Source organism: Chaetodon trifascialis, chromosome 16, assembly GCF_039877785.1.
Source record: "Chaetodon trifascialis isolate fChaTrf1 chromosome 16, fChaTrf1.hap1, whole genome shotgun sequence".
In the NCBI taxonomy this organism is placed as follows: domain Eukaryota; kingdom Metazoa; phylum Chordata; class Actinopteri; order Chaetodontiformes; family Chaetodontidae; genus Chaetodon; species Chaetodon trifascialis.
The window spans coordinates 14,135,808-14,352,057 of record NC_092071.1 but is presented as its reverse complement, the minus strand read 5'-3'; the positions used below and the strand labels follow the sequence as shown (position 1 = coordinate 14,352,057).

At 41.8% G+C, this 216,250-nt stretch overlaps 22 protein-coding genes across 38 annotated transcripts; 12 read left to right on the top strand and 10 right to left on the bottom strand.

The window, feature by feature from the left end:
* Positions 1-2,957: 2,957 nt before the first annotated feature.
* On the top strand, positions 2,958-8,270 carry cdc23 (CDC23 (cell division cycle 23, yeast, homolog)). The gene is made up of 16 exons (XM_070982926.1): positions 2,958-3,086; positions 3,558-3,630; positions 4,457-4,594; positions 4,702-4,744; positions 4,843-4,948; positions 5,134-5,266; positions 5,515-5,692; positions 5,792-5,889; positions 6,025-6,106; positions 6,315-6,468; positions 6,579-6,698; positions 6,809-6,884; positions 6,981-7,042; positions 7,193-7,271; positions 7,400-7,519; positions 7,624-8,270. The coding sequence occupies exons 1-16, from the start codon at positions 2,974-2,976 to the stop codon at positions 7,774-7,776; spliced, it is 1,728 nt and encodes a 575-aa protein (XP_070839027.1). The 5' UTR covers positions 2,958-2,973; the 3' UTR covers positions 7,777-8,270.
* A 697-nt stretch (positions 8,271-8,967) lies between these two features.
* On the bottom strand, positions 8,968-17,361 carry kif20a (kinesin family member 20A). The gene is made up of 19 exons (XM_070982907.1): positions 17,224-17,361; positions 15,636-15,806; positions 15,403-15,528; positions 15,144-15,263; positions 14,725-14,863; positions 14,441-14,616; positions 13,798-13,897; positions 13,271-13,480; positions 12,821-12,932; positions 12,635-12,709; positions 12,377-12,520; positions 11,828-11,996; positions 11,557-11,709; positions 11,188-11,327; positions 10,857-10,959; positions 10,529-10,724; positions 10,342-10,433; positions 10,112-10,249; positions 8,968-9,371 (listed from the first exon to the last, which is right to left on the bottom strand). Exons 2-19 carry the CDS (start codon positions 15,798-15,800, stop codon positions 8,997-8,999), a joined length of 2,733 nt encoding a protein of 910 aa, XP_070839008.1. The 5' UTR covers positions 15,801-15,806; positions 17,224-17,361; the 3' UTR covers positions 8,968-8,996.
* A 4,127-nt stretch (positions 17,362-21,488) lies between these two features.
* prdx4 (peroxiredoxin 4) lies at positions 21,489-26,223 on the top strand. Its single transcript, XM_070982604.1, has 7 exons — positions 21,489-21,792; positions 22,916-23,033; positions 23,128-23,244; positions 23,448-23,570; positions 23,884-24,014; positions 24,640-24,674; positions 26,104-26,223. The coding sequence occupies exons 1-7, from the start codon at positions 21,582-21,584 to the stop codon at positions 26,152-26,154; spliced, it is 786 nt and encodes a 261-aa protein (XP_070838705.1). The 5' UTR covers positions 21,489-21,581; the 3' UTR covers positions 26,155-26,223.
* Positions 26,224-27,085: 862 nt separating this feature from the next.
* On the top strand, positions 27,086-28,110 carry LOC139344719 (diamine acetyltransferase 1-like). The gene is made up of 6 exons (XM_070983068.1): positions 27,086-27,151; positions 27,242-27,293; positions 27,381-27,461; positions 27,557-27,658; positions 27,799-27,839; positions 27,943-28,110. The coding sequence occupies exons 1-6, from the start codon at positions 27,086-27,088 to the stop codon at positions 28,108-28,110; spliced, it is 510 nt and encodes a 169-aa protein (XP_070839169.1).
* Positions 28,111-29,426: 1,316 nt separating this feature from the next.
* On the top strand, positions 29,427-174,667 carry LOC139344607 (zinc finger X-chromosomal protein). 5 transcript variants are annotated; one of them, XM_070982910.1, is made up of 9 exons: positions 29,427-29,761; positions 32,343-32,439; positions 32,776-32,841; positions 32,962-33,090; positions 34,073-34,222; positions 34,533-34,661; positions 34,754-34,888; positions 35,035-35,178; positions 36,628-40,872. In XM_070982910.1, the coding sequence occupies exons 2-9, from the start codon at positions 32,373-32,375 to the stop codon at positions 37,926-37,928; spliced, it is 2,121 nt and encodes a 706-aa protein (XP_070839011.1). In that variant the 5' UTR covers positions 29,427-29,761; positions 32,343-32,372; the 3' UTR covers positions 37,929-40,872. The 5 variants fall into 5 exon arrangements, 4 of the variants coding, with proteins under 4 accessions (XP_070839011.1, XP_070839013.1, XP_070839009.1 ...); XR_011603174.1 differs by adding an exon at positions 172,955-174,667 and having other exon boundaries at positions 29,429-29,761; positions 32,776-33,090; positions 36,628-38,453; XM_070982912.1 differs by lacking the exon at positions 32,776-32,841 and having other exon boundaries at positions 29,428-29,761.
* Positions 40,872-43,247, bottom strand: LOC139344609 (lipocalin). Its single transcript, XM_070982915.1, has 6 exons — positions 43,096-43,247; positions 42,368-42,507; positions 42,196-42,275; positions 41,973-42,086; positions 41,779-41,880; positions 40,872-41,684 (listed from the first exon to the last, which is right to left on the bottom strand). The coding sequence occupies exons 1-6, from the start codon at positions 43,186-43,188 to the stop codon at positions 41,665-41,667; spliced, it is 549 nt and encodes a 182-aa protein (XP_070839016.1). The 5' UTR covers positions 43,189-43,247; the 3' UTR covers positions 40,872-41,664.
* On the bottom strand, positions 47,389-51,451 carry zdhhc23a (zinc finger DHHC-type palmitoyltransferase 23a). Of its 2 annotated transcripts, none has more exons than XM_070983263.1 (5): positions 51,384-51,451; positions 51,108-51,255; positions 49,575-50,210; positions 48,540-48,707; positions 47,389-48,083 (listed from the first exon to the last, which is right to left on the bottom strand). In XM_070983263.1, the coding sequence occupies exons 2-5, from the start codon at positions 51,224-51,226 to the stop codon at positions 47,810-47,812; spliced, it is 1,197 nt and encodes a 398-aa protein (XP_070839364.1). In that variant the 5' UTR covers positions 51,227-51,255; positions 51,384-51,451; the 3' UTR covers positions 47,389-47,809. The 2 variants fall into 2 exon arrangements, with proteins under 2 accessions (XP_070839364.1, XP_070839365.1); XM_070983264.1 differs by having other exon boundaries at positions 51,388-51,451.
* LOC139344675 (V-type proton ATPase catalytic subunit A) lies at positions 56,254-61,283 on the bottom strand. Of its 2 annotated transcripts, none has more exons than XM_070983003.1 (15): positions 61,172-61,283; positions 60,497-60,606; positions 60,194-60,322; positions 59,836-60,050; positions 59,612-59,749; positions 59,385-59,536; positions 58,945-59,107; positions 58,723-58,831; positions 58,499-58,621; positions 58,296-58,410; positions 58,125-58,188; positions 57,823-58,026; positions 57,586-57,680; positions 57,095-57,266; positions 56,254-57,000 (listed from the first exon to the last, which is right to left on the bottom strand). In XM_070983003.1, the coding sequence occupies exons 2-15, from the start codon at positions 60,576-60,578 to the stop codon at positions 56,908-56,910; spliced, it is 1,854 nt and encodes a 617-aa protein (XP_070839104.1). In that variant the 5' UTR covers positions 60,579-60,606; positions 61,172-61,283; the 3' UTR covers positions 56,254-56,907. The 2 variants fall into 2 exon arrangements, with proteins under 2 accessions (XP_070839104.1, XP_070839105.1); XM_070983004.1 differs by lacking the exon at positions 61,172-61,283 and adding an exon at positions 60,841-60,967.
* On the bottom strand, positions 62,533-67,924 carry LOC139344724 (actin-binding protein WASF3-like). Of its 2 annotated transcripts, none has more exons than XM_070983074.1 (9): positions 67,736-67,924; positions 66,174-66,338; positions 64,887-65,021; positions 64,629-64,782; positions 64,429-64,546; positions 64,155-64,339; positions 63,415-63,636; positions 63,015-63,319; positions 62,533-62,901 (listed from the first exon to the last, which is right to left on the bottom strand). In XM_070983074.1, exons 2-9 carry the CDS (start codon positions 66,304-66,306, stop codon positions 62,744-62,746), a joined length of 1,410 nt encoding a protein of 469 aa, XP_070839175.1. In that variant the 5' UTR covers positions 66,307-66,338; positions 67,736-67,924; the 3' UTR covers positions 62,533-62,743. The 2 variants fall into 2 exon arrangements, with proteins under 2 accessions (XP_070839175.1, XP_070839176.1); XM_070983075.1 differs by having other exon boundaries at positions 66,174-66,335.
* On the top strand, positions 101,958-103,778 carry gsx1 (GS homeobox 1). The gene is made up of 2 exons (XM_070983326.1): positions 101,958-102,424; positions 102,531-103,778. The coding sequence occupies exons 1-2, from the start codon at positions 102,046-102,048 to the stop codon at positions 102,881-102,883; spliced, it is 732 nt and encodes a 243-aa protein (XP_070839427.1). The 5' UTR covers positions 101,958-102,045; the 3' UTR covers positions 102,884-103,778.
* arhgap31 (Rho GTPase activating protein 31) lies at positions 109,060-121,727 on the bottom strand. Its single transcript, XM_070983740.1, has 12 exons — positions 121,192-121,727; positions 118,395-118,497; positions 116,193-116,337; positions 114,848-114,930; positions 114,643-114,750; positions 114,330-114,472; positions 114,029-114,236; positions 113,764-113,885; positions 113,374-113,430; positions 112,385-113,020; positions 112,135-112,283; positions 109,060-111,956 (listed from the first exon to the last, which is right to left on the bottom strand). Exons 1-12 carry the CDS (start codon positions 121,289-121,291, stop codon positions 109,938-109,940), a joined length of 3,873 nt encoding a protein of 1,290 aa, XP_070839841.1. The 5' UTR covers positions 121,292-121,727; the 3' UTR covers positions 109,060-109,937.
* b4galt4 (UDP-Gal:betaGlcNAc beta 1,4- galactosyltransferase, polypeptide 4) lies at positions 127,261-134,365 on the bottom strand. Its single transcript, XM_070983718.1, has 7 exons — positions 134,193-134,365; positions 132,780-133,280; positions 131,979-132,211; positions 130,844-131,031; positions 130,534-130,656; positions 130,304-130,408; positions 127,261-130,173 (listed from the first exon to the last, which is right to left on the bottom strand). The coding sequence occupies exons 2-7, from the start codon at positions 133,036-133,038 to the stop codon at positions 130,044-130,046; spliced, it is 1,038 nt and encodes a 345-aa protein (XP_070839819.1). The 5' UTR covers positions 133,039-133,280; positions 134,193-134,365; the 3' UTR covers positions 127,261-130,043.
* Positions 137,452-141,884, bottom strand: casr (calcium-sensing receptor). The gene is made up of 6 exons (XM_070983529.1): positions 141,697-141,884; positions 141,301-141,607; positions 140,250-141,089; positions 139,926-140,156; positions 138,671-138,794; positions 137,452-138,584 (listed from the first exon to the last, which is right to left on the bottom strand). Exons 1-6 carry the CDS (start codon positions 141,882-141,884, stop codon positions 137,452-137,454), a joined length of 2,823 nt encoding a protein of 940 aa, XP_070839630.1.
* LOC139344944 (cationic amino acid transporter 2) lies at positions 145,629-150,645 on the top strand. The gene is made up of 11 exons (XM_070983387.1): positions 145,629-145,998; positions 146,121-146,276; positions 146,475-146,603; positions 146,772-146,930; positions 147,051-147,273; positions 147,460-147,596; positions 147,910-148,012; positions 148,669-148,685; positions 148,900-149,066; positions 150,275-150,383; positions 150,494-150,645. The coding sequence occupies exons 1-11, from the start codon at positions 145,629-145,631 to the stop codon at positions 150,643-150,645; spliced, it is 1,722 nt and encodes a 573-aa protein (XP_070839488.1).
* On the bottom strand, positions 152,119-160,120 carry pdha1a (pyruvate dehydrogenase E1 subunit alpha 1a). Of its 2 annotated transcripts, XM_070982913.1 has the most exons (11): positions 159,929-160,120; positions 159,075-159,143; positions 158,810-158,983; positions 158,536-158,662; positions 158,311-158,402; positions 156,923-157,015; positions 156,532-156,687; positions 156,064-156,135; positions 155,909-155,976; positions 155,254-155,362; positions 152,119-154,260 (listed from the first exon to the last, which is right to left on the bottom strand). In XM_070982913.1, exons 1-11 carry the CDS (start codon positions 159,974-159,976, stop codon positions 154,096-154,098), a joined length of 1,173 nt encoding a protein of 390 aa, XP_070839014.1. In that variant the 5' UTR covers positions 159,977-160,120; the 3' UTR covers positions 152,119-154,095. The 2 variants fall into 2 exon arrangements, with proteins under 2 accessions (XP_070839014.1, XP_070839015.1); XM_070982914.1 differs by lacking the exons at positions 152,119-154,260; positions 155,254-155,362 and adding an exon at positions 155,369-155,742.
* map7d2a (MAP7 domain containing 2a) lies at positions 161,312-174,673 on the top strand. 5 transcript variants are annotated; one of them, XM_070982903.1, is made up of 17 exons: positions 161,312-161,847; positions 163,514-163,606; positions 164,278-164,373; positions 164,492-164,569; positions 165,243-165,406; positions 165,616-165,712; positions 166,341-166,430; positions 168,316-168,422; positions 168,534-168,649; positions 168,757-169,145; positions 169,249-169,396; positions 169,498-169,678; positions 169,803-169,907; positions 170,017-170,067; positions 170,286-170,322; positions 171,605-172,292; positions 172,418-174,673. In XM_070982903.1, exons 1-17 carry the CDS (start codon positions 161,811-161,813, stop codon positions 172,674-172,676), a joined length of 2,736 nt encoding a protein of 911 aa, XP_070839004.1. In that variant the 5' UTR covers positions 161,312-161,810; the 3' UTR covers positions 172,677-174,673. The 5 variants fall into 5 exon arrangements, with proteins under 5 accessions (XP_070839004.1, XP_070839003.1, XP_070839006.1 ...); XM_070982902.1 differs by having other exon boundaries at positions 170,283-170,322; XM_070982904.1 differs by having other exon boundaries at positions 161,505-161,847; positions 164,278-164,364; positions 170,283-170,322.
* Positions 174,674-175,302: 629 nt separating this feature from the next.
* Positions 175,303-184,538, top strand: LOC139344489 (serine/arginine repetitive matrix protein 1). The gene is made up of 10 exons (XM_070982720.1): positions 175,303-175,377; positions 177,966-178,027; positions 178,221-178,907; positions 179,249-179,887; positions 182,656-182,771; positions 182,931-183,042; positions 183,167-183,245; positions 183,591-183,662; positions 183,768-183,917; positions 184,020-184,538. The coding sequence occupies exons 2-9, from the start codon at positions 177,987-177,989 to the stop codon at positions 183,906-183,908; spliced, it is 1,887 nt and encodes a 628-aa protein (XP_070838821.1). The 5' UTR covers positions 175,303-175,377; positions 177,966-177,986; the 3' UTR covers positions 183,909-183,917; positions 184,020-184,538.
* Positions 184,539-185,790: 1,252 nt separating this feature from the next.
* LOC139344896 (SH3 domain-containing kinase-binding protein 1) lies at positions 185,791-188,743 on the top strand. 5 transcript variants are annotated; one of them, XM_070983328.1, is made up of 6 exons: positions 185,791-185,986; positions 186,438-186,460; positions 186,652-187,240; positions 187,324-187,523; positions 187,619-187,682; positions 187,776-188,584. In XM_070983328.1, exons 3-6 carry the CDS (start codon positions 187,139-187,141, stop codon positions 187,812-187,814), a joined length of 405 nt encoding a protein of 134 aa, XP_070839429.1. In that variant the 5' UTR covers positions 185,791-185,986; positions 186,438-186,460; positions 186,652-187,138; the 3' UTR covers positions 187,815-188,584. The 5 variants fall into 5 exon arrangements, with proteins under 5 accessions (XP_070839429.1, XP_070839430.1, XP_070839428.1 ...); XM_070983329.1 differs by having other exon boundaries at positions 186,361-186,460; XM_070983332.1 differs by lacking the exon at positions 186,438-186,460 and having other exon boundaries at positions 185,796-185,986; positions 187,130-187,240.
* Positions 188,744-188,970: 227 nt separating this feature from the next.
* On the bottom strand, positions 188,971-194,257 carry lipia (lipase, member Ia). The gene is made up of 11 exons (XM_070983247.1): positions 194,189-194,257; positions 193,603-193,686; positions 192,512-192,882; positions 192,299-192,407; positions 191,527-191,628; positions 191,309-191,398; positions 191,020-191,187; positions 190,755-190,844; positions 189,620-189,728; positions 189,338-189,511; positions 188,971-189,259 (listed from the first exon to the last, which is right to left on the bottom strand). The coding sequence occupies exons 2-11, from the start codon at positions 193,658-193,660 to the stop codon at positions 189,175-189,177; spliced, it is 1,356 nt and encodes a 451-aa protein (XP_070839348.1). The 5' UTR covers positions 193,661-193,686; positions 194,189-194,257; the 3' UTR covers positions 188,971-189,174.
* Positions 194,258-197,386: 3,129 nt separating this feature from the next.
* LOC139344832 (choline-phosphate cytidylyltransferase B-like) lies at positions 197,387-200,856 on the top strand. Its single transcript, XM_070983230.1, has 8 exons — positions 197,387-197,470; positions 198,575-198,674; positions 199,129-199,245; positions 199,627-199,778; positions 199,889-199,967; positions 200,059-200,201; positions 200,292-200,480; positions 200,626-200,856. Exons 1-8 carry the CDS (start codon positions 197,387-197,389, stop codon positions 200,854-200,856), a joined length of 1,095 nt encoding a protein of 364 aa, XP_070839331.1.
* A 1,797-nt stretch (positions 200,857-202,653) lies between these two features.
* Positions 202,654-209,325, top strand: LOC139345133 (palmitoyltransferase ZDHHC20-B-like). The gene is made up of 13 exons (XM_070983630.1): positions 202,654-202,810; positions 204,131-204,157; positions 204,252-204,346; positions 204,449-204,569; positions 205,195-205,264; positions 205,686-205,718; positions 206,251-206,371; positions 206,772-206,904; positions 206,992-207,118; positions 207,279-207,365; positions 207,458-207,534; positions 207,648-207,694; positions 207,792-209,325. Exons 1-12 carry the CDS (start codon positions 202,654-202,656, stop codon positions 207,689-207,691), a joined length of 1,092 nt encoding a protein of 363 aa, XP_070839731.1. The 3' UTR covers positions 207,692-207,694; positions 207,792-209,325.
* Positions 209,326-211,430: 2,105 nt separating this feature from the next.
* LOC139345119 (organic solute transporter subunit alpha-like) lies at positions 211,431-214,702 on the top strand. Its single transcript, XM_070983612.1, has 8 exons — positions 211,431-211,506; positions 211,943-212,094; positions 212,311-212,384; positions 213,193-213,354; positions 213,524-213,635; positions 213,722-213,868; positions 214,339-214,444; positions 214,542-214,702. The coding sequence occupies exons 1-8, from the start codon at positions 211,431-211,433 to the stop codon at positions 214,700-214,702; spliced, it is 990 nt and encodes a 329-aa protein (XP_070839713.1).
* Positions 214,703-216,250: the final 1,548 nt, after the last annotated feature.

Genomic DNA, 216,250 nt, shown 5'->3' with positions numbered 1-216,250 from the left:
ACAATCTGACCCCCTTTGTCAAACATCTGTTCACTGCATAAGCTCTCTGCTCACTTTGTTTAACCTAAAAAAACAGGGTTTTAAAATCTGTTTCTGCTGCATTGGAGATTATGCAAGGCAACAAGGGCTGGACCCAAACACAGGCGGAGGAGGCAGCAGATGACTTCAGTGATTTATTGAAAGAATGGTTTGCAGGCAGGCAGACAACAGCTGCGTGACCACAAAAGCACAAAGTAAAAATGCCACAAGGCTGAAGTGGCAGAGTGTGAGTGGAAATGGGCTCGTTGAGTGTCTGCAGGGCTGGTGAGGAAATGAGATGCAGGTGAGGAGGTGGCCAGGTTACTGCAGAGCAGGTGAGGCGGGAACAGGTGTGGCCAGTCTGATGACATCTGGTGGATGGATGGAAACTGGTAAGGAAAGGGCTTGTGGAACTAAGAAATTGGCTAAAGAATATTCATCAATATTATGCAAGTAGATATAGTTTCCTCTCATGAATGGGCTGAGGAAGTTGTGCATGTTTTTTATTCTCATATGGTTAAGTTTATGTTTAATACAAATACCAAACCCAATTTTTTTTACCTAATCAGGTTTCATAGATGATAATGAAGAGGAGAGCATGAGTTTATCGATCCCGTTTTGCCCACTTGCATTCATTTTACTTTTCTCTGTTGATGGGTAAGGAAACAGTGGACATCAGCCTGTATGAGGTGCATGATCAAAGGATGCTTTGTGCTGTCTGTGGTCGCTGTGCGTATGAAAGAGATGATGCATGTCTGGTCCAAACTTAACAAGGCAAACATCTCGCACAAACAATACTTGAAGAATGAGCCTTCTCCATGATCAAAGTTGCATTTGGCAGTTGTCATGTGGGTTTAAGTGCTATCACAGTGTGTGAACACCTGTTTGTCTACTGTTTCAACAGTGCATGCTGGTCCTGAAGAATTGTCATTACATACATTTAACCCTTTGGAGGGGGTAGATTTAGAGTTTCTCTCGCTTACAACAGCTGAACTTTTGCATCAGCTGAAGATATTAGTGGTCCCTTCATGGCTGGTCCAATCTGTCTTAGTGTCATTGAACTTCTGGATGAACACTCCAAAGTGAACCTCGCTCCATATTCATTTAATGATGGTTGTTAATATTATGTTATACCAAGCGGGGGAAAAAAAGTATTATCACATAAAGAAGCCGTGCGTGTACTTCAGTGCAGTGTGGTGGAAATCCCAAAGCCAGTGGTGCTGCTGATTTTGATGGGCAAGAACATGATGAGTCATGTCAGCTCTGCACCAGTGAAGCAGGATCGAGCGCAGAGAACAGTGACAGGAGCTGGGCAGGCAATCGACTGTGGCACGAGAAACAATCATAATGTTCCTGCTCTTTAAAAACTCACCAGTGAGTTAGATATTGATTGAATACGTAACTGCTGTTTCCATGAAAGTAAATGCAGAAAATGACTGCCTTGACATCATGTGACATCTTTTTATCTGAACTATTCAACCATAGCACATAATGGCTTAATGGCTTTTGTCATTAATAGTCCTTAAGAAGATTGGATAGTTATGAAATATTTGCACCAGCAAGGTATATTCTGGTATAAGAAATGTTCAATGATTACATGATATTTCGTGGCAATGCTTTTAAAGCCTTTTAAATGACAAAGACTCAGATTTGAATGGCAGTGGATGTGGACGCTTTGTCTTTTAAACTTCTTCTCATCTGTACAGTAGATCGCCTCACCCTATCTTTCAAAGAGCCATGCGGGCAGGTTTTGTAGTCTAACCATTCAGCAGCACAAGCTCAACAAAGACAGGTCTGGAAATAGGCTAAGGATTTGTGTTACTGTAAATAGCAGCAGGGACATTATAGGGGTCACCAACAAGCATTTAAAGACTGGAAGCCAGGCTGTTGCTGCGCAAATGCCATATATGTACATGGTGACATGAATATACTGGAATGAACTGCATTGGGTAAGAAAAGGGGGTTGGTGTATTTGTTGTACCAGCTCCAAAACAACATCCAAAGACTTTTCACACTAGCCTGAACCCTAGTGTACAGAAAGCCTAGAGCTCAGTCCCAAGGTTATGTATCCACAATGTCCATCATCACAATACTCATATCACTTTGCTTGGACTCACTGCAGCAACATCACAATGATTTGATTGGGCAAGGAACACCCCTTTGCCTTACTCAAACTTCAGTTCACATTAGTAACTTTTGGCTATGACCTTTTATAAGTCAGGGCTTAACCCTGCTTCATAGCAGGGTAAAGCTGTGGGCTAATGGTGAGGATATCACACATTTGAAGTTTTGAGTGAGAAAGGACTGTAAGCTCAGGGCTAACAGAGCCATAAGCCCCCGGCTAATGTTGGTCTCAGACAAAGGCTAAATATAGAATGAAAAGTCCTGATGATGTCTTTATCCAGTAAATGATTGCAGGTAAAGAAAACACATGAAGTACTGCTGCTGCTACTGCTGTTATTATATTGGATTCCAAGACCGGTGTGTATACTAATTTATTGTATATAACATGATTATTACAGAACAAATTTGTTGTTAGGCCCTGAAGATAGATATATAAACTGGTGCATACCTAATTAATTTGTAGGACACAATCTATATTCTGATTTTATGATTTTTATATTTGGATTTGTTGATTTTGTTCTTCATCATAGCCTTTGCTTGAAAACATTGTTTAATGGTAGTTAATATAAAGTATAATTAAAAATACACCTACAACTTACATTGAGTGTCATCAGGCTACAAACATGTGGGTGTGATACAAAGCAGTGTAGTATGTAAAGGCGATATGTACCAGGGTTGACTAGATCTGGTGAAGATTACAATGTATTTTTATGACAAGACAAAATTATTCTTTTATTTTGGAAGTAAGAAAGAAGAGGAAGTGATGTCATTATTGATAGGCGGGACTACCCCTTCAGAACTAGCACCAATAGCGTACTTGCTCGGTAAAATATGAAAATGGCGGCTCTCTGTAGTGAGTTTGGGGACCTGGTACAGATCAAGAAGCAGCTAATATCAGTGATATCGCTATGTAAAGAAAGAGGACTTTTACACAGCGCAAAGTGGTGAGATTGACCTTGACTAACGTACCATTAACTTCCTGTCTTTCTGCTCTGTTTCCACGGTAACAGCGTTAACACCAGTTGTCGGTCGGTTAGCTACGTTAGCAGTGCTTTTGACAAGTCTTATTAAGACAATTTTGCTAAAGCTGTTCACTGAAAACATTACATATGTAACACCATTAATGTTATATTTCAGCTAAGAGCGTCGTTAGATGGTTACTTCAGCTTACACTATCAAAGTATTTGCAGTGTAGTGTTTATTTTTCAACCATTACTGGGCTCAATTTGTAGTTACTGTCAGTTCCTGTCCATGAACAAAAGTCTATAATGGACAAAGTTGGATTAAAAACCAAACATTTTTGTTGTGTTGTTGCTTCCCGCAAGAAGAAATCTGAAAAAACTAATCCTAGAAATGCTCCCGCCTCTTATCAATGGCACGTTTATGTCACACGCTTTCTGTGTTTACCTTTTTAGGGCTTCTGAACTGGCGTTTGCTTTGGACCCGCTTCCCAAGGATGAACTACCCTCGTCACCTCCTTTTACTGAGGTCTGTACACCGCCAGGCCTGAGGCTCTCCTCACTTGAGTTTGTTTTCATTACATAGTTTTTAACTACCAACCACCCAGTGTCCCTCCGTTTCTCCTTTAAGTATTTTTGTACTTTATTTCGTACTGTCTGTCAGTATCACATATGTACAGTTGGGCTGCAACTACCCATTATTTTCATTTTGTTTTAATGTGTAGATCAATTTCTCGATTTATCCATTAGTTGTTTGGTCTATAAAAGGTTGGAAAATGGTGAAAACGTCCATCAGTGTTCCCCAAAGCCTAAGATGATGTCCTCAAATGTCTTGTTTTGTCCACAACCCAAAGATATTTATTTTACTGTCTGAGGGAAGTAAAGAAACCAGGATACAGTCACATATAAGAAGCTGGAATCAGATCATTTTGACTTTTCACTCAAACCAGTGAACTGATTGTCAAAATATTTGGTGTTTGATTTGACAGTTGACAACTAACAGCTGCTGACTGTAGGCATTAGCAAAGGTTATTAAGACTCAACTGTCCGACACAAGGAAGAAATCAATAATATGAGGTGCAAAGTTGCAGCACATCATCCTTTCATCTGAAGTGTGGTTTGACGTTTAATGTTCATCCATTGTGTCCTTCTCTCAGAAAAGGAAACGTTATACTGCCCCCTGCTGACAGTTTGTGTGTAGAGCGCGAAACTGACTGTTAACCATGAGTTCAGAGGCAGCTGCACAGTTATTACCTTATGAAAGCCCTTTTGTGTTTTTCACTGAGATTGAGGATGACTTGATGAAGATAATTAGGATGACTTTGTCATTGTCTGTGTGTCTGTGCCAAACACAGGAAGATGCACAAGACCTGGATGCACTCACACTGGCCAAATCCTACTTTGACCTGAAAGAGTATGACCGTGCAGCTTACTTTCTGAAAGGCTGCTGCAGTCTGAAAGCTTATTTCCTCTACATGTATTCTCGCTATCTGGTAAGATTCTGCCCACATCCATTGATCCTTGATTTTAGTTTCATGACAAGATTACTTACACTTTAATGCTTGTGAACCAATTTAAAAGTTTGCCTCTTTGTCTTCAGTCAGGCGAGAAAAAGAAGGACGATGAGACAGTGGACAGTCTGGGTGAGGGGTCTTGTTTATTTTGTTCTTTTTAAGAGTACTGATGTGACTTAAATTGCCTTTTTAACACTGAACCTTTTGGTGTTTTTCTGTGGTTCCAGGTCCTCTGGAGAAGGGTCAGGTGCGCAATGAAGCATTGCGAGAACTGAGGGTGGAGCTCAGCAAGAAACACATTGCAGGGGAGTTGGACGGGTTCACCCTGTACCTGTAAGAACTTTTCCTCTGAAGTGGACACACTTTTCTCAGATTCTGCAGTTGACTGATCACAAACTCTCTGTGTGTGTGTGTGTGTGTGTGTGTGTGTGTGTGTGTGTGTGTGTGTGTGTGTGTGTGTGTGTGTGTGTGTGTGTGTGTGTGTGTGTGTGTGTGTGTGTGTGTGTGTGTGAGCGCAGGTATGGGGTGGTGCTACGAAAGCTGGATCTGCTGAAGGAGGCGGTGGAGGTGTTTGTTGAGGCAATTCACGCACTCCCTCTTCACTGGGGAGCCTGGCTGGAGCTCAGTAACCTTGTTACTAACATTGAAATGGTAACTACCTTTGTGTGTACACGCAGACAAACTCTGGACAGCATTGGTCTATCAATAACCATTTACACCTGAAGTCAATACTTATAGGACAGCCGGTTGACTTTTTAACATCTTGATACCTCAGAAAACAAAACATTAACTTTTTTATATTCAATAAATGCAAAGAAATTTGAGGAAGAAAAACTCCACCTGAGATAATTCTAGGCACTGAAATGAGTCTGTCTTGGTCTCTTGGTCTTTCTCCCCAGCTGAAGTCACTGTCTCTGCCAGACTGCTGGATTAAAGACTTCTTCATGGCCCACATGTACACAGAGCTGCAGATGATCAAAGAAGCATTGCAGAAGTACCAGAACCTGATCGAGGCCGGCTTCTCTAAGAGCACCTACATCATCTCACAGATTGCCGTAGCTTACCACAACATCAGAGGTTTGTTTTTTTTTATCGTTCTTCAGTACAGATTTTGCCTGTCTGAAGAATGTAACAGGGACAGTTTTAGTGTTACAACACTGCCTCTTTTCATTTCAGATATCGACCAAGCCTTGGCTCTGTTCAATGAGTTGAGGGAGCAGGATCCGTATCGCATTGACAACATGGACACATTCTCCAACCTGCTCTATGTCAAAGTGAGTTCTCCACATGTGATCTGATGCCTCATTGATTCACCTAGAAGTGTGTTTTTGGCTTGTTCCCTAACTCTTCACATGGAGGTTAGAGGTGTAAATGACAATTTATACTGATGCTAATGAACGCCTCCACAGAGCATGAAGCCAGAGTTGAGCTACTTGGCCCACAACCTGGTGGAGATCGACAAGTACAGAGTGGAGACGTGCTGCGTTATCGGTGAGTGTCGAGCTGACCTGATCAGAAGAAGCTTCCAGTGGTAACAATTAGTTGATGAATATATGAAATGTATCATTGCGCTTCATAAATCGTTTGCAATTCATCAATAAAAGTACAAAATATTGCTTGGTCAGCTGGTCCGACAACATTTTTGAGCCATTATTTTGAATTGCGGTAATGTGTAAAATAAGTTGTGTCTCATCAACAGGTAACTATTACAGTTTACGCTCTCAGCATGAGAAGGCAGCTCTGTACTTCCAGCGGGCCCTCAAACTGAACCCTCGCTGCCTCGGCGCTTGGACCCTCATGGGCCACGAATACATGGAAATGAAGAACACCTCGGCTGCCATCCAGGCCTACAGGTTTATTTTCAGACCTTTGACAGCAGGGTGGATGATTCATAGCAGCTTGTTTTGTTGTTGCCAGTGTTGTGTCCTTGTTTTTATGGCTTTTATGTTATTCTTTGTATCAGACATGCTATCGAAGTGAACAAGCGGGACTACCGTGCCTGGTATGGCCTTGGTCAAACGTATGAGATCCTCAAGATGCCTTTTTACTGTTTGTACTATTACCGGAAGGCTCACCAGCTCAGGTATGGAGGAAAATAAGGTGTTTTACGCAAGTGCCTCTGAGAATAAAAAATATTCTGAAGCAAATATGCACTAAAATATGCAAAGCTCAGACATACATGCATTTTTGCAGGCCCAATGACTCACGCATGTTGGTCGCGCTGGGTGAAAGCTATGAAAAACTGTCACAGCAAGTTGAGGCCAAAAAGGTACGTTTGTTCAAACTGTCAGTGAAGGCAGTTTTGTGTCATGAATTCACAAAGCTCCCTGGCTTATTCTTGACTTGACATTCTGTTTTTGTCTAGTGTTACTGGAGGGCATACTCTGTTGGAGATGTGGAGAAAATGGCTCTTCTCAAACTGGCAAAGTAAGTGTCTGAGTCGACTGAGGAAGTACAATTCCAAATATCAAATAGCATTTGAGCATAAAATAAAGCTCAGATCTGCAGCTTTGTTCCGTTGTCATACGCCAACATGAAATTGGGGCTAAATGTGAATTCTGCTTATTCCTTTGTCAGGCTGCATGAACAGCTGAATGAGTCTGATGATGCCGCTCAGTGTTACATGCTTTACATCCAAGACATTTTCTCTTGTGGGGTAAGCATTTTAATGGATCTGTCATTTGGGGTGAAGCCACAATTAAGGCAAATATTAATACAACAAGCATACAATTTTGGCCATTTGTTCAGAAGAGATCTATTTCAAATAAAACCTCGTCATCACAGGAACAGCTGGAGCACGCTGAGGTGAGCACAGCCCTGCGGTACCTGGGTCAGTACTATTTCAAGAACAAGCTCTATGACGAGGCGTCCCTCTGTGCTCAGCGCTGTTGTGACTACAATGACGTAAGTATACTTGCATAGTCCGAGCGCCGTGTACTAGTTGCTGTAGTGGACTGTAAGCAGTTGTTGTAACACACTAACTGGTGTCGTGGTCGCTCTGCTCGCAGGCTCGCGAAGAGGGAAAGGCTCTGTTGAGGCAGATCTCACAGGTCAGAGATCAGATTGAGACGCCATCGGCAGATCTGTTCGCTCCGCTCTCCAACAACAACACTCCCGTCAGGAGGGTCTCTCCGCTGAACCTCATCTCCTTTACACCCTGACAGCCACACTTCTATTCACTGGTTTCAAAATGGACCATTTGTGTGTCCTGTGACATGACACTGCTTGGGGGTTTGTCTTTGACAAAAGATGGCGTTGGAAGGATTTACTGCTTCCAACCCATAGACTTGGTAATCCCATTAAAACTGAATTTGTTTGTAAAATGTGCAGTCCTGATCGCTTTTGTCTAGGATCAGACAAGTTCTGTGCTGCAAATGTGAAAACAATTAAAGCGGCAAGTGCTGGGGTTCGCCCGATTTACACAGCACAGTGAATGGAATAAGGTTTTTGAATAGCTTTTTAAATACACATGCAGCTTTTGTACAATTCAGTGCTCGCTCAGCAGTGTAAAAAGAAGGGACACCTTGGAACTATTTACATACACACATGTAGAACGACAGCACACAAACACACTGTGTTTTGACTTGCAGCCATGAGTCGTGCCTCATCATCGCTGGTATGTGATTAGTTTAAATAAAGCATATCTGCTCTGCAAGGACTTTTTTTCTCTCTTCTTTCCTTTAATGGATGTGAAAACACTGCAGTGAAGTGAATGTAGTTATTAACACAGCGAAATGTTTTGAAATATGAATAAAATACTTTTTTTCAGCCTTAGTAACTAGACTGCTCTGTGACAGCCCAGGACCTGTGTTGTTTTAGTGTTGCTGGTTCCTGATTGGTTGATGCTGAAGGCCAACAAGGAACTGTAGGCTGCTGGCTCCAGGTTTCATAAAACCTGCCTCATCATGGTTGTTTGGTGGTCCCTTGTCCCCTCTCACTTTGGACTTCTTTGGTCATACCGTGCAGGGGCCAACGGAGAGACTCAGAGTCACCTCGGAATATGATTAAGTCTCAGAGGCGGGCCTTAACAAATTTTAATGGGTTTTATTGTGCAAATCTGGAAGCCAAGACGTGGAAGAGGAAAGGTTAATTACTGTACACACATGCACTACTCTTACCACACAGTCCTTAACTATCAGCCACTGAGAAGCTTTACAAGAACACCTCAATTCTCTTAGCGGTATACTGCAACCCTATTAAAGCACAACTGTTTTACTGGCATTAACGTCACAACAATTTGGCATTAATAACAGTGATTTAACTGCACTGCAAAGAGTCTATATATAAAAAAACGATATAAAACTCTATAAAGTTACCAGCAAATAGAACTGTTTTTGCATAATATCAAAAAGAAAACACTCCCACTGAAGCTCCGAGGAGTTCAATACTTCCCCCTCAGACTACGAGGGGTGGGCGCAGGGCTGCAAGGTGGAGACTGCTGGCGAGAGCGCAAGATCCGTGAGTAAGGGGTAATGTTTGATTCGTCGGCGCGAGTGTTGTATTTACGGGTTGGGGTACGTGTTGAGAACACAGACTGGAAAAAGGGCCGTTTCTGCGGAGGCCGGTTCTCAGTGTCACTTGGTGCAGCGGCCCCACAGCCCCTCTTCTTGCAGGAACCTGTTGTGGTGGAGGTATGAGGACCTGAGATGGGCAGCTGTGGCTGTGCAGCCTCTATCTGGGCCAGGGTCTCTGCTTTCCGCCTTAAGTCAGCTTTTACAAGCATCAGGCCATTCTGAAGCTCCACCAGGATCTGGTCCTAAGGAGAAGTCAGTCAGAGGGGTTAGACGAGGCCGCAGAGGGAGGTGAAGGTGAAGGTGGGAGGTTGGGTAAAAGAGAAAAGTGAGGCCAAATGAAACTTCTTGAACGTGCTTTTCTAGTTACCACCTGGTGCAGATATTAGAATCCTATATTTAGTTTAAAAGCTAGCTGTGCGTCAAGATTGTTAGTGAAGAGAGAAAAGGAAACTAAGGTGAGAATCGCACTGAAAATCGCACTACAAGCAGATGCTTCTCACACGTTAGAGCATCTGTAATCAGCATCAAAGTGAGAAGACAAACAATTACTGTCAGAACTGTGCCCAAACTGAACTTTCTGCAGAGGTACTAGCGAGCCTATCTGTATGCTGGGATCTTGATTTGGTTCAATACATTTTCAGCTGAGCTTCAGCTAATGCCACTTCACCTCTGCAGTAGACTTTTTTATAAGCAATTAAAAAAGGGTCTTATCCACCTAATAATGAGGAATGAATGAACTTAGCTGAAGTCTGATGTCTCTTAATTACATAGCTTGACAAAAACTTTCACAGACAAAATAATTAAGTTTAACTCGAGAGGTGCATTATTGAAATGAGCCAGCTTTCCCATACCATGACATTTATTGTCTGTGCAGCATTTTATACAAATTGTCTCAGCTGACACCCTTTTAAATAGTTTATAGAAAAGCTCACCTTATAAAAATCCTATAAATGACATCATATCAAACTATACATGGTTGTACCTGTTTGCCTAGTGTCTCATCTGCAGCTGCTAACGCCTGCCGCAGCTTCTCCCCTCCTGTGTTGTGGCAGCAGGCTCGTCCGGCACACTGCAGGTCCGCCCCGAGCCGCTGCAGATCCAGGCGCAGCTGACGCAGGTTCTGATAGAAAAAGTCACAATTTTAGTGTGAGGATGAGGAGAATCGCGTGCGGCAGAGCCTCGGTGTACTTCATATGGTACAGCAGTACTGACCCGCTGACCCTCATCCAGCTTGCGGTCAACAGCACTGGTAAGGCTGCCAGTCGACCCTGGGACCTCCAGCTGCAGCTTCAGCTTTGTCAGCTCTGCGCAGGGAAGCAGAACAAGACGGTCAACTGCGATGAACAATATTTTACCATCAACACGTGATCAGCAGCGTTTCAGTCGCCTTGTGACTTACCCTGCGACTTGGTGAACAGCTCAGTGCGACACTGGTTAAGTTCAGCTTGCAGTCTGCCAATTTCTGTTTGCACAGTGAGGCGCTGAGACCGCCGAGGCCCCTCAGCCTCTCCCTGTGGTGCCGACATGGGGGCCAATTCAGCTTCCTTCCTTTTTTCAAGGGCAGCAGATAAAGCTTCAATTTCCTGATCTCGCTCCTAAGGGAAAAAATGCTTGAGTGAAAATCATAGCATCGAAATTCAAGTATGACTTCATTCTGGACACTTGATGCACAAGATGTCAAATGATGATCTCATCTGTGCACTGAAGGCTGATGCTGTCACGCTCACCTTCAGCTCCTGGCTGTAGAACTTCTTCAAATGTTTTTGCAAGTTAGTGATCTTGTCTTCGTACCTCTCTTCAATTCGAGTCCTCTCTGCCTCCAAGGTGTCACTACAGGGCAAGAAAGCAACTCAGAATCTGCGTGCATTCAAAGTCCTGTAAGTCAATATAATGTTGAAACTCCCCTGATTAATGGAACTTCTTTGAGAAAATAAAAATACAGAAAGGAATGGAAATGATTTGTCCATTTATCTTCTTAAATTAATTCACTGAACAATTGCGAGCAAATTCTATCCACCCTAAATGCGGCCGAGTTAAAAACAAAGCACGCTCACACACCTGAAGCCATCTTGCATCTCAGAGATGACCTCCATCATCTCAGAAACCACCTGCTCTCTCACATTTGCCTCAAGAACCTCTTTCTCTTCCCGCTGGCGCAGCACCTCTTTCTTCAGGATGTCGATGGCCTGCAGCAGAGTCTTAATAACGCACAGTCAGCCGTTAAGACACTGGATATTTGAAATGCTGGTTTATAAAAAGTGCTTCCAGCAACCTTCAACTGGTTTTATTTCTTCTTAAAATGCATCATCTAGGCGATAAAGCCACATATCTAAATATGCAAAACACCCCCAATGCAATGCAATCCAATCCAATCCAAGCCTTAATGGAAACGGTAAAGATCTCACATGTGGTGGCAGAGGACGTTACCTCAGTATTTAACAAGGTGATATCTCCGTCTTCAACATCACTCTCATCCTCTTCTTCTTCAATCACTGTGCTTTCATTACCATTGGCTGCGGGCTCGCGCAGTAAAGAGAGGATGTAAGCCACTCGGGTCTTTGTGGACGGGCCATGGACCAGCTGAAACGACACGAGTCATCTTTTATCATTTCTTTGTTGCTCTTATCTCTACATGCAAGAATAAATCTGTCCCACCAAAGATCATGAGTTAGTAGAGTAAAAGAGTATTGTTTCTCACCTGGGTAGCAATCGCGGAGAATTTGAGGGCCTGGAGGGTCTCGTCATAGATGGAGGCACAGAGATTGATGTTGACCACCATGCTGGAGGTTCCTCGGCCACAAAAGAAACCCTGCAGGACTCGGGTCAGTTTGCTGTCCCTGAAGGGCACCACTTGAGGAGGTCGTGACCTATGGATTTTTTAGAAAGTCTTTTTTTAAATGCAGCTCTTTCTCCAACAACTCGTTCCAGCATCTTATAATAAGAAAATATGTCCCGTGAGTGAAGGCTCAGTGTGTGAAATGTGCGATATCAATATAGTTGCTTTGATGTGGAACAATAATGCAATTATTGCAGAAGTCAACATGAAAATAGAGAACACCTGAAAACATAAGTGTCTGCTTCATCTAAAATATTTTCACTGTGCCATCAAACTGGCCTTTCTTTTGTCTGATAGGGCACAGCAGTTGCTGGTTTACCGCCGCTTTGATCGTGTGTAGGTAATACACTGACTGTTGTACCTCTTACAGCGCCACTTAAAATAATCCAAACTATCAGCTCAAACACGCACTTGTTGTTCTGGTTGTGCCTCAGAGTAGCAATGCAGCGTCCCAGTGTTAAAAGGGAGGTGTTGATGTTGTTGGCCTCCTTCATCCTCTCACCATTACGCTGCTCCTTGCAGCGTTCAGAGCCAGCCAGATCACACACAGTCAGTCTAAAAAGAAGACACAAAACACAACCCTGTTTTATCACTTTTATCACAAACCCATGATACATAGAAATCTAAATGAACCAAAACTGAAATTTAAGTAACAAGACGTTAACTTACTCGCTGATGTGCATGGCCGGGGATGACTCTGCCTCTGGGCGGACGTGCAGGACGCGGACAGAGAAAATGCTGTGGCTGCGTGGGTGATGGATTTATGATCAGAGGTGCAATAAATCTGAGTCAAACAAACATACATAACCAAATCAAAATAAGGCCTTGAAAGGCAAAAGTTAAACGTGCTTCTACCTGCGGCTGGAGTTTTGGTTGAGGTGAGTGCTGGCAAAGCTCTGGTTACGACGTCCAGCCCTCAGAATCCTCCAAGCTTCCTCAGCGCTGCGGACCTGGATCCAGGTGAGGTCTGACCGAACAAGAGGAAGAAGCTAAAAAATGACACTAACAGGAGAAGCAGCAGCAGCAAAAACAGCAGCTTTCTGTGTCGCTGCAAAGATTTTAAAGTGGTTTTCATCATTTATTGCAGCGTTTCTCATGAAGTGGTGAAGCATTCGTACCAATTTGAACCTGGAAACACTGCAGGTATTGTGCAAAAGAAGCAGTCTACAGTCTCTGACATCATTTCCTGCTTAATGATGTGTAACATCAGATGAGACACTCTGTAAAGTGGGCTTAAACTTCAGGAGAAAACTGATACACACTAATTAAACAGCTGAATGCTCTGTGAACATTACTTCCGGTTACCTTTCACATAGGGGTTGCCTTGCTTGTCGTCACTGAGGCGCAGAGTGACTCTTTTTCTGGGCTGCAGTGAGGGTGAAGCATCCAGCAGGTCATACAGGAACTCATTGTAGATCTCATAGAAGGACACCCAGATGGAAAACTGCACCCCATCCTCCAGATCGTCTCCGCTGTGTGAAAGGCTGTCAGGCTCCAGACAAACACTGTCAGTGTCTGCAGAGAGAGACAGTTGGAAATCTATGTATGACTTTTTAAGGGCTTTTACAAAGGCGGTAATGATATAAATTTAATGGAGGCAAGATTCAGTTTAGTATGTATGAATGAAAGTGGATGTGTTCTATACATGGAATTGAATTTGGTATGTTTACACGAGCTTATACTGTGCCATCTGTCACTGGTCTTTACACTTACTTTAAAATATGTGGTGTGGGAATTTGCTCAGGAGCATAATCAATAGGTCTTTGACGGCCTTTTTTTGCCATATTTGCCTATATTGCTGTCCAATGCAGGACTCATAAAGTCCTCCTCACCTTCAAGCTGGGTGGCGATGTTACTTGTAGAGGAGAGTCCTCCGATCCCACTGTCCCAGATTGTAGTGGTACCACCTTGACGGGAACTTGGATTGTCGTCCTGTAACAAATGAGAGCACGTCACCTCATATTTGTGTACAGGAAGATACGTGAATTCCTTATGAGCAGTGTGGCCACTCAGATCAGCCAAATGAATATGAAACAAATCGAAATATGTAAAAGCTTACACTTGAGACTTGCGATTAAAATGAAATGGCCACGCAACGGCTTTGAGACTGTCATTTTTAGGGATGTTTGGAGATAGAATTTTAGTTTTTTGGCACTTTCTTAAAAACATGTGGGAGAGACACAGGAAACTTGACAAAGTGTCAGCCATATCATCGATTGTAGTTACAATTTTTCAGTCTTAAAACATAAGAAAAACTCAGCCCGGTACAGGTTGGTTGGCACTGAACTAGATGGAATTCTTGTCTGAGTTCAGGATGAGTGAGTTACAGAAACTGACACACTGCAGTAACAGAAACATACAAAAGTATATTACTGACATACATCTGGCAGCAATAGACACTGGAGCACAATGTAATAACAACAAACTTGCATTTTTTTTTCACGCAGGACTTTTAAAAGTTGTTCTTCTGTTTACCTCTTTGAGGAGAGAGTTCCTGCGGATTTCCTCCACCCTGACCTCATGGGCATCAAGATGCCTCACATCCTGATACATGACAGGCTTCAGGTCCATGGCACCATAGAGACGACCCTGCAGTTTCCTGAACAGAGACACTAAAGCCCGGGGCAGGAGGCCCGCCTCTCGACCACTGCCTGCGGGTCAAAGTTTGACATTCAAGATTTATGGAGCTGCAAACACCAACATCACAAACAAATCTGGGCTTTATACTGGAGAAATACGAGCACAAGTAAAAATCTCACCCTGAATAGTGTAAGTCTTTCCAGAATTGGTGACACCGTAAGTGTAGAGGAGTCTGTTTTCTCCTTGAAGCACATCTTTCACCATCTGCTTCATTGTGCACTCATAAAACTGCTGCTGTGTGGTCTCTGCTCCAAATATCTATGAAGGACGGATAGAGAAAAAACATCACTGGCCATTTATTAGAAGTATTAAGGAGTGTTTTACCTCAGCATCCTCACTGTTTATTAATAGCATTGGTTTCTACTGTATGCACACCCATTAGCCCATATTTAGCAGCATTATTTGCAGCCCTAGAAATAGACAACCTGTTTAGAGCTATTATTCACCTTCACTCAGGTCAGCCTGCAGCCAACACCACTGCTGGTTGACAACCAATCATAAGCATGTATATGTGCAGCAGGTGATGTGACAATCTTACCTTCGAGAAGCTGAACTTGTGCATGCTCTGGGTGATGCCCCTCTCTGCTGTCCTCATGTTTTGAGATTCTTTTGGAGCTTTGAGCAGCAGAGTCTCATCATCTTGGACAACCACACAGCCCTAAAAAAAGAGTGACAATGAGGCCACATTTTAGAGTACAAGTGTACTGAAAGAAATTCATGCATGTGTACTAACGAGAAGAAACAAAAAGAAACACCCAGAAGTGCCAGTGGTTGTAATGTTGACTTCATAGTCGTACCTGTTCTTCTCCCCTGCTTCTCTCGGTCTCGGTCAGAGGCCGGATGCGCAGAAAAACCTTCACCTTTTCGGAGTTCCCTTCATCACAGCTTCTTTGTTTCACCACTGCAGGTTTCACTGCTCGTTTCTAGAAACAGAAATTAAAAAACATCTTTCTTGCCTTGTTGGTGACATAGAAGAATTGATTTCATGAACCATCAAACAAGCCAAGTAGCCAAATCCTCTGACTCTCACCGGGTCTGTGGCAAATGGCCGGGTGTCTAGGCCAGGTGAGATGACAGAGATCTCAGTCAGACATGGTCTGGCCATCCCTCCATGCTCTGCTGCTGTAGACTCAAACACAGCCATTTCCTCATCCTCATCATAGCCTGCACACGGGGAGGACAAAGACAGCGCCATGCTTACCTGTTGAAAGAGGACAAAACGTCATGGGTATGAAATAAAATATATGATGTAATTGCAACAAATGTCAAATGTGAGCAAGGAAATGCATGTAAACACCACTCTGTAAGGTCCATTTGCATATAAGCTCAGGGTCAGAATTTACCTGCATTCAATATAAACAGATAAATGCATTGTGCAGTCTTCAGGCTGCAGCGCACGTTTTGAGAGGATTAGTTAAAATAAGGCTGAGCAGTGAGAAAAGGTGAGAAATGCACAGAAACTGAATGAAGCCTGCTTTGACTTTCAAAGCCAAACAGAAACAAGTCAAACAGGAAAGTGATTTCAAACCATCACCTGTCCTGACAAGTTTAGTACAGGTATAAGGGTGCAGCAGAACAATGTCATTGAAATTCAGTGACACAGTGAAATAATGTTTAAGCAGGCCTGAAAAGGTCACATGATGGGTAAGGTAATAAAACTGCTTTTCCTGCTCAAAATGAGACTCTATGTGTCTGCTTAGGTTGGGTCAGATTAATTATCCGGAAATCTCAAAGGGCCACAGGTGACTGTCAAAGCTCCACCTGACACCCCGTCTTTCCAGCAGAAGCACAGGGAGCCTGACAGGAGCTGCTCTGGGCAGCTGAGCTCAGATACCATCCTGAGCTGTGGTCAGTGTCCTCGCTGTCCTCTGGCCCTCTGCACGACACAGAGCTCAGTCCTGAGGCCACACCTCCTGCAGTTCTTCATTTTTTTTAAATATGATCACTTGACTTGACTTGACTTGACTTGATAACTTAGCCTTTAAGCTAATTTTGGACAAGAGCAACAGTGCGTGACTGAAGCTCAGCTGACACTGAAGAGTCAAATTTGAATTTAACTTGAGGACATAACAGTTTGAAGGGGCACTGACATTATTAGGCTTTATATTTCAAATCTATACTTCTAAAAAGAAGCAAGAAGTTATTAGACCTTAAACGTTTTTACAAATAGGACGTTGCTTTCAAAGTTACACTAACAATGGCAACTTTTACTCAGAGAAACACGAATCAGCTGTCCGAGCAGTTAATGTTAGTGTAACATTAAAGATGTTTAACAGCTTAAGTCAACTTTACAAAGACAGTCAGTGTCTCCTTTTAAATTCTCGTTCATGTTATCGAACCTGCTCGTTAATTTAAAACCTGTTGCAGTATGAGTGCGTGCGTCTGTAAGGAACTGTTTGAACGTGCACGAGAAGCGCCGTCCATTGTCTGACATTTTGAAAATCTAGTGGTCAGATTCACCAAACTAACACAATGCCGAGGTCGTTGTTGTTGGCTAATTGGATAAAAAAGCTTTCTGTCAATTCAGTCAACATTTATACTTACAGCTGTATCATAACTAGCTGTTTGTTGTTCAGCATCGAATGACCCAGTTAACAGAAAAGGTTAATTTAACTCACCTCGAATATCGACAGTGCGATGAGTGCGCCGATTAATAAATCTCCAAAACTCAACTACTTGGTTAAAACGAAAATTAGTTGAAATTGTGTCAGAGGAACCCGTAACCAGCTAACGCTAACCTATTGCTTCTCCTGAATTTCTAAGCACCCCGATCCCGACCTGATATATTTTTACCGGACTGCGTTTCGTTTTTGAACAATGCGCGTCCTCTCCAACGCGAGTCACTGATTGGCTAAAGGTAGTGACGTAACATTGTTTACAGTGACGTTGCACTCAAATGCAGTACAGAGGATGAGACCAAAAGATGTCGCCGTTTTAACTATTGAATGGATCAAATCCATTCTTTCAGGATAATCCTCTTGAAATGTTTATTCTCGTTTTCTTCAGGGTCCCTAAAAGAAGTGCTTTGGAATAGTGAACAATTTTCAGCACAACTGCTTCAGTAATTTCTGAAGTTTTGAAAAAAGTTCGTTTCGTTAAACGCCCCAGCTACCCGCCCCCTGATTACAGCATGGATACACACAGTGCGCAAGTTAAACGGGTCCCTCTTAAACAAAGACGCCTTTCATAAGTTCCTATAACGTGACGGAAACAAAGTGGTATTATTTTTATTTATTTGATTTTCAAAATTTCTTCAATAAAACATATGTGTGGGTTAACAAAGTTCTCACAAGGATTTTAAATACATAAAAATATTTGAAAGAAATACAAACGACAAAACAGATAAAAAGGATGGAGAGGAGACATTACGTGTCCAATGAGAGTGGCAGTTATTATTTTCATACGAATACGTACGTATGTACGTATGTATAGATAAAATAGAAAGGAAATCTTGCCTATCCAAAACTAAATGCCATGTTTATTTCACGTGCATGTCACAAAAAATGTCCCATTTTATGTGATAATAGGAAGTAATACAAATACATTGAGGTTTTTGGCTTTCTATTGTTGAAATTTCAAAACACACTTTCCAAGACATTCAATTTGACAGAAAACAAGAACAAAATAGAGGTTAGAGGTTATGACTGTGATGAGGTTTTTTTGTTTTGTTTTTTTAACTTTAACTTTTTTTAACTTTTTAACTTTAATGACATTCATGCACGCTGACCAAATGTTTCATATTGTTCACATACCGACTGTCATCCACACTGCACAGTGAATCCATGATCCATGGTGCTGAAAATGTGAAGCAATGGCACAAAAGGAACCTGTTCAAAAAAGCAGAAACATGGTAATATCAAAGCAAAGAAATACACTTGACAGCTATAAGAAATCCATGACAAGGACACCTGTCATGAGTCACTGTCATAGAGAAGTAAAGAAACCTGAAAATATTCACATTTAAGAAGCTGGAATCAGAGAAGTTCTAGTTTTTTTCCCCTTAAAAATGTACTCAATCAATCAATCCATTATCAAAATAGCTAGCCGATTATTTAACAGTTGATAACTAATTAATGAATCCTTGAATTCTTATTTATCAGCTTGTTCCAGCTGTTCATTGAAGTTGCATGTTGATGTTTACTGAGTGAAATATGCAAAGATAGCATTTTTTTTATTCCTGCATTATCAATCCATCTGAATATTCTAGATGTGTTCATACAGATTTACCTAAAATTCAACCCAATAACCAATCCCACTGGTTCCCTCAAAAGGTGTACGTATTTAAGAAAAGGTAGAAATATTTAGATTCATTGTTCAAAAGGCTGTGATTGCAGGTTTGAGCAAAAGTTACTCAAACAGAAGTTCAAATCCAACAAATCCAACACCTGTCTTTAAGTCTTAACTCGAGCAGAAGTTTAGGTGTCACCTCTTTTGTGTTTGATCTCAACAGAAAAGGAGGTTGCCGATGGATGCAGGCTCCAAACGGCTCAAGGTCACATCCAGGCTGTGACTGAAAGGCTGCAGCGATTCCAGCTCGACTTTGTCCTTCAACCCCCAGCGGCGGCCAAGAGGACCGCTGCGGTGAAGCCTCTGGCCCCAACACCTCCCACAGTTCTACCAAAAAGAAGAGGAACTCAAGCCGGGACAGTCCTGCGTCCTGCGCAGCCTGTCAGTGGAGCAGGTAAGCTCATCTAAGCCATCCTGAATAATATTAGTACAAGCTGTGGACTTCAGCTTTCATTCGTGTGTTTCTTATAGTTTTTTAGTGACTATGCTAACAGTGTTTTGAATGAAATGAAGCTGACCAAATATTATTTTGTGGTTTTCCAGGCAAGAGGACAGCGCTTGACTGCATCCAGACTGCAAGTCCTACGGAGGCTGAGCTGCAGCCATTGGCCAGGCCTGTGGAGGGCCTGTCCCTCAGCTTCAAGCTGCTGTCCTCAGACGACTGGTAATTTGACTTTTGCAGTAGCAGTTTAACTTGCAGGGGGGGTAGAGATGTCATTGTTGTTACTGAAGTGTTGTACAGTGCAGTTCATTCCTTCTTGTCACATAAACATACAGGATGAAAAAAGTTGAGGGCTTGAAAACCATCCGAGCTCTGGCACAGCACCACTCAGAGACCCTGAAGACCGAACTCCGCCAAGTGTGTCTGGTTCTCATTGAGGAGGTATTGTACACAGTTTCCTCTTGCCATCTCTGTTTCCATCTTTGTGTTTTACTTTCATTTGCCAATGTGTGCCTGTGAATGCGCACGCTGCAGTCTTGACCGACGGTGTCCATTCTTTCTATACAGGTGAAAAACCTGCGCTCGGCAGTGGCATGTGAAGCTATGAAGACCGTGGCTGAGCTATATGTTCACCTCGGGAAGGCCATGGACCCGGAGGTAGAAGGAACAGGCCGGGCTCTGCTGCTGAAACTGGCACAAACAACACATGCCTTCATTCATCAGCAGGCCAATCTTGCACTGGATGCCAGCACGCTGTTGAACACGGGGCTGAGGTAAGAGAAGAGAGTTCATTTTATCAGCAGAAGCATTAAAGTGAAATGAAGTCACTTAATTTCTTTGCCTCATATTCCTCTGTCTTTGTGCCTCCTCAGCCACCTCTGTGTCACAATAAGAGGGAGCACAGCACAACACCTCCACCTGCTGGCTGACAGCCATGGAGCGGCTCACATCCTGACGGCAGGACGAAGCCTCACTGAGCGCTTCCTGACTGCTGTGGCCAAAATGTGTGTGGATGGTGCACCAGAAGTGAGGTGGGTTATCAAGTTCTAGAAAGTTAGTGAGAAAAACAGTGTGGGACTTTGCACAGTGTTGTGATTTGTGGCTGTTGGTTGTTTGTTCTCAGCTGAGTGTTTTTAAAATCTGAAATATATTTTTTGAACATTGTCCTAAATTAGAAGTTTGACTCTTCACAGGCGCCACGGACAAATCATGCTCCACCAACTCGCCCTCCACAAAGACTTTCTGAAGCTGTGGACAAACATTGTTCCGGACAATGAAAGACACTCTCTGACAAAGATCTTGCAGAAGGCCAAGTGAAGTGGAGGAGAGCTGCAGTGTTGGAGTATATTTGTTATTGTACTCTTTTTTTAAAATAAATAATTTTTTTTTTTTCATAAATGAGTTCACTGTCTTTTCAGAAGTTTTTGAAAGATGCTTCTTCAGGATATAAAAATATCCTGCTGAGATCAAATTCACATTTCTTCACTTTGATCATGTTCATCTTTGCTTCATTATTACCAAGAAGCACCGTCCTTTCTTTTTAGGCTTGAGCATCTTTTGAAAATGGGAGTGATTCAAATAAAAATCAAGTTATTGTCCAGAATAAAGCTTCATTTTAGTCAAAAACAGTTGAAGACACGAATCTGCGAAGATGAGAACACAATCACAGCAGCATAAAGAACAAAGGAAAAAGAAACCATTTCAGCTGCTCAGAGGAAGTGGCAAACAATGTCGGAGTGATTGATTTTTCATTATTTATGAAAATGTTTAAGTGAGTTCAGCACTTAAAAACAACGTTTCAGACTATGATAGGTTTGAAATGACCAAGAAAGTGCAGAAAAGTATTTGTGATAATAACTGCAACATTACAGCAAAAATAGGACCGCAGTCTGAGAGAAAGCAGCTGTCTGCTCATGTGGAGACAGTGTGCAGGATAGCAGGGGGACATGGAGCGCAGGCATCAGAGGAAAACATTTTGAATGATGACAAGGGCTCGTATGTATTTGTGTATGTATTCATTTTATGCACTTATTGAGTTGAGTTGAAGGGGAAAGAATGTGGCGAATGAAGCGGGCAAAATGAGCTAATTAACTCCAGAAGATGGCAGTAATGCAACAATAAGGAGGCCCGCTGCTGCAAAACCTGAGTGAAGAAGAAGAGGAGGAGGAAGCAGGTCTCTTCAAATCCTGCCAACGGAGTCAAACACATCGCCTTAAAGTGGCTACGTGCTCTCCAATAGACCGCACAATGGAGTTTCTCTTCCTCACTAATGTAAAAACAGAGCTCTTCTGCGCGCTCTGTGCCGCTCTCCTCCTCCTCACCACGGTCACTTCTGCAGAGGAAGGCGCTCATGTGAAAAACTCCCAGTGTCACAACTACGCGGGAGGACACGTCTATCCTGGAGAGGCTTTCCGAGTGCCTGTGTCTGACCATTCCCTACACCTCAGCAAAGCCAAGAGTGAGTTTCTCGCCTGATTTCAGCCGTAGGCGCAGTCGGTGTTTTGTGCGTAATGGAAGCGCGCACAGGTTTGCTTGCATGACAAACAGCTGCTGCTTCAGCCTCTGCGTGCTGCTCCTGCTGTCAGGACAATAGAAACAAACTGACAGCGTCTGCCCGCAGCCTGTCTTCTTGTTTGATTGCCTTATGATTCAATTCTCGGTGGACAGTGGGAAAGGTTATTAAACTTTTAATCAGATTCAGGTTTTTGTAGGACACGTCATTCGATGAAATGCATTGGAGTGAGTTCCTCCCCTCCGCCCCTTCGACACATGACGGCGTATGGCCCAGCGCCAAGACTGCTCACGATAACTGAGGGGCAGACAAAATAACAGAAACACTTGTAAACCATCAGAGGCATCCATTAAACTCATGTGATCATGCATGAGGCCCTATAACATGCAGCCTTGTAAATAAATATAAAGTTAGTCATTATAATTATGTGGCCTCTGTTCCTCCTCACTAATGCAGTTTTTTCTGTTTGTCATGTGTCGCAATAAAGATTTAAATATTGATTTTTCACAACCACAACTACACACTGCTTTGATTTTTCTTTTTTTCTTTAATATTTAGCTTTCGCTGTCATCTCTATCGACTGCATCTGGTTAGGACAGAAAAAATATAAACAGGAAAGAGCATTTTAAAAACAACACTGGGAAACGTTTGAAAGAACACGTATGTATAAGAAAATGACAAACAGAGCAATAATGTGCAGTAAATAGAATATGAGTAAGTAATTAAACAGTGGTTATGATACACGGGAGTACAGAACAAAATGTGAATACAGATATTATAAAGAATACAAATATTAGACTCAGAGCTAAAGTGAAAAAATCCAATTTAAAGTGCCTCTAAGAAAGTTATAGTACACTTCATTTTAGATACACACACTTAACCTTATGGCTTCAAAGCATATATTGGAGTTCAACGAGCACCTCTAAAAGTGTGAAAATAGTCACAATGTGCCATTTAAAAGCTCTACTGTCATCTTTTTATCTGTGCATATTTTTCCTGAAATACACGTGACATTTGGTCAGCAACAAAATTTCTGCTTTTATCAACCCATGTATTCCTCCTGCTTCAGTTTCAAAGCCTGCACCACACTGGGAGGGAACAGCCGTCATTAATGGTGAATTCAAGGAGCTGAAGCTGTCGGACTACAAAGGCAAATACATCGTCTTTTTCTTCTATCCCCTGGACTTGTGAGTAACATTACATCATCACTTGGTTTGTGTTGCTGTTGCTGTGCACACAGAGTGTATTCTTATGTAAATGTGTTTGTTCTGTCTTTTGCAGCACATTTGTCTGTCCCACTGAGATCATTGCATTCAGCGATAGGGTGCATGAGTTTCTTGCCATCAATACAGAGGTGGTCGCCTGCTCTGTCGACTCCCAGTTCACCCACCTGGCATGGTAGGTTTGCTGTACCCATTGCTCCCACAGATGACCACTAATAGAGGCTATGGTCAACTGAAGTGCAATAAAGATACTTTAGAATTTTTTGAAATTTATTTTAATTTAATTAGTGTTATATTTTTCCTAAAGGGGAGTGGGTGCTTTTTTAATGTTTTAGATTGCAAATTACAAACCGTACAGTCATTTCTTGTCATTATCAGGATCAATACGGCCAGGAAGCAGGGTGGACTTGGACCAATGAAAATCCCTCTGTTGTCAGACCTCACTCACCAGATTTCCAAAGACTATGGAGTCTACCTGGAGGACCAGGGACACACACTGAGGTGCAGTTTCACAATTACATTTATGGCCATTGTCAAAGGTTTATAGGTGATCAACTTAAAGAGAGGGGCTTCTTATATGACACTGTTTCACCACTCTGAGGTGCTTTGGGAGCAAATAAAAAGTAATAAGTTATACAAGCAGGTATGAAAGAAACTGGTTTAGGTGTCATCAATGTGCTAACCTGTAGCACTTTAAAATTTACAGTGTACAAATCACATTGGATGCTTCTGTAGTGTGGACAAATGTGCTTCACCACCATTTAGGAGTAAACGGTAAACAACTATCAGTGAGTCATGCTTGAATCTCTCGCAGGGGACTCTTCATCATTGACAACAAGGGCATCCTAAGGCAGATCACCATGAACGATCTTCCGGTGGGGAGATCCGTGGATGAGACTCTGCGGCTGGTGCAGGCCTTCCAGTACACTGACAAACACGGAGAAGGTACGGGAAGCTTATTTAAAGCAAATGGCAACTGGAAAGTTAATTTATTTTCATAGACTTTAAAATACTACGACATACTTTGGTATGCTAATTTTGGCTATCAAAAAAGAGGCTGAAGACAAATGTACTTAAATGTACACAACGCCATGGTTACACATTGCTACACCTCAATCCTGACCGACAGGTCGACTGTCAGGTTGACGGGTGTAACTCAATCATAAGGTAGCCATGTCCCAAAGCATACCCTGCCTTAAAGCCTATTTTACACAAGTGGGACCGTAATTTCCTAAATGAATATCATGAAGAAGACTTGAAACTAGCGATTGAGACCTAAATATAGATATAAACTCATCAGAAAACTGTTCACTGAGGTAATAAATCAATTGAGTAGTAGGATAATATTCGATTAGACTTCTGTACAATCATACTTCTTATGCAACCAATGCAGTCTTCCCCTGCTGACCATCAGGGGGCCACATTGGCTTCACATTTCATACCTGTGGCCTGCGTCCGCCTCTTTTATACAGTCTTTTTTTTTTCATAACTATAATGGAGTAATGCAGCAGTACCTGGAAACTAACAGTTGTTTTAGTCATGCTGACTGGAGTTGTGTCATTTTTTACAGTGTGTCCCGCAGGATGGAAGCCAGGCAGTGACACAGTGAGTATCAGCAGGGCTGTGACTTATTTGGATACTTTGTGACTAACTAGTGTTGTTCAATAATACAGTGTTTCCCAACCTTTTTGAGCCACGGCACACATTTTACATTAGAAAAATCACAAGGCACACCATCAAATACAAATGTCACAAAAAGTATATTTATCAAAATATAGCGAACATCTAGTCTCAATTTACTCAATTTACTTACTCAGTGTGAAACCTGGGCCTGTTTAGTTCAACATAAAGCTGATATTCTTGCAGGAACTGAATAAAGGCACACAGGAAGATTTCACCTGATTGGTGCTCTAAGCCAGCTGTCCCCAACCTTTTTGCGCCATGGACCGGTTTCACTTAAAGCAATAATTTGCCGGACCGGCATAGAAACGAATAAAAACAAATGATCAAAAATACAACTCAGTATTACCCTGAATGTAGTTGTAATTAGTGGGAGCCCTGCGCTTGTTTCTCTTCAACGAGAAGGCTTCATTGCCTCATTTGCGCGGCTTGGTGCGATAAACCCTTATTTTAAGTAGGACTGCTGATATTGTCTCTTAAATGCAGTTTTCTTTTTCTAGGCAGTTGTAGGCTCTTCTTCTGTCTCATCATTTGGCCTTTTCCCCTTCCGAGGAAGCTCTCCAAAGATGTTTGTTTTTTCACTAATTTTTGCTAGCTTGTGGGCTTACGTTTTTTACTACTGTATCACGTGACCGAGACGAGCGTTTTGACATGTGTACAGAGGCACAGGCGGATGCACCTGGTTTTCAAAATAAAACTTCTTTCAGACTCTGATGATCAATAGAATACTTTTTGTTCAGTCTCTCTGTGCAGCCCGGCACCAAATGGCCCACAGACGGGTACCGGTCCGTGGCCCAGTGGTTGGGGACTGCTGCTCTAAGCCTTAGAGCACCAATCAGGTGAAATTGGATAATCTTCCAGGGCACACCTGATGATTTCTCGGCACACTTACGTGCCGCGGCACAGTGGTTGGGAAACACTGCAATAATAGATGGAAGATCTCAAATAGGGTGCACATGTACTTGCAAATCAGTTTGTCTGCCTCCAGCTAGCACAATAACAAATATTGTGTCTGTTTCAATGGCATTTGTTTTGCAAAAATAAAAGCATTAACATTTCACAAATAAGTTACATTTCACAAAATAGGTGGTTTCATAATAAGATGCTCCTGATGTTTGTACAAAATGTACTTATTCAGCAAAATACAGCTTTTTAAACATAAGCCACATTTTTAATTGTTAAATGGAAACTAATAAATAATTGGGATACTAGCAGACTAGTTCATCGTCAGGGATCTACATTAGTCACAGCCTGATTTATAGCATATTCTAGTATATTTCCATTGTCTGTATTTATTTCTTATTGTCATAAGAAATATTTAGCGTGCACTAATTCAATAAATTCTTCCCCACAGATCATTCCAGACCCTTCAGGCAAGCTGAAGTATTTTGATAAGCTGAACTGATCTTCGTTTCTGTCGTCCCAGTCTGTGAAATCCACCAGTTAGAGAAAGTACAAATAAAAATGTGTTTTCCTAAAATGCCGTCTATCTGGTCTCATGCATTCATTAGACCGAGGGTCAGAAAGAAATGGCAGCTTTAGCTCAGGTCATACCTTTTTCAAAGCCTGCATCACAGAGGGAAGGAACAGCTGTCAATGTGAAAGTCAAGAGAGAAAGTGTATAAGTACCATCACACATATTGTGGTGTTCTGGTGTTTTCCACATCTCGCCTTGGAAACTAGCAGCCGGCACCACATTCCTGACGCATTCATTCAAAATATGAATTATGTTTGCATTGGGATTATGAGAGAGAAAAACCCCCTGCCAAATTCAAGTATCAACACAGTAGAAAGGTGACTAAATGGTGTATTCTAAACTTTAACATCACCTCAGAAGAAACTGAGTTGGTTAACGTGGCATTGATGCTTTTTCCTAAGCAATAAAGAAACAGGGAAATGGAACAGTTGGATTATTGCTAAATTTAGTTTTCATTTTCACACATGGGTTATTCTTCACTCAGCTGTGCAGACATTATCTGCACTAGGTCATGTATTTTTCCAGGTCTGGTTAATAATTACTGTTACAGCTTTCAAATTAAGTAATAATCCCCACTTAGATAAGGAGTCCACTGAAGAAGAAAACAAAAGGATGTAAAGGGCTGTTTGACCAAATATGGATCATTGAATGGGTTTACCTCCTCCAGGGATACATAAAAGGGAAGTGACTGAAGCTGCTGTACCACTCTGTGCGACACACTGACTGCAATTCACTATTTGGTGGTTTTCTAAATTCATTGCCGGGGATGTACTCCTGAGGCGCGGATGAAGAAACAAATTTTGCTTTTATTCACATTTAGGGGAGTATTGACCAAAGGGAAAAAGAGTAAAAAGAGAAAATGGCCCGTTTCATATTACGGAAAGCTGAACCCAAGGACGTGTCTGATATCCTGCGGCTAATAAAGGTAAGCCAAATGTTCAGTGCCTGATATTTTAACCACCAATGAGACAGTTGGGCCATTTGACACCAGATCTCTTATCTTTCTGCCTTTTAGGAGCTTGCTAAATTTGAGGAGATGGAGGACAAGGTCTTGCTGAGCGAGAAAGGTGCTTTAGTTTATGTTGAACTACAAGCAAACGTTTTATATTTACTTTTCTTCATGCATTCTCATTAAAGCAATGTCCCACTTGTAGATCTACTTGAAGACGGCTTTGGGGATCATCCATTCTATCACTGCCTGGTTGCTGAAGTCCCGAAAGGTCAGAGCTCAGAAGGTAAAAACACAACTCGTCACAATGTCAGAGTCGTATTAAGAAATTAAAGGTTTAGCCTTTAAACTCAACCCTGACCTTGTGGTGTTTTCCTCTAGAGTACACTGTGATCGCCTTTGCCATGTACTACTTCACTTACGACCCTTGGATCGGAAAGCTTCTCTACTTGGAAGACTTCTATGTCATGCAGGAGTTTCGTGGTAAGGCTGGCAACAGGTGTTATGTATAGTGCATGATGGTAAAGGTTAATCAGTTACAGAGGAAAGGTTTAAGGACATTTTTACAGGCACACTCATGTGCTAACTGTTTTAATTACACTCTACATTTAATCTTTCACCAGGTCTTGGCATCGGTTCACAAATCCTGAAGGTCCTGAGTGAGGTACGGTTTCCAGTGTACAGCTGGACCTTGACTGGACTCAGCCTAATCTAATCTTGTCATATGTTCTTGAGTTTTATGTTTTATTGCTCTTTTCTTCCCCTAGACGGCGGTGAAGACTCGCTGTAGCAGCATGCACTTCATAGTAGCAGAAAACAACACCAAGTCGATTGAGTTCTACAAGCGAAGAGGAGCAGCCGATCTCTCCTCTGAGGAGGGCTGGCGCCTGTTTGAGATCGAAAAGGAGGACCTGCTGAAAATGAGTGCCAAATAGCACTTACTGTAACGTGCTGGTGATGGCAATAATCCTGTTTTGTTTTTCTGGTCAGTGATTTGGCACAGACTTAATAAATACATTTAAAAATCAACTGTCATCTTTGATAATGAGCTAATTCCAGTTAATCTGCTGATTGAACACAGAGATTTGGGAACAACAATGCTAAGTACTGAATATTTTTTGCTATAGCTTAACACAATTTTAAGTTTTGTTTTTTCAAAACCTTCATCTCATAAACCTCTATTGGGACTGAACCCCAGATTGGAAACAGTGGAACAATCATTTGCAGAAGGAGCATCTTTGTTTTGCATTCATATTTGTTTTTACTGCCATTACAATAAATCCATACATTTTTAAGTAACATCTGAATTTAATTAGTCATATGCAGCCAGGAATCAATATTTGCTTGTACTATTGCAGTTACCAAGTTATAAGACCATGTTAATCTTCATGTGCAAGTATCTTAGAATCAGTGGTGGAAGTTTGAAGATCCTTTAATGAAGTAAAAAGTAGCAAGACAACATATTAAAACTACTCATGTGCAGCAGAATCGCCCCTGTCAGCGTTAGATTATTATTACTGATGCATTAACAGTAGTAGGATTTTTAACTGGAACTCATTTCACCTGTTGTACATTGTACCTGTACAATACCATGTATTGTGTGCGATAGGCTGATGATAACTTTGTATGTAATACATCAATTTGTAACTTAACTGTCAGATAAACGTATTTAAGCAAAAATAAGTGGTTTCTTCTGAAATGTAGAACAAATATTAGCATATTACAACTTTTATATGAGTAAATCTACTCTACCACTGCTTAAAATCGTACTTCAAATACATGTGATGGGTAAACGTATATGGGTAAACATATTCTCTTACTTTCCACATCTGCCTGCAGAAAAAAAAGGTTTTACTGTTAACATTACAACCTTTATAAGCCTGTCTGTTTTCTTTTCCAGTAATTAACTTGTCATTTATTGGCTTTAAAAAATATATCTAAATCTAATTCTCACCTCTGATCAGCTGGAAAAATGGACGGACCCAAACAATCGAGTCACATCATGGGGCTGACACTCTGTGTTCGGGTGTCTGATCTGAAACTAGGCAGCGGTTTGTTTAAATGTCGGATGCTCTGTCTGGAGGTCATAGTTTAATCACCTTTTATTGTCCACCTCACCGCCACACACCATTCTGCTGTATGCGGAACTGAAGCAGTCCTCAGCCCATTACTAGCTACACCAACCTGAGGGCATGAACTAATTAAAATTAACACTACAGTGCACGTTTTGACATAAACCATTTGCACGGCGGTCCTCAGACTCTGGCCTGTTTGGTGCCTGCCGGTGTGATTTCCACCACAACCCTTCCGCATTTTCCTGCTGCTCTCGGGCTGTGACGTGTCGTGCTGACGGCGGCCTCGGAGCTGGAGGAGCGGGGGGCTGTAGCATGACAAGATCTGGCTCCAGACGTCCTGCTTTGCTTTCAGCGGAGCTCCAGAAACAACCCCTAACCCCTCCTCCTCTGCTCCTCTCCGGCCCGCCCAAATAACACAAAATTCCCGACTGAATCCTGCCCGAGTCTGGGGGAACCAGGCGGCCTGGGAAGCCGAGGAGCGGACGGAGGCCATCCCTGCAGCATAAATCTGGTACGCGGGTCATTTTTGCTCCTGGGGCGCCCGTTTGTAGAGCTAGGTTTGCTTTGGTGCGTGTCCGCGTGTCTTTGTTTTTGCATGCATGTGATATTTTAATTTATTTCTTTATTCTCGCTGAGAGGCCGCAAAGGGTGGGCCTTTTCTTCTCGGGCCCAGGCCTCTATAGAGGCCGTAATTGGCAATTGTGGCCTATCCGGTTAGCTAGCCAGCCTGCTGAAAGGAGCGGGGTTTTGCAGTCGCCGGCTGTCGTTGGCTAATATCGTTTGTAATCGATTGTAACAGTTAATGTGTGTTATATACTTCGACAGAGGCGCAAACAGCATTTTCTCATTGCAGGGGGTATTTTCAATTAATGTTAAAATTAGCATTTGTCCAGACACCAAGCTAACAAAATGGCGGACGCTAGTGTGATGGAAATCGGTTTTAGAAAATGAGTGTGTGTTTAGCCTCCTCCAGCTAGCTGGCTGCTACAGAGCCGCGCCAGTGTGGATTTCACGTAACCTCCCTCCTTTATTATATGTCTTTATCATACTGCATGTGTGTCGCTGCTACCAGGTCTTGCAATATATGTGTTTTGGCCGTGACAGTCGGACTTGTGTGTAATCAGTGCTAACGATACTCCAGTGGTCATCTGAAGACATTACCGCGAACCGTCTCCCGTCTCTGTCTTTAGGCTCGCATGAATGAGGAGCTGAGTTAGTCAGATCAGCCGAGTAGGTTTTAATGTGTCGGCGGCACCTTTCAGCACACTGATGCGCTGTGTTGGTCACCGCATCTCCACACACCGTTGTCATCATTTTTCACCTGGAGGTGGGGGATGGGACATTGAGTGGAGATAAAACGGCACCCCGGATGCATCGTCCACGCCACTGTTTACATCTCCGCATCCCCCCGTGTCTGTGTGTGTGCGCGGGCGTGTGTGTGTGGGTGACAGGAAGGCGTTTTTGTCGCATATTGTCTCACCTTCATGTCAGCGGGGAAGGAAGTGCCAGTCGGGCAGAAATATTTGTTAAAATTCGCTATCTGAAGTTGTAACGCAGCCAATGCAATTATACCACTGGTCACATCACTAGCTGTCATTTGTCGCAGACCCAAGCCGATGCTGCTAGAACCTGTCGTCTTAATGGGAATTGAATCGATTATTGACTGAGTGTCCCCTGTATATATAAAAGGCCATGTCTTTTATATCAGGTGACTTTATGTTGTTGTTGGCGTGAAAATAAAATATTAAAACATTTCAGCAGGATGCAGCACACAGGGATATAAAACAGAGCAGCTAGTATGGCTTCAAGGTATATAAAATCAGTATAACATTTATTACATAAATATGGCTTTTTGAGGTAGGGTGATCTTTGAAAAGTTTCTGCTGATTCGACGAACAAGTGCTGTTAAAATTACAAATTAATAATGCTTTGATGCCACTTTTTAGTCAGGCTGTAACTAGTGACTGTTTTCATTGTTGATTGATCTGTTCGTTATCAATCAATGAGTTGTTTGGGGTATAAAATATCAGGAAATTGTGAAAAACCTTGTTCAGTGTTTCCCAAAGCCCAAGACGACAGCCTCAAATGTTTTGTCCACAACCCAAAGATATTCAGTTAACTGTCATCAAGGAGTGAAGAAGCCAGCCAATCTTCACATTAAAGAAGCTGGTATCAGACACCCCCCCCCCCCCCCCCCAAAAAAAAAATAAAATAAAACAATTAGTTGATTATACTAATTGTCCATGCAAGACATTGTGGTTGCAGCCGATAAATACTTGCAGTTTGAAACTTAGCCCCACTTCTGGTTTAAAAAATAAAGTCAAGTGTGCAAAATGTTATCAAGGCGACACAAATTGGCACATACAGTATTTATTGCTGCAATAGTCTTCTAAGGACGGATATGCATCAGCGGTTAGGGCAGTGGTCAGGCTGCAGCAGTTGTGCAACGCCAGGCCAGTCACTTCTCTATCATGTGAATCACATTATAATGTCAAATTAACAAAACACACACACCATTTTGTATCCAGCCAGCAAAGGATGACCAGGGCATTGTGGCTCTCTGTGGGTGCATCTGGGAAAGAAATTAGTTCTGTTTCGCTTGGCACACAATCTTACAATCACATTTTATGGTCTGCATCATCTGGTTTTCTGTTATAAAACTCAAATGGTTTCAAATCACATTAATGATCACTGACACATGCATGATTTTTTTGCTTGAGTGGATATAGATTCATTTGCTTGAGATTTACAGTTTTAGCACACACAGCACAAGGAAACTCTTTAAAGAGAAGTGTCAGTACATGTTCTCTATTACGCAGTTATTGCATCTTGTGAGACAATAGGCTTGAGTGACGTACAGTGAATTGGTCCAATCTGCTTTGTATCACACTGAAAATGATTACTGTGCATGTATGACATAATGCGTGAGGATACATTACATTACTTAGGTGAATAATAGTTTAATAATGAACAACTAACTTTATCAATTGTTGAGATTGCCTGGATTTGTTTGGCTTTGTTCCTTTCTGTTTATTTTTTTTTCTCTCGTCATCATTCACCGAAGATCTAAGTTTTCTGTCATTTGCTTTCAGCTTTCCAGTAACAAATGCAGTGCGAGGACAATGGATGAGGATGTCACCAGGCTTGCAATACATTCTGAAGAGCCTAAAATAATATTACACGGATCGGGTAATTAGCCATGCTTATTAATGTGTGTTTTTAGATGCACAAAGTGTAAAGAATGAAGTGTGGGTGTATGCGAGTTCTGATGAATATGGTAGTGTTGGGATATTTTAAGAAGCAGGACTCTGGTTAGCCAGATAACCTGAGATATTTGAATGATTTATGTAAAAGTGTTGTCTGGATCGAGATGAGATGGTCGTTCATTGAAAGTTCACATTATGGTTGCATGATCTCATTAAGAAATCAGTTATGACATTGAATGCACCATTTAAAACATCCACACATATTGAACCGTTGCTCTTGACACCTATCTGGTTAACTGGGTAATCCTGCTTCTTCCAGATGAGGGTGGTGCCGGCGGGCAGGAGTTTGTTGTGGAGCTTCAAGAGACTGTGTTGGTGTCAGAAGGTGAGGGGGAAGGCATGGCAGTGCACAGGTTTGCCCCAGATGAGCTAGTCATCCAGGATGCTGTTGAGGATGTGGTTTCTGAGTATGTGCACTGCGATGAAGATGAAGATGTCGCTGTAGAAACCTGTGTGATGGCTCTGGAGGGCGAGGAGGAAGGTGTTGCCATGGGAGACATCCCTGAAGATGGGCTGGACCCAGAGCAGCAGGAGGATGACCAAGATGGCTGTGGAGATTATCTGATGATATCCTGTAAGTGTACTCTTCTGCATTCAAATGTGCCATCGTTCACTCTGGAAAGCATATGGTCATATGGAAGAGATGCATATATGTGGCTAAATGTAAAATAAAATGTGAATAAAACTAGACAAGGTTTACTTACATGACAGAATTTAGGCTGATTATAGGCTGACTGAAAATCCAGAACAGTGATTTTTGTTAAGTTTTCACACAGGATTTGCTTCATATGTTAATTCTCTATTTATCAGGGGCAGTCCTCATTAATCATGTAAATGTGCCAAAAGGATTATTGTTATCTGCAGTTCCTGTTCCAGGTTAATGTTCACTATCTATCTGTTCTGATGGTTTTTGTTGGTCTAAAGAAGACGAACTTCCTGACACTTGAGTTTGTGAACTGTAACAAATGTTAAAGTTCAACCTCTGTGGTACATAGCCACATAATTAGCACAAGCAGCCAATTTCCTTTAATTCTGCAATAATTGCAGCAATCACACAGCACCGAGTGCATCACTGTACATTTTCTCTGTCAAACCACCCAAAGTGGTACTTGGCTCAGTCTGAAGATAGGTATGAAGCAGAGTCATTAACATGTAGTGTGAGAATTTAATCTGAACTTTGTGGGATACTGGATGCACAATGTTTTGTAAATGTTTTGAGATTGTCTTTAGGTACAGAAGGACTACTAACAGCATATAAATGCTGTGGAGTGTTTGAGATAAAAGAGATTAACAAATGGTACTAAATCTCCAAACGTTTATTGAGTATTTGGAGTAGCTTGTGCAAAAATAGTGTTGCTTGTGATCGATTTGATAGATTTTATAGGCATCCCGAAGTGCTAAAATTAAATCCAAGCTGCATCCTCACCGAACATAAATAGTGATGAGTTATTAAGCGTTCATGCTGTCAAAATTAACACTGTCACCAGCTCATGTCTGGCAGAGCCGATACATTTGCATGTCATTAATAGAATGTGATGCCTGTGTCTCCTCGCCAGTGGACGAAGCTGGTAAAATGGTGTCTGAGGATGGAACAGAGGTAACTGTGGAAGGAGCTGTGGAGGACCAGGAAGTGGAGAAGGATGAGGATGGGCAGGAGGTGATAAAGGTGTACATCTTCAAGGCTGATTCTGGGGAGGATGACATGGGTGAGTCACAGTTAAGCCCCAGCTCCTGTTTGGCTGTAATTTGACCCTTCGTTACTCCTGAGTACTAGTGATCACTGCAAAACATCTATCAAAGCCTGAAAAGGTGTAGAAAAGTCTAAAATTTCATGTTTAAAAACTTAAATTTTTCCTCTTGCTGAAGACTGTTACGTTAGGTTTAAAATGTTTTTATACTGGATTGCGGGCTGTCACAAGAATTGGTGAAGTTACCTATTTAAAAACTACAGGCAGGATGGTCGTGGGCTCAGATTAAAGAGATTAAATAGATTAAATAGGCTTCTTTATTCTGCAGGGGAATCGGTTGACATCAGCGATGGAGACACAGAGAGCGTAGCGTTAACTGAGTCTTCAGGCCAGGCACTCAGAGAGAAGATGGTGTACATGTCTGTTGGGGATTCTCATCACAATCAAGGAAACCATGGTGAGTCACTTGGATCTAACGAGCGGGGATGACTGTCATGAAACTAAACGTCACTAGTTTTTTGGTTTTGTACATGTTGGGCTCATCTACAGGTGGGTCCAAGGTGACTGATGAGGTTTATATGGAGGTGGTGGTAGGAGGTGAAGAGCCAGTAACTCACGACCGCTCGTATGACAGCGTGTCTCTAAGCAAGGACTTCATGCCTGTGGCCTGGGCAGCTGCTTATGGTCAGCACCCCTGTCTATTAAATTGCTTTTAAAACAACACTGGAAGACTGTGCATCAACCACGTCTCTGAGTGTCTTAGCTTAAGCTTTTACACCGAGCCGTTTCTGTTAATTTTTGTGTTAAAGACCTTCTCCTGGTCTTGACAGGTGCGGAGGACAGCGAGAGTTGTGAAAACCGAAACGGCGCGGCCAGCGCGCTGCTGCACATCGATGAATCCGAAGGGGTCGATGAAATCAATCGGCAGCGCAACAAGAGCAAGAGACGGTCGGAGCCTCGCCAGGTACAGACAGGTAAGAGCAACACAAAGTCGGCGGATATTGAAGTTGCTTCATAGGCCAGTTTTGAATCAGAAAGGTAAATGCACCATAAAAAAGCCTGTAGATCATAACTGCTACAGTGGAGCCGTGCAGTGCTCAGCAATAGCAGAAAGGATGCTTTAAGGATAGAAGCTGCATCCACGTTGCCTCATTGTTAAATGGATTCAGGTAATTTTTTCCTCATTCAGCTACACACAATACTTCACAATGACAAAGCAAAAACAGCTTTTTAGAGTGTTTTGTTAGTTTATGAATAGGAAAAGACTGAAATATCCAATTTACATAAGTATTCAGAGCATTTCTCATGACAGTCGTGATCGAGCTCTGGTGCATCCTGCCTCCATCGCTGGTCTTTGAGATGCTTCAACATCTTGATTGGAGGCCACCTGTGCCAAACTGAATTCATTGGGCATAATTAGGAAAAGCACACTGCTGTCTATAGAAGGTCTCAAAGTTGATGGTGTAAGTCTAAGTGAAAAGTAAAGTGACGTCAAGAGAAGTGTCTCCAGACCTGCAACAGGATTGTGCCTAGACACAGATCTGTGGAAGGTTACAAGAAAATTTCTGCAGCATTGAAAGTACCAAAGAGTACCAAAGGAAGAAGCTTAAATACCATCCCTACAGCCCAGCATGGTGGCGGCAGCATCATGCTGTGGAAGTGCTTTCAGTGACATAGACGGGGAAACTAGTCCGAATAGAGGGAAAGATGGATACAGATAAATGTAGAGCAATCCTGAGCGACAACCTCTTCCAGAGTCCTCAGGATCTCAGGGTGAGGTGAATGTTTCATTTCAACAAGACAACAACCCAAAGTGAAACACAGGAAGGGACTTCAGGAAACCTCTGTGAAAGTCCTGGATTGGCTCAGCCAGAGCCTGGACCTGAGCCCACTAGAGCATCTCTGGAGAGATCTGAACATGGCTGTGTGTCCACACTCCCCATCCAACCGAGTTGAGCCTGAACAATTCTGCCAAGAAGAATGGGAGAAACTTGAAAAAGGTGTGCCAGACTTGTGGTACGATCTCCAGGAAGACTTGAGCTGCCAAAGATGCTTTAACCAAGTATTCAGTGAAGCATCTGAATACTTATGTAAACGGGATATTTCAGTCTTTTATCTATAATCAATTTACAAAACACTGCAGAAAGCCTTTGTGGAATATTGTGTGTAGATTGATGAGGGGAAAATTGATAATGTGTGGCTGCTTACTTTCTTTATTGATACATATATTTTTTCCATACATTAACACTGAGGACAACATGTCAGTGATATAAATTGTTTTTATTGGCGTTGTTGTTGGTAAAGAATATATTGTATCCATGACTTTGTTAAATATGTAAATGTTTGTTATAACAGTGAACTTCTCAAACAAGCTTATGGCCATGTTGTCATCTCCGTTTCGCTCTTGTCATTTTTCTCTCCAGCCATCATTATTGGTCCATACGGTCAGCCTCTGACAGTTTACCCCTGCATGCTTTGTGGTAAAAAGTTCAAGTCACGAGGTTTCCTGAAACGTCACACCAAGAATCATCACCAGGATGTTCTGACGAGGAAAAAGTACCAATGCACAGACTGTGACTTCACCACCAACAAGAAAGCCAGCCTCCACAACCACATGGAGGTGCACGCTCTGAGCAGCAAGGCCCCCTTCGAGTGTGAAATGTGTGGCAAGGAGTTCCACCAGCAGGCGGCGCTGTTCTCTCACAGACTGCAGCACCACCACAGAGAGCCCAAGAGTCAGCCGCCTCCACCACCCACCAAGATGCATAAATGCAAGTTCTGTGACTATGAAACTGCTGAGCAAGGACTGCTCAATCGGCACTTGTTGGCTGTTCACAGCAAAAGCTTCCCCCACATCTGTGTGGAATGTGGAAAAGGTTTCCGACACCCGTCAGAGTTGAAGAAACACATGCGCACGCACACGGGCGAGAAGCCTTACTCCTGCCTCTACTGCGACTACAAGTCAGCCGATTCCTCTAACCTGAAGACACACATCAAGACTAAGCATAGCAAAGAGATGCCATACAAATGCGAGCGCTGTTTCCAGACCTTTGCAGAGGAGGAGGAGTTAATGCAGCACGGACTAACGCACGAGGAGAATAAGACCCACCATTGTGCCCACTGTGATCACAAAAGTTCCAACTCCAGTGACCTGAAACGCCATATCATATCTGTTCACACCAAGGACTACCCACACAAATGTGCCATCTGTGGTAAAGGCTTCCACCGGCCATCCGAACTGAAGAAGCATTCAGTATCCCACCGCACCAAGAAACTCCATCAGTGCCGGCACTGCAATTTTAAAATTGCAGACCCTTTTGTTCTCAGTCGTCATATCTTGTCTGTCCACACAAAGGACCAACAGGCCTCTCCAGAAAAGAGTGAGGCCAAGAGGACAGAGACGCACACTCCTGTTGCAACACCTAAAAAGTCTGCACCTAGCGGGTCCAGCAGCTCTGGCCCGCCCGGCAGAGTCAGTGCTGCCAGCTTAGCCAGCAGTGTGACTGTAGTTATTGGCAAAGGACAAAAAGAAAGGAGAATTTACCAGTGCCAGTACTGTGACTACAGCACCGGAGACGCTTCGGGTTTCAAGCGACACGTGATTTCCATTCACACGAAAGACTATCCGCACCGCTGCGAGATCTGTTCGAAAGGCTTCCGACGACCCTCAGAGAAGAACCAGCATATCATGCGCCACCACAAGGACGTGGTGCAGGCCGAGTGACTCTGACCGAGCCAAATACTGTGCCACCACAAAAGAACAATGTTGAAGCAACCATCACACCCGAATCACTGCGCCCTCAGCACGACACCGTCCACGTTGAAATGACGTGGTGTGCGCGTGCTGCACTTAGTCCGTTCTGTTGTTTTGCTCTTTTTCGATCCTCAGCCTACTGTTAGTTCAGAAATGTAAACACATGTACATAACGTTAATGCTCTGTCGGAGTTAGCAACAGAACCCCTCTGTAGACTTGCACTTTTAACTGCATGTCCCTCGCTGGTGACAGTGTGCATGGCAGATTGTGCAGATGTCTCTTTGTAGATATACATTTTTAATTTTGCAGGCAGCAATCAGTTGTCAATCACAATGGTCCTAATTATTTGTCTCAAAACTGAAGTGTAATTTGCAAAATGTTTGCGTCATTTTGTTAAAATGTACTAAACACAGCAGTATGGATTAGCAACCTGTTCCCAGTAGCACTTGCCATCCTGGTAAAGATCACAATGAACGCAGTAATGCAAGTCGTGTGTACGTGTGTGTACGTGTGTGTACGTGTGTGTACGTGTGTGTACGTGTGTGTACGTGTGTGTACGTGTGTGTGAGAGAGAGAAAGAGATTGTGTGTGTGTGTGTGTGTGTGTGTGTGTGTGTGTGTGTGTGTGTGTGTGTGTGTGTGTGTGTGTGTGTGTGTGTGTGTGTGTGTGTGTGTGTGTGTGCATGCTTGTGTGTGAGAGATAGAGCAAGAGTGAATGACAAACAAAAGCATCTGTTGTGCTTCCTGGTGCTCTGACCCACCACCCTGTAACATAGTGCTTTTTGTTGTGTTAACAGAAACAAGGCTGGCTGTGTACAGCACCCAGAGAAGAGAGACAATAGCCGTGTTTCCACCAAACACGTTTGGTATCGTACCCTTGAAACCCGAACCTAACCTGTGCCTACATGTACCTTAACCCTAGATGTGTTTTGCGTTTCCACTGCAGACAGGACTCTATCATGTAGGTGAGTGGGGCTTCGGGGCTAACAGCCTTCCCTTTTCCAGCCGTTGGGAAACAACAGACAAGACTTTTGTTGGTCTTGACAAACTGCAGCTTGTATGAACTGACGCACTGTAACCTGTACTGCAACTTCCTGCTAACCTTTTCCTCTGCTTCGCTCGCATTCACCGCCCCCTTTTAGCCGCTCATTACACACACACATAACGCACTGAGCAACGCTTCTCTGATAACAAGAACTCAATGGAGGACATTGAATGTTTCATGTTCTTTCTTTGTATGTGGTTGTTTACGACAACGAGGAGATGAGCTTTGAGAAAAGACAAGACAAGAGACTGCCGGAAAAAAAAACAAAAAAAACAGGAGAGATGGAAGTCCTACATCAGAGTACAGATGTGTGATGACTGGCTGCTCTGATTCTCTCTTACCAATCAGCAGTTTTAACTCCTTTTAGTATCGGATCAACTTGCTTGGAACCTCAAGAGGGGTAATGGAGTGATTCTGTCGGTCACTCCCACATCTTTTGCTAATGGAAACGCAAAAATAATTATTCTAGTGTGTAATGAAGTGAACTGGACTGCCTGGTGGAAATGCGGCTAATCATTCTTAGCTTTGTACACAGGGGTCTGCGATCATAGAGTTAACACAGAATACACAGTGAAATAGTGGATGTGTCATGGTAGTGAATAAGAGTTCACATATGCACCTGTATCACCATGCGATCATTACCCCATCACTTGATTATCACTCACCTGTCTGATATTTCAGTTTCAAGTCAGTAAGTGTACTGTAAGTTGTTCAGAACCAGTGCCCAAGCAGGAGAGATGAAGTCCTGACTGACAGTATTTTCAGTCCGTTGATGCTAGCTAGGTAGTGGAATCAAATCAAATTGAAAAAGCTCATTTTTGTGAAGAGGAAAATGTACGTTTTCAACATTTTAACTGATGGCGAGCTGCTCGTACAGATGGTTTGTTTTTCATATGAATTGACTTGATATCTGTTAAATCATCGAAGATGCATCATTTACAAGTATCAGTGTGGTACCGATATTAAGCTGGGTTAAAGGTGCAATATCTAAGGATTTTGGTGTAAAACATTACAAAATTAACCAAAATTATCAACCCAATGTGAAAAATAACTTTAAATTCACCAAGTTAGATGAGAAAATATTTTGGCTTTACACGCTTCTGTTGCCAGACCAGTCTTTCCCTCTCACGCCTCTCCCGTCCACCCCTGCCTTGTCTTCATCGTCCCCGGGGTCAGAGTACTGGTCACATTTACTGTTACCTCGGCTGCTTTCTGTCCCGGAGCCTGAGCCGGTTCCATTTCCCACATTGCAAACACCAAGAACCCCCCGCTGCTCCGAGCTCCCAGCCTGAGCAGACTTGATGGGGTCGTTAGCTGCACCGCTAACTGAGCTAACTAGTTCACGACAGCCAAAGATCACTTCGGTAAGATGAGCAGCAGTTTACGGTTACTGATTTGTGCGCCGCTGTTTGTGTGGAGTGACCTTTGAGAAGTGGCCAATTCTTACATATTGCACCTTTAAAAGAATGAAATCCCATCAGTGTATCTGGTGCTGCTGGTATGAATCTATGGACTGAACTCTTTGTTTTTTTTGCCCCCACACACAGATGTACTTTTACCAGTGGAAAGGGAAAATGTGTCTTTTTAGATGCAACTTCACAAGACAGGTGCTGGTGGTGTACTTGTACTATGGCTTTTTACATTTTTGTTATCACCTGTGATTATTTCTGTTTTTATATTTATTTCATTTACAAGTTGTTGTATAGTTAAGTGTAACTAGACTTCTATGGGACGTAAATTATTGTTTTGTATACAATCTGTACAAAGCGTGTAGATGTAAACACTTGATAAAAAGAAAATCTGAACTGTGTTGTTATGGATGTACTTCAGCGTATTTGTTAAAAAAGGTAATAAAAGCGAAGTATTTTAGCCGTTTGTCTTTTATTTGCCCTCATTGCTGAAGTCGATTTGTGCTCCGTTTTGCTTATTTGTGGAAATGATGCATGTGCAGTTTTCACATTCGTCTGCTCTGGAGGTAAGGTTTCTCTGCGCTCACCTTGAATCTGAGTTTAAAGGTGCCCTGCAGAATGTTCTTGTAAAACATTTTTTTACATTCAGTGTTACTCATCAGAACACGTTGTGTCCTGACGAACATGTCAAATTCATTTCTTTCCTCAAAAACCACTTTTCTGACCTGCATTGTTTACATGCATGTTCTCCAGCTTGCAGTCTTCTCTGCCTTGTGGATTAATTTACTGCATTTCCTGGTGTGTTAACACCATCTGTAAAGTCGAATGTGAATCCAACATAGCACAACTAGAGGTCTCAAAACTCAACAGGGAACCTTGAAGAGGAGTATGATGAAGCCAATCATGTTCCTCCAGAGCACTTCTTCAAGAGAAGGAAAAGATTCAGAATTTCAAACACAGTAGTTGAACTTAATGGAAAGACCATATCAGACACATTATCGATGAAAGCAGAGCATTTTATATGTCTCAGGACATGTCTGAAGGGGATCCTCAAAGACTGCTCAGTCCCTAACTGGAGTAGATGAAAGTATATTGAAACCAGGCCATGTTTAGTTGCATTAGGAGCTGTTGTTAATACAACATCTGAAAGAGCAGAGTAGAAAAAAAAACAACTTTTCTTTAGTGTCTTGGCTCGTGGCAGTGACCTCGATGTTAGTCTTCAGACGCCATCACTGACATGATGACTGGAAAACTAGGGAGCTGGGCACTCCTCTAAAGAAGGAAAACAGAAAAGAATAAGCTAATTAGTGCTTAACACCACTCATATCATTTTTAGATAAAACCTCTCCATTGATGTAAAAAGTACCATTTTTGGGGAGGAAAGCAATGTTGTCAGGCTGCACACCGCTCTCCAAGGAGAACTGCCTGAACTTCTCCAGCAGATCGGCGCTGAGGTCCATGCCTCGGCCTGTCAAACCACAGGAGATTAACCTGCTACTGAGCTGCTCAACACTTTCAGATTCACAGGACAGAACACAGCATGGCTAATGAGGACATTACCGTATAGCTTGTTGACAACGGTGGGGACACCCCCCTTGGTCTTGATGGTGTGAATGAGGGCGTACTCGTCATAGTTCACGTAGACCACGCGCATGTCGTTCTCATTCCCCCAGCCTGATGAAGGGACGAGGGCAGATCATGTCACAGCAGAAATGGCGTTGATGGTTTGATTATGAATGTTGAATGCCTCTGTGTGTATTAATGTGTGTGTGCGAGCACTCACGCTCACTTGTGTAGGTGAACTTCCCAGGCATGTCGGTCTTCTTGGCCAGGTTGTTCATTCTCCAACAGGAGCCATCAGAACTGCAAAGAAACCAAGGAAAGATGATAAACAACGTCTCCTCGGATCTTAAAAAAAAAAGCTCATCTCTCCCTGTCTGGCCTCTCACGCTCACCTCAGGCTGGAGTATGAGAGGTCCAGGTCCCCGTCTGCAGTTGGGGTCAAAATGGCCGTGCCCATTTTCATGCTGGCTCTGCGGCTGACAAACCACTGCGCATTAGTGGCAAATCCAATCAGGTACCACTTGCCTGCCATCTGTGAACACACACAAAGCAGACATAGCAGAGGTAAAGCAAAAACACTGCACATACTTACAGTAACGCTCCCTGTGGCCTGCATTGAAACAGTTTTAACACATAACCAGGTGCAAGCCCTATAGAAGAGACCTTAACTACACAGCAAGCATGCAATGTGTAGTCAGTGGACTTTAAACAGTCAACTCAGTCTTCATATTTCTGTGTGGTGGGATGTTGAAGTGAGGTCATCCATACGATTTTTGCACACAGTTGTCCATTAGAGTAAAAGAACGTGATTGTAGGTTTAGAAAAGTTGATTCCTCTCATATATTTCCCCAAAATGCCTCCTTAATACTTGCAAAAATATGGCAAATACACAGTTAATTAAAGCGCATGGTCATTTAAATGCATTTTAATGAAAGCTCAAATCCAAATACTCCTTGTCTTTCTTGTTTTAGCAAATTTTATGCATGCCATCACACAGCAAATTCTCTCTCATACCAAAGGCTGCCGCTGTAGTGAGGAGGAATTAACAAAATGCAAACAGGAGCCATGAGTCAATACTGTTCACAAAGTAAAATTGATGACAGTTCACCCAGAGTCTTACCGCCTGTACATTGAAGTCTGCCGGTGGTACGACTTCAGCAGAAACCACCAAGGAGCAGAGCACGGCTCCCAGCACCCTCAGCAGTAAAGTCATAGCTACAGGCTCAGAGACAATGGTGGAGAAGAGTGTGGATGAAGATCAGGAGATCTGTTGCTGAGGTTTTGCCTGACAACCCTTTATATAGTGGAGGGAGATTTCCCTCCCAGCCAGCACACACCAACGCCCACACAAACCCCAGAGCTGGGATGGGTTCAAACACGTGAAGCTGCAGACAAACATACAGTTCCACAGCTACAAGGGAAGCTTTCATCCCTGCCAGGGCAGAACGCAGTCAACCGTGTGACAGGTGAATGCATGGCAGTGGACAGCAGGCGCAGGGAAAAACGTGCCAAGAAACAAAACCTGAAATGATAACAAATGGGTGGGGATTAAATCCTGTCTGTCACACAGCTAGAGTTGGAAAGCACAGGATTTGATAATGCAATTTCATGTTGCAGCCTCCTATTCGTGAGTATGAGCTGTAAAAACACAGGAACCAAGAGTGGTCAACAAAGCCGTGGCCGCCCTCCAGTGCTTTCCGTGGCAGAGAGCACAGAATAAAATTCATCCGTCAGCAGTTGCTGTAGGAAAACAGAGACAACAAATGCCCTTGCAGATTGGACTGCCCGTGCGTGCATCAACATTCGGTGAATTGAAACGCTTGTTGACCTGCTGTTTCCAAGGTCAACAACCTGTGATCACATCACAGGACCCTCATCAGCAGATGCAGTATGATTAACTCGCTGTCTGTCGTCTAGAAGAAAGGAAGTGAAAATGGAGCATGATTTAACTTCCACCGCTGATAAAGATCATTTGACTGAACAGACACTGAAGTGAGATTGCTTCATCAACTGCTGTTTCCAAGGTCGAGGATATTCTTTTAAAACAACGATTAACAAACAAACCTCCTCAGCAGGGCAAACCTGACTGAAAGCACCAGAACAGCTACTGCAGATTCACCTGCCACTGCTCTCACTGTTTGACACTGCAGAAACCTCCAAACGACGAAGACATAATCACAAGAAAGTAAGCCTTCCCCCACATATCAAAGACCTGAACACTTCACGGGCCCCATTTCCTCAGACTTTGAACATTTTAAAGATGAGACATTTATCAGACGATCTCCTTGAGCAACAACTCTGTTCTCAAAACAGAGAGGGCTGTTTAAAAGTTGCCCCCATATCACAAATCTAGATCTTTTGTTTCAAGGTTGTTACTTTGTCAGTGTAGAGGTTGTGTGTGTAGCATGTGGCAGTATTACAGTACCACTACACTAGTGTACAATTTTCAGGTACTTGTACTGATGTTGAGTAATTCCGTGTTACCGCTTCATTTAGACAAATTTTATACTTTGTACTCTCTTTGTACTCATTTAGCTTAAAGCTTTAATTACTTTGCACATTCAGATTATTGGTACAATACAAAATACTATGATGTCTTCATATAGCCTCAACTTCCCGCAGCAGTACATACAGAAGTTCAATTTCAATAATTCAGTAAGTTGTCTGTTGCACTGCAGGCAGATACATGCACAGTGCAAAGATGCCTCCAAGCAACATACCTTTCCAGTTTAAACAGGCCGTGCCTGTAGCTGCATGGAAAAGCATTTCATTGCTGTACAGTTAGGTAAGAGTGCAACTGCAGAAATCCACTTGGTGCACGTTTACCAGCAATTTATAGACTGTCACAAGTAGTGCAGAGATGCTCCAGTTCTTGAATCGTTGTTTACATTTACGCGATAGATTCATTTATCAAAGCATCACGCAGATGTGTAAGAGGTTAAGGATCTGCGTTGTGATCGTAAAGCTCACGTGCGGTGAAACGAGTTCATGCTTGAGACCGTTCACACGTGATTCCAAGATCGCGCCACCACTGCCGGTCTTGCAGTCACACCATATAAAAGGATTACATTACATACAACGGTTTGTTAGTAAGTGAAACCAGGCAGTGACAAGCTGTGTTTGTAGCACCTTCTTGGTGAACTTAATCGGTTGAACTAGAGATAATGTCAGATTTATTTTCAGTGTAACTGCCCGTGATGGTTGCTTGTTGACATTTTCCCCAGGGTTTGTAGCAGCTCTGATCGTTTTTTTCACCCAGCTTCACCAAACACTTTCTCCCATTTGCCTGCTCTCAGTTACCGTCTGAATGATATCATCTGAATGCAGCATTAATCTCCCAAAGTGTGACTTTGGCACAGCACCCAGAGAACTGAAGGAGAGGACACAATGAACTGCTTGACTTCGTCTGACGTCTAAAGTTTGATGAATAACTGAAACCTCCCATTGAACTGCTCCGACTCTTAATGAGATTATAAATCACCACAGAGAAAATATGACTGATACTTTGTTCACAGCCTCTGTGCTGTCTGTGCCAAGGAGCTCCAAGGCGCACACACACACACACACACACACACACACACACACACACACACACACACACACACACACACACACACACACACACACACACACACACACACACACACACACACACACGTGTTAGGTGTTCATCACTTGGGGGGACATTACAATTACCCTAACCCTAACCCCCTAACCCTTACCCTAGTCTTCACCCTAAAATTTAGTCCCCACAATGTGACTGTGTAAAGAGATTTATGTCCCTCAACATGAGTAATGTATGGTCACACAAACACACATATTGTAAATGCACACACTATATACTGTGCATTCACTGAAGGCAAGAGAAAAAAAAAAACCTAATGAAATGATTGGAATAAAATAACAGAGGTAAAAAAGTTTATGGGAAGGTTGGAAACAATGTATGAACTGACGCAATGAGTAAAGTTTTTTTTTAATTCTCAGTCATAGATCTTCATCAGGAGCAAAATATTATTAATAATAATATATGTTCATTACACACTAAAACATTGAAGTGACAGATCGTGTGAACAACAGATACATGCAGTCATTTTTCAAACTGCGAACAGTTTGGCCTCAGGGTGGCGCTAGAGGAAAGTTTGTGCAAGTTACCAAAATGAAAAGAGTTTGACTTCTGATTTGGGTCTAATCTGATTCAGATTAGATTATCTGAAGCAGTAGGAATGTGTCAAATTTCAAAGTGATTTGTCTGGATAAGATAGTAAAAACATGACTATTCAGCAGCAAATGAAAAGTAAATCTGTCCGAAGGTGTCAAGACACCTTGTCATTTACAAATGCGTTGGCCAAGAGATTATAAATGTTAAATTAGAAATGATCATGTGAAAAAATATATGGAGAAGCTTATTTTTAACTGCTGCAACATCTGATTATTGTGTGTTCAGGCCTGGTTGAGGCTGTCAGTGTACAGATAACAGGTGGCTGTAATGCACAGATTGGCCTGAGGGTGGCACTAGAGGACAGACCATTCATACCAGCTGAGCCACTGACAGGGAGATGAGCTGGACAGAGAGCCAAATAAACCAGTTCAGTTCCATCAGCTGATGCACCGAGTGATTTAAAGGGAGGAAATGTATTGATTTAAACAGCTTCATCGATGGCTCCACTCAAGATGTGCATTATGAGAATTGATAATAGGGAATAATGGGAAGTGTATGGAGTGAGACATTACAGGAGAGTACATGCACTGTTTACTGTTTATGCTGCATAAGGGTGAATAGATTTACTTATACACATTAAATTGTTATACATTGCAGTGGTGGACAGAGCTGTGGCCTTCAGCGTCATATAAATAAATAATATCAGTAATTGAGTCTTTTCAGAAATACTCCCTGCATGTTTTACAATGTGAAGGTCTGGGCAGTGTAAAAGGAGCACTGCTGGCATTACAAGACAGCAATGGACACAAACCATTAGATTAAAAAATCAATAACGGAGCACTGCAGACAAGAATATGAAGTAAATACAGGAAAAACAAGATTGCATCAGTCATAACAGTAAAGATGACTGAAGCTGCTGCCGGAAGTTCTGACTGTACACCCACCATTGACTCACAGGGGTCACAGGCAGATGTCTGAGCCAGTTTTTATGCCTGCTTTGTTATATCTAATGCTGACTGAACACTTTAAAATGAGGTTTTATAGAAGTGCTAGAATGGGATATATAATCTCCCCTGCATGTCCCTGGAATTTCTCCCAGTTTGACGACCTCAGCTGGCTCCATCCTCCCATTCATGAACAGAAAAGTGTTCCTGAAAGAGCCTTCTGGTTTTGTTTTCTGTGTAATGACCATTAGCAGAGCTTACAGAGTGGCTGCGCGTCCTTTACATGAACACCACAGAGTCACCCCTTGTTAGTTCAGCTTTTATTTCATTTTAAATGGACATGCAGTCAAAAATATTTTGACTTCAGTCACACAGCTAAAATAATGTTCACTTTCTGCAGGTGGAGAAAATGTGCACAGTAACATGGCAGTGCTTGCAGCCTAACACCTTGTAGGTTATTTCTTTGAACAGATAAATGTGCAACAAAATTCAACCCCAAAACAATCAGTGTGTTTATTAAGCAGTCAACATAGACCCTTGATACTCCCCTGCAATTTAGAGCTTTTAATGTATTATGTTGAGAGGCTGAGATGCAATAAGCACTGGAAGACTGACTGACTGACTGGAAGTCATCGGCTGATCTGTCCTAAGAAATACATGAGATGGAGTTCATCACACATGCTGTATTAACAGTCTGTTATCCTGATGTTACTGCAGACTCTAAAGTGAAACTAGACCAAGTCAGTGAGACTGGAGCGCGGAGAAACCGAGGCATCTGCCATGGTGAGGAACTCAACCCAGTTCTGACAGAAGCCACGTGAATGCTCTCCCGTGTCGACGACGAGTCCCCACAGGCGGCTCCGGCCCGTTTTGTTCCTCAGAGCCAGCTGAGACTCCCGCTCTGTCACATTGAAGCTGATGTTCAGGACCTGTACCACCAACAGGTAAAGCAATCCAGCTGTGACAATGCAGCTGTACCATGCACAGGTGAAGCAAAGTGCTGTGCTGTGAACAGACGAGAGCAGCATTTTAATGGCTTTTAATGGCTCATTGCTAGACACAAACATTGTTAAGAGATTACACCAGGCTTTTCAGTTCCACCCGGCAACTTATAATTTTATCACTTTATCTGTGTTTGGAATACATCAACCATGTAAACCTTTGACCATGGATTAAGTTGATCAAATAACCAGTGTTTATTTATAGGAAATATGACCCAGTGCAAGGCAAAAAAGAGGGACATTTGCAAGTCTTAAAATTTGTGTGCAAGCGTGTGTTGAGCAGAAAAATACCATAACATAAGAGCAACCAGATTAGAAATTCCAAATAAAATCATCATTAAATTGTTTCACGGAAGCACTGAAAAAATATGACTATATGTTGACTTCTCACAGCTCTTACATTTAGTTTGATAGTCACCTGCAGCCCGTGGTGGAGACGAAGTATAACAGAGTGCCGTACCTTGACTGGCTGTAGACGGCGGGGCAGTAGAGGAGAGCCGTCATTAGATACTGTCGAGAACAGAGACTGCTAAGCACCAGACTGATCCCATACAGAGAGGTCAGCACGAACACAGAGAGGGTCAGCAGGAAACTGCGATGGTTCGCCTGTCCGACACAGCTGTTTATCCTGCAGCCGCTCAACACATGCAGACATAACACAGACACGCAATACAGCGCGGCAGTCAGACCAGATCAAAGCAGCATCACACCGTCTCCTCCTATTGCAATAGCAAGATTTAAAGGCAGTTGTATAATTCCTGCTTATTACTTATAATCACATGTCCATCTGCTCATGATGATATTGTGTCTCCTTCTAACAGTTTTAGTGCAGACTCGAGGTTGCAGACTGTGTTTGGATGCTGCTACCCCTGCTTACATTTGAGGTAGTTTTGCAAAGAGCTGTTTTCATTTTCTTTTTCACCTTTGGAAGAAAATAGTTCCCAAATTGTTAAAACTGTTCGCAGTAAGATCTGTGGATTATCCTCACTATCTGGAACAATGCTCTGGGCACCACATGCTAAATTCACTTAATCTAGATTGAGTCCAGGTGTTGCAGCAAGTACAACTATATGACTGTGTAAGCGGGGCAATAACTTATGATCTGTTGAAAGTACACATTAATGGCTGATACATGTCAAATATGACAAGAAATTTGATTTTTATTAACCAATATTAATGTTTCTGCCTGTTTGTCGATGTCAAGCTCAGACAAATTTAAGTTATTAAGGACCATCGACAGGTTTAGACCCGGTGTTGGACGGCCTAATGATGAATCTAAACCTTTGCTAGTGTCTCTACTGTGGAAGAAAACAGGAGGTAGATGGATATATGATTGTTGGTGTGTGCTATCTAATCCATCATGAGTCTATATTCATTTTCATGATCTGTTGTGAATGCACAACACAGAAAAAGGCCAAGAAGCCAGGCTAGTTGTTTCCCTCTGTTTCCTTGTGTGTGGATCAGGCCACACAAGGAATATATGAATCCAACCCACCAGATGCAGTGGTGGTCCAGACGCTGGACGCAGGATCCACAGGTTCGACAGTGTCCGGCCCGCGGGGGTCGTGTTATTTTGCACACGGGACACCTGCTCCATTTTACTGTCGGAGCCTCTTTTGTTGTTTGCAACTTGGCTGCAGTCCCTGAGGAGGAGGCTGCTGACTGAATCGGTGCATTAAGGTGTGTGGAGTCCTTGTTGGCTTCCTGACTGGGACTGTAGGCTTCATGGGGGGAGGTGGTCACAAATCCTGGGCCTCTCTTGGTGTGAATAAGAAAGATGATGGTGAGAATCATGCCAGTGGTCACAGTGCACACCTGCAGCTGGCTGACGTCCCCACGTGGTAAAATCTCTGTGATGAACAGGTAATACATGTAGAACAGGGAATAGAGCGAAAGAGTGAGGAAGAAGAGGGTGCGTCTCTTCTTTCGGTGCGTGGCGTAGTAGTACCACAGCACCAGGCCGGGCAGAGCGGTCAGGATGATGATTCCCAGCAGGTAGTGCAGCGCAGCGACCCGGAGCAGGAGAGGCAGCAGCACCAGGGCCGGGATCATGGAGATTTCCAGGTTGTCAATCATGGCCCCAAACACAGCAGACTGACATCCACTTTTAGGTGGTCTGTCTTTCAGCCACCTGCAGAGAACAGTGGTCATCAAGTCATCCTTCCACACAGCTCTTTTCATGAGTGGAAAGTCATTTGTTTGTCATGTGCTTGTGCTGCATACATTTCTCAACACACTCTAAAATCAGTGATGCTGCTTTAACATAAGTACAGTTTTAATCAAGTGCTCTGCTTTATAATATTCAGGATACAGTGTAACAGCATAATAAGGAAGTTTTAGGAAAGTTCTCCTTATAAAGAGGGCTAGAACAACCCTTTAAGGGGAAACTTTTCTGTGCGGCTCCTCCTTTCTCTGTGTGCTTTATGTATATATTACCTCATAATTAGTACTTCTTTTTCAGTAACTTGATAAGGCATACATTTATTAAGGAATAGGCAACATGTAAGTGCAACAAAAACTGAAATAATAAAGACCTGAAAACAAGATTTGACCTTCTGCAAGGACCTCAAGGTTGTAGTTTTGCTAATAATTGCTTTTTTTTTCTGAAAGTTTAAGACAAGAGGAGTTATACCACTTTATAGCTGAAATCCCAGGCAGTTACTGCTCCCAGCTGAGAGGCCAGGCTAGTTGTTTCCCTCTGTTTTCAGTCTTTATGCTATGCTAGCTAGCCAGCTGCTGGCTGTAGCCTCATATTTCACAGACAGACGTGAGAGTGGTGTCAGTAACTTTCCAGCAGACGGTGAATAAGCATTCCCTTCTGGTCATTACAGTTTATGTTGTGCTTTTGTGTTGCCTACAATATTACCAAATAGGTTTGCGATTGACAGTGTTTTCAGCCTTTAAAAGAGATACTGAAATTAGGTAGCCTATTTTTTAACAAAGGTGCTACTTCTATGTGAATAACATTTCCAGTACAGTAGTTCAGTATGACACTGAGTGTTGACCCTCCTCCTCAAGCCCTTCATACCTGTTAAAGGCCTCATCCAGATCTTCACAGTCACAGCAACATCCGTACTGGTAGATATCACACTCACAGCAACACATGGGATCATCAGGCTCTGGAGGCTTTAACTTCTCCCATTTCATAATGACTCACTGAAGCTGTCGTTCACAAGCTGTCGTTTCAACACAAAAGGCCATCATTTCAAAACGCTGCACTCAACCATGAACAGTTACAGCACATTGGTGTTGGGAAAATCTTAAATATGTGTCCTACTTACCACGTGACATAAAAAGGGATTACCTACTACAACCAACAACAGTCCTTTAAAGTCATTTCCATGTCTTCTTACATGACGCCGCCAGGCAATACCCTGAATATAGCATCTAAATATGCACTCCCTGTGTGCAAGCACACACACAAACACACACAAAATATGTTTCCTTAAATACTCTACTTATGTACAAATGTGAGATACTTCCACTTAACTTAAGCCTTTTCGTGCCATTTTCTACTTCTTCTCTGCTACATTTCACAGGGAGGTATTGCACTTTTTATACTATAGTTTCTAGTTATCAAGATTTTACACAGAAAACATATGAAGAGCTTATGTAATGTGATGCTTAGTTTTAAAGTACCAAACAGTATATACAAGTACAGCTGAAACATCCATCCATCCATCCATTTTCTATGCCGCTTATCCCTTTCGGGGTCGTGGGGGGCCGGAGCCTATCTCGGCTGTCAACGGGCAAGAGGCGGGGTACACCCTGGACCGGTCACCAGCCGATCGCACATAAACACACCATTCACACTCACACTCACACTCACACTCACACTCACACTCACACTCACACTCACACCTAGGGGCAACCAATCAACCTAATGAGCATGTTTTTGGTCTGTGGGAGGAAGCTCAGAGAGAACCCATACATGCACAGGAAGAACATGCAAACTTCACACAGAAAGGCCCGACCCGGGAATCGAACCTGCGACCTTCTTGCTGTGAGGCACGTGCACTACCTGCTGCGCCACCGTGCAGCCACAGCTGAAACACTATTAATCAATTATCCAAGAAAGTTAATTGGAAACCACTTTGGCAAATATTTCAGTAATTATTCATGCAAAATAATAATAATTTTGAGGGTTGGAGTGTTGGTTGGACAAAACACACATTGTGAAGATGTCACTTGATTGACAGAGGTTCATTAACAATGAAAATAATTATTAGCTGCAGTCCTACACAGAATAGTTAATAATCAGCTCCATCTCAACAAACTACATCAGTAAACTCCTGCTTTTGCATTAATGCATGAGTCATAATAATCTAATGATATATGATGGTATGGCAGTCACAGGGGACCTTTTCCTGATTATACTTATGTACATGCATTGTTTTAATTGTTAAAGTTGTTTTTAGTTGTTTGAGAAGTGAAACGACAAGCATGAAATCCAGAACCTGCTGTAAATCTAAGTCCAGATCTGCGTTTGTAAGAGGGCACACAGGAACAATGAGGATGATTACGGGAGATCTGAGTCACACGGCAGAAACACACAAGTATGATTGCAGCGGTGAGTCTGAGATAAACAAGACACGCAAACAGTCGACAGCGATAAAGCTGCTTCTACTTCGCTGCTGATGTAAAAACCTCTTTAATCCTCTAAAAACCAAGCACTTCACATGAGATTTACAAAGCCACAGAATAACAGTGCAGTGTTAGACAGGTCACAGCAACTTATACTGGACTGCAACTCACTACAAGATCTGTTTGTTAGGAAAGTTAATCATTTCCAAAATCAGAGGATTGTCAGTCCCCAAGAGCTCCTCATGTAATTTGTTGAAACAAGGCCACTGTGTCCACGGGGACAAACTATCTGGGCCAGCAAGCCCAAGTCCTCCACACTCAGAGATGTACTTGAGTTATTGTCAGCGTGAGTTATTACTTTAGTCTGATTTAAAACTTGGGTTACAGGCTCAAAAGAAATAAGATAGAATATAGATTTCAGTCTTATACTTGCCTCCTAATTTAACGGTTTTAATATTAGACTGCATTATCCAGTAATGGTCAACTTACCTTTTTGTCACCAAAGCAAAAATACAAAGCCATCAACACCCGTGGTCTGAAATGCCAGATGGACCCCGTCCAGGTAAAAGTTACGCGATCTTCAGTGACTGATGAAGAGGAAAATGATTAAGAAGATGACCCCTTGTCACCAAGCTTCTTCTGTGGATGACTGAGGGGGGGATAAAAATGAAAACAGCAGCCTACTTTCTCATCAGTCATTTGTGTTGAAAAAGGAAATTGGCATGTTTCTGCTCGGGCGGTGCTGCGGAGACACCGTATCAGTGCAGCGAGATGGTTTTCAGTTCTTGGATTCCCACGGTGGAAGTGTCCCAACAGAAGGCAACTGGGAATTCCTCCTGACAAGTGGTTTGATATTGTGTTGCATCTGCCAGCTCACTTTTCCCAAGACTATCTTCCTCACATGTCATTAAATAGTTCACAAGTCGTTCTCTTGCATAGCCTACTTCTGCCTCACGGCTTCTGTCAGTGACCATTTCGAGTTTTAATACTGGCATGCTTGGTAAATAGAGGCGCTACCTCGAGCGGGCGAGGGAGCCAAGCCTTTCATGCCTCCATCCACAGCTGACAGGCCGTGTTGAGGTGTTCACCAGCAGCCCCGACAATCCACTGTGAGCTGGACAGAGCGAGTGCTGTATGAGAAGCATGACAGGCACTCATAGATGAGAGAGTGAGCGATGATCCACGGGGCAGCCCCACCCTCTGGGATCATATTTCCTCCCACAAGCAACCTGGAAAACTCTGGAAGAGTGTGTGTGTGTGTGTGTGTGTGTGTGTGTGTGTGTGTGTGTGTGTGTGTTGCTCTTAATATGAGCCACTTACACTCTACATATGATGTATGGGACAACACTGGATAGAAACTGTGACACTGTGACCCCCGCAGGGGCGTTTTCTTTTCTCTTGCACCCTTGCAGAGGGTTAGAGCACAGGGGTCAAATACAAATCAGCTGCTCCTGCACATGTTTGGAATTTGCATTCAGATTCAGCTGCTCACAAACAGCAGAGAGCTTGCTTTCCAACATGAGAGCCAGTTTTAAACCTGCTGCTGCACTATGTCAGATAGGTGATGGTGGGGAATCCAAGAAGTACGGACACAAAATGGAAGAAACGTGCCAGTTACTGTGTGACTTTAGTGGTAAAAATGCAGCTTTTTAAACATTATCCATCAGATGTGACCTTTCGGAGAACTGGGAAAACACACTGGTGCCTGGAGGATGAGCAGGTAGCAAATACCCTGAAGCTCGTGAAGTAGTTAGAGACATGCAGCGATTCCAGATGTTATCTGTTTGCTGACATTAGAGACAAGATACTTGTTACTATTTTGTTGTCTGAGGTGGACAAACGGCTGGAGAGCTTTAGCAAACGGCCTCACAAATGATATCCATAGATGTGATGGAATCTGCCATTTTCACATCTTTACACACACACACACACACACACACACGCTGCCCACCAGTCATTACAAGCTGAAGAAGGAGAGAATGAGAGGCAGGAGCATTAAAAGCTGTAGGCTGGTATATTCTCAGACTGCTGAACCCTCTTAAGGTCTGCGCCGGTGTGAGTGTGGATGGACTGAATCAATGCAGAGAAAAAGATGCTGCTCTTGCTCCTGTGGGTTATGCTTCCATTAGTCTTGATGGAGCCCGGAACCCGAGATATCGGCTCTAATCTGTTTTAGAGGAATTAATGCTGTGAGTCGCAGGGCTGAACCGGCAGGACATGCTGAAGACCACGCATCAGCAAACTAGAACCGATGCTGTTATTTGCAACGAACAAAGCACGATGAGTGAACACAGTCGGGATCTGATATTAGGTTAATTCCTCACCTGCCGCTGAAGCAGGTCCCTGAACACTTCTGCCAATTCTGAAATCTATGTGCAACACTTTTAAACACAGTCACTGACTGTCCTGTCCTGACTATTCTGAAGAATGTCTTTTTAAAACACACAACATTTATTCTGTACTGGCAGGTGCTAGTTTCATTTCCTGATGTAGTTAATAGGGGAAACTCAATCACACTGGCTGTCCTCTCCTCTTCCCTGTAAGCTTCATATTCCTCCACATCCCTTTAAATCCACTTTATTCTCTCAATTAGCTTCTTACTATTAGTAATTAAGTCTTATATGAAGGCCCAGCTTTCTGCACAAAGTTCAAACAGCTTGGGTAGCTTCATACGATGCATTTGAATATTTTTTTGTTTTGTCTGTTTGATTTCAAGTGGGCGGTTCTCATTGGAAAAAGGTGACTTCTGTGCACCAATCAAAACTCATTAGTCAAACTATGACAGCTGAGGGCTTGTTTGCATGTTTCCACTGTCAATCAAATCTGACTCAACCACATCCACACAGTCCTGATGAAGCAGATGAGCTGAGGTTTTGAGTGTTTAATTGTTAATAAGTAATAAAATTGTTTTATTCAACTGATTGTTGCACATTTATTAAAGAATATTAAATGTTCATCAGTCAGGAGCTTTGTGTATAGTTGCAAGTTTGAGGTTAGGCACAGCTTGTTAAATGTGAAAAAAATGTTATGCTCAGATAGCAGTTTTCTAAAACAATCATTATATAACGATTAATGATTATATTATTATATTAAATTAATCTAATAAATGATGGGCCAGATTTAACCATAAATTGTATACATGAGGGGAGTCTTGAGGGCTGGATCTGATTATTGGGATGCTATTTTAATCATTTCAAAAACAAATATGTCAAGCTGAATTTTAGGAAAATAAGTATAAAATGAGAAACATGATGTTTAGAATATTTATATTTGATGCGACAGCGCAGGCGAAAGAAAACCTGGGTGTTTCAGGCTCATTCAGTCTAACAACATATTACGGTGGCCCGCAGTGTTCAGTGTAGTATGCAAAATGATTTTCCTGAACTTCCTCAAAGCTACTAAAAATACATTTAGTTTTCAGTGCATCAGTCAGAGCCTTTTCCTCACAGTCGCCCTGCTGCATTCCGACAATGTGTGTGCGCCACCTAGAGGTGAGAGTGTCTCACTGACTATCTGTGCGTTCGTGGGTTGCAGCAGTCAGACGTCGATTCTCTTTACAGAGCAGGTTTTCAGACACTCACACAACGAACTTCAGTCACTTCTTTACATTTATTTCAGGACAGAGTTACGCACCACAAATATAATAGTCAGGCGTCTGTTACAACACATTAACAGACTCATTCATTCACATTTTTACACAATATCAAGTATATAGTCCACAACATCACCATCACGCTGAAGAGGTAAGAGGTGGGAGAATGCCTTTAACCCCCTGATATACAGCAACACAGTGCATCTGTCCCTTTACCCATCTGTAATAATAATGTATTGATCACTGTCACATCTGGGGGAAAGAAATGTTCCACACTCTGTTGCAGCAATTAGTTAAGTGCAAGTTCAGCACCTGACTGGGGCCCTCTGATTGTAACCACAACATGAAGGTATAATGATCTATAAGTGCTACGTAACGGGCTGAGTGAAGTCGTTGCTACATCAGCAGAGCAAACTGTATCTTCAGGTAATTCCAGTACTGTGTTCTTTGAAGTAGAGGAGTCGAAAATCAACAAAATGATATGGACACGTGTGTGGATCGCGGAATGTTTAAGGGGACGTAAACACAGAGGAATAAAGGAGTTCACGTGACTGAGGCAGACATTTACAGGCCATTTAATCTGCACTATGCTGCACTGCACTGCACTGCACTGGGGTTTGGATGCTTGGAGAGGAACTGAGAGGTAAGAAGCTCATTCCTCCAGGGTCCGGAAGGAGTTCTGCATGTCCTCCATCAGCTGGGCAAAGTCTGCTTTGATTTTAGCTTCCCCATCCTTAACAGGGTCCTAAAGAGATCAAATGCACACGAACAGGTATTACATCAAATACTGACTGATGAACATAAAACACTGCTCCCAAAGGTGAGGAACAATCACGCACCTTGAACTTCATGGAGCTGATTTTGTACAGGGTGTCTCCCATGTGCTCCCTGATCATGGCCCAGGTGATTTTATTGTCGCTCTGCGCTGTGGACTCCACCGCATGCCGGGCCATGTCATAAAATGCAATCATGTTTGAGAGGATGCCAACAGTTTTGTAGAAGGGGCAGAACCTGTGTGTGGGGACAGAAGGCCACGTGAAGCTCACATATTCTGCAATAGTGAAGTGAAGGGGAAATATCTACAGACATCTTTATGTTAAACTAATGGACGGCATCAGTTTTACTATTGTCTGCACAGAAATCGCTTGATGTCTTTCAATCATCATTTTCTAAGCTGTGTAGCTGCTGTACAGGAAGGACTTTGCTGGAGCTCATGGATACGTTTTCTGCAAATGTTGCTAACTCTGCTGTTCTTGTGTGAAAATTCCTCCTTAAAAAGGGACTTCAATATGAACGTTTTTTTGTGGTTGGTTAGATGTCGTGTCTTCACCTGTCGTAGGGTGTATAACCGTTCTGCTGCAGGAAGTCGTCCTTGATGAGCTTAGCAACTTCTAGAGTGATTTTATCAGTCTCAGCAAGAGAAGCCTGTGGACACAATGGTGGTTCAGTTGTTGATCAACCAGGTGAGCATGCAAACCAAGCACAACACAGATTCCAAAAAAGCTAACTTTTGATGCCCTATTTTGTCTCACATCATGTCACAGTAAGTAATCTGGACTGGCCTCACCTTCCCGACAAGCTGCACGATTTCAGCCAGGTCCTCCTCCTCCTGCAGAATCTCCTTGGCTTTTGTGCGCAGAGGAACAAACTCAGGGAAATGTTTGTCGTAGTATTCATCCAGAGCTCGTGTGTACTTGCTGTAGCTGATCAGCCAGTTCACAGAGGGGAAATGTTTTCTCTGAGCCAGCTTCTTGTCCAATCCCCAGAACACCTACAAAGAAGCAAACAAACACGCTCAGAGTGGCGTGCGAGACTGAATGAAGCCAAATGTTTGATCAAGGCGCTGAAGAGCCACAACCCATTACTTACCTGAACAATTCCCAATGTGGCCGAAGTGACAGGGTCTGAGAAATCTCCACCAGGGGGGGACACACTGAGAGGAATTCAGAGCATTTAAGGAAAAGTCAGACAAATAGCTGATAATGCATCTTGGTCTGCTTAGTAGATAAGCAGTAATAATAATTTATAATTTCAACTCACGCTCCGACAATGCTGACACTGCCTTCTCTCTCCGGATTTCCCAGGCACTTCACACGTCCGGCACGCTCATAGAAGGAGGCGAGCCTGGCGCCCAGGTAAGCAGGATAGCCACTGTCTGCAGATGACGACAAACACAGCTGTAACTGGTTCACAGCAAACTGTCTCACAGCATCTCTACAGATACACGTCCACCATGAACTCACCAGCAGGCATTTCAGCTAATCTTCCAGAGATTTCTCGGAGAGCTTCGGCCCATCGAGATGTCGAGTCGGCCATCATGCTCACATTGTAGCCCATATCTCTGAAGTATTCAGACAGTGTGATGCCTGCAGAGGTGATTGTGGTCAATTAAAATGCAGTTAAGTGCATTTCAAGTAGTATTTAAAATGAACAACGAGGCTGTTCTATATTACGAGGCTGTTGGTACCTGTATAAATTGAGGCCTCTCTGGCAGCCACAGGCATGTTGGATGTATTAGCAACCAGTGCCGTTCTCTTCATGATGCTCTCCACCTTGCCATCGACCTCCATGGTGAGCTGTTGGGCAGGAGCAGCGTTAACATTACACAGTGTCAATGTATTGAAGATATTTTGCCATAAAACATGAAATCATTCATTATCCTCAATGACGAATTGCATCTTCCACCGACCTCTGGGAAATCCCGCAGCACTTCAGACATTTCATTTCCACGCTCTCCACAGCCAACATAGATAATGACGTCGCTGTTGGAGTACTTGGACAAGGACTGCGAGATCACCGTCTTTCCACATCCAAAGGCACCTGGTATAGCAGTGGTACCACCCTGCACGCAACTACACAACACAAAGGTCATGTCGCTTCATTTACAGCTTACATGTTTTATCACATAGTTTAAAATAAGATGTGTGTACAGTCACCGGCTAAAGACTCACTTGATGAGTGTTGTTTAATGAGTAAAACCACAAATTAAAATAGAGGCTGAAGCCTTGACAATGTCAAAAAATACCAATCCAGATGAACCACGGAGAAGCACACCAGTGTGAGTGCTGCTTGCTTTTCTATATATATATATATATATATATAAAATTATCAGCTGAGATGTCCACTCACGGGAAAAGTGCATCCAGAACTCTCTGACCAGTCAGCAGCGGATGATTAGCAGGTAGCTTCTCTGTGACTGGGCGGATTTGTCGTACTGGCCACACCTGCACCATGGTGAACTTCTCCTTCACGCCTTCAAATTCCAGCTCCAGGACCACATCCTGAATGCAACAAGATCAGACAGTCAGTTTGACAGAAAATTCAGAGGAGTGTTCTGCTGCTGGAAAAACACTCACAGAAATGTCGTAGTTTCCAGGCGGAGCAACGTAGGTGACAGTGCCTCTGTTGCGAGGTGGAAGCATCAGCTTGTGCCTTATTAAGGAGTTTTCAAACACCATGCCATAGATATCGCCGCCCGTCACGTGACTGCCAACCTGGAGAGATCACCTGAAATTAGTCAGAGCAATTGCAGAGGAGAGACATCCAAGTCCACACCACGCATAAATGGTATTTTTCTTACCCGCAGACTCTGGCAGGGGTTAAATTCCCATTTGAGGTCTCTGTTAAGAGCACCAATGTTTACTCCTCTTGGGATATAGATACTTTGAGTGAGGTCGTTGATATCTTTCAGTGGGCGCTGGATACCATCAAAGATGGAGCCCATGATTCCCGGTCCCAGTTCTACAGAGAGGGGTTTCCCCGTCCGAAGGACAGGGTCACCGACGGACACGCCAGCTGTTGCATTAAGTTAAGGAAAACAAATCAAGCCACAAGCTTATGTCTTTGGTAACATGTGAATGTAGTTTAAAGTAAGCTTGTGACGTGGTTTGTCACATGTTTAACCACAGAGGAAGGTAACACGGCAGCAGAAAGGATACAAGTCTCCTCGTAGACCTGGATAGTGGCCATGTCTCCCTCTAAACGGATAATTTCTCCCACCAGCTCACTGTGACCTACACGAACCAGCTCATACATGGCTGCTCCTGCCATAGCAGTAGCTGTCACCACTGTGGATTGGATAGAAAAGAATAGGGAAACTGGTACAATGAACACATCTCAAGACACACAGCCTTGCCTACCCTTCTGTAGAGCTGTAAGAAACGACTTGCATTAAGTGGTTTCCACCTATCAGATACTAAACAATCATCTAGTCATTTAAAGAGAATGGCAATGAACCTGACCTGGTCCAGAAACCCCATGCACGTATCCAAACTGGCTCTCCCGGTCCTCATCCTGGATCTTAGGGAGTTTTGAGGTATCCATCTTGATTGTTTCTGTCCTGCAGAATTCCCTGAGGAGGAATGAAAATAAGACCCAGGTGCTGTCAAGCCATTTTAGTTGTATACACTCAGTAGATAAACCTTTAACACATTATGTAGAACCACATCTTAGCTTCTGATAAACAGGCTAAAGTCAGTTTATGGCTTTACACACCACTATGTAACGGATATTTAACTGTACGATCGCCACCACATTAAAAAGCGCCACTACAGTGCCGTCTGCGAAATGAATGACTAAGCCTTACAGTGTAAGGTCACCAGCTAATACTGGAAAATCGTCCCCTTTCAACCAGGGTTGAACATAAGGTCAAGTAAATTACTACTGTTCATCGCAGAGGGTATGTTAGCTAACTAGATGGTAGCGTACCGTCTGTTCTTACACACGTAACGTTGAGACCAAAGCTGATTTGTGCGTGTGCACGTAAGTCAGGTAACAAACAGTTAGCTAGCAAACACCAGCTATCTTTATGATAATCACAACCTCATTAAACTAACGATTATTCACACGATATTCGGCCCGGAAGGACATCTCAAAAATACATAAACCCAAAACCAAGTTTACTATAAGTATCTTACCTTGTCTTGATATGTTGTTCTCCAGGTTTGTCTCTAAGTAGCAGGCAGAGGAGGAGCTTCGCCGTGCTAATCACCTGCCAGGCACCAGACCGTCACGGGAAGAAAACATCTCCATTGTGGCTCTGACGGTTTCGTCCGCTGTGATTTGGTTGGTTATCTGCAGAGCCAACATGGCGACCGGCGCTCAACAGTTTCCTAGTCGACGATAATTTCCGCCGGTCTACAAAGTTCCTTCAGGAGAACTACTGACCCCTGCTGGATATAAAAGAAAAGTTCACCGCTAAGGATTCGAACAGTTTCACATACAAAATGCATATCTTGATGTTTTTAAAATAAATTAACCAAGGTACATTCATTTTATCACACACACACACACACACACACACACACACACACACACACACACACACACACACACACACACACACATATACATATATATACATATCCATATCTATCTATCTATCTATCTATCTATCTATCTATCTATCTATCTATCTATCTATCTATCTATCTATCTATCTATCTATATATATATATATATATATATATATATAAACTTTCGCACTGTGGCTTTTGCTTGCGTAATAATCATACCCTTTATTATCATATCAACATTTGATGTCTTCGTGTGAATAACTAACTCATAATTACATGTACATAAATACTGGGTAACATGAAGTGTAAAATAAAGTGTTTTATATATAATTTTGTCATTATGTTGTATCTCTTATAGGCAAATCAGCTATCACTATGATAATTAACTGAAAAATACACAAAACAGTGACAAGATAGTAACACTGTCAGAGGCTGACATCTCAGAAATGCTTTGCAACATTTTACTATTAGGCTTCACAAGACATATAGCTACTATAGGATTATAGTGCCCAGTTATCAAAACATCTTTAGTTAAAGGAGAAGATGGTAAAGGAAGAGACAATGACAACATGATTTAATGGCTGACACTGAAAAAATTTAATGATAATGTCAACATTTTCAAAGAAATATCACAATAAATAATTTAATGGCATGATAAAATAGTATTCATACTGTCTACATACCGTGGGACAAATTGAGGTAGCAATGACAAAATGTCTAATGGGAGGCGTACATTTAGTCCAAAATATTATCAGGAATGTGTAATTCAATAAAATGACAAAAATAAATCCTGAAATCCTTCAAAAATTGACTTTATAATGCTGAGAACATGTCTTCAGTGAAAATGCTCAGTACTGGGACTTCGGTTTTAAGGTCTACAGCACATTTCATCAGTGGAGTGATGATGCATTCAGGGTGCCAGTTTGTTATTAGGAGAGGACTTATGAGAACATACTGTTTAGATTGACAAAGTGAGATAGAAAACTAAACATTTATTCATGACAATCAATCAGGAAACTGTACACAGTAGGTCCGTAGTTTTCACCTGTTTCAGAAGAATGGTGCTGAGATTCCTCATGAGATATACATGTGGCAGCACATTTTAATCATACAAGCTAAGGTAAAGGTACTCTGGCAGCAGTGGGTTGGTATGTAGAGTCCACAGGGTGGAGCTGGGTGCTGCACCATGTTTGGTCAGTCTGACCAATCGTTTTCTTCCAGCTCAGAGTCATCTTCAGAGTCACTGTACTCCACGGCAATGCGTCGGGACAAGATGGTGGCCACGTCGTTCCCCACCGGCTCGCGCTTGTTCTGCTGCTCCTGCTGCTCCTGGACTTTCTTCAGCTGGATGCCTAATAAGAGCACACATACAGTATATCAAGATAATACCACTTGTCGCGCACAGGCTCACGTGCAGGACAGGATGCAGTTTCATACAATCATGTCCACCAATACCCCAACTCACCTATGCGGATGGCGGACAGCAGGTCGCTTCTCGCATCTCTCACAGGTTTCGCCTCAGCTCTGCCGCCTTCGCTGTGTCCTGCTAGGTATGAGGGTGCAGCTGGGGGAGGGAGAGGTGGAGGTGGGGGACCCGGGGGAGGAGGGACCATGCGTGGCGCTGGAGGAGGTACGGGTGGCAATGCGTAGCCTGGGCCAACATGCAAAACTCCATTATGTGGTGCTGGTGGTAGTGCACCCAATGGAAAACCAAAGGCTGTCTGGGCGGATGGGATGGGTGGGCCTGGGGCAGGAGGTGGGGGGCTGGAGCTGGTTGACAGTGAAAGAAAGAGGATTATGTCATGGTGGAAAGTGACATTATATCTCAGTCTTTCTCTGATTATGCAAACCACAAACAAACCTACTTGTAATCTGCAGGTGGACGTATTGAACCGTTCATACGGTCTGTAGTGTGAGGCTCTGCCGTGCCGTAGGTTACTCTCTTGTAGTTGACATCAATGCTGTGGTATTCATGCTCCACAGGTGGTGAGGGGTGTGCGTTCCCAAGCACGTAATCATGTGACTTGGCATAATTACAAGCAGCGTGGGCAGGCACTGGAGGGACGGGGTAGTCTGGGAGGTCAGGCCTGGATAAACAATGAAAGACGCAGAGCTTCTCATTCAGATGCTTTCACATGTCCAGATGGTGGATTTGTTATTAGAAAATAAAAACTGAAGCTTGAAACAACAGAGATATTGGAGTCACAAGGTCCTATTCATGAAAATAGGATCAACCCCCCTATGTCTAGTTTAGATCTTCTTCCTTCCAATCTGCCTTTAATTTTCACTAAAGAAATCTACATTTTGCTTTGATTGTCAAATTTCTGCATATAATTCAGTTATACAAGCTTTTAAAGGTGCGTTTTCAAGATTAATAAAGATTTCTGAGATATCGGCAGCTTAAAAGTGACAGGAAGCATAGGGACAAGGACAAAGAGGACATGTTATGTCATCAGACTCTCAGCACAATCCTTATTTTATTTTTGCAGTTTTCACAATATCATCCTAATATTTTTCACAGGCGATGCTCATGATTTTGTGGCGACCATACAACTGGGCGAAAACATTTCACGTGCAGCAACACCAACTGCATCTCTACTCTAACCTGCCGTCTGGGGAGAGCGAGCCCTCGGATGACGCCCCTCGGCGGAGAGTCTGCGGGTGGTGGTGATCTGGCCGAAGCTCTTTGTCGAATGCCATCATGTTCCACTCTTGCCGGCGGTTTCGAGCCTTCCTCACCTTCTTCACCTCGCGCTGAAGGGTGCTGCTCTCCACGCATCGTTTCTGTTCCTGGGAGAGGAAGGACGGAGGGACAGAGAAGGAGATGAGAAGCCACTTAATGGCATAAAAATAAAGCAGCAGGCAGAGTGCGCTCTCACCCTTTGCCTCCGCCGTTCTTTCCTCTTGTCCTCTGTGTCCTGAAGCATTTTCTCCTTCCACAGGTCAAAAAAGTACGACGGGTCAGAGTAGAATTTCATGGCGTCAGTACAATCCTCCCTGCGTACAAAAAACAACATCCAACGTGAGCTGAGACGCTTTAACCTGGTCAGATGTTGTAGTTTTTAAAGGCATGCAGTACCTGTAGGCAGTGAGCGTGCTGAGGGGAGGAGGCCGGTCGCTCCTGCTGTGCATCTCAGCCACCGAGTTCGGGGTGCTGGTCTTGGACAAAACCTGCTGATCCTGGACAGTGGAGCATTTGAATGCCTTCCTCATGTTTATGTCCTGCAGAGAGACTACGAAACAGTAACACAGAGGTTTGAAGTTGAATATAAAGCATGTGAGAATGAGTGAATAAGCTATGAAAGCGGCAGACAGATGACTTCTCCAGTGAACTCACCCTCCTCCACGCTGGAGTCCAGCTGGGTAACCTTGAAGGCCAAGCGGTCAATTCGGTCCTGGAGGGAGTTGGCGCGCCCATAAAAGGTGTTGGCCTCGTTAAAAAGCTCCCCAAAAACATTTTCTGCATGTTTACCTGCATCCAGAGCAAAGAACCAAGCAGAGAGGAAGGAAAAGGTCAAAATAAGAGCAGAACACTTATTTTTAGACATCAATTATCTTTTGTTTTCTGATAAAATAGATCAGAAATTGTACATGTATTTATAAGAATTATTATTATAAAGAAGCAACTGCACATTTTGCTGTTCAGCTTTACAGACCTAAATACAATACAGCGAGTTCTGTATTCAACTATCTTGTAAAATAGGGATTCTTATATTTGACAAGTACTGTTTGTACATGTCTGCAGCCGTTCTATTTGCCTGGATTACACACGAACATGAAGTGTTCGCTCCCTGCACATAACAGCACACATCAAACAGCTCAGATCCACTTTACGTGGCAGCTATCATTAGACTGCCTCTGTTTGTGTCTCCGCCCACTCACTCCCTGTCTTATCTGTCTGTGATTCAAAGCTTTACGGTAAGCTCTAAGCTCCTGTAACTTCACTAAATCCATGCACACGCACACATACACACACGCACACACACACACACACACACACACACACACACACACACACACACACACACACACACACACACACACACACACACACACACACACACACACTAATCAGAGTAGCCGTGGGCCAGATGTCCAGGAGTAAATTTGCTTCCTAAAATAGCCTTTTCCTCTCCATTTTCCCCTCTCTGTCTCACATATTTCAGTGCAGCAACTGCTATACCTGCAAACCAGAAACACACAGGTATACTAGTGTTCCTATAGAAATGACCACACATCATTAGCCATTTAAACTGCTCCGCTTCTACACATTTGCGGATTATTGTGATGGATGTGCATCAACTCAAACAGGTGATCATTGCTTTGCCTTGAATGTGATGTTCATGCTGTCAAAAGCCTAATTATCAACTAACGCTGGGATATATGGACACTTCTCATAATCAACAAGCAGGGATTAAGAACTCCCAGTCAACTCAACTGTCACCATCCATCATTCAATGACTTTTAGTGGACTTGTTTTCCACAAATTGTCCTTAGAATTCTTATTAGTGGCGACACTTTACAGCTATCGGGAAAACAGGTCATACAGCTTCCCCCCTGTATTGGTCTCAGGTTAATCAGAACATGTTATGACGTAGCAAAGCATGAGTAACCATGATCTTACTCAGACTACTGAGCTGGCGGATGATGGCCGACAGCGTGTTGTTGGTTACACATTCCAGCTCGTTGCCAATCCCATCAGGCACTGCACCTTGGCAGAGGTGCCGAGGCTCAATGTTTCTCTTGACCAAAGGCATGACCCCTTCTCACGTCTCGGCCACAGCACCTGCTGGGGGACAGAGGACAACTCTGACAGCTTAATGGACACTACAACTGACAGTCAGCACTCAACACAGGTCAAACTCTGACCTGCGCATTAAGCATAGAGTCCAGGCTAATGCATGTCACTGTATTGTTATGGGTTTTCTCACCAATAACAAGAACATTGGTTTCCATATTTCTGCACTGTCTGTAAGTTGATCTTTTCACAGGTGTCAGACAAAAATCATCACTAATAACACACATAGTATAGTAATTTTATTTAATCTAAGCTGAATTTAACATTTAAGTCAGCAATTGGTCGGCCTTTTGTCCTTTTTTTGTTTTGATTATATTAGTTTAAGAGGAGTGGTAAAAACTGTAATGACAGCATCAAAATCAAAGTGAAACCTTTTAGGATTTTATTATATTTGCTGTGTTGAATGTTGGGCCACTTGAATGTCACAATTTATCACCACCTGTCAAAGTGGTACACCTATTTTATGTTACTGGGTTCTAAAAGATTAAACATGCTCAGCAACAGCTGTTTCATTCAGGCAGCGTATTGTGATAGAAAAGGTGTGAACACAACAGATGTGGCAATTATTAAGTGAATTTGCAAGTCACTTTACACGCCTTTATTAGATGGACTTGAAACAAGGGATTGAGCGATTGCCAGTGATTACAGGCAGGGGTGAGTCAGCGCACTACTAACAATAAGAATAATTGACCACCCTAGCATGATTTTCATAGTCTGACTTCAGCAGGCAAACAAAACAGAAAGAACGCCTGAATGTTTGAACGTACATGGAGCTGCTTCACTGACACCGAGTAGGTTTGGAGCTACAGCACCCACATTAAGTTAACATTCTGGTGTTTCAACAAATATGAAGCATGATGTGAAGTCACAGGTCACTTCCTGGGTGTCTATGAAAGCAGTGCGAGTTCACATTCTTTGGCTCTTTCAAAGGTATACTGTCTCTTAACTGCAGCCCAGCCTTTGAGATGTAGCAATGACATACATTTATTAAAATAAATACATTTATTTAAAAATGCTTTTTGAGGGCTACACAAATCTAAGGCCTGCTTCAGCTTTTAACTATGTGAGGGTATTAACGAACACTTCGATAAATTAAAAATCCAATTTAGTTTTCCGTTTGGCACACGACTTTAGTTCGTCCCATATTTCCCACAATTCATTGCGTGAGCGTTAAAATCGCACTCTGCTAACTAACTTCTTGCTAGCTACTCGGCCTATCTCAAAAAGCGCTTGTCAGTCACACAGCTTCTTGTTGCTCTTGACACAAAGCTTGAACACCAGGCAGCAGGTAACTTATTCAACACACGTCCATAAAACACGGACTGTCAAAGAATGTGTTAACAGCACCGGAAGACGCTAAAAACACAGCAGAGTCTGAGGTTTCCTACCATAGAGTTGCCGTTGGGTTAGCTTGTTGTATGTGTTGTCAGGTCAACGCGATGGGACAGAGCAGTGAAACTTGAGGTACAGTGTCTCCAAAGTTAAGTCCAAGCTCTGTCGTCCAAGTTAAACGATGTCTTTGCTGGCCTGCTGCAGTCACGTGTTGGACAGTGACAGTAGTCATCTCTGCAGGGCCGAGTTCACTATGAAAGCAAATCTCTCGGGTCCAAATCACAGCTTGAGCCATGAAGGGATTTGGTCAGCAGATTTACTCTTGTCATCCAATCACAGCCGTCATGGCAGCAGTTTGACAGCCAGTGCTTTATTTCAGGAGGTATTAGTCCTGTTTTTATGGATTGTCAGTCATTATCTGCCTTCTATGAATTGGATATTAATATAGCAAATTCTAATTATTATTTTTTATTCACAACTCGTCAAATTATGGCTGGAAGTAATGCTGTCTTTATCGATTAATGTGTCGAGGGCATTTTCATAGTTTAAAATATAAATCAATATCAACATCAATATCAATATCAAAATCACTATAAAGTCTTAGAATGACTTGTTTTGTCTGACCAAGGGTCCAAAACTGTTAAAGAACAGAGAGAAAAAAAAAAAATCCTGGAAATGACAAACTTTTTGATTGATTCTCGGGCGATTGACTGATTGATTACTTACTAAATCTCTACAAAATGCTCTTTAACCTTGTTCAAACTTACATGATCTCAGTTCTGTCTGATTCTTGCTTCAAACCATCCACCCAGCATAAACAGCAGTACGTCAGTCCCAGCTGGTCTGTTAACATCTTAATGGGGATGACCTGGATTAATAGTGAAATGAGACACTCAGCATTTGATTTGAAAGCCACACGCACACGCACACGCACACACACACACACACACACACACACACACACACAGACACACACACACACACTGCTCTTTTCTCACAGATGGCATCATCTGGATTGCAGGAGGGACTAGTGTAACCTAGATATGGGGGCTTAAATCTTTTTAAGTAGTACACCATGATTCCATAACTCATAGTTGTTATGGGTGTTTTGCTTGTTCCACAGATATATTGTTAAATCTAAATTCAAATGTATTTACATCGTGGTTTTCAAATCGGACGATACAAGGAAGAAGTAAAGGGGAAAAGAGGAAAGGAGTGTTAGTGTATAAAAACAGGAAGTGTTGGAAAGGAAAAGTTAAAGACGTGTAGATCTGGCTTCTCTTTGACTTTGCAGGGGGCTGTTCTGGAGTTGTGGAGCAAACACGACGAAAGGACAGTCATTTCACAATCAACCAGAAGACCCGAGTCTCCTTCCAGTCGTTAGAGGCAATTGGTTTCAAGGAATAGTTCAACATTTGGGGAAAAATGCTTATTTGTTTTTGTTTTACTGAGTGTTAAGATACAACTCTAGGGGGCTGCTAGCTTAGCATAGCTTAAAGACTGGAGGCAGGGGGAAACTGCTGGAGTCTTGTTGTCAGCATAAGTGTAGACTTCAGGAAGTCACTGCACCAGCTCAAGAAATAGTCCAACACATAATGTCGTTTTTACACATTTTCTTTTTGTCCCAATTAAATAAAGAAGATATAAGCACCTTGCAGTATATGGGACAAAAGTGATTACAGTATGCCAGGATCATGGTCAGCACAACGTCAAAAATAGACAAACACTTACAATAAGATACTCAAGATTCACTGTCAAAAGTGGAATAGTTGCAGCCAACAAAATGACACAAAAAAAATACATCAATGTATTTTTGTTAGAGCATTACATGGCAAACATAACCCCTAAAATAATTAATTGAGAATCAGATTCCTCACTGAGCCCATCTGAAGGTAGATTATTTATGAAATAAATCCAGAAACTTCACATTGAAGATGCTGTTCTCAAACCCCACCCCATTTTTTCACCCGGGCCTATGAGTGTGTGATTTGAAAGCCATTTTCTGTGTCTGGCTGTCTTTTGGTCTGTGTACTCTTGATGGCATCAGTTTGCTGTTGAGCCTGGGAGCAAAGCATTTCACTTAGGGGTCTTCCATATTTTAGACAGTACCATAATCTCTTGGCCAGCCCAGAAGTATTAACCCCAATACAGTACTTACCCTCCCCATTATCATCATCATTGACCATGCTGGTTTCACACAATGTCGCCAGCCACCAGCTTACCCACTTACTGCACACCAGCCCAAACACTAATACCTCCATCATCCATTACACACAGATACCCAGACTGCCTCTCCTCTGATATTTGTCCTCCTATTATGGCTTTCAAGTCCCACTCCATATTGATCACTGCCAATGCCTTGCCAGTTATTACCCAGTGAGAGTGAGTGGCACACACACACACACACACACACACACACACACACACACACACACACACACACACACACACACACACACTGAGCTTTGTCATAAGCATCAGTTTATAAATCCTTAACGTTTTCATGTTCATGTTTGTGGTGTCAGTGTTGGCTAAACTTACAGTATTTTAAATTTCACAATGGCGACATGTTGAAGAAACGAACAACCTTTTCTGTTATAAAATACAGTAAGATTTAGTCCTCTGATGCTCATACCCCCCACCTCCAGTTTTCACTTGGTGCCATCTATTGGTTGTTGTTGGTAGCACACAAGAATGAGCAGTTCATCTGTGGGTTAAAATATCTGTCCCTTCAGATGTTCTTAAGTGTTCATTTTATGGCAGTTGTCAGCAGTCAGGAGCTCTAGACCGATAGGATTCATATTTCTATGAATATGTATTCAATAAGGAGCTCCTCTATCTGCTATGCAATGTGTGTATTTCATTAGCTTGTTATTATTGTTTAGGCTAAAGTGCCATGAGGCTGTTTAAACAAGTGTATTTCTTCATTGAACAGATCCTCCTGCTGATCAGCCATGAGTGATGAAGAGGAAGTTCCACTCCTTCCCTCAGATAACCAGAAATCCCAGGTAAGGGATCAACCCTCAAAAGAACTGGATAATCCACAGACACCTGAAACCTAATGCTATTAAAAACACATTTTTTCCTGAAGTGTTTGGGGATATGATAATACAATTCCAAATCAAGTTCCTGTTATAGCTTTTGTCAAAGCTTTAAAAAAAAAAGTGATGTGACATACACAAGACTGAATGCTAAAATGAGCACTAAATGCTGGAAAATAAATTACGGTCATTTTTGGAATAACATTACTATCTGTAATGTTCCTGTATTTTATTTGGACCAGTGGCTCCATGATACTTACTAGCTTGCCATTTGCAAATTACTTTATTAGCTAACATTACAGAGCAACCAATGCCACATCCATGCCGCATAACTAAGTTACAGCTAGCTGGCTTAGCTTAGCTCATGTTACAGTTGGCTATTTGGCCACCCCTGCCTTGCATCGCTCTTGGCTGTTAGAAAGTAATCATTTGTTATACTGCTTCGCTTTGTACTGTGAAATCATTTATTCAGCACTTTTCCTATGGTTGGCGCACATATTAGGTGAGAGGCTTGAGGATCCTCCCCCAAGAAATTTGACATTTTTCAATAAAAATTATTTAATTTCACATCATTTGGGCCATTATCACTACCATATCTGTGTACAAAAAGTTGGGCAAGCTCATTTTTTTTAATGTTACTTAACAGCTATTTTTACACGTAAAATGTGTCACATTCTTAGATGTTTTATCTTTAAAATTATTTAATGTGATGATAATTTAGCAGTACCACTTTTTTTCCGCATTAACAAATCATTCAAATTCACCATACCTTGTCAATATAAAGCTATCATCGAGTAATTATCCAACTGTTTTCTTCTCATCTTGTTTACAATGGGCCTTTACAAAACACAAAACCTTAAACTTTCCCATAGCAGAGCGCAGCACACCGCACGACAGTGGGAAAAATAATCAGCCCGAGCTTAATACCATATCAAAAGCCTCACAGTTCCTGAGCAGCCGCCTTCAGAGGGGGTGACTCTTAGAATGCCTCAGCTTGTTTGTCTCATGGTTTAAGTGGTGCACATAGCCATGGAAAGATCATTAAATCACTGTTTTACCACTTGGCTTAATCCCCACAACAAAAGGGGAAGATACAAAAAAGGAGAAAAAGGAGAGAAAAAAGTGGTGGGCGAGATTAAGTAGAAACTTGATGGATCCAAACTGACGGCTCTGTTTCATAGCGTTGCTAAGGGGAGTTAAGAATCTTGATTCCACATCTCCCAGGCTGAAGAGTGGCTGCTGATCGGACGTTCCCTGTTACCCCTGCAGTGACCAGCCGCGCTTGTAGTGTCCGCTGCTGTGGCCATCTGCCGGATTACCCAGCAGGATATATTTTTATAGAGAGCATCCTATTCATATCCTGCCTGCAAAGGTTTACATTAAGGTTGAACTCGGGTGCACTTACAATGGCAGATGAAGTAAGCCCTATCCTTCTTACAGCACCCCTCCCCATCTTCTCACTGTTTGGGAGACTGATAGCGCTGGGTTGAAAGGGGCTGCTTTGCCATGGCATGAAAGAGGATCTCATGCAATGCCACTGTCTGCTGCTGATTTTTTTTCACGCGCTGACAATAAAGTGGTGCCCAGCATGAAAAAAACATTTGTATGTGCCAAGTGTGATTGTTTCTTCTAATAGGCATCAACAGGCCAACTTCTCTGTGTTACCATACAGGTGAACTCATTCCTGGGAAAATGTTTTTTTCTTTCTCAGCCTTGTAGGCGCGATGGCGTCCCCCTTTTTCCTCGGCCTAACGGGATTAGTCGTGCCAGTGCTACCCCGGCTGTCACGGTACTGTCTACTTCCCATCTCTCTTCTGGGCCTCTAATGTGATTAACCCATTCCCTGTGGTCCAAATGGTTCTGGAAGGGGGAGGGGGGGAGGGGGGCATCTCCTTGGCATGTTCCTCCCCATGCCTGACTCACCATCATTGGCACCTTTGTCAGGCAGGAAGGACTGAGGTCGAAGGTCTGTTAGGATGTAAAGACAAGTACAAGTGGCTGAGGAAAGAATTGATAGACTCAGACACTTACAGTTTAAATTCTAAAGTTATTACTGAAACTATTTTAACTTTAGATTAATAAATGTCTTAAAATCTTGTATGGATCCGCTGGATTGTTTGCACATTTAAAAACTCGCTCTCATTTTACCAACCCGCCACGTGACTCTGATCACAATCTATTCAAACACCTCATTCATTAATGAAAATCTGTTCAGGCTGATTTGTATTATGGCTTTTGCTTTCACAGCCATCAGCCCTGAATATTTACTGCTTGCTTAAGTGGAGACAATAATGATTGCCTACGCCCATCATCTTGTCAAATGTCAGTGTTGTGAGGCTTCGCCTGTTTAACACACGTCACGCTCATTTTCGACTCATCTGTCGCAAGTCTTCTTCGGGGCATCTGCTGCATGCAGAGGACCACATGCCCTTTGCCACCGCTCAGAGGGAGAAGGCTTCGAACCAAAGGGCTGCATACAAAACCCAGCGCTGAAATCACCTTTACAGTGGCAAACACTTGTCACTTCATATTTTTACATGTGCGGTGATGTACAGCGTACTGTAGCTCCTCAGTATAATGAGCAAAATTCATTAACATGCATGCAAACTCCTAATCTGTTAACAAACCAGACTCCTAGACTCTCCTAGACTCGAGAGGTGAAGGGGCATGTTTTTGAATATGAAACTAATCTATTACAACAATCATCATGTTTACTTAAATTCCACTTTTTCTTGAAAATAAAAAATAGTTTAGCTGCTCAGAAAAAAAAAAATATTTTGTATATTTTCTGCACAGCCAATAAAATATTATCTAAACTAATTTAAAGCCTGTTTTGTGTGTGAAGCTTACGGATAAACGGCCCTCACACCCTTTTGTGTGACAGCCAGGAAAATGACAGTCCCTGTCCAACACCATCCACCCACATGCTGTGTTCAGCAGCGCTTCACGTGAGCGCACAGCCTCAGTCGGGCGACGGCACGGAGAATTAGGAGTCTTAATTAAGATTTTTTACAAGTCTGCATGTGCTGTTCATATGCGAGACAACGGGCCTGAATAGGGTGGGGTGGGGTGGATCCTTAAACAGCTGCCTGCTCTGAAACAAACCCCAAAGTTGACATGAAGATCCACACGATGAAGGAATGTGTGTTACTTTACTTTTACCGACACACTGTATAAAGTTGTGTATATGTACGTGAAAACTTCATTTGCGCATATCTATATTAACTGTATATCTTTATATTTTAGGCGTTAAAGAGCGAAGAGAAAACAATTCGACATTGTGGCTGAAAGACAATACTGTGCATGAGGGGGTAGCGCCCCTTGTGTGGAGATTTGGTGGGTTTCCAATCCTGATATCCAACCCAGCACCATGTAATGGAGGGTGACACTTATTGTAATAGTAGGGGCTAATGAGTGTCTAAAAGCCTGTGTGACTGTGTGCGCCGAGGAATCTCATCGTGTGTGTTGGGTGGTAGGAAGAAAGGACAATATATCTGCAAAATAGACGAGGCCGTAAAGTGCAGCCTAAAGAGAAATAAAAGCCCTCCACCGCCATCGCTGCAGATCTCGGGAGGCACGTGAGGCCTCTGAGAGTTTCAATTCTAATAGAGATATAAAGAGGAGAGAATGAGTGGCCAACTTCATTTGATGCCCAATCCACGTTAGTTTAGGCTGAGGTGAACTTTAGTTCCGTTCACACAATCATAAAACAAGACTCTACTTCCATCTGATCCAAATGTCAGCAATCAACAGCATTTTAAGTGGTACAGATTAAGTCTGAAGTCACAAATTTGGCTGTAATCTTGTGATTGAGGATGAGAAGATCACATCCTTTTTCCCCAGTGAGAAACACCCACATGCTTTTTACAGCCATAGAAACAAGTAACCACAACATTCACAGGTATGTTTTACCTCAATAATTGTAAATGGTGCTAATAAAAGTGTCATTAAATCAAACTCATGATTGATTGTTTCCTTTAGCCTGTGTTATTGTTGTCTTGAGTGCTCGGCGTGTCTCTGCTGTGTATCATCTATGAACCAAATTGAACCAAAGAGGTTAGATAAAGTCAAATCCAAGTCAAGTGTTAAATCGTATTTGTTGGCAATAATTCACAATAATTTGTTTGTTGGATTGATCAAGTTATGCAAAACTGAGCAACACACTGACACATGCAGCCTCTTTTAAACAGCAACATGAGTGAAGAGTAAAAGGTGTAGTACTGCTTTCTAACCACAAGGTGGATATCTAACTAAATGAATTGACCATCATCATCAGGTGGAGCTGTTTCCTTATTGGCACAATCACTTCTTGGCTTCTTGTAATAGCTGTGTATTTTACTTTAATGTTCTGTTATTGTTCACAAACATGTACTAATATGAGTAATAGTCAAAGCAGTCTTACTTTCTCAACACATTTTATTTACACTGTCTAGAATAAGTCTCTAAAGCTACTTCCTTTTTTTCAAGACTTCTTTTTTAAGACTTGGTTGGGATGATTTGTGAACAGTGTTTGCACTGTATACTTAAATAATATACATTATTCTTGTTTTATTCTTGGCTTAATCATATAGAACAATTTTATCATTATTATTGTTCCAGCTAAAGTTCTTAATTGAATATTTGTCATTTATTCAGTTAATGTCATCCACTGTTACCAGAGTTGTACAAAGAAATCCACTGCAGTTATTCTGTGACTTACTTGAAGAGGCTTGAAGTGCCTGGCAAAGACATCTCGTCCAGTATGTGCCCATGATACATGACATGTCCTGCACGAACAGCCACACCACAGCAGTTTGCATGTGGGGTAAAATGTTCACACATCACACAGAAGGGATGTGAACATTGCCTGCCACTCAACACAGACCCTTAACGTGGTATCCAGTATGTACTGTAACATTTATGGCACTAATATATTTTTACTATGTGGACAAAGTCAGAATGTGTGTGTGTGTGTGTGTGTGTGTGTGTGTGTGTGTGTGTGTGTGTGTGTGTGTGTGTGTGTGTGTGTGTGTGTGTGTGTGTGTGTGTGCGTGAGCGTGTGTGTGTGTGTGTGTGAAATATACGCGGGGCAGGTGGGGTTCAATGCTTTTTCACAAAGTGTCCACTGCATCTGTGCTAAGTTCAGGCCTTGACCTTCATCTGCCCCCTTGATGAAGAGAAAATGAAAACGTCGTGTCATGTCAGCAGCTGATGGGACTGTTTTTTTTTTGGTCACGTCCTCATTGTTACAGTAGCATCCAGTCCAATTGTGGGTGATGACTAAATGCTAGTGCATACAGGAAGTGGGACTAACTGATTCAGCTATTATGTTCAAATGCTGAAGGATCCACATTTTTTTTTTACCCTCAATGTCAAATTGTTACTTGACTAATTAATTGTTGCTTTGCTAATGTGGCAGAAAACATACTGTTCCAAAATACAGATGATTGCCAAATTAGGTGTATAACATTGTTTTTCAAATTTAGGTCATGACTCACCAGTGGGCAGTGGAAATTTTGAATGAGTTGTTGAGTCACCAGTTAAAGTCCCCCGCCACCCAAATGTGTTTTGCTTATTGTTGCTTCAGTGAGATGCTTCACTGCGCAGAGAGATGCACAGTATCTGCAGCGTTTGACACTAACAGGCTCTTTTCACATTCACCTGCTTCATTCAAGTCTCTGTGCTCACCTGAAATCTGAATTAATGAGGTGTACATACCAGCTGGATCTGTGACATCACAACTGTAGAAGCCAATCATGGTACAGTATGTAACTGACAAGTTTGATGTGGATTGCAGTTGATTGCAAAATTGCATTTCCTCTTGAATTATGTTAACGTTTCTTAAATCCACCATTGAAAATGTGTAATCTTAAAAAAAAAAGTTTGAAAACAACTGTAATGTGATATAAATTACCTAAGCCTGGTGCTCAGTGATGAATTTACATTCATATTTACCTTTTGAGATTCAACTTGCACACTCAAGGTGACATTCACATGTTCCCCTGCTTCACTAATAATAATTTTATTTCCTGCAAAATGACCAAAGTGAAGCTCTCTGCAAAGTCTGTAATGAACATCTTTTGATGAGAGCAAATTCTGAACTCATATTGACAAATGCTGTCTGCTGATTGCATTTGTGTTATTTTTATGCACTTTGAACTAATATACGGACATAAATGTATTTGCAAATGGGCTATGAGATGATATCTTTCACTGAACACATGCCATCAAAATGTCTTCTAACATCAGCAGGTTATTCATCTTCGACACTGAAGCTTCTGTCAAATATCCTCTTTGGGCCAAGGGTGCCTTTGATATTGTTATATATAACTATTAGAATAATGAGATACCAACAGTTAGATTATCACAGGTACAACCCCTGTCTGCAAGCCAGTGCTTTCAATGTGTCTCTATTATTTTGGGAATCTATTTTTTCTCAGAATTCTTAATATAATTCTTATACCCAAGAATACCTGATTAGCTGCATCAGCTGCATGAGCTGCTTTACATGGTTGAACCTGGATGAAAACATTTCAGGACTGAGGCTAATACAATCAGACAATTGAGTGAATTCACCAATAAGATAGAATTAAATATCCAACAGTAAATGTAAGAATAAAACCAATGATAATAAAACAGATAGTAATAGCATTAATAAAAGGCTTTTTTAAGTTTTGAGAAGTAATTAAAAAGATGTCACAGATTGTCAGGCAGGGGCTCTGAATGTTAAAGCCTGCTCACCTTCGGTCTTGAGCCGGGACTTAGGACCAGCCTGAGGACTGTAGAGGAGCAGCAAGTCAGCAATATAACTACGAAGTGATTTAAAAGTAATCAGTGAAATCTTGAAATCAACTTTAAAGCTAAACTGTTTGGAACCCTACCTATACGCAGATGACAGTCATTTATGCCCGAGCTCTTTCACTGAAACAGTCCTTTGAAAGTTAAAGTCCAAATGCTGGCATTCTTGTCATTGTTCCGACTTTATGAATAGCCTAATTTGTTGCCACATCACAAACGTGTCATTTCACAAACGCAGCCGATTTCAGGATGCTTTCACTGATGGGTGGCTGTGAAAAAATAATGTCGTCCCACCAGGAGGCTGTCAACTATAGGCACATGGCCCACTGGAGATATAATGGCATCAAGCAACTGGACTGAAAGTGGGCTTTTTAAACAGGCCGGCGCAGGCTTACACTTGGTACACAGGTCAACTTCAGTGCGCTCATCTGAACGTAACTCAGGTTGACACAATTTGACCTCAGCTGATACCCCTCTCTGCCGGCCTTTGTTTTCACGTTCTCTCCTGGGAATTGCATTTAATACTATCCTTACACATTCTATAAAAATTTCTGGTCTTCTAAGCTCTCATTTCTCAACATTTGCTTTTCTATTATTTCTCAGAACTCCTCGTCCTTTCAGAAATGAGCCTTTGTAGGCCTTTGCTGAGGCCGGGGGTGTGACAGAATTGTTTCTCTCGGCCCGGCCTTCAAAGGAAAAGCCCCTTTAGAGGCTTGAATGAAGAGGCTATTGTTGTTAGCTTAACTTAGATGTTTTGAAATGCAGACATTTCAAAACTGTATCTTATTTCAGAATTTAAAAACACGTGATTGTGCCGCTTTTGCCGAACTCAAAATGTCAGTAAACTTCCTGTGATGTGAGTTAAATGATCAGCTTCACTCACTGGTCTGTGGAAACAGTGATTCCAAAGATTTCACAGTCAAATGAACAACAAAAGATTAATATGTTTAATGCTGCTCGGCACAATGGTAGTCTAATTTTTGCTTTCTTCTGTGGCTTTAACCTCGGCGTCGAGCGGCGGACAGGAGTGTCTCAATAAAGCGCCGTCACCTGCTCGTCACACAGGTGTCTTCTCACTTAGCTTCTGCTCATAGTTTTGCTTTGGTTTGAGGCTCAGGTCACGTCACACTCTTGTTTGTTGACAGTATAGCCATAAATTTACTTATAAATGTGTATTATGATTCATTATAAGTTGCTTTCTTGACTTTATTTCTAATTTGTTTCTCTGTGCTCTCTGTCTATTCCGAATTGTTTCGTTTTATTTAGATTGTGTAAATGTGTGCAAGCTTTTAATTTGGTCATCAAAGCAACTTGATGGTGAAGAACATACACTGAAGCGAGTACACAGAGTTTTACACACTGTCAGACACAACAATCCGGCACCCCAGTGGCCCGCCTGGCAGCGTGCTGTCAAAGTGCACATTTTTGAAAACCCATTTAAATTCTTTTAGGAAGATCTGAATCAATCTGGAAAAAAAAACAAAACAAAAACCTCCTCATCATTTAGAGGTAGCAGGTGGGTAAATTGTGCATGGTTGACCGATCAGAAATAAAAAGATGCCCGAAAGAGCATTCAGGACGGGAAAGGCGATGTTCCTCACTTCCTAATTAGCCTTTGGGTTCTGCTTCCTCGTGCAGCATCCCCACATTGTTGCAACAAACCAACAAAACAGTTGAGTTAAGCCACAAAACCTTCTGTATCTTTTCAGAGGAAACGGTTCCCTTTGGAGGCCAATGCAGCCTGTGTTTATTTTCTGGCCGTGAATGGGTGTGAGGTGTGAAGCTATGAATACTGTGAGGTCAACCCACCGTGATGCTGTAAATACTAACAGGGCCAGTTGGTAATGAGTGAGGCCACGGCCCAGCTCGCTATTCAACCGTTTAACCAAAGAAACTGAACAGGGAACAGTGTTTTTCCTGAACAAAGACACACACAAAAAGTGATAGGTTGACAACAGACAAAATGAGAGACTAATTGTCTTTGATCTCACATTAATCGTGTGTATAACTTCTGCTGCAGGCATTTTAGAAAGAGTTTAAGATAAAATGACCATGGCAGGCAAACTTTCTGACTGGGTAGCTATTTCAGTGGGTTTGTGGCCTAGTGGGTGATGATCATGATGATTTGTGCCCTTGAACTTAAATTTATGGCTACTGCAGCAGGTTAAAGTCCAACAGACTCTGACAACATTCATTATACGTTAAGTTGACGTTAATGACACATTAACTGTGTTTTTCAGAGCCACCTTCAACAACACCAAGAAAAAACCTGCATGGTCAGAGCCACTGTGTCCTGGAGATGGGCTGAATAAGACATCAATCAAAGGTAATTTGTGTAGTGCCTTTCATACAGGTTACTGCACTTTGAAGTGCTTCACAGGTGAGTGACAAACTGATAATAAGGCAATACAAATATGACATCCATCCATTATCTATACCGCCTATCCCTTTCGGGGTTGCGGGGGGCTGGAGCCTATCCCAGCTACAATGGGCGAGAGGCGGGGTACACCCTGAACTGGTCGCCAGCTGATTGCAGGGCCACATGCAAGGACAAACAAACATTCACACTCACACTCACACCTACGGACAATTTAGAGTCATCAATTAACCTAATGAGCATGTTTTTGGTCTGTGGGAGGAAGCCGGAGTACCTGGAGAGAACCCACGCATGCACGGGAAGAACATGCAAACTTCACACAGAAAGGCCCCGTCTGACCCGGGGATCGAACCGGCAACCTTCTTGCTGTGAGGCACACGCACTACCTGCTGCGCCACCATGCAGCCCCAAATATGACATATGACCAGTAAATCAATGCATGAGGAACAAATGTAACTGTGAAAGTGAAAAATAGATTGTAGACACTAAAAAAGTGTGAACGGCAGTGAAAAAAAAAAAAAAAAGCATACAGTAAAATGAATAATTCAATAAATAAACATTTTTTCCATTGTAATTAAAAGGCAGACTGAACAGGTGGGTTTTAGATCCGCATTTACAAATATCAGCACTTGCAGCTGAATCTCGGATCCTGCAGCCTTCAGCGAACTAAAAGCTGCCTCACCACATGTTTTTGTCCTGCTCTTTGGAGCAGCTGAAAGACTCGTGGGTCTGTCCTAGTTCATGCATTTCAAGCACATCAGACAAAGAGAGAGAGGAGTGCAACATGATTTTTTTCATATTTCACAACAGCGTATTAGAGAATCAACACAGGGGAACTGAGGATTTTTGTGTGTGTTATTTTCTTCTCTCTTTTGATTAAAAAGAAAAAAAAGATGAAAAGAATCAACTTTTGGGCATACGTTGTGTTGTTTCGACCAGAGGGGGAACCAGGGGCAGGAAGAAGCAGCATTGTTGATGGGGCTCTGTGGTTTCAGTTTGATGTGAGAAACCACAGGCAGCCCGTGGAGATCTGCAGGACTGATGTTAAATGAAGTGTGAGGATCACTGTGGACAAATAGCCTCATATGCTAATGAAGCATTAGTCTCGGTTTTATCTGGATTAAAAAACAGCTATAGGTATTTAGCTACAGGTACGTATGCTTCATTACCAGGTATTAAAAGAACATTTCACGTCACAGTTCTTCTTGTTCAGGCTGAACCTGTCACAGACCTTTGATGGTCGACAGCACAGACAACAGGATTTAACAAGGAGGACATGCAGCTTAATCTTGTCAAGGCTGAGCTCAATGTAGGGAGTTCAAAGAGGAGATTTCTACCATGGTGTGTTAATAAAACCAGATGCGTAAATCAACAAGAGCATATTCTCAGAGGGTTAGCTAGAACTCATCTGTAGATTTGACAGTCCGAGACTGTAGAAACAGATTTGAAGCTCAGTCAAAAGTGAAACACATCACTGAGGAGTTATTAGCTCAGGTTTACACATTGTCAGTAATCAGCATGAGGAACTGCAGTTGCAGTATTTGCCCATAGGATGTCACTGTATAGATGATTATCTAAAAACATCTCGGCATACAGTGACAATGTGCAGCAAGTTATGGAAAGTGCTGTTTAGATAACTGATGGTGTTTATTAGGAGATGAAAGTCTGTAAGGATGCATTGATAGTGCCTGTATTTCCAGGATGACGTAAAATGTTTACATTCACAGTGCTTGATGACAGCAGCTGGCCTGAGATCAGATTTAGAAATAAAATAACACTAAAGTGAAATAATCAAAATCACTCGGCATAATAAATGCACTATATTGTCCGAGTGGCACTGACAAAATAACGATGTTACATTTTTCCAAAATGTTTCCACACAGCAAATCACCATCCATCAAAGTTCACCAATATTAAGTTAAATACATAGCAAGTTATACCCAACACCACCAAACCCACAGTGACACCAGTCCCTGATAATACCCTTTGCTGTCAAAATAAAGTACATAATGAGAACGGCGAATAGCTCTTGGCATAATTGCACTGCTTATTACCATCCAAGACCCTTTTGTTGATTTAGCGAGAAAACAGCGGAGGAAACCAACAAATTCCTGAGTCCACGCAACCTAAACTGAGAAAGGGGACACTGAACCGTCTATTTAATGGCTTTCACTGGTATGAGTGGACATGATGCTCCACAATTTGACAGTGAAGCTACTGTACATAAAGGATGCTTTCACAATAGGAAGGGGTTTTATTTTAGGGCTAATGACACTGGATCTGAAAAAATGGATAATGTGCAGTAGGTCGGGTCAAATTCCTTCAAGAAAATAAAGTGCAGGTTGTTGATGAGCAGACTGCATTGATGGACGCACCCTGCCGGGACTGGCCTCTCTGCCTCCATCTCCACATCTGATATGATTGACTCTCTTCCTCCCCTGACTCCACCTGATGCCGCTGCTATCCCGAAAAACTCTTATTCACAATATGTTGAGAGAAGATTGCTCTGCTTCGTTTGCTGCTTTTTGTTTTTATCTGGTAAGTCACTGGCAAGCTGGTTCACCTGCCGTTTGTGGTCATAGTCTGTTATCCATGCAGCTCTGTCACTAAGTAACCCATCACACCTTGTCTTAAAATAACTGAACTGTCCCTGTAATAGTTCAGCTCATCATTAATGTGTCAGTAGAGATTCTGAAGAACAAAGCTTAGATAGATAGATAGATAGATAGATAGATAGATAGATAGATAGATAGATAGATAGATAGATAGATAGATAGATAGATAGATAGGCCTCATCTCCTCCTTACTTTCACAGGGATTTAATGAAAAGATATTGTTTTAGCAGACACTGTAACCTTTAAATACCTATAGCTGTTTTTAATCCAAATAAAATCAAGGCTAATGCTTCATTACCAGGTATTTTTACATAATGATCCTCATGCTGCTGCTGTTAATTTTTTTATTAACGCAATTACCAGGCTCTTAGTGGACGGGGTCAGAGAGGTCTAATTACCCTGCGTCATGCTGGTAAATAGTTGGAGGTGTCTCTGAGCAGGTGGCCCTGGAGGTAAGAGGGAGACATGGGGCATACCGAGGCGGGCAATTACTGGATGAATTTCACTTTAATAAATGTTGAGCTACATTTGGAAATTCAGATAACAGAGCTTTCTGCCTAATGGGTGCTGCACTGAGGCCACTTGAGCAAGAAAATGATCTGAAAGAGGGTTTAATTAACACAAGCTACATGATCCAGGGAACGCGTGACAGAATGTTAAAGTGAGGGGGAGAGCACACAGCACAGGGATAATATGAAAATTAGTGAGGAGGAGGGTGAGATGGGAAGAGGGGGAGGGGGAGGGGGGAGGGGGGTCGGAGTGCCAACTTTTATTTCGCAGGTTTAAAGTCTAGAATTTGCTCCTGTTTTTGCACATTGCTACAGATTCAGAGTCACAAACATCATCAACGTCTGTAGAAATGGAGATAAGACACAGGTCCAGAGCATGAAGGCCGGTGAGTGTAGTTTCATTTGATCATATAAAACTTTATATTCATTATAAATATAATGTTTGGTGATAAAGCAAAATTGCTCAGGAGCTACTGATGACATTTCCAGTTAATTATTTTAGAACAAAACTACAGAATTGCAGTTCCTTGTTCTCACACCTGCACTTATTCTATACCACTATACCACTATCTGTATGCACTGCCTCTTGCACTTCTGGTGAGATACTACTCTACATTTCATTGTCTAATCAAAAAGAATTTCTCTTGTCTGATCATCAGATTGGATTACCATTTCTTTCTCTCACATTAGAATTCAGTCAAACTTTGCGTTCCTGATAGCTAAGTCCAAAATGTGTCAATTTCAAATAAAGACAGAGCCACATACTGATGGATGACAGATTGAGAGAAATTTTCAGCCAACATGAGCCGCTCTCTTCAAGAAGATTTTCCCTCGTTTCATGCGTTTTTCACTTGTTTATTCAGATTTTTTCCTTTAATTTCTCCCTCGTCTGTGTTTTCTGTGGCATCCATAAAGTTGTTTCAGATTGACACTGCGACAGCGGAATCCATAACAAACTTTCTTGACTTTTTAACCACGTTTGAAATGACTTCAAATAGCTAAAACATTGCTGCAACCTGGTTGTTAAACTCTGTAATGAATCTTGTAGTTTCCAGCTTTCTGATGATGCACAACACTTTTAAGTGGTACCTACTGTTGACCCTCTAGTCTCTATGCACTAACTCCAACCCCACTACCTCAGCCCACCCCCCCACCCCCCCAAAAAAAACTCAGCAGGGTCAAACAGTAAGTACTCTCAGCTATTTATAGCTGGTGGTTACTCAGATGCTGTTTAAAGGGGAAACCTGGAAGAATGCACATGTACATGATCTAGCTTACCATGCACTGACATAATCACATGTTTGAAAAGTTGCACACAATTCAGTGCTGCACCTGCATTATGTGTCACTGAAAGGACTGTGTTTTGGCCTGTAGCTCCTGTCACTTTTTATGTTTTTAGTGTTTGTTGCACGAGCTGCACTAAAGCTGCGCCGTATAGCTCTGTGTTATGTGTATAGAGGACGTGGGGTTTTGTTTTTGTTTAAACAGTGTATATGTGTGGTTTTGTGCATGTAAGGTCCTCATGGTTTTACACACCGTGGACTCCCTCCACTCTCCACTGGAGCTAAAAGCCCCGAAACAGAACGGTAATTGCCCAATTAGGGCCCTCGCTCTGTGGGCCGCAGAGCACTATGCGCCTCCACATGCTCACAGAGTCAGATAATTGAGCTGAAAGCAAATGAACGGATGGCAGACAAACAAGCTACTAGAAAATAATTACTTGGAGTGTTTCTTTTCAGTACCTGTACAGCGAATTTCATTATTGTCAATAGCCTCTAAAGCTGCTCGAAACGGTGGTATTTGTCATTTTCATAGAGACTTGATAATGACATTAATTTGTCTTAATGGGTTGGTTCTATTGTTAAAAATAGTAAAATGAGCAGAAATTGTCTTTCCTCAGCAGGTAGAGAGGACTTCACCACACTCCCGTCAGGCATGAGGAGATAATTTGGTGTGCTTGTCAAATTTCCAATAATTTGTTATATGGAACATGAGTAATGCTAATACCATTAATGTCCATTTTCCTCTAAATTCATTACTGCCCTTTTTCCCTTTTATGTTTTTAATGTCTCTGCCGTTTTTCTGTGCTTCAAGAGGTTATACCAGGACTGATTAAAAACATGCACATGTAGACTTTTGCCTTATACACACATACATAAACACATGCACGTCATTTAAAAGATCAGTAAGATATATAGCTGCCATCAGCCCTGCTCCTAAACAACTGAAATAAAAATATCATTCAGTTTGTCAGAAAAGGGTTACATTCAAACAATAAATCAGCTTCAAATGATGAAATTATAAATAATCTGTGAAAATGTGCTTCTCACTTTCATTTAGGGTCATGATTGTCACCAAAGGATGGATTTTAGAGACAATTTGGTGTCATCTGAATTTGTGTTTAATGTTACAGTATGTTTTATGCGTAAAATTGATACTCACTTATTAATATGCCTATATAACTACAGCTTATTGCATCTAAATAATATCCTGATAAATTTTGGAATTTAATTTATTCTTTAACATTTTAATTTTAAAAGTTTTTCACATACATATTTAACACTGTCAATTTAAATAACCTTGCAAAGAATAATGTTCCAGTAAAATGAAACATTTAATCAAAATATGTAGTATAAATGAAAGCTGAGTAAAAAACAAAGCCATATATCTAAATCAATTTCCCAAAATGTTTTGTGATTCTTCAGGGTTTTTGGACTGAATGGTCCTGGTCCTGAATGTGCAGTCACTGAAAAAATTCATCGGCAGACCAAAGAATAAATATCCATAAATTCATGGTTCTTAAAGTACTTTAAACCAATACTGTAATAATATTAAATGATCAGTTATCTTTATTTAAAACATATAGAAACACAGCAAAGTCTATTTTTGGTGACACATTTAAAAAAAAAAAAAAAACATAGTGTACAATACAAATTAATAAAATTCATGATTCTAATATTCTCAATAATTTCAGTGAAGATTGTAAAACAAAGTGTCAAAACAGGTGAACAATACAAGAAGAGCTGAAGGAAGAAGCAAATTTAAGTCAGACGTGTTTGTCCTTTATTCCTCAAATTAGCAGTAAAAGAGATGAAAAATAGAATTTGGCCATTCCTTATTTCTACTTTGCTCACTTGCAAAATTCTCAAAATGCTGCCAAAATGTAATTAAAAATATTGAAACTTTGATGAGTTGCATGTGGAAGCAGCAGAGGCAGCTGCTGCGAGGTGGTGCTGAATCTTTCTCTACTGTGGCCCCCTGCCTCTATATGACCCTCTCCATATGAACTTGTGCACACAATGAACATCTTCGGTGCCTCGAGCGGAGATGGCAAGATGAGCCATTTCTCAACCCCTTTCTTCCATCATAGCGCCAACAGTCAGCAATGCGTTGTGAAGTGGGAGCAAGACGAGGATGACATAAAAACAAAACCAATGAGTCCATTATGCAGGTATCATTTAATGCTGTGGGGTGCTTTCAACACTCATGAAAGAGGGGACGTGGACTCAACAAAGCAGTTCCAAGGTAAAATGCTGAACTGTAATTAAGCTCCTATTGACAGCAGGACGTACTGTGACATTTAGTAAACGTTATGCAGGAAATCAAAGTCAGGAATTCGTCAAAATCGATCAGGGAGCTCCTCCTCAGAGGATATAAATACATTTTAATCTGGCCACAATCCTCTAAAAGCCTCAGATTAACAATCCCTCCATTGATTTTACATGCTTTTAGATTTCTGGACAGGACTCAAAATCTTTCTCTTAATGTTTCCTCTTAGAAAACCTCGTAGATAAATGTCTGGTAAAGAATGAGGAACTTGCACTTAATTGTTCTGAATGTGTAGGAGACGCTGCTCAGTGTGGCATGTCTGTGGTCGGGAGGTCTCCCTCTGTGATGCAAACAGCCTGCAGAGGGCGCCGGGAGAAATAGAAGATGACTGTGATAGTTAAAGTATTTGTATGATGAGTTCAGGCAGTGTGTCATGCTACCTTGTCAGAGGAAGGGGAAAGAAAGAAATGTTTTTGTATTTGAAGTGGCCAGACTCAATGTATAAGTGAAATAAAAGTGATGGGAAAATTCAACAACTCATATAATTCTCTAATTAGGCTTATTTCATGTTGTAGTTATAGTGGTTCAGAATTTCCTTTAATTTCTTTAATGTTATTGCAAAGCAGATCAGTATACAGGGTTTGTCAAGTTCAGAATGATAGAATAGATAATTTGCTGATAAACTAGATTTCACTAATCATAGTTCAAATCAAAATAAATGAAATGATTCAAATGAATTTCTGTCACTTCCTCATGTCCTCTAAGGAATAATTATATATGGCTAATTACTTTACATGTCATTTTCTAATGTCTAAGGCTGCAGTCTGCCGGAGAATGTGGTCCATGTGGTGAAATAATCAGCAGAGCAACACTCACAAAAGGCTGGTTTTCCTCCGTAAATCAGTTTTATTGTCAAAAATTGACTGCCAGGGCTTTTAATAATTGAATAATGTGGACATTTGCCACATGTTGAAGACTCAAGTTATTTCTGTCAGTGCACCTTCATGCTACGCTGTCTTATGACGTCAGTCCGGACATTGATGGAAGAGATCCAGCTGTGGTTCTCCGCTCTCCTCCATGTTTCAGGTCAAGTTTAAAGAAGCTTTAACTTGATATTTGTGTGGAATCGATCGCACATCTTTGTAATTTTGTGTTTGACCTGCAGCCTCACCTGCTTCTCTGGAATTCTCGTGGTTTATGGGCACATAAGACTTCTTCATCATGATCCTCTGACTGCAAAAATGGACGCCGTCACCCCTGACACCAAATGGCATTTTCTCATTTTTTCTTGAGCTGCACTTTCCTGCTCGCCGTGTGTATGTTTTGCACCTGAAGTGCCTCCTGTGGATTTTTTTTTTCCACTTGCAAAAACTTTTGTATCAAATAGCTGCAATAATGGCCAGTTACCCACATTACCTGTTTTTAAGCCGGCTCTGTGACCGGGCCAATTTTTACTTCACCTGGATTTGTGGTTGCTCCATTTCATCCCAGCATCCGGACAAACACTGCTTCCAGTCTGCATTACTGACACGTGAGGCTACAGTTTCATCACAGATGACTGCATGCCTGTAGCTTTTATAAACATTTGCTCATAATCATTTGATACTTGAAATGATGGACTGGTTCTCCGCAAAGACTTTAATCATCCAATCATATTCATTTTGTTTCGTTCGGGTTAAAATGTCAGATCAGCTGGACTCCACCTGATGTCTTGATTATATTGTATTGAACTGCATGAGATGTGTTCATAATATTCTGTCTCTGGTGTATCTTAATGACGGTGGACATCACATTAGAAACCTATTTCAATTGTACAAAGTTGATTTCAGGTTTACCTACTAAACTGGTAAAATAGTAATACTGTTCATTGCATCTGCTGGAGTGGTGCTGGCTGCTCTCACTGGCCTATTTAGATGAATGGCATCATTTATACCCCTCAGAGCCAATCAGCTGGCTGGATGCACCAGTTCAAAACAGAAATCAGAAAACAGAAGTCAAGCACTGTCTTAGAGGCAGAATATTATTTAACAAACTGTGTCTGCAGAACAGAATGTAATCTGTAAAATTAGTTTATTGGATGAATTCCTTAAAGTAAAAATCAATTAAGAAACTTAATTGCTTAAAGCTAATTTGCCTTATTATTTAAAATTCAGTAACAGGGCTTATTTGTTTCTGATCTCTAATATGTTGACATCTACATTTTTCATTACATTTTTCCCCCTATACACATGTATAATCATGACCAGTGTGCTAGAGGTCGACCATTTAACCGGTTTGGTGGATTAATCAGCACAGATAAGACATGCTACAAACTTTTGTTATTGGCAGAATTTGGCTCCAGCAGTGGCCATTGTACATTACTGTTTTGCAGGTTGTTGGCTGTGTTATTAATCCATTAGACTAAAGATAACTGCTGCTCTGCTTTTGCTAGTGTACTCTTAGCGTTAACTACAAACTTGATCGTTAGAGCGATCGCACAGTATCAACTGATTAATCGACGATCAGCTTCTTCCTGCTCCAAGCTATTATTATATCAGCTATCGACTAGTCCACTGTCAGTTGACCTGATGTACCATCTAAAACAACAACTGCAATGGCTTGCTTCCAGTTACTGCCATTAGTATTGACATTACTGTGTGACCATACATAAAGCTGAAAGTAAAATGTGTTAATATTCATCTAAGAGATACTTCTGCCTGTATTTAGGCGTGCATGAGTCTCTAGATTGTGTAAAATGCCATGAAGTGCTGTGAGTGCCAGGGGATCGTTGTTTGACATGATGACTGAGCTGATGAGTCATTTTTGCGAGGCCTGACTCTTGTATGGAGCTTCTTATGTAACACTCTGTTGAATAATACTTTTTAAATAGAGACACTCTTGCTTTTCACAAGGCCCTGGTGGGAAATGATGTCTGAGTGCGGGGTATCTTGGGATGTTACTCTGCAAACAGGAGAAACAATACTGAGAATGGGGGATGCAAAGTACAAAGTCAACAGAATAGAGTGTATTGGATGCAGCTTTCTTGCAAAGGTTTCGTCCTTTCAACCTTTAAGGTGAACAGCAGCGAATAAATATGTGATGCTTGTATTTTCGTTTGGTAATTATTTTAATGTTTTTATACTCTCTCTCTCTGGGTAAAGATCCACTCAGATGACCTGGGGAGAAGTTTAAAACAGATGTGCACACTGAGAATATGCCCCAATAAAGGCTAAACCATGAGAAGCAAAGTGATGGTTATATTTCTGTTAGAGGAAAATGCAACAAAGATAGAGACAGAGACAGATATGGATGTACTTACTTGATCTGACATTGAGAAATTATTCTCTTATAGCAGCAGTAAATATACATATCAACTCCAACAGAGATATGTGTAGAAAAATTCACACAACAAACAACAAAATAAGTTAAAATAACCCAAGAAAACAAAACAAAACAAACAAACAAACAAAAAAACGTATATATTCTCAAATTAAGATATTTATAGAATACAAAACCTTAGCATACTTATTAGATTAGTAACCCTAACTAACCCTCAACCTTATTAAATTAGATCCCTGGTCAGCCAGATGTTGTGATTCATGGTCGGCCACCTGGCTGCTCTATTATTTTTAGTTGGTCACAATTGAAGAGTTTGGTGCCTTGTAATACTTAATAGTGGGATACAATTCATTGCTTTAGAGTTAGGTTATTTTCTATGAGATTTTGGGGACATTTGGCATCATGTGACACATGTAAGACAACATGAGATAAAGATCCTGATCTTCCTGATATCATCAGTCAGCTTCAGGCTGGACTCATGAAACACCAAACGGTGGAGTGCTGCTTCGGTCATGGAGCTCATGTTGGATTACGTTTGTTCACTGTACGTGTAGTTTGCATTCATTTTAAGTATTAAGCATTTCTTCTATTTTGTTTCTTTTATTACTATTAACTACAGAGAGGTTAGAAATGTTTTAGTCTTTGGTTAAAAATGTAAGAACAGAGAGCATTTCTAATGATTTGATTCTGGAGTTAATGTCTTTAATAGTGATTTTTTTCTGTGTTATCTTTCTACTTCTGTATTAAGTTCTATTTATTTTTCATTATTTTATTCATATTAATAATATTATTATTATCCACAGTAGAAGTATTATTAGTAGTACTTTAGTTTTACTATTCTAACTCCCTCAAGCTAAAACATTATATCACCCTTGTGCATAAATGGCAAAAGAGACCCACTAAACAACATTAACCAAGTATTTAAATTAAATTTAAAGGATATGCCCAGTGTCTCATTTGACTAATTCATTGATGGTGTATCTCCACCTGCTTCTGCCTCTGTGCCAGTGTCTGATTTTGTGTGACGGCGGGCCTGAATGGTGATGTGTGACACACTCCTGATGAAAAATAACAGCGGCCCTCAGATCTGCACAACGGCTGATGAAGAATCACTGACTTTTATTGGTGCCGAATAAAAGGATGTGATGAAAGAGTCAAAGGCTGAGAGAGAGAAGGAGGGATTCAGAGGGAGGGGCGGAGGAGTGCAAAACAAGGCCCCATCCATCACACGAGTTGAGAAGACACATTCCAGTGCCCTTAGCAAGAGGATACATTCACTCAAAGTCACAATAGAGGGGGAATCTGGGAGAAGCTGGGAGGGGCACCCATCAATACACAACCTCACCCTTGGGCTCTCTGTGCGCACAAACTCAATGCCCCTTCCAGTCCAATTCAATTCCCTCTATAAGCATGACAAATGTACATTTTGCTGCCAATGAATGCGTTCATACTCAAAACAACAAAACAGACGAAAAGAACAAAATCCCGGCATGGCTGCTAATAGTTAAAATTCTTAATTCCCCTTCTTCTCCTCTCTCTCTCCCCCTTTCTCTCTCCCCCTTTCTCTCTCTCTCTGTCCCCCCTCTCTCATTAATCGGAGTTGGAGAAATTTGAGCTGGGGTTGTAGGATATCTCTGTCTGGCAGAGTTAGTGGGGATTTTAGGGTGGAGGGAGCAGGTGATGGCTTTCTGGAGTGCACTCATTTACACTCCTCCCTTTCTCTCGCTGAGCAGCGTGAAGAGGTGGGAGAGATGAGGGGCCGCCTCCTCTCACTCCTGTGAGCTGCACCTGCCAGGGGTGAGAGGATCAATTGTGAACTCTGACCTTGTACCTTCCACAATGCCCAATTATTAGCCATACCATGTAATATATACATCATACATTAAGGATGAACAAAAAAAAGATACATTTCTGGCATTGAAACGTAGTTGTGCAGCTGCAGAAACAAACACAAGTGGAGAGCAAGCAGAATGTAAGAAAGGATATTTAACCGGCTGCGACGCTGTTGTCTCCGTTTGACAAGATAAAGACTGATTTTGATGTTGCTACCCTGTTGCAAGTATTTGGCATCATAAAATCTGTAGTTTTTTCTGGACTGCTTCAGTCCTCATCAGTGTCAGAGTTTTTTTCCGTGGACATCATCCAAAATACATTAAGGATGGACAAAAAATGACATTTTCTGGCAGCATCATGCAGCTGCAGACACACTTAGCACAATTAGACAGTAATGATGTTAAACAAGGATTCAGATGAGTGTTTTTTCCCACTGACAAGATAAACACGAGTCTAGATACTGTCTGTACGGTAAACAAGAAGTTATCCACAGCTGCTGGTTAGCTTAGCTGCCATGTAAGTAGGAGGAAGTCCTGCATAACCCCCTTTGAAACCACAATGTGACATTTTCACATCTCAGTTTTTGTACTGATATAAACAAACAAGATATAACCTGAGCCTCAGGTTAGCTGCTTCCCCCTGTTTCAGTCTTTATGCTAGGCCAGGGTATCCAGCATATTTATCAGGCAGGAGAATAGTATTAATCTTCTCATGCAACTCTTGGCAAGAAATAGAATAAGCATAATCCCAAAAAGTCAAACTATTCCTTTAAAGTTTTACAAACATACACATTTTGTGACACTGTTTAAACTCCTTGAATTGAGAGCAGGTTGTCAACAATCTACACTGCTCTTGAACATGATAAACAAGAGTCTACGTACATCCCATCATAACTTGTAAAAGGCTTTTTACTGGACTGCTTCAGTCCGTATCAGTGCCCAAGTGTTTTTTTTTCCCATCTTGTGCTCATTATAAAAAAGTTTCCCAAAAAGGAGGCCTCTTTATTTTTTGGGTGTCATAGCACACAAATGGGCATTATTCAGAGTGCTGAGATCCATTTGGGGTTTTGTCAGGACTTAGTGTGAAAGTTGGTGTCAGTGGACCCCTGGCCTAGACCATCTGAAAGCCAGTGTGTTAGTTTCTATGGTAATGGAGAAATAGTAACTACCTCCCAGCAGCGTCCCGCCGCGTGTCGCCTCCTGAATAGAGCGCATCTGCAGAAAACTGAGGGACCCTGTGAGATGGGCAGTGACCCGTCATCACACCAACTCTCACATATATGGTCATATATAGACATTGAATTAACCCAAACTGCTTTTTCACACTGCTTACGTCATAACTCTTGAGAGAAAGTTGAGACCGAGCCATATATTCCCCGTTTAGTCAAAAGCAGTGTGTGAGATGGAGTAAAAAGCCGTCACAGAGGTCATTAGGATGACGGGGGGAGAAGTAAAATGCAACAACAACAAAGTGGGGGGAGAAAAATCAAACAAAAGCTGAATCCAAATCACAATGCCTGCAATAGAAATTTGAGAAGAAAAGAGGATATTGGGTTATGAAAATCATATGGGGGTCTGTTTATGCAAATGTGTCTAAATTTCTCATTCATTGCCCTGAAAGTGTTGCTTTCACCCAGGAAACAACATCCTTCAAAAAGCAGCTACAGTTTAATATTTGTTGCCGACTGCAACATTTAAAACAAAAGCTTCAGAACCTCAGAAATTATTATTTTAGACTGGTTTTTTGTCACCAAAATGTGTCCTCAGATTTCTCTCCACCATGTGGCCGAGAAGCTGAGAGAATGACACAACCTCAGTTTAGCTTTAAAATGTCAAAATGTTAAGACGTTTGTGTTGACACTCCGACATTTGGATTTCTAAGAAAACGAAAACAATCCCAACACAATAGTGACTTCTGAAAGGAGGCTAATGTGAGCTGAATGCAGAGGAAATGGGCCAAACCGCAGGAGGTCATTAATGAGAAAACCATAAAGTTTAAGGAACCTCAGAGGTTTTAGAGTCCGCTTCCTCTGAGGCTTTTTCCTCAAGCTCATCCTGCTGTTTAGAGAGACACGCTGAGAAGGAGGTAATAATGAACTGCTGAGCTGAAAATGAGTAAGTAATGGTTACATGAGTCCTTTTTGGAGTGTTTATCCCCCCTCCTTCCTGCTCTAACTCTCTGACCTCCCTCCTCCCTAACCCTTACCCCCCTTGGTGGTTTCCCATGGGCCTCCAATTGATTCAATTAAGCGAACACACAAATACCATATGCTTAAAGATGTTTTTTCTCAACCAAGCACAAAACAACTTGGCAGCTGCATGGAGGAAACATACTTGACACTGACACTTTTGCAAGAGTTCCAGATAAAACTCAAAATCGTCGAGGAAATCCAGCTATTTTCCTTGAATTTCTCTGCTTTCATTTCAAATTAGCCGTCAAAGGAAGCCTACTGGAAACATCAGAGAGTTGAAAGTGAAAACTTAGAGAGAAGGAGTGACAATGAACGAAGGGCAATGTGAAAGATGGCAGGGAAAGAGGGGAGGATCAGAAAAGCAAAGTGGTGAAAAGGAGGGAGGGAGTCACCATCAGAAGTTGTCCTGCTCCGTAATGCTGCTTTGTTTTCTCTACAATAAAGTCTCCTACTTGTTGGTCTTACAGCACAACACTCGGCAGAGAGAAATGAGGCAAACAGAACATCGCCAAAGACGCTTTGCATTCTTTCGCTTTTGTACTTGTGGGACTGCTCGTGAAAGAGCAACAGACACAAAATAGGGAACAAAGAGGTGGCAGTGTGGACGACGGCACTATCACTGACATCCCCAGCACTTTGAACAACTTGTCAGCGCAGACACTGAAGCGACTGCGTTCTGTCACATTTGTGTACAAACCCTTGAAAGGGCTGGCTGACCTGCCCATATCCCTTTATTGGGGTTCAAATGGCAAGAGGCATTCATTGTGTCTGGGAGAGTTCATTAAATTCATTGGTTTGACCTGTTATTTCTAGGCCAAAAGTCTGCTGATTTGGAAAAAATGTGAGTCAGCCATACTTAATAGCCTACTGACCTCCGCAGGGTAACAAACCCTTTTGAAGAGCATTTCAAGGCTTTTATATGAATAGGGTCAAAGGGGAAGTTTGAGACATATCTATAGCAGAACCAATGGATTTACATCAAAAGGGAATTTGAAATCATCCAAAGATATTTAGACCTCTAATGGCTCTCTGAAGTTTTTTGAACAATATTTTTGAGCAAAACCCAACTTCTACTTATTTTTCAGTCATGCGGAAAGTGTGAGGATTGATGAAAGCTGCATGTCAGAAGACATGGTTGCAACATTCATTCATTAACAAATGCTGTGTGCGTGCTCGTATGAGGAACCTTGGACAGCAAATAGTATTGCTTTGTACTATTTGTCTTACTCTGCAGTTGAGAAAGTTCATGGAAGACATAGTTGACCATTTTAGTTCCCATAACATCATCACATTTAGATGTAAATGGGCTCATTAGAAAGGCCAGACTGTCAGGTTTGCATCTATTTCCCATTTATTCTTGTCAAGACTAGGTCAGACCCACAGCGTGCACTCTTCTGCTCAAGTATGAATGTAAAGTCTCTTTAAACTCGTCTCTGCTGCTTTAAACAGAGCAACTTTCAGTTAACTTGCTTCCATATGTTGTGATTGTCTAAGAGGAATCTCAAATGTTAAAGAGAGAACGCTAATATTATTAGACCAACCACAAAAGAGAGAAGTTGGGGGTACACAGATGTAAAGGTTATGTGTCTTTTTACAGACAAACATGCCAAAATGGATAACAATCATACAAATGTATATACATTATAACTTATATCATATAATATACAGAAAACGTATACAAATATTTTTATTTGGTGCCAAGTACATTTTTGCTGCATCAAAATACATTCACTATTGAAAATGAGATGTTTTCAGGCTGTAGATTTAGATTTTCTCACATGCTCTTGTGAGATTTCATTAACAGAGAGTCAACACAACAGTAGTGGATGTTATGCCAGAGACAGAGCCCTGGGGAAGACACAAAACGATGCATCTCAGTTGTGTAGATGAAGCCCAAACACTTTGAAAAGCCCTCTATAAATAACAGCATTATCACTTACACTGTGTTGGTGTTTATGCTGTTTATATGAAAATGCTAGAAATTCAAAGTAAGTAAGAGTTAACCTGTAGATTACTGAAATTTGGGAATTTGCTGCTTGGTGCCTGCTTACCTGCAGAATCTTTGGGGACAGGTAATACACCGTTTATCACAACATAAACAACATGTTTTGTTTGCTTTTGGCTATGACCTCCATTGATGAGCCATTTGAACTTGGTTTGCAGCGAGGAGACCCGGAGCGAGAGCACAGACCAGGAAGCATTTTGTAAATGAGGGCAAATCATTTAACTGCATGAAACACCAGATCTGATGACCGCACCGTAGCTCCAAATATTTGACTTTTCTACATTTGTTTGCAGATTAACAACTTATGACAACATGTATAGTGAACAAAAAAATCATTCATTTTGAACACAGCTGAAAGAACCTCCATGGACAACGCGTCTCTGTTTTTCTCTGATGATTAGTTATTCATTAACTGTGTTCAGTCCTAGTGTTCAGACCTGCTGAGACTGTCAGCGTTGCCGGCTGTGTAGAGGCAGCCATAGCTGTGAGGACGCACCTAGCAACAGCACTTGACCTGGACTCAACCACATCAGAGAGGCTCTACACAGCAGACTGAGGCATAAATTCAGTCACCAGATTTACCATTAGGGGAGAAAGCATGAGAAAGACAATAGTAAAATGCTTATTGGAAAGGGAAAAACATTAGAATGAAGCAAACTTTGATGCCTTTCAGTCACATCAAGAGCTCTCTTTTTTCTTGTTAGTCATTTCTTCTAGTCAGGAGTAATATAATGTGCAGATTTCTAAACTTGGGCTTATGCATTCATGCTATCTGTATGTTTTATACAGTATGCGCTGTCCAGCTCATGCTTGAGTTTTTAAATTTGCATAAAAATATGAAAAAGTGTTTCTTCATGTTCGTTTTCCAGATGAAACACTACATTTAAATACAATAATCAGTAGTGAATTTTAATGTTTCTTTCAGTTTTGTTAAAGATGAATTTACCAACACTTCTAACTGCAGACGTGACTTTTCCTAATCCCACCTACAGTACGCTCCAATGTGGGACTTATTCTCTCTGATGGACCTCCATGATGGAGGTTGCTAGGAGATTTTCAGGATCCACCCCAATGATCCGCAGCTCAGACTTGTGTCAGCATGACGTACGATCTGTCATTTGTCATATTCAGACACGCAGAGATGTTTTAGCGTGCAGCACGGCCTCCAGCTTTTCAGTGGAAGTGTCTTTGAGGTGACGTGTTTATTAAATGTAATTTAATATTGCGAGCAGAATTACACAAATTAAATATGCCTTTATGTGAATGAACAAACAAAAAAACTCAGGCAGCAAAGACCAACTCACTGGCTTAGTGTTATAGGCTGTGCCTTTATCTTGTAGTATTTTAAGATATATATATAATATCAAACTGGTAAAGATGATAGTTGATAATTAGGTTTTATTATTGGGTGACTCTGCTTCATATTATTAATGGGGTTCCCTTTGCAGCAGAGTGTAAGTGGTCACAGTTCAAATGGTCACAAAGCACATAAAGAACCACAGACAAAAACATGAAGGAAGGCACAGAGATACTCAATGTTAAGTCAAAGTGATCTGGCTGCGACATATTTGCTTTGAAATCTTCTGACACTTGTGGAGGAGCCAGAGGAGACTCGGTGCTTTAGCTGTGTTACCTGCATTTAAAAAGAAGACGACAAATGTTCTTCATATTAGGATGAAGCATCAGTAATGCACTGCAGATGAGACAACCTCTTATTTTCACCACTTTCCTACCACTTATTATTTTAGATTATTTTTTTATTTATTTGCTGCTCTCAGCTTCATCATCGCAGTCCCTGGACTGGACTGAATAAACACACTGAGTCAAACATGAAAATCTCATCTGAAAATAGCATCCAACAGTCTTTTGCTCTTGTGACCTCCTCTTCAGAGGGATCTGAAGCTACTGGTGCTTGCATTATGTTTTAAACAGGCACTCCAGATTTTTGCAGCTATTCCTTCAATTCCTGAAAAATATTAAAAAACAAAACAAAAAACATTTAAGTCAGTCTCAGCTAATCTTGTTTGGGTGTCAACAAAAAGATAATAGAGTGGCTCCAGTAGTTAGCCCCCCAGAAAGCTTATCATGGGTTTTGAAATGGACTCTCTCCTTGTAGCATTTTAACAAAAACTCCCTTGTTTGGGCACAAGCAAGAAATTTAGAAGCCCAAAATAAAATGTTTTCTGTTCTTGAACCCTTCTGAATGCAGTTTCTATCCTGGAGTTAACTGTCAGGCGGAATCTAAGTGATAGTGAGCTAAATTTACAGCAGCACAGACACAGTAAAAATTTTAGGCTTTTTCTTCACTTTTTGAATTTGACTGTTTTCTATTGCATGCACACCAGTTACAAATTAAGTCACTGTTGTGGTGGTGAAAACGGGATCGTAAAAATGTTCACACAGCTTGAATCGGGACGTTTTATGCTTTCAAAGGATGTATGGTTTATCAAGGTAAAGAGAGGGTTCAGCCGATGTTAACCAACATATACAGTACAGCAGAAATTCATCTCCAGTCTCACGTTTGTTCTGCTGCATGTCAAGAATAACAAGAGCCAATAATAAAAATAAAAAAACACATTTTCAAGCACAATGCATGAAGTAATATTTCTAATAATTTTTGTGTGTTGAAAAATAGTTTAATTAGGATTTACTGAATGCCACATATTTGTGGCGACTTTAGGTAAAGTAAAAATGCTGTGTGACCGGTATAATTGCGAGGCCACGCTGAGTTAAGCAGCGCTTTCACATAATTATCATCTTGAAATGGTCACGTAAATACCTCCTCATCCCAAATATAGCCACTGAGACGTCTCCACTTTCCAGATATTAGTCACCTTCCAGGATGATAAAACACAGAAGTTCTTTAATTCCTCATGTTTACAGCTGCACCAAAAAAGCCTGTAGATTCCTCTGGTTCACTCCAGTCCACGTTCACCTGTAGAGCCTTATATCTGTCACATTATGGTACCTCAACCGACTGCATCTCTTTGTCAGCCTCCCTCTCTCTTAAGGATTCATTAGTCCCTATAGACTCCAGCAGCCTAAACATATTGCACCATTCAGCTGGTACTTATGTGTCATCTGTTATCTATTGGACTGGTGTTTCTGGTGAGCATATGAATGATAATCAGGCCTTTGTGTGTCCATAGAGGTGCAGCGGGATCTGCAGTCTGTGATGTTGCCTCAGGGGGAGATTAGGAGGGGCAGCCGGCCCTCTGTGTCACGTCGACAGTCACAGCGCCCATCCACGGCTGGGCCAAACCCCACTGGGACCTTAAATCCTGTTACACTGTCAGCTAAAACCATCATTCGTATTAGAGATGTGTGGGTGTTTAAGTGTGTGTACATATTAAGTGAGGGGGGATAGTGTCTTAAACTATGAATTATTCATACCAAAAAGAAAAGGAGATATTGACTACATCTCCATAAACAGACTGCTCTCTTTATGTCATCAGGCACGAGATCTTTGGGTATAATTGCATAAAAGCCCCTGAAAATGTGCTTCTCCAACGGCACAGCAGGCACTGGTCAGCGTTATCATCAGGGATGAACTTGAGTGATGGCAATTGTTCCAACTTAATATCTTATAAATAATTTACTATTTCGGGGGCATTGCTTTCCCCCGTATCAAACATGAACGTTAAGAAGCTTCGCCAACCCACAGCTGTATGCTAGTTACCAAACGCATGAAGCCAAATTAGTCTGGCTCATTGGTTTTTGAGGGAAAACACAGATATGGATGTGATGATACATGAACCTTATCACAAGTGGCTATAAATGTATATTTTTTCGAGCTTGGGACTAGTGCAAAAAATGTAATAGAGTCGTTGTAATGTGAGATGGGTTATTTCCCTCCATTATTTATCTCAGTAACAAGTGATTATGGAGAATGAGATTCTTTGCACTTCTGGCCCGCGCCTCCAGAGGGAGGTCAAAACTATTTGTCAGTCTCCAGTTGGGATTGCAAATTAGGATGAGCCTCCCTGCGTGACGACCCATGAAACCTCTATTCCTATCCACAGGGTGACTGCTGTACATAATTTGAAAATTAGGGCCTTTGATAACATCTTTATGTTAAGCAATACATCAAGCTGCCAGCGCCATGCAGGCTACCTGCGGCTGTAAAAGGCTGGATTTGAGGCACAATCCTTGTTAAACCTGCAGTGTTTTAGGGCCAGGGCTGGGGAAAAAAAGAAAAGAAATTTGCCTATTTTATTTTAAGCTTAAGCACACAATCTGGCCAACTCTTCACGGGAATAATGGCGCTTTTAACCGATGATGACAACACGTCATTAACTTATTACCTAATTAAGAATCGGAATAAAAGCGATTGATTTGTATTTACAGGTTTCAGAGAGTGCAACAAGATTGACAGTCTAGTTAATGGCTAATTCCTGGCAGGAAATGAAAGGGTACAAAAATGAAAATGGCTCTCGCAGATATAACAGTCATTCGGACAGATATTTTGTGTCGTTAAGGGGTTTAACTGCTCCTAATTTGTACCTACTTTAATGGCGCAGCCTAATTACAGGTCCGGCCTTTATGGAAGATTAGTGGTGTGAAGCTGAGCACATTAGGCCTCTTTTATGAGGAGAAAACAGATAGCATCACACCGTCATGTGGGTATGTTCTGAGCGCAGGGGCTCATTTATGGAAAATCCTGCCGATAAAAAGCAGATGACATGTAAACAATAAACCTGAGCAGACGGCAAGGGAGCAGGTTTTCTCTCCTGTCAATAATTAAATAGGTGTGCGCTAAATAATACACAGGAAGGACGAATAGTAAGCAAAAACAGGTTAAACTCTAAACGCACCATCACCATCCAATCAAACATAATGCCACGAGGCGAGCGAGGAAAGTGATGTCATATTTATCCACAATTTGATTTTACTTGTTGGGGTAAGAAGAAATAGAAAACTCACAGTCCACTATTTACTCACACATTACGGGTCCATACCCTTTGAAGGTCTTGTTCAGAGAGCCTTAAAGTGAAAGAAAATGTTTTCCTATTACTTAATTCAATCAGAGCGCGAGGCGGGGGCTTCACGCGCCGCGCACTGGGCTCCTCTATGACAGAGTCGCCTTTGTTGCGTCTATCCGCCGCTGTCACACACTTTAATTCGACTCTCTTTCTCTCTCATTGAAAACCCTCCACAATGACATTCAATAAGGGCCGCAGAGTGAAAACCTGGTTATTTTTACATATTCTTTCCCCGGCAGGGGCCCGAGCAAAGGAATTAATCACTGCTCTTTAACAGCACTGCCTCCAGGCAATGACTTGTCCCTTTTTTTGTGCCCAGAAATGACACATTAACCTTAAAATGGATATGCATAAACTTTACATTCAGCTGTTGCATTTCTGTTTGCGCTCACCACGGCTAGTGAAGTAGCCACACAAGCGCAGAGGACCTGTCAGCCTGCACATGGATTCACAAATAATTAACTGCATACATACAGAAATTTATTGGAGAGTGGTTGGCGTTTATTCAGAAAAATAACGAGGCAAAAATATAATACATGCGCACGTGCAGCTGATGGTGCGTCTCACCAGCTGCAGGTGAAATGAGCCTTTCCTTTTAAAATAAACCAGGGGAGATGATTCTGTAATTTACTTGCTGTTATAAATAATAAATGCACATGTAGGTACTTCTGAAAGTTTTTGGGGGAGGTTATACGGACACAATTAAGACTGTAAGGAATGCCTGGACGCACCTAATATGCTCCTTAATGGATAAGATATAAACTGGATACACATACTGGCTTTCCGAAACGTTTTCTCTCACAAATTGAAGCTGTGCTCTATGATAAAATGAGAGTGATGATAAAAGGGAGAATGGGCAGTGCCGCCTCTTGCGGCGTGGGTGGGGCTGACAAGAATAGACTACATTATGCAGTTCATTTAGTTAACAAGTGAAATAATGGGGAAGCGTGCAGTGGGAATGCCGAGAGAAAGGCACAAAACCCTATTGAGAGCTCTTGGCCGCTTACAGCGTAACCGTCACATGGCCGAACCGAGTCCACGGCGGCTATTTAAGGAGCGTCGGCGCTCCTTCAGCACCACTTCGCTGTCCACCGTCCGGAGGAGAGCAGGCTGCCCACGACGACGCGCCGGCTTCAACTTCAACCACGCTGAGCAACGACTTTGCAGACATGCCGAGGTCTTTTCTTGTGGATTCCTTGATTTTAAGGGAGGCCAACGACAAGGGGAGCGAGAACAACCCACCTTTATTCCCGTACGCCGTACACTCGCCGCACCACCCGCACGGGATGCCGGGCTCCTGCCACTCCAGGAAAGCCGGGCTGCTGTGCTTCTGCCCGCTGTGCATGACCGCGTCCCAGCTCCATCCGTCGCCACCGACGCTGCCGCTCCTCAAGGCGTCTTTCCCTCCCTTCAGCTCACAGTACTGTCACTCGGCCCTGTCGAGGCAACACTCCTCATCCAACAGCGTCAACCTCAGCCACGCACCGGGGATATACCAAGCCGCGTACTCAGTCCCAGACCCTCGACAGTTCCACTGCATCTCCATCGGTGAGTAAAAGCTAACTTTCACGTTTGATCGTGTGGACAAAACCACATTTAGGCCGTTATCATGCTCTAAACTGTGGCTGACAATCTCTCTTATTTTGTTTCGCAGAAAACAGCAACGGCAAACTCCAGAGCAGCAAGCGCATGCGCACAGCCTTCACCAGCACGCAACTTTTGGAGCTGGAGCGCGAGTTCACCTCCAACATGTACCTCTCCAGACTGAGGCGCATCGAGATCGCCACATACCTGAACTTGTCTGAGAAGCAGGTGAAAATCTGGTTCCAGAACCGCAGAGTGAAGCACAAAAAGGAGGGGAAGAGCAGCGGCCAAAGGACTGGATCACATAACTGCAAATGCTCGTCCCTGTCAGCCGCGAGGTGCTCAGAGGAAGAGGAGGATGACATTCCCATATCTCCCTCCTCGTCCGAGAAGGAGGACGTGGACCTGTCCGTCTCCCCCTGAACTCTCTCCTCTGAAAGATTTCGGTCCTCATGATTTTGAATACAGCCAAAAACTAAAAAAAAAAGCAAGACTGATCCACTTGTGTTCAGTCGTCTGTACATAGAAAGAGAATATTTAATCAGGGAATTGCCCTGAATTATTGTATAGCTGTATACATGTTGTACGTTTTGTATGTAGTTTTTTTCTGAAAACGGTCCATTTGTTGTTGCCAATCCGAGTATGGTAGGCATATTTGTAAAGACAAACCCAAATGAAAAACAAAAAACAAACAAAAAAACAATAGCAACATTGTTTATTAGTATTTTGAGGGAGACAGTATTTTGTATACATGGTGACTGCTGGTTAGATTCATTCTATGTGGATGGAACTGTGACTTAAAATAAGGAAAGCTGGAGAGACATTCCCTCAATGTCACATCGCTGAAATAACTCTGAAATTATATCTTCAGTGTAATTGAAAAATATTTATTTATTTAAAAATGTTGATACTTAAATAAAAAATATTTCTGAGCGGAAGACTACGTTGTCGTGTGAGTTTAAATATTTTGGTTTTGGCGCACCACTGAGTGCGCACAGTGGCGCGCGTAAACTCGAGTTAATATTAAGAGTTTGGACATTAAATTATATTTTGAAAAGATGATCAGATGCCAGATACTGTGTGATAGTCTTTGGTATGCATGGAAACATGAAGTACACGTTCACACGTTTGTTTCTCTGTCTGGCTGCGCTCTGTGTGGCAGCATGAGCAGTGCGTTATTCCAGAAGTGAAGACTGAGTTTCTTTGCAGTTTAGAATATGGATTTTAATATTCTCTTACATGGCCGTAAAGCTGCTAAGGGTGTTTGATGTTCTAAACCAAAAGTGATATTTTTGCTCAACAAGAAATTGGGAATGACAAGTGTTTTTGTTTTGTTTTTTATTTCAGCCTGCACTGCACACTTCATCCAAACAAAACATGCTTGTGTATCTAGAAGGAGCTCATTAGGCCACATGAGCTGAACTCTCATCCTAGAGGAGTAAATCAAATGCTAAATAATCTTTATCACTCAGAGATGATAGAGACATTGTTATGGGGCCCCTTTATGTGCCTTCCCTGGGGGACACTCAATCCAGATATCACTGCCTGGCCCTCTGGAGATCTTTTCAAGTTTCATCCCAGCTGAAATGATCCGTCTCGTGTGACTGAGTTAATAATCACCGTGGGTGTATAATGGTGCATCAGGAGTGTGCATATCTTAAGATATCGATCTAACATGAAAATAAATGAGGAAAAGACACAGTTTGGTGTCCATGACCCATATTGTTCTTATTGTTAACGCACCAGTGTAGCCAAATTTATTGTCGGTTTTATGAGCTCCAGGTGGGTTTTAGACCTAATGCAAGCCTCTCCAACCGGGCCAATATTATCCTTAAATAAAGAAACATAATTAATAATTAGCATATCATGTGATTTTAATGGTAAGTCATTAAATCCACAAAAATAAATAATTCAAATAATACGCAGCATCGTCAAACATAAATGAAGTATTTTAGGCAAATGAGTCCCATTTTTTTCTTCTGGTTAAAATTCATGTAAAAAGACTGCATATTATATTTTTTTACTGAAATAAAAGATATGGCATCTGATGGCTAAAACATCCTCTAAAAAGACCAAAGCAGGAGTTTAGCGTATGGTTCCAGGTTAGTTCGCCTATTTTACGCACCGCAACAGCTGCTCTCTGACGGAAGCTTTGGTTCTCAAAATGATATTTCTGAAGTTGAATAGGCTTTAAATTATATTTGCTTCCTTGGAAACATATCTCCAGAGTTTTTTAAAGGGAGTAAAAACAGTTCTTAAATTGCGGAGAGCACATTATCTGTATCAGTGTGCCTTTCTTGGTCGTGAAGTTTCACTTGTAAACTTTCATTTAATTGTTCACTTAACCATTTTAACAAAACTCTAATATTTGCATTTGTTAAGATATGGGATTAGACTATTTTGTTAATTGCACCAAAGAGCCCCATTTTGCTCACAACGTCCTCTGCAAAGCGCCCTTTATCCATTCAATAGCCCGGGGGTATGCGCCCTGGGGGAGCTTATACGCTCGGTGCTCCAAATGCTCAATTTATTTATTCTTAATTTTGTGCCGATCAATTCATTGAAGCAAAAAGGACTACGGTGTCTTTTTAAAAAGAATAAAAGGGAATTGTGGACGTAACCTTGACGGAGCTGAGGAGAGGGCTCCCCTGACGCTGGAGAGCCGCTTGAGTCAACAGGCGCCCATCTAGCAGACTCGCCCTTGTCTTTATTCTGGCTAATTTTTTATTTACGGCTTTTCTTTGACATGTCTCTTATCTATCAGATTAAAAGAACAGCTTGTAACAAATCAGTCTGCACGATTTACAACAGCATTAAAAGGGGACAAAGGGAGCAGGCAGTCAGTACCTGAGAGTCTGGTAGACGGCGCGGCGCTGCAGCTGATTCGATGGTTTGAAAATACGCACGAAACAAAATACTTGAATCCTGAAAAAGAGCCTTTGTACGTTTCTTTAGAAATCAAGCAATTCTGCATGACAAAGGACAATTAATAAGCCGTCTTTTCACGACCAGCAGCTGGTTTCCCCGTCAAGGAAAGTTGGAAAAAATTCAGACTGAATGCGCGCAAAAGCCCTTTGCGCGCAGACAGCAACCCAAGGTGACCCATTTGGCACAGTTAAAATAACCAAGCCGAGGTAAAAGCGAGGGAACTGTCAAAAACATTTAAGCTGAAATATCTTGAAATTGCAAATCCCTTTATGTGGAGGGACGCTGCCGATGTGGGTTAGTCGTACAAAGGAGGTGGTTAAGTTGGAGAGGCTTTGGAAACGGACACGTGGCTTCTCAATGAGAGCTCTTTTGGACCCGCGTGGCTTGCTGTGGCACTGCACATTCAACTATTTTAAACTTATCCAGCTTAGTAAATGTGTGTAGGAAAGTAAATATGTTGACCTGTTAACTTTCATGACATAGCTCATAAACATTTAAACACTTCTGTGCGTTTATAAAGCGTTTGTTTACTCACTTTTAAAGGACAAACGCTGCTGCTGTTCCAGCCTTCCAACCTCGCTTGCAAATGCAGAGTACTGAGTTACTGTTGGAAGAGGGGAGACTATTTTCAAGAGGTTATTTTTTTTAACAAGCATTTAATGGCTGAATGCGCTTTTATCCCCACATTACATTACTTTCTGATGTGTGATGCCGTTTTTTTTATTTTGCGTGCTGCTGCTTTTTGCTAATAAATAACCTGTATGAAGACACTGATATAATAGGCTGTAGAAATGTGAACATGTTTGCGTGAACTGAAAATGGCAACGGTTGTATATTTACATTGACATTTTGAAGGCAGCTAAATATTAATTCTGTTTATAGCTTTTGTATCAGGTATTTTCAGCTATATTTAGTCATCCAAACGGCTCGACCAGCATCAACGGACTGGGAACAGTTTCAGTGGCAGTTTCAGTTTAACAAAAACAACAAAAAACAAAACACGACTGCGACCAAAGGAAAAATGGAAGAGCAACATGTTTCATTATGGAGCTGTTAGTGGTGACAGAGTGTGTTCAGCCCGCTGAAGTGGAGGGGAAGGAAACAGCTCGCCATTGCCTTGAACTCCGGCTGTTTCTGCTGCAACATTTGAAGCCATTCAGCTGGATATAATCTGTTTAACAGCTAATCAGTAATGTAAGATGAAGGACTGGCACGCAGCTTCACTCTTCCTCAGTTCCCCCCCTCTCTAATTGAGTATTCCAGGCGCGCACCGGGCTCTGCTTGCCTTTTTCAGTGTGCTCAGAATGCGCCTTTTTACTTCTCGGCCCATACACAAGCAGTGTCAAAGGTCGGCAAATAATGAACTGCGCAGACATGGAAGTGACCTCTGCAAGCGCTACCGCGGCTCCGAAATGAATGCCTCTGAATGGAATTTGGATCAAAATATGAAGTTTGGGTAAAGCTGCAGTGGACGTTTTTTTTTTTTGCCATCGTTTGACCACTGTCACCATCAATCAGTCCACATGTGTCCGTGTATTAGACTCAGCCGAGAAAAGTGGGAATAAGAGACCTACCTGCTCACTGAGGTAACAACATAAAGCATCTTGTGACTGTTGCACCATGCACACCACTGAGCTTTATTCTTTATTTAAAACACTGTATGTATCCTGATGCATTGGGTTATTGTGTACTTTAGCAAGCAGCATTTCTATGATTCATACAATGAATGATGCAGTGAATGACTGCATTGTGGCAGCGATTTATTGTACTTTTGTAATACGCAGTTTCAAGTAAGAAGTTATTTTGGACAGAGACAGGGGCAAGTGCAAGTTCTTTGGCGAATGCAAGCTACATGCACGCCCACCGCGCAGGCGCAGGACATATTGGAGCGTGTTTCACAGAGCAGCGCTGGTGGCGAGACAAGTGTCGCTGCTCGGCCACAGTGTGTGTGTCGAGTACTTGGAGCACTTCATGTACCTGATGCAGGCTTTCATTGTGTTCTGCAGGTCGGTCTGTTTGTCCCGCGGATCAGTGAGTCGCTCAGATGCGCAGAGTGGAGCAGGAGCGTCATCTGGTGGCAAAGACCAGAGGTAGGTAATCGACCATACTTTGGAGAATTTCGACCAAATAAATAAGAAAAAATATCGTATTAATTGTTAAAACAACATTTTCACTGCAGCCTGCAGTGTTATTGTTGAATGATCAAATATCCCAGATAGGAATAAGAAAGAGTTTCATTATAGGTCCTCACCACAGCACGTGTAACCTGGGGAAGAATCAGCCTGGTCTGTAAAGGGCCTCATCTGTCTCTTTGGCCTTTTCAATGCTCCTCATTCACACACTCTCACTGAGCTGCTTTATGAAAGACTGTAAGTTATGAAATTCTCAGGAGGGAAAATAGAGGCACTACCGTCCTTCCTTCAAGCTGGACAGTCACTGAGGAGGCACTATTTCACCGTTTTGTAACAGGTATAACTTGTTGAACACTCTTTGACCGCTCATGGTTGAAATAAAGCCATGTCTTAGCAGAGCCATTTACTGGTGTGATTTTCACAATTTTTTATTCTCATAACTTTCTGTTGTAACAAAACTCATCATGTGTCTTATGTACATAACTTCAGGTGCCGTCATCAGATTATTAAGGCAAAACTCTCATCTCAAACTTGATTGTTTTTTTTATGAATACAGATGCTCCAGTCAGCCATGTTCAGTATCAATCAGTATGCAAAAATTACAAAACATAAAAAACACTTATCTCTCTCTTTTTTTAATAAAACGCTGTAATCATTCATCCGGTCCATCCAAACTACAGTATAAAAACACTGCACCACACCTCAATAACATCTGCATCTTTAAAAAATACACTGTGACCTCCTTTAACTGCCTCCAAACTATGTTATGTTCAATGTGCGCTTACCCACATATAGCACAAAAGGTAAAAACATCAGATCCCGTGTTTGTAAAATGCAAAAAAGAGAAAAAAACAACAAAAACCTGGAGATACCATCATCTGACTTTGACTCAAAGCACCACCAGAGCCCAAACACATCAAATACAGTCAGCGTGCACACACACAACCTCCACTTTACTTTTCATAACATCAGATACTCTTTACTCTTTTCTACAATGCTGGTTCTTACAGTCAAAAACCAAGCAACAACTCAAAAAAGGCCATAAAATACAAAGCAGTCACAGAAAATAAAGATACACAAGAATGAAAGTCCTTCTGCAGGTAAATACTATTAATTAAGTTTGTGATATATTTAAATCAGAAAAGGGAATTTCTTTTAAATATTAGATTAAAAACTCACATTGACATCAGCTTATCACAGAGCCAATAGCTACATACAGTATATTTCTTAAGAATCAAGAGTTGGTTAATAAAGGAATAAATAAACCCATCTTCATCTACATAATCAAATTCATGGCTTCTAAACTGTTTTAACAGTTTAATTGTCAGTTGTTCAGTTTAGCATTGTAGTTTTTGTTCACCTTTACTGGACACTTCCTGTATCCAGAGCCCTGAATGTTCGAGGATAAATTCAGCTCACACATGAACATTTACAGTATGTGAGGAGGTCATAATCTGATACAGTCTGAACTCTGGCTGTAGACAGTTCATTAAATTCAAATAATCCAACCATGTCACGACGTCGCTGACACACATGGGCTGTTTAAAATTTGTTCTCAGTCTTCGGAAACTTAGTGTGCTGTAGTAGCAGAAGTATATAAAAATACTGTAGAGACATTGAAAAGTTTACGGTGACTGTTTTCTCCAGTGAAACCTTGAAGAAAGTTATTTTAGAAAGGAAGGATGAAAAGGGAACATATTTAAACAACTAACCCCTTTGAATGAGACAAAAAGAGTTAACTCAAGGTCCACTTGTTGGCCTTTTTAAATGAGCTATCTCCATGACAGTGAGATGTGGTTGAAAACTGTGCAAAAAGCTAGTTGAGCTACTTTTTCCTAGAAATGCTTGATTGATGCTCTGAATCTTTCATGGCAGTTATCGATTGTGACCTATAGCACCATACTGGATGTGACAGGGCAGCCTCCCATATCTCAGATTTACTGTTACTTGACATGAAACTAAATGTCTGTCATTCTTCAGTTGCCTTTAAAAACATTCCTTCATTGATCTCAGTAGAGCTGAAAAGATAAGTCAATTAATAAGATTAGCTGGTTGATGGCAAATTAATCACTGTTACTGGTTCCTGTTTGCTGTTTTTAAGCCTTCCATGATAATAAACTGAATATCTTTGGGTTTGGGACTGTTATTGAAGACATCAGCTTGGCCACTGGGAAACTGATGAGAACATCTATTTGTATTATTCTGATATTTTACAGGCCAAGCAGTTCATTGCCAAATCGAGCAAGTAATCAGCAGATTAGTTGAAAATCATTAGTTGCAACCCTAGATCTCAGTCAAGCTTAATTGGCTTTCACATACATCACGGCTTCCTCAACTCTTTCTCAAATACAAGAAGACTTTGTGTATACTTTATCTATTTACAAGCAGACAGTCTCAGTCAGTGACTGTAGCTGCAGTCACTCAATCTGCCTGTGGCTCCTGCTGTCAAATATCATCGACCTCCTCTGCGGCTGGTAGAAGCAGCTGGTGGACGTTTCCAGTCTCTGCCCGCTTTTTGGAATCGTCATTTTGTTTTGAAGAGTGATCCCCTCCGCCGTCCTGAAATTCTCCGCCATCTCTTTAGAAAAGACGTTCACTGCCGACGTGTCGTTCAGGCTCTTGATGGAGGAGAGGAGCTTGCCATCGTCTCCTGGCGGTGGGTAGTCCATGATGGGAAAAGGAGGGCTGAGCAGGATGAGACTCTGAGGTCTCTGCCTGTTCCTAAAGGAGGGTCTTTGTAGGAGGTTCCCTCTGTTAGGTCTGGGACAGTCTACAAACACTTCCAGACTGGGCGCGTGTCTCCTTGTGATGACTGGCAGCTCTGGAGTAGATGTGGTCTTCGCAGACTCGGCACATTTTTCAACATTTGGGTGTTTTTGGTGTTTGGGTGCAGGCTCTTTATTCTCCAGCTCCTCCTTTAGATCTGACATCCCCGGAGGAGGTGCAGCGGTGCTTTTCTCGGCATTCATTTTAGGATATTCCTTTTCTTGATCCGTCACTGCGTCACAATCATTCTCGTGCCTGGATTGAGGTATCTGACTGTACTGCACCTTTGGAGGGACGACGGGCACAGCTTTGGCCTGGCATGTCTTTATCATGAAGGCTGTCCGCACCGATGACACGCTGACCGGGGCTGAATTTCGCCGTAGAGGCGCCTGCCGATCGCTCAGAAACAGCTCTAGCTCTGAGGGCAGCCCGTTGTTTGCAGGCCCAGACGAGGTCAGCAGTCCTCTCTGGCAAGAGGAAAACTCTGATGAATTTCGGTTCTGCTGATTAGAAATGTCTCTGATGCATCGAGGCCCCAGGTCTAAGTTCAGTGAGTATGGCCTGTGTTTTGAAAAGTAATTTTCCTCTCTTTTCTCCGAAGCAGCTGCCTCATAAGACATCTGTCTGTAAAACCTCTGAGATGACGCTGTATTCTTCTGCTTTGCTGTGTTCCACTTTCCTGTGTGAGGTTGCGTTGTGTTATTGCTGTTCACACTGACCCGTGTTGGTACTGACGGCAAATGCGTCCATTTAGTTTCTGGTTTGCTGCTGGTAGTCTGGGGAATGCTTCCTGAGAGGTGTTCAGTGCTCTTAATGAGAGATTGTTTGTTATTATCAAGTGAAGGAGATGAAATCTTTCCCTCCTCGAAGCTCTGAGTTTCCCCATGAGAGCAGAAGGGTGACAGCTGGTTGAACAGCTCCTCCACGTCAGGTGAGTGGAGAGGACTGGTAACCCACTGCTTGGTGGTGCCAAGATCCTCCCAGGGCTCCACCAAGTCCAGGTCCTCGGAGTTTCCTCCATATCCGTCGTCATTGTCGAGGTGTGGCAGCTCCAAGGTGTGACGTCTCTCCTCCAGACATACTGACAGCCTCTGGACAACTTCCTCCTCAGGAATCACACTCTTCTTTGCTCCTTCACTGGACATTTTTGTGTCCCCTGGAGGAACTTCATCTGCTCCTGAAAAACCTTCAGCTGCTGGAGAATCCTCTATCGTCAAAGGATTCATAACTTTATCTAAACAGGTTTTCTTTAAAGGAAGCTGGAACTGTTTGGAGGAAGCTGGGTCATCTTTGTTTAAGGGTGTGATTTTTTGAAGCTTCTCTTTCTCACCCTCCATGTCAGCAGGGCCAGACCTTTCTGTGCTTTTGTGACAAGAAATCGAAATGTCTGACTCTGAGGGTTGTTTCTTTGCAGAGTCTGATCCAGTGGCGATTGCATGTTCACTCAGAGAGGTATTTAAAGACTGCTCCCGGAATAACAAAGACAGAGACGGAGAGCTGCGGCTTCGTTTTGACTTGACGTCCATCGTTAACTTCGTGACCTCGCTGGTACTCTTGGAGCCGAAAACAGGCTTAAAAGTCTCATCCAGCAGGTCGATTTCAGGTTCAGTTATCTTCAGTTCTTGGTAGAGGTCAGACCACAGCTCTTTCCCAGTAGAAGATCGCTTGTCCTGAGAAAATATCAAGGATAAACAAACAGAAAGGATTAAATATAACCAAATGATTCCAGCATTCATGTCAAAAACAAACATAATCATCCCTTTGTGCTGGTTAGAGGCAACGATATTCGGGCACATATCTGAGCAGTATTCATTCCTTTGAAGGAATTTGAATAATACAGCGGTTTACCAGTTGCTTCGCCGTGGACTGATTGTGCAGTACTTTCCCAGGAGATGGCGCTGCATCTTTGCCTTCTCTTGCATTTGCAAGGGACAGTGCTTCCAGTTCAGAAATATTCATCCCGCCTCGACCTTCTTGCACCACATCTTTGCTTGCATCTAAATAAAAAAAAAGTGTTTCCATCACATTGTGTTACACATGTAAGACTTTCATACGTAAGGTAACAAGCCATTTTAAAATGTCGTAAAGACGTTCTCACCCTCTGGCGGGACTCTGGAGGTCAGCTGCTCTGTGTTTTTCTTCTCTGTTCCTTCCTGCATCTTGGGTTCCAGTTGGCGGAAAGTGCTGCTCTTTGCACTGCCGCTGCTCCCTTCTGAGCTCTCTTTGCAGGGTTTCAGAGTGGCTGCTTTGTCCTTGGCGTGCCCCCTGCACGGCGTGCTGTTGGAGCTGATAACGGCTGATACGCGCAGGGGTACAGACACAGCAAAAGGCTCAGATATGTTGACGGCTCTGCGCTGATGCCTCGGCGAGGACTCAAGCGGGAAGAGACTTCCTGGGAAGGAGGGCCGAGAGGAGCTGTTGTGGGAGGAACCTGAGTACAGCATCCTCCTGTTTTTTGGAGAGGTGGGCTTGTAGCCGCCGAGGTCGTCACCTTTGAACACCTTCAGTTGCTCTGGCAGTGTTTTCTGAGGTGGCACAGATGCACTTGCTGACCCCTTTTGGTTTATGCTAGAGCTCCAGCCACCTGTTGCCCCACCAGCTTTGTTCCCTTTAAACTCCCAGTTTTGGTCATGTTCACTGAGGTCATAGAGCGAGTCAGATCCCAGCGTCCTGGATTTTACATCTGGAACAAAAATGCCACCAGCGGGACTGCTGTTTCCCGTTCCGTCATCATCTGTACAGCAATAATGACAGAAGAGAAAGAATATTAGTTAACTTTAATCGATGCCACAACACCATCTTATAAGGGGGCAATGACAAAGTTTGTAGCTCGTAAAATCACCCTCATTTTGCTCCATGTTTAAAGGTGCAATGTGTAAGAATCTGCCACCTGTTGAAGGTTGCTCTAAACAAATAGCAGGCAGCATATCACCAGAATAACCGCTAACTGCTGCTCTCTACACTGTCTGTTGCTATCTTTGGCTGTCACTACTAGCTGCTAATGAACTGCAGGAGGCGACAGGAACTAAACTAAAATTCTGCCAATATCTAATATATTAAATTTACATATGCAGGTTTTAGCCTCACCTGTTGGTAAGGAGCACAAGGACTCCATGCTCCTGGATGGACGAAGAGTTGCCTTTTCTGTAGAAAACAAAACAAAATTATGACAGTTTGAGAAAACATTTTTATGTATCCAGAAAATAAAAAAAAAACACAGATCAAAGCTAAAGAATTCTTTCTTCAAACAGAAAGTGATTTTTACCTCACAAATTGTTTCATTTGAATCTTTTTGCTTTTTTTTTATTTTTTTATTTTTTTTACAAACCTGAAGAAGTGACACAAAAGAACAAAAGCAAGAAAGTATGTGTGTATTTTGTGAGTCTGGCCTGTAAAGTGAGTTTTTCATGTTGATGCTGAGTGAAGTGTCTAAATGTGTCCAGATCATCATTGCTACCTCCCAGTGTTACACTCTACCTGTCATCCCGGGTGCTCGTATGAACACGCTGCCGTTCCGGCTCAGTTTTCCCTTCGAGTCCACAGAGCGTCCCAGATTGAAGATGGACTTCCACTTCTTCGATTTCCCAGAAAACTTTCTCCTAACAGATAAACAGATATTGTTAAGCCCAGTGCTGTCCCACAAATTTTGTTCTGAGTGTTATAAATGCACAGTAAATACAGTGATCGTGCATCAAACAATCTTTTTAAATTATTCTTGAGATTGAACTCAGATCTGTCATACTTGTTGTCTGATATGTCTATGACCGTGTGGTAGAGTGTGGCAGTGCTGGTATCAGGCAAGCTGTTCTCCCGCTGACGTTCTCTGTGCACAGGGTGGTTTGGACCTAAGGAGCGGGCCTGGGCTTCTTCCAGGCTCATCAGTTTCATTGGCCCACTCTGACCACTGATTGGGAGTGTGGCATACTTCTCTCCACACATCAAACTCGGCCCTGGAGAAGTCAGTTTTTCAATGGCAAATTAGCAAATCTTTTAGCCTGACCCATCTCTCAACAAAAGAACCCATTTTCTTTATAATGTCATACCTTCTTTGGGTTTGATGTGCACAGAGTCACTGCTGAAGATCTGCTCCGTGTGGTTTAGAATGAATTCAACCACTGACTGTTGTATCCGCACCTCCTGGAAAGCCATGTCCCCATTACCTGATGATGCCTCGATGTCTTTAGATCTGAGAAGTTAACAAATGAAAATCAGAAATGTTGAAATCCTTTGAAGTGAAGAAAAAAATGTATTCGTGCATACTTTCCCAAAGCTGCTAGTACAGAAATTCACACATTTCCTTCCACATCACAAGTGATGAATCAAGGGTTTCAAGCACATCTGTGAGGATGAACTCACCTTAATAGATTTGGAGCCCAAACCAGAGCCAAGTTTCGTGTGTGCATGTTTGTCTGGGTGCTTAAGGTGGCAAGGTGGGCCAAGTGCTTAGTGAGGTACTCCAGAGTCCTGAGGGGAGTCAACAAACACATTTATTACATCATTCTAAAAATAAAATGGGACTGCCAGCTGTCCAGTAGTCTTTACCAAAAGGGCTGATGTTCACCTGAAGTGAGGGGTCGGCAGCTCCTTGATGACCCTCTGAATGTGTAAGAGTCTCTCGTGATCCCCCCGCACTGTGACCACTTCCTGCATGTAAAAGAGACAGGCGTCTATGTCAAAAGAACCTAGAATCGGTAAGAGTAAAAGATTTCGATGCTCGTGCCTTGCCAGCATTGTGTTTATTTACTTTCAGCACATGATTATGGTGAAATGCTGGAGTGTGTTTGTGGTCATGTGACTGAGGGCAAAACAGCTGAGCACATTTGCTGCATTTGTTAGTCATGGGTCACACATACATTCTTCTTTAAGCGTGCTCTTACTCAGGCTTGTGCCTTTATGTCTGATGGCCAAAGGTTTACTTCAAAATGACATGTCATATTATAAGAGGTGGGAAAATTAACAGTTTTTTAGTTAATAATGCACACATCAAGCACTCAATGGAGGCGGCTAAATGCTCATGTTGTGAGATCATTCTTTCCAATTTGCGAAGAAGTTCTACAACAGAGAAACTGGATTATTTTTGTTTATTCATTTTTCATATTATGCCATTTGAGAGCGGATTTTTCCTAAAACAGTGGAGTCGTGGAGCTTTCAGGCACAAGCAGCATGTGAATGCCAAGGTATGCAAATTGGCCGTCAAGGTACACAGAAAGCTCCACAGAAACTGAACCAGGTCTTACAGCTTGTTAGTCCTGTTCCCCTCCCTCCTGCTCCTAAACTCTCTTTCACATCAGCAGTTCAGCGAGAAAACAGCTTCTCTGTGCTCCTAAATGTCGAGATCGCATCACCCCAGTTTTATCCACACAGGTTGGCAGTTAAATTTTGAACCGATTTTAAAGACCTCATTGTGCTTTTGCTCTCGCTTCATGACAACCCTTAAATACGCCCGTGATCTAAAAGGTACAAAATGTTTTCATCTTTACAGTGTGGAAATCAGTTCTGTCATACACGACATTCAGGGCCATCCTTTTATGATTAGAAGGCAGCAGACGCTACTTTTAACAACAAAGATGATAATGACAATAAATCATACTGAGGTTGAAATGGATGTTTCTGTGTCAATATGTAATTCAGCACTAATGGTACTGTATTCACCAGGGACGTGATGAAAACAGCTGATCAATAGCGAGGCAGAGAGATGAGGTCACACTTATGACACATAATAATAAATAAGATCTATATGGTGCTGGCACAAATATACTGAGGGAACATGTGGAATAAATACTGCGTCTGGTGTTGCCATTCTGCCTGTTACTAATTAGTGTTTGCAAAGCATGAGTTTAGAATAAATCTGCTGTCAGTCCTCTTCCAGTGAGGACTGACTGTGAACGTGATTTGAATGTACTCACAGTGAATTTGCTGTACAGCTCATATGTGAGCAGAGGATTGGGTAGCTCCCTGAAGTACAGCTTACATAAGGAACCCACACAGTGGATGTCCTGGAGGTACACTTCCTTTGTAAGATCAGGGCACGCCTCAGAGCTGAATTCCTGCCTACACACACACACACACACACACACACACACACACACACACTTAGATGAATGGTTTAATTGTCAAACACCCAAGTATGCAGTACACTCAAAATTTTAAGACCAGTTGAAAAATTGCAAGAATTTACATTTTGCACCATTGGATCTTAAGAAGGTTCTAAGTAGAGCTTCAAAATGCAAAATGAAGAAATGGGAGTGAGACAAAAAAAAAATTGAGTAAGCAATTTATTGCAAACAAGTATTAAAGTAGGTTGTTCATCGGCTGATCAAAAGTTTAAGACCATATCTCAAAAAAACAAACAAACAAACAAACAAAAAAACCTAAAAAAGAAATAAAATTTTCAAAAAAGGACTCAGTAATGAGTAGCTGCGCCATTGTTGTTAATCACCTCAAAAATTCGTTTCGGCATGCTTGATGCTAGTGTTTCCAGGAGGCTAGTGGGAATGTTGCTCCAAGTGGTGAAGATGGCTTCACGGAGGGCATCCACTGTCTGGAACTGGTGTCCATTTTTGTAAACTTCCCTTGCCACCCATCCCAAATGTTCTCAATTGGATTTAGATCAGGGGAACACACAGGATGGTCCAAAAGAGTGATGTTATTTCTCTGGAAGAAGTCCTTTGTAAGGCCGGCATTGTGAACTGCAGCGCTGTCCTGTTGAAAAACCCAGTCATTACCACACAGACGATGGCCTTCAGTCATGGTAGATGCCCCCTGCAACATCTCCACATAGCCAGCTGCCGTTTGACGCCTCTGCACAACCTGAAGCTCCATTGTTCCATTGAAGAAAAAAGCCCCCCAGATCATGATGGCGCCCCCTCCACTGTGCCGTGCAGAAAACATCTCAGGTGGGATCTCCTTGTCATGCTAGTAACGTTGGAAGCCATCAGGACCATCAAGGTTACATTTTTTTCTCATCAGAGAATAAAACTTTCTTCCACCTTTCAATGTCCCATGTTTGGTGCTCTTGTGCAAACTCCAAACAGGCAATTTTGTGCCGCTGAAGGAGATGAGGCCTTTGAAGACGTTTTCTGTTCTTAAAACCCTTCTCTCGCAGATGCCGTCTGATGGTTATGGGACTGCAGTTGGCATCAGTGACAAGCTTAATTTGGGCTGAGGATTGTCCCGTGTCTTGACGGACAGCCAATTGGATCCTCCGGCTCAGGGCTGGTGAAATTTTTTTGGGTCTACCACTTGACTTTTTTGTTCCATAACCCTCAGGATCTTTCAAGAGGTTTAAAATGACTGTCTTTAAAATGAGGCGTCCAACCTCAGCAGCAATGGCGTGCTGCGAGAGGCCTTGCTTATGCAGCTCAACAATCCGACCATGTTCAAAGAGTGAAAGCTTTTTTGCCTTTGCCATCAGGAGGTCATGACAGTGTGGATACCTGACAGAAAATGACACTGAATCCACATTTTTGCCAAGATTTGGGCTTTTAAATGCTGTGGTCTTAAACTTTTGATCAGCTGATGAACAGCCTATTTCAGTTTAATACTTGTTTGCAATAAATTGCTTACTCAATATTTTTTGTCTTACTCCCATTTCTTCTTTTTGCATTTTGAAGCTCTACTTAGAACCTTCCTAAGATCCAACAGTGCAAAATGTAAATCCTTGCAATTTTTCAACTGGTCTTAAAATTTTGATCAGGAGTGTATGAGGCTTGTTAGATTGCAGTCCATCCAGGTGACTCATGTGGTTATGGTAAAAAGAGAACATGCTAACAAGCTCAATTCTAATCTGAGAAAACAATATAACTCAAATTAAACATAATAATGACTATTTATCAGCTTGCGTGGAGAAAAAAATGAGCTGGACAAACATTAACCAAATTTTATGTCCATGATTTGAGATAATATTTTAATTAATGTAGTATCAGTTCTTACCGAACAATTGCAGCTGATCGAAACAGGAAGGACGCACCGTAATTATGGTGAACGTCAATAAAGTTCATACATACAGTGCACACCCAATTTTAAACGCTTGTGCTTTTGAATGCAATCATGTAATTTACCACCTGCCTTAAAAGCATTACTGTACATGAAACATGCTGCATGAGCACCTGAGACGCTGGATATTCGAGGTGACCCCCGACAGTCTGTAGATCCCGTCCACGATCCCATGCTCCTCGATAAACTCTGCACACTTCTTCAGAACCTGAGGAACTGATGTTACGAAATCGTGTTAGTCACATTTAAGAAGCGTTTCTGTGTAGTTTCAGCTCTTCCAAACTGGACACTCTTAAAGGCAGGAGAAGGAAACAACTGTAAATGTAATGTTTGAGCAGTAACAATGCACACGAGGTTGACTTCATGGTACGTATAGGGTTTGTTCCACCATGTCTGTGTTCTATTCCTTAGGGCCACTGATTGTAGGTGGACTTTGACAGGAAGTTAAAAATGGTTTGTTTGTTTCAGAGGAAGGTTGACACACCCAGTCCTTGTAGCTGGTATTACTTACGACATTTCCTCTAATAGAAAATGGCTTTTGAAATGTTACCACTGACCCACAGTGCACAGCTTCCTGAACTGCAGTACATCACCCTCTGTATACAACCATGTTTGGCTGCACGAGTTGAAAAAATCTGATTTTGGTTGTGGCTTTAGGGCTAAATCACATGCTCTGACTGCATCTTCCCTTTAGCTAATACTGAAAACTCATTGCAAATCAGCATACTTGGAAAAAGCTGACAATGTGTTGTATTTTTGATTGCATGGGGATATCTTTTTAATACAGAAAGTTAACATTAAAGAGGAGTCCGACTCTTATCAGATATAAAGAATTAATCTAAGTTGGATCCCGTAGCTTTTCATAGTGTCTCACATGGACCAGCAATTACCTCTAATCAGCACATGATATTAAGTATTAGAGTAATTATGTGTCAGTGCAGAACTAAAGAAGATATATTCACACATGAAAATCAGTAGCTAATGTGACATAATTTTCTTTCACGGATGAAAAAATACTAATAAAAGTTTTTTTTTTGAGACTGTGAGTTCCATATGCTGCCTTACGTTTCAAAACATTTTGTTTGCATGAATAAACATTCATTTTATTTCATGATTTCCTAATACTTGGTCTGTTGGCAGTTTATGAGTTAGCTGCATGTCCCTTGGTGTTAAGTACAAAACTGATGATCATGCAAACAAAATTCTTCCCCTTCAAAATGGAAGAATAATCTCAGTCATGATTCATTTCTCGGTAATCACAGGAGACACAGAGAATCTGCTATTTACATTCTCATCTATTTGACTTAATTGGACTTTCAGTGACATGCCTGTGGTCAAATGCTGGATGATGAACAGCTCTGCAGCCTTCACTTAGTGCCTCTCACTCTGTGCTGAGGGAAGATTTCTGCTGCTTGTAGACTGGCAGCGAAGTACAGTTTGACAAATTTTTAGATGCTTCATGAAAACACATGAAATTCAACTCATGCATGATGTGCGGTGAGGAAGATTTCAAGTTACAATGTGACTCCGCCTCAGCGCAGTCAACAGATGCAACTTATTTGTTTTTACAATAATGTTAAATGTTCCATAAAACGCTGAAACTGGTGCAGCTCAGCGGTTGGCTTTGCAACAATCCTCAACAGGCCCGCAGTCTCTCTCCTGTTGTCAGGCTTTACAAACATGTTTTATGACAACAGGCTGTCTTTAAAGGTTTGGGGCAAGATTGACAAAACCTAGCTATAAAATTGGCGAAGTAAAAAGATTAAGTGTGTGTATTTCCAGTGCTTCCCTCCTCCAGAGGACACATGTTTGGGTGTCTGCAGATTTGGAGAGTTTGATTGTGGGTCTACCAGCATGAAACTTTGCATTGTTGTCCTTTGTGCAAGTGGGATGAAAAAAAAAATCAGAACATAACATTGTGCTCACTTTTCTGCACAGGGGCCATGTGTGCATACCATGCTAACATACATTTCAAAATAAGCCAGTAGCTTCCAGTGGTATTCAATGATTTGCATTAGGAATGCAGTCTAAAAAGACAATATGTCTGCTGGACATCCATGATGGAGGGGGTACGACCCAAACCTCCTCCCTCACTTCCTGCCCTGACTGCCCCGCCTTACAGAGAGTCCACTCTTACAGGTCTTCCTTAAAGTTATCCTCAACACAGGCTATTCATGGGCCTCTGCACGTGGGAGACTTCTGTTCTCTCTCTCTCTCTCTCTCTCTCTCTCTCTCTCTCTCTTTTTTTTTTTTCTTTTTGGACGCATCACGGTGATCCCAAAAATAAACTCACAGATGACGGTTGTGAGAAAAGAACAAGGCATAGGATGAAAGGAAAGAAAAGGCCCACAGGGATGAAAGAACAGAACCCTCTCGACCAACCTGACCACATATGATACATTTTGTTTCTATTCTTTTCTGCCCTTGGCTCATTACTTTCTCTCATCCATAGGCAGCAGCACCGCCCAGTCTTTTGTCAGACACAGAGCTCGTCATAGGAGCTATAGTCACTGTAGGAAATTGACATGAAAAATTTGAGAGCCACACCCAGAGTCACAAATGACCATTAAAATATCCAATGGGTGACTAATTGGCCTTACTAAATGTAAAACATGTGTGTACCTACAATCCATATGTGTGACAAACTTGGAACAAAGCCTGTATTTGCCACATAAGGACACTTTTGTCCTTTTTGTTTTAATTCCACTACATAATGTGTATTTAAAAGCATAGGATAGCTATAATAATAATAAAGGAAATGACTAATAAAGCTCAGTTTTCAGTAGAAATGTTATCCTCTATGTGAGTCAAACAACCGGTGAAAAAAATAGTGGGTAGGTTAATGGCAGCTTGTAAAGGATGCTTGTAAAGGAGTGTTAGATTTCAAGGAAAGCAAACTAAAACATTTACCATCTTGTCCTGAATTCTGGAGATGTTCTATCAGGTCACAGCCGAACGCATTTTCACTTCCTTTCTTTTTGATCTTCTGTTTAGTCCCTTTATTCTTCATGTGGCTCCAGTTAGTCGTCCAGATGATTCAAACAAACAGATCCCTGGAAGCGCGGCGATCGATCCATATGACCCTGCGACAAAGGTTGAGTTTGAAGGTCAAAAAAGCAGCCACATAGAAATCCCAGCAATCAGCTCCCAAAAGTCTGCATCCGCTCGCATTCTGACAAACCACACTGTAGGAGGCTGAGAGCAGAAGTGACGTCACATTTTGAAGTTTAAGTCCTTTAAATTGTCATTACTTCAGGTTGCGATCAAAGAAAAGACATGGTGTGAGTGCCGCGTCGCTGGGATGTGGCAGGCGGCTGCTTTATCTCTGAAAGATTTGCAGCAGAAACAGCATTAGAATCGGTCGGTTTCCTGTTGTTTTTTTACCCCCAGCCAGTCTCTCTCTGCTCCTTTTTATCTCCTCCTCTTTTCCTTCATTCCACACAGTCTCCCCTTTTCACTGGCTTCTCTGGAGCTGAGAAAGCGCTCATCTATCAAGAGAGGCAAAAGCACTCAGCTTTTATTTTCAATCTGATTTCCGCTTTGAGATTTGTCAAATAATCTATGTTTAGAGATGAACTCGTGGCAGTGGTGTGGCAGGGATTTTTGAAATGTTGAGTCTGTGTAAAGGGGAGGGAAATGAAGTGAGGGGAGGAGAACAGCTGACTTCTGTTTCTCTCCTGGTTTAGGAATTACTGACCTCTTTTATCCATTTTTTTTTCATGTGCCCAAACTCGGAGCTAACGGGAAAGCTGCTCTCTGCCTTCCTGAATGCTCCCAATGTATACAGTTTCCTGTGCAAGGAGCCCGGGCTCGAAAACAAAAACAGACGCGTTCTGAAGGAAGAGGGAAGTGGGAGGTGACTGGAGTGAGGGCCTGAAGGGCACAGATGGGAAATGGGGGGAGACTGAGGGGGGTTGGGGTGAGGAGATGGATGACACACATGGTTCTCGTTACTAACAGCTATGTGTTTCATGTTTTACTTTTTCAAACTGAACTGCAGCTTCATGGCGAACACATAATCAATGACTGTATTAAATGTTTGGCGTTGATGTTAATTGCAAAGCAGACATGTTTTCATCCCGTGTATCTTTGCGACTTCCTGTCTTGAGTAAATGTAATCCAGTTACATCCCTGCCTTCCCTGAGAACGATCACGAAAAACCTCCCAGCTTGTGATGATATGGTCCTCATATTTTTATCCCTTTAACAGTTTCACACGGAAAATTACAGATCCTAAAACCCAAATTACATAAATTGAGGTTTGAAATTTTACAGCTGTAAAACACTGAACTTTCCCTGAGGAAATATTTCAACACCGACTGCTGTGATTTACTGGAGACATCAAATTCAAATTTGACACAAGAGCTGAAGCAAACAGCATGTCCAACTAGTTTCAAATGTTTGCTGCAAACATTTGACAACTTTTGACATAAAGTCTCTGGAAACGCAGAAACTGACAAAACACTGATTACAAAAACCCCGTCTGGGCTCACTAAGCTCAACTAAACGTTTGCCACAGGCCAAAATATTTTGTTACCACTGAAGACGAGAGAAGGTCCGAGCGCTTTTCATACTTCTGATCTCAGACCTCCATCATAAAAAATGTCCTTGCAAACCTCTCAGCTAGCTTGTGATAAATTACAGTCAGTGCATATTGTGTCATTTAGCCAATACTGTGTCACCAACATTTTATTCCATTACACACAAACTCAAATGCTTAGCAACCATATATATGCGGTGAAAATACTCGCAAATCTAAAATATTTATAACTATAATCTACTTTTTTTTTCATCCTAACCCACTTGGGTGCAGTGGTAACAAGCTATGAAAACAGCACTGACAAAATACCGCCTTTTAAGCTAATATGACGAACTTGGTTGCAAATGCACACATTCACCAAATATGGAACCACATTATCGTTCATTTGGAGTCGTTTTTGTGTCCACCTGAAGAATAAAAATCCAATATTCACTCTCCTTTTAGCTCTGTTTTTGGTCTCCAAAAGCTCCTGAGGGAGATATCTACATCTTTAGCTGCTAAATGCTCTATTATGTTCAGCAGCTAACACTGTTTTTCACTGATTTTCTGTTAAATGCAGCTGCCTGTTGCAGCCAAAAAACTGATGAGCGCTGTGAGAGTGAACCAAAACGGTCAAGTTGCAAGCTGGAAAAAGTCAACTGCAAGCAACCATGCGATCCTTTGTTCATATAAAGATTTTTATTATAGCAGCTTTAAGTACGTTAGTTAAATATTCCAGTTATTAGTGTGTGGGTTTTTTTTTTTCTTTTTGCATGTTTTCCCCTTGAAAACTTTTTTTCTGTTTGCAGCTTATTGCCTTCTTATTCCATTTCAGTATACTGGGGGAGCCTATCCCAGCATGCAATGTCCCAGAGGAAACGTAACTGATAAAACACACACACACACAGACACACAAACATTCCCATCTGCAGGCTCTGTGGAGTGCTCGGTTCGACTGACCTGCATGACTTTGCACTGTGGGAGAAAAAGTGAAGCACCCAGAGGAAACTTGCTCAGACTCTGCACAGAGAGGACCCTGGATCTTCCTGCTGTAGAGGGGTTGCCCTGAAATACCGCCATGAAATCAGTTCACATTGTCAATTAATCAATTAAAACGTGGCCTGCTTTCCATCTAGTAGTTAAGTATTTTGTATGAATGTGTGCAAATTCAGCCAAAACGTTTGGAAATACCAGTGAAATCTGGATTTTATATTTTGAGACGTTTTTCCATAAATTATTGCTCCTCTTACTGCTGCAAATAAAGATACTAATGAATTCTTACACTTGTAGAAGTTACTATGTTTAGAAACAGGAACAGTACACATTGTAGGCACCACAGGCATTCTTTCTTTCAGGCGTCTGAATGGACTGGTTTGTTGAGTGGATCGCAGTGTTCTGACTTACAGAGTTGATATTTTTGTGCTAAAGTCTGAATGTCACATGTGAGCTACATGACCAGGCCTGGCCTCCACAAGACAAAGCCTTCTTTCTGTGCCATAGGAAGAGGAGATGACATCATATTGTCCATACAAAGCCTCAGATATCCCGCTCTTTCTCTGCACTGGTAAAAAAAAAAAAAAGGGGGGGGGGGGTCTATGCTGAGAAGACATTTCATTTTATGTGAATAATATTCTTGTTCTAACGTTCAGTTCATGTCCTCAGTAAATCTGCAGCAAAATTTAGCTCATACTTAATGCCACAGAGAATAAATGATGCAAGCTGACTGAAGATAATGGGCTCTATTTTCGACTCCGCCGCCGGCGCGGCGCAGTGGTATTTTCGAGCGGCGCAGGCAGGCGCACGGCGCATTTGGTATTTTGGTAGACCAAGGCGTACAGAGGTGAGCCAGGATGGGCGTTGCGGCGCAGTAGGGGGGAGGTGTCGGCATAATGAGCCGGCGCATTGGAATTTTCGACCATTTCGGTCTGCGCCGGCGGCGTAAAAGTGCGCTGAAAGCTCGCCACCTCAGACCTGGTCAACTCTGTGCGCCGGCGGCGCTAGTGGATTTTTGTAAGCCGGCGGAGTCGTGCGCTCACGTCACCGATACCTCACAGGCAGGTTTCCACAGTGTCTGGCATTTCACTGCGATCAATTATTAGCAACAGCCGCGATTCAATGCAACTATCTGAGTCAGCACATACAGTCAGACCTAAATTTATATATTTTGATCCGTATCTCATCTGACCACATCGAAAGCGCGTTCGGCACGCATAATGGTCACTCAATCTGACTGAATGTACACAGGTGAAACAGGGATGTCTGGTGATCTGTGACTCAAATTGCCTGGTGACGAATGTGTATGCCACATTCCCCGGGTCGGCACATGACTCGTTCATCCGGCGAATTCTGGCATCCCTACAGTCTTTCAGGGGGACACCTCTCTGGATGTGTGGCTGCTAGGTAATAACGGCTATCCACTGAAAACGTGATGACGCCATATATCACACCGTCAACAAGACGGCAGCGTGGTTTTAACGGTGTTTCCAGCAGTGCTCGGTCAGTCATCGAACGCACACTGCAATCAATAATTAGCAACAGCGACGATTCAATGTAACTGTCTGAGTCAGCACATACAAGCGCGTTCGGCACGCGTAATGGTCACTCACCCTGACCGAATGTACACAGGTGAAACAGGGATGCGAACTAATCGGTTAACGTCGCTGTGCCAACAGAAACAGCCGTAGCATCCTACAGAGCATATATACTGCATCTATCTCAGAGCACTCGAGAGACAGAGAGAGACAGACACATGAAAAAACGTAAGTGATGATGTTGTCCGCTATTACCCACATCATTTCATTCCAAATACAAATGTTATCATTGTAATGCTTAACGTTATCTGCAACGATGGAGTACATCATTGCTTTGAGGAGGATGAACAGGAGGCCAAGGATTTACCATCTAAGGACCTCATATTTAGACATCAGAATCAGAATCAGAAATTCTTTATTTATCTCCAAGGGGAAATTGTTTTGTTGCAGTGCTCCTTACAAGAATAGAATTAGAATAAAATTAGAGAAGAAAGAAAAGAAAGAGAACTATATATATAAAAAGCAAATATAAAAACAAAATATTTATGTTGAAAATATAAATATATAAACAAAATATACCACAAAATATAGAGCACAATATAAAACAATATATACATATATATATACTGAGAAAAATTAAACAGTATATACAAACGGTTGTGCAAAGTAATACAAAGGGATGTCAGGAGACATGAGTGACGTCAGTCTCCTGGAAACTTGCCATGCGCCTCGCCAGCGGCGTTCTTAAAGGTGAGGCGAGGAGCTACTGTGATTGGTGAAGATTTGACTCGGCTGTGCCAAACCCACTCCACGCCTTCTCCCCTCCCTCTTTCCGAGTTGCGCCGCTGGGTGGGACTGAAATGAGAAGGAGGAGGAGATGCGCCGGCGGCGCAGCTCACGAAAATACCAAAGTCTGCGCCGCCACGCCCCATCGGCGCAGCGGACCTGACCTTGCGCCGCGCCTGCGCCTCCGGCGGCGGAGTCGAAAATAGAGCCCATAGACTGTAAAGTTCATCTTTCACTGAGATAGAGTACTCTGGTGTTTTGTTTTGGTGTTATTCTGTCAGTGGTACACATTCAAAGACTTGTCATGATTTCTTATTTCACTCTGATGTGAAAAAAAAGAAAGAAAAAGAAAAACAAACTACCTCAACAAATAACTTGTAATGGTCTAATCTGTTAAGAAAACCAGCAACATTAATGTATGCCTAACCCATTGACAGCCAGCCTAAATCTGGAGAGAAATTTGTGGGTTGGCATTGTGACACTACACATAATGTGGTTACTGTACGAGTCCAGATAAATAAAACTGAACCATTATGCGAGGACAGCAGTGAAAAGTCAACCATAAAAGGGGATTCCACTCGCCCTCAGCAGTATATGAGGGGTATGTCACTGGCCAGTTCATGTTTAGGATGCTAATGTGTCATGGAGGGATTCAACTGCTTTTTAAAGGACTCGATCTATCATCTATTCAAATCCCTGGTTTTTATTCTTGAACACGCTCTTTCTGTGTGACAGCTTCCCACATTTCAACCAAACTTAATCAGGTTGTTGTCATAATCTACTAATGTAGCTACTGCTCTGCAAATTGCCTGGCACTTGAAGCAATCATTTGGTAATTCACTCAGCTCTCTGATAGTGGACATTGTGCTCTCCCCCTGTGGTCAGATTCCTGCACTGCAGGCTGGCTTTGTGGGACAGCATGTAACTTCACATGGTGGATTAATTATGCCATTCTAAATCCACAGGAAGAAGGTGGATTTAACTGTCCAACTTGCAGTTTTTGTTCCGAGTGGCTCTCACTGATATTTTTATCCACTTGTCAGATCCTTTTGCAGCCATGATCAACACAAATAAAACAAACAACAAACCGAAGTACCAACACTTCTGATTTTTGCCCTGGAACACACAAAACTATGAGACAATTCATAAGAAAAAATATTGTTTATTATAAATGTATTCTAAAAAGAAAATAATCCCCTTCTCTGTCATGATGTGGGCTCTACAATCAACACGAACACAACATGACAAATCATCCCACACCAACATTCAAACATTCAAAACAAAGAGTTAATATGGCATCGCTTTAGAGTTTACACAATGAGTCAGCAACTACAAAGTCTAGATTATCACAAATCTTTTGGTTATGGTCATTTTAGAAAATCATCTTGAGACGTCGCAGGTTATCTTGTTTCACTAACAATATTTTTACATGTAAAATGTTGGAAACCCACAGTAGAAAAAAAAACATTGTATGTGTATCTATAACAGTGCTAACTCTCTTCAAGAGCTTCACAATGGCTACAGCATACTGCACTTATGAAGAGCTGTTCAGAGCAGCGGTGTGAAGTTTAGAGCATTATGTAGTTCTGACCATAATGAGGCGTGGCTCAAGTAAACTACAACCATGCTTGTTATTTGTAGCAGAGAAACATGGCTCAGTCTCTTAAAATAAGCAGGTTTTGCTGGTCAGACACTGTCAGACAAAATGTAGTTGCATTAAACCTGCAGCTACACTACCTTCAAAATATAAATTAACAAAGAAATTTAAAATGAGTGTATCAGATAAACATGGATCAAAGCAGAAGTATGCAGATTTTTCTAAACTTAAATGTCTTGAGATACAGAAAAGGTGATGCTGATTTGTCTCAAAAGACTACAATCATAATTTTAAACATGCTAAAAGTTCTTTCAGCCTTTATTTTAACAGGGCAATGCATTGAGGCAAAGACCTCGTTTACAATAAAGCTGAGTAAAAAAAAGAAAAAATAGACAAAAGTTCTGAGACACCAAGAAACACAAATAAAAAAAAGTAATAAATAAAAATCCACCACCCTTTAATCCCTACTTAAAATCAAGCATGTCGGACCTATAAAGAAAAGTAAACGGTTTTAAAAAAATCTTCATCATTAAGGCTCGCAAATCTACTTTTCAAGACAAAAAACATTGATCCTCTCAAAAATGGTCATGGTTATTAAGTTCTGTCAGTAAAGTCAGTTGGTCCGAGCCCGTGTTTTGTGTAAAGCTGAAAATACGAACAATAATTTATTGATTCTTGAGCAGCCAGAGGTTCAAAGTGCGAAGAGCAGAAATAAGAACTAACTTTGTAAAAGGCCTTATTCACAGCAGAGTTTGACACATCGAAGCAGGAAATGCACAATTCTAAATGACACGTTAATAAGGCTGCGTTTCATGTGAGAGAGCCAGGTTAGGTTTCATGTAAGAAATGTTCAGTTTACCACCATCAATACAAATGATCACCATTTTCAAAATAACATGTTTCAATTGAAAGACTTGATATGATCAGCCCTCAGTTATCTAGCATTATTAGGATTACTAAGGTTTCATTAATATGTTCACATTGATTAGTTTTATCTTTACAGATAATCTAACAGGCTGTTGTAGGCATTAGTTTGTGAAAAAGTGATAAGCTAATAGTACATCAAGGCTCTGCTGCTGTTACGTTTTGTCTTTCTTTCACTGAATGCAGCAATTAATCATCAAAGCAGCCTTGAATCAAACTTAAAAGTGCACTTCATCTTAACAGGCTCTGCACACCAACAAAGGTGTTACCAGTTATCTGGCTGATTAGACCTCTGCTCATGTTATAAGGTGCAAACAGTTCTGTTTGAACAGGGGCAACGAATCTCAGTTCAGACTGCAGGCAAAGATTTGAGATTTGTTTTTCAAAGGGAGACTGTCGGTGTCTGCAACACGAACGCTGGCAGCATGGCTTTCCAATGCAGAAGCATAAGAAATAGCGATCCACCATCTCACCCTCCAAACAATCGTGCTGTCAAGTCACGGTGCAGCAGACTTGTTCTTTCTGTGGTCGCCCATTCCGCTCTGCTAGTAGCAGCAAGCATTGTCCTCAGTCACTCTGGATTTGATGCCGTTGCATGTGCGTGTTACAAGTGATACAGAACAAACTCTGAAGTCCAATTTGAGTGGCCAGAGTGTACAAACTGAGATCCATCTGTGCAAATCTGATAAGAATCGCATCTCAAACCACCAACAAATGTGGCTTAGATCCGATTTGCAAAAATTTGGCATTTCATGTAGCTGTTAATCAATCAAAGTCTGTACCTCTCTGACAGCCCTGAGGCAAGGTCTAATCAGCCAAAAATAAGTGACAATACCTGGTTCTGTGGGGGCTTTAGAAAGTCAATACAACCTCACAGTAAAGCACACAAAATACACATGTTTCTGTCTTATATCCTGCAGGCAAATAATAAGGCATATGCATAAATAACAGCAGCTGGATGTTTTGACAGGAATATGTATAGGCCAACTTCTTTATTTGACCAGAGTCAATTAATAATGAAAATGTGTGTCAGTGTGAACAGAATATTATGTTATATATTATCATATTATTATTATTTATCATAATACACAGAATATTGTAATGTAATCTATTACTCTCAAATGAAAGTAACAACTAATATGTGATGTGTTACACTTCTGAAACAACACTGACTGGTACAAATGAAAAGAAATAAAGGCCCCATGATATGCCAAAATGTGCCAAGATAAAGTTGCTGGCTGACTTTTACTTCAAAATGTAAACTGATCAAAACAATGTGCGCTTTGTGTGCTTAATATGTTCTCTGTACACATGTAGCTTTTCTGCACTCAGTGACCGAAACATGCTGTATAAAATCCATCATAGATTTTCTACTAAGAGCAGGCTTCCTGTCTAACATCTCAGCTCTATGGCTTACCGATGTCCACAGTGATGTTCACATAAAGAGGCAGCCTCTCTATGGACAAAGTCTTATATGAGCAGCTGTTGAGTCCGTCCTTCCTCCATACCTGCTGTGTTTGCCTTAACAACTGCATCCTGGGAAGCAAAAACAAAACAAAAAAAGTTCATTGGAGAGATGAACTCTGCAGCACCGATCAGGAAGCAGACGTTTAAACTGACCTAAAGTACGCTGCGGCACATTATTCCCATCTCTTCATTTACTGACCTGTCTTTGTTTGCTTCATTGCCACTGTCCCGTTTGTGGAACACCATGGTATAACGAGCTACATCAGCGGGCGGACGCACAATCGTCATTTTCTGCAGCTGAACCCTGCGCAAGATGGCAGACCCACATGTGTGAGCGAATGATTAAAAAAAAACCCGACATTCACTCCAGATGTGCTCAAAAGAAACACCAATAATCTTAAATTCTGCCTCCACTTGTGTCTGGCCCACCTGATGCGAAGGTCATCATCCTCTCCACCCCAGCCCCAGTAAGAGTTTGAGAATCCATTCACTTGGCTAAACTGGTTTTTGGTCATAGCTGTGACTCCTCCAAAGTAGCCTTTGTAACGCAGCCTGAGAGTGGAAGAATACAGACAAATAACAGCTCTTTGTGTAAGAATTATATCAGGACATTCAGGATAACATCAGGCTTGAGGAGACAGACCTCCATTGATGCCGTACTGTTTGTTCATAAGGGTAATGTAAAGTTCAACAGCTGATTCATGACTTAGAGGATTTTACTCCTTAGTCACGTACTTACTTGTATCCTGTAGCATTTCGGCCAACCACTAAGTGTTTGGGCTGCTTGTCACAGACATATAAATTGTGATCATTTTCAGGAACCAGGTCCACGTCATGCAAGATGAAACACTCCCAACTGTACTCCTTCAGTGCCTCCAAATACCCGACATTCAGTAACTTGGCACGGTTAAAAGTTGCATCACCAGCCTTTAAAAAAAGGACAATAAAAACATCACAATCTGCCATCGTCCTTTCAGGACTATGTTTAAAGCTCAGTGTGAATGTCTGTGCTCTCCTGTTGTATCTGACGTGTCATTCTGCTTCATCTATTGGAAAACAAAGTCAACTCAGAGATACGATTTAATGCTACTTGTGTAGACCAGCTATTGAATAATTTCACTGTTACAGCAGTGTCATCGCATTCATGCTATTTCAGGAAAACAGACTGCTTAGCAAGTGAATCTGAGGGAGTTTAAAGTGCTTTGTAACCAGAGGACCACATAAGAACCAGAATATTCTAAAATATTTCATACACTGAGGCAGAGAAGAAACCAACTAATCTGGATAAATATGTAGCTGAGTGAGAACACTGCGTTCAAGTAACAGGCCAATAATTTAAACCAGTGTGGGTACACCATTAAAAAGTTCTGTGATTTTGCCTTTAAGTTACTGATATGAAATGTTTCTTCTGGGAGAACTTATTCATTAATTATGGAACATTGTTGAGTCGCGGATGATTTGCTGTTGGCATGCGAATGTTTTGCCTCACTAGCACTTTGTTTTCAGCTGTGGCTTCAGCAGTTTTGGTGCGTCACTGATTGTGATTTACTGCTTTCATGCAGTCTTTGAAGTCTACAGTAAGGGGGCACTGATATGAAAACTGCTGAAAAAAAAACAGAACACTCAGCAGTAAGCCAATCCTTTGGTTTTCCTTGCTTCCTCGAATGTTGCCATTGTAGTAAGAATTACTACAAATTACTGCATTTGAACACTGATTCTACATAGTTCTTTCTCAGATTTCTTCACTTGACGTTGCTGCTTTTGGCCAGTCACATTGCAATTATTTTGACAGACAGTGTTATTGTAACATGAGGCACACTTTTAGTGTGAGTGGTAATCTTTGCATTTCAATGTCATATGAGTTTGAGCAGTACCTGCTGGATGACATAAATGCCATAGTGTATCTGCTGCCTCTGCAGAAAAGGATGCAGGTGGTGCAGCAAGTAGAGGAGGTGTTTCTCTCTGTTGCGGTGAGGGATGAGGATCGCTACGCTCTGCCTCGCCGTACAGTCTGCGGGTGCATGCTTGCCTTCAGTCACTCCTTTGTTGTCATTCTCCACATCCTTAAGTGTCAGAAAAGGCTCGAAGGACAGCTTCACAGCTCCCCCTATAGAAGTTATCAAATTCACACATTAAATGGAGCTTTCCTGAACAAGCACTTTAGAACAGTTTTCCAGCTGCATCACATCAATTTATATCTTTTGCATCCTATATGTTCCTATACAGAACAGGCAACGTGTAGTACCAACAAATGCATTTCATTTTGAGATTAGGACGCTGATAAACATATAATAATCCCTCAATTGTAGGTTCATGTAAGATGTCTTGAAAAGATGTCGTACTTACAAATCAAAATCCCGAGCACAAAAAACAACAGCCAAGATGACAAATTAAACAATAGGTTTACCAGTTTTAAATCCTATTTTTTTTACAACATCTTAAATGCTGCTTCTGATCATTCACATGCATGCACAGCACGATCAGCCACTCTGCTGCAGACAGCAATGTTCAACGTGACATCACAGATTAATGAGTGCCACAGACCCTTGTCTGGGTTTCATACAGCAGTTAACTTATTTACCATCCTTTCATCTACAATAATGATCATCAACAGACAAAGAAATATCTACACAGTGGGTGCGTCACCACTTTGACTTGCACAAATGTTTACTTACTTAGCAATGGCGACGTCTGAGGGCATTTGACTTGGGGTGGTGGAGTGGTTGCATGCTTGGATGACAGCCTGTGGTTGAGGTGATCCCTCAGACTATCTGCTTTGACAGGAATTTGTGTCATGTTGAAGGACACCTGAATAGATTTTGCAATTTCACCTGAAAAATTTGCAATCCATGCCAGCACAGAGAGGCAGAGAAGGACCAGAACAAAGTACTTTCCTTTCCGCAAAAACCTGCCCACAGATGCACAGAAGCCCATAGCTGTGCGAGTGTGCTGATGTGAAACAAGTAAAAGTGTCAACTGTAGATGCTGTTAGTTTTAGATTATGATAATTCCTCCATGCAGGACATTTCAGCCAAAGCACTGTCAGCCACAGCTTCACTAATCAGTCCTCCCATGACAATGAAACGTGCTGCTGAACAACACAGGTGAAAATCCATTGCTGAACTCTCAATTTCCAGTTTCAGGAGGTGAGGCCATAAACTTGAGTTCCCCAACAACTGTGAATAGATGAGGAGAGAGAATTTGCTGTGGGCAGGAATGGGCGTGTTTGCATCATAACTACTGTGACATTACCACGTCACTTCATGTAAAGTGACTTCCTGAAAGGCACAAGCTGTAGTTTTAGAGTGACTCGTCTTTTCGCACAACAAATAACACCCTATGAAATGTTATCTTAGAAAACAAGATGCTGCATCCGTTTTTTGTCCCTTTGTGTTTGAAGCCATTTATTCTGCTACCCACTATTGAAAGTTTCCTGAATGGTAATTTTACACCCAGTAACTTTACACCCTTCTTTTTCCTCTGTGGTTTGACAACATTTTATATCACATTACACAGCTGTTTTGCCTCACTTGAATTATTCCTTTAGCAAATATCCTGTGATTTTATTCAATATCGATTCATATACGCCAGTAAATGTTCAATGACCCGTTTTGTCAGACCAGTATTTTAAAAATTAAATATTCATTTACAATAGCCTTTATTTTCTGTTGACTCTGATGCTTAATCGCTTTATGTTTTCAACATAACGTACAAAATATTAATATAACAAATTATATTAACACACTCTAGAAACTGTGACCATGAAAACATAAAACTTCATCTGGTCTTAAATGAAGCAGTGCAGCTTGCTAGCTCGTGAAGGCGGTTACATCCGTTTGTTCATTCTAACGTCTGCTAACATTTTACAAACAAGCGTCAAGCAAACATGAAGCTAATGTTACCTTATACATGTGTTATTAATTATCATGTTTTCTCGAGAGAGAGACACTATTACAGAGTAAAGCTTTGACATTTTGAACCTATTTTTTTCACCGTCACCCTGTGTGTGACGAGCTAACAAGCTAGCTACCTCGAAAAACCTTTGACATCTACAATTACATATGTGAAGACAGCGGGCAGGACACTACCTTGACCAGCGCTGATTGCTCCTTCTGCTCAGGATCACTGTCTGTAGCTGCGTCCTGTCTACCTGAAGATGTCACACCAGCGATGAATGATGTTAGGTAGCTGACGAGTGCGGTTGATACTAAACCTCAGCTTTAACAGTAGTGATGGATCGTACCGTGTATTTGTGACTTGTGAGGATTTGGGGCAGCCACGTATCCCAGAATGCATTTCGTAGCAACGATGTCGGACATAGACGTAAATTACAAGTTTCGAAATACTACTGTTTAGTAGTACAGAATGTGTTTTAAGATTATTTTATGTGAGAAAGTTTATGTTAAAACTTAAAATCAGTGGTCGATTCATCACTATAGGGCGTAGTTTAAAATTTGCTCCAAAGTTTTCGGAGATGTGTCGTCCTGCTAAGGGAGCTGAGATGGTGACGTCATCAACACACCATTTCTGCTGGATGTATTTCAAACTAAAAGCTTTTGCTGTGAAAGTCGAGATTTTTGGGAAACGCGTATACATAGCAGTTGTATTTAAGAGAAAACGGTTTTCCGTAAAGAAAAATCATCCCATCAGCACACAAGTGAGCTCACATATGTGAGATGGGGAGGGGCAGATGGTTCATTTGAGCTGGCAGCTATAATGGATAATATATCGCTAGTCCTCAAAATAGTCTTCCAGTGGTCTTCAAAAATGTATTCTGTGTTCAGCAGATACCTTATGATGTATTTGTTCCCATTTTATTTTTCTTCTGAATCTGTGATATTCACACACAGCAGCCCCTAAATAGTTTTGGTTTTGAAGGCAGCATCGGCAAACAGGAAGTCGTTATGCTTTTTTTGGGTGGCTTGATGTAGCTAAACACATGGCTCATGTTTTGTATACGTGCTTCCGGTGTGTTCTTTTCAAAATAATGCTTGTTGCTGCTGGTGACAGCTCGCTTATCTTTGATTTACATAATATTTAACTAAACAGTTCAGAGTTACTGTTATCTGTTATTCCCATCATGCAATGCTCTCTGGTGATTTGGTTCAATCTCTGTCTCTTCTCATGCCTGCAGATCAGACACAGACAACATGCTGGTCTCTCTGCGGGGCTACACTGGCTCTGAGGATAAAGGTCTTTTCCTCCTAAAAACAGAGGATGCGGCTGTCCAGCTGCTCCTCAGCCTGCTTCAGGTCAGCCATGATTCTGAATGTCTCAGCATGTCATCCTCCTGTGGAGCAATGTGGGAGGTGTACTCATCAAATGCCTTTTTACCTACTTTTTTTTTATGGCTTTCTTCAACTGCTGGGAGCTTCCCATTAGAAAGAGGAAAGAGTTACAGACTAGTCTCTTCACAGCTGACAATCAGGTAGTGGATTCGAATAAACAGCGACTTCAACAGCTGCTCCTCCCTCCTCTCTATACTGAGTAGGAGGACATGACTGCGTACTGTAGGCCTATTGCGAGAATGACATTAACATGTGAGATAGGCCTGCACTGTTTGCAGATGTCAGAGACTTGTGATAAGCAAGCTGCAAGGAGAGAAATTTCTCTGAAAGATCTGCACCAAAATGCCTCATAGACCTCCATCAGCATGTCTGTTGTTTTGGGGTGTTTTTACTTTCAATCAGGGTTTTTGTATCAGATCTATCCTGAGAAAATTTAGGTTTTTTTCTGATATGTTGGCTTGTATTTATCATAGTTGATACAACATGTTTATGCTTGAAGTGATTCAAGTAACTGTAGTTTTACAAGCTCCATAATATAGCTTTTTATGATTGCAGTACAACATTTGTATTTTTTAAACATTAGACATAATGTAGAAATGAGACTTTGTGTGGAGGCAATCAGAAAAATACAAGATATCATTACAAAAAAACCTTTTTAAATTATATTAAATATTACTAAAGAGAGAACTTGGGAGGGAACACACTTTATATGAGTGGGATTTAGTACTTTGGTACTGCGATGTCACCAGTGATGCTTGTGGTGGGAGTGGATTCATATATTGTATAATATTTTTTCAGCAGGGTTGTGCAGATCTAGACGGTGCTCTGCTCTTTGCTGTGGTGTGCTGGGGTGGTGGCACAAAGGCTGACGAGGCCAGCAGACTCTGTGGTTGTGCTGGGACTGGACAGCCTGGAGTCAGTGGCAGAGAGAAAGAAGAAGGACAAGATCAAAGCCATCCTGTGTAATCCCTCTCACCTCTCCATGATGAGCTGTGGCAGTTGGGCAGCTCATTCAGCCACTGATCATCCCCCCAGATGCAATTCAGAGGACATCAGGTGCTCATTTGTGCCCACTGGACCACAGACTGTCATCACACGAACCAGCCAGTATGTGCTACGTTATATCTCGACTAATTAAATAATCATATTATATGATATTCAGGTGTTCACTGTTACAGCTGATGGTGTCATATTACTCTTCTGTACAGTATGCTTTACTTTGCTGCTACTAATCACACCACGTGTCTAGTACTCTTGCATAGTTTTCATTTTTTTATATACTTATTTATTTTCTTTTACTTTATCTATTTATCTGTACTTATTCGCTGCTGCTGTAACACCCGAATTCCCCCTCTGTTGGATCAGTAAAGGATTATCTAAAGGAATTGCCAGAGCCACGCCAGAGAGCTATACTTGTGTTTCTTTTGTTGTCTCGTGATTGACCGTAATAGAACATAATCACCAAGTATGGAACGTTTTGTCGACATCCTGTAATTGTATATTTACAGTGTGACTCATGCATCCTCTGGTCTCGCTTATCTAATTAAAGAGCCAGTTCTCCTCTGGTTAAATGTTGTTCCAAGCTTCCACTCATGCCTTTGAGTTGAACATCGACTGAAAGTCAGTGACATTGTCAGATTCCGATAGATAGATAGATAGATAGATAGATAGATAGATAGATAGATAGATAGATAGATAGATAGATAGATAGATAGATAGATAGATAGATAGATAGATAGATAGATAGATAGATAGATGCAGTGTCTCCAAAGGAAAAAAAACAACAATTTAAGGATCTAATATATGTTTTTAATTGTACAAAATCTTTTTTTATTGTTTGCAGTGTACATCAGAGTTATGCTTAAAGTAATAAGAGTCCCATGATTCAGTTATAGTACAGTGTATTAGCTGAACTGTTTTTCTCCTGTGAAATGTCACCTTTCTGACAAAATAAAATGAAAATGGGAATTTGAAGGTCTACGTGTCAATGAATTTCAAAATAAAGTCCAAAATCAACCACATAAATGGGACTGATGAAGGTGAACACGCACATATGCGATCACATCAGAGAACTCCTCCTTGACTCCTCAAAGCTCAATGACAGAGTAACTGTTCCACTGCCAAAGCTCACCCTTGGCTTATGCTTTCCTGATGTCGGATCACACTCGTTGCCGTTGGTCTTGAGGCTGATGGATGAGGACGGAGTTGAGGCAGAAGATCCAATGCTGCTGGACTTTTTTCTCGTGGCTGTGCTATGTTTTAGCGTAGCTTTGGCCGCCACTTTGAAAGCATGGGCCGCGGTGCTGCATCGGACTTCCTCTATGGTGTTCCTGGAGGGTTTGAAGAGGATGATGTAGACCTTATTGAAGAAGATGCAGGCCAGCATCCCAAAGCTGGATGCCAGTATGGCAATGACCTCCACAGCTGAGACAAATTTGCCGTAAGTACTGAAGTATGCGGGGATAAAAGAGATCCAAACTATGAAGAATATCAGCATGCTGAAAGTGATGAACTTGGCCTCTGTAAAGTTTTCTGGAAGTTTACGTGATTTAAAAGCAAAGAAGAAACATATAGCTGCCAGGAGGCATGTATAACCAATTAGAAACCCAAGAGCCATCACAGAGCCCTCGTTGCAGGTGATAAAAATGATCTCATCAATGTCGTGATTCCTGTAGCTGGAAGGAGGGGCGTTGTAAAGCCAGACCACACATATCATGACTTGTACAAATGTGCACAGAAACACCAACAGAAACTGCAGGTTTAATCCCCACCATTTACGATGGAGACTTGTGGGGATCTTGGCTTCAAATACTAAAAGTACTCGGTTAGTTTTCACAAGGATGCAGGAGATACAGAGTACAAAGCTGATTCCAAAGGCAGGTTGGCGTAAACGGCACGTCCAATCCCGTGGTTCTCCGATGAAGATGAGTGAGCTGGAGAAGCAACAGATAAGTGAGAAGAGGAGGACGTAGGACAGCTCTCGGTTTGTGGCCTTCACTATCGGGGTGTTGCGAAATCTGACAAAGACTCCCATCACAAAGGCCGTCAAGATGACACCCAGCACTGCGCATATGGTCAAAGCTATGCCGAATGGTTCTGTCCAGGAGAGAAACTCGATTTCCTTCAGGAAGCAGAATGTGTGGTTCCCGTTGGACCAAGAGTTATTTGGACACTTGGCGCAAACACTGGCATCTGTATACATAAAAATCAGAGGCGTTAGAACTGCAAGCCAGCTGTAGCATTAGACAGCAGGTTGTGAATGTTTGGCATCTCAGTACCTTTGTGATTACTGTACTCTCCATCTGAGCACTCGGTGCATTCAAAGCAGCATGTGGGCATGCTGTCTATGATTCCCTTCCTTGTACCTGGTTCACAGTCCTCACTGCAGTTAGAGAATGGCACCTAGAGGAGAAGAACAGGCAGAAAGGCTGCATGAGGAATAAGATGTTGGTTGTTGTCAGCACCTTAAACCCCAAGACTACCAGGGCTTCTCCTGAACTGCGTGTCTTTTGTTTCCACAGGCTTAACATAACATCAATAAGAATTATTGCAGTTGCTGTAATCAAATAATGGTTCTTTATATTTTTATGAAGTTTGATCACACTTTTGGAAAGTTAAGACATTTCACCTCAAGAGTCGAAACAATCTGTGAATGGCAGCATTCCAACAAATCCTTTAGGGGTTTTTGGAGTACACTGATTATGCACATTTTGACCAATGTCAGACTTTGTAGCTGACCTTTGGTTGCAGGGAAGCAAAGTTTCTTCACGGTTTGTGGGATGTATTTCAAAAAGATTGAAATCTCTTGGACCTTTTAGTGATTCCTGACATTTTTTTTAAAGATCTTCCAAAATCAATTCAATCTGTACAAATCTTTTTTTTATATGAACAATGGGTCAAATTTGAAAGCACCACTCGCAGTGTCAACCCCATAGATAATGAATACTCAACCCTGCCATTCCTCTCAGCTCTATCACAGTGTTTTGGCTTCTTTCATCTCAATATTTTGTGTTTTTGGCCCACAGATTTACTGTTTGGTTCATTCTCAACACTCTTATCAACTTAGATTTTTCCCAGGAGTTGGTGGAGTCCTGAAAGGAAAGTCAATATTGAACTTTCTTGATCCCAAATAAATTCTAATGGCGCTCTAATCTGCTGGGTGTGTGTATAAGCAATTATTTGCTCTAATGCTTAACACACCAGTTTTATAATGTAATAATTCTGGATGTCAGTGTTGTATTCATTACTGGTTTCACTGCCCCCAAGTAACCCCCCCCCCCCCGAAAAGCCCAGCTTTAATGTGAGTATTCTTAAATCAGATAAGCTATAAGACGCCGTGGGGCCGTGTCGCTGCTGTAATGATGTACATTTGCAAAGGTCTCTGTTGCCACTGAGCAGCTCTTTTTGATCAGATTTCACCACTTTTCTTCCAGAAGATTAAGATAGATAATGCCAGATGAAAAGTACACCAAATGTCAGGAAACAAATAGATCACATCAATGGGAGAATCCTCCACAGAACCGTTTGACTGACCTCAGAACTGTATCCATTCCACAGAATCTTTGTTTTGTCAATGAACAGTTTGGCTCCTCTCTTTGCGTGCATATTGTAGTATCCGACTTCCTCAAACAGCACAGAGCCATCTGCAGCAGACCTGTGCCAGTTTATAATGGTGTAGTTTGCTGTCATGTCTGCGTTCTCATCAAAGTGCATCTTTTCCCCCATACTGTTGGTGTAGTTCAAATGTCTGAGCTGCTTCAGGACCTGTGGAGCAGAACCACACATTTGAATAATTTAAAATTGTAAACGATTAGGTATTTAAGTGCTTTGGTTTGGGGTAAATGAGCAACGTTTTACCTGCCATGCTTCCATTTTCTTTATATCTGCACAGGAATTGTTGGCAAAAAGTCCATGTCCAGGCGTGCAGGTGAGTATGTCCTGCAGGGCCTGTGCAATGGAATAAACTGCAACATACACGTTATAGGAGATACGAAGATGTGTGTGGTCCAGGTATGGGGTCTCAACGCTCGTGATGTCTTCCTCACCAGTACACAAAGGCCTGAAACTAGCGCTGCCGTTCTCACTTTCCTGCAGTCGTGGGCTGTCTTCCAGGTAACAGTTAAAGGTTTCCTCCCAAAACTCCCTGACAAATTCATTGTGGCTGTCTTGCTTTGGTTGGACTTGTTGTAAGAACTCTCTGAAGCCAGGTATATGCCCTGCTTTTAGTGCAAAGCCGATAGTACCCACCACCACATCAAGATACTCTGGTTTAGCTATGAGGGAGGAACTTGCCCACGCCTCACTGGCTAACCAGATACGATCTGTGATGTTTCTCCTGACCATCTCTTTGATTAAAGGCTCAATATCTGGGCCGCTGGCAAACACAACAATTACTTTAGCTGTTGAGTTCTCAATCCTGTCAGCCAGAGCTTGGATTTCATAATCCTCAAAGTACTGGGAAATCAGTTCATTTAGGTGAATGCAGATGTCTCGCTCTTCCATCTCCTTCTCAAACTTTTCGATCCCTGGCCGTCCATAGTCATCATCTGATGCCACAGCGATGACCCAGTTCCATTGGAAGTACTCAATGATGTCCGCCATGGCTGTGGCCTGGTACTCATCTGTAGGAATGGTTCTCATGAAGGACTTGTACTGGTTCTTGTTGCTCAGTAGGCGACTAGAGGAGGCATAGCTGATCTGAAACAGTAAAGATGTCAGGTAAATGATCAGGTTTTCATTGTGCCCTGCTTATTGCTCTTAATTATCTTTACTCAGTACAACGGGAAATGAATTGTATGTGAACATCATTTTCAGAATACAGGGTTACCATCTGACATTTGCTCAGTTCGAGGGCCTTGACTGAGATGCTGCATTGTGGTACTGATGTAGCTACGGTTCAGTTCCTCACCTGAGGAATGTAAAAGAGACCCAGTAGGTTTGCGACTGCTGTGGAGACTGCAGATCCAGCTGCTCCTACTACTGCAATGGTTGCTGGGATGTGATCAGTGCAGTTACAAAATTCATCTAAGTTCAGGGAGTCAATCTTATTTTGGGCCACAAAACTAAGCGTAGCCTCCAGGGCTTTTGACACCGTGTTGCATGTGTCAAAGATCCGGTAACCCAGGGTGATGTTGGGCAGGAGGGTGCTGCTGTTGTTTATCTCATCAATCGCAAAAATCATTGCCTGGAGCCAACGGAAACCACGGAAATTGAACCTGTGGAAGCATACATGGATTTAGATGAGTTAAGCACACTGAAATTATCATGTGTGTTTGGCTACATATAAACCAGCCTCAAATTTTACCTGACGCACTGCGTGGATTCGGGCCTGGCTGCGAGGTCTTGGTCTTTGGACGCAACACCGAAGTGTATGGGGAAAAGACCTCCGAGCAGAATATCACCAGTCATCTGTGCTCTCTGATGGGGCCCATATGTTGAAATCACATAACTGGACCCCAACACTATCAGATAATATAGAACCACTCTCATCATTGTTCTCTTTCTAATGGGTAGGAATATTTTCTACAACTCCCCAGAGTGAGACTCTCAGTATTATCTTCTCCCATTGATCTGCCTGCTGCGCTGTTGTGTGTTATTCATGTTTGCACTGATGAGACTGTAGGAAAAAGGAAAAAAAACAACAACATGTTTTGTTTAAGAGGAGTCAAATGGGCCACAATCACATCAGATATTTAATACAATCCTCTTGATGATTTAAGATTTTAACATAAGTCTTCTGCTGTATCAGTCTGTGATACATACCAATAAACATTCCCTAAGCTTTCCCATAAACAGGATCAGAGGGTGGTGCTGGTGTCAGAGGCCAGCATGACCTGAGGCTCTTTTACCGACTCTATCAGGACTACACAGTTACATAAGCTTTTTAAGAGCTGAGATTTTTTTAATGAGTCGACCTGCCGAGTAATGTTCCCCCCTCAGTGGCATTGTTGCCACACTACTTGAAATGTCCATGTGAGCCGAAATAGACGCAGGATTTGCATGAGCAGGGAGTGAAGTCACACTCTAATGAGCCTCCTTCCTGCAAATGCTCGGCCTCATGCTGTGGCCAGTGAACCCAGTCACCATGGAGAGAAGCTGGCTGCATCTGGCTAATACCGCTGGAAAAATGCTGGGGCAGAGCCGTGATAATGAAGCAACTAACGGCTGTAAGAGCCACTGTTTGCCACACTGAGAGAAACTCTAAACATGGCCATGTAAAGCCCATTTGAATTTCTTATTCCCATTGTTTCTAATGGAAAGAATATTGTCCTTTCAAGTATCCATTTCCAACACAAGTATTGCTGAAATCCAGCATATAATTATGCAGCGTCCAATGTTAGTATCTTATAATAAGAAAATACTAAAATTACAATTCACACAACCTCTTCCTGTTCCACACTGATGATGAAATTGATAAAGATAAAAACAAATGAATACAAAACCAGCAAAGTAATTGACCGTAGAAAGGTACTGATACCCGTAATCAAAATGTAAGCTGACAATGGCTAAATTCTATGAAACGCAAGTAAAACACTTCATAAAACATCAAACGTGGAACATGACAGAATCAAACTTACCGCCTGAACTCCTGAGTGTGATTTCAAATTCACTTGAGACAGTTCATCTGCAGGTTTTCAGAGATCTTAAGGCCTTTTCCCAAAATATCCAGTGTGCTGAATGAATTCAGTGTTTGATGGTGCTTGCCTCCAAACCTTTTTTCTGCAGATCAATCATTAACAGGGAGAGGGGTAGTCCATTTCCTTCAGCTAATGAAGTCTGCTCACAGCTCACTCCTCCTGAACCGAAGTCATCACGGCCTACAGTGTGCAGAGAAAGAGCTGGGAAGGTACTTAATGAGGAGTTATCTGCTATTACCACAACATCACCAGATTGAAGCCATGCAAACTTACTGCTTTCAGTGACAGCTGCTGGATGTTTGTGTTGATATTTCTACAAATATATTGACGGATACTTTAAAAAATCCAAAGCACCACAGTGAAGTTTAACCACGTTTATTGATGGAAAACTAAAATCTGAAAATGTCAGTACCCTTGACTTCTAAAAACTGTGACATCCAGAGATCAGTTGCATTTTGCCAGCAGGGCAGCAGCAGCAGCATCCCAGGAGCCCCTAGAAGCAGTGGATCGCACCATTATGTTCTTCAAACAATTAGCTGTCTCTTTATGCTCTGATGAGCGAGTCTTCAATTTGTTGCTGTGCAGACGTCTCCAGCAAAAACTATTTCAGTTTACAACATGTTGACCTATTAGTGACACAACCCGACGCTGTGTCCACGAGACATCAGGTGCAGGAGAGAGCCTTAAAGACAACAAGTTTGCACTAAACTGACCTCATGGCTTCTAACATTTTTACAGCTGGAAGTAAGTCATCCGCAACATGCAATATACAGATCTCAGTTAGAGCTGTTTGATGAGCAGCAGCAGAATCAGAAAAGCACAGATGTTTTCAGAATCTGGAAACATGGAGGAGGAGGCCAACAATCACAAAACACCAACAAAACAAGATTTAGGAGATGGATTTGTTTATTGGGTTGAATATTACTGAAAGATTTTGAAGCTGTGTGACCAAACTGTTTTTGTTTTTTTGTAAGGGGTAAAAGGAGTAGTTGGACAAGATGATGGAGAACTAGACTGGATGTGTTTCAGGATCTTGAGTTCACAGAAATGCGTCATTTACTCTGAGTGAAAAGGCCAAAGTGTCGTTACACCAGAAATCCTCCACTTTGTTAAACTCTGTGATGAGTTGTGCTGTTTTCAGCCAGCGTTGATATTTTTCAAACCAGAATAAAGTAAAATGATATCGAAGTTATCTAAAAACATTGAGTTGAAATTAATTCTAATGCAGTAAATTAGTTTTTTTCATTTAGTACAATCTTAAATGATACAAGAAAATAATACATTTTATATATGTACTTATACTCATGACACCCCTGTAGAGTTTATTTAAAATGCCAGTCATGTTATTATTATTATTATTATTATTATTATTATTATTATTATTATTATTATTATTATTATTATTATTATTATTATTATTATAAAATATCAATGAGACCATGTTTAATTTCATTCTGAAAATTCATACAGGGATCACCGGTCAGATCACCAACAACTTCATGAAAGCTTACACAATTTTTCGATGAGGACAGAATGAAAAAGGTCTTCATCATATCTTCGACACACATCGCTGGCATGAAGAAAAAGCTCCGTAGGATTTATGTTATAGTTTGACCTGCCTGAGGTGTCCTCAAACAAAACACTCTGATCCTGCCTTTTTCAGAAGTGGCACGTACGTCTGAAATGTAGCATAATGTGTCAAATATGTTGAGCTGTGAAGGGTTCACAGTGAGTGGATTTATCCACACGGACAGCGTGGTGTGCTGCAGATCGAAACACGGCCACGCATGCTGCAGCTTCAGCTGAAAAGGTAAGCAGGTCTTGCTTATGATGACTGCATAATTGACTGATACGATCTCACTTTAAAATTTAAATGTCTGCCTCATTTTAAAATAAAAAGCCTTACCTGACAGTGTTATTTAGTCAGTGACGACTCATTGATACATAATGTAAACAGTAAAGTAATGAATTTACAGCTCCCTACTTTAATTGCTTAAAGGGTGTTAATTCTTGTGCTTGTATCTTGCTGAATGTGACTTACAGGAGTTTAGGCTTATAGTTGTTCATTTCTCAGAAGCTGTTAGGCTGAGGGCTACCTGCCTTACATCAGTTTTACAGTGCAAACAGCACACATGCTCACTGGTTTTGTGAAAATGTCATAACTCTGTCTCTCACACTTGGGCAGTTTTGCAGCTTCAAACTATTGCATTGCAGATAGTTCATGTTCAGCTATCTAATGGCTGGACTTGGACTTTCTGTAATGCACCTCTGATGAAATGGACCATAGTGAGACAAATGCTGCAGATTAGGATAACATGTCACTTCTAAATGAGTTTATTTGTGTCTTATATTTAAGATGGGAGTACTTGAGTTGTATATGTGCTTATATTTGACACTTTCTAAACAAAATGTTGCCCTCTTTTGGCCAGATGACTTGAGTTTTATTTGTGGAGTAGCACACTGTATACTGAATGTTTATTTAACATCAAAAACTGTGGTTTTTATCAGCTGTCTGAAATCTAAAATACTATGCTGTGCCATTTTTCTGTTGCTTTGTCTCGAGCCATCAATGAAAACACAGAATGTCTTGATTAATAGGATGTCTGCTGCAAAGATGGTGCTGTTCTTGCAGAGCCTGTCCCGCAGGAAACCTCTGGAACCCGAAGGAGAGGAGTCCAACTTTCGCAGATGCCTGACCACCCTCGACCTGGTGGCTCTGGGGGTCGGCAGCACACTGGGGGCCGGTGTGTATGTGCTGTCGGGTGAGGTGGCCAGAGCTGTGGCTGGTCCGAGTATCATCATCGCCTTCCTGATAGCAGCAGTTGCCTCCATCTTTGCAGGACTTTGCTACGCTGAATTTGGAGCTCGCGTTCCCAAGACTGGCTCTGCTTATCTCTACAGCTATGTCACTGTGGGAGAGATATGGGCTTTTATCACTGGCTGGAACCTGCTGCTGTCTTATGTCATAGGTAAAGATAGTGAAAACAGTTTCTGCATGTGACGGTTGTTTAATCCTCAGCCATCTGTCCGCCATTTTATCAGTTTCGGTGAATCTACCCATGTTGTATCTTTTTTTTTTTTTTTTTTGAAGGGACGTCAAGTGTTGCCAGAGCATGGAGCGGGACGTTTGATGATCTCATTGGGAATGTCATTGCCAACTCTCTGGGCAAACAGGCAGCAATGAATTTACCTGGATTAGCTCCCTACCCAGACTTCTTTGCAGCTGGCCTCATAATGCTCTTGGCAGGCGAGTTTTGTTACCTAAACCCCCATGACTTCTTACTGAAGCTAAAAAGCTGTTATTTTAGCTTTTTGAGGTTAAAATGAAGGAACAGCGGATAATCACAATTCATAATATATTTTAATTGAATATCTGTTTTGAACAAGGATCCATTGTATTCACGGTCACAATCAACTTGATATTTTCTGTGTTTTTGCTTTCTAGGGATTCTTGCATTTGGTGTTAAAGAGTCAGCTATTGTAAATAAGGTTTTTACAGCAGTGAATATTCTGGTGCTGCTGTTTGTTGTCCTCTCTGGAGTCATCAAGGGCGACATCAACAACTGGTACATTGGTGGAGATTCTCTCCTCGATGAATATGAGTATGATATCTTATTTTTTGTAAATAACATACCATTAACACACAGTGTTTTTCAGGCTGCTACTCTTAATATCGGTACAACATAGGTTTGAAATCCATAGCTATCAATCATTTTTGTTGATTATTACTGAATGATCAAAGCCTCAACATGTGTGTTTTTTTACAGAAACCACACATCACTGAATGAAACCACCAGATTTGGCGCAGGAGGATTTTTCCCTTTTGGCTTTGAGGGGACGTTAGCAGGAGCAGCCACATGCTTCTACGCGTTTGTTGGATTTGATTGCATTGCCACAACAGGTTAAGCAACTTACACCGGTTGTAGAGGGAAAAGTACACTGCAAGACTCAAAGATGGAAGGGGCGTGGAAGCGTATAAAAGACGAGAAGTAAATTTAAAATAAAATATGTTTTTCTTCAGGAGAGGAGGTCCAAAACCCCCAGAAGTCGATCCCCCTCGGCATTGTGGCGTCACTCCTCATCTGCTTTCTGGCTTATTTTGGTGTGTCTGCCGCTCTGACTCTTATGATGCCATACTATTTGCTCAGTGTTCACAGCCCATTGCCTGTGGCCTTCACATACATCGGGTGGGGCCCTGCAAAGTATGCAGTAGCTGTGGGATCCCTCTGTGCACTGTCAACAAGGTGAACACTGAGCCATTTATAAAACCCAGCTGTAACTCAAAGCAAAGCTAGTTTATTTTACTTGGATTTACCTTCATTCAATACTATAAATGAAGATCACTGGAATCCCTATTACAGATTAAAACACAAGCAAATAACATGAAGAAGTGAATGGTTAATGGGAGTTAATTGAGCTTTTGCCCACAGCCTTCTAGGATCAATGTTCCCGATGCCTCGTGTTCTCTTTGCCATGGCCAGAGATGGACTCCTCTTCAGACCTCTCAGTAAAATGAGTGACAGACAAAGTCCTGTCATAGCGACCCTGGCTTCAGGGGCTGTAGCGGGTAAAACAGCCAGTGCACGTCACACTAATTTCAAGTCTGTTCACAGTCACGTTGTGAAGTTTTAGTTGATTTGTTTTTGTTATGTAATCCCCCCCCCCCCCCCCCGTTTGACCTTAAGTGTTAATCCTCATAAACAAAGCTAAAATGACGTTGTTGTTGGCGTTGAGTTGTTCACCTCTGGATGCACATCTGTCCTCCAAAAGTTACAGTGGCTAATCTAAAAAAATTCTCCAAATTACATCTGCAATTAAAAACTGAAGACCAAGTTGACCGAGCTGGTGAATTATTATTATTATTGTGCATGTCTTTTCAGCTATCATGGCATTATTGTTTGACCTGAAGGCGCTGGTTGACATGATGTCAGTTGGAACCCTCTTTGCCTACACACTCGTGGCCATATGTATCCTCATATTAAGGTACGATCCATCACAAGTATTTACAATCATTCAAACATTTATGGTGGCATTGTTGTAATCTTTGTAGTTAGTATGCTTGTTTGTGGAATGCCCCTGTTTATGAGCAGTGTCTATAACCTGATATAGACAAGTCTGTATATCACCTGAAGGTAAAAGGATGGCCAAAAGAGAAAATGCTGTCGTTTTTGTGTAACTTCAGTATTTAGATTGTGTATCTGAATACATGTCATGAGCCATGAATTGGCTTTATATGTGCAGGAAATACCTGCAAGATCAATAAGACCATGATTTAAATGTGGGGAGATTTTTACCTTTTCAGTGAACTATTGTCAAATGTATCAATTAAATGAACCAACAGTACACTTTGATTGACTGTTATTGCAACAGATACTGTGCAGCTTCAACATTAAGAATGCATTTTTCTTCTATTTGACTGCCTTCAGTGACTAATTACAAAAGATAATTAAAGAAGATGACACTGGCCTGATGTGTGATGGAAACAGATGGGGATTCAAATCAACTGATGTGTACCAGGAAAAACAAAGAAATAAGGCTGAAAACCACTGAACCCCCCACTTATACACTGATATATAGAAATAAGTGTTATGGTAACCCAGTGCTGGAGAGCATTTATTTATAATTCCTCACTTTTACAGGTACCAAGCAGACCTCAGTGAGGATTCAAGTTTCAGCAAATCAAAAGCCTTCACAGTGACTGGACTCTTGTGTCCTCCTTCACGAGCCACAACACGGACATCAAAAAATGTGTCTGTTTTAGCCGTTTTCATTGGCAAGTGATCTTCTTAACATCATCCTTAAATATTATTCTACATATAAATGTAGTCTAATGTGTTTAATAATGACTGGACTGACATCGCTCTCCTCAGTCTTTTTAGCTATCATCTTAAGCCTCTTCATATCCAGGGCTGTGGACTCCCTGCAGGCTTTGGACTGGTGGAGCTTCCTCTGTGTCTCTGTGATCGCACTGATGCTGGTCCTCGTTACGGTGATCATCTGGAGACAACCACAGAGTGCAAGCAATGCTGCTTTCATGGTAAGCTTAAATCAGAACAGGTTAGTTAGATTTTTTTGAAGTATTTATAGTCAGTGAATGGTAGTTGACAGGCCCCCGCTTTGGAGAGGCAGCAGGAGTGGCAGCACAGAGTAGGACAGGGGCAGCAACCAACGTATTTTAGCCATCTAAAGAGAAGCCCAACTAAAAAAAAAAAAAAAAAAAAAAATCAGTATCAGTTTGGTTGTGCGCTACATTGGAGCATTTTTGCCACTTTACCTCGCCATCAGACAACCCTCTCTGATGGGAAACTGAAGCCGTTAAATCCCTCTATGCTCCCTTGAAAGCCACCATACTCAAAATCATTTCATTTCACCTTGCAGAGCACGGGGGTTGCTGGTCTACTGTCTTGATCGCTTCATTTATTTGTGGTATTGTGTGACTTTTTTAAAGGGTTATTTCGGATTCAAGGCTCCGGCCCCCCTGCGACCCGCGAAAGGGATAAGCGGCATAGAAAATGGATGAATGGATGGATTTCGGATTCACCAAATGTCACACAATAGCACAAACAAACTAACTGAGCTGTAGAACAACAGCTCCATGTTCAGCAAAGTGAAATTACAGTTTTTGTCAAAGGACTCTGGTTGTGGGGTAGCAGGTAGTGCGCGTGCCTCACAGCAAGAAGGTCGCAGGTTCGATTCCCGGGTCGGGCCTTTCTGTGTGAAGTTTGCATGTTCTTCCCGTGCATGCGTGGGTTCTTTCCGGGCACTCCGGCTTCCTCCCACAGACCAAAAACATGCTCATTAGGTTGATTGGTGACTCTAAATTGCCCCTAAGTGTGAGTGTGAGTGTGAATGGTATGTGTATGTGCCCTGCGATCGGCTGGCGACCGGTCCAGGGTGTACCCCGCCTCTCGCCCGTTGACAGCCGAGATAGACTCTGGCCCCCCCGCGACCCCCCCCCCGCGAGGGATAAGCGGCATAGAAAATGGATGGATGGATGGATGGATGGATGGATGGACTCTGGTTGCTTTGGAGTGAGTGTTCTAATGGCTTCAGTTTCCCATTGGAAAGGGAAGGGCGGTCTGACAGCAAGGTAAAATGGTGGAAATATTTGAAATATTGTCTACACGTGTAGGTGGGTCTTTTTTATGTGGTTAAAATATGTCATGTGAAATCACTTCTATTTCTTACATCTGTCAGGTGTATTTCTCTGCTTTGACATTACCGTGTTTCTGCTCTTTTGAACAGGTTCCTTTTGTGCCATTGCTTCCCATTTTCAGCACCTTTGTCAATGTCTATCTAATGATTCAACTTGGATCAGACACATGGATCCGCTATGCAGTGTGGATGGCCGTCGGTATGTGAACAACATCACTACAAAATACATATTTTCATTTAAACAAAATGTCCAATAAGCATCAAATCATGTGAGCATGACCATGGGATATGTAACTTTTCTTTGAACAGGTTTAATCATCTACTTCTGCTATGGTGTTCAGCACAGTGTGCAGAAACAAAGGCTCCAAAATTCACAAAACCAAGCCAGCATTCACAGCATCGTCACCACTGTGGAAGAAAACCTTGAACCTGGACAAGATATTAATGAGCAAATGATGTGACTGATACAAACATTCAGTGGGAGAATCATCAAGCAAAGCTTAACATTTGGTCAGCATGCATAAATCACATGATAGTGTTTGTTTCATGAATTCAGAAAGTTAAAAAAGTATTACAGTCATAACCTCTGACCTCTATTTTGTTCTTGTTGTCTGTCAAACTGAATGTCTTGCAAAGTGTTTTTTCATTTTTTTAAATAAAAATTTGCAATGAACCACACTCAAGGTGACATTGTGCATTATTACTGTGCTTTCACAGATGTGTGAGATTTCACAAAGCATTTCTTTTATAATCAGGACTTTGAGTAACAAAAGACAATATTTAGATCATACCATGGAGGTAAATGCTGTAAATAAATACACTTCTTGCAATCTGTGATTAATTAGTTTGTAATTAATATTCCACACTCGGTAGGAGTTATTACAGAGTCCAAGTTACCTGTATGTCCTTTATCAGTAACAAGGTAATATTCCTCACATTTACTTCACATTTGTGAAGTTTAACTCGTTCATATTTTCATATTATATCACTGATAGGAAGGATGTTTTGTCGTTATTGTTGCTGACCTCCTCAGCTGTCTGTCCATTGGACCAAAGTCCTGATGAAGCCAAATCGTGTTATTAAGCAATGTTTAATGTGTGCGTATCACTTTCTAATTAGACATTTTTTAGTGATATGCACATGAAATAAACATGGCAAGCAAGACTTCCTGTCTACTTAATACGTACATAATAACTGTCTGCTCTCACTCTCATTGAACACATTATGTCTCTTCTTTAACTGTTTCTGTCTGTCTGTCTTCATTATTTCTTTCAAGTATTATATTTAGTCAAGGATTTGAGTTCAAGGCATTTACTCATGAACTTAAGAAGTAAATTAAATGGATCTTTGCCTTAAGAGGAGTCATGTAATGCTGAATAATAAACCTGATTAGTCATGATATAGCTGTAATTACAAATGCTGACTGAGTTGGTGTAAAGATTTTTGCCCAGCAAGGCAACGACAAGGACATCGTCTTTATTGTATTAATTTGGTGAGAGCGACCTCTAGATTTTCACATCCAAGCACAGAGCAGCAATAAGCCATACAGTGTACAAGTAGGCCAAACATTTCTCTGAGCAGCCGCCCTCAGTGTACAGGACCTAATGTTCATCTTGAAATGCAAAGCATCTGACACTCATGACGCAGCATTCCAGTCTTCATTCTTCACAGCGCTGTTGTCATTCTGGTCTGATCACCTCCCATATGTAGACAAACTAACTACAAACTACAATAACACTGAACAAGCAAATATTCAGATGCGTGACGCCTCTGTTGGTATGGTCCTACAATGTTAAATATTAAGTTGAAAGCTGTGTTTTATTGCTTTTATAAACCAATTATTACTTTGCTGAAGATTACTCTTCATCAAGGTATAAGTTCAAAGTTTTGGACATTTTACCCACAAGCTGAACAGACAAAGAGGACAACACCAATACAGTAGCATAGTCTTTTTATTCCAATCTGCGCACACATAAAACTGATGTTTCCATGGAGCGTTTCCTTGTGTCACTTTCCACCCTCAATGTAACAGTTTACTACAACAAATACTCTGTAAGCATTTGCAGTTGCAATATGACAGGTATTGACATTTGAAATTTTAGTCCATCTTCTTGTTTGATTACTTTTCACATTACACAAAAAACACCTTTCCCTTCTGTTACCCTTAAAAAGGTTACAAGCATCGTTAGTGTTATTTCCATCAGCACATGTTGACTTGCAGGCTGTTTATAAGTGTCATTGCAGATGCTTTTTCACTGTAATGTGTTTCAGTACTTGACAAAAGAAAAAAGAAAACGGACTGAAATTGAAAATATCCCTGTTCATTCAAGCAAATAATGCACCACTGCTGGTGTGTTACAAGCAAAATCATGCAAGTGGCACATAAAGCTACTGATGCCCTCCCAGCAGAACCAACAATACTTCACCCCACATCATGTGAACAGTGACGCTTAGCTGATGAACGCCTTCACCCTAAAGGTCATCATGGTTACATTCACTGTGGATGGTTCAGCTTGTGGTCACTTTGATTGTAAGTACCTGGGATAATAAATATAGAGATTGAACAAGAACTTCTCCAAATACATGAAAATGAACAGTTTGTGTCGAAACTCAAAAGGCACCACAGCACCTGAGTATCAGCAAAATGACCATATGAATACAAACACACGCGGTGGTCTTCAAACATCTGATGTGTTAGATGCAGAGAATCACCTGCTCAGCTCTGAGTGTGACACAAACATGAGATGACACATTCGTACTCTAAACACAAGATCTGCTGCCATGCTTGGTTTGGCGAGATAAATTACGATATTCAAGCCTTTCCCTTGGTGTTGTTTACTTTACATATTGAAAGAAAAAAAACACATGGAGGCATATTGAGGAAGCTGACAGAAACAAGTCTTTACCCTGCTGCCTTTCATGGTGTTTCAGTAACAGAAAAAAAAGAAAAAAAAAAAAAGACATGAACTAGTTAACTGAAATGTTCATCACGTACACTTCAGTATAAAGAGTAAAAAAATCTTTTTTTTTTTTTTTTTTACAGGGCAGACAGTGTCTTTATGAGATGAACAGTGACAAATGCTTAAACACACCTCAACAGTGACCAGAGATAATCAACAACAAGGAAAATTAGAGTCTTAAATAAATTCACTGGGGCCAGATTGACAAAACCTTCTGGAGATCATAAGCGCTTTACGTTAAGACAATCCAATATACTTTAAATACATCGCTCTAAAACATAAAAAATAATAATAATAATGATCGCAGGTATTAATTAAAATCTTTTGGTGCATGTACTTCATGCATGAGATAAAGACTCATAATGGTGTTTTTAACTAATAACTGAATGAAAGCTCTACAATGTATCGGGTTGTTCAATACTCTTTGTAAAAAACTGTAAATTAATACCTGGGCAGAATGTCAGGAGAATATGGCAACGCTGTGACAGAGAAATGCACTTGAGATTGTTTTGAAACCATCTGATGATCCAACCTGCTGCAGTGTCCGTCTGATTGGTATTTCCCTTCAGTAAGGCTCCGAGTTCACTGTGATTATTTATGTAGCACCAGTACAAAAACAGATGGCAGTAAATCTGAAGGTAGAATAAGGAGCCCTGATATCTTTGACTGTGTCTGTGCGCAGACACCAACAGGAGCAGTGGGAAGAAGAATTAGCACAACCCTGAAAGTGCTCTTGCCAACCTTTGCTAGCTTTCTATTCTCAGAACATCTTTGTGAATATGGTCCCTGCTGCTAACATGAACAGCACTGAACTCAATTCACTTGTTGATCTTTCAAACTCTGGGTCTGAGGCACGAGTTTATGGTAAACTATATGATGTGTGTGTACGTGTGAGAGGCGGGCGGGGGGGGTTAATACATATAACAGAGTGGGTGTGGTGATGAAAAGAATTTAGCTAACAGACTTCAGCGAGCTCCACGGGTTTGTGCCGCGCACATCCATGGGTGGGTCGTTGTAAAAGATGTGGTTGCACAGTTCTTCCAGTTGGGGTTCAGGATCTGTGGTGGCAAACTGAGCAGCTTCTTCGATTTCCTTCCTCACCTCCACATCAATCTCCTACAGATGGCACACAGGTGACACGGTAAATTATTGTCAACCGCTGTCTCACATTGACAGTACATCTACACAAGCAAGGGAATCAGAAAGTGCGAATGGGAATGCGGTAATGAGGGTGTGTCACTCAATCAGAAAAAATTAATTACATATCATCCATCCATCCATCCATTATCTATACCGCCTATCCCTTTCGGGGTTGCGGGGGGCTGGAGCCTATCCCAGTTACAATGGGCGAGAGGCGGGGTACACCCTGAACCGGTCGCCAGCCGATTGCAGGGCCACATGTAATGACAAACAAACATTCACATTCACACTCACACTCACACCTACGGACAATTTAGAGTCATCAATTAACCTAATGAGCATGTTTTTGGTCTGTGGGAGGAAGCCAGAGTACCCGGAGAGAACCCACGCATGCACGGGAAGAACATGCAAACTTCACACAGAAAGGCCCCGTCTGACCCGGGGATCGAACCGGCAACCTTCTTGCTGTGAGGCACGCGCACTACCTGCTGCGCCACCGTGCAGCCCCTAATTACATATCAATACACAGGAATTAGAAAATGTGTGGTGAGGATTATTTTTGATAGATCTAAATCACAGAGGCACCTGCAGCCTACAACATACACACGGTACATATAGTATATAGCAGCCAGTTAATATGTGTCTCACGAAAGGAGCATCTTGTATTCTTTTCATTTCCTTGTTCCTCCAGACCTCAAAAACATTTAAAAACTGCAGACATAAACCTGCTCAGACAGCCCTTTTCTGGGTGAGTTCAGCTAAACCAGTGACACTAGCTCTCTCTTGTGTTTAAACAACGCACTGCAGGCCTGTGTGTGAACTCTTAGTATCCCCGCCCTCAACAGAGGGCTGCAGCAGGAATCGTGTGCTTTTTTTCAGCTCCATGTTATCAGTTTTTAAAATTCTGTCCCAAACATTCCCTGATTGCAGCTATGCATCCAAACAGCTGGAGGATCTGTATGACTGTACCTTGAGCTCCTCCATGCTGACCATGTTGTTGCTGAGCATGCGGTCCTTCATCAAGGAGATGGGGTCGCTCTTCCCGCGGACCTCCTGGATCTCCTCACGTGTGCGGTAGCTGAAAGGGGAAAGATCGGTGCAGGGATGTCGTAGGGAGGCACTAATGCAATCATTTTTTTTGAGATCACACCGAATCTATGTGCGGCAACTCAAATGTTTGAAAATCACCAGCAACTCGTTACTTTGACTAACTGCTGTTAATACGAAGATAACGGATTTGTGCAAAACCAATCAATGGGACAAAGCTGAAGTTACTTTGCTGTGATCTGTAGGTTGTTTACATTTCTCATCAGTACTTCAAGAAATTCCTCCTGTGTTATTTAAAGCAGCATTCATCTGCTTTAGCCAACAGCCACATTAGTGCGTGTTCAGACCATCCCTAAGCTGCGGTCAGGACGGTGCAAAGCCACTACAGCAGGAAGCAGTACATGAAGACTACTGTGGGACAGTGGCAGAAGCAAGGGGCAGCAGCACAGTGAGGATACACATTATTACTAATACATAAGTAACAAAGTGCTTAAAAGATACTCAAAAGAGTTATAGCGTAATAAATATTCAATAGTAACAAGTTTAAATTCACAAAAGTCGGGAAGTGATCATTCACCTGACGCCAGGGTCGCTCATACTGTGTCCATGATAGCGATAGGTCTGAAGTTCCATGACGATGGGACCCTGATGAAACACAGCACAAAAACAATTGAGCTGAGAAGATGAAAACCACATCTCCTCCTCGACATAAATTCAATGTTTTCAACTCACCTTCCCAGATCGGCAGTGATCGGCTGCAAACCTGGTTGCTTCCCGAACACACAGAAGGTCCATCCCATCCACCTGTGCACAAAAACAAGAGCCCAAATTTCCCTGAATCACTACATGTCCCCTTCAGAGAAAACATTAGAGCCATTTATACTTATGTTTAGTGAGTTTCACATGCAAAAAAGCATTTATCTATTTATTACTAGGTCAATGAAATGAATGAGTGATAAGTTTAAGGCTACAATATATACATTGTAGTGTACTGTATAGGAAAGTCTGGGGTGGCACGAGGTACAGTATGTATTGCATTCCATGACATTCATTTACCAGACAGTCTCTTCCAAAGCAATGTTATGATGTTATCACAACAGATGAACAAATGAAAACATAGACATGGCGCAAAGGAATTCTATTGTACAGTCAGTTTTATCAGTGGGGGAAAAGGTTTAACGGCATGAGTAAGAAGAGTACCCTGAGACCAGGAATGAAGTCTCCTCTCTTGTAGTAGTCGGTGCTGGCTGCAGCTCGCTCCACCGATGTGCCCATACCATACCTGTTGTTCTCACAGATGAAGATGACGGGCAGCTTCCAAAGGGCTGCCATATTGTAGGTCTCAAAAATCTGACCCTGTGAAACACACAAAGGACGCAAAGCTCAGATGCGGGATGTCTATCAGGTCAGCAGCATCTCTGATTCAAATGAGACAAAACATTTAACGTTGTCAATGTCAATAAAGTAGATTAGTAGCATCAAATCTTCACCACTGAAAAAAAGACTGTCCCCTACTTTTGAACAAAGCTGCTATTGATCCATCTACTAATCAAAGAGCTACATTAAAACCACAGTGATTTCAATGCCATACCTGGTTGGCAGCACCGTCACCATAGAGACAGACACACAGCTCATTGTTGCCCAGATATTTGCAGGCCAGAGCCACACCAGCACCCAGAGGAACCTGCGGAGCATTCAGAGATGTCTTGGAGTCACATCACACCAATCTTACTACATGAAAAAAATGCTAATTTAACAACATGGTCCTTGAAGAAACACAGAGTCTTATGTTGGTACAGACATGACACATTTTTCTTTTTTCCAGCTACATTCATCCTTTTCTACTGGGTAAGTTCACAATTTATTGAGTACTACTCTCGGAAGAGTTTGCATCTGATCCATCATTTCTCATCTCTATTCTTTTTCTTTCTCTTTTCTTCCTCCCTGAAACACATAGGTACACCCAATAGGATGAATTCTGCTTAAAGATCCATTACTGTGATGGAGTGGTGGAGTGTACTTTTTTGTAGTGTTAATAAATTAGACTTTTTGGAAGTATTTAATGTGTCTACTCTCACTGATTCCCATTATTGGCTTAAGGTACGTGGTTCTAAAGAGTTGCACAGTTGGTATACACATTCAAGAGACCGAAAAGACCAAAAAGGTGTGGGTTATCAAATGTGGTGGGCCGGTCTGGTCCAAAATGCCAGGGCCAATTTTTTGTCCCAGTCCGCCCCTGGTCTAAAACCAAGTTTGCTAACTTACTAGCAAATAACTGTTCCTCTGTCTGGTCAGTTCGCTGCACCCTCCTTTCAAACTTGTTAGGCACTAATATAGTGCAGTGTAGTGCTCACTCCGCCTAAGACACACTAGGGCTACATTACATCACTAACCACAAACATCACAGAGAACAATGAGGGCAAAACAGCATCAGCGATCTGTTTGAAAATTCTCTCTCTCTGGTCTTGCTCAGCTAAAAGCACAAAAACAATGCATCTGCCAGCATGTTAGCATTCACTACCAAGCCTGATTGTAACCAGTCCAACAACATTATCTTCACTTCACCTGTCTGCTCCACTCCATGTGTGATTATGTGTGGAGGGGCTGAGCACCCCCCTCTGTTAAACGTGAGGGCAGAGGATATCAGTGAAATCTTAGTAGTAGCAATGATAATTCTGCAGCGGCAAATAACTATCAGAGAAACACTGCACCAACTAGTTTGTTGAGTTTTTAAATGTTAAGCGGGTTTATGACCAATGTCACCTTCCTTTAGTTACACAATATTTCAAGTATATCAGTACACACTATCAAACTAGACCCATTAATTATGCCCATGTGTAGCCCTTATGAGACTTACCACTATTAAATCAAACCGACAGCATACTGGTGGGACAGGTAGATTTCCACTAAACCAAATCACAGACTAAATGATAAACTGACCAGCTGGTTTCAAACAGCCTATTCGACTCAGTGATGTACCTGAGCTCCGACAATTCCATTTCCTCCATAGAAGTTTTTACAGTACATGTGCATGGAGCCTCCTTTGCCCTTTGCAATACCCCCTCTTCTGCCTGTCAATTCAAAACAAAAACATGAGGGGAACAGAGAGCTGAGGTGAACGAAAAACAAAACATCGACAATCAAAATATCTCAAAATTTTCTGGAGAGTGGAAGTGTCACAGTGTCACAGCACTGCAGTCTCACCGGTGAGCTCAGCCATGATCTCCTTTAAACTCCCTCCTCTGGTGAAAGTGTAGCCATGGGCACGGTACGCAGTGATCAGGTGGTCTGTCAAATTAATTGACGCTTCAATACCAACCGCACAGGCCTCCTACAAGGAGAGAATATACAGCTTGAAGTTACATATGAGATGAGTTCTAATGGACTGTAAGTCCACACAGCAAATGAGGGATAGGAAATGTATTGTGTTAATATTTTTAAAACATTTCCTGTCTGTCTTCTTATGTTTTTACTGTACCTGGCCGTCATACAAGTGGCAGAATCCTCTGATGATCTTCTGCTTATACAGCTGATCTGCCTTCAGCTCCAAACGCCTCACGGTCTGCATGATGCGGTAGTACTTCAGACCCTCATCACGAGTCAAAACCACCTCTGTGGCCGGGCCTTCATCCAGCTTGTGGATGTCACATTTCTCAAGGAAAGAAAATATCCATATTAACTCACAAACTGCCATGTGTACTGATCAGTTTAGCACAAAATAAAACTCTGAGTTTAAAGCTTACCTTGATTTCAAAGGTTGCCTGGGTTGTGAAGTCAGCATATGTGCGAGCTGACATGACCACAGCAGCTCCCTGCCATTGGAGAGAAAAAAATTACAGCCATTAAAAATCCAGTATCAATACAAAACATTATGTTCTTTTACTTTAAAAAAAGTTAAACACGTTCTCATATGCTGCACTAAATTTTTATTGAAATACAAGCAGCTATACTAGAAATTTGTCTAAAAAGTGGCAAAATATTGATTTAAATCGGGAATTATCTGAGTAACATTAAATAACAAAGATTATGAGTCTAACCATGCATTCTTCAGAACCACTAATAAGTTATTCTTAAGAAGATGAAATATCTCAAGGGAAACAAGAGAAATGCTGTAACTATAAAACCGTCTGTCAAACAAAAAACAAGCATATGTTGACATGATTTAAGAGATGCCATCATTCTTAGGATTCATTTTTTTTTGCAGTGTAACTCGGTTTAAAGTTAATAAAGTTAATGCTAGCTGTCAACTTTTAATTTAAAAAAACAACAACAACAACAACAAAAAAAAAACACGCACCGTGAAAACACAGACCCTGACTCCATCGTGACAACCAAAGAGTGAAACTGTGTAAAATTTAAGAAAATTTTACAGGATTGTGACTTTACTGACCGGAACACTTTGGTCAAGCTTTCATTAACAGTTTAGATTTGTTGGAGACTTTAGCCGTGTTAGCCAAACAAGCTAGCTATCATTCGGCCCTACAAGGTCAGAATAGCGATGACATTACTGTTTTGGTTAAAATTTGGAGGTTTTAGAGGGAACCTGTTATGCAGTGTTTGGCTAAGACCGTCTATAGTTTAAAAAATGTGTACTTACATTTCTCTTAAGTCCTCCTCTCAGCACATTAGAAATATTGGACAGCATCTTTCTTGAGCTAGCTCACAGTACTGCACCCACGGCTCCGTCCTTCTGTCAGGCCCCGTACTTCCGGTTCCGCTCATTCTTCTTCTTCACTGTCTTCAATAACGGCAGCAAATACGCGGCTGCCACCACTGACAACGCGTCTATGAAAGAATAACATCTTTGAATCAATTTTTAATTGTACGTCATTCCTAGGTATTACAATATAGGTCATTTTCCATAAACAACAACAACAATAATAATTGTTTCTCTTTTTTCAGACTTAATTAAAACCCAGTATGTAGGACAGTACAGAAGTACAGAAGTAATCCTTCTCTTTACCACAAACAGTGTGACAAAACACTACCATAAAGCATTGTTTTTACACCAAATAAGGAAAAATGTCATGTTGTTATTTAGGTTCAGTTAGACCCCAGTCAGGCCTAACTCCCTTTTTCTACCTCTTATGAACACGCTGTTCTAAAACTCTCGTAACATTAATCCTAATATTTGATAGATGGATTTGAATGGGTAGTGCTGTATAAGAAAATTCAACCACCAATCATGTTCCTGAAAAAGCCTCACAAAATTAGGACAGGTCAGTAAGCACTGAGGCAATGAAAAGAAAATTGCCTAATTTTAAGGCCCTGTTTGTCAAATTAAAGCTTCACCTCAGTTTATGTCAGTGCATATTCCTAAATACTTTTAATATTATACCTACAATAAACAAGGGGTTGGACGTATCTCAACAGATGAGTACAAGCTGTTCTTTAGGGACTGCAGGCAAACTATAATAAAGCTGCCATGTGTAGTCTGCAGCATGCACTTTAGTAGATGGGCACTTGAAGACGCTGTGACATTCACTCAGTGCACAGAGTTGGAATAATGGGGAGGGTATTGGGGCCCACTGCTCAGTTTAACCCCCAGGGTCCTAATCCAGCCATTATCACAGCAAATGCAACATTGCACTATATTACTATATGTGACCCATGTAAATGCTATGGGATCACTATTTGCAGAAATCAGAAACTGGTTCCTGACAATGTATATCATTGTGTGCATCACTAACCCATTAATGAGTTCAGCACATGAGTCTTATTATTATTATTATTATTATTATTATTATTATTATTATTTATTTATTTATTTTTATTATTATTATTATTATTATTCATGGGTCCCCAGATGAAAATATAAAAGCAGAAAATGTCCAACAGCAGCTGTATTTTTCATGTAATGTGCAGCAAAATGATGAAAGATGAATGACGTCAGTCTCTGAACATGTGATACAGCAGGTTGCCTGTGGTAAACCTCTTGTGTCTGGTACAATCAACTAAACATGTTGTTGCATTGATATTTAGGGTGCAAACTGGGTTCGGCCTGGCACAGTACACGCACTGATTCTGCGTGCTATCCTGTCTGTGTGTCAGTGCATAAACCAGCATTAAGTCAGCTGAATGTGCTGTGGATCTGGCTGAGCTGTGCGCAGAGGAAATCTCCTCCATCCACCGGTAATGTGTTAATATCAGGGCGGGCTTACGCTGCGACGCACGGTGTGGTCGATCGATAGTAAACTCGACTGTGTGCGCATCATCGTCTCTCCGCTCCACTCCCAGCATCTCTCTCCTCCATCCACACACACGCCACTCTCCTGTCCTGCAATCATCTCCAGCTTTTATAATGACCTTCAGGCTATCCAGCTGAATGCTTGTTTTTGTGGCTGCGCTTCTCAGTGCTGCTGCTGTGGAGGGAAACGGATACCTGTGCTGCATCGGCATCACTGCGGCGCGTTTGTGGGTGACCGCGCGTCCAACCATTTGGGTGTATTCTGCCCGCGACAGCAAGGCTGTAGGCTACCATGGCGAAAACAGTCTTATCATCCGCTGCAATGACAGGTAAGCTTTGTGTGAGGCTGCAATCTTTATCTGTTGTTGTGTTTGCGCCGCGATTTGAAGCAGAGTCAATGAATGACGCAACTGACATTATGTGCATGGAGCTGGTCTGTGCAGAGATGATCAGGCGCCACTGACGTGTTTATTCGCTGGTTGTTTTCACTTGATGCAGGTCTATAACATGCATTATCAAAAACATAGAAGGACACATTCATTTATTCTCCTGCAAAATAAACCCAAATCGCCAGGCTCATAACGTTTTTTGTCTTGTTTTTTAATCACGAGTTAAAGTGTGTTTGTGTCTTCTGTCATTGTCTGATGCACATTTCCTCATCAGGGGATAAGCTGTGATAAGAGTCCTGTCACTTCAAAGCACGATCAGGGCATGTGTGTAGACTTTCCTTTGTTTTGGTGATGACGCGGCTCAATCGGATAAAAGGGTTCAAATAGGTGGAGAGAAGAAGACTGGGCAGATTCACGGATTACAATTTCTGTGAGCTTCGAACCATTTTGTGATGACTATGTGGGCTGAAGGCTGGGTCATAGCTCAGACTGCATTTACCCTCCACACCCTGAGAGAAGGAGAATTTCCCTACAGGTCAATAATCACATTTGGTACAATTATATGAGTGACTCTGTACTGCTCCATGAAGGAGAAAAGTCTTGTCTAGTTCACTGCTCCATCGAGAATAATGCAAGGTGACTACTGGAGACATTTGGTATGTTGGAACTTCTAGACCTACTACTCATAAAAATTCAACGTGGAACAATCTTGTACATTATTTCGTTTCTGCAGCTTGTATCTTACAACAACAGGTCAAGGATAATGTCTGGACAGCTCTGTAAGATATAGAAATGACATGAGTGGCATTCCCCTCAAAACCATAAAAGATGTGGTAAATATACCGAAGAGTAGACCTCTCATGGTCAAATTGATAAAATGTTATTGTGGAAAATAAATAAATTTTACAAGTTTAGCATGATGACTGCGTTTAGTGAAGGCAGATGATCGTAAAAGTTTCGGTCGAGTGAGCAAAGTGAAATCCAGGCAGCAGCTCTCCTGTCTGACATCAGCCAAACCAAGATGGACTCAGTGCCGTCTGCCAGGTTTAAGCAGAAAACAATAAAAGCCCTGACTGAAAAGAGTGATTCACTTGATCAAGTGAAGCCACTGACTGTGCTGGCAGTTCAGCCTACAAATATTGACTGAGTTGAATTTGTGGAATTAAACTTTCTCTTCTTTTTTTGAGGCATGTTCAAAGATAAGCATCCACCCACTGTGTTGAAATTTAGATGTAGTCACTGTTCTCAACTCTCCATATTACACAATAGATTTAGCTAATAATGATTTATTTAATTTGGTTACCTCAGCTCCATGAAGACTTGTGTTTAACTCTACTTGTGTTTTATTAGTATAACAACTAAAAAAGGTGTCACATTTTGAGTATTTACTCCAATTTAGGCGCATGTTTGTATCTTAATCACATACAGTATAGTGTATGATGTCTCATCTGTACTTCTACACACTCATCTTGTGACCGTATTGGCTGTATATCAAACTTCTCCATTCACACCGTTTACAACCATTGTGACTTGTGATACCAAGGTAACGTGAGCTTACTGTTTAGATCAGCTCTCTTTGTGCTCTTTCATTTGTTCTGTGTGTTAGGTGAAAAAATGGCACCGCCATCCATCTCTCTACTTCCTGAAAAGAGATCTCCAACAAACGGTCACAGCTCTCCAGCCCGAACTGGAAAAACGCGTGAGTAATCTTCTCCGGCTTCTCGTTTGTAATTCACACTTTGCCTCCAAGTGGCTTCATCTGGATGAAAATGACTTACACAGTGATGTGGATTCATGCACAATTACTAGAGTCACATAGAACCCATTCTATGACACTGTAGGCCTTTAATGGGAATATAATTGGGAAATGTGTCCCTGGGCTGCTCTGTTGTCACTGAACGCAATGGGCTGGTTACAACAGCAGCAATAATCAAAAAAGGCATTCAGCATGTGTGGATTGACTATCTCATCAAGGACAGTTTCCTCCCCTCTCCTGCATATTGCTGCAGTTTGCCCTTGGCATGGGGCTACTTGGCATTTTGCAACACAATGCATCGAACACAGAGCAGCCCCACACAGAGCTGCAGGAATGCTTCCCTCTGCTGGTGACAAAGCAGCACTGCAGGTCAGCGCTGTGTAGCTGATGTCATTCTTCAAAGCTGTGTGTGTGTGTGTGTGTGTGTGTGTGTGTGTGTGTGTGTGTGTGTGTGTGTGTGTGTGTGTGTGTTTGTGTGTGTGTGTGTGTGTGTGTGTGCGTGTGTGTGTTTGTGTGCGTGTGTGTGTGTGTGTGTGTGTGTGTGTGTGTGTGTGTGTGTGTGTGTGTGTGTGTGTGTGTGCTCTCTCTCCTTCTGTCATGATGAATGACCCCAGCTCCATCCAACACAGAGAAGAAGCCGCAGATAAATGGACACGCGTCTCCTTCACACTTTGCAGCTAACGGCAGTAACAACCATGCAGGTAAACAAAGTAAGTCTCAATGTTTGCTTCTATCAAATGGCTTTTTTTCCCCCTCTCTGCTTTAATTTTGCTGCATTGCCAATGACTTCTGTGTGTGTGTTCTCTGACATCTCTATTCATCTTTCAGTTGTGGAGGGTTATATGAAGACAGACGACAGGATGCGATTAGCCAAAGAGAGACGTGAGGAGAGGGAGAGAAGCCTTGGTACGTGATCCTGTTTTTGTTTTTGGCACAAATACAAATAAAGAGGCCGATTTTGTGAACTCAGAGGCTCTCAAATGCCCTTGAGTTATTATTTTCCATTGCAGCTTTGCTGCAGGGGTTTTTTTTTTCTCTACCGTTTAATTGGTTGTAGAAGTGCTTGGCTAGCCAGTAGAAGATTCATCCCGAGTTCACTGGGTTTTTTGATGTGATGAGCTAAGTCACTTCAGAGAACGTGACGGTAACGTAGAATAATCCACAAAAGTAGGTCTCTCACTCACTGTTAATCATGCAGCTCCTGCAGTTGCTTCACGATGATGACAAGGATTTCTATCATCATGACCATCAAATTCATCATAACACATACAGGTTCACATTATAATGAGGGATTTTTAGGGTGCTGTGTGAGACAGATCTTACTAAATCTCAAAGAAAAGATACACAATTCTTTAAAAAGTCTTTTGAAGAGAGATTGGATTGCATTTATCAAATTATTTTTGCAAAATGGTAAAAAAACAAAAAAAAAAAAACAGAGACTGTTATTTCTTTTGTGGTATATATCCTGAACTCCACACAACCAGCTGAATAGCAGAAAGCCGCCAGCAACAACATTGTCCAATTAACTGGATTTTTTTTTCAATGGAACCTGTAGCAGAGTTGGTCTTGTCTCTTTCAGCGGCCAGGGAGCAGCTGATCAGGGAGAAGGAGCGCAGAGCTCGGCTGCAGTACGAACGCACGGTGGAGGAACGCTGGAGGCGGCTGGAGGAGCAGAGGCAGAAAGAGGAGCTCCGCAGAGCTGCAGTGGAGGAGAAGAGGAGGCAGCAGCTCGAGGAGGAGAGGGTCAGCTGATCTAACAAAAAATCTGAATCCAGATCTGTCTAATCTAAGAATGCGCTATTGCCTAATGCCTACTCTATCTGTCGAATTTGCGGTTGTTTTTTTGCAAAATACATAAAAACAGCCATGTGACTTGACAATGACAAAGAGACAAAACCAGCAGTGAGGGGACAGCGTTCAAATATGGATCGTCTCTGCTGTGTTGCCTTCAGGAGCGCCTGGAGGCCCTGATGAAACGCTCTCTGGAGCGAAGCCTCCAGCTGGAGCAGAGGACCAAACGCTGGAGCCGAGGCTGCCCCACAGGAGCAGGTCAGAACTGAGCTTAAAGTTGTAAATAGAGATTGTTTTGGACAAAAGAGGCACGGATGGCAAAATGAAATGGGAATGATCTGAACCTGAGAAGCAGCAGGATGTGGAGGGCTGTGAAGGATTGCATTTTGCTGTATTTCTGTGAGACACCATGACAGAGTATGTGTGTGTATGTATGCCAGGTTTTTGTGTGTGTGCGCGTGTGTGTGCGTGTGTTGAAGAGAGCCTTCTTTTGGCCTGTTCATTGCCGACAGCCTGGCTGCTGAAGTACGCATGAGCAGAAATGTGTTCCTGGTTTCCCACAGAGGCAGGATGGAGTTACACATCTGCATTGGTGTCTATGTAGCACGGAACTACACCTTTAAAACTTCTGTGGTTGACTGCAATGACGTGAATGTGAAATGTGGAAATAAATCAGAAATAATCAGTATGCATGACTCAGCTGGAATCAAACTCTAAACACAACCACACCCAAAAAAGGACAGATTACATGACATCATGACATCCCTGCTGTTGTGTCAGCTCTCGTCCGTGTCTCTTCGGGTGGATGAGGAATTGCTCAGATAAACTGTTCATATTGCTCTGACTGCTCACCTCTGCTCTGCTCTGCTCCGCCCGCTGCCTATAGGTGACAGTGAGAATGCCCCACTCCCTTTCTCTGCTGCCTCCGCCTTTTCCCATGGCATTGCCTCCCCCCTTCCTGCTGTCAGCGAATCCGGTAAAGTTAAGACCCCCTTGCCTGCCCAAATGTATCCCCCCTCCTGTTCATCCAACGGTTCCCATGTCTGTGTTTGTTTGCCTTTGGGCAGGCTGAAACTTCAACTTAAACCAAAGGCAAAAGTCTTCTTCCTGTAATGCATGCGTGTTAAGCTGCTCTGTTGATGAACTTTTAATGGTGCCCTTACTGCGCAGATGAGATATAATGTAGTTCTCTGTGCACTCTAGGCTTTGGTATGTTTGCCGTGTTTGTGCTCCGCTGCAGATGCTTTTATCTTTGAGTTATCATTGCAAAAGACAGCGTGGAGACAAGGTTCAGGGCTGCAAATTAACAGGCAGATGTTCTCAGCAGAGGAGCCTAAACTGACATATAGCCACACGTTTATCCAAAACTGCTGGTTTTATTCTGATCTAACCTGATTTTCAGGCAGAATTAAGCGGAAACATTTCCATCTTCCTGGTGTCCTGGAGGAACTTTCATTCTTTTCTCCACCATGCAGGAAAAAAGAGGACAACAAGAAAATGCTCTAGTTTGCACCGTTTCATAAACCAAATCTTGGTTTTCCTCCAGTGACTCATCACATTTAGCCCGGGATCCCTTTGTCATGTGTCTTTTAGTAAACGCAAACACTCAACACATATAATTCTCTTTCAAATTTCCCTAGAGGTCAACTGCTGGATTAGTTTCCCAGATCAGAAACCTCTCAGTAATTACAAACAGGCTAAAGGACAGTGGATCAGATTGACTTGAAAATCTCAACAGATCTCAAACACTTGATGTATTATTTTCACAGTTATGTGCGTCATTTCTGTTCCGATAACCTGGGATGAGGGTGTAAGAATGAAAGCAGCTAAGTGGCGCTGACTCTGGGTCCCTGGAGGGGACGGTTTTGGAGATTAATCGTACATGACCTAGAATAGAAATGTGTGCACTAAAATAGACACAGTTACAGGCATCCCACTGGGAGGGCTGCACTCTTTAGAGATTACTCTCTGTACAGATGGTGACAGATGGACGAGAAGTTACTAGAAATGGCAAGAAGACTGCTTCTAGTGTTGTGTGGTTGATCCATGTTTAGGGCCTTTGCTTTTGTGATTGTGAGTTTGCATAAGGTCCGTATGTGTTTTCATTTGCTGTCATTGTTTTGGGTGTGGCAAGGACAGAAATGTTGGGATTCGGGATTATTGTTCGCAGCCAGCATGCTGGCATGTGTGTGCTTGCATCACACTGCATTGTAGCATACAGACTCAGGAATCATCCCTAAAAATGAGAAAGAGTTTCGCTAACACACCCCATTATGTCTGACTGCTGGCTGAGCCAGTCATACTGGTGGTTGAAAGACAAAGATGCGTTCAATATCCCTCTGCCAGGCCTAATCTAATAGTAGGAAATCAATGGGCTGTTTTTGGCAGAATCAGAGCAAGAAAGTGTCCCTCTGTGTTCGTCTGTTTGAGGAAAAGACAAGCGGACAGAGGAGCTGACTGAGAGCTGATTTGGATAAGTTCATCATGCACTTTTACCTTTTACTGCCAAAAGAAAATACAAAATTGTTAATGATGAAAATAACGTGTGATAATGATTTTCGACATTAGAGCTGCAAATCAGAAAGCTGATTAAACATGCATGCCGAAATCTACTAATACATTTACACATGACATTTAAGATCATGGTTCAAAAAGGTTCTTATATTCGTTTTGTTTTGCATTATCATCCAACTGACTTTGGCTGCAAAGTCGATGCAAGTGAGTCTGTAAGCTGCGGTTAGGTGAAGCACACGCTGTCCAGTCCACCCCCACCCCACCTTTGGCCACTGTGTTACTGTCCCTCAGTCACTTCCTATGTGTCATCATCTGACTTGATAAGCATCGTGTTTGTCATCATGCAGCACCCTGCAGCCCTCACAGGTCACCTTTCTGCACCTCGCTAAACCCTGGAGATCACAACAGAGCTGGACTTCAGGGAGGCTCTCAGTCCACTCCCAATACCCCCAAGGTCTTGTACTCACATGCTGTACCTTGACATACTGACATACCATCTGTAACAATCAAACATTAATGGATATAGGCTGCAAGATCTTATGTCTTAAGTCACTCTGACTTCCAGAAAGAGCGTCTGCGCAGAGACAGAAGAACTGCATCCCCAGGTTGTGCGTCCCCTTTGAGAAGATCCGAATCTCCTGCTAGTGTCACCAAGTACTTGGCTTCCCCTACTACCTCCAAGTAAGATTATTTGTCGAATTTAAAAGTCAGCAGGGACAGTTACCTTGTTTGCACGGCACTGCTTTTAAATTTCTCTCCTGTCATGAAACATCACTGTCTGTGTGCAGGCTGGCATCTAAGATGCGCAGTCAGTCTCCATGCAATGCACATCAGTACCACTACTCTCCAACAAGACATCGCCCAAACCTGTCAGCTGATGATAGGAAACCAGAAGACAAGAAGGTGGAAAAACTTGAACAATCCAAAGATGAGGCCGCAGTGAAAAAGAATGCAGACAACAACATCACCAATCCATCGTCACAAGCTGAGAAGACTGCGGTCAGTGTTGAGATCACTAAATCCAGATCAACTAAAGGAGAAACTTTTGATAAGCGTCTCAAAGGCGACACACCTGAAAAACATCAGTCCCCGGACAGAAAGGACCACATGTCTCCTAAAGCGGAGTCCTCAGAGAAGAAGATGCAGAGCAACGCTCAGGATGGAGACAAGAAAAAAGGTGGGCTTTATACAAATGACAGAAAAATATTTGTAACCTCACACTGAATTAAGCTTTAGTGCGCTTGGATGGTCTTACAGCAGTTTTGGTGTGTGTTTGACAGAATCAGCACCCTGCGCATCCGCAGCGAAGATGGCAGCCGGCACAACAAATGCAGAGGAGGCTACCAGGTTACTGGCAGAGCGAAGGCGTCAGGCTCGAGCTCAGAAGGAAATGGAAGACAAAAAACGGGAACAAGAGGAAGAAGAAAGGTGAGTTTATTGAATGAATCATGAAATAAAGACAGTGTTAAATAGTCTGTGGGGTTTGAGTCTTTACGTGGCTTTGATATGTGCATGCACCTGCTGATCAGACTAAGGCAAGAGCAGCTGAGGAAGCAACTCGCACAGGAGCAGCGACAGCAAGAGGCAAAGGCTCAACCAGTGAAGGAGAAGGCGAAAAATGAGGAAGATCCTCAGAGGCTGAAGCAAGAAGACGACAGACGGAAGAAGGAAGAGCAGGAGAAGGAGCTACAGACCCAGATGGACAAAGAGGTAAGAGATCATTGAAAGGTGGTATGAGGCAGTGGTTTTTGCCTTAATGCTTCATGCATTGTATTCAGGTGTAAGGTGACTCTCTGGCATATTATGTAAAATACGGTCCTCTTGACCTTAACAGAGAGAAAAAGCCAAAGTCCAGGCTCAAGAGGATGCAGAGCGTCAGCGGCAAGACAGAGAACAGCAGGCGCAACAAGAAGAGGAGGAGAGGCAGCTAAGGAAAAAGGTTATTTTAAAAAGAAAAACAGTCAGTGCACCCATTGCATGAAGGTTGCATGCTGTACTCTGAACAGTGTTCACACAGCGATTAAACATTGGTATATTTTTTTTTGCAGAGAATCGAAGAGATCATGAAGAGAACTAGGAAGGGTGAAGCTGACTTGAAGGTACTGTAAGAGAGTCTGTTCTCGTACAGTAGTCCTGCTGCCTTTAAGCACCTGCTGATTGTGTGATCGAGATTTTTTTTCTTCCAACTTTAATTTCTTGAAAACTCTGACTTTCTGTTGTTATTATCTTTATTAAATTCTGTTGTTGGTGACACTTTGGTTTTGTGTCCTGATTACCCCCCAAAACGTTGACTCTCTGTTCTGCGTTGAATCAGAAGGAGGAGCAGGTGGAGACGAAGGCCGTCTCACCGCCAGGTTAGTGTGTCCCTCGGCTGCCCCGCAGATCCTTCAGTTTGCTTGCTGTCCCTGCTTACTCCACCCCTCTCAGTATGCCTTGCAGCTGTAAAAATGCAAACAGGGCATGCGTGGTTTATGATGGGATTCATTTATTAGCTTTTTTTTTTGAGCATGCGCAGCAGCAATCCACATTTTTATCAGTTGGCTTGCGTGAGATCTCAGACCAACAATATTTTTCCAGCATTCTTCTTGTCTTGTAATAATCCTGCTGCTTTTTAGAAGAATGGACTGCTAGGATCCTTGTTTTCACCAGCTGAAGTCAACCAAGCAAACCTGTTTGTTGTTATGTTGCTTGTGCTTTGGGCCATACGTTCAAAACCATTTGGTGGGGTTAGACAGTCCTTTCTGGAATATGGAGCAGCAGCAGCCAAGGACTTTCCTCTTGATGCTGAGAGGGCACCTTTTACTGTAGAGCTGTGCCAGGGGAGCTGAATGTAAAATTAGCTGCTCTTGAAAATGCCCTTGAAAGTTTTGTTCAGGGAACGCTCTGTGCAGTGTGAGCTAAGACTTTGTCTGGACTGTCCAGTCTTAATTCCAGTGTAACTAAGTACATTTACTCAAGTAGTGTACTTAAATACAATTTTACTTGCAGTTTACTTGAGTAATTTCATTTTATGCTACTTAATTCTTCCCCTACACTATATATTGGAGCAAATATTGTACTTTTTACTCCACTACATTTGTCTGACAACTTACATTATTAATGCTTATATAAACCAACCAATGAATTAAGATTGATTTCTATAGCTTAAGCTACCCAGCAGTATATAAGTAACTAAAATCAGCTCAACCTTTACCACCAGCAGCATTTAAGTGCTGACACATCAATGCATCACTAATTATAATCCAGTTATGTATGATTTTAAAATGGGCCATTCTGGATAATGAGTACTTTTACTTTTGATACTTTAAGTATATGTTGATGCTAATACTTTACAATCTTGCATAATTAAGATTGCAGGACTTTTACTTGCAATAGCGTATTTTTACATATAGTATTACTATCTAAGTAAATGATGTGAATACTTCTTCCACTGCCGGTTAATTCTCAAACAATTTGGGTTTTACAATTGAGCCAATGTCAACATTTTGAATCAACTTGTCCACCAATACTGTTAATATGTGACCAATGTTACTGCCAGCAGGAATGGACTCAAGTCAGCTCAGCGGATGTTAACTGGACCGTCCAGATAAAGTGAAGCCCTGTGGTGTTTTGTTTGTTTCTTTGTATCCTCCACAGGTGAAGAAAAGACTGTTGAAACTAATGCACAGGTGAACGAGCAAGCAGTGAAAAAGGTTGAGTTTCAGGTTAAAGAGCAGGTCACGGTCCAGGTCAACACGAAGGAAAGTGCCTTGGTGAAGAAAGAAGCAGCAGCAGCTGCAGCACAGATGGACAATCAGAAGAGTCTGCCAGTTAAAAACAACACTCATCAAGTGACACCAACACACAGTGTTCCCGACAAGAGACCGGACACCAAGCAGACCAGTGAGGAGCGTGGCAGCCCACCAAACAGAGAGGGCAAAGCCGCTGTCCTCAAGCAACAAGGAAAAGAGGCAGAAATGAATGTAAACAAGCAGCATAGGGCAAACGTTAAAGCCACAGACCAAATAAATAAAGAGCTGACGAAGGCGGCACCGGCAGGAGACGCCAAAGTCAACCAAAGGGAGGCTGGTATGATGAACGGTGCAGTGAGGGGTGAAGGAAGTGCCTTGAAGAGCAGCCATATAACTGCAGAGGTAAACAAACAACAAACCCTGCATGTGTCAACAGCTGAGGGGAAAGCCAAAGGAGGGTCCCAGGTGGAGGTAATTAGACCCCCTGTGACACCCCTGCCGGTGGAACATCTATCCCCGCCAGTCATCAAGCTGGAGCCGCTAGATGTGAAGGGTACAGGGGCGTGTGACGAGGTGCAGTCCATGGAGGTCAGGTGAGTCATCAGGTAATGCTGTCATTATTAGAGCAGTGCCACAATACGTGCTTGGTCCTCAAGGACACCAATGACTCCGGACACCAATATTATAAGTAACAGCTTTTTTTATGATTATATTCCAGCCCGGCTTCCAAGGAGGAGCTGATTTCAATCCCTGAGTTCTCACCTGTCAACGACATCCAGCACGGCAGTGTGAGTAACACCCGAGCTCTCGAAGATCTGATGGACCTGACGGGCAGCGTCGCCTACCCCAAACTGTCCTCTGAGGGCAACATGGGCGACTGCAACAAGAACCTCATCGAGGGTGTCGTTAGTCCCATGTCAGACTCAAAGCTCGTTGGGATGTCGACCCCGTCCTCAAATAAGCTTAGCATTAAATAGTCCATTAATCCCTCTTTTCCTTCCTCTCTCGCTTGCCTTCCCTCTCTCTCTCTCTTCTCTCTCTCTGTCTCACACGCACACAAACACGCACAGGGTGTCACATTGTGAGTGTGTGCCCCCGTGTCACTACACTTATGGGAATAGAGCCATAGATATTGATTTAAAAAATGGAAACCATGACTCGCAATATAAACTCAACATCTTCTATATTCTAATCACATCATAATTGACCATTGAAATGATGTATCAAAGATTTTGTTTGATCTGTTTGTTATTAGATAAGTGTGTGTGTGTGTGTGTGTGTGTGTGTGTGTGTGTGTGAGAGAGAGAGAGAGAGAGAGAGAGAGAGAGAGAGAGAGAGAGAGAGAGAGAGAGAGTGAGAGAGCAAATGTGAAAGAGGATCAGGGAGAGAAAGTGTGTCTGAATGTGTGAAATGATGACAAAAAAAAGACAAATATCAGGGTTTTGAATATTATAGAAATTTAAAATAACTTTATTGCTAACATACGGTAAGAATCTAATTTACCCTGCACAGATTCCCCACTGGGTTCCACCTCAGTCCACCTACTGGACTAATAAAGCCTGCTCAGAGCGATGATGACTATGTTTGTACCTCTGCCTTTCCCCTCTTGAGCCTTCAGATCTAATTCAGAGTGTCGCTGGGAAAGGCATGACTATCTCATTTTCACGACAGCCTGATTTGTAGTACTTCTTTCTAGGTAATGTTATTCACGCATGTATCGATGATTGATTTGGCTGGAAATGTAATGGATTCATCTGGCAAACTAAAACCCAGCAGGACCACTGCAGTCCTACATTCTTCCCAACCCAGTGAGGTCTGATCATGGGATCGCTCACATTTCTGATTGAGGTGATTCCCTTTATTCCTTTCTTTAATCTCTAACTGGGGCTTTCTAACTGCACATGAGTGAGGAGGATGATTCCAAAGCTGTCAACTTGAATGTTATTGCACACTTAAAAACATCATAGCATCAGCACAAACGATGGTACTGCACCACATGTTTGATGCAGGCTCGAGTGAATCGCTAACTTGGACTTTATTGCAAATATACAGTAACTGCATTCATAAAAGCTTATTTCACTGGCAAGGTGCCCATTTGAGAGGAAAATACTGAGAGCTGAGCGACTTCATGTCATGCTATGTGAAGGGTTTCCAAGGCACAATGCAAATGGATGCGTTCGTCTATTACACAGCCAGTAATGTACATATTCCAATCAATAGATTTTTGGCTATTGATGCATAAGACTGAAGTGCACTGGGTCAGGAATGCTGGTAACTTGGATGAGTGCCCTGTAGCTATAAAGATGCTGTTTGCTGTTACAGTTTTTCTTCATCCGTCATGCTGTACTCTGTGGTTGTGTGTAGGAATTATCCAGTGGGATAACTTTAACTTCTTGACTAATTCATAAAATGACTAATAATTGCAATTTTTCATTTTCTGTGTCATGTCGAAATGGATTTTTTCCCTAGGGTTGCCTCATGAGGGAACAATTGGTAATTGGCTGTGTGTGTTTACCTTCTCATTGGGATTGTTGTGTGGGACCTGTAATACTTGAACCACAGTTTGAAATGCACCATCTCCACCATGCCACAAACAGATACTCCAACAGCTTGTACATGTTGACATTTGTGTTCCTCAGACAATAGATAGCCTGAAAGAGGTGTTTTAAATTGTCTTAAGTGAAGTAGCCACATGTTGCACACAGTGTTCGGAAGTTAGGATTTACTGTATATTTTGCAACGCTGCTGTTCCACATTGACTAAAATGCTGCTTTTTTTGCAAAGGGGACTGATTTGAAGTAAAATCAAGTAATAAAAAATTATGCATACAGCCACTTCAAAAGGTATTCAAGGCTGCTCATAGCCACTGTCCAAAACAGTCTACCAGCTTAACTCTTTAAGTTATGTAATTACTGTAGACATTGTGCATGGTTAGCATGGTCATAACAATGAATAAAATGCAAAACTGGAAATTATGTGCTTTTGTTGGTGTGTTAATATGTGCTTGTGTTATTAAGCAGTTCCCTTGTAGGAAAGTTGATTAAATTAGGAACTCAAACATGAAATGAGATGAGTGAGACGACCTCACGGATAGAGAGTGAGATGTAGAAAGAAAGAAAGAAAGAAAGAAAGAAAGAAAGAAAGAAAGAAAGAAAGAAAGAAAGAAAGAAAGAAAGAAAGAAAGAAAGAAAGAAAGAAAACATACAAGCAGATAGATCATTGTTTGGTTGTTTGCTGACTAAAACATTCAATCATTCTCCTTTTTTTTAAAGTTACAAGTAGCTAAAGCCAACACAGTTTGATATAACGGCCCTGCAGTGAATCCTCTAACACCTTAACGGGTGTTGTTTCAACATTTATTTAGAGGCTGGGTTTTTTTTTTTCAGCAAAAAAAAGGAAATAAAGAATTGACATCAGTACTAAATGATAGGCAGACAATTTTGCATAGGGGAATCTATAACTCTAGAGTTACAGGAATAAGTCAGAAAATGTTGTTTTTCCTGTTGAAGTACCGACTCACACTCCAGTCCAGTAGGTGGCGGTAAGGTGCCTATAAGCTGGTTTGTCAACCACTATTAAAACTTGACGAAGAAGAAGAAGACTAAGAAAAGGAGAAGAAGAAGAGCAGTTGCGCAATTGTAGGAACGAAGCTTTCATCTAATCGACGTCTGGTCTTTGGTAAGTCGTTACTTGGATTGTTCAGTTATCGAATTAGACTTATTCGAAGTTATGTAAGTTATGTCTTTTGTTGATTTGTTTGTTTTGTCCAGTGAATGTCGTTTTCTGAGGGCTGCGTCGCAAACTAGCAAAATACCCAGGCTAGCTAACAGGCCTAGCAGGAAGATAAGGTTATTAGCGTTGTCTCGACTGTATTTTCACGTTTGTTTTGCCAAAACTAAATCGAAACATTGTGGTACTGTACTAACGCCACCGTGATACCCACCACCCCAGTGTAGGATTTGGTTTCCACACGGAAAGATCATAATGACTGAGCCGTGTTATTTTCTCCATCAAGTGCCCGTCATTAATACCAAAAATGGAAGCACGATCTGCACAGACCCTTCGCAGGGATTTAAGGATCAGGACTAACACTGAACCGATGGCGATTGCAGAAACATCCAACCTAAACAAGCAGGTTTAGGTAGAAGCTCACTTATAATTAATAATTATATTGGTTATAATTTGGATTTTGTCAGACGTTAAATGGATTATGGGATTCACAAGAACAAGCGCCTTTGTGCCAAGGCCGTACATTTTGTTCTAATCTCAGGTCTCATAACGACGGCGAGTGTTAAATTAGACCAAACCGAATAAAAGTTTAGTGCTTGGGACATTACTCTGTCGCCACGTGCGCCAGGAAAAGTTGCCAAAGCCGACAAAGCTGCGCGAACACGCGGAGATTTCCAGTTTTCCAACACTCGAGTTACTCCTAAGAATTGCACAATGTTGAGGACAGGACTCAATACCTTTGATCTCAGGTGCTGCAGTGGACACACAGATGTTGTTGTGTAATATGTTACATTTAAATGATTATGCATTGTCTCAAAAGATTAGATAGAAAATGTTTTTGTTGACACAAAACGTGGATTTACCTTTTGGTGTAGTTTAGTACGAGTGCCACTGTAGGCTCATGTTTTTAAACTTCATGTGATATTTCAAATGATTCACAATGTGATGTGATTGGACGGTGATATTCATTAAATTGGCTTGTTTTGTTTATACGCTGTTATATTACATAGTATCACCAGGAAATGTTTCATTCTTGAGATTTTCTTTCTAATGTACCATTGCCGTACTCTTCTCATGTCCTGCTAATGTGACTGGTTAATCAAAATAACAAAACCAAAAAAAGTTAACTTCTGTAAATGACATTATTTTATTCAAAATCAACTCTTATTAAAGCAGCAGATGGCTTTTTGCCCTCCTGATTGATGCGCTGTTGGAGAGCTGAGTTGTTGCACGTTTGCAGTGTTGTTGCTTGTGGCTTAAACCGAGTTTGGGATCTGTCCGAGCTGGTTGGCCAGCTGTTTTTTCTTGTAGTTTTTACTGTCCACGTTCACAGGAGAAAGTCAGCGCTGGCTGTCAGAGCAGCTCTGTTTGAATCCCTGTGATTTTATAGTTTTAGTATCAAATAAAATTTATCTCGCGGCAGTGTAGTATTATTATTTGTGTGTCCTGATTGAAGTACTTGCCCTTCTATATGATGGTGAGCTCTGTGTTGGGACAAACTATTTTACTTTCATTACCAGACCTCTGTGATTAAATCCCTGTCACCTTGTGAGGAGAGCCAAGACACTTTTGATTAAATCTTTTGTTATGTTGTTAGGAGGGCCCAGACCCACCCTGTGAGGAGTCATGGTTTTACCAACTTGCTCCCCAGCTGCTTTCTTTTGGTCTTTAATCATGACAGTAGCCGTCTAAGTAACGCTCAAGTGTAATCTGTTTTATTCAGGAAGGCCAGTAATCAATTTATCTTTTGCTTTGAAGAAATTGTGTATTGAAGGTTGTGTATTTGTCCTCCTCGCAATCAGTCCTGGTTGGAGCCATTGTAAATCATCTTGGTAGCTTGTTATTGTAGTCCCTGTTGTCAATCTAGTCTCCATTGGTCTCAGAGGTGGTATTCCATCCCACACTGCTCCTCACCAGCGTTCCCCGCTGGGTCCCCCTGCCCTGGACCTGAAAACCTCCCCCCAGTGGTCCAAGACTCCTGTCCTCACAGTGTAAATGCCAACACTCCCCCAATGCTCCCAGCTCCCAAGCCAAGCCAGCTGACTAGCTAACAGCTGCTACAGTCAGCTGCTGTGTTCAATATATACTACTTAGTTGAATTGTGTGGTTATTTTATCGTGACAAGTTTTTGAACAGTATTTTAACATCACAAGTTTAAAATCCGAATTTTTTAAATTGTAATTTAAATAATGGTTATGCACTTCAGACCATCTGTTATAAGTCGTGTGTTCATGTAAATGTTGACCATTTCCAAAGTACACCATAATTTTTAAGATTTTTGACTGCATTTTAGTTCTGTTAGTATTATTAATGTTTAAGTCACCTTTTAGCTAACTCGCCAGCCAGCTTGTTGAAAATGTGAGTGAGCTAAAGAAGACAAGATGTTGAGTTACTTAAAAGTTAACAGCTCACAACTCTTGGACAACTGACTCGGCTTCAGGCAATAAGTTGCTTTTTTCAGATCAGGGCAGGTCAGAGATCGTGGTTAGTTGATCAAATGTCAAAAATCAATATGGTTTCATTTTTTTTATCCATAGATAATCCACACACTTCTAAAGATGGTTCGACCACATTTTGGACCACCACGCTTGAAGCCCAGGTAATGTCTTTTGTTATGTCAAGTTGCACCCAGGTACTTTGATGTTCTGTTCATGGTTGTTGAATCTTTTGTTATGGACACTAATAGTGATTTAAGCTAGATGTTGGCCCTTATTTTTCAAATCTGGTGTTTTTAACATGACATTGTGTTGTAATCCACCAATTTCAGTTTCTTATGTTTTGTCCCCTATCAGACCTTACGGGGATGGTCATGGCATTGGTTCAAATGAAGGGAATTACAACCCGAACTCCAAAAATCGAAGAGATGTCCAGGGCTACCCAGGAAAGGCCCCTTTTAACTGGAGAGAATCCAGAGGTAGAGGACGGCCCCCAGTTGTCAGAAGAGTCCCCCTGATGGGAGAGCAAAGGGATCCACGTTTCAATCACTGGAGGTCCCAGGGCCAGGATTCCTTTCAGTCGCACCCTCCCAAAATGGAACCACATCATAGCCAGAGGAGGCCCTCTCCATCTAGGCTAAACCGCTCCTCGCCACATGCCGAGCATCCGTCATCCTCTCGCAGTCCTGCACAAGGATCCCCAAGTCAGAGGGGCCTGCCTTTCCATGGCCACCCCTCAGGACACAGGTCATCTTCCCCAAGACATTTTCGCAGCCACCCAGCTGACAGGAGGCCAGGCTCTACACCAGCCTGGCGGGGGTCTTTCAGGGGCCATAAAAGGCAGCCAGGTTTTCTGCAGCAAGAGCATCGAGACCCTCGTGGAGATTACAATCCCAGAGAAAGGCCCAAAGACCACACAGGTCATGGCACGAAGCGCTGGAATGAGTCTGGAGCCTTCTCTCATCCACACAATGGAGAACACGGGCCCTCTGGACCACAGAGGAGCCCCAGAGAGATGCATAGGAGAGGCTCAGTGCCAGAGAGGTACAGGAGTGAAGCAACAATTCCAGCTGGGTAGAATTATTAAGGAGGAGGCCTGAAGCTGGCCCAGTCCTTCCAGTCACAGGGGTCGTAATGATTACCTCTTCTCTGCCCCAGCTCATAGTTATTAAAGGGGATTAATGGGGTCTGACGTAAATGTGGTTTCACCTGCCAGTGAGAGGAGTGTAACATCTGTAATTGTTTTACTTCTCCTACCTGTTTCATTCTGTCATGGCGTTATGAAGGGGCTGCATTAAGATAAAATTTAAAAGTTCCGCCTCCCACTTAACATGGCAATGGATCTGTCATTGTAATGATTTCTCTATTGTTTGATGGATATACAGGTGGTCATCTGAGCAAGACTCCAGGCGGCAGCGTGGCCCGGTGGAGAGGCAGGGCAGCAGATCGCACAGCAGAGAGAGGGCACAAGATGTCCCTCACCTGCCCCCTTTCAGATCCTCCTCATGGAAAGGAGGTCCATCACCGTCATCCTCGTACCACAGGAGCCCTCAGGAGAGGCAAATGGCAGGACCACGCAAGAGGAGGATGTCACACATCAGCATGCCCTCCTCAGACCCTGCACTGGAGTATGGCAATCCAAAACAGCCCAGGAGAGAGAGACCCCCGCTGCTCAGCCTTACCAGGCCATTTGGTGGTAAAGCTTTATCTCTTAGGGATAAAAGTTACCTGGTCAAGAACAGACAAATCCAAGCAGAGTCCCTCATGAAGCTCAAAATACCTCCATCTGTGAGACCCAGGCCTCGCCTGGGCGACCCTGCCTCCCAGGGAAATATGAGCTCTGTTCTTGCTCTCAGGAAGAAACGTTTCCAGTCAAATGCAGTTCCCCTGAAAAAGCTGGAGTCAAGGAGCGCTAAACCCCAACAGTCACCCTCAAGGGCTGAAAGCAGTGGCAGCAAGACATCAAGAGACTCTGATACAGGCAAAGAACAGGTGGAGTCTCGCCGGTCCTTAAACACACACAGGTATGGTATTTTCCTTCTAGCACTGTTCGCAGGGGCTTGATGATGATGATTAGGAGGTCAAGAAAGAATGTCTCTATGTGAAAAGTGCCAGCTGTGGAAAATGGAGATGTGCTGAGCTAAATGTGCAACTCTCATTCAGTTCATGAAAAGCTGCAAAGGTGTTCAGATACCTGCCTGTCTGCGTGCTGCCAGTGTTTGAAAATATCTTCCTGTCGAGCGGGCTGAAGAGAAAGTTACGCACCCTGTCGATAACACCAACCTGTTTTTAAAAACCTGGCAAATGTGTTTAATGCACTTGATGAGGAGTGTGGAAAAAGTATTAGATCTGTGCTGTTGATGGATTCTTCAGTTTGTCAGCATTGTATGCTTGAAAGAAGTGCTCCACAGCATGTTGTAAAGACCCCTTCGTCCTGCATAGCACCACTGCTATTTGAAGTTACAATATGTAGAGTGAGGAAGATGAGGACTGAAGAGGACTGCACTTAACACAATCTAAAGTGAAACCGCCATGCCGCCTCTTATTATTGACAACAAGTCAGCCATGCATGGATCTTGGGGAAGAGATGAATCAAATGAATGTCCAACGTGGAACAGTGATGGTTCATGGCACTAACTGAAACATGAGGCAGCAACGTTACATGCCAGTTGGGCTGTGACTTTGTTTACTTTGACTATAATGACAATGTCAGGATGGATGACGGTAGTTATTGCTGATGAGACAAGTTGTAAAACAATGAAGAGGAGTTTCTGTTGCTGAAGACGTCAAGACGTCAAAGTTCGCCTGCTTTCATTTTCACTCCTCGGTTATTATTGATCTTTCTGACCCCAGTGTTTACACACATCAAATTACCAATAATGAAATGTCTTTTTTCTAAAGTTCCAAAGTGGTTTGGCCTAAGACTTAAAACAACACTAAAAAAATGTTAAAATCCAAGGCAAAGAATTCAGCTAACAGTTGATCTAAACAGCATATTCGGGAATTTTCACGCTTCCATCAGATGCAGACCTTTATGGACGCATGCACCACTGACCTGGATTAATGCCTAATTTGTGTAATACACAGAAGTGGAAATAATAATCTTACACGGACAAATTTATGTCAGAAGGAGTGTCCCATCGAGTACTCTGTACCGCCTGAGGTGTGAACCCTTGGAGACGATGTTGAATCATTCTCGTTCGGCAGAACGAAGAGGAGCTACGTTCACAGTGCATCTCAGCACTGGAGTTTTCTTCTCTGCACTCACGAGAACTGAGTGCTGCGTTCAAGCTGTGTTAAGACGTTCATCAAGCATCGGCCATGTCAAGGCTGGAGAACTCGCAACTGTTTTGATGAAATACACCGTGGATGTTAACATGAGCCTCACCGGGAGTCGAAGCCTGTGATCATAGATATTGCCACCTCTGCTTTAATGATCAGTGATGCCTGCAGCCAGACGGGCCATTGAAAATGGCTGGAAAAAGATCATGTGTGAAGTGTTTGAGAACACAGATGGCTGTACATCAAAGAACAAGACACAAAAGGTGAAACAAGACGGACCTCATAATGGTTCCAACTTGATGCTCTGTGGGGGACGGACGCAAGATCAGTTTGGTCTTTGCAGTCTCACCATGCCACCGTGTTATATTATTAGTGTCTGCGCGTTTGGCCTGGACACTGGGCACCCACCGCAGATGCTGACCTGTGGGTGTTTCCCATGTCTACTCTGACATGTGACCTAAGTGTGAATGTGCATCATCATAAGCCTGAGGGAAATCCAAACATTCAGCAGCCACTTCACAAAGGCTAATGCAGCCAGAGTCCATGGCACTGAAAGTCTCTTGCCCAAACCTGCACATGTCAATATGTGAAGACATTACCAAGTGTGACAGACAAGAGATGTCCTCAACCAATTTTCAGCACTCTGAAACTTAAAAGTACGACATGAAGAGGAAAAGGGAGCACTGTGCTAGCTCCTTGACTGTGTTTTTACTGCAGAACCAATCAGACGATCGTCTATTAAATCTGTGCCTTCTAAAGGAATAGAAGTCTCAACTTGAGGGCACAGCAAAGCCTTTATGTACATTGCCTTGAAATCTGGACTTGTTCACGGGCAGACGAACACTGGATCATCTCTTAAAACCATTGCACAGCTCTGGAGAAGAAGCTGTTAAGCTGACATAATCACCAGCCTTGACGTATTCAGGCATTCACTTCAGAGCGAGGGGTGTCTCCACGGCTCGGATCTCCATCTGCCCTCTGATGTGCGTCTTGTCAAACCCCTTGGTTGGTGAAAATGAAGGAACAACCAGGAGTGACGTGAGGACAAAACCTCCTGAAGTTCAGTGCGACTGTGAAAACGAAGCATTGTGTTCCTGTGCTTCTGAAAGAGGGACGATAGAAGATTTGGTCATGTGATCTAGACCCCATATCTTGCCGTTCTCTCCAAGATTCGGCCGCTCTAGCAAACACTGAGTAAATGAAGAGAGCTCAGATTGATTCAGGGTACAAAAATAGGAGTAACGAAGCATGGACATTCCATGGTTTTTGTAAGTACCCATCTGATGAGTAGCTTTATGATCATTTGTCTGCCTGCCAAACAGTGCTGTTCATTACTGGTTTAAATTGCATTACTTCTAACAGTTGACCGGGTGTTTTAACCTTTCCCTTTAAACACTGATCATTTGAATGACATGTTAATGTATCCAGGCCTCATTTAAGATGCACTGACATAAGCCTCACTTACGTAGGCCTGCTGATTAACAGCGGCTCCACCGATCTCTCTCTGCAGATCTTCACCCATAGAGAAACGCGACCTGGTTGTTTTGTCCCACTGGCCACCTGGGCCGAGCTCGTCCTCGAAGGATGGCTCGCCTCCAAAAGCTCGCAACCCAAGACTGAGGAGTGGTAAGTTGATCCTTTCTGCCATCCACTATACTGTAAAGTTTTTATGTCTCTTATCACTTTGCTTTCCTTCATTATTGTGTAGGTTTAAAGGTTTAAATTTGCACACTTTTAAGGCTTCAGTTAAAAGGTTCATTATCCGTTTTTTTTTTTTCTTTGTAGAACGCTGTTCAGATGCAGAAGACACCGTGAACAGTCTGCTCTCGAAGACGAATGATTCCAGATCATCGCCGGATGACCGAAAACACAACTTTTTGGACAGGAGAATGTTTAGGTATGTGCCATCGAATGAGTTTTCCCTCAGTGTTTGAACCAAGGTGCTAATTCATTAGAAAGTTCAGTGTTTTCCAAGCTTCACGAAGAGTGTGTCATGTTTCTGTTGTTTGTTTATTTTCCAGGCCTTTTAATTTGATGCAAGACAACAGCAGGCCCGGGAGGCCTTTCAGGAGACCGGGACCAGGACCAGGACCCATGCAGGCGAGTGAAACATGTACTGCATAAGAGGCTGCAGAGTTTGTACATTTGTGTATGATGATTCATGAAGAATTACAGCCGTAAATGTGCACATGGACACAAGCAAACCTGCTCTGTTGCAGCAAATATGCTCATAATAGATGAAGTTGAGTAAGCTGTCAATAAAGGTTTGCAGCTAAATCATGTTTTATTTATTTATTTTTTGAAATTCAGCCAATGGAGACGGGAAGATCAACACTCATGCTCGCCAAACATATTACATCTGCATGGCATTGCTTTAACTTCAGATGTATAAAAAAGGATAATTGTGTTCTATATGTACTTGACTTTCACTGTTGTGTTTAACAGAGACCAAAGTTCACCGGTGGTCCAAGGAAGATTGGCCCTGATCTTTCTGGAAATGTCAGAAGACCACTCATGGTACGCACCCCCTCTTCAGAGGTCACTTAGTTCCACTGAGAAGTGTTAACTGACTCAGTGACTCGGCTTTCTGATAACTCAAATGTGAATTTCTTGTGTTTTTAGGAGAGCTTGGTGCCACGTCCCTTCCCAACTCAGAGGCCCGTGTTCAGGAAAAGTCAAAGTATCATGTCCAAATACCGCACCATCAGAGTGATGCGTCAGCGGCCACCGTACAACCGAGGACCCAACCAGCAGCGCTGCTGATGACCTCCGGTCAGTTGTCATGATGGCGTGGATGTAGTAAAGGTCTATAATTAACTGAGAACATCCTCAAGAAATGTTGTGCTTAAGGAGTTTTTTTTCTTGATCTCTCAGGTCCCACATACTGCAGACACAATCCTGGAAACTGGAGAAATCATCAGGGTCTTCTCTGCTGGGTGGACTGCACAAACCCCTCCCACTGCAATCCCAACCTGCCTGTATATTGTGGAAGTGTTGTCGCTTACATTTGTTCTCTAGTACAAGTGTTTCCGTCGCGTCTTTGAAGTCCTGCGGCACTTTTGTTTTAGGATATTTGTAAGATATGCCGTAGCATTCTGCTCTCCTGTTTTTTCCTGGTCGATCTTTGCGGTCTCAGTTTTACAGAAATAGTTTTAGCATTTTCTTTGTTGACCAGAAACAATCGCTTTTGTTAAGCTGAGAAATATTTACCTAATAGATCACCTTTATTGTTTGTAAAGACTCACCCTGAGATATTTGATTAACCACGAGTGTTTTGATTAGAAGCTGCTGTCTGTCCAAAGACGCTTGGCTACTACTTGTAAAACTTGTATAAACACATGTTCACTTTGTTGTTTGAGACTTGAAATAAAATGAGATTTAACAAACTCTGTTACAGATTTGTCTCGTTTTGCTAGTAGATTTTGGACAGAATCACTTCATCAATAATGCTGTTTTGAAGAATCATCAACTTTCTAAACCTGATCTACCCTGCAAACCAGTTTTATGTCCCCAAAATTTACATTAAAGTTTTAAAATTCTATTATTTATTTATTTATTTTTTTGTAATAATAGATTGGACCACTTTATTCATTGACTTAAAAAGAGTCTGTGCTGCACAGCTCAAAAGATTCTTTCTTGAGTGACTGTAATGAGATACCCTGTTGTGGAAATTCTCTGCTGCTGGTGAAGAATGAAATGGAGACTTCTGCCGGCCAACAAGGTTTTTATTTTCTTTGCAAAGAAAAGGTCAATCCTCACACGAGCAGTAGAATGAAGAAAGACCCCAAGCATGGGGAGAGCTAAACATTTAAACCTTTGGAACACCTCCCCTACCCAAAGGTGTGTATTCACACCTTTTGGTCTGCTGTAGGTATTGGAGCCGACTACCTAGGGGGTGGCTCACACTGGAGGCATCCTGCAGGACATCAGAATTTAAAACACAAAAGGACCTGATGTCCTGGTGAGGAAATGGGAGGTGGGGTGTCTCAAGTAGATGAAGTACAAGGAAGTGAAATTGCCATTAATTACCCTAACCCCCCCTGGACTTTTCACTTATGCTGTTACATATTTGACTAAATTCAACTTGCACATCCTTTTGTAGCCAAACTTACTTTGAAAATCTGTTTTAATACTTTGCACCCTCACTTGTATGTACTGTTTATTTTTTCTCAGTATATATATATTGTTTTATATTCTATTCAGTATTTGTGGTATATTTTGCTTTATATATATATATATTCTCAATATTAATATTTTTAGTATATTTTATATATATATATATATCGTTCTCTCTCTTTTCTTCTCTCTTTCTTTTCTATTTTTATTCTAATTCCATTCTTGTAAGGAGCACTGCAACTAACACAATTTCCCCTCGGGGATAAATAAAGGATTTCTGATTCTGATTACAACCTTCAATTTGAATCCTAATTATGGGTTAATTTCCAAAAGCAGAGTCCTGCATTTCCCAAAACGCAGTATAGTAATGTATTCCAATAGATTCCTGCCTGCTTCTTAAATACCAATTTCTCTCTTACCCCATCAGTTTGTAACCCAAGCTTTCTGTCAGATCTTGAGCCCTTGTGTAACCGCATTCCAGTTTGTCCCTTTAAACACGACTCTTGCCCTTCACTCTGTGACGCCCTTCAGTCTGTGACGCCCTTCTCTCTGCCTCGGTGATATTTGTGAGCCGAGTGGAGCTCCGCTCTGTCCCGAGCTAAACTTAGCCCTGACTGTACCACTCCTCATCTCAACATGCTCTGCAGATTACACCGGGTTACAATGGACGGTGTCGTGTTACCGCAGATGCTGCTGTACCTCACCAGTGACGCCGGCCAAACAAGGTGAGTGTGCGTGCCCAGGGTCCTTGACTGTAACCGACAATAATCTGGTAATCGGTTGTTTACTAATGTCTGTATGATCTGTCACTGTGATCCTTTCTGTGCGTTGGTCCCAGCATGTGTTGCACATTTGTTTTCACTGCTGTGGCATGAAGAGACACAGCTGCCTCTACTGTACCACCCAAGTTGAGTTCCCCCACTTTCCTAAAGAATGACCTCAGTTTAAACACAAACTGAAGTTGCTGTTATATTATGGCAGGCCCAGGTAATAGTTATAATTACTATTTTTCTGCTCCTTAAAGATGTAGCCTGATGTGTGAGACTGCACTGATTTCTGATTTCTGCTCCACTGACTGGCTCCAATCTGTCATTTGTAGATGTAGACTTAAAGACTCTGCAGGTTTTTCTGTCTTTCACTCTCTACACTTGTATTCCTCTCTGTCGTGATGGGCAGCTATAGCTCAGCCCTCGTTCCTGGTAAGCCTTGCTACTCTTCTCACATCCGTTGCAACATGATTTGATACACCCGCTACCATGCGTGAATGCTGCATGTTAAAAAGTCTTTGGATTCTCAAAGATTTAAGCTCATTGCTGTGAAAGTAGGCTGCATTCACTCTGGTGATGGGTTGGGATGAGATTTTAACATTCATTCTCCGTTTCTCTCAAAGAGACTGAAGAGTTTGATTCAATCGTGTCAATCGCGGAGAGGCTGAATGAGCAGGTAGCTCATGCTGCAGATGAGAGGTTACAGTCAGAGCTCCAGACTCTGGGAAGTATACACTTTTAATGATAGTTATCAAGAATTGAAAACACTGCTGCTGTAACTTGGCTCACTTTGAAAAGGAGTGTGTGGTCTGGTGTGTTTGTGTCCCATCTGTCCTTGGGATAAATTTAACTTTTCGAAGCTGCCTCATACACACACAGCCACGCACAGCAGCGAAAGATATCTTCTTCAACTCCTTACTTGAAAGATTTGAAGGTACTTGAGCTAAAAAATAAAATATTGTGGATTTTATGGGTGAAAAATGTCTTCGGGGACACCGAATAAAAGCTGGGACCATTTATTTTCCCACTCTCAATGGGTGAGGTACCTTTTATCAAATCTATTTCACTTATCAGACGTCTCAAACTAGACTTAACTTACAGGTAACGCTCATGATGGAGGAGGAGAGGAAAGAAACCCAGATGGAAGAGCTGGATTCTTCAACGCCTCAAGAAAACTCTCAGGAAACAAGTCAAAATGGATCAGCCCTGCCCGTGAGTGCGCAAGGACTTCAAATTCAAATGAACGTATCCGATTTTGTGCGTTCAGTCAAGTAATGTTGGTTTACTCTTCACAGGCAGCGGAACCCAAAAGTGTGCCCACGCAGTCCTTCTCCTCTCTGCTACCAAAGGCTCTCTCTGCCGTGCTCCACCCAACGCTGCCCCCCGGCCTCGATTCCCACCGCCAGCCCAAACACGCTCCACCGAGCCTGGAGCAACTGCAGACAGAGCTGAGGGACCTGAGGGACCAGTTCGATCAGATGAAGGGTCAACACAAGTACGGCTTTGTGAATATAATCTCCCATCCCTGCATCACTGCTGCTGCTGTTGTCGTTTCTGCTGCACTAATTTGACAATTGTCTCGTGTTTCAGCAAAGAAATCAAACTCCTGATGAATGAGCTCGATGAGGAGAAAAGGATTCGCTTGACTTTGCAGGTGCGGCATGAAGACACAAAGCATATGCAATCTTATTTTGTTCTTCATATTAAAACATCCAAAGTAATAACAGAATTCTTTGGTTTGTCTTAGATGGAGATTCAACGCATGAAGAAGCACATGTCTAAATGAGTGGAGAACCTCGCCGTCATCAAAGACAAGACATCCTGATTTGACGAGTTTGAAAAGGCCTGTCGCACATTTCACTTCCATGCTCCTTTTTGATGAGAAGCTCTCGTATTTTTTCGAAAAACTCTTAGGTGGTCATTTTATTTGCTTTTTTGTTGGACTGCCGAATGCGACCGCCATGAGGACTGAGTGTTTTCACTGCTGAGAGTGCAAAGGTGGGAGCAGAGAAACTGTCCCTTGGTCCGACGTCAGGCTGAGAGGAGTATCTGTTGACCAGAGCCTGGCCCTGCTCTACAGGTGGTTTGTTTTACTTATTTCTGCAGATGGACTCTGGCGTCTGTCGCATCCTGTGATGGGAGAATGTTTCTAAAGTGCCCTGAGGTTTCCATGAAGACAACAAAATGTTTTCTGTCTGCAGCCGGAGACCAGATCTCTAATCAAAGTTGGACGTCATCACTGTTGAGTCGATTTCAATCATTTTTACTTCATCCAATTAGCCAGCAGTTACTCTGCAGCGACATGGAGGCACAAACATGAAGATTCAACCAGAGTTTAGGTGCATATAGTTTTCAGAGGTGTGATAGTTTCATCTGCTGTTGATGTGAACTCATTAAATATGTTGGACATTATTGGACTTGAGATTTTATTAACAATAAGCATGAACTGTCATATGTTAAAAAAAAAGATCCATGTTTGTTTGAGGAAGCGCAACCTCCTTCCAAAAGAGTCGGCACGCTTTGTAAAATGTAAATAAAGACAGAATGCAATTATTGAAAAGCAGGTTTTCCTGTGTGCTCTTGAGCCCATGTAGTAATATGAGTCCCAATGTAGAATTAACATTGTATCTCCTTGAACATCAGTGGAGACAGAGTCCAGTACTTCTTATGTAAAAAAAATAAAGGCAGGGACCAAACAAAAAATTATTAACACTTATTACTTTTCCAGTCTTGAAGATAAGTTTGTGAATCTACAAAGCAATACTTTTTGATAATCATCAGCTTTCTCCCTCACTCTTTCTCTACCCTCAGGAAAGCATTAACGGTGTGATTTTCAGAGACAAACTAGAGCCGGAGTTGGAGATCAGTTAACTTTCAAATGCATGAAAGACGAGTCAAATGTCCCCTGTTCTTTTTCTTTGTTTTTTTTTGTTTTTTTTTTAAAAAGACATGTATATTCTCTTAAACACACGTATACGTAATATATCACATTTGATTTTCAGATCACAGATGATCACATCCTGCCAGGTTTGTACTTTTGAAAGGCTCGTGGTGCAGTCCTGTACAATGTTGGAGGGGCTGAAGACTCAGCTGAACGTCTTCCAGTGCGAGCAGTGAAATCTTTTGACCTGGAGCCTGATTTGGTCTCAGAAGTTGGATTCTTCACAGGGAATGGGCCTGAAGGTGACCTCTTTGTTCTCCTCGAGGACGATGTCATACCGACAGAGAGGCCTGTGAAGGACAAAGTCAGCGTTACTGTTTTGGTTTTTGGAACTGAAGAAAAAATGAAAGTCAGTCAACGCTGCATACCTGTCCATACGCTCCAGATGTGTGACTCGGACTCGGAGAACACGGAGCTTATATTTGGGCTTGAATACATTCCCAGTGGAGTATTTGAGGGACATCTTTTCCACCGACTGGGTGTCTTTGTCAAACTGGGCAAACAGCTTGGTCTCTGTGAAGCTCTGGAACTTTGCAGCTTTACTGATATAATACAAAAAGCGCACGTTACTGAGAGAAAGCAGATGAACACAGAGGAGTCATGGTGCACTCTGTGCTACAGAACCAATGATAAATAAAGTGAAGACTCACTGATCAATGGTTGCCACCGCTTCTTTACCATTACTGGAAAGCTTAACCGTGATGTATCCCCAGCGCACGTCCCTGTTCCATATCATCACGTCCACCATGTAGTTTGTCTCTGGGAGAGGACATTCAAATTTTTAATCAAATATAAAATGTCCACCAAGTGCAGAGCAGTTGACCCTATAGTTGAACAGTTGACCCTATAACCAAATCAACAGGAAGCACATGATCGGTCACAACAGCCTCTTAAGACGCATCGTTTCCGTCATGTGTCACAGCATCACATATGTCCGGTCACATGATCCGCTCTTTAACCTCCACACAGATTTCTTTGTTGTGCAGATATATTATTAATCAAATGCTTTAATATTATTAACATTTCCAAGGCACACAGGTACAGGAAGAGGTTTTGGCCCCTTACTTAAAAAGTATTAAATCAAAAAGTGAAGCATTTCAACCTTCAGATTGAGACTAAATTAATTAACTGGCTATCAATTTTCCTCTTTCAAAGGACGGCACCCTGAGATGAATTTAATCCAAGGTATATTCTATCATTCAATATAAATGCTGTCTATTTCTGATGGCCACTATGAGTGTAAATCTGCCACTTCCTCTTAGCAAAAAGTCATTTGCTGTAACAAGTCAACATCCTTGAAGGTATAATATGCTTCAATAGAGTTTAATGTCATTAATGTTTGACAAATCTGCATTCAGATGCAGTAGTTATTTGAGAAATACACTGCAGCTTTTATGTGCCGTGATGCACCAGGATATTTGTGTCAAACCACAGCTGGTTGATGCTAATATTGCAGAAAGCACCGTGTTTAGACATTAAAAGCTGTATTTAAAACGAGGATGAAAAAAATAAAAAAATCAAGTTGATTTAAATTTTTTCTGAACTTATTTCAAAGAGCAGCTGCAGCAGCTCCAGTGTGAAGGATGAAATTAATTACTTTATGCGTCATTTAAGAAGAAAATGATAGATGTTTTCATGCGTCCCCTTAAACATTACTAATATATGTCTAAATACCACACTGAAGGGAAGTTATTCCATTGCCACACTGAGATTAAGGGCTCCTGCGATGTGTTTCTGTCTGCTTATTATGATCATGACTATGACCATCAGTGCTCTGTCACTTACTGCAGAATGGAGACAGTGCATTTGTGGCGAAGAACATTTTGGTTTGGTTGAGCCTCAGCAGGACATCTCTCCACTCTGTGACATCATAACCTGGATTTGAGTGAAACGGCTGCGTCAGGTCGACAACAACACACAGTGAATTCACATGATACCGCCTCATAACTGCTCTCATTTCCTCCATTAACAGTATTCTGTTTTTTTTTATTGAAACCCTTCTATCTTACACATTACTTACTTGTTACTAAGAGATGATTAAAGTACTAACCAAAGACAGGACATCCAGCAGCACCAAACCGGTCACAGCTCAAACAGTCACCATCCAGAAACTCTTTGTATGAGGAGCAGGGGAAGGCCGTGCTGGCACACGTCTGATTCACAGACTCCGTGTAGAGCAATACTGACCTCTGGTGGTCGCATTTGAAATAAGACCCTCCTGCAAAGAGGCACGACACAAACGGGATTGTTGCCATGCAGCATTGTTGCATTTCTGATAAAACAAATCAGCACATGTGATTAGAAAACACAATTTTTGTCCATCGTTTTAAAGACCTAACCAGAGAAGATGGTCTTTGGGCAGCCAGGTTGGTCTGTTCCACCATTAGCATAGAAGTCGATGTGACCCAGAGGTTGTCTGAAGCCGAGGGCTGTGAACACAACACGTGACAGCAGCAACAATGATTTTACACATATTTATCATCTGTACACTTTTGTGTATAAAGACAATTATAAATGACTAAATGAGCACATAACACAGTATTTCACTTTAACTGACCATCTATGTCTGTGTGCAGGACATCCACAAACTGGGCATCTGTGGGGTCCAGTCGGTCCTCAGGACGAGTGCCAGTGAACTGAGGCCCAGCAGGATCCAGAGCTGCAGACATCACAACAGTACAGCGTCAAGTTTGTTTCCAAACCCAGCATTAGAACAGCAGGCTTGGCAGACTGTCAGAATGAAAATAATTAGACTTCTCCTTATTATCGATGCTGCTCTGCACCTCTTTTGATACCATCATGTCTTCTTTCTGTTTTATATGACTGAACTTTTTGCTGTTGCAGGGGCACTCCAGATGTCCAGATCTGCTTTTCCTCTCTTTTCTTGGTGGTTTTATATTTCTTTGCGTTTAATGCTGACCCGGATATCTGTGGTTGACTCTGTGGAGAGGATTTTCTGCCTTCACCTTCCAATCTCTCCACAGGGTTTTCAGGTGGAATCATCGAAGCTGTGCATATTTTCTTGACTGTGAATCCTGTCCTGAACTCTGATATGTTGCTGCAACTGCATCATGACCAAAATCCTTCATATACTCCATATACTCATATACTCCTATACATCATCTACCAGGTTTGGTTGGTAGATGGTAGTTGGTTAAGGTTTGGAATTTGAATCTAAGAGTGAGAGAAGCATTCATAAATCTCTATGACGTTACTCAGGATCATTTTTAAAACTGGGGCTGCAAATTATAATCCAGATGTCGGACTTCTGCAGCTAACATTAAAACAGTGAAAGTGATCTGAATGTGCCGGCATGTGCACACTCTTACCTGTTATTCTTCCAATCGACCCATTCAGGTTTGCACCCACAAAGCCTGATATATGAGCCCCGAGGCTGACCCCGATCATGTGGATGGAGCTCAGAGAGGCGCCGTGTTCCTGAAAAGATCAGTCATTAGGTTTGCTGGACACAACAGTCTGTGTGGCATTTCTATCCAGACACAGCAGAGATGGTCACAGAGAGTGTCGGATGCATCTCATACCTGCATCTTTTTAATGAAAGCAGTGAGGTTGTCGGCTGCCTTGTGGGTGTTCTCCACTGCTTTAAAATAATTCACATTAGTAGCTCCGTAGTTCCAGTCCACTACTATGAGATTCATGTCTTTCCTGGCCAGCAGCAGCTCTGTGATTCTGTGCAGCCACATTGGTGGAGATCCTGTGGGCCGGTACCCGTGAATGACGAAGGTGGTTTGTCTGGACAAGTTAAACTGGGGATGGGCGGACAGGTCGGTGTGGGACATGAGTGTACCACAGGTGCCATTGTCCCTGGTGTACAGCAGCAGCCTAACCCTGATGTTGGTTCCAATGATTGCGTGACTGATATCTAGATCTGTAAATTCATCACATCTCTGAGCTGAGAGCAATGGTGAGAGAAAAAGGAGGAGCAGACAGTGAAAGGTGCATTTGGGTATGGCAGGATGACATAATAAAGTAAACAAGTCGTGACCATTTTGATCTCAGCAAGTGTTGCTCAAGAAAGGTTGCACAACCTTTAAATGTTTATCATCCAGAGTTTCTGGCATCATCAGTGACATAATTCACATATGTGACTCAGTGTCGGAGTATTCTTCGCAATACTAGGTTGAAGTTTTTTTCTCACACAGCTTCACCAACTAGAAAGACACATCATGAACAAGTTGTACTGGGAAAGCAGGCAAGTTAGATGGCAATGAGATTCATGAGTGAAACTGACTGGTAACACACTTCCTCAGGGTAACTAACTGCAGACAAGTGAATCTTGAATGAAAAGGAAGATTCATAGCTTTATGTTTAAGAAGTGTCAGCTGCTCTCAGTATCTGTTACACAATAAAGGTGAATTTCCATTTACGTTATCATTGCAGTGTCCATAGCTGTCAGCTGAGAGTCCTGCGTGGGTCTACGTGATGCCACTGGTTTTTGCAAACCACAGCGAAGGCTCAAACATGGTTTCCAAGAAATTTCAGTTCCTCAAACGTTGCTCACTGTCCTTTTTTCCCAGGAGTCCAATTAAACACAGCAAAAAGCCACTTGTGTTCGCGTGTGTTTTTGCATGCATGCATTCACACATCAGAGTGTTATGTTTCGGGCTTTTACCTTTTCTTACTTGAACAGTTATCAGCAGGAGCAGTGCCAGATATTGCCACAGGAACATGCTTTACACCAGCTTGGGCAAACAGTCTGTAGACAGAGTTACCACAGTCAGACCAACAGGTAAAAATACACCAGTCAGACGTGACCCACAATCACGCAGCAAATCACATGTGCACAAACACAACACATGCAGCAAGAGCAGGAGAACGCTGTACTAACTTTTCAAATGTTTCTCTTAACCAAGCAAGCAGAGCTAAGGAAAGAGGTCAGTTACTCATCTACTTACTTTCCAGTGGAATGAAACTGGCCATGAACAAGTGGAAAACAATATTTACATTGCTGGTACCAGTTAGGAAGCGTGCAGGCTGAAAAACTGTTTCTCGCTCCACCCACAGTGAGTCATCTCAACCAATGACATTGTGATTTGAAGTGAAACTGAAATCTGCACAAATCTGATCTGTGGCTAAATTCTTCAGCTACAGTAGACGCCTCATGTTTACTGACTCTTCAGAGTCTTCCTTAGGTTTACCTCTAAGAAACCTGACAACAGAGAGAAAGAACAACATGTCTTCATTGTTGAAAGTCTTACCTTGCTGTGGGTTATTAGTTCCTGGTCTGGTGTGTCAAAGGTCCAGAATATTACAGATTATCCTGTGCTTGTAACTCCACATATTTGGGCAGCGTTCAGGAAGTGAGAGGAGGAACAGCAAAGCTATACTCCCGCCCTGCATGTTCTCACGAGGATAACCACACCCCTTGCCCCAGGTCATTGTGTTCACAGGTGAAACATTCCTGTGAAGTCACTCCTGGTTCCCGAACCGGTTCTTTGTTGCATCTACATTGAACTTGAATCTGCGTAACCAACCAAGTTTCTGTTTATTGAGCACATTCTTATACATGTGCAAGAAACTAGAGTGAAAGTTAAACATGTCAGGGGCATTTTCTGAAAGGTGTCACTTCTACAGGAAGGAATGTTTGGAATGAGTAAGGCTCTGCTCACCTGGAGTCACGGAAAGCTTCACTGACATTTGTGAGAAGCCGCACAACAAATTCTCTCAGCTTCCCACATTACACTGCAGCTGGATTAGTGTCCGGTATCATGCGCACAGCCTGTTTGGAGAATGTGATCAACATTTCAGAGCTTTGGGAGACGCAGCCTTTTGATCCCTCATTATTTCTATTTGATGTTAAGCTTGCCTTAAGTTTTTAGGATAAGTCTGTTTGAGCTTTCTTGCACAAGCTTTTGTTGACTTTAAATTCATGAATATGTATAGGAAAAAGTGTCTCTCTGTATATGTGAGTGTCTTTGTGAACACATCATTTGTTTTATAATAATTCTATTTCTTATGTGCTAAAAAAGAAAACAAAAATAATAAATAATTAAAGTGGGAATTGATGGTTTCACTTGTGATCCTTGAGTTTCTATTGCTATGGGTGTTGACTGAATCTTCATTTAAAGGTGAATCATCAGCAGTTGTTTTTCTCTCAACCGACTGTCTCCAGCTCCAAAGGGACTTGATTAATGTGTACAGTTTCTTCCTGAAAAAGAGCCTCACATCTGTATGCCTTCGTCAACCAGTCACGTTGCAGTTTACATCCATGTCTGTCCAGACTCACACAATAGTTAAGACATGCTGTCTTCACTTAGAGACTATTTTTCCAGAGTCGTACAGAGGAGGACTGATTGAGAGCTTCATCACATGGTGCAACGAAAATCACCTGAAGCTCAATATCAGCAGAACCAGAGAGCCTGTGGTGGACTACAATGGTTCAAATATGGATGCTACTGCAAAGAAGCGTTAAGTGTGGATGTTATGGTATTGAAAAATGGCCAGAAAAGTGTTTTTATGGAATATTATGATCTCACAGTGAAGCTGACCTTTGACCTTTTAGATATAAAATGTCAACACATCATCATTTTATCCTATGAGACATTTGCATAACATTTTGTCAGAATTAGTATATGAATTCAAAATGCATTTTGTGTGGTCACAATGACCTTTGACCTTAGATCACCAAAATCTAACCAGCTCATCCTAGAATCCACTTGGGTGTTTGGACCAGATGCAATGAAATTCTCTAAAAGGGTTACTGTGACATCTTGTTCAAGAATGGGATGGACGTGTGCTCGCAGTGACCTTTGACCGCCAGAATCCAGTCTGCTCATTCTTGAGTTCAAGTGAACATTTGGGCCAAATTTGAAGATATTCCCTGGAGGAGTTGCTGAGATATTGCGTCCTCGAGAATTTGACGGAAAAACCTGAAAACATGGCGGCGTAGAAGCATAAAGATGATGATAAGATAAAGGTAAAGGATATGAACTTCAAACTTCACTGTTTGTCTTTAGAAATGTTTTTGAGGGTCCTGCAAATGTGTTACGTGAGTTACATAAGCATTATACTGTACTGTATTATACTTAGAACAAGCGTCTATGGCCAAGCTACTGTTTCTGTAACACTGTGCTGAAGGACGGCAGTGCTTGGACCTAAATGCTAACGCCAGCCTGCTAAAGGACTGCACAAAAACACTAGTGGGAGGCAGAGAAGGGGGAGTGTTATGGAGTTTTTTAGTAGTGGAGAGAAGTCCTACGTGGGCCCTATGTCATAGGTTTAAACTGTGATTCGTCAGTCTAAACTATGTTTTGAGATATCCAGGGGAGGCTATTTCAGTTTTTAAGGTGGAGTCAAGAAAAGAGTCTTAACAAAATATTGGTCATGTTGGGGAAGGCCTTGATTTCACAGTGAGAAAATAAAAGATTCAACGCCACTTTCCACACCTCATTTTTGTACAATCGCTAACATGTTCATAATTACAGTGCTGATATTTAGCAGGTATAATGTTTGCTTAGCATGTTGGCTAAACGCAGTGCTTGGCTAAACATTTCACTCACAACCACAAATGCCAGCTGGTGCTAGAAGAAATCAAGCAAGCTTCATCCTCAGAGGACCACGAACATCTACAAAATGTCCCTTTTTGAGATATTCTGTCTGAACTTATGTGCTGAAAATGTTTTTTCAAGTGCTAGTGTGGCCAACAATTTGTCATCTACACACACTGAACACTATAACATGTGTTTCATGTATCCCAAGCTGAGTATTATCAGCTTTTGTGTGGCTGTTTTAGACAGTACGTGTGTGTATGAACCATGTAATCTGTCTGTCCTGTCAAACTTCAGCTGGTGTGATATAATGTAAACATCCTGTATTTAAGTACCGGATAGTGTCAAGAACTAAGCGGCAGGAAAGGCACCACTGGTTTCAAGATGGAGCCAAACTGTATTCACAACAGGAATTATATAATTGTGGAAATGTTGGAACATGTTGTCCCTCTGTGTTTGGTTCCAAAGGCTGCCGTAGTAAAGGGCACATACTCATGTCAAATTTGATCTTATTTAGCTTCCCTCAGTGTAAAATGTTATCAGCAGCCTCTGTTCTCATGAGAACCAAAACATTTTTCACAGTCACTTCTGGCTGGGCTGGTAGTTTATGGAGTTTACTAACAGTGTAACATTGCACACAACATCCTATTACATGCTTCTGTGTACACGAAGAAAGAGAAAGCCCTTATGAACTCAGCACTGATGACAAGTGCAAGCTACATTTCTGAACACAGGCTGACTTGAACTTTGCTCACTACATTCTTCCGTCATCAGGGTCAGGCAGCCCGATGGGATGTACACTTAAAAACGCACTAGGAAATCCTCCCTGTGCTCTCGTAAGGCCGGCTGAGAGGAGCGGCAGGCGGGTGCAGTGGCGTTGTTAGCAGACAAGAAAGGAGAACATCCAGGATGGCTCGAAGGAGACGAGGCCGAAGCAACAACGTCCAGCAACGACAGGCCTCACAGAGCCAAAGAGGAGGCCCTCCTCGCAAGGTAAGTCCTGCTTTCATGTGAAACATGGGAGGACAGATGAGGACAGATAGTGAGGACATAGGACATGCTATTTTTATGTGAAAGGCTTCGAATGTTACAGTAAACTTCTGCTCTGTGGTTATTTGACTTGTCCCTGGGAGTGGAGAGTTAACTGATTCAGGGACGGTGTGGCCATGACTCATGTTAATGTCTTTAATCTAGTACAGTAATACATGATTATTCTCAAGTGATACTGAGCAATTATTTGGTATGATAAAAGTTATTCTACTGTACTCAGGTTTCATTGCTGTAAATGTATCAAAGAATTGTGAGTCATATATTAAAGTGCATAAGGTGCAGCTGTGGAAACATGCAAAGGCTTGCGTGTATGTTGACTTCTTAAATGCAGGTGTAAAGTGGTGTAAAAGACTAAGAGAAACTATATAAGGGGCATGCAGTAGGCTAAAATTATTAGCATTCACAAGTGCTTCAAAAACACTGAACAGCATTATAGTTTAACACAGCACAAGAAACACCAGACATTTGAGCAGAGTTCAAAGTGTACCTTACAACACAGCAGATAAGCTGCATGTATGTATCTGCACTCAACACAAAGTCCATGACATAATAAGGCACTCATTACTTCAGAGTGCTGAGATCATTCACATCTATCATGAAGACAGATAAGCTTTGATCTATCTTTTTTTTTTTTTTACCATGTCAGATCTCAGGAGGTTGTTCAACCTGCATGTATACAACACCTTATTCCTTTAAAAAAAATAAAACCTGTAACTGTTAATATTGCAGCACTTGAATCGTCAGCTCTGCAGTAACACTTCTGCTGTGCATTGTCTGCCTGCATGTGTTTCTTTTCCTCCTACACATCAAACACATGCAGGTTAGTTAAACTGGAATCTATACAATCACCCTTAGGTGTCAATGTAAATACACGTTCGTCTGCATATACAACATAATTGCAGTTTGTTAAGTCTGAGCTATTATTGAGTGCATGCTGAGGCCCTGAACAGGACAAACGCTTCAGAAGATGGAAAAATACACCTTTTGATTAAACTTAACATGTGTTTTTTCCACCCTCTGCTCTCCATCTTGTCTCTCTGTATTCAGGCTCTGCGGGAGCCAGCTGCTTTTGCCAAGCCCACAGGTTTTGAATCAGAGATCCCCCATGAAAAGCTGACCATTGCCCAAGCGAGGAGGGGCACCCCAGGTCACACTTCTCAATAGTGTTTTGTTTCCATTGCTAATTGTAATGCAGCCGAGAGCGTCCACGCATCTTGTCAGTGCCAGCTTGTAGCAGCAAGGAATAAGGACTAGAATAAAGACTAGTGGGAGAATTATTAACTCAAGCATGTTAGTATCAGCTGACATCAGCTTTAAAAGCTGATCTATGCATCAGCACAATATTGTTTTATTGACAGTTATTTGACTAATCTGTATCATTATGATTTCTCCGGGAATGTATAACGCCATTCAATTAACGAATTAGCAACAGAATACAACTATTATATAACTATATATTACAGTTTTTATCGGCTGATCAGATATTGATAACAGCTTCAAAATCACATATCAGCAAATCTTTATAAATGGAACAAATAAAGTGAGGGTTTGTAATGTGATACCGGTATTTAAAGACAAGCTTTCATATTCTTATCTTGTAGCTCATCGTCCGGTGCGAGTCTACGCTGATGGGATCTTTGATCTTTTCCATTCGGGGCACGCTCGAGCTCTGATGCAGGCCAAAAATGTGTTCCCTAACACATACCTGATGGTAGGAGGTATGAAAACCTGCAATAAAACAAAACTGGAAATGTTAACAGTGTGTAAATGAAATGGGCCATCACTGAGGGAGCATGAACTCTGCAGCACGAGAGCATGACAGTAAAAATGAATCGAGGCCAGCAGAGAATACGAGCAGCAGCATTGCTGTCCAAAGTTAAAATATTTTGTTTTTTTGCTGTCCTCTGAGACAGCTGGATGTTACGTAGCTCCCTCACATATGGAGAAAACATGGGCAGTCTGTTGGAAATGAACGAATGACCTTAAGTTTTGAAGGGAATTTAACATTAATCTGCTGTTGAATCCATGTGAATGCAAGTCTTACTTCAGGTTTAGTCTAATGTCCATGTAACACGTCCTCTCTGTCTCTGCGTCTCCAGTCTGCAGCGACGAGCTCACCCACAAGTTTAAGGGCTATACTGTGATGACAGAGGACGAACGCTACGACGCCCTGAGACACTGTCGCTACGTCGACGAGGTGGTGCGGGACGCTCCCTGGACCCTGACCACAGAGTTCCTTAAGAAACATAAGGTCAAAGGTCACGCAGGCACTGGACATACAGCTTCTGACAATGTCATACAGTGACAACAGCAGATATCTGGAGTTCAATCAGTCTGAACACTGTAATGTTACACTCACAGATTGACTTTGTGGCCCATGATGATATCCCTTACACCTCTGCTGGATCAGAGGACGTTTATAAACACATCAAGGAAGCAGGTGAAGATATGAATGCTCACATACAAGCACCCACCATAATTCTAGTTCCATCATTTATCGCCTGAATTAATCACTTGTGTTCTAACGTCAGGGATGTTTGTGGCCACCGAGAGGACAGAGGGCATCTCCACATCTGATCTGATCACTCGCATCGTCCGAGACTATGACATCTATGTTCGACGCAACCTGCAAAGAGGCTACACAGCCCAAGAACTGAACGTTGGATTCATCAACGTTAGTGAAACGATATTTCAGAAACACAATGTTGGCGTTTTTGGCATAAACTATACCGAACTATGCACTCGCTTTGTATTTCACTGACAGGAGAAGAAATACCGGCTCCAGAACCAGGTGGACAAGATGAAAGAGAAAGTCCGGACGGTGGAGGAAAAGTCCAAACACTTTGTTTACAGAGTGGAAGAGAAGAGCCAGGACCTCATCCACAAGTGGGAGGAGAAGTCACGAGAATTTATTGGCAACTTCCTGGAGCTTTTCGGACCTGATGGAGCCTGGGCAAGTTTTTTTTTTTGTTTTTTTTTTACATTAATCCATATCCAAAATACAACTCATCCTTAACCCTGTTTAGTGGTGTATTTATATTATCGTAAATAATATAAAAGCCCAAGATCATCATCAACATCTGTCTGTCCTTGTTCAGCATGCGATCCAGGAGCGGAGTGGCCGTATGCTCCAGGCCCTGTCACCTTACTCCTCCCCCCGTGGCTCCCCCAGCAGCAGCCCCACCAGAAGACGTTCAGTTTCTCCTGACTCTTCCCGTGACTCACCCTCCCCATCCTCTCTCTCCCCTCCTTCCACCCCCACCTCGCCTAAAAAGGGGAAACGCTCCTCTCTCAGAGCTCCCGCCACATACAACAGACATGCACGATGAGCTCATAGTGCTTTGGTTATCTTTAATGGTCTTCATATAGCCTGTTGATCATTAATCTGGTACATAATATGTCTCATTAATTAATCAAAATGAACAAATAAAAAAGAAATAATTTATAACTTGTTTATTTAAGTGCAAGTGCAATATACCATGATGTACATAATGTGTCTTTGCTGAAAAGAAAAGGAAAAGAACACTGAAATCTTGCTTGGATGTGATTTGTCTTCTGTCATTTGTTACTTCCATATGTCCAAATACAAAACACACACTCACCCTCAAAGCACCTTCATAAGAATCAATAATTGAACATTAATAAGATGTATTTCAGGCTTATCAACCCAAATGTTCCTGGCATTAAACGTCTAACATGGAAACAAACTCTTGGGAAGAGGCTGAATAATTGGTGAAATCTAATTCATTTCTTGGTCTTAAAGGACACAGGCCAAATAGGTTCTTACACTGATGTACAAGATCATTAGTAGCTTTTAATTAATACTGCATGTCCTCAAAATTCAGACTAATAGCTCGACAAATCATGGTCGGTCCATTATGATGCAGACATATTACAACTACATTTAAACTAGTTATCGTGTACTAGAGAAAAGGAAATACATTCTGGATCTGTGATTTAGGGGCTGACAGCAAATTCTCTGGTGTAACGTTAATGTGTGAACTCAACAACACACAACACCCTCTCCAGCAGTTAACATCACTACGACAACGATGTCAACCATAGGGAAATCAGCCACACCATATTCATCTGGGGACAGCAGCGCTGTGAATGATGCCCACCGAGGAAACGTACAAAAGCCTTCAGGTTGAGATTCAGTACAAGAGCTGGAAAACGAAAATAAACTCAAGAGCCTCTGGCATCTAAGACACAATCTTTGTGAGCTTTCATGAGTCCTCAACAGGTGAACTATAAATTATGGACTTTTTGGCTCCTTGTCAGGGGTTGGCAAGCTAATGGACAATCACTCTCATGACGGACTGGACCTCTCTGTTATTGCAGTTTTAATCTGTGCTAATCATCATTCTCTTTAATATTAAAATGGGACAAATGATTAATGTGATTGCAGTGTTGAACACACAGAAAAATTTAAGCATATTCTTTGATTTTAAAACCTGAAAAGAAATCAGCATTCATTGAACTTGTTTCCAGCCACATTTGTTTTTAGCAGGAAAAACTCTGATAAATCAACTGCATGTGATCTGCCCTGCACCACACAAGGTTAGCCTACTAAACTTTTATTTGATTTCTCTTTACTATCAGAATATTCTTCAGAAATGTGTCTGGCATCCCAAGATGTACACTGTTTCACTTGATTCCATGTGAATTTACCATAACTTGAAGGCATGTCAGATGTTGAGTTTTCAGCTTGTTGTGGAGTTCCTCTTCCCCCATGTGGCCAAAATCAACAATTACTGCAGCGGCTTTAAACTGAAGTCTTTGACACTGTGTACTGCAAATCACAGAACTGAATGAGCACATTTCCTATTTACTATGAACTGAGATATCTTAAGTTTTCAGTATGTTTTCAATCACAGTATAAAAATATATGAAGGAATATGAATGAATAGCCCGGCATTGAAGCCTTTATTTAAACCTCAAACAAAGATAACCAGAAGACGGGTGTCCGACTTTTGTAGGCTATGGTAATTTGTTGGTATGTGAGCGTTATAGTCAAAGGACATGCGGGACGCTTGAGAACTACAAATATGGCTGCTCTTGTGTGTCGTTTTCCGTCAGGTGTCCGCTCTTGCAGCGTCTTTGGCTCGTTCATATAAAACCGTGGTATGACGTCATCGTCAGCTCATGTCCTACACGGATTAAAGATGGCGCCCTCTCATGCGCTGAGGTGCTGCAAACGGGCTCTGAACTGGGTACCTGTCCTGTTTATAAACCTGGTTGTTGGTTGGTCTTATTACGCGTATGTTGTGGAGCTCTGTGTCTGTAAGTACACTCACTTTTAGGGGTAATTAGTTGACGGTGTCTGCCTGCGTTGACAGTTTCTGGGTTGTCAACTTTGGTTGGCTAACGTTAACTTGTCAGTAGATGGTTTCGGACATGCGTTTAAACCTCAGGACAATATTACACCAGGTCCTTCTGTTTCTGCTTGTTTCATCACTGACATAATGTCAGCTTTCATGACAGCAGTGTATACAGCGTTAATATGATAGGGCAACTTTTTTTTCAGTTACATTGCCAGAGGACGACAAGAACAGTAATGAATTAATCATTAATAACTTCGTAGTGATAATTGCAATGCATCGGCTAACATTAACTATTACATAGCCACTTATGTAGATTTTTTTTTTTTAAAGAAAAACTGTCTCACATGATTATTTTTGTTTTAAATGTGCTATGTATTGCAAATGAATGGACTAATTAGCTCTTTAATTTGAAAGCTCATTTTATTGATACAACCTTGTTTTCTCAGTTTTAACCATCGAGTTCATTTATAAAAGTGCATTTCGTGTTGCTGTTTCCTAATGTCAGCTCACATGATCCCGGCTGTCTTTCTAGAGTTCATGCTTCTGTATGTGTATTTTGAGAATATTTTACAAATGATCGTTTAATGGGCAAACCTTGGGAACCAGCTGTTAAATGATATCATCAGCCACAGTGGGAGATGGCTTTATTGTAACCATCTGAGGCATCTCCTGTTACTGTCTATGAGAAGATGCAATGAAAGAGGTGAAAGCTCTTCATGTGAAAGCAACCAAACCACCTCCCACACGATGTTGTGGTGTTTAAACTTTAATTAATCTGATGCCAAAAGTCGAAAAGCATAGATGCAGATTATTGATTCAGATGAAGACTGGTTGTTGTATCATTTCCTTTACAGCTGTAAACACACATAACCCATCAGAGGATATGACTTCCTACTTTTATCTCATAGTCACATACATAGGTCTCAAAGTACAGCCCACGCGAGTGCTGAACGTCTTGATGTACTTTTCAGATTCATATTGATCAGACAAGTTGCGTTTGTTTCAGCCTGGAACTGATGATACCATTATCAGCATGCAGACGGCCTGCAGTTATGTCTGTAAGTCAGCGGCTGTGGTCAGGACAGGGACATCCCTGCTGCTTAAACAAAGCTCTCTGTTATGGGTGGGTCACTGCTGGCCGTGCCAGGCTGCTGCCACATGGTGGGAGAATGGGGTGGTGTGTGTGTGTGTGTGTGTGTGTGTGTGTGTGTAGCGGGAGATGTGTAGGCATGCATTCTCTGGATTTTCATTACTCCTCACTGTTTTTTTTCTTATCTAGATACAATCCCAAATAATGCAGAACGAAGTAAGTGATGCTATAATTGTCCTCATGTTAATTATTCATAGCAAAGATTTTGTCATGTAATTACAACTCAAACCCTTTTTCTTTCTCTCAACAGTCAGCTATTTGGTCATCTTTCACATTTTCCTCGCCATGTTTATATGGTCCTACTGGAAAACTATCGGGTCCAGACCAGCGAGTCCCTCAAAAGCGGTAAGTCAAGAATGTGATTCTGTTAATATACATGTGTAGAAAAGTCATAATTTCACTAAAGATCTTATTTGTTGGACTTTCCGGTCTTTTTCCTCCTGTCAGTTCGGTCTGCCCAGAGCAGAGAAGGAGCTGTACGAGCGAGAGGAGCGAGCCGAGGCACAACAAGAGATACTGAAGAAAGTGGCGAGGAATTTACCCGTGTATACACGCACAGCAGGTGGAGGTGAGGCTGTCCCCACAGCGGCAAAATTAACTGCGGCCCGCTCACTGTTTTTTGTTCCCAGGGGACCACCACATGCTCCTTTGAGTAGCTGTTGCCTCTTACAAAGAAGGAAGCTCACGCACCTTCCTCATTGTTCAGTTGTTTGTCACCCACATGCACAACATCAAACAAGCAATGCAAATGAAATTGCACACGTGTTGCTACATTGCAGTTTCCCCTTTTGGCTAAAAGTGCAACACTGAAAGTTCTCTGTGACTTAGCCGTCTTCCTGCTAATGCACATCAGGCTCATCCGTCTTGTTTATACTGACCTGCATGAATCAGTGTTAATTGGCCTCAGGTGTGCCTTGGTATCTCTACAGGCCACACCTGTACTCATCAACAATCATGAGCTCACATGCTTTGTTTCCCAGAGATGTTTGAAAAGATTTATAAATAATCTTTTTATTAAACTTCAGGACTTAGTGAAAAAGTCAGTTTGTGGTTTAAGCATTGAAAAGAGCAGGAAATTTCTGGTTTAGTCTTCAGATTGTTAAAAATGCAGAATACACCTCTAATTCTTATTTTGTTTAGTAATAGCGACACAGTAGTACTTAAACAATTCTGCTTTCGTTTTCTGTAAATAGCCATCCGCTACTGTGACCACTGCCAGGTGATCAAACCCGACCGCTGCCATCACTGCTCGACCTGTGAGATGTGAGTGTTTTCTAAGTGTACTCACTGAATAATTAAAGCTCATCGTTTTGAGTTTGTTCTTTTATTGCCCCAAAGGAGCTGACATGTTTAACCCCATGCCCACTCGATGTTCTCAAACATCCAAAAGTTGTTATTTCTGGCTTATTTCTGCAGCTTCTGGTAAAAGAAAGTGAAGAGAAAACTGGAGAGAGAATGCAAAACAAATCAGACAATAAATGGTCACTGACTGTTGCCCAGTTTCGTGATATACAATATAAACATATCACATTTCTTTTTTTAATACTGAACACTATGTATTTTCTTATGCTGCTTGTTCACACACGTGTAATGCTTCAAGGTAACAATAAAATGCAGAATATGGCAACATCTCAAGTATTAGATGGTGCTAATAAGACGTACATATCTTTTCTTATTCTACAAGGTGTGTGCTGAAAATGGACCATCACTGCCCGTGGTAGGCCTTCCTCCTTTATCTATGCACTTTTTATTCCATCATGATCTTAGGCTATGTTTACACGTAGCAGGGTATTTTGGAAAATGGATATTTTGGCCCCTCCGTTTTCAAAAATAATATTGTGCACACAACATCATTTTCAAAAATGTTGACGTTTACATGAACCCGGATAAATACGCCGTTGAGCGGCATCATAACTATGCCAAACCTATGGGCGTGAGTGTAAACATAGGTCGCTCGCATGACGTTAAGTACTTTCGGTCGCATGTTGTGACGTTTCGGAACCTAAAACGCTGTTTAACCCTGTTTACAATACCGGCGTTTTCAGAAATCTCCCCTTTGGCCGGAGTTTTTAAAAATTATTGTTTTCCGTGAAAAAAACTCTGTATGCATGTAAACAAGAGGCCAAACCGCATATAAACATATGTGTTTTCCCTGAGTGTAAACGTAGCCTTAGCGCTTGTAAAGATCATGTAGAGAAATAAGCATATTCCACTTCCTGTCTCATGTCGTCTGTCATGTTTTCTTTCAGGGTGAATAACTGTGTTGGATTCTCGAACTACAAGTACTTTGTCTTGTTCTTGGCCTACGCCTCACTCTACTGTCTAGTCATTTGTGCAACAGTCATCCGGTATTTCATCAAATTCTGGACAGTAAGTACCGACATAACCCCAACAACACCAACAACATACAAAAAAAAAAGAAGTGTAGTCAGGCTGTGGTGAAGCATGTGGTCAGCCACTATTCAGCCACTAATCTGCATCATAAGATATCGACCAATTGGTTTACAAACGTGTCACTGTGGTGCACAAGTGTGTCATGTGATCGCTCATTTGCATGCTGCTTTGCATGAGACAATGGCTCCTGCCATGTAGCCTGACAGTGAAGGAGTATATTGTGCTGCAGCAAAAAAAGGCAATAATGGATGGTGCAAAGGTGGATTGTCCACTCCAGTCAGCCGCTACGTTAAGACAACTCATGAGCACATGAAATATTCTTGCAGATGCTCAGACTGACAAGACTAACACCTGTGTTCCTTCTTTCCCCCTGAAGAAACAGCTGCCTGATACGCATGCCAAATTCCACATCTTGTTTCTCTTTTTTGTGGCGGCCCTGTTCTTTATCAGCATCCTGTCACTTCTCAGCTACCATCTATGGCTTGTGGGAAAGAACAGGACCACTATAGGTAGCTCAAAATAAATGTCATCCAGCTTCTGGTTATATGTGGTTAAAAGTCAACACTGACTAACAGTATTTTTCTATCCTTTTCCAGAGGCTTTTAGGGCTCCCGTGTTCACGAATGGTCCAGACAAAAACGGGTTTTCTCTCGGCTTTAGCCGAAATGTAGCTGAGGTGTTTGGAGACCAAGCGAAGCACTGGGTGTTTCCTGTTTTCTCAAGGTGAGTCGACTCTGACCCACTATAAAATTACAGCTATTAATCACCTCAGCAGTCACAGTGATAAAAAAAAAAATGGCGGCACTGCAAAGTACAATTAGCCCTGAATGCATCCCACGCTAACATGCTCACTAATGGTCTGTCTTTATCCTAATGCAATCAGTCTGGGAGATGGACATTCCTTTGTAACCAGACTGGTGCACATAGATCCTGAACAAGCAAACAGTGTCCTCCAGCAGAATGGCAAAGGGCAAGTATCATTTAATTTTATTTCTTTCAAATGTTTTGTTTCCTTTAGCTGTGTTTGCCAGACATTAATCTCTCATGTGACTTGAATCACAGCCCTGCTGATGGGGAGGCCAACCCCTGTGTGCTCGGTAACAACGTACACACCGCGGACAACAGCAAAGAGAAGATTGGTATGTTGTTGTTGTTGCTCACGTTTACATTTTTTTAATTACATCTTGCATGTTAAGTGTTTTTGTAATTACTTTCCTGAGACGTCTCTCGTGTCCTCACCGCTTCCTTTCAGACGGAGGCCAGATAGTCTCTGTGACGATGGAGAGTGAGCCATAGCAGGTGCTGTGCATTACACGGACATCACCTGGATACTGTTGAGTTGTGCTGGTTTGTAATCCTCTTGTGTTTATTTGTACTTTATTGGCTGTTGCTGCAGGTCACAGGCACACCAGTAAAGAACTCATCAGATGCCTTAAACCAGGAGCATCAGCACCTCTACAGCAGACATCCTCCACCCTCATCCTTCATGTAGCGTGCTTTAAACTAGCACCACAACAATACTGCTATCACACGAGCAGAGACTGCGACCCTGTGGACTGAAGCAGGCGTGATTCACAGGTTTTGTCTTTGTTGAGAGCCAAAGACATTCAAGTGTTTTGTTATTGCTGCATCTGAACAAACTCTGGGACTGCTTTTTCACCCTCGAGCCATCCACACTGTCTGTGTTCATCTACGTGGATTACTCACGCTCTACGTTTCAACTAGGAAATAATCCTTTGTCAGTATTAATCGAGCATTAATCACTAAGCCTGGTTGTGTCTGGAGAGCAGGGAGAGCCACTAAAGTGAGATTTGTTTAACTCCTCATACTGTACAAAATGGTGAGACATTTCAACGCTGTCAGCAGTGTCTTCAGTTTTAAAGCACAGTGCAGTTATTAAGACCAGTCGTCATTTCTCACATGGTCTGATTTAGTTTACAGTTTACATGATTGAACGTATTTCTGTTTACACTTTTAATATATTTATTTTGTACATTTCAGGTTTTATACTACAGTCAAACGTACAGGTGACGTAAGCGTAAAATGTGAGGACCAAGTCCAGTTTGACTGCAGTTAAAACGGTTTCATCTCATTTCAAATAATTGTTTAAGACGCATAACCAGTGGGTCTCAGATAATGCAGTCGTTATCAAAGAGATTGCCATTTTTCATTGCACTATAAATATTTGTAATTTAATTGTTCTCAAGCTTTTATAAATTATTTTGTCATTGAGTGTCTGTTGATTTTATCGTAATGGCATATTTGCTTTATTTAGTTAGTTTTTTAAAAAGCTGTCGTCAGTTTCGTTTGCTCTGTTCATCGTCCACAGAATGTTTTCACGATCACGATCAATCCTTTGCCACAGTATGCATGTTTGGTTTTGAATTAATCAATCATGAGCGTTAATGCCAAGCTCTAAATCTGTATTCTTTCCATTTGTTTGTTTTTTCCAGTTTGGTGATTAGATTTACTCGAAAGCTGGAAAATAAGAGTACAAAACAAAACCAGAGTCAAACCATGGAAAATTTTGCCAGAAGGGTCAGGGACATTTGATCCACCGTGTCCTTGAGCCCGAATGAGTATAGATAAGATGAATTTTATGTGCCATCATTTTATGTGATGAAAGAGTGGACTGGGGCCATCATAAATACTTCTCTCTGTCCTCCTGGCATTCACTTTAGTGGAAACGATGCACAGTGCAGTATGAGGTTTATCAGAGTTATCTGTACATAGTGTTCATGTGTAGATATTTCTGAGTGCAGCGCTTGTGAATGTACTCACAGTAGTTTAATAACTAACTTCACTTACTGAACCAAACAGCTCGAGCTGCTGATGCAGGTGTGTTAAAGAACTGCTGTTTTAATGAGACGGACCTATTCAGGCGGGCTGAGCTTCACTGTTCTGTAACAATAAATGTGATGTAAGAAACTATAAGGTGTGATTCTTCTTGATGATTCTGTGGTCTCTTCACGATCTTGAAAATTAGTTCTCAAATTGGGGTTTTATCTACTTTTTTCATATTGTTTCCTGTGCAGTCACCTGTGATGCAAACGTGGCACCATAGTTTGCAACGTCGTTTCTATTCTGAACATACAAGTCATCAGAAGTACACAGCATATAAAATATGCTTTTCCTCTCACACTAGCCACATCAGGCCAATGGTTTATAACTAAATACTTGCAAAGCTAATCATATTCTACTCTCTGTTGTCGTTTGTTTTTAGTGCTACTTAGAAAGAGTTAGCAAGCTAACAAGCAAAACATTGGTCAACATGGTAAACATTATCCCTGCTACCATCACCATGTTAGCATGCTGACGTTAGCATTTTAAGTCCTGAGTGTGTCACTCTCAACTTGACATTTACTATAAGAAGTCAGCAGTCATAAGAAATTGTGTGAGTACAGTGAAAGTGCTGGTGATATACAGAGGGTTCACCGGTTGTGACACTAGATTACACGCTTCAGATCATTAAAGGATGACGCTGTTGAGAGTTTGACACTCGTTGACCTTTTGTCTGGCACGGGAACAATATGAGTGGGAATAAGATCGTCAGGCCGGCGGGGGTGGAGGTGGGGGTGAATGACCTCAGTGCCGTTCACCTCTCCATAAGAATGCAACAGTTAAAGTTGCAAGTCTCCACATGCAGCTTTACATACACAAAGTAACCCCTTTGAACCCTTCATGGAGTCCATGTTGAGGATTATCCAGGATTTTGTCAGAGTAAATCTCAAACTTTCAACATATTTCGGTGTCGGTGTGCCACTTTGATGTTACACTAATACCAACATAACAACACAACAAGTAAAAGTGCTGCATTAAAAATCTAACTTAAGTAAAAGTATCAGCCAAATGTACTGAAGAAAATGTACTGTAAAGTATTCAAAATAAAATCTACAGCAGTGCATCATATTCTATGAGATCATCATGTTCGTAGCTTCCTGTGAGAACTAACAGCTTTGTGACAAAGTATTTCACAGCTAAATGAAGAGCCCATAAAGGAACATTTCATCTTTCAGTTTATCAGAAAATATCAAATTCAAACTCACCACATGTGGAGATACATGGTTTTCAGTTACTAAAGTGGACAGATGAATGTTATGGAGTAGAAAGTTGAAACAAAAAAGTTTATTTAGATAAGTATAAGTAAATATAAAGCCTCATAAAATGGAAATACTCAAGTAAAGTACCAGTACCTTGAATTTGAACTTGAGTACAGTACTTGAGTAAATATACTTCATTCCACATTTTTTTCTCAAACCAACTCAGTGATATTTATTGATTATTTGTGTGTAAAGGGTTCATTCATTCATTCATTCATTCATTCATTCATTCATTCATTCATTCATTCATTCATTCATTCATTCATTCAAACATTTAGTTATAAGAGTTATTTATTCTTTAAGCAAATCTGAATGCAGTGATGCTGACAACACACCATTTATCATTATAATTCTACATAATTCAGCAGCCATATCCTGAAGGTTTGGGGACAGAACTGAGGGACACAACATGACAAAATAATGACAAGCAGGCAATGAAACCGAAGCGTAAAGCAGATATATTCCTCACAGCTCCAGCCGTTATCTTTTCTACTCTCTCATGGTTACTGGGAAGGAATCAACACACCCTGTCAAAGTTCATCTCTCCTGACGCGCATAATGGGTCTCACCCTTTTAATACCTCTGACCCTGGTGTTATTTTAATCACCGTGGTTTAAGTCTGTGAATGAATGAGCGACAGTTACTTATGGAAGCGCTCCTGTAAGCATGCATGCTCTGAACCTGTCATGCCACCTTCACTCCTTAAAAGTCCTCTAAAGGGTAAAGTACACTTAGGCCGTTGAATCTGCGACTGGAATCCACTGGCTGACACTGTGATGTGAAGGGGAAACAGATTCATTTTACAATCACAACCTACTGAGCGGGTACTTTTACTGAGGTCTTTCCACTGGGACAGAAAGCTGAGGTCAATTTAGATTCTCCAGATCGTTTCTTTTCAAATTTAGTGAATTTCTCAAGAGGATTATCTACATGCCATGGAGGAAGACCTCAACAGCACCATTCATCCAGCTTGTTTAGAAGACCCTCCGCTGGCTATCGATGTGATCAGTCGTAAGTGATCCACATGCATCCTGCTAACTGATAATGCTTTCCTTATCAACCAGTCAGAGCTAAGGATAGTGACAACTCCCTCAGCAATGTCACACTTGTATCTGAGAGTCCTGAAAGCACCATGTGCTTTTCCAGTTTCTTTATTTATTTACCTCTGTTACAAAATATGTCCCACAAAGTAAACTTCATAGTAAACTGTCATGGATGTACAGTAGTCATGTGTCTGCTGGAGTTAAATGTGCTCGTGCCACAGTAGGAGTAACAATAGCTCTTGCTAAAGTTAAAAAGCAGCATTCCTACCTCATTTTAAGTACATTATCTAATCCAAGCAAAATCATTTCTGTGCTGTTTGTGTGTGATATTTCACATAAAGTGACACACGTGTGCTGTATGTGCCTGAACGCCTCTCTCTCCCCCTCTTACTGTGTCAAATCAGAGCTAGATGTCTATGATATCTGCCTGTACAGCATGCTCACCTTCATGTCCTGCATGTCCCTGCTGCTGTACCTGGAGCAGTGCGTCTATATTTATAAAAACCTGGGTTACCCCAAGAAGACCTCCCTCATTTGGATAAGTGGCGCAGCACCAGTAAGCACTTGTTTGGCCTGTTTTGGCGTTATAATATGCCGCTAATTCTGAAACCAACACAGTCAGTTTAAATCACTTTATATGTGGAGAAAGTTTGAAGAAGTCTGCAACAGGAAATGTGACTGAAACAGAGAAAACTGAAGATAAAAATCAAACCATGCTACAGTATATTGAAATACTGCTGTCATTGCGTGTTACTGTATTTCTCTGTTTCAGGTCATCGCCACCATGTCTTGTTTGGGGATGTGGATCCCGAAGGCAGTCATGTTCACAGACATGACGTCGAACTGGTGCGTTTCCTCTCAGACAAGACCTAAGTCAGTACACAAGCGGAGGGTTTCTTTCAGTGATCCTCATAGGAGCTCATGTTAAAAGCAAACCAAACAATCAGTATTTCACATGTTCTCTCCTATCTGCACTCACTTCCTTCACACAACAATAATTATCAGCGATCAGCCTTTGATGTCTGTTATCTGATAACTGTGACCAGTAGCTAGGCCACCGTGCAGTGAACTCACCATGACTGTTAGCATGTTTGCCATATCATCATTTAGATTCCCCTTCACGCAGCTATATTTAAGCATATTTAGGTCAACAGATTTTGGCAAAGCCAGGCTGTTTGCGTAAATAAGCCTGTGCTAAATGGAACTGGCTGAAAAAAAGCCAACAGTTTAGTTAAAGTAGGCTAAATCATCCCAAACCCAAAGTTCAGGGCCGACCATCCGTGGACACTCCGCTGTCAGAAGATCAGTTAAATTACAACAAGGTAAACATAATAAAAGCCCTGAAAACTTGAAAGCTTTGTATGAACTAGCTGGATGACTCATTACACACTCAAAGATCATGCTCAACCTCAATAAAATGCAGAAGTCTGCCACCCGCAGCATTAAATTTTATGTGCTTTCTTGGCACACTGCATATAATTCAGCATGTTTAACAGTTTTTGATTTGTCGCAACGTGCCAAGAGGAGGTGTGTTTTTCTGTCATAAACAAATGAAATATTACATTAGTCATTTGGCACGCTGCCCTGAAAATAAACTTCAGTGGAGTGATTTTTGTGAATTACGACATACCTGCTCTTTCTTCTCTTTCTCCAGTTTTTTCGCAGTCGTGGTGTATAAGATCTTGGTTCTGATGATCAAGGAGTTTGGGGGAAGCACCGATTTTCTGAGACGGTTTTCTGGGAAACCCTTTAAGATCAGTACAGGGCCGTGCTGCTGCTGCTGCTACGCATGCTTACCCTACGTGCCCATGTCATGGTATTTACACCTGTTCATATTAATACAGTCTGGCTATTACTAGTCTGTCCTATTCTAATGCTGCTCTTGTTTCTATACTGTCTCTAAATTGACTGCACAGTGATTGTACGCTGCACTTATGACTGCATCTATTTTTAATGTGGCTCTTTCTTTGGATGGGGTCATTCAGGCGAATGCTTTTCTTGATGAAGTTGGCTGCTCTTCAGTACGCAATCCTGAAGACAGCATTCTCTGTCTTCTCCATAGTGCTGTGGACAAACGGCGAATTTAATCCGTCAAATGTAAGTATTTTCAATGTTTCTGTACGTATCTAAAAATGAAATAAAAATGGCATGACATTTTACATATTTCTTTGCTTGTCTTTCAGCTAGGTGTCACCAGCGTAGGCCTTTGGATAAACCTATTCGTTGGCGTTCTCACCATCATCTCCCTTTGGCCTGTTGCCATCCTCTTCATGAACACTAAAAACTATCTACGCAGCATCAATATGATCCCCAAGTATGCCATGTACCAAGTGAGTCAACACAACTAATGCCACATATTTTGTGTTTATCCTGCATTTCTTCACCTGACACGTGTCTGCAAATAGCAACAAGAGCTGCTTTGTGTAGCATTTTCAAACCAAAACATAACTTTAGTCACACTGGTGCCTCTCCCACTCTTCTGTGTCAACTTGTTTTATTGCTTTATGATTCAAAATGAGAGTGTTGCAGTTTTTGGTCCACAGTAAGTTCTTTAAAGACTTGATGGAGAATTTCCTCGCAGCAAGAGAAAACAGTACACTTAAAGAACGACAGGGTTCATGGGACATGTAGTCTCAGTTGAGAGAAACATAAGCACTACAAATACTCTATTCTGTCGTTGCATTTATTTGGTATCATAGCACCAAACTCCTACTGAAAAATTGTGATTTTTAGAGATGCTACACAGTGAACCTTTACTGCATAGTGTATGTAATTGATTCAGTATTGCTTTCCTCCTTAGCTGGTACTTGTATTGAGTCAGCTGCAGACATCAATTATTAACATCCTGGCCATGAATGGAGTCATCGCCTGTGCTCCTCCCTTCTCTTCCAAAGCTCGTGGATCCAGTAAGAAACATCTCTGTCTTTCTGCATCGGCTGCTTACATGAAGTGAAACGATCAATCTGAAAGCCCAATTTTTTGCTCTCTCTCTCTGTCCCATAGTGCTAAGTCAGCAGATGATGATCATGGAGATGTTCATCATCACTCTGGTCAATCGTTTTTTCTACCATCGTACATATAACCCAATCCCCTGTGAGGAACATGACAACGACCAGAACGTCAAATTAGACGTGCACGCTGCTCTTGAGGAGCATGACGTCTAAGAAATGAGAAGAGTGAAAGAAGTGGAAGTCAACACTGCCTTTTAACGATGGATCAGATCATCTAAGTTAAGAGTTTCTTACCTCATTTTGATGCTTGAATGTAAGGGGAGAGAGAACATCACTACTTGGATGGTTTTCAACTGTATTTCTTTGTACTTTTTACACACCACTCACTGACATATCTAATAATAAACAATAAAAACACCTGTTTATTTTGGCTAATGGGTTTTTTGTGCGTAAGACACCACAGTAATGCTGACTTAGACCAAGTAGTGAAGATGTTGAACTGAGGCCTATGCTGACATCTGAAGTATGTCTTGCAGTAAAGTGGGCAGTAAATACTGCTGCATTATTCAGTTGGTTATGTATTCACTCTTTACAGTGACCTGGCTGCATGTATTGACCTAAACTGAGGATTTAAGCACCAAAACACGAACGCATTTATCAAAAAAGGATTTATTCTGTCTGTTGTTCACTGAACAACATGTACAGGGAGGTATTTATGACAATGTTCATTTTTAATTTAGTTTCAATTTGATTTTTGTGTGAATCTCATGTCATTCCATCTCTGCTGAAATAACTGATGTTCCCTGCAAAAGCATCTGTGAACCAGCCCGACTGTGCCCTTAAACCTCCTCCTGTGTCTTAACACAGGCTGCAGAAACAGGCAGATTTGTTCAAAGATTGCTGACCCACTTACTCAGACTTATTTGGGCCAAGGAATACATGTGGATGAGACAGCAGCTTTATTTTCAGACTCCGTGTTCATTTTACAGCCGTCTGCCGCCAAACGGTGCCACATGTTGTTTCCTCGGGCCACCACAAGAGGCCATGCTTGTTCCACCCCAAACCCTCACTGATTCCTCGGTAAATAAAGAACATCAAGTCGCCTCACATGAGCAATCAATAAAAAAAGATGTTCAACCCAAACAAAATGTTTACATCTTAAAACACAACAAATGAAAGTTTTTGGGCTAAAGTACTATTACAGTTGCTTACTTTAGAAGGAAAATTAAATACTTTAACCAAGCAAGCACAGACTGACTTCTCAGGTAAACTGCATTTATTCTTAAAGGCTGTCATCCCGTCTTTTAGTGAATGCTAGAATTCTAAAAAAAAATGAAAACTTGGACATAATAATGTTGACCAAACCATACAGTAAGAGATATCACACCACCATGCGCAAGAGAGTTTCCTTTAACTTTGCCCATCTCCTTTCTCCTGTTAAACTGAAATCCATTCATTTACAATTATGTAACATTCACAATGGCTCGCTTGTCTTCAGCAGTGTTGCAGACTCAAGTAAGACGTTCAAAAGGTCATTGCTATTAGTTTGATTTATTATCATAATATCTACATTTGCTCTTTACAGGAATCATTATATTTGTGCTTTACGCGTTCTCTCATAGGTGTTAGAATATTGCTTTTGGAAATAAAATGTAGCATAGCGGATGAATTTCAAGAGGAAAATACTCTACAAACGTGCATATAGGTCAATATGCTAATTATGTCCCCAACTTTGAGTGTAATTAATTGACACATTTAACT

Coding starts and splice junctions, on each gene's coding strand:
- LOC139344724 (XM_070983074.1), bottom strand. CDS start 66,306: ATGCCTTTGGTCAAGAGAAACATTGAGCCTCGGCACCTCTGCCAAGGT. Junction 63,637..64,154: donor TCGCTCTCCCCAGACGGCAG/GTTAGAGTAGAG, acceptor TTGTTTATCCAG/GCCTGACCTCCCAGACTACC. Junction 62,902..63,014: donor GCTGTCCGCCATCCGCATAG/GTGAGTTGGGGT, acceptor TGCTCTTATTAG/GCATCCAGCTGAAGAAAGTC.
- lipia (XM_070983247.1), bottom strand. CDS start 193,660: ATGTTCCTGTGGCAATATCTGGCACTGCTCCTGCTGATAACTGTTCAA. Junction 192,408..192,511: donor CTTTCATTAAAAAGATGCAG/GTATGAGATGCA, acceptor TGATCTTTTCAG/GAACACGGCGCCTCTCTGAG. Junction 189,512..189,619: donor GCGGTGGCAACCATTGATCA/GTGAGTCTTCAC, acceptor GTATTATATCAG/TAAAGCTGCAAAGTTCCAGA.
- LOC139344489 (XM_070982720.1), top strand. CDS start 177,987: ATGGTTCGACCACATTTTGGACCACCACGCTTGAAGCCCAG. Junction 179,888..182,655: donor CGGTCCTTAAACACACACAG/GTATGGTATTTT, acceptor CTCTCTCTGCAG/ATCTTCACCCATAGAGAAAC. Junction 183,663..183,767: donor ATGTCAGAAGACCACTCATG/GTACGCACCCCC, acceptor TTGTGTTTTTAG/GAGAGCTTGGTGCCACGTCC.
- LOC139345119 (XM_070983612.1), top strand. CDS start 211,431: ATGGAGGAAGACCTCAACAGCACCATTCATCCAGCTTGTTTAGAAGAC. Junction 213,355..213,523: donor CCCTACGTGCCCATGTCATG/GTATTTACACCT, acceptor GGGGTCATTCAG/GCGAATGCTTTTCTTGATGA. Junction 214,445..214,541: donor TTCCAAAGCTCGTGGATCCA/GTAAGAAACATC, acceptor TCTGTCCCATAG/TGCTAAGTCAGCAGATGATG.
- LOC139344944 (XM_070983387.1), top strand. CDS start 145,629: ATGTCTGCTGCAAAGATGGTGCTGTTCTTGCAGAGCCTGTCCCGCAGG. Junction 146,604..146,771: donor CATCAACAACTGGTACATTG/GTGGAGATTCTC, acceptor GAATGATCAAAG/CCTCAACATGTGTGTTTTTT. Junction 146,931..147,050: donor TGATTGCATTGCCACAACAG/GTTAAGCAACTT, acceptor GTTTTTCTTCAG/GAGAGGAGGTCCAAAACCCC.
- LOC139344719 (XM_070983068.1), top strand. CDS start 27,086: ATGGCCCGTTTCATATTACGGAAAGCTGAACCCAAGGACGTGTCTGAT. Junction 27,294..27,380: donor GGTCTTGCTGAGCGAGAAAG/GTGCTTTAGTTT, acceptor TCCCACTTGTAG/ATCTACTTGAAGACGGCTTT. Junction 27,462..27,556: donor GAAAGGTCAGAGCTCAGAAG/GTAAAAACACAA, acceptor GTTTTCCTCTAG/AGTACACTGTGATCGCCTTT.
- pdha1a (XM_070982913.1), bottom strand. CDS start 159,976: ATGCTGTCCAATATTTCTAATGTGCTGAGAGGAGGACTTAAGAGAAAT. Junction 156,136..156,531: donor ACTTCATTCCTGGTCTCAGG/GTACTCTTCTTA, acceptor TTTTGTGCACAG/GTGGATGGGATGGACCTTCT. Junction 155,977..156,063: donor ATCACTGCCGATCTGGGAAG/GTGAGTTGAAAA, acceptor GTGTTTCATCAG/GGTCCCATCGTCATGGAACT.
- casr (XM_070983529.1), bottom strand. CDS start 141,884: ATGATGAGAGTGGTTCTATATTATCTGATAGTGTTGGGGTCCAGTTAT. Junction 141,608..141,696: donor GAATCCACGCAGTGCGTCAG/GTAAAATTTGAG, acceptor ATGCTTCCACAG/GTTCAATTTCCGTGGTTTCC. Junction 141,090..141,300: donor GTCTCTTTTACATTCCTCAG/GTGAGGAACTGA, acceptor TTACTGTTTCAG/ATCAGCTATGCCTCCTCTAG.
- LOC139344609 (XM_070982915.1), bottom strand. CDS start 43,188: ATGACTTTACTGCTGAGGGTGCTGGGAGCCGTGCTCTGCTCCTTGGTG. Junction 42,087..42,195: donor GTTCACCTACACAAGTGAGC/GTGAGTGCTCGC, acceptor TCCCTTCATCAG/GCTGGGGGAATGAGAACGAC. Junction 41,685..41,778: donor TGCTTTCCTCCCCAAAAATG/GTACTTTTTACA, acceptor TTCCTTCTTTAG/AGGAGTGCCCAGCTCCCTAG.
- b4galt4 (XM_070983718.1), bottom strand. CDS start 133,038: ATGGGCTTCTGTGCATCTGTGGGCAGGTTTTTGCGGAAAGGAAAGTAC. Junction 132,212..132,779: donor TCAGACGTCGCCATTGCTAA/GTAAGTAAACAT, acceptor TAACTTCTATAG/GGGGAGCTGTGAAGCTGTCC. Junction 131,032..131,978: donor GCATTTATGTCATCCAGCAG/GTACTGCTCAAA, acceptor CTTTTTTTAAAG/GCTGGTGATGCAACTTTTAA.
- LOC139345133 (XM_070983630.1), top strand. CDS start 202,654: ATGACGTCATCGTCAGCTCATGTCCTACACGGATTAAAGATGGCGCCC. Junction 207,119..207,278: donor GTGTTTCCTGTTTTCTCAAG/GTGAGTCGACTC, acceptor TAATGCAATCAG/TCTGGGAGATGGACATTCCT. Junction 207,535..207,647: donor CAACAGCAAAGAGAAGATTG/GTATGTTGTTGT, acceptor GCTTCCTTTCAG/ACGGAGGCCAGATAGTCTCT.
- gsx1 (XM_070983326.1), top strand. CDS start 102,046: ATGCCGAGGTCTTTTCTTGTGGATTCCTTGATTTTAAGGGAGGCCAAC. Junction 102,425..102,530: donor GTTCCACTGCATCTCCATCG/GTGAGTAAAAGC, acceptor TTTGTTTCGCAG/AAAACAGCAACGGCAAACTC.
- arhgap31 (XM_070983740.1), bottom strand. CDS start 121,291: ATGAAGAATAAAGGGACTAAACAGAAGATCAAAAAGAAAGGAAGTGAA. Junction 116,338..118,394: donor TCGAATATCCAGCGTCTCAG/GTGCTCATGCAG, acceptor GTGTGTGTGTAG/GCAGGAATTCAGCTCTGAGG. Junction 112,284..112,384: donor CTCCAGAGTCCCGCCAGAGG/GTGAGAACGTCT, acceptor TTTTTTATTTAG/ATGCAAGCAAAGATGTGGTG.
- kif20a (XM_070982907.1), bottom strand. CDS start 15,800: ATGGCGCTGTCTTTGTCCTCCCCGTGTGCAGGCTATGATGAGGATGAG. Junction 12,710..12,820: donor AACCAAAACTCCAGCCGCAG/GTAGAAGCACGT, acceptor TCACCCACGCAG/CCACAGCATTTTCTCTGTCC. Junction 12,521..12,634: donor CCGGCCATGCACATCAGCGA/GTAAGTTAACGT, acceptor TCTTCTTTTTAG/ACTGACTGTGTGTGATCTGG.
- cdc23 (XM_070982926.1), top strand. CDS start 2,974: ATGAAAATGGCGGCTCTCTGTAGTGAGTTTGGGGACCTGGTACAGATC. Junction 4,949..5,133: donor GACGGGTTCACCCTGTACCT/GTAAGAACTTTT, acceptor GTGTGAGCGCAG/GTATGGGGTGGTGCTACGAA. Junction 6,885..6,980: donor AGCAAGTTGAGGCCAAAAAG/GTACGTTTGTTC, acceptor GTTTTTGTCTAG/TGTTACTGGAGGGCATACTC.
- LOC139344896 (XM_070983327.1), top strand. CDS start 187,139: ATGATGGAGGAGGAGAGGAAAGAAACCCAGATGGAAGAGCTGGATTCT. Junction 187,241..187,323: donor AAAATGGATCAGCCCTGCCC/GTGAGTGCGCAA, acceptor TACTCTTCACAG/GCAGCGGAACCCAAAAGTGT. Junction 187,524..187,618: donor CAGATGAAGGGTCAACACAA/GTACGGCTTTGT, acceptor CTCGTGTTTCAG/CAAAGAAATCAAACTCCTGA.
- LOC139344675 (XM_070983003.1), bottom strand. CDS start 60,578: ATGGATACCTCAAAACTCCCTAAGATCCAGGATGAGGACCGGGAGAGC. Junction 59,750..59,835: donor ACCCCTGCCAGAGTCTGCGG/GTAAGAAAAATA, acceptor TGATCTCTCCAG/GTTGGCAGTCACGTGACGGG. Junction 58,832..58,944: donor TGCTGCGGGATTTCCCAGAG/GTCGGTGGAAGA, acceptor CCTGCCCAACAG/CTCACCATGGAGGTCGATGG.
- map7d2a (XM_070982902.1), top strand. CDS start 161,811: ATGGCGAAAACAGTCTTATCATCCGCTGCAATGACAG. Junction 169,679..169,802: donor AGACCCAGATGGACAAAGAG/GTAAGAGATCAT, acceptor TGACCTTAACAG/AGAGAAAAAGCCAAAGTCCA. Junction 169,908..170,016: donor AGAGGCAGCTAAGGAAAAAG/GTTATTTTAAAA, acceptor TTTTTTTTGCAG/AGAATCGAAGAGATCATGAA.
- zdhhc23a (XM_070983263.1), bottom strand. CDS start 51,226: ATGAAATGGGAGAAGTTAAAGCCTCCAGAGCCTGATGATCCCATGTGT. Junction 50,211..51,107: donor CTGGATGAGGCCTTTAACAG/GTATGAAGGGCT, acceptor TGTTCTCTGCAG/GTGGCTGAAAGACAGACCAC. Junction 48,084..48,539: donor GCCGTCTACAGCCAGTCAAG/GTACGGCACTCT, acceptor GTCTGTTCACAG/CACAGCACTTTGCTTCACCT.
- LOC139344607 (XM_070982908.1), top strand. CDS start 32,373: ATGGATGAGGATGTCACCAGGCTTGCAATACATTCTGAAGAGCCTAAA. Junction 33,091..34,072: donor AGATTATCTGATGATATCCT/GTAAGTGTACTC, acceptor TCTCCTCGCCAG/TGGACGAAGCTGGTAAAATG. Junction 34,889..35,034: donor GGCCTGGGCAGCTGCTTATG/GTCAGCACCCCT, acceptor TGGTCTTGACAG/GTGCGGAGGACAGCGAGAGT.
- LOC139344832 (XM_070983230.1), top strand. CDS start 197,387: ATGGCTCGAAGGAGACGAGGCCGAAGCAACAACGTCCAGCAACGACAG. Junction 199,246..199,626: donor CACATACCTGATGGTAGGAG/GTATGAAAACCT, acceptor CTGCGTCTCCAG/TCTGCAGCGACGAGCTCACC. Junction 200,202..200,291: donor TGAACGTTGGATTCATCAAC/GTTAGTGAAACG, acceptor TTTCACTGACAG/GAGAAGAAATACCGGCTCCA.
- prdx4 (XM_070982604.1), top strand. CDS start 21,582: ATGGAGTTTCTCTTCCTCACTAATGTAAAAACAGAGCTCTTCTGCGCG. Junction 24,015..24,639: donor CACTGACAAACACGGAGAAG/GTACGGGAAGCT, acceptor CATTTTTTACAG/TGTGTCCCGCAGGATGGAAG. Junction 24,675..26,103: donor GGAAGCCAGGCAGTGACACA/GTGAGTATCAGC, acceptor TCTTCCCCACAG/ATCATTCCAGACCCTTCAGG.